The sequence below is a fragment of the Telopea speciosissima genome, chromosome 9 (genome assembly GCF_018873765.1).
Source record: "Telopea speciosissima isolate NSW1024214 ecotype Mountain lineage chromosome 9, Tspe_v1, whole genome shotgun sequence".
Lineage (NCBI taxonomy): Eukaryota > Viridiplantae > Streptophyta > Magnoliopsida > Proteales > Proteaceae > Telopea > Telopea speciosissima.
Window position 1 is genome coordinate 52,261,760 of NC_057924.1, and position 288,358 is coordinate 52,550,117.

General features: G+C 38.8%; 15 protein-coding genes, 1 long non-coding RNA gene and 1 pseudogene across 28 annotated transcripts in view; 8 read left to right on the forward strand and 9 right to left on the reverse strand.

Moving 5' to 3' along the window:
- Window positions 1-1,933: 1,933 nt before the first annotated feature.
- Window positions 1,934-18,692, reverse strand: LOC122639434 (lysine-specific demethylase JMJ18-like). Of its 5 annotated transcripts, none has more exons than XM_043832294.1 (12): window positions 18,567-18,692; window positions 15,741-16,050; window positions 14,811-14,882; window positions 13,069-13,146; window positions 12,439-12,969; window positions 12,127-12,351; window positions 10,933-11,094; window positions 9,836-10,204; window positions 8,580-9,756; window positions 8,349-8,452; window positions 7,729-7,923; window positions 1,934-2,592 (listed from the first exon to the last, which is right to left on the reverse strand). In XM_043832294.1, exons 2-12 carry the CDS (start codon window positions 16,038-16,040, stop codon window positions 2,188-2,190), a joined length of 3,618 nt encoding a protein of 1,205 aa, XP_043688229.1. In that variant the 5' UTR covers window positions 16,041-16,050; window positions 18,567-18,692; the 3' UTR covers window positions 1,934-2,187. The 5 variants fall into 5 exon arrangements, with proteins under 5 accessions (XP_043688229.1, XP_043688232.1, XP_043688231.1 ...); XM_043832297.1 differs by lacking the exon at window positions 18,567-18,692 and adding an exon at window positions 18,364-18,522; XM_043832296.1 differs by lacking the exon at window positions 18,567-18,692 and adding an exon at window positions 17,866-18,071.
- Window positions 18,693-25,638: 6,946 nt separating this feature from the next.
- Window positions 25,639-93,344, forward strand: LOC122640381 (protein RRNAD1). 5 transcript variants are annotated; one of them, XM_043833549.1, is made up of 13 exons: window positions 25,639-25,834; window positions 25,934-26,029; window positions 27,962-28,054; window positions 32,436-32,510; window positions 33,113-33,193; window positions 34,328-34,467; window positions 39,695-39,937; window positions 47,274-47,448; window positions 52,134-52,217; window positions 59,750-59,870; window positions 60,701-60,909; window positions 61,721-61,930; window positions 93,311-93,344. In XM_043833549.1, the coding sequence occupies exons 1-12, from the start codon at window positions 25,709-25,711 to the stop codon at window positions 61,919-61,921; spliced, it is 1,644 nt and encodes a 547-aa protein (XP_043689484.1). In that variant the 5' UTR covers window positions 25,639-25,708; the 3' UTR covers window positions 61,922-61,930; window positions 93,311-93,344. The 5 variants fall into 5 exon arrangements, with proteins under 5 accessions (XP_043689484.1, XP_043689485.1, XP_043689486.1 ...); XM_043833550.1 differs by lacking the exon at window positions 93,311-93,344 and having other exon boundaries at window positions 27,962-28,045; window positions 61,721-62,116; XM_043833552.1 differs by lacking the exon at window positions 93,311-93,344 and having other exon boundaries at window positions 25,690-25,797; window positions 61,721-62,116.
- On the forward strand, window positions 74,257-75,757 carry LOC122639056 (annotated as a pseudogene).
- Window positions 93,345-102,482: 9,138 nt separating the features above from the next.
- On the forward strand, window positions 102,483-125,446 carry LOC122640691 (NAC domain-containing protein 21/22-like). 2 transcript variants are annotated; one of them, XM_043833923.1, is made up of 6 exons: window positions 102,483-102,788; window positions 103,769-104,040; window positions 104,645-105,155; window positions 112,051-112,057; window positions 113,451-113,470; window positions 125,427-125,446. In XM_043833923.1, the coding sequence occupies exons 1-3, from the start codon at window positions 102,602-102,604 to the stop codon at window positions 105,110-105,112; spliced, it is 927 nt and encodes a 308-aa protein (XP_043689858.1). In that variant the 5' UTR covers window positions 102,483-102,601; the 3' UTR covers window positions 105,113-105,155; window positions 112,051-112,057; window positions 113,451-113,470; window positions 125,427-125,446. The 2 variants fall into 2 exon arrangements, with proteins under 2 accessions (XP_043689858.1, XP_043689860.1); XM_043833925.1 differs by having other exon boundaries at window positions 102,489-102,788; window positions 104,648-105,155.
- Window positions 115,653-119,052, reverse strand: LOC122640692 (CASP-like protein 1B2). Its single transcript, XM_043833926.1, has 3 exons — window positions 118,770-119,052; window positions 117,512-117,635; window positions 115,653-116,030 (listed from the first exon to the last, which is right to left on the reverse strand). The coding sequence occupies exons 1-3, from the start codon at window positions 118,997-118,999 to the stop codon at window positions 115,791-115,793; spliced, it is 594 nt and encodes a 197-aa protein (XP_043689861.1). The 5' UTR covers window positions 119,000-119,052; the 3' UTR covers window positions 115,653-115,790.
- Window positions 121,718-137,031, reverse strand: LOC122640693 (protein LSD1-like). Of its 2 annotated transcripts, none has more exons than XM_043833928.1 (7): window positions 136,697-137,031; window positions 134,304-134,417; window positions 125,909-126,019; window positions 125,006-125,118; window positions 122,371-122,439; window positions 122,203-122,274; window positions 121,718-122,035 (listed from the first exon to the last, which is right to left on the reverse strand). In XM_043833928.1, exons 2-7 carry the CDS (start codon window positions 134,413-134,415, stop codon window positions 121,994-121,996), a joined length of 519 nt encoding a protein of 172 aa, XP_043689863.1. In that variant the 5' UTR covers window positions 134,416-134,417; window positions 136,697-137,031; the 3' UTR covers window positions 121,718-121,993. The 2 variants fall into 2 exon arrangements, with proteins under 2 accessions (XP_043689863.1, XP_043689862.1); XM_043833927.1 differs by having other exon boundaries at window positions 134,304-134,422.
- An 18,048-nt stretch (window positions 137,032-155,079) lies between these two features.
- Window positions 155,080-159,210, reverse strand: LOC122639057 (TMV resistance protein N-like). The gene is made up of 5 exons (XM_043831897.1): window positions 159,107-159,210; window positions 158,336-158,965; window positions 156,918-158,037; window positions 156,027-156,317; window positions 155,080-155,939 (listed from the first exon to the last, which is right to left on the reverse strand). The coding sequence occupies exons 1-5, from the start codon at window positions 159,208-159,210 to the stop codon at window positions 155,598-155,600; spliced, it is 2,487 nt and encodes an 828-aa protein (XP_043687832.1). The 3' UTR covers window positions 155,080-155,597.
- Window positions 159,211-174,974: 15,764 nt separating this feature from the next.
- On the forward strand, window positions 174,975-187,242 carry LOC122640300 (SART-1 family protein DOT2-like). 2 transcript variants are annotated; one of them, XM_043833454.1, is made up of 4 exons: window positions 174,975-175,057; window positions 175,440-176,475; window positions 186,857-186,998; window positions 187,101-187,242. In XM_043833454.1, the coding sequence occupies exons 2-4, from the start codon at window positions 176,015-176,017 to the stop codon at window positions 187,185-187,187; spliced, it is 690 nt and encodes a 229-aa protein (XP_043689389.1). In that variant the 5' UTR covers window positions 174,975-175,057; window positions 175,440-176,014; the 3' UTR covers window positions 187,188-187,242. The 2 variants fall into 2 exon arrangements, with proteins under 2 accessions (XP_043689389.1, XP_043689390.1); XM_043833455.1 differs by lacking the exon at window positions 174,975-175,057 and having other exon boundaries at window positions 175,437-176,475.
- Window positions 187,243-189,120: 1,878 nt separating this feature from the next.
- Window positions 189,121-222,010, forward strand: LOC122640299. Its single transcript, XM_043833453.1, has 13 exons — window positions 189,121-189,128; window positions 195,938-195,944; window positions 200,376-200,786; window positions 201,121-201,410; window positions 201,844-201,921; window positions 202,132-202,234; window positions 212,646-212,734; window positions 217,641-217,752; window positions 219,862-219,915; window positions 220,372-220,420; window positions 221,139-221,233; window positions 221,326-221,441; window positions 221,534-222,010. Exons 3-13 carry the CDS (start codon window positions 200,385-200,387, stop codon window positions 221,874-221,876), a joined length of 1,731 nt encoding a protein of 576 aa, XP_043689388.1. The 5' UTR covers window positions 189,121-189,128; window positions 195,938-195,944; window positions 200,376-200,384; the 3' UTR covers window positions 221,877-222,010.
- On the forward strand, window positions 202,453-211,909 carry LOC122640301. The gene is made up of 3 exons (XR_006329643.1): window positions 202,453-203,292; window positions 208,292-208,293; window positions 211,882-211,909. It is a non-coding gene; the product is annotated as an uncharacterized LOC122640301 (long non-coding RNA).
- An 11,261-nt stretch (window positions 222,011-233,271) lies between the features above and the next one.
- Window positions 233,272-236,718, forward strand: LOC122640282 (F-box/kelch-repeat protein At5g60570-like). Of its 2 annotated transcripts, none has more exons than XM_043833431.1 (3): window positions 233,272-233,465; window positions 233,707-233,944; window positions 234,846-236,718. In XM_043833431.1, the coding sequence occupies exon 3, from the start codon at window positions 234,854-234,856 to the stop codon at window positions 236,198-236,200; it is 1,347 nt and encodes a 448-aa protein (XP_043689366.1). In that variant the 5' UTR covers window positions 233,272-233,465; window positions 233,707-233,944; window positions 234,846-234,853; the 3' UTR covers window positions 236,201-236,718. The 2 variants fall into 2 exon arrangements, with proteins under 2 accessions (XP_043689366.1, XP_043689367.1); XM_043833432.1 differs by having other exon boundaries at window positions 233,717-233,944.
- Window positions 236,719-237,788: 1,070 nt separating this feature from the next.
- Window positions 237,789-241,313, reverse strand: LOC122640279 (alpha-glucosidase-like). Its single transcript, XM_043833428.1, has 5 exons — window positions 241,062-241,313; window positions 240,081-240,808; window positions 239,632-239,862; window positions 238,838-239,484; window positions 237,789-238,734 (listed from the first exon to the last, which is right to left on the reverse strand). Exons 1-5 carry the CDS (start codon window positions 241,286-241,288, stop codon window positions 237,838-237,840), a joined length of 2,730 nt encoding a protein of 909 aa, XP_043689363.1. The 5' UTR covers window positions 241,289-241,313; the 3' UTR covers window positions 237,789-237,837.
- A 2,659-nt stretch (window positions 241,314-243,972) lies between these two features.
- Window positions 243,973-247,456, reverse strand: LOC122640281 (alpha-glucosidase-like). Its single transcript, XM_043833430.1, has 5 exons — window positions 247,226-247,456; window positions 246,264-246,973; window positions 245,815-246,045; window positions 245,021-245,667; window positions 243,973-244,918 (listed from the first exon to the last, which is right to left on the reverse strand). Exons 1-5 carry the CDS (start codon window positions 247,450-247,452, stop codon window positions 244,022-244,024), a joined length of 2,712 nt encoding a protein of 903 aa, XP_043689365.1. The 5' UTR covers window positions 247,453-247,456; the 3' UTR covers window positions 243,973-244,021.
- A 15,424-nt stretch (window positions 247,457-262,880) lies between these two features.
- Window positions 262,881-263,540, reverse strand: LOC122639058 (F-box protein SKIP23-like). The gene has a single exon (XM_043831898.1). It carries the CDS (start codon window positions 263,538-263,540, stop codon window positions 262,881-262,883), a length of 660 nt encoding a protein of 219 aa, XP_043687833.1.
- A 15,294-nt stretch (window positions 263,541-278,834) lies between these two features.
- LOC122639060 lies at window positions 278,835-279,797 on the forward strand. The gene is made up of 2 exons (XM_043831899.1): window positions 278,835-279,046; window positions 279,155-279,797. Exons 1-2 carry the CDS (start codon window positions 278,835-278,837, stop codon window positions 279,795-279,797), a joined length of 855 nt encoding a protein of 284 aa, XP_043687834.1.
- Window positions 279,798-287,452: 7,655 nt separating this feature from the next.
- LOC122639061 (F-box/kelch-repeat protein At1g64840-like) lies at window positions 287,453-288,016 on the reverse strand. Its single transcript, XM_043831900.1, has one exon. It carries the CDS (start codon window positions 288,014-288,016, stop codon window positions 287,453-287,455), a length of 564 nt encoding a protein of 187 aa, XP_043687835.1.
- Window positions 288,017-288,061: 45 nt separating this feature from the next.
- The window catches only part of LOC122639062 (putative F-box protein At4g22180), a 618-nt gene continuing 321 nt past the window's right edge, over window positions 288,062-288,358 (reverse strand). The window contains exon 1 of the mRNA XM_043831901.1: window positions 288,062-288,358. This exon is cut by the window's right edge and continues 321 nt beyond it. Coding sequence (XP_043687836.1) covers window positions 288,062-288,358 — 297 coding nt within the window.

The following is a 288,358-nucleotide window of genomic DNA, read 5'->3' on the forward strand; positions in this document are numbered from 1 at the left end:
CATTTCTTTTTGTGACAGATGTTATCGTCAATTATGATAAAAACCCTTGATTTAATTAGAGTGATAATTTATACCTTCCTATTATACAATATTCTGCTGTTTGCAGAAATATTTGCTATTAATATAAGTCAAATGCATTCTCTAATCGAACCGGTCAAAGCTATTGTTGGTCAACATTGTTTCTCTTCTTCATGATTTTTCACTCATTGACAAGGCTCGGGCGACATAGTTTCTAGAAAAAGTCTCTGCTGGAATGGGAATGGATTTGCTATATTTGAGGTGTCTTGTTTACTAGTTTCTGGCCTTGGTTTCGAAGGGGTTAAGAGAGGTGAGTGAAAAGACTGTACATTTCCAAAAATGGTATCATTGATGGTGCACAGTGGGTTTGCAGGCATGGGTTGGGGGCGGGGTTACATGGGAGTGGGGAGTTAGGAGGGAGGAGGGAGTGGTTGGGCCGATGTTCGTTCCCAGAGAAGAAGCAAGAGAGAGAGAGAGAGGAGATGTTCGGGGTACTTTTGGTTGTTTTTTTCCTTATTTTACTCACATGGGGTTTTGGTAATTCTTTTTAACTTAATAACTTGTGAATGTAAAACATAATTAATACAAACCAATTTTATAAATCTTTTTGTTATTTAGTAGATCTTGGCAAATTCCCCAAAGAAGAACAAGCACAATTCTCCAATTTTGACAATTGGAGACAGAATTGGTAGAACTGAAAATTAGAATTAGATCCCAATGTGCCCTAAGACGATACAAATTTCTCGTTTAGGGCACTAGATCTGGCCTGGGTTAACACATTAATTTTCTAAAATCAAGGGTAAGCAAATGCTTTTCCTAGGGTCCAAACTGCCTTTTCTCCAACCAGATCACAAATGAAGTCGATTCAAGACAAGGTTTGCATTACGTTTTCCCAATTAATTGCCACATGTGCCTAGGATAGAAAATGGAAGTGAAGATTTAAGACCCAATACCTTTTCCTCCTAGATTAGTTTCTAGGGTAGGCAAGGGTTTGAATTAGATTGAAATGATAGGGTGAAAACTAAGAAATCACTTCACCTGTTTATCAATTGAGTCAAAGATTTAGGACCCCATTTAAGGTTTGCATTCTTCACTAGGTCATTAACAAAAATCTGTTTGGATGAATTCAGTTTTGAGTTTCCAACATCCACGCAAGAGCACACATGGGAACTGAGATCTTTCCAAAAGGATTTCTTCATCTAGGAAATACATTGGAGTTGTCATGTCCTAACTCTAATACCATCTACTGGGATTCAGGTAAAAATCAACCTTAAAAACTAACCATTAATGAGGGAATGCTCAAACCCTTGTAAGTCTTCACATCGAACTACTCACATCTGAAGTGGAGTGGCACCCAACAATGTTAATGCACTCTCACAAGTCATACCCCAAATTACTCACTTATGTTGGAAATGTCCTGACTTTGTGAAAACTTCTCCCAAGTAATTGATGGATTCCTATGGGGTTTTCCCTCCAAGAATGACAAGTGCGGAAAACAAATGGCTTTTAAGATCATAGCACAAAGGTTATTAAGTTGTCAAAGCAGCCTCGCGATCCCAATCTTAATAGAAGCAGTGTTGTACGCAGAACATGTTTTGAAGCCTAAACCACCTAGATGATCATGTGTGAGTTTCCTCTATCACATATCCAACCTAGTTTTGCTACATGACAGGAATGGTTGTTGATCTTGTAACGAAGTTGAAGCCAAATTTCATAAAACAATGTAATGTTGTAAGTGTTTGACACCAAAATGCTGCATTCCAACCTGAACCAGACCAATTTATCAATCAGTTGAAAATGCCAACCCAAGTCCAAATTGCAAAGAATTGAATGATTGAACCACCCTTTCTAAAAGATGAGCTGTTATAAGCTTTACCTCATAACTCTGATGGAATTTGGAAGCCATGAAATAATCTGTAAAAGTCAATAGCTTTGAACACTAATTCATAGTTCTAATTTACAAGAAGCCTGGATTATGACCAGTTAATGAGATCAGATTAAAGGACCATATGATCATGCGTCCTAGACAGGCGCTTATGATATCTATGGCAGTTGAAAGAATGGACCTAATAAAATTGTGGGGGGGGGGGGGGATTTAGATGTAAAAGTAAATGAAAAGATTACCTGACAGGAAAGAATTGTAGCCATCTCCTTTTCTTTTTGTCTGCTCTATTTTTTATTTACAGTTTTCTCCATCTCTAGATTCAAAGTCCTAACTGCCGCTTGCCACTCGGTGCTCCATGAGTCACTGTAGAATATCCTGTGCAACATCTTCAGTTCATCAGGATTTGCTTTCTTGAACAATCCTCCCAACACTGACTGCAAGTCATCAACAGAATGGATGTCTAAATTTGATTTATTCTGATCGAATTTTATGAAATCTAGACCGAGGATCTTCGGTTTTGTTTCCTCTGCAGAAATACTAGATCTGAAATGGCATTCCTTGCCATTATCCTCGTTGCCCAAAACCACAGAATGCGCCGTGGGGAGGTTATTCAAATCTTCCCCTTCCAATCCCAGCTTCTGGTTCCAGTACTCCAAGCATTTATGATTAGGATCAAGTGCCTCGATAGCCTGCAGAAACTCTAGTTAATATCCAAATCAAAGATCATGCTACATTGTAATATACAGTTTGGTGTTCCTACCTTTAACTCAGCAATGCAAGAGATACACTAGAAAGGAAATCTAAAAAAAAGTTTGGTAGTAAAAAATAATTCTTTCCTACTGCCAACCCATATTTGATAACAATCTTTCAAGTTGAATTTTGGCCTTTAAAATTAGGTAGGACCCATTCATCCTTCATTCCAACCACCTCTTTGTGAAAGGTATCTGCCATGTCAGTTCAAGGAAATGGCCAAGTGCATCTGTTGAGAAACACTCCAAAGAATTATGATAATCACATTTAATCATGTAATTACTTAAAGGAGTCGCAACGTGGAAACATTTGATTAGATAGCGATGACTCTTTGATTTATTACTTTCATTTCTTACCGCCAGCAATTTTTTTCTTCCTAATAGTTCTCTTTCCTGGTTAGCTTAGAAAAGAGCCGATTGGAGAGCAAAGATCCACGTGGCCGACCCCTTTTAGTTGGACTTTGTTGTTGGGATGTTGTTGTATTACATGCCTTTCTCAAGGACAAGAGCGGAAAGTTGAGCAGCTATGATGCAGTTCGTAGCTAAGTTGGGTCAATGCCCTAGAGTTTTGTGTCTTTGCTGTGTTCTCCTTCTTCTACTTCTTATTATTAAGTTTTTGTTTCTACTGGGATCCATGTAGCAGACCCCATTTAGTTGGGATAAGGCTGAGTTGTTGTTGTAGTTCTCTTTCCTGGTCAAGCACAGGTTCCCTCAATTGGGACAACCACAATTTAAAAGTCCAAGTAATGTAGAACTGAATTGATGACTCAAACAGTACAATTAACAAGATCTTTAAATCAAAGAATAATTCAGAATATAGGGGTCAATCCTAGCAGATATAGGAGAAGGGTACTTTGGTAATAAACCAACAAACTGGAACAGAAAATAGGGTAGTCAACCCATACTGAATTCTGTTATGAAATAGGAAGTAAACAAAACCTGAAATCCGAATTCAATCATGTAATAAACAATAATTAAGACCAGGGGTAGAACAGTAATTTAACCAAGGAAATTAAAGATCAGAAATTAGGGTTATGAATGTGTAATCGATTCTGTTAGATGGAATAATAACAGGAATATACATAACCTAATTCAAACTAATCTCATTAAGTTACCAGCTAGGCCTTTCCTGTTAAAGTTTCTAAAAATCAAATAAAATTTTTGAATGCTGTTTGGACTAAAGAATTGGGCTTATGAATGAGCCCATAACAATAGAAATGTGAAATAAAAACTACTCATGTACAATCCAAACCAAGATACCCTTAAAAGATTAAAATTAACATCTTCATGCATTTGGCCTGCAATTATTGATAATGTAGGCTGTGTGAGTAATCATGAATCCGTTGTGGTGGAGAATAAATGAGGGAAGCTAGAGTTGTGATTTTTACAAACAGGAGGATTTTGTGTTTGACTGGTTTGAAAGTCCTGCAAAGATGTAAAATAAGAGAATAAGATGAAGATTTTTAGGGGAGTTGCGGTTGATGGAAGACAATATACTGTTGATGGTTAAATTTATGACAAAACTGAATGGAAATTCAAGACTGGCTGGTTGATTTAAAATGCAAACTCAATCAAATCTACAGATTAAGTTTTACCTGTGGCTTATCAGATTGGCATTCTTCTTTATCAATTTTGAGTGCTGATATCTACCAACCCTGTCACCAGTTGCTGCCTATATTTTGAAGGACCAAACAACATCTCAAACCTTCCCTTCAATGGAGGTTTCAAGCTCATCTAATGGTCTGATGCCTGATTTTTTTATTTTGTTACTAATTCTGTCATCTTGTTTCTATTTTGGTTTCATGTTGATAACTCCACATCAGGCCAGTAGTTGTGCCTGAGATTTGGAGTACCTAATCACTTCCATAGAATCTATATTCAATGGGAGCTTCAGATCCATCAAGTGGCTGCTAGTTGATGTTTTGGTGTTCTTAAAATTTCTAGGTTTTATGACCAAACTGCTGCCTGCGACAGACCAACCTTGGTCTTTGATGTTGGCTGCCTATACTTGGATATCAAACCTGTTTTGCTTACATTTTTTGGAGTCCTAAGGATTACTTAATCTGAGTTTATATACTGTTAAGAATTCTGTTAGTCTGTCTTGGGTATTTGCTATAATCTATTGGCAATAGTGATCGTTCTGTAGAGTTGGTTCTTAGCTGAACTAGCTTTACATTAATTAGTATTAGAACCATAGCTGAGGGGAGTTCCAGTACCCTAAACCAGGATTTGGAAACTACTAATCTTCCTCTTGTTGAGATGGTTGGACAGTTGATAGAAAGGATGACCATCGTGGAGCAATATCTGGAATTTTACACTTTCTCAAATGGGTGGACAGCAGCAATCCATAATCAATCATGCTCCTTGAACTTTTTCTCGACAAGCATAAAGGACTATACACACACCAGCCCCCTAGGAAGATTACAGTTAACCCGTACCATTTGATCGTGATACTAATCCTTGGGAACAGTGAGATTATGGCTAATGACTTCACACCAATAACCTGGACCAGAATCTCACTGTTCCCAAGGATCTCCCAACCTACACTGAATCTCAGGGCAGCTCCCAACGATTGATCGAATGGTACGGGATAACTGTAATCTTCCTAGGGAGCTGGTGTGTGTATAGTCCTTTATGCTTGTCGAGAAAAAGGTCAAGGAGCACGATTGATTATGGATTGCTGCTGTCCACCCATTTGAGAAAGTGTAAAAATCCAGATATTGTTCCACGGTGGTCATCCTTTCTATCAACTATCTAACCATCTCGACAAGAGGAAGATTAGTAGTTTCCAAATCCTGGTTTAGGGTACTGGAACTCCCCCCAGCTATGGTTCTAATACTAACTAATGTAAAGCTAGTTCAGCTAAGAACCAACTCTACAGAACGATCACTATTGCCAATAGATTATAGCAAATACCCAAGACAGACTGACGGAATTCTTAACAGTATATAAAATCAGATTAAGTAATCCTTAGGACTCCAAAAAGTGTAAACACAACAGGTTTGATATCCAAGTATAGGCAGCCAACATCAAAGACCAAGGTTGGTCTGTCGCAGGCAGCAGTTTGGTCATAAAACCTAGAAATTTAAAAAAAAAAAACACCAAAACATCAACTAGTAGCCACTTGATGGACCTCAAGCTCCCATCGAATATAGATTCTGTGGAAATGATTAGCTACTCCAAATCTTAGGCACAACTACTGGCCTGATATGGAGTTATCAACATGAAACCAAAATAGAAACAAGAGGACAGAATTAGTAACAAAATTCAAAAATCAAGCATCAGACCATTAGATGGGCTTTAAACCTCCATTGAAGGGAAGGTCTGAGATGTTGTTTGGTCCTTCAAAATATAGGCAACAACTGGTGACAGGGTTGGTAGATATCAGCACTCGAAATTGATGAAGAAGAATGCCAATCTGATAAGCCACAGGTAAGAAAACTTAAATCTGTAGATCTGATTTCTTCTAGAACTCGATGGGAGTCTTTTAAACATGCAAACAGCAGATCCAACAGTGCCAACAAGTTGTTGATTCTCACTCAGGTAATGGTTTAATTACCAAGCAATAAAAATGGAAACAAAGGAGATTGATTGGAAGAAGAAGATAGATAGTCTCTCATACCAGGGTATCACACCCAAGGCTTTGTTGATGTATACATTGACGCTGCCCTTCCACAACAGTTTGAGCTTTTAGGTGAAATGGTAGTGAACATTGTATTAGAGCAGGGAGGTCAAGTGTTCGACTCTTGGGAAGGACAAAAATCGGGTAAGGGCGACACTTCTTCTCCCTCGATGGCACACAAAGAAATGCCAAGTGAGCTCCACATGCAAGGATCACGGAATCTTGACATGTATGTGGAGGGGAATGTCGATGTATACATTGAGGCTGCCCTTCCCTAACAGTTCGATCTTTTAGGTGAAACGGTACCCTTCTCACCTTACTGCATCTCACAGGGTTTGGATAATAAATTATAACCAGCTGCCAGCATTCAATTTTCATTCATTAAATCATTGGAGAGCTCTATGGCTCATACAATTAAATAGGTTGGTTAAAATACAAAATAAAAAGTATTGGAAAAGAATCCTAACACAAGCTAGGGAATTCCTTGTACAATAAGCAACGATAAAAGTGGAAACAAATCTCCACATAACTAGTACTTATCTAAATCAAACCTAGAAACAAATAACTAACAAAATAGAAACTGGATCTATGCCCCACGATATGGCTTTGAGTGAGCCAGAAACACCCAGCCCATGCCAGCCAAGGCTGATTGGCCCAAAGGCCTACAAGTCTGACCCATTTATGTAGGAACAATTCTTGCAGCTGTATTTCTAGTCCAAGAACCTGTCTACATCAATTGGAGTATGTTCTGAGTCTCTGATTTTCTGCAATTTGATTTCTCCTATTCATGGATTTTTAGTTTCAGATTTGAATGTTCTTTGATTGTGATTAATCCAGCCCTTAGATCACCGCCGTATTGTGGGGATCACCTATTCTAACTGTTTCTGACTGTTGGCTAAAGTTTGATCTTCATCGGATAGGGTTGACTTTTCTGTTTCTATGGAATTGTGGAAAAGGGAATGGGTATCCTATGATTTGATGGCAAACATCTAGCCTTTCTTTCTTTCATTTTTTCCCTTATTTTCGATAGATGGAGAATTTCTGACATGTTCACATTAGACGGAGAACAGCTATCTTTCTTCTTATCTTATTCTCTGATTTTCCTTTTAACATTTTTTGGTATAAATAAATCAATTTAATTTTTTTGGGCTATCAGTAGATTTGTTCACGGTTTATTTTAGATCTAGGAAATAGGAATAGATCTTGTTTGCTTTGGTGGGCCTGTTGCCTTCAGGCTTGTAATCCTTGGCTGATTTTTTTTGGTCACCAGCCATTATGAAAATAAACATATTTTCTTTTATTATTTAACCATAAACTGTTACAATTTAAAAAATTATCATAGGAAAATCATATACTAAATGAAAACAGAACATAATAATATATTTTATATAGAGAAAGTAAAGCAATTTCCTTGCAATAGCATGTAATGCAACGAAGGTTCATAAAGAGCTTACCTGAATAATTGGTGGAGACAAAAATCCAAACATTTCAAACCCATCAAGGCTTTGCAAACAGTGCAAAGGTGGCAATCCTTTTCCAATTATTTTCTGTCTTAATACTTCTTGGTTTAGTCTATCTAGCACCATTTCCCAGCACTTCTCAGCTGAGACATTGGTGAAGGCCTCACTTGGGCATTCCTCAACCGTAACCTGGAATATAGTTTCAATTATAAGAATAGCAATGCAGCATAAACAAGCCAAGATAACTCGGGTAACAAAGATCTTTGCATTTCCTTGAAAGTAAATGATGTCCCCATAAAATTATGATAATGAATGATGAAAGAAAAAAAATGAAAGGAACTAGACATGCATAAGAAGCTATCATTTTATTTCAAAAATGAAATAAGGCATTTCATACTCTTCATTGGTAATTTTATTTTTGTAGAGTCTTATCATCGTAAACGAGTTAAAACTTGTATTACATGGACAGGTGAACAGAATTCAGAACAAACATATCCTAAACCTATAAATAGAGACATAGTGGAAGATATAAAAGGATCTACAAAAAGGAATATTCAGGCTACTATAAGTTGAATTATTTGTCTAATACATAAAACAAAATAAAGAAACTTCACCTTGAAAAGAGGTCCAAGGAGGCCAGCATCCAGGACTTCTGAAATATAGCTGCACATTTGTGTTGGATTAAGCACACTAAAGAATCTGATACGGCTCTTAAACCCTGCTCAGGCCAACCCACAGGAAAATTAGACAACTCAACTCAAGGCAACTTACAAAAATCCCTAACCAGATAAATGGGATGGAAAACAAACCATAGGACCTTCTGAGCAAGGTCTAGTGCAACATACCTTTTGGGAATATGGTGCGCTTATTGCACCACAGCTTGCTGGGAACAACTGCTCCAAAGCTTATAGCCTCGACATTTAAATCCAACTTTTGCATTGGTGGTCCATTTGGAGAAGTCTTCAGGCAAGGACTGGAAACATTAGTGTTAGTTTTGACGATGGTGCTTAAGGGTGAAGATGAATCTAGATGGGAAGTCCAAAGATCAACTCCAAACAGCTTATTACCACTACACTGTTGTCCAGCATCCCTTGAACATGATGGGTGATTTGTGTTGGAAAGAACAAAAGAAGAATTTAACTCAACAGAATGACTATGAGAGACTGACGAGCTGCAATCAGAAATTGACTTGGTAGGAATAGAATGGGACCTTCCGCCACTGTCAGAACCCACTATTCCGGTTTCTAATACATCTGAACCAAGAACTTTCTGTTTCTTAACCACTGATAGACAGGACTCAGCCACATTAAGAGAGTTTTTATTATTAACACCATCAGGCATTTCTTGCACCCCACTTCCATGTTCATCCCACAGACTCTCCAGATTTAAATCAATATACCTCTCCTGCTGTTGTCCACCCTCATCTGTCATGATGAGAGTTCCCTTATTCAAGACCTCATTCCCTACTTCTGGCTTGACACAAGGTCCGCATAAACTAGATGATCCCTGTTTCCATTTTGGAAAAATTACTTCTGCAGAATTATGAAGATCAGATTTGCGAGTCTTGTTAACATAAGGGATTTCTTTCATTCCATGGGAACAAGAAAAACTTCTTTCCTTTTGCACCAGACAATCAGGCCTAGTTCCCTCACTCGCGTGGTCGAGCTTATGGATGCCAGCATCAGTGTGATTGACTGTAACCAATCCAAGGTTCTTCAAGGCCCACTGACTGAGAGAATTCAATTCACCTTCTAAAGCTTCAACCAGAATGTCCAATTCATCCAAGTCATAGCGGAAAAGAATAAATCTCTGTCCTATTTCACACGGACAGAGAAGGTTTGCATGTTTAAGACATGCAAAGCGGTCAGAAGAGCACTTGCAACTTGCAGCAGATAGGTGTAAGTCATAGAAGCACAAAAAACATTCTCTATCATGAGTTGAATCAAAGTCTCTGTCCATTTTTCGGGACCGCAAAAATATCGGAAGAGAGTCTATTCTTTCATGCTCCATATCAACTCGGATCTAGAAACCAAAGGAAATCACAAGTCACTACTAAAACTTAATTTAATATAAGTTACATAGATTATAAAAGCAGACTCACCTTAATAGCCTTTGTGAGTACCCCATCCTTACCACAGACACTTTTCCAACTTAAATTTTCCGTACTTTCCTTCCTCAGTACTAAGAGCTCCCAAAGAGCCCGTACAGCTTCACGAGCTGCCCCTAGCAGCAGCTTGTCATGGGATACAGATGTCTTGCGACATTGCTCACTGTAGAGCTCCACAGCACTTTGTCCATGTGGTAACCAATCAACTGGAGCAACATTCACAGCCTCCGCACAGTTGAAGCCGCAGTTGAAGCCAGAGTGGTATGCCCGCGGAAATGTGAGAACAAATTCTCCAGAATGTTGGACAGCTCGGTAAACTGGAACACCCTCAGATTTTAAAACTGATGGGGATAACTGAGTAACCTGTTCCAAATGTTCAAATATAAATTGCCAAATTTTGAGTAAGGGAGACAGGAGGCCACTCATCTGTGTAACAAGGGGGGGCAACTAAATTGCAAAATAAAGAGAGCACCAATCAGTGGTACCAACCAATTGATATTCGAGGCCAGAAATTACTCTATTTTATCTTCTTAACTGTCAATTCTTTAATAATTTTGGACAATTGAAACATATGTCAGGTAGTCCAAAGAACATCTATGAATTAATGTTAGATCATTATTTTAGCTTAAAGAGGTTTCCAAAGCAGAAGTTGTGCATCATGAACCAGTGAAATGTTGCAGGTAAAGAGCAAAGGTAGGGTAAGAACACTTGTCTTTGTCCTCTTGTGCAGACCCTGCATCACAAATTATGTCTCTAATGTTCTAAGGACCAATGTGAAAGATGGCTTTTCATGCAATTTAAAGGAAACAAACGAAAAATATATTTGGAATTTGGGAGTTAAAAGACGAAACACTTTCTTTTTGGTTACTACAATAGATGAAACAGAACAATATCAGAATTGGAAAATAAGGAAAATCAGTTAAAGCTAGAAAACCAGAACTATAGTATTGCAAATTTCTCATTTAAGGTCCACAGTTCATCACTTGAACTGTAGAAAATTTTTTGTACCCATTTTCTGTTTTAAATCCACATGCATTACTTCAGATCAAGTCATTGATCAAACAAACATGTGAGAAATATCAAACACTTACCAGTTCATGAAGTAAGTCAGGTTGTTCTTCAAACAGATCTGGTAAATGCTTTCTCATGGCATTCTCCAATTCCACAGCACTGCTTCCAGGGATTCCATACCATAGTTTTGGGTCACCCCAATGAAGATAGTTTAGAGAGTAAAGGTGATGGTCCTCAACATGCTATTGCCAGCAGAAAAACCAAAAGCAGGAAATAGATATCAGCTATGATAAGAAGATGAGAACAGGAATCATTTTTCTGTCGACAAGAAATTCAAAATGAAGAAATCTATCAATGAAAAAACGGCTGTAGATGGGATTTCTGGAAATATTTTGTGCACAAGCACATTCTCAGGCCTTTGGAGCATGATATGGATTGTAAAGTTTACAGTACCACTGCCCATCTCGCTTATACCATATTGGGTACGTTCCTCCCCCCCCCCCCCCTCCCCCCTCCCCCCTCCCCCCAAATGGAAGAAACGGTGCAAGAAGAAGCCACTCTTTGCCAAGTGGCTGAGGACCATAGGTGAAACTTGACATAAGTATAAAGTGAGATTGCATACTCATGGGGATCATTTGTTATCGCAACTGTAAAGTAGTTGGCTAGTTCAAAATCAAAATTACTCGGGATAGGGAACTGAAAAAACTCAAGAACAAAAAAAATTCACTTTTAGATATAAAATTTATCTTTAAAAAAGAAACTACAACATGATATGGTTAGACAGTACAAGTTTCCATAGTCCTACTAGTATCAGTATTTTCATGGTTTTCAATATCACCTGGGTATTAAAGCTCTTTCTTATGGTAATGTTTAATTACATAATACGTTAAGTATACAAAGCTCAAAGGTTCTATCAAAATTTGATAAAATTTACTATTTTGCAAAAATTATACCATTACACCATTCTGCTCCAGGAGATGATATTCACTGAACATAACATTTCAATGAAACAGCCTTTGTTACCATTATGCCAATTATGTAGTAAAGCATATCTTCCTTCTACGATTGCTTTGACGTTTAATATTTTATTATTCAAATACAAATCATATTGTTGTAATTTTGATACTAAAAATTTTGGGGCAAAAAAAAACATAAAGTAATGAAGAATATGAAAAACTATATCAGCTTATAAACAATAGAACAGTAAAATTCAGGTTATATTTTCATATTTTTCCTTGTTTAAAACCTTGATCATAGTAGGATCCAAGACTTACCCAACAAAAGGATGAGAAGCACATCCCAATATATAACCATGGCACTAGAACCCCTGAAATATCTTCTTTTTCAAAACACAGTACAGATCCTGGTAGGCGAGGAATGTTATTTAAATTCCACCCTGACGCCACATACCGATCTGAGTTGCTTCCAGTTACTGAGGATGACAACTTAGGAAATCCACTTCCAAACACTCCGGTTTCCAAATCAGCACCATAGTAAACCTGCACTTTTTTTTTTTTTTTTTTTTAAAATGTAAATCATGTATACTAAAGGGAAGGAAAATATTTTGCAAAATTATATTTTCATACCTCAACCTCGTCCGTTGGTTTCTCAATTATCCGCCAATATTCACCTTCGATATCCTCTACTGATGGCACCCAGCTCTTATTGGGTTCAACACTGACAAAATTTAAGTTCTCTTCACCATCCTTCATTCCAAAATAATGCTTTTTGAAATCATATGCATGTTTCTGAAAGTCTTCAAGTGTAAAATCTGAACCGCTTTGGAACCCAAACTTCTCATCCATGTCAGAAGCAACACATTCACTGGCTTCATAAGCTTCTGAACTGGTCCGTCTCCGAGTTGTTTCCATCCCTGAACACCGTCTTCTTTTGCGCTTCCTTTGGCTACGACTTTTGTATTTCTTTCTCATGGGCTCCCTGTTCTGAAGTAAATCTACTTGCTGAACACGTGTAGAAAACTTTGCATGTTCCCATATGCTCATATCTCTTAAAGGGCAGGGTGGCTTCCATGAAGAAGGAGGCACAATCCGGCATATGCCATATGGCTCAGCTATCTTGCGTATCTTTGCTATGTAACCAATAGTATCTTCAAATTCCTTTATGAATGGAACATCATGACAAATAATAAACAATGTGTGGCTCGACCAAAGTCACCAAAATGATTTCAAACCTCCACAGTAAGAATGAATGAATACCTCTTCATTGGGATAAAAAACAGGAGCATCCTCAATGATTGGCCTGCATGCTTCTTCTGGATGCCATCCAGTAAATACCTAGTTGAACATCTCAACATTGGATTAATCTCAGTTGGATAAGTGTCATGATGTTGGAGCTTAGAATGAAAATTGGTTTAGTGCACCCCCACCAACCACAAAGTGGTATAATAGACATAAGGTTCAGTCAGTACCGATAATAGAACATGCCCAGAAACAGAGAATACTGGTATAGAGTAGAGAGTATCACTGCTAACAAAGCTGATAAATGCCATTTCAAATTTTCTACTTAAGGTATCTTTTAAGCACTTATCCTAAGCCAAGTTTCATACTAAATCCATATTAAATACCATATTATTCTTCTTTTGATAAATTTTTATCAAAAAAATGATTTACAGAAGTTTCTTGCAACAAGATTTTGTCAATTCATGGACAGTTGCAGTGGAGGCTTTAAGTGCAACAGTAAGGAGGAGTGATATATTACAGATGTAGCCAACTCCATTTCGTTGGGAAAAGGCTTAGTTGAGTCTAATCAATTTGAGTTACGGTAGAGAATTAAGAATACAATGTAATATAAAATATCCATAGTGTGGAGAGCTTGTATGGTGCAACATTGCCTCCATACATGAAAGCTATGCCTGTTTGAAGTATTCACGCAGCTTAGCTGAATGCAGATTCCATAGCGACTGCCACTCAAGTGAATTCTACTACTTAGGCAAATATCTGGGTAAACTTCATGCAACTAAAGAGGTTTAAATTTTAAATCTGAGCAGGAATGGAAGGCGAAGAAGAAGAGATCTAGCTTTTTGTCCAAACATCTAGGAAACAACATCAAACGCAAATGAATAGATGAATACAAAAGTTATTTTCTTCAGACATCAAAGAAAGCACAATAATATAGATAGAAACAAATTGTTTATAAAGGGAAGTTGATGGTCTTGGATGGTAGGCTTCATCCTTGGGTGCATAAGATATCACATTTAAACTCTTTGTAGTGGCACAGAGGGAGGGAGGAGAAAGAGAATGAGAATGAACTCCATTATGGAGAACCAACTAGGATTATACCCTTGAATTTGATTCACATGAGCTAGTGTAGGGATCTTATTAATTTTGCCGAAAATTCCTTCCCCAAACCAAACTAAGTGATTCTTTATAAATTCACCAATTTTAGCTTTTTCTGCCAAACTATGGTAAACCATGAAAAGAAGGCATCTGACAAAGAGTGAAGTTGAAATATGCCTGTTTCAGAAGCCCACTTCTAGCACAAAACATAAAAAGGGGAATAGGTTCAATCAACATGTTACTATAACGCTGGTCTTCTATGAGGGGGGTGCTCATAATATTTTCTTTGAATTGTCAGATTTTTTGTCTTTACGGAGAACACAGTACATTCAAGGTGACAATTTTGTTGGATTTATGTTATTATTATTGTATTTTTAAGAACTAAGTGTTAACTTTAGCTTAACTCTAATACTTAGCTATTCCTATTTTTATGTTTTCCATATTATACAGAAATGTCTCACCAAAATTTTAAACACCACAATTTCAGAGACAGCCACTGAAATGAATTTAACAACTAGGATTAGGATTATTAGTATACCGTCCATGGGGTTCAACCGTCAACAGGTACACAGATATGACTACAAAATATAGCTACTAAAACCAGCAAAAATAAATAAAAATAAATGTAACGGGTCATTGAAAAATCATTTGAGTCAGTGTACCTTTTGACTTCGAGGACTGCCTGAGCATTCGATGGTGCCATCAGTTTGCTGGGTGCATCTCATCGTTCGTTCCTGAATGAATAGTTATTATGAGATGCATAATGGCTAAAATGTAAACTTTGTCCCTATGTCTGCAACAATGCACCTTGTAACAGAATCCACCTATCATGATATAGTAAAATGATTTGAAACCCAAACCAAAAGAAATCCACAGATCTAGTCAGCCCTGTTCAACTGTTGGGTTGTGAAGCAGGTTCTGTACATGTCAATTAATAGGCAGCCTTACTTTTGGTAAGACAATAAAATAATAGAAACCACTTAACATATTTCTCTATTAATAGAAGTATGTTAGAATCCCTAATCACTTTGAAAACACTCATAAACTAAATTCTTATAGAAATAAATAAAAGTAATAAATACATCTAAAATAATTTTTTATTGCAATACTAATTAATAAATTATTTAGCAAGGGTTAGATTTCAAAAGTTACAAAATGTAACTGTACACCAAAAGGGGCCAATTAAATTTAGGAAGGGCTGAATAGGAAGCATCTGCACACTATTATAGAAGACAAATGTTTCAATTATTTGAAGGGGCTTGAACTTTTGATTAGATTCACTGATATATATACACTGAAACCATGAGATTGTCTGTTGAGTCCAGCATAACCATCCAAAGAAGATGTTAAAAGGTTTTAATATGTCATCTTTTTCTACGAGAAGAGAGAGGACAGAAAAGAAGAACTATAAAGACTCAACTTCCTTAGTATTGATCCTCCAAAATTAGACAGACTACAAAAGTTATCAAAATGGATTAAACTAAACATACACTTCATGGAAACAAGTTAGCTATAGTTGGTGACAGGTGAGTAAGGAACTAGAACCGAAATTGAGATATGGGGAAGTCATGTGATAAAAATATAAAATCAACCTTCATGGACTTTTCACAATCAGATTTCTCTTCAGAACTAATACTGAATAGCCCATAATCCACCCAGTTTTTATGCTGAAGAGACCGCTTAACCTTCACTTCCTTACAATTTCTAGGCTGAATACCCATTTTTACCTGTTGTGCATCGTTAGTCGCTTCCATGACATTACTGCTTGAAACTATTGAAGCAGCATTTGATCCCCTACTTATGCTAGAGGGAGTATCGTGCTGAAACCTTTCATGACTCAAGATTCCAGGATGTTCTTCTTTTAAGCAACCCTGGACACATTCTGTTCCCATTGAGAATTGACTGCAAAAGAAAATTAATTCCCTAAGAAAATCTATATGAGGGATCAAAATTTTCTCAGACTACAAAAAATAATAGATAAACAAAATAGAAAATTAATGCTGAAAATTACATAAAACACAAGATCTCATTGTGTGTCTAGTAGCATGTAATATGTCCCTCATAGAAATTAAATAAAACACAAGATCTCATGGTACACAACGGTAGCATAGAAAACAAAGTTGCAGACTGGACTTACAAAAGGCCCTGAGAAATGAACATCTGAATACTCATCTTACCTGAACCCATACATCTTTCTTCTACGAGGCTTACGCAAACCCATCCCTCGAAACTCAAAACTTCAAAACCAGAAGATGGATCTCTAACTCTTCTAACAATGAACCACAAATAGGGTTTCTTAAGTTTATAAATCTACAGCTATAGGGCATAGAATTCTCCGCCCAATTAATAGTTTCCGTTCAGATCTGTGATTCCAATTTTGGTCATCCGTCCCACCACAAGTTCTCAAATATAACGCAATGAATTAAACGGATATCCAAAAAAGTTAAAATACGTCCATATAAACCTAAATCAAGTTTAATGGTGCAGATGACAATTCACACATAAAAGCCTTTCTTCCTCTTTTTTTGGTAAAAATTGCCTTTCTTCCTCTTGCAACCTGTCAACCATGTACTTTAAAATGAAAGTAAATTTATCATGGTGAAGCAAGTTTCTCAAACTTCAAAAGCAGCAGACCCTAACATATGACATATGGTACAGAACCGAAGAATAAAACTCAGGTTAAAAAACCGTTGCAAAATCTCATATAAATCTTCTACCAAAATAAAAGAAAATCTCATACAGATCACAGCCGTGTTTGATAAACATGAGCATTCATGCTACCATTGTTTTTTCCAACCCCCAACAATGTGCATTAAAAGGTAAGAAATTTCTCATGGTAGGAGTATAATTTTTCAAATTTCGTATACAGGCACTATTAAGCATTAGGTTATGCATCTTAGGCCAACATCACAAGGGTATTGTAAGCACCAAAAAGATTAATTATTCCCCAAGTGAAAGATCCTAAAAGGCTAAAACAAATGACACTCTACTTGAAGCAAACACCCCTAGCTTAATATATCAAACATCCCCACAAGTAATGCCAAATTCAAGGCCTGATCATCGACCTTTAATAAGCTTTCCGTCATGCACTGGACAATCGAACTAGAGTCTACACGCCTGAAGCATGACTAAGAGCACTGTAATTACTTCATTCTTATCTCTGAATATAACATTAGATGACTTGAGAACGACGTCATTTTTCCAAAAGCCTTGTGATCATAAAGAAAACACAGATGATACTATTTTTATCAGAAAGAGCATAAACATAAATATTAGATATTTAATTTATCAGAAAAAGACCATGCACACAGCCGGTATTTATGGCCCTCTCACACTCTCTCTCCTCATTGACATGTGGGCCCCCTATATACGAACCATATGACGCCCCCTCCCGTGCTCCCCAGTGCCTTGGCGTGAGAGATTTAATCCCCACACTGGCAGCGCATAGATCTGCTGCCCTTAATTTATTTCACACTTAATACCAAAATGAGAGTAAAAAATCTGTATCAAATATAGCACATGAAAACCGATGTTGGATCTAACTGGATGCAATGCTGATTTCTAATGTCATTGAGGAATTCTATATCATTGTTTCAAAACTTCAGAAGAAGAAGGGCTATACAATAGATAGATACACAGATGTACTTAAATCTGGCCCAGGAAAATATCTCTAACAGGAAATCTATATCTGAAACAGGGACAGAAAAGAAAACTAACCTCTACAACACAGAATCCTCCTTCCTGCAAAAACTGTTCCATTGTCAAGAAGAAATCAAACCCATTTCCTAACTCTCCCAGAATTATGAAAAAACAAATAACCCCAACTCACAGAAGATCCATAATTTCAGAACTGCTAGAAAGAAGTTCCATCACAAAATCCCAGATGATTAAAAGGTATGGGGGAGGAGGAGGCAATTACATCCTCAGAATTCAACAAAATCTGTTCTCAGAATGTAAAACCCCCCAAATATCAAAATCCAGTTACCCTAAAAAGAAACTCCTTTTGCCTTTTTTTCTATATCACGACAAAATCATCCTATGAAATCCAATAACCAGAAAATGTCAATACGGACCAGAGATTCAAGCAAATCTAACCATCCAAATCCAACCACGAAATCTAAACATTCAGTTAATTGTTCAAGCATTAAATAAAAAAAAAAAAACAAATAAACAATTACAAGAAATTATAAGATAAATAAGATAGAACAACAATACCAAAAACTGAAAGAACTCAACGACCCAGGATTATACTTGTTGAAGAATAATTTTTTTTTTTTTAAATATCAAAAATCTGGAGCCTGAACACCCCTGTTTTACAGCAGACCCACATACTCAAATTCACCAGTTATTTCATTAAAAGGAAACCCAGAAAAATCCAGGAAAAAAAATAATGGAAACTGCCCCAGAAAGATAGATACCTTAAGAGCAGCTAAATTTCCACATCAGATGAAGCGTTGTTGCACCCTACTCTCTTTTCTACATTAAAACATACATGTATAGTAATAATTTTAATTTTAACACCCCAAAAATATACTAATAATGCCGTATAGCAAGAGTAAGAGAAGTTGGTTTTCCCTGAGGGGTAGAGAGAGAGAGAAAGATAGAACGTATAGATTACAGCACGAGAGAAGGGTTAACTAACGAGCCTCACACGCACGAAATATTTAACTGAAATCGGTGACTCCAACCAACCAGAACAAACTGACCTCTCTGCTTCTCTTCTTGATGTGTAAAGATGTGTGTTGCGTCATAAAAAAAAGTATTAATAAAAAAAGTTAAAGAAAAAAGAATTTTTGATTAATTTATTTTATTTCGCCTTTGGGTTTTCAGAAATTACGGATATATCCTTTAATATTGCATCGATGATCACCCTTAACATGTTTGACCGTAAGGATTTTTGTGGTTGGTCAAACTCAAACCTTCAAGGATGTCGTTTGGGCCGGAGTAGGGGTGTCAATATGGAACTGAAACCGAATACCCAAATAAAAATATCGATCGTACTGCTCGGTTCAATATGATATTGATTTCTAAGACGAAATCGTTGGATATCATACATGGTTTGAGGTATCAGTATCGTATTGCCTAGTACCGGTTTGGCAATTGATCGATCCCGATACTATATTGGTGATATAGTACGAACAAGGGGTAAAATAGACCCAAAAAAAACATTTTTAACGGTCAATCAGGGACAAATTTGTCTGATACGATTGATCTTTGCCGATACCAATATAATACCATATCGATTTTCCGTGTTGACCAATACCCGTTTGGGCCTACGGTGTCAATTTTAGAACCGAAACCGAATACCAAAGTAAAAAAATCATCATATAAAACTGTATCGAACCGTACCAATATAGATTTGGTACAATTTTCGATGTGGGAAAATGGTATTGATTTCTAAGAGAAACCGGTATCATATATAGCCGTTGAAATTATGTTACCATAAGTGTAAGGAGTTGGAGATTCTTCTGAAATAACCGCTAGCTATATGCATGGTTTGATTGGAATTCAAATGTGCAACTGCTTCAAGCAAGTTATGAGTAATTAGTACCATAACTAATTGATGGGATGAGCCACGCGGAAATAGTGAAACTGAAGAAGCACATGTTGCCCATTATAATTTTCACTATAAAATAGCTTAAACCAATTGGATTAGAAATCAGTTCCTAACGATTCTGTGTCTGATTACGATTATTAAAACAATTTGGATCCTTTGCTGACGCTTGCCCATGCGGCTGGCGTGAAGCTTCACATAGGCAAGGGTAAAATGACCGCCCTACCCCATGCCCAAACACCAAGCCCGGGTGAAGAAGGGCAGTCATTTTGCCCCTACCTGTGTGAGACTGCACACCGACCGCATTGGCAGCGGCAGCAGAGGATCAAGTCGGACCATAAAACGACCAATCCTGATTGGGATGAGTTGGGAATTTACAAATCTGAATATCTGATGGCTTTGAGGATTCTCTGTCCTATTCAAACTCAAATTATCATTCTACTGTTTGGCTCCAGGAAGATATCTAACACCAATGCAGCCAACTGTAGCCTACTTTATCTCTTACATGCCAATGGTTTGGTTCAATTTGAACAAAAGGCCGGCCCAGGTTGGATCAGTTGGAGACAACAATATGAGGGCTCGTGAAAGGAAGAAAATTAAAGGTGCGCATGGTCCTTTAGGCAAATTGAATGGCCTTGTATGGTTCGGTTTGGTATTTGCCTTTTGCAAAAGTAAACCGGTATAGGTTGGCCGGTTTTTATTTTTATTTTTTTATGATAAACAAAATTATATTAACTAGATAAGTAGATAGAACGGAAATCATAAACATTGTTTAATTCACAATATCAGACGATATCGATATGTATCAGTCCTATCATGCCATATTGTAACCAATTTTTTTTTATTAAAACACTATTTTTCATAAAAAATACCATATATGTATCATATCAGCTAGGGGTGTCAAATGATCAGTTCAATATGGTTTCGGTCTTGAAATGAGTGAGACCAAAACTAAACCGTTAAGAAACTTCGATTTATTATCGGTTTCAGTTTCGGTTCGGCACGGTTTCGTTTTATTTCGATTTTTCAATATTGATTAATATCGTTTTAAATCGGGTTTTTTTCGAGTTTGAACCACAATGAAATCTTGCATTCATAACTTATAGTGAGGAAAAATTCGATAAAAACACTTTAATTCACCTTCCTTAAATCAAACACTTAAACAACCATGAATAGAAAATTGATTTGATGTGTTCATATTGTAATTGAAACAAAGAGGAATAAATTGTAATTGTAGGGAAATCATTCTTACAAATCATATCATTATTTATCATTAGCTATAAGGAAAAGATAACTAATATTGAAATCAATAAATAACTAGTCAATGAAAAGATAATTAATAGGGAAATTTACGAAACACCCCTTGAAAATGGGTCGAAACTCGAATCACCCCCTAAAATTTGAAAATACTCAGATCACCTCCTGGAATAGAGCCCAATACTCAGATTCAACCCTACCGTTAGTTAACTGATGAAATTAGCTAGTTAAATTTTTTGAAAACCCTAAACTACCCTTGAGAGTATAATTACTATTTATTCTTTTTTTTTTTTTCTTAAATAAGATAAAGAATTGGAGAGGGAATATTCCCTCTCCTCCTTCTTCCCCAATTCTTTAGATTTGCTTCTTCATTCTGGGAGAGAGAACACAGAGAGAAGAGAGAGAAAAAAAAGGAAAAAACAGAAATGTAGGCTTTAAACAAAATCCATGAAGATTGTCTTCAACCTTCAGCCAAGAACAAAGTCAGCGGAAGGAGAAGAACTCCAATCGCATAAAACTCCTTCAACAAGGCACAGTTGGATCTGAGATTTTGAGACAATTGTCGAAATTTCAAGCTCTTTTGAACGCAACCATCAATCAACTCAATTAATATGTGAAAAGGGACATTCAACTCCTGCAACCCTAACCTGATGGTGAATACAGTTTCAAGCTTGGTTATGGTGCAAAATCTCACAGCAGAGAATGATTCTGGGGAAAAAAACTCCTAGGGCTTTAAGATTTAAGGAATCTCTCTTTCTGTTTGCGGTTCTCGATTAGTGGAACCGAACCCAACCCTTGAAGCAAACTTTTAGAAACTCTTCGAGTACTATTCCGATTGCAAGAAAAACACAGAGGTGGTCGTCGACCACTTTGTTGGCAACTCTCTCTAGCCCTAAATCGACCAATTTGAAAATACTACATGTTGGGTTTTAAGTTTTGAAAATACTTAATGGATCGTCGACCAATTTGAAAATACTAAGATTTCTCACCTTCTCTGATTTTTCTCACTCTCTTTCCTTGATTTTTTTCTTCTGAAATCCTTCCCCTTAAATCTCTCTTTTTCTCAATCTCAAATTTGTTTCTGCAATTTTTTTATTTTTTTTCTTTGTTATTTAACAATCGAAGAGAATGATCACTGAGATCAATCGAATTTTCTGCAAATCTGCCCGATTCCAGGTATGATTCTCTATCATTCTTGGAATTTCTTGATCTATTTGAGATTCTAAAGTTTGATAATCGACGGTATCTCTCCGAAAAACTGATTTTTGCTCTAGTCGATCAAACTTAGAGACGACATTTCTCTGATTTTTGACAAAATTGTTGCAATTCCTCAAACCATCTACAATGGTTCCATTCTCGAATTTCGATCTAGGATCCACTTTTTGCAAGGATTGAAGCTGCTAAAGCAAATCGACGGGAAGAACATCAACCAGATTTTTGTTACCCAATTCAATGCTTATTACGAATCCCCTGAGTTGCAGAAAACTCCGGCGAAATTGCAATGGTGAGGTCAGAGTTGCAAAGTGAGGATTACGGGGAGAGGAGGAAGAAATGGGTGAAAGTGGGTATTTTAGGTTGAAGATGAAGGAAAGGGTAGTATTGTAAATTTGATTATAATGATTTAGTACAAGGGTAAAATAGTCTTTTAACGCCAATAACTAACAGCAGACTAACACCATTAGTATAGAGGGGGTGATCTGAGTATTTTCAAATTTCAGGGGGTGATCCGAGTTTTGACCCATTTTCAGGGGATGTTTCATAAATTTTTCTAATTAATATTGAAATCACAAAATGAACCATACTATCAAATCATTCATTTGACTATCCAACTAAATTTGCATAGTGAACAAGGAGATCAATGGAAACATTGTTACAAATCAATAGTCCTATTCATAACCTCACACTAATTGAATTGTAATCATTCCCCTTACTACCCAAAATTTCTCACTAACATTGAAATCAATGGAAAATCAATTCACCTATTCATAATTGTATACTCGATTTTTTATCGGTTTCATTCGATTCGATTTTTGGTTTTGATATCAATAAGTTCTGTGCGGTTCGATTTTCAACCAGTCCCGTCATACCCCAATCCAAAACCAATTCGATATCAGTTCACTTTGGTCTGAGTTTTTTTTATCGGTCTTACCAGTTCGAACTAGGTTTTGACACCCTTAATCTGCCGATATGGCTGAACGCCTGAACCAATTCCGATTCCTAAAACTGAGATATGGACGTAGGGACCTATTGTTTATCAAAACACCCAGATTAGGATCAGTTGGGAGATACTAATCGAAAGAGAAAATGTGGGTTTGGAACTTTGACCAAATTGTCTTGGGTGGGTCATGGGTCGGGTTCGGCTATAGCCAGAGTGCCAAACTGGGAAACAAATTGTTCTCTTTTTCTTTAGTTAGATTTCTTATTAATGCTGATATGATGTGGAGATGCACGCCCCCACTGTTTCATGATTCAAAGAGAAACACTGAAACCTAGAAGGTTTTGGGTTCTCTTTTAAATTTGTGTGTGTGGAAAGGAAAGTAAAGGGGTGAAACATAGGTCACTTCGGTTTTAATCCAAAAAAAAACCAAGGTGTTCTTTAAAACATTCTTGTGGGTTTAATTTAACGACAAAGCACAGGGTGACTGTAAAATTAGTGGGACAAGTCCATACGCCACTTATAGCATCAATACTATACTTATAAAACAAGCCGTGGCCAAGACTTATTCTCTCTCTTCTCCTCAAGCTCCATTGGGTCCTTCCTTTAACCTACTTTCTCTCTTTCCCACTCATTTTTTGTCGGTTTATTAGAGCCCGGATCCCCTCCCCTGCAGTTAACCACCACCATTTCATCTCACACCGTCCATGGGTATGGGGATCACATCTCATGTATGGTGTGAGATGGGGGTGGGATGGTTACTGGTTACCCATAGGGGGAGAAACCTGATTCATTTTATTCTCTCCAATGTTTTTTTTTTCTTCTTCTATAAATATGTCAAGGGAAGTGGTTCTCTGTAAGCGAGTGTGGGCCGTGTGGCCTATCAGCCTATGTCAGTACTCCCATGTGCCCATCTCTCTCCTCCTCAAAACATTTGCTACCGGGCATTAACTTATGACTATTATATCGTTCATAAGTTGTTTGATGAAATGATGTTCTTATTTCTCAGTAAGAATGCAATTTTGATTATGAGAATGCACATTGTCATAATGGAATGCATACTATTGCGCAAAATGTTAGAAAACTAATGAGTCAAAATAGAATAATGATAAAAAAAAGGGAGAGAGATGGGTATGCTAGCGGTATACCGTAAGCTAGCATCCTGTGTCTATTTCTCTCTTACCCCTCAAAAGGAGAAAAAGAGAGATAGACACATAGGATGCTAGCATACGGTATTAAGGGTGTCAATTTGGGACTGGAACCGGGAACCGTCCCAAAACCCAGTATTGGATCGTCCCATTAGTAAATGGGACGGTACTGGTATCTGATTTTGGTACCGAATGATAAATGGGACGAGACGGTTCTGGGACGGGATTCCCAATGGTACCAATACCGAAATACCAATTAGGTACTGGATGGTACCAAAACTACTAGTACCGCTTAAAAAGAAAGAATATATAAGATATTTAAAAAAAAAAAAAAAAAAAAAGGTATAAGAATTACAACTCATTAGGGTTTCATTAATTGCCTTTTGAATACGAAGAGGAACAACAAGTCAATAGCCATAGCTTGAAGTCTCTCCTCACCAAATCTGCTACAGTGCTACTCCCTCCTCCCTCCTCCCTCGACCAATTACATCTACTAGGTTCTTCTTTTTTGCACTTCATACTTTGTATCATACTACCATGTGACATGTGTGATAAGTAGAGTTTTTTTTTGAAAAAATCAAAGAGGAAACACAACGGGATTCTTCCATTTTGTAGGACTTCTCTAGATTTAAAAAAATGAAAAGCTTATTACACGTGATCTTAGGGAGTTTGAAGAAGTAAAACTATGATTTTATAATTTAAATTACTTTACAAAAAGCAGTAGACAGCTTAGATTTCATGATAGTGAAAAAATTCCACAACACTAATAAACCCGCCTTGTTAGAAAAAATTAAACTTCTTCTCCTTTTTTCTACAGTGCCTAGAACCGTTTAAGAACCGGTACCGTCCCGTCCCGCTAGTAATCGGGACTGGGATCTAGATTTGGTCCCATTAACTAAATGGGACGGTACTGGGATTGACACTTTTGGTACCAGTATCGGTACCGGTACCGTCCTGTCTCAAATGTCTGGAACCTTCCCAATTGACACCCTTATACGGTATACCGCTAGCACCCAGCCTGTTTTAAATTGATTTTTAGAGACAGAATACAAAAAGCTGAAAGCCCTTTTATATTTTAGGGAAAAAGTTTTCTGTCCCGGAGTGTGGCTTAAGCCAGTACTCCCATGAGTCTATCTCTCTCCTTCCCATGTGAAAAGACACCTCTGCCTCCTTGTTTTTAAGAGGAGAGAGATAGACACATGGGAGTGCTGGCGTAGGCCACATTCCCGTACAGAAAACTGCTTCCCTATATTTTAAATGGACATAGGCCCATCCGAGTGGATGGGTATTGGTTAATCAATTTAGGCCCATCAGTTTGCTTAGGCTGACTCTTTAGGCCACAGCCCATTAGTTTTGGTGTCTCTCTTTCTCTTGGGCCCTCGGCGAGGCTCTTCGCTGCTTCAATCTAATTTCTGTCCGAGGAGAGAGATTCAGTCTGAACTCTCAATGGCTCGCAATTGCAGGTATTCTTGCGAGACAGCAGTTCAAACTCTAGAATGGATTAACGCCATAATCGCTTTCCTCAGACCTCACAGGTTTTTATGTGATGCTCATGTCGTCAATTTCTTCAAGGTTTATACTGTTCCTCCTGTATTGGACTCGGCTGTAAAATCTTAGTTGCTCACCTTATATGTGTTCGTGGTTCTTACTGTAATCTTCAATTTCTTACAGGATAGGTTATGGGAATCTGTTGATGAGCAGTGGATGGAATGCCTTCGGGTAGAACCTGTTGAGAATCTTCTCAAAATCCCGTCTGGAATGGTCCAGGTTATTCTCTAACTTCATTTCTTTTAATTATTTTGGTTTTTAAATGATATATATATTTTTTCATTTTAACTAACTCCAACCAATATATATTTATATGAACATATTTCAGTCACTGCTACTGCTGTTGAGATGATGTTAGGAGGTTCAAGAGGAGAATCATTAAGATATACAGTGAATTTACTAAAGGAATAACTAAAAGAAGTTAAGGGTGGGAAGTCTGGTGCTTTTTTTTTTTTTGGGTGGAACATTATGGGTGTTTCACTAATGAGTTGTAGAACAGTGTAACTGAGAAGTTGCAATGACATAAAGACTGTCTATCTAAGTGAATACTCAAATAGTCTTAGTCTCCACCTTGATTGTTTACATGCTGTGTTGGTGGTGCACTGTTAGTCCATTGTCAAGAGGTTAGAGCTTTTGACAGGGCATTATTAATAGTTTTAAAATTAGCTGGGAGCCTGGGGAAACCACTGCTCCCATTATGACTTTTCGCGATTCTAATGCAAACAGAATCAAGAATACAAGGTATACTCAGTCTAAGAGACAATTATCAAACTGACAACAAGATTCACAAAGTATTCTCTGACTAGGAATATGTGAAGAACATGAGAAAACCAAAACAGAGAAGGAAATTCTAATTGAAACTGAAAATTTCAAAAAACAGGATTATGGAAGAAAATGAGAAATTTGATAGCTTCAAAAATCAGATTAAGCTGAAATTTTAACTTAGTGTTGGCAGACCCAAGCACACTTTGCGGTATAAAAAATATTGTGATTAGAAGGATGCGATTTTCCCAGAATGTTGTTCTGGTCAATTATGGTGGGCACTGTGCAGAACTGAGGGCTTAAACATAATAAGTGAACACTGGGGAATTGTAAAGGTTTAACCTCAAGAATACTCCTCAGTTAACTCTTAAACATTAAATAAACAACCACTAGGAAATGAAATAACTTAAACTCATAGTTCACTTAGGACTTTTAATAACAACTTGATCAACTTGTAATTCTTAGACTATTACTAAGGGATTTAGATAAGAAATCAACTTTTGGGCTGTTTTAAGCTTACAAGCTGGCTTGGGCCCACTTCTTTCTCTTCAGTCTCATGTCAAAGGCCTGCTGCTGCTTCAACAACCAAATCCTATCCATGGAGTACCCATCTGTAGAACAAGTTAATTCCTATCTCCTGAATTGTGGTATAATCTGTATTGCCTGGTATATCTGAGCATTGGCTATTCCACATATTTGAAGAGTTTTTAATTTCCCAAATTCCAACAAGAGGCATATTTTTCATTTGTAAAAGCATGTTTATAATAGATTTATGATATTATTTGTGTAAATTTGTAGTTTTTAGTGAATTTAAACATTTAATTTACCATATCAAGTCATAGATGAACTCATACAACATAGCATATGCTTATATCACATCATTATGTGACATCTACATTTTTCCCCAAGAAAATTATTAAATGTTTGTTGAAGTTTGGGCCCTTTAGATAAAATCCCCATGTGCCATTGAAGTCTGTAGAAATTTAGTAAAAAACAATTATTTAATTATTAAATGTTTGTTGAAGTGTGGGCCCTTTAGATAAAATCCCCATGTGCCATTGAAGTCTGTTGAAATTTAGTCAAAAAAAATTATTTAATTATTAAAAGTAGTGAAATGACTGAAATGAGAGAAATGAACTGAATTCTATGAAACATATCTCAGATTGAGGCCTAAATCTGGTGAAGAAATCAAGTGTGTAGGATTCCAATATTGCCTTAAAGAAAAATTGAAACATTTTGCTAAATTTCTACAATTTTGATCATAATTTGGAGCCTTGTTCTCTTCCTCTTCCTCCTCCTCATCATCATCTCTCTCTCTCTCTGCTGAATAAATATGGTGTCCTAGTAGTTGTTTCTTACAATGTTGGAAAATTTTTCTTTTGATGTTAGGATTACTGGCCTTCTTCACTTAAGGAATTTATTCTTGTATTGCGATCTCTTGTGCTTCCTCAAGAACAGACAGCGTTGCAAATGGTATGTGAGGTTTGTGCCCGTCATTTGTGTTGCTATATCATTACAATTTCTTGGGTGTGTAATTGAACCTTTCCCGTCAATTTTGAGAGCAACCTAACTAAAAGGAGTTGGAGATACATACTGTTCTCAATTGATGGTGTTGCATTCTCATATGAAATTATTAACTAAGGGCTGTCAATTGGTCAAGGTTCAAGAACTCGTCTCGAGTACAGGTTTCGACCATGCCAAAAAGCGAGTTGGGCCGAGATCTTGGTGAGATCTCGGTGAGTTGGGGTAAAATATTTTTTTTTTTTGAACTCGATGGCTGGTTTCGGTAGGTTTTAGACCTAGTTTGGTCATGAAAGTTGGTATACAACTTATATTGGGCCATTTAACACAATGACACTATTAGATTTTGAAAAATCAAAGTCCAAATAGGAGTTTCACTTAGTGGGAAACCAGGATAGACACTTATGCCAGAAACAAGGACAAACACTTATTTGTGCCTAATATCATTTAAGTAAATGAATTTGTATCAACCCCCCAGTTCAAGAACAAAAAATGGATTTTCGACGGTAGGTGCAATTTTCAACTTTATAATTAGGGGTGCAAGTTTGGCCCTGTCGGCCCAAACCCGCCCTAGCCCGCCCTGAGCCCGAACAGGGTCTGGACTGAGATATTTGGCCCTGAGGGGGGATCAGGGCTGGAAATTTCTGACCCTGAGTTAGGGTCAGGTCGGGTTAGGGTTGAGGCCTCGAGCTAAGCTTGGCCCGGCCCGGCTCGACCCTGATTTCAGTTATACTGTAAAATATATATTGATATAATTTATACACTATAAACTTTAAATTTCACCCACATTTTTTTATATAATATATTATATATGAAGACAATAAGTGTTATAATATAATTTATTATATTGTTATTTTAAGTAAAATTAATAATGTTCTTCCCAGCCCATTCCAACCCATGCATTTCTTTTCCCCTCCCCATGATCAGGGCCAATTAGGGTCGGCCCGGCCCGACCCTGAGGGCGGGTCAGGGTTGGATTTTTCTGGCCCTGAGTCAGGGTCGGGTCGGGCCTAGGCCCAGCTAAGGGGACTTAGGGTTGGGCTAGGGTTCCATAAAGCCCAGCCCAACCCGACCCTGTTGCAACCCTATTTATAATGCTGGGTTTTTTCTCAAATCTAAAAATTCTATAAATCTTAATATGGTAAAACATTGCTAAAAACCATAAGTGCGGTAAAATATTCATTTGTTTTGATGCCCAAAAAAATATTTTCATTCATAACGATTTTGACAGCATTCGTGCACACCAAATTAAGTTTGACCGGTACATAATTTCTTCAATATAAATCAGATTTTAGCAATCTTGGATTTGTTGGAAAATGTATAATATTCATTTGTTTTAATGCCCAAAAAAATATTTTCATTCATAACAATTTTGACAGCATTCACACACACCAAATTAAGTTTGACCGGTACATAACTCCTTCAATATAAATTAGATTTTAGCAATCTTGGATTTGTTGGAAAGCTTTCGCACTTTTGGTTTTTAGCAATGTTTTACCACATTAAGATTTATGGAATTTTTAGATTTGAGAAAAACCCCAACATTATAAAGTTGAAAATTGCATCTACCGCCTAAGAAATTCCAGTTTTTGTTCTTGAACCTGGGGGGGGCGGGGTTGATATTTTATTGGAATTTGATTTTTAACTATTTTTATTGGACTCAAATAGGGGGTATTTGCTTATTTATGAATAGTATCTTAAGTAAATGAAATACAAATTCATTTACTTAAATGATATTAGGCATAAATAAGTGTCTGTCATGGTTTCTTGCATAAAAAAGTGTCTGTATACCAAGGTTTGCATAAATAGGTGTCTATATACCAAGATTTCCCACCGAGATGACCAAAACCATCGTGCCGAGATCTTTGACATTGTAACTTTCCATTTTGCCCTTCATCTCGTCTCGAGCTTTTGAAATAGCGAGATATTTGCGAGACCTCGTTGAGATCTCGTGTGTTCTTGTTCCATGCAATTGGTAGGGTAAAAAAATACAGAGCGTTCATCAGCAAGTATCTGATTCCAATGGTGCTCTAGGCCATTGGATGACGTGGCAGATAACTTGGCTAGACGAGGAGTGGGGGTTCAGCTGCAATTATTCTGGGGTCATTATTCTTTTATGAAGCTGTAATCACAGTCTTGGTTCATATTTTCTGTCTTTTTTTTTTTGTTTTGTTTTGTCTTCTTTCTTTGTTTAGGTAGTGGGGTGGGGGAGTTTTGACTTTCTGTTCTGTTATAAATATTCTCATTCTTTCTTATTTAATAAAAACTGTTTATTAGAAGAAGAAAAACTAATATAAAAAATGAAAGCCAGATATTCCTGACCCTTAACTGTTAGAAGTGTTTTTAACCTGCAACTTGAGTCTTGAGTAGTTTAATATTCTTTTGAGAACACAGGATGGTATTTTCTTTAATCGCTTTTTTATTTTATACAATAAAAGGTGAAAAATTTACAAGCCTAAGCCTAAAGGAGCAGAGTTCTAATGGGCTGTCATTCCCAATAATACAAGCTGTACATGTCACTGCTCTACATAGAAAAAACAGATTCATCCCTATCAAAGCTTTCTGGTCAAAGTCTGTGAACTCTTCAGTGACAAGTCTAACTAGCAACATAGCCAGGAGACTGACAAATATTTGGTGCATTGTGTAAAGAATTGTCAAATATCATTATGAATAATTTGTCCAAGAAAAAATTGTTACATGTAATGTTCTAAATCTTATGAAATTTCTGTTCCAAACACATGTTAGATTCAGCACTCCGTGGATTCTTGGCAGACAAACTATATCCCCCTCCCTTTGTCCTTGTTTGTTTGTCATGAGTGATTCAATGAACATCTAGGATACTCTATAACTCATTTTCTTCTAAGAAATTTAATAGGTGGCTAATTTTTTCATTTGTTTGTGCGTTCTTTATAGATATATTAGTGATATGACTCACAATATTTTCCAAATGGTCAACATTATAATCTTTTCTTTGACAGACTATTGAATCCATATTTTTAAGCCGGCTGAGTCAGACTCCTCAGCATGTGTCATATTCTGATAGCTTTAACCATCCATACGACACTCTTTGAAAAAATATCCTCCCGTAACATGGGAATAATTGACCTTTGCATCCCTATTCTAACTGCAGAAGTTTTGTAATGTAGAAAGACCTTTTGGAATTGTTGATGGAAGAATTAGTCGCCTATGGCTGGGTTATAAATTTCCTGATACCTATATTCTAGGCTTTTACTTGCAATAATAAATCATTTTTTAAGTGTATTGCTTCCATTGAACTTGCACTATATTACTACAGATGTCGACTTTGATTTGGTTATTGATACATAAACATACCAGCCTCTAACACAGCGAGCACATGGGTACAACTTCTGTAGTTTGGTGGCAGACTGTAGGAGTCTCCCAGTATCTGTTTCAGGTGAGATGGGTACATCAGTCTGAAAAGTAAAGAAAAATATGACTACCCCTATAGAATTAAATGAGACTGGTTTAGGGAAATTTCAGGTAAGCTAAACGCGCTTCTGAGAGGCTTAAAGCATTGGGCATCTCTGCTCTTGATCTTCCTTGCTAATCTATTCTTTAATCCCCTTAATCTCACTAACTCAACAAATATAAATTAATAAATATGAAGGAAAAATAAGAGCCGATGGTATAGAAGCTGACAAACTGCCTGTTTGTGGGGTTTTCTTGATTGAAACAAAGATTTAGATCTAGGCTGTAATAATTGGGGCTGGCAATTGTTGTTGCATGTGGTGTTTGGTGGCCCCAACTCCAAGAAAGAAAAGCTACCTAACCAACTGTAAACACATCTCCTTCAGCATTTTCATCATAACTGCTGCTTAAAAACAAAGTGGCAGCTGTATATAGTTTGCTTATTAAACATTCTTATATGCTATCAATATAATTTTAGTTTTATGTATTTATTTAGGTGGCAGTTGCATAAGTTTCCACTTGTTTCTGTTTGAAAACGAAAAAACAGAAACAATTTTTTTTTTCTTTCTTAGTTTATTTTTAAGCAGATAATGAGATCCAGACGAAATTGTTCCAAAACAAGAGAAATAGAAAAAATGTATACAAAACGAAAATGAAAAATGGGTAAAAAGCATAGTTGTCAAGGTGTCGCTTAGGCGCCTTGTTGGTGTCGCCTTGGTTTTTTTTCCCTCCAACACCTAGGGTTTCCTAGAGGCCCTAGACACCGTGACAACTATGGTAAAAAGTATCCAAAACATTGCCTTATTTTTTTCCGTAGGTTTATTGGTTTTGTTCATTGATGGATGTTGGATATGGTTAGGGAAAGCTTATTCTTCTGTATTGATTGCTCTGTTGCCTGTTCAATGTCTTGCAGATGTTTCCCAATTTGCATGTAGCTTCTCTTAGTAGTGTTCTTACCCAAGGCATGAATCTGAAGAAAAAACATGAGGTGCATGATCTGTTCACTCTCCATATTGTTTCAAAATTCAATTATTGTTCCTCATGAAGTCTCAAGACTTTTAATGACGTGGGGGTACTCATAAGTCATACCTAGATATTACCAGTATGGATGTTGAATTGAGTCAATTGACAGTGGGAGGATCCAGTAACTGATTGGTCCTACCTAAATAATAGCTGCAAAAGCTGGGTTTTTTTTTTTTTGATAGTTTTGATTCACCCTCTTACATAATATGTTGAATAGGACGGTCCATGGATCCACTTTTTCCTTTTCCCTTCCCTCTACTATGCTCTCTTTTAAGTAGGACCAATCACTATTGATTAAGGAAATGGTCCATTTCTGCTGGAGGAGACCATATATGTTAATTCTAGGAACTGTTTGCTACCTCTCTCATCCTTCTGCCCACTACCTCTATACATTAACTTCTTGTTGCAGTTTATGAAATCTGGACAAATACCTTTGTTTCCTTCTCTTTCTAATTAGGGAAACAGGAGACCTTTTTTTCACAAGACAATTCTGAGTCCATTATGAAGTTCTTTCAATTGGTTTTCCAGTTATCTTGTATTTATAGCTAGCGATGTTCATTGAAACAGGTGGAAATTCTAGCTGCTATTGTTAATTCAACTGCAAGAAAAGTTGGGGGCCAGACAATAATTGATGTTGGTGCTGGTCAGGTGCTCCTGGTTCTTCTTACTCTTCCGTTCATGTGTGAGAATATGTTTACATTTTGGACTACCATATTATACATTTCATCATCTAGTCTTTCCCATTTAAAGTTTTTCTATGTAATTTGCTGTTTTTAGTCTTCATAGGCTGTTATCTAGCTATCTTGTATTCACTCGTTCTGTTTTTAATCAATAACTAAAAATAGTCGTTTTGGAAAAGAAAAGGACTGGGTAGGAGAACTCAAGGAAAGCCAACTGTGACTTCATAGGAACCTGTAGAAACAGCAAAAGCACAAACATTGCCAAGAAAGTCAAGCCCAAATAATAGCCTCCAACTACTACCATTCAAGACTCCGGGGCAACTCTTTCTTATCTTGTGATACCGGATATAGCGGCGAAATGAGCGTCCAATGTATTGGAAAAAATGTCACTGCTGTAACATAGAAAATGTAGCTGAGCACAGCCATTCATTAATTTCATTTACTTATCCAAAGATTTTGATCTTGCAAATAAATTTATTAAAAGGACATTCAGAGAGAGAGGGAGCTTTAAGTTCTTAGAAAGAGCTGTACAAGGCAGCTCACGTATGGTTAAAAACATACACATGCGCATGCACGGTGGCCATTCTAAAACAATAAAGTCAAAGGGAAAGTAAATGCTGGATCAGTTTTCTTAAATAAGGCCGGACCATTCTTCCCCAATGCTGGAATTGACCCATCCTGATAAACTTTTTCTTCAAGGCTGCCTAATCTACATGTATTTGATCAATCAAGTAACAAAGATAAAGTTCAGCTCATCCTTCTGATCTATAATCAGAGGTTCCAACTGATGACACCAACTCCCAATTTGAACCCCCAAATCACAAAACTTACCTGCTCAAAGTAATACCATACAATTATTTTCCTTTAATTTTTAGATATGAAAATTATATTTGGAGAGATGAAAAACAGAAAAATAAAGAAAAGAGTTATTTTAAGGTTTCTTCAATAAAACTGCCAGTATGTGCCTGATATGTTCATTTGACTTATCTTATATGTCAAAAGAAACCTTTTTGTTTAAATGGACTGTGTTTGATATGTAGCTTCACATATTTAGTTATTTCCAGAGTATCGGTTGATCAACTTCCTATCTGTATTGTTTTAGGGTTATCTTGCACAAGTACTATCTTTCCAGTACCATCTCTCTGTAGTTGCAATCGATGCTTCTTCTCATCTTGGGGAAGTTACAAGTGCTAGAGCAGAGCGAATCAAGAAGCACTATTTGTCAAAAATGCGTAAAGCTCGGTATGGCAAGAGATTTTATAAAGACGGCTGTTTCATAGAGGAAATCCAAGGTTACCCATAGGTAGATAATGTGGAATTCTTGGTCACACAAGGGTGAAATAGGAATTCCAGCAATAACCAGAGTCGGAGGGCATAACTGTACGAGAACTAGAGATCTGAAATATCTCATCAACCAACAATCTGATGGGTGTATACTCCTGGTCAAAGGACACTTCAGTAGTAGGGATTACAGCCTCGGAAGATCTCCCCAATCCAACGGTAGGATCTGATTTCATGATCAGTTCCAGAATTAGAAAGTAGGCTAAATTAGAAGTAGTAACTGAGATTTGACAGTAGCCATTCCAGAACTTTAGAAAGTTAGCAGGATTTGATTTAGAAACTAGGAATAAACCAGCAAGGCAGAATAACAACTAACAACAAATAGAAACTTCCTCAATCAAAATATAAGGTCACATTTTAGAAAGAAACCGGATCAGGAACCAATGACAATAGAAACTAACAAGTTTTAGAAAGTGAGAAACTAAAGAATAGTAACAAGGGATTTAGTAAGGACAGAATTAGTAAGTAGCCTGGAAAATGGAACGAAACAAGAAATTAGAAGGTAAAAGGAAGCAATGCTATTGCAGCCCCCACTATAGTGAGCTGATGGGGAATATTTGCAGTAGAATGAACCTGTGGCAAGAAAAGGGCTAGAATGATTTATAAATAGAACAAAACCGATTACTGCCGCATGCTTCTAGGGTGGTTGGAATGCTGTTCTGAAAAGAGAATTGATGGGGTGATTTGTAACTTGAAAAGGGGTGCAGGAGTTGGTGGACAGAAGAACAAAGAAGAACAAACAGAATAGAGGGAAGAAGAAAAGAGAGAAAAAATAAAAGGAAAAGAAGAAGAAAAAAAAGATAGGAAGATATGGAGGTATCTCACCTACTGCAGAGAAGGCATCCCACCAACTCCAGCCTTGGCATTCCACCAAGGTTTCCCTACCGCATCCCACAGTAGAGTAGTTTCGAATCCCACAAAACCATGTTCTGTCTCTCACAGAACTCACAAGCTCAAGGCTAAATTATGTCTCAAATCAATTGTAGTTGGTCTGATCCCCTACTCTTTATTTATAACTTGATGGAAACAAGCAAAATGGGAACCCCTATGTATGGTAGGGGGAATCCTTTACATCTTAAGTCTTATTCAAAATAGAAAGCTATTCTAGAATTTTACAAAATAGAAACTAACTAGTTAATCCCGTATAGGACTTAAATCCCTAATATTTGGACTTGTAGAATTGGCCCATTACAATAGTAAACCCAAAAATATAAAGCCCATGGCCCCTACAATCCATTGAACACTAAAATTAAGCCTATTAATCTATTCTTGGTCCTGTTTGATGGCGTGGTTTGCTGCTGGCCTTCTTGTTCTTTTGAACTACATCAGTAGACAAGTGTGACTTTACGTGTAGCCTTATGTAGGAGTTGAATCCACCATAGGATGGGTCTTACCCAGGGAAGCTAAGCTCTTCAACACATGCATTCCTAATGAGATCAACGCAACATTGGTTATTTAGATTTCTGTTTTTCAGTACAGACTTGCTTTTATTTGTCTGCCATAAAATAGGTGGTCTGGTCATCCAAAGTTTGGTTATTGCGGTTGGTCCCCTATTTTATGTTATTTGCTAATGAAATGGTTTGGGTGGATGAAACTGCGAAAAAATCAGAAAACGCTAACCAATAATTGCGTATAACAAGAGTAGAAGAGGAAGATAAGAGAATAAAATGGGAGAAAATACAAAGCTGATTGACTAGGGCATGTTAAAATCCCTAACCAGCAGCAATAGGTTTGTCCAATACAACAAAGCCCTTAATATATGAGTAATTACTCATATTAATGTAGTCCTAGATTGGTAGAAGACCAACTAGGAGCCAGTAAACCAGGATCTGATAAGAACTGATGATCCGATTAGGTCAAATAGGGTTTTAGGTCAAAATTAGGGTTAGGGTTTGTGGTTTTGGTTATGCTAGGCAGGTGTGGGGGAGTCTATCAGTGAAGGTCCTGAGATGTTTTGATGAGCAGAAGTGTGTAAACTAGAATGGCAGCAGGTTAGCTTTATGGGTTTCGGGTTTTTTTTGGAAAAGAGGAAAAAGGGGGATCTAGGGTTTAGGATGGGAATTTGGGGCTAGGGTTTGGATCGATTATTCCTAGTGTAGGGAATGAAATTCGATTAAGGTATGGTGTGTTTCTGATGGTTGGATTGGTCTATGAAGAATTTGGGTAATAGGATGATCTCCAAAAATAGGTGGGATGTTGTGGTTTGAATGGTTTAATGGGCAAACAGCTTGGTTCAAGTATTCCAATTGGGCAGGAGAATACTTGATCCAATTATGTGAAGGTGTTGTTAGCTGAATGGTTTGTTAAGAATTTTGGGAGATGGGCGGGAAAATTAGGGTTTTGGGGTGGTTTGGAGGATTAGGAGAAGAATGGGTGTTGCTGGGATGATTCAAACTTATTGTTGTTGCAAGGGCAGCTCAGTTGGTTAGAGGATCTTGAATTAATCTTGAATCTTGATCTTGAACTTGAAGATCTTCAAAGAATTGAAAGAAAGCTTCAAAAAACCACCCAGGCTTCACACCGCAAGGTATCGATTGGATCAAATACCAATCCCACCAATGAACCACTCGGACTTCCCACCGCAATGGAGAAGAAGAAGAGCAGCAAAAAGCTTTTCATTAATAAAAAATTCGTGTTCAATACTTGCCCCTCTTACAACCTTATATAAAAGACTCAAAAATAGACTCCTACACTAAAAAGGAAAGGTCTAACCCAATCCTTAACCTATTAGGTAACCTAAACTGACTAGGAAAGTGAAATAACAAAGAAAATAGACTCAAAATATGGCTAGACTTATAGAGTCTTAATCCAACCCAATTTACATAACACTTAAATAGTCACATGACCACTTAACCAAGTCACATGATCACTTAAGTGATCACATAATGCAAAAGTTGACCTTGAACTAGGGAAACCAGCGGGAGATCAATTGCAGTAGGATCGATACAATAAAAGGAACAGTAGCAGGGTTCAAGACTGAGGTCTAGTGGGCTCCTTAGGGGCATGAAGCAGTCCTCCAAGTGTCACTCTGATTGGGAGGAAGAGTGTTGAGATCAAGACCTTCGAATCAGCAGCAGTGAATAAGGAACTGATGCAGTCGCAAGTGAGGAAAGTGACCTTCTTTGCCTCTGGACAGCAACAGCAGATTCAGTTGTGTTTTTAGGATGCTCTCTAGATCTTCACAGATGTAGTAGCAGGTTGCAGCACTTGATTGCAGTCACACAACAGCAGGAACAGTAGGGAATCAAATAAGAGAAGTAGTAGAGGATAGGAGAAGAAGAGAGAAGGGGATAAGGAGATTCGGCTCTCACTAGCCAGGCTCTCTCAGCCCTAGGATTTTGGCTCTCTCAGCCAGGCTCCCAGCCCTTCATGTCACAACCATTGGACAAGAGAATCTTTTGCTTCAAAGCAATTTTTTCATTCAGCTATTCAAATCGTCTCTTTGGCTTCTAAAAGCCTTACATATAAATAGGTAGCTATGACTTGCTCCTCAAGTTACAAAAATTAGAAAGTTTAAACTTTGACAAGTCCTAAAATTGGAAAGTATAAAAATAGAAACAATAAAATAGCAGGTCTCTTATAAGGCTGAGACTTGGATTACAAGCAATGAAACTAAAATAGAAACTAACTGAAATAGGAACTTCTAAATAAAATCTAAGCAACTAAAATAGAAACTCTAACTTAGAAACAAATAACTAAGAAAATAGAAACTTAACACCAGAATATTCCACCAATCCAGCACCTAATCTTCACACCAGAAGTCCATATCAACCCAAATCACTGTTTGTGAGAACAGTGTCACGTGAACAGTAATTTGTGAACAGTATTTTCTGACTTTTATTTTGTCCTCTTCTTCAAGCTTTGATCTGCATCATCACATGATCACTAATTACATAAAAATAAAACTAAGGAATTAACACAGCTAATCCCGTATGTAACCTAATTACCCATATTTTAGGCCCATAGAAGTGGCCTATTACATAGAAAACCCATGGGATCAAAGGTCCAACATGTATATAACCCAACCCGAGACTTTTACTAAGCAAACAAGCCCTATTTGGTATTGAATCTGCATCACATATACACTTAAAACAAAAGAAATTACACAAGGAGTACCCCTACGGTACTAATTATAATTTTTCTAGAAACAAAAGCAGGGATCGGTGCCAAGTTAGAACTATGGAAATACACTTTGGAAGCAAAAGTTTTTAAGCCAAACAAAAATAGAGTATATGGATACTTACTTTAGTGAAAATAGGATTGAAAGTGGCATGGTGAAAATTGATGATAGGGAGATATTTCAAAGTGATAATTTTAGATACAGGTTCAAGCATAAGTCACGGAGGAGAACTTAAGGATGATATTGCAAATAGAATTAGAGCAAGGTGGATGAAGTGGAGAGATGTTTGTGGAGTCTTGTGTGGTCAATGCATTCCATAAAATTCAAGGGAAAATTTTAGAGGTCAATTAAAGGACGAGTAATGATGTATGGAGCTGAATGTTAGGCAGTGAAGAGTCAACATACAAATAAAATTAGGGTAACTTAGAAGAGGTTGTTAATTTGGATGACTGGTAAAACTAGAAGAAATACAATAAGAAATGGACACTTTAGAAGTAATTTCGTAGTAGTACTAATACTTGATAAGTTGACAGAAACTCACTACTTCAATTGAGGTGGCATGGACATGTGAATGATTTCCTCTGTGTGCAGCAGTAAGAGGAATGATATGATTCAGATTGGAAGAGCTAAATGAGCAAGGGGAAGCATAAAATGACTTTGGGAGTGGTGGGGAGAAAATATATGCATGGATTAGGGTTGATAACAAGTATCACTTCAAATAGGTTGAATGGTGTAATAGGATCCGTGTAGCTGACCAAATCTATTTGGGAGAAGGCTTACTTGAGTTGGGTTATTGAGGTTGGTCACCCAGGGTGGACCCACCAAATGGTTATCCCCAGTTCCTTGCATGTTTTAAGAACATGCGTCATTGTAGCTTGCTACATCTCCTCAAGTAGATGTTCCCTCTACCTTATGGGTATCTTATTTCCTCTTACAGTCAGGAGCACTTTGTCTTATGGCTTTCATTGTTTGACGATTTCTGAAAATTCTAATGTTTTGTTATGTCAGAGCAGCTAATGCGTATTTGAGTGTGCCCCAGACAGTCACCTGCCGTGTTTTGTCAAGTGAAACATTGAAAGCTTTGAGCGATTATTTGCTTCATAATGATAATGATGAACAGTCAAAGCATATTGTGGAAGGTGTAGCAGATGTGGGGAAAGAACCCTCATTGTGCAATGATCCAAACAACGAATCTTCATTGGTTCTTGCTGGACTTCATGCTTGTGGAGACCTTTCAGTTACCATGCTCAGGTTTGTTCCAACATACATTCAGTTTTTTTGATCTATTTAATTGTGTCATTATTTATGAATTCAGTGTTGGATATATTCTCATCACATAGTAGGTACCAATGTAGTAGCCAGCAATAATAAGTACAGTAAAACGCCCGTGTCACTGCTATAGCTATTAGGCAGGGGATTGATTCACCATTCCATGATTCACATGTTGGTAATCTAACATGCCCACATGCTTTGTCTACCCCTTTTTTCATCTAACTTTTTTAACCGCTCCTTTGATACACCTGATGCAACAGCTGTTAAGTGGTTGTATTGATTTGATTGAATTTGGCAGCTTAATGTCACAGCCCGCCACCATAGGCCCAGAGGCCAACCCCACTAGCCCATAGACTTAAACCATTGGGCTAAGTAAGGTCCATGAACTATAACTTTCTACCATTGTGTAGGAAGTCTAGATACTTGTAGAGAAACCTCTAGAAGCTAGAAGGCTCTAGAGAATACTTGTAAATACTAAGAAAGTAGAAGGTTTTAGAGCTCTCCACTAAGGAAGTGGGAATGTTCTAGGCTCCTTAGCTAGAATGGTCCTAGCCATTGGATTGAGGACAAGTGTAACAATCTTAGGCATTCTTTATAACAATGGGTGCTTATAAATAGAGATGGCCTCATTTGGCCAAGACACCAAAACTAGAAAGCAAGCTACTAAGTCATGTACTCAAAGTTCTAGTGTAATGAAGCTCTCATTCTCCCAACCTCTCTAAGTGTTCACTCAAGATCTCTTCCTAAGTCCCTCAAGGTGTGTAGAAAGGCTGGCTTAGTGCTATGGGAGTGCTAAATATCGGCACGGTGGCTTAGTAAAGACCAAGACCGTGATAACTGGTATCAGAGCTAAGATCATGCTGGGTGCTTTACAAAAAGGTTGCTCTGGCAGTGGGTATTGGAACAGGAATGTTCTCAGTGTGTGGAGGATCAGTATGGTGGGAATGAGTGTTGTGCTTGGAGCAACGAAGCGGAGGCATTTTAACGAGAGATCTTATGTGGTGGTACGACATTGATGTTTGTGTGCTTAATGCCTATGACTTGGGTAGTAGCGGGCTACCACGATCACAGAGCTTGCTGGCCTCTATCATGTTGGCATGGAGTGGCAGTCATTGCTAACATTCTGTAGATGTCTACAGCATATGTGCTTGAGTCTCTAGTTGCGGCAGATGGTGCTAGAGCAATCTTATTGAGTGGATTAAGAAATGATAATCCCATTTGTACATTCTGGTGGCTCAAGTGAGCAACTCAAAAGTATGCCAACCAGGGATGTTGAGCAGCACAAGGGTGGTGCCAATGAATTGGACTACCATACAAGGGGCATGCCAAGGAAGGATGTTGGCAGGACAGGGTGTCGAGTAGTTCAAGAGAGTTACCATGTAATGTTGAGTTAATGCCAGAATGGCTTGTGAGGTGCTAAGGCACAATGTAAAGAAAGGCAAAATGAAAGGAAAAGATGAAAAAAAAAAAAAAAGAAAAAAAAAAAGAAAGAAAGAAAGAAAGAGGAAAACCATGAACCAACAAGAAAGCCACCTCAGGGTGAAGACAATGGTCAATGGACTAGAGGGGCATGCTTTGTGAAGTTCGTTTGGTGGTCCATATGGGCAACATGTGCCAAAGGATCACAATGATAATAGGGTGTCATCAAAGTTACTCTTGAAAGGATCAAAATTAATTCATTCAAACTCAAAGTGGGGTGGTTGAGAATTTAAGAGTTATCAACAAGGAGCCGAGCAGTCCTGTAATTCGGAGATTGAAGGATGGGTTTTGTGCTTGAGTGGAGGAGCACTAAAGTAAAGGCACATGAAGGAAGGAACAACCTTTGATCGGTGCAATGTGGGATTCATACGTGATACGACGACAGTGGGTGTCAGTCACCCGAGGACGACGCAAGGTGAAGGAATGGGATCGAAGCTGTGCTTCGATGAGCGTAAAGAAGGATCTGTGCCACGAGCAGGGATAGTCATTCATTCGAAAGACTAGCACTGACCGTGTGCAAGGTAAAGAATGGGGTTGAATTGAATCTGGGCTTTAATCGGCAAGGAGTGAGATCCAAGCCACGATTGGGGGTAGTCGTTCATTCGAGGGACTAGTGTGTAGGGTGAAGGGTGAGGTCAAGGTGAACTGCTAACACGAGGTAGCATGTTGTAGGATCGGAAAGATGCGGTAGACACTCCTAAACATATTTCGAGGGAAGAATGACCTCAACGGTGAGGGGCCGTGGCCTTAGAGGACACACTTAAGGGGACTTGGGAGACAGCTGGTTTGGAGTGCAGGTGCAAGTGGTGGGATGGGAAGCCATGGGAAGCTTGTGTTTCGAATTCAGCGGGGTCAGCCTGAGTATGAGCACACATGTGGTGGTGTTGCTCATGTTTTGGGCACCTTGGGTTGTGCCAAGCCTTGGAACTCCCCAAGCTAAGTGATAGGTGAGGAGTTACCAAGTGTGGAGAAAGGTAGGATCATCTTGCTAGAGGGCAATTATGATGTAGTGAGGCATAGAAGATTGAAAGAAGAGGCGTTGTAGTGCTGAAGACCAGGTGTAGGTGCTGATAAGGCTAGGGTTCAAGTGGGATGGTGCATCTTTGCTTGAAGCCACATGACTTTGGAGATCAGTTGGAAGTGGTACCAAAGACTGTGGGATAAGGAGATGTGGTACTGGTTAAGCTTGTATCAAGTAAGGTAGTGCACCTTCCTTGGAGCCACAGAGTGCTTAGAAAGCGGTTGGAGGTGTTGGCTTGGCTCGCTAAGCCGAATCAGTATGGGGAAGTAGTTTCATGGCTTGATCTCTGACATCTTTGATGAAAAGCGGTGTGTGGGTTGAACACCGAAGTGTTGACGAGGGCGTTATCATGGTCTCGGTCTTTACTAAGCCAACTGTTCCAGCACTTAGCACTCCTATAGCACTAAGTTAGCCTTTCCACACACCTTGAGGGACTTATGAAGAGAGTTTGAGTGAACACTTAGAGAGTTTGGGAGAATGAGAGGTTTATTTCACTAGAACTTTGAGAACAAGACTTGGTGGCTTGCTTGCTTGCTTGTTGTTGGCGCCTTGGTCAAATGAGGCCACCCCTATTTATAGGCACCCATGGTTATAAAGAATACCTAAGATTGTTACACTTGTCCTCCATTCAATGTTTAGGAACATTCCAGCTAAGGAGCCTAGAACATTCCCACCTCCTTAGTGGAGAACTCTAGAACCTTCTACATTTCTTAGTATTTGCAAGCATTCTCTAGAGTCTTCTAGCTTCTAGAGGTTTCTCTACAAGTATCTAGACTTCCTACACAATGGTAGAACATTGTACAGCATGGACCTTACTTAGCCCAATGGTTTAAGTCCATGGGCTAGTGAGGTTAGCCCGAGGGCCAAATGGCGTGCTATGATACTCCCCCACCTAAGTTGGCAACATCCTCCTCTAGGAACCTTTGTATTATATTTGTGAATCGCCATAGAGCGTTTTCCGATTCCCAACTTGCCTCTCTCTCTGGAGTCCCTTCCACTTGACTAAGTACTCCCTGTCCCGAATGACTCGGTCTGTGATCATGTACTCAACCTTTTTCTTGTAGGAAGTAGCAAAGCCCATCGAGGCTCTCATCGAAGTCCCACGACTTGGGTCTTCCATGTCTCCATGGTATGGATTGAGTAGGCTTACCTCGTAGAACACCTTGCCTACTTTCTTGCTGATCTCGAACGGACCTTCGTTATCGGCGTACCAACCCCTTGTGCACCTTTCTTAAGGACTTAAACTGTTGTGGTAGAATCTTCATGAGTACTAAGTCCTCGACCATGAAGTTAGTGGGCCATCTTCCTTTGTCAGCCCATTTCTTCATCTTCTTGGTTGCCATGTCTAAGTAAGCTTTATCCACATACACCTTCTCTTGCCACTCTTTGGCCAACTTGAACGCCAAAGGGCTCTTACTCATGTAGCCTGTTGTTACCATGTGTGGCGTTAGAGGTTGCTGTCTAGTGGCAATTTCAAAAGGACTTCATTTGGTAGCCTCATTTTGTTGGAAATTGTACAAAAACTCCACATCAAGTAGCTTCGCCCAGTCTCGCTGGTTGGCATTTACAAAATGCTTACAACTCCAACAAGTTGTTGTTACACTCTGTTTTAAGTTGTAGAGAAGTGTAGCGACGATCCCATCAACTTGAACAACTCCATCCAAAACCTACCTATGAAGTGAAGATCCCGATCACTGATGATTGATCGTGACACACCCCAATACTTGACGGCATGCTTTAGGAATAGCCTTGCCGCCTTCTCCTCTGTGCAATCCCTTGGCCATACTAGAGAATCTACTGGCAACAACCATTGTTGACCCACACCCTTCCAACTTGGGTAGGGCCATGATGAAGTCCATAGAGACACTTTCTGATGGTCTCTCTAGTATGAGGAGTGGCTCTAACAGTCCCCTTGGTGGTTTCTGCTCTACCTTGTATTGTTGGAAGACAAGTCCTCACCTAGGACTCGATGTCACCCTTCTTTTGAGGCCAAAAAGTATGCCAATTCCAACAATGCTTGTGTGAACTGCTGCCCTAGGTGACCAGCCCACTTATTTCCGTGACACTCACAGATCAAATTCCTCCTTAGGTTGTTCCACTTAGGAGCACATAGCCTTCTCCTCTTGGCCAAGCATTGTTCGAGATCTCGTCGAAATTTTGCGAAATCTCGCGAAATATTTTGGTTTCGCCAGATGTTGAAACGAAATGATATGTGATACCTAAGGAAGTCCAAGTTCATATATTTCATTTCGTCAAAATTTCGGACTAAACGTTACTTTGGCTTTAAATTAAATCTAAGTATCGAACAAAATGGGTTGAAATTTCAACCCATTTCTTCATTTCATCTGGTTTCGCCAGGGAAGAGGGGAAAACCTATTTTTTGTGATTTCTTAGCCAAATCACTGTCGTACAAGGTTGGAAAAAGTACTTGGGCAGTAGAGGAACACATTGGAATCAGTGATTTGCTGCGTTATTCGAAGATTTGTGCAAGATTCAAAGTTGGAGGTATATCACTTTTCCTAAAAATTAATTTTTACAAAAATAGGATAAATACTTGGTAGTTGGCCTTCATTTGTTTTATATGTTACACGCCTTAGCCTGATCTATGACTTCACGGAGCTGCAATCTTTAAATATATATATATTTTTAAATTTTCTTACAACAAAATTTTGAAGAAAATAGACATTGTTGGTGGATCTAGGGCCTCATGGATTGGTGATAAAGATCCGATCGAGCGTGGCAACATTTTCTAGGTAGAGTCAGAGGATGAAGAGGATCCCCTATACGAGTGGGTGAGGGATCAAGGTGACCCTGTCATGGATCGGCCTAGGGGTGGGTCTGACCTCGAGATAGCTCGTCAAATGGGTATTGATGTTGACGATTCTATGGCTTCTTGAGAGGGTCATATTCCTTCACAGACACTCTGACCTTTTGAGTCTCAAGCTGGCGAAGATGATGATTGATGATGATGCTGATGGGGGTGATAAGATTTGCAGGAATGCACGAGGGGTACCACCAGCCAGAGCCAGAGCTGATCCACTTCACAAGTGAGAGTCAGTTCGATCATACCGCACAGGATGCTTACACTGGTGCATTTGCTGCCCCACACGTGCAGGCTACTCGAGAGGCCCTCATCGCCTATTTATACCACAACCTGACTAGGAGGATGATAATATGGAATCCATGGACATCGATGTTACAAGCTTGACTGACATTTTCGGATGAGTCTGGAGGAGAGTAGTATGCATGGGGGTAGTGGCATGCACCATAATAGGGAGCATCAGTTTCGACAACACTGGGTATGGTGGCTATGGGCAGTTTAACTCTTCATCGTCATTACCAAGGATTAAAGTATCGGTCCGTATCAGCCGATACGTATCAGTATCGGTCCATATCAGCCGATACGTATCAGTATCGGCCGGTATCGATACGATATGTTTCTTTTTTTTTAAGTGATAAGTATTGTATTGTTCGATACTTATCGATATGTATTGAGTCTCCATTAAAACCCATTCTGGGCTTCAGTTTGCAAACCAGAGAACAAAACAGAGCAAGGGCAGACTCGTTTTTTACCCAAAAATGGATTCTCAGCCCCTCCATTTGGTTTTCTTTCAAATTTGTGACGTGGGGCTTCGATTCAACACTGAAAAGCGACTTAGATCAAGCAAACAAACTTCAATTTGGATTATTCAACATTCATAAATCTCGGATTGAAGAAGAAGTGCACAGAAAAGGTATGTTTCTCAAAAACTTGTATTTTTTTGCTTAAATCTTTACTTTTAGACCTGTTTTTTGCATTAGTTACATGGATTTAGGTAAAACTAACAAAATCATAGCATCAAACCTGAGTTATTGCATGGATTTGTGCTCTGATTTTTAAAACTTCTTACAAAATGAAAACAATCAAGCATGAGTTATACGCTGTTCTCCACTTTAGTCTTTATGCATGATACATGTTATATATTGCCTATTTAGTCTTTTTTGCTCCAAAAGTATATTTCCATGCATATCTTGACCATTTTCATGCGTATCTTTAGCATATCTTTGATACGATATGATACGTCTCTTAAAATCAACCCTCCGATATGATACCCGATACTGATACTTAAATCCTTGGTACTCATTGCCCTCTGAATATGAGGGTCAGTCACACATTGAGTCAGATTTTGTGCACATCATCTTCTCGTTCCCAGTCCCCCAGCCATACATGGCGGTGTGGTTCCACAACCACCATCCAGTAGCAGTGGCTTTCAATCGATTTCCTTATAGTTCAGAGATTTATACCCTAGATTAGGGTAACTCCAGTATGTTGACAATTCCATTTATAGGGCTGCTATGGGGGGATTTGAGTGTTTCTTTCACCAGACTATGACATGGCCAGTTTTTGTGATACAAGCGGAGCATAACTTGATTTGACAACAGCAGCAACATTCTCGTGGTTTTGATCCTGCCCAGAACTCGATGTGGTACTAGGGGGGGCATAGGGGTGACTTGCTTGTATTGTTGACTCTAATTTATTTGACTCTCTGTAATGAACCATGTATGATGTATGATTTATGGAATGGGTATGCCCACCCATACATTACATGTGTTCATTTTTCTCTTCTCCCCCCCCCCCCCTTTAGTAGTAAGACTATTTTACCTTTACTTTATGTTTTGGATCTGTTCTTGGTGTTTAAAAAGATGTTGACTTTCATAACTTTTTCACAGTGCACATGTTCAAAAGTTCTAACAAGTGGGGAGTGTTATTTGTTCAGGACTTTTTACTTGTCGTGAAAACAAAAAAGGATTTTCTAACAGGTATTGTCTGTCTAGGACTTTTTTGGAGTGCAGAGAAGTCAAAGCAGTGGTTAGCATCGGCTGCTGTTACAACTTGCTATCTGAAGAAGGTTCTGAGAATACTGGTCCTCAGTGTGGTTTCCCAATGAGTGAAAGTGCTAAATTGGCTGGCTTTTCTTTTGGCAAAAATGCCCGTGATCTTGCTTGTCAGGTTGAGTCTTTGAGACACCTTTCACTTGTTACGGCTGTTTTTGTTTACTCTTTTCTTTCATGTGGATGCGGAGGTTTCGTAATATGGAATTTCTTGAATTTTTAGTATAAAAGGAGAACATCAGACAAACTAACCAAAGACTAAGTGGGTGGGCTGATTAGATTAGCATCAGAAGTAATTTCGGCAGCATACTCGAGTCCCACTGGACTGGGGAGCCCTATCAGGTGATTCTTTCGCTAAGGATAGGGTAACTGGGGTTGCAGTTTGCATTGAAAGAAGGCTTTCAAACAATATCATTGTAGTTATAGCTTGGGCTCAGAAACTCACTGAGGGTCCATGGAGGCATGCACATATTATTAGACATATTCTCCTCCTAGCATTTCAGTTGAATTGCTCGTTCAGCTGGAGGCCAAGATCAGCTAATGTATTGGCTGAGCTTTCTAGGCAGGTGTTTTTCGGGATAATTGGGTCTCGGAGCCACTCATTGCCACCAACAGTAGATTTTTCTTCTTATTGTTTTTACTTTTTAGATTACATGCCTTTATCAGTTATACATGTCGTCTTTGGAGAAGTTGTTGAGAGCATTGTAATCACATTCGTTTTAATTTTGTTGCTTATAAAAAAAATGGACGACTACACCTCTGAAGTAGTTGCAAAGCACCTTGAAAGGTCCACTCCAATATCTATGAGAACCATGCTTCGGATATTACATATATGCTGGGTTCTCCACATATGTTCTCTATGGAAATGGAATGAGTTGAGTTTTAGTTGGAAGATCTCTGATTTTAGGGGTTTGCTTATTATTCTATTTCTTGAACACTAGCTTTATTCTATCTGAACCTAAATCTTCTATTAACCTGTAGTTTATCTGCTATAATGCTTCCTTTGTTTGCTGATTTCCCAATTCGTTCAACCATAATCTATCTTATCTCTTTGCATTATCGCAGAATGCCTTGCCCATCACCACTCCGTTGTAGTTCGGTCCTGGAAACCTAAAACCCAAAGATGTTCTATTCCAAAGAGTTTCTATCTAGTGAAGACTAAGGTGGATTGCTTGGTTCTGTGGATTCAGTGGTGTTTACCTGGTGGATTCCTAGTGATGACTAAGGTGGATTCCTTGGTGGAAGAGTGGATTCTTTCAGAGGTTTTGATGTGTTAATGTTGCAATGTGTGTACCGTGGGGGTACAATTATGTGTACCACGATAGGGGGAGTATCCTATTGTGGGTAGTTAGTTGTTATTAGGCTAAGTTTCCAGATTTACTTCATTATCTTCCCAGTTAGATTAGGTATTTATTTTCCTAATTTAGCTAGGTTTTTTTCTCTTTTCTATTTCAGCGAGAACTCTTTCCTTTCTTAAGTTGTAATGCTGGATTGGTTCTATATATACAGGCGATAGGGGAGATTTCTTGAGATATCGACTGTGAATCTCTCTCGCAGTCTTCTTCTCTTTTCAGCTTCTTTCTCTCTTGATTACTCGTCTCTAGTTCTGATTATTGTAACATGGTCTCAGAGTTTTACTATCCAGTAATCATCACTCTTCTTTTGCTGGTTTGATAGTTCTTCAAGACAAGTTCCCGATTCTTGGTTGCAGCAGCACATGCTGCCTATCTATTATCTACTGCCCTAGTTGCTATTTGCTAATGATATGAAAAAGAACTAGGGCTCTCTACTAACTATCTTGCTATCAATGGAGTTTGTGCTCAACTGTGATCGATATATATGAAGCTGACTGCCATCATCAACATCTGGAAATCTTTGTTTTACCGCCATTAAGTTCCTGCAATATATTTTCTTTTTATCGTCATAGAGCTTTACTCCTCTCTTGAGGACTGATTAATACTATCGAAGGTGGGTCTTCGATACAAGTTTTTGGGCTGATTCAAGCCCCTACTGTGCTGCCGCTGTTCTACTCCTTTTATGCTGGTGATGCTCTGTTTTTGAAGAGTTTTCTGCATCATCGATTCTTGCTGGTTTCTGAAGTCTGCCCAGCAGTTTGAAGGGGGAGTGTTAATGTTGCAATATGTGTGTACCATGGGGGTACAATTCCTTGTACCATGAAAGGGGGAGTGCCCCTATCATGGGTGGTTAGTTGTTATTAGGCTAAGTTTCCAGATTTACTTCATTATCTTCCTAGTGAGATTAGGTCTTTATTTTCCTAATTCAGCTAGATGTCTTTTTCTTTTCTATTTCAGCGAGGACTCTTTCTTTACTTAAGTTGTATCACTGGATTGGTTCTATATATACAGGCGATAGGGGAGACTGCTTGAGATATCGGCTGTGAATCTCTCTCGCAGTCTTCTTCTCTTCTTCACCTTCTTTCTCTTTTTCTTCCTCTCTCTTGATTAATGGTTTCTAGTTGTGATAATTGTAACATGGTGGATTCCTAACCTGTTTTTTTCCTTTGTCTGTTCTATCTATCTATCAATCAAATCTGTTTTTCTGATCACTTTCAGATTTATATTAATAGTTCTGACTTCAGTTTACTTCTGTTATCTCAGATTGGTTTCTCTCTGAAATCTGTTCTGAGTTCCTGAAAGAATATTCTAATTGATTCTGCAGTTCTGTTCTTGTTTTGACTAATCCTTATCATAGTAGGATTCTTCAGAAACCTATTGATCTGTTATCAGAATTTAATCAAATTTTGCAGGCTTGTTTTGTCTGCTGAATTAGATCCATGAGATCTTGTTCCAATGGTTTCCCTTTCCCCAAAGGTGACACTGAAGGTCCACCTCCTTTCGTGCGCCCCTCACCTCCGCCATGAGGATGATCCACTGGATTCATTGCAACACCACGAACGATGGGGCGTCTGCCTTACCACCGGCTTTGTCCAAATTTTCTAAGCTTATGTGCACCATGGTTGGGATTGGTAACTATAACAATAGTAGCTCGGCATCGGGAATCAATGAGTTTTTCAACACCTGAAGGTAGCCGAACAAGACATTGTGGTGCTGGTTCCTTCATTAATTACAGTTTCAGTACTATCTGAGTTGTCTAGCTAAAGTTATTAAATTTCTCTGTTTTCTTGTTCGTATTACTATATCCTGTGGTCCTTTGAGCTAAACTCCAACTGGATTTTCCCTGGTTCGAGTTTAGTCTTCATTACTAGCATTGGATGGATCAAGAGGTTGGTTGATAATTTATGTAAATCATCACATTTTTGTTTAAGGGGTGGTTGCGTTTAGCTTCCAAATTGAACTTCTTATGCTATTGTGCCTAGGTGTATTAGTCGTCCAGCTGATTCTTTAGCTAGAATGGTGTCTCTAGAAAGTATGTCGGGAATTTGGATATCTACTCTGATGTGATGCTTTGAGCAGCGTTTTTCTTTGCTTATGATTATGTCCTCTTGTATTTGTAATGCAGACCAAAGTGATGATCTGCTACGGTGGGCTTCACAGAGAGAAACAATAGAAGAATGAGAAGAAAGGAGGGGAAAGGGGAGGGGGAACTCACGCTCACACACACTCACACTGAGCTTCACAAATAAACGTCATTAATCAAATCTTCAAGTCTGTTGCCCTTCTACGATTACAATGAATAAATAGAAAATAGCCTTGCATAGTAATAGAAGCCTAACTAAACTAGAAATAACTCAAAAAGGAAACTACCAAAATAAACCATGTTTTAAAGAAAGGAAAACTACCTAAGAAGCTCCTACGTAATCTACCCATGAAATCAATAAAATAAAACAAATATTGCATCCTAAACTAAACTACCAGCCCTTGCCAGACCAGAAAACAGGTTTAGGATCAGTCTTTGGTTTGGGCCTCCAAAGTGGGTCATGTTGGTCCAGCGAGGCTAAAGCAACTGCATCAATTTTCCTGATTATTTTATTGTATTAATGCTTGTTTTCTGTTCTCTGATCTTCTTACATGAATTTTTCTTTGTTTGGGTAGGGGGGAGAAAGGTGCTCACTGTAAGGATTTATGTACGAAAATAATAGATTCAGGTGCTCTGTTCTAGTAATTTGAAATCGTTGACATAAGGGTTACATGTAGAGGTAGGAGCCTGGGGCTATTTGCATTTCATGCAATTCAAGCTCAAGGAGACTAGTTTATTTGTGAACAACTATGGAGGGACTTATTTTTTATTTTATTTTATTTTTTTTAACCCGAATATTACCTGGGACCCGGGGCAGCCCCTAGCGTTTTATTAATTAACCAAAAAGAATCAAAGAATACAAGGGGGGGACATCCCGCCTTACCCTAAACCAGATCACTTAATCGCTCAAAGACTCTCTTAGTGAAGCTCCCCATACAAGCAAGCCCGTATGCTAGAACCTGAAAACCGGCATACCTGCCTTGTCTTCCCTTATGATACCTGATAATCCCCCCCCCCAGGCAGGCTGTCCTGGTGGTAGGTGAAAGAAGCACCTGTATCACAAGCGTGATTAGCCAGCCAGTCTGCTGCTCTGTTGCTTTCCCGAAATGCAAAAGACACAGTGGCCCGAGTCCGAGAGACAAGTGCCAAAACATCTTGGAACCAGTACCATCCCTTCCATAAGTTACATCTCTTGAGGTTGACCATACTAACCGTAGTAGCCGAGTCAGAATTTACCATACTATGGAGGGACTGATTTGTTGGTTTTATATCGAAAAAATGTATGTATCGTTTTATTACACCTCTTCTTACTGTAGGATGTTTGGCTCTTAGAAGACAATAGCACTGACTTGCTTTACCTTACAGAGTGCAGAGAGGTGGAGAAATCTCACCAGAGACGCAGCTCTTCAGAATTTTGATTTGCATGCTTTCCGTGCTGTCTTTCAGATGGTAGATAATGTTCTCCCTTATCTTTGTAATAACTATTTTTCTTTCAATTGGCACGTTTGCTTATCCTTCTGATAGATATGCTCAAGTTGGCACATGTTCTTGTGGTGTGAATTGGTTTTTCTCCCTGTATCCTTGCCCAATTTCAATGCAGCAGGGCTTATGATACTTGTTAACTGGGATAATACTTATCTGCAGTACTTCTCATATTATGAATTGTCTGGGAAACATTTATACATGTTGGGGGCACGTAGTAATATATTATCGGAGCTAGTGTCTATGTTGTCTATGTTGCATTCCATAAATAATTTCTCAAACTTTGTTTTCTGCACCTGGTAGTGGCATATTTTGGTGGGAACATGAAAATTAGGTTCAAATTTTACCTATGTGATGCAAATCTAATGATCAATTTGCAAGTGATGGGCTCAATTAAGATGGAGGAAGAAGATTCCAATCTGATGGCTAGGTTTGGATCAAATCTGATCCAGATCTAATGGTCAGATTTTAAAATAATATTTACAAGAATTTACTGATAAATTTCCAGAATACAAATCAGAATTAAATACATCCACATAATGGAGATCGATGAGGTGGATTGAGACTTGAGAGAGAAAAAAGAGTGGTTGATGGCTAAGTTGTGGGGTGAAATTTTAGGTGAATATTGAGAGGTCTATAGGTGTAGGAGATAGAGAAGATTCTAAAAAAATGTCTTTTCTACAATATTGGTTCAATGGTGGAGAAAGGGAGGTATATGTATGATGGTGTGGTGACTAGCGTAAGAACCGTGGGGGGTCAAGGTAGTGAGTTCCAAATAACAAGAGGGCTTCATCAAGGATCAGCCTTAAGCCCTTACTTGTTTGCGCTTATCATGGATGATTTGACCAAAGGCATACAAGACGAGGTCCCTTGGTGTATGCTTTTTGCTGATGATATTGTGTTGGTGGATGAGACAAAGGAAGGGATTAACGCCGAGTTGGAACTATGGAGAGCAACCTTGGAATCAAATGGTCTTAAGATAAGTAGAACAAAGATGGACTACATGGTGTGTAACTTTAGCGACATTAGGATGGTTGTCGAGGTGGTCAATATTGACCAGAGGGAGATTCCTCAAAGTGAGTATTTTAGATATGTGAGCTCTATCGTAAATAAATAAGGCAATATATAGGATGATGTTGCCCAGAGAATTAAAATAGGATGGATGAAGTGGAGAGGTGCATCTGGAGTGTTGTGTGATTGGTGTATTCCTTTAAAGTTTAAAGGGAAATTTTATAGGACTGCCATACGACCGGCTATGATATATTGTGCGGAATGTTGGGAGTTAAGAAGCCTCATATAGATAGACTAAGTGTGGCGGAGATGAGGATGTTAAGATAGACGTGTGGTTTTACCAAAAAAAAAAAAGATAGATGTGTGGTAAAACTAAGAAGTATAAAGTAAGGAATGACCATAGTGGAGTTGAGTTGGGAGTAACTCCGATACATGATAAGCTACGAAAGAGTTACTTGAGATGGCATGACCATATTCAACGAAAGCCTTGGAATGCTCCAGTTCAGAGGAGTTATTTGATTCAGATTGAAGGAACTAAAAGAGCCAGGGGCAGGCCTAAATTAACTTTTAGTGAAGTGGTGAGGAAAGACATGCATAGATTAGGTCTCGTATCCTATATGACTTTGAATAGAGCTGATTGGAGAGCAAGGATCCATGTAGCCGACCCCATTTAGTTGGGATAAGGCTATGTTTTTTTTGGGTGAATAAAAAATTCATTACCAAAACCCCAAAGGGAGGAGAGGAAGAAGGGGGGGGGAATACACAGGGGAAAGAGAAGGGAGAGGGGAACTATACAAAACACAAGCCACAGGCCTAGGGAGTCTGGCTAGGAGAACTAAAGAGAGAAGAATCTAAGCCCCAGGTAACAACAATGAGATCCATGGGGAAGCATATGAAGTCTAGAGCTGACATAAAAAAGATGGCTTTCCAAATCATGTCAATGGACTGGGAGTTGGAAGTCCATCTATGAAGATTCCGCTCCATCTAGATGTAAGAGATAGCAACACTGAACACAAGTTTGCCAACAGTATCACAAATAGAGCAACCAGAAGAGGATATATCAAGCCAAAGCCACTCCCGGGTGAAGGGAAGGGGGCATTTGCTCCGGGGCCAAATGGACTGCAAATCTTTTTTCCAAATAGAGGAGGCTAGGGGGCAAGAAAAGAAAAGGTGATCAACGTCCTCAATACCATTCCAGCAAAGGATACAGGAGGGGGAGACAGGGATGTGGCGGTGAATGAGGAAAGATTGGGTGGGGAGGCAAATGTATAGGGTTCTCCAGACAGGGAGAAGGCTATGCTGTTGTTGTGGTGGTGATGATGGAGAAAGGGAGGAGAGATAATCTTGCTTTGCTGTCCAACTAAGAGAGAAAGATAGGTAGATAGGGAACTCACCAATGGTGGAGATGAGAATACAGCTCACGAGTGACAGTGAAAAAAGATCCAGTCACGCAAGGCAATCTTAGGAAACAGCCTACAAAATAAATTGAATCCTTTAATTCTATACCATTGTGTAAGGGGGTATTTATAAACTTTAAAATTCCTAAATTGGCTTATCAAAGGACTTCTTATCACTTTGTTACTCTAAATAAATAAACAACTCAAAATAAAACTCTAACAAGCCTAATGTTACTAACAGTAGTAACAGAATCAGAGTAACAGTAACCAGTACTTGAGCAGATCAATGGAAATTATGGAATAAAGAGAAGAAAGAAGAAGTTGAAGAACAGAGGATATAGAAGAGAAATCAAAGGCTGGTCGATTAGAATGTATGTTACCCTAATCGGCAGTTATATTTATAATACTTTAAGAGTCAAATTACATAAAACCCCTCGCTATAAATATAAGCAAGTACCCATATACCCCTGAACATAAAGAACATTACAAAACTACCCCTAGCCTTGTGGTATTAATTTTAACACTCCCCCTCAAGCTGGTGCATAGATATCACCCATGCCCAGCTTGGAACACTCTTCAAGAAAAGCAAGTTGAAGCAAGGTCTTGATGAACATATCACCAAATTGATGTCCAAAATTAACAAAAGGGGTAGAGATCAACATCCTCATCAGAACATTTGCATGAAATGACAGTCCACTTCAATGTGCTTAGCTCTCTCATGGAAGACACGGTTACTGGCAATGTAGATGGCTGCTTAGTTATCACAATACATATCAATGGGCTTGGTGATAGGAAGCCAAGGTCCTGAAGAAGTGACTTTAACCACATCAACTCAGCTGCAGTATGAGCCATAGCTCTACACTTAACTCACAAGGTTACCACCAATAGACATACAACAACCAGTGGTTGACCTTCTAGCACCGTCAGCATCAGCTTAGTCAGAATCAAAATTACCAACAAGATCAACATGCTTATCAGGGTAGTAAATGAGACCCTTTCCTGGAGCACCTTAACATACCTCAAAATACAAGAAGTTGCCTCCTAGTGAGCTTGCTTCATCGTCTCCATGAGCAAATTTATAACGCCTACAACAAATGATATATTTGGCCTGGTCACAATAAGATAAATAATTTTACCAACCAACCGCTTGTACTGATGTTTGTTTGCAAGTTCCTCATCATCATTCACCCCAAACTTTTGATATGGATCAATAGGGGAATCAACAGGTTTGGAGGCATATACCAATCTCAGGCAGAAGATTAAGCATATATTTCCTCTGAGAGAGACTAATACCCTTTTTACTCCGAACCACTTCAAATCCCAGAAAATATCTAAGAGCATCCAAGTCCATCTGAAAATGTTGCTGTAAATAGGATTTTTCCTCTTCAATAGGATGGATGAAGTGGAGAAGTGCGTTCGGAGTGTTGTGTGATCGACTTATTCCTTTAAAACTTAACGAAAAATTTTATAGGACAATCATTCGACTGGCTTTGATTTATGGTGTGGAATGTTGGAAAGTTAAGAAGCATCATATAGATAAACTCAGTGTACCGGAGATGAGGATGTTGAGATGGATGAGTAGCAAAACCAGGAAGGGTAAAGTAAGGAATGATCATATTAGAGCTGATTTGGGAGTAGCTCCGATACATGATAAGCTGCGAGGAAGTCATTTAAGGTGGCATGGCCATGTTCAACGGAGGCCTTTGGATGCTCCAGTACGAAGGAGTGATTTGATTCAGATTGAAGGAACTAAAAGAGCCAGGGGCAGACCTAAAATGACCTTAGGAGAAGTGGTGAGGAAAGACATGCATAGCTTAGGCCTTGAATCAAATATGACCTGGAATAGAGCTGATTGGAGAGCAAGGATCCATGTAGCCGACCCCATTTAGTTGGGATAAGGCTGAGTTGTTGTTGTTTAATGGGGTCTGTTGACAGGTGATAGCGTATTCCCAGAGATTGATGAAGCTGATGAAGGTGCAAGCAATTGCTTCAAAAGGATTTTTTTGAAAATGGGATCGTGGAGGAGTTCAATGGGGATAGACAAACAGCGTACTAAGAACCAGATGAATTTTCATATCATTCTAATGAGCACTGCTAGGTTATTATTGAAGAGGGACCTATTGAAGGTCTTCCGGTTTTTAAGGATAGAGAAGCAATTTAACATTCATCAAGCTCATTTCAGAACAAAATTAGGGGCGAAGATCAGTAATAAGTTTATGAATTCAATGGGGGAGTATTATCAAATAGATAAGTTAGTGGAGCCTTTGTCCAAGGTCATCAGATGTTGGATCAAGTGTTGGTAGCTAATAAGTATGTTGATTCGCCTTTGTAGGGTATGTTCAAGAAAGAGTATCATGTGCGCATAGACATACACAAAAGAGATTGTACATTTTGTGGAATGGTAGTCCAATGGATTTCTTTTCAGGCTCTAGGGGAACTTGACAACAATTCCTATCCCCCCTTTTTTGTCTTTTCCTACTAGATGAAGCATTAATCCTATTTAATGTTGGTGAAGGCTGTCCAGCGGAGTATCCTCTAAGGTTCTGGAGTTGCACATGGAAATGGAAAATAATCATCATACATCTTCAATTTCTATCCCCCCTTTTTTGTCTTTTCCTACTAGATGAAGCATTAATCCTATTTAATGTTGGTGAAGGCTGTCCAGCGGAGTATCCTCTAAGGTTCTGGAGTTGCACATGGAAATGGAAAATAATCATCATACATCTTCAATTTGGTGGCAATAGTTTGATTCATGGTACAAGATCTCAGCGAGATCTAGCGAGATCTCGCTAATATCTCGGTTTCGATGGATCTCAAGACGAGATCACAGTCGATACCTAAATACTACAGTATCTCAGCTGAGATCTCGGTATCTCGTCGAGATCGAGCCAAATATCTCTGTCTCGGTTCAACTCGGTTAAACCAGACCAACTTAAGTCTTATAAAATCCCACCTTGGAGTCGAAATCTTGCCTCTGTTGGTTTGCTGTGAAGCGAAACTCATACAAAGTGGAAGTTTTGTGAATTTTTTTTGGCAAATCTCACCTCCAACTGCTGATCGAAGCTTCAACATCTCTCTTGGGAGTTGCATTGCATCTCAAGAACTCTTTTAGGTAAAAATTCCTTCTAAAAAACAATTTTTTCAATAGAAACATGATCTAACCTTGTTTTGTTGACTATGAAATTATTATATGTTATACAATGTTCACCGATCTATTGATTGAGCTTGATTCAACAACAACAACAGCAACAACGTGGTCATTATGATGATCCAGCTCGACACTCGTTTCGGTACTAACTTGTATGTGACTACGTCTCTTTCCAAGTTTCTAACAATTATGAAAACAGTCGAACCATCACTATGTATGATAATGAAATATGAATATGATGCCTAATGCTTAAATGCTTTATGGTTTGATGTATTTTAATTCTTAATGCTTATATAAGTTGTTTTACACCTCTACTTTAATTATATGAGTTTTAAATATTGTGTGGAATAGCCTAGGATAGATCTCACGCACGCCGTAGACTACCAACCTAGGGTCTGTAGTCAAAGTACCATTTTGGGTTTGAATTTGTAAAAATTAATGATTCCAGTATGTTTAGAAGGCCTAAAATAGGGTGAATGTCAAGTTTCAGGACCTATCTTGGCCATATGGCCACCAAAACCAACCATCAAGTTGAGAAAAAAAAATACAAGATCTCGCCGCGGTTTTGTGGCCTGGCGAAACTGTGATCTAAAACCTTGGTTTGATTGTTTTGCCAAACTGCTAACTAGTATCTAAGTTATCTTAGTTCTTAGGTGCAATTTTTAGATGTTTTGTAGTGGTTTCGGACTGAGATTAAACTTTGATAAATTTGAACTTTTCTTCTTTCATATTTTTTTTTATCAACAATGACAAGAGAGAATTTAATTAGTGGGAGAGGCTCCTAATATGGGTGAAACAGTGATGTAGGATGGATTGGAAGAATCCAAATCTTAAGGTTGTTGTGGGTTGACTCTAAGGGCAATGTTAGCAAGCACATGATAAGCAGGATATAAGAAGACAAATTATAAAGAATCAAGGGACAATTCTAAATCTATCAACTTAGAATCGGAATTAGACAAGGAAAAGGAGAACCAAAAGAATTAGAAATTTAAGAGCAATTCCTAGTAAGGAAGCAGAGAAGTAGAGCATAATTGATATGAGAGACAAGAAAGAGAAATCAGAAACTGAATAGATGAACAACAATTAACCGATGGGCAGATCTGATATTAAGCATAAAGAAAAGCAACTGATTAACTATTAGGATCATAATACTAAACTCTGACAGTTGAATCAATTACCGTACAAGGGCTGAAGTAAATATATTGCTGGATGAGGTAATGATGGAGGAAATCAACCAACTCTGACCTGTTGATTTGATGTTTGGTGTGGGTTTGACATGCAAAGAAGAGAGATCGGTACTGTTCTGATGCTCCAAACAGTACCCATGAACAGTACTAGAGATAGTTGGGGGGGGGGGGGGAAGAGGTTTGAAGTGATCAGCAGGAAAACTGGTTAAAGGGTCATTATCAATTTGATTTATCTCAGAAAAGAAGCATTACGTATGTATTTATAGTGTCAGTTGTTATGCTATAAATTGCTAGTTGCTTGTGCTGTAACTATTTAGTAAAGTGGTAGTTACTTGTGTTTGAAGTAACTACTTATACATGAAGTAACTAGAGACTTATCATTTAACTAGAAACTTCACCCAAAACCCAAATTACAAAAATACGCTTGTCCAGAACTGGTAATGACAATCATGCTTTTGCTCCCCAAAAAGAAGAAAAGAAATCAAAAGAAAACATTTCTCCCATTATGGTTCCCTTATATGGACCTAAAACCGAAAGTCTTGAGTTGGGCTTGTGGAATTTGGGATTGGGCCTCCAAATAGGCTCATGCCTTCAAGCCAATGAATGACTGTTACATCGCCAGTGGAATAAACTTGCATTTGGGTGGCATAACCAAATAATGCTTCCCCCACCCTCACCCCTTCTTGTTGCAGTTCATTTCATCATCATTAGCTTTTTCTTTTCTTCAGTACCTAACATGTAATGTTTCTTTTGAAGGTTCTTTGTAGATATTATCCGGAAGTCTGGAAAGCAAGCCCTTCGATTGGGAGGAAAGGCAAAGCTTTGCGCCGTCAACAGCAGAGGAGAGTTCTGGAGAGTAATCTGCGTCTAGAAGAATGTAATGTCTTCACTTTAACTACTTCCTGGGGACAATGTGAAATAGGAAGGAAATTGCCCTATTAGGAAGCCTTCTTTTTTCTTTTCTTTTCTTTTTTTTTGAAAGGGGGGGGGGGGTGGGCATAAATAACAGAAATTTTATAAATAAGAGCCAAGCGAAAGTACAAGAAGATCGCCAAGTGAGAACAAGACCCCAAGCAGCAACACACAAGAGATACCCCAGATGAAAGTACATGGCCTGCCCTCCCTGAGCTGGGAGGGAATATTGTTCCCCTCACACCATTCAAGTCTAACAGCTGCTTTTCTATCCAAGTCTGCAGTCGCATTTACTGATCTTGACTTCCATCTGAACGGCAGTTCAATATCATGTTGTCAAAATCCTATCTCATTGTCCACCTTTATGTGGCCATGCCAGGAAGCCTATTGGCACTGGAGTGATTAAAAGAAAAATCACTGATGTGGTGCAGAGGTTCACCAAGTTGTTTAACTGCTCTAATTGTCAGTTTTATTTCTTGAGACTGGGGTTAGAACTTCCCTCCTGATAGACCATTATATCATTTAGTGATCACAGCACTGCAGATGATACTGGTCAGACCCACCATTTTATATATCCAACATGTATTTGTCCTCTGCATAATCAGCACGGTTAGATGATCATAGACTGGCCATAATGGAAGCCCACTTGTTGGGACTCAGTATGCATATAAATCATACTGTGTTTATGGATTAAATGTCGGTTAATACCATTTATGGGTTGTCCAAAAGATTTCTAGATTTGTTGACTGAGAATTTTGTTTCTTCACTGTAAACTCTAAACATTGTGTGTTTCAGATGGCCAGTCATGCTCAACCTCAGACATTGATTCACTCTCTCCCAAGATATCTTCTAGCAACAATATGGGAGAAGGGTCTCAGTCTTACACTGTTGACAAGTGCTCCCTATTTGAAAATTTCTGCAAGTCTGGACTATGTCGCCTGGGTCTTGTACCTTCACAGGAGATTGATTTTTTAGGAGTATGGAAGGAAGCTCAACATTTTTCTGTATGTTTCTCTCAACAACTATACTTGAACTGTGATTGACATTTTATACTAGCACAAACTCAGTAATTGTGAAGAATTCTGTCTCATAGATATATTTCTAGTTAAAAACTTAAGCAATATCATAGACCGATTGTTTATTATGTTCCATCTATAACACACAAACTTTTATATTTATATATACATATATATATATATATATGGGCCCTCTGATTCATCACTCTTCTGGCTGATTAGAGTAAAAACTTTCACCAATCCATGAAAAGAAATACATAGATTGCCTTCCCCTCATGATCATACCTGAATACCCGTGCAAAATTCTCTTCTATAGGTACTATTATCAAACTCCAATTTGATAAGATGTTGGATGAAACCCTTCTGTCCAATTGCATATCGTCATATTTTTGCTTCCTTTGGCATTATTAAGTCAACAAGATTATGATGTTAGATATGACATTTCACGTGAATTTTGTAGTTTCATTCAAATGTATTAATTCTACTTTGTACACACATGTTCTTTTGACATGTCTTTCTATACCGAACACACTATATGGATTGATATTTCAAGTGTTGGATTAACTTCCGAATAAGTTGTGCCTAGTAAGAGCCTCTTATATTAGAAGTTACAAACTTACAACACCTTTGTTTCTTCTTATTCATGGTGGGGATGTTGCAGAATGAAAATACTGCATTTGCGAATCCACTTGATTAGATCCATTAGATGTGCATTAAAATTTGAAAATGTGAAACAGTAAGACCAACATTAACGGTAGTGTAATTATGCTGATCGAGTAGTGATTGTTTTATCATGCAGGAACTTGTGGGACCATACTGGTCTCTTAGGGCTGCTTTGGGGCCTCTATTGGAAACTCTGATTTTGCTTGATAGGTTGCTGTTCCTTCAGGAACAAGGCAATATGGTGGAAGCAACTGTTGTACCTATATTCGATCCTAGATTATCACCACGTAATGTGGCCATAATTGCTTGGAAAAAAGATCCAGATTTTATTCTGTAGACTGACTTGGTAATTTTCTGTCTTACTCTGAGCACCCCGTCTGCACACACACATACACACACACACACATCTGTGCTTGGATCTGCTCACCAAGGCATACATGCATGGTGCTCATCCATCCAGGTCTGGGTGATTAACTCCACCAATGTCATGTTAATTGGATTAGGTCCTTTGAGAAACTGATTTCTCTTACACGTGCTACATAACTACCTGTCTTTGTGAACAGAACGTACAGGAGCTTCACTGTTCAACAGATTCAATGGTTGGGTTGTTCATGAATTTGAACTTGGTATAAGTCAGTGAGACGGATTTCTGCTAGCCTCTTTTGGGACCGTCTAGGTCTTGGTCTGCGCTAATCTCATGGTGGAAGGCCTTAGAGCTGTGCTGCAACTGCTGCAACCTATTGGCTGGGATGTGTCACTTTTCTGCAAATATTTTGAATGGATATTCCTGTGCTTAGTCCTTGTTTATGTGGACTCTGATACTTGGCATTGCCGCAACTCTTTGTATTTTTTCAAAATTTTGATAGGGCATGATCGGCATGTCATTCGATTTATAAGAACCTAGGTAACATTGAGTGGTTATACATGCCTGTGCCAAGGTAGGCAACAATTTACACTCTACGACTGGATTATTTCTATTGTTAAATTATATGCTTCTCTCCAGTTCAAATTTGTTCTAGGTTGTTTGTATACTCCAAATCGTGACAATGGTGTTTGAGCTAAACTGCTTAATGTGTCATTCTCCCTTATCATTGGAGCTTCTCTGGTGTGGAAGAGAGTTCATGTGTCATTTGGGTTTAAGATTAAAGGGCTTCTCCAATTGCAATTTGTTGTTGAAACCATCATCACAAGAACATGGCAAGCCAGCAAGCTGACCACCAAGGCTTAGGTGGAGATATTAATTGGTGTGACAGCAACATAGAATCGCTCAACTATCTGGGGAAGCATATTACTACGGCATATGCAATTTTGAAGGAAGTCTCAACATTAATGTCTACTGTGAAGCTTACGGGGGAGGTGCATTTAATTGGAAAGAATTGAAACCATAGTTGTCACGGCGTCTAGTGATCCAAGGTGTTGGAGAGGGCTTGGACGCAAGGTGACACCATCAAGATGAAACAACCCCCCTCCCCCCCACCTCCTTTAATTATCAGCTAGTGCCCAATTGATTGAAGAGACTACTTGATGATTAAAGAGACGGTGCAGGATATGATGGAATTTTTTGCATAATAAGTTGTTTTACTTCTTGGATGATCAAAAAGCACTGGAACAGATGTTTTAGATGCCTGGATGAGTAAAACAGATCTAGCATTAGTGTTGAGGTGTATGCTTGGCTTTATATATTTCCTCGAAGATGGACTATGTAGATGATATTGTACTGGTTGTTTTTTTAATTTTTTTTATGAGAAATAAAAAATATATATATTAATAACGAAGAGGGCAAATTTACATTTAAGATGTGCTAAAAAGGAGAGTTTGAATTTTGGGCCATAAGGGCCCAAAATACTAAAATAGAGGTTAGGTTCACGTTTAGACAGGGACAAAAAGAAACATCTCTAGATATATCAACAATTTCCAATAACGATTTTAAAAGTTTCAGAGGCCAAGGAGCTTGGGATGAAGATGGAAGAAGACTGGGCAGCTTCTTATTAGAGCACCAAACTTCTTTTATTTTCAAACCTAGTTTCTTGGCATGCAGTAAACCCGTGAGAAGTCCAAAAAGTTTAGGTTTCAACTCATGCTTAGAGCCGTGAAGATTGGTCCTCAGGTGATCAAAACAAATTTGCCCTTTCCCAAAATGCATTATGCCCACCCTGCTGGTCCTAAGTCTCTAAGTTCAAAGCCTACACATATCAACACAGGAAAATCCAAAGTAGGTAGAGCATGAAATGGTGTAAAATGAGTAACCTCGTCATTAGATACATCCTGGGATAAAATAGGGGGTGGGAAAATATGGAGTTCCTTCAACCAGCGGTCAACCTTCCTCAACACTAGCAGAGGTTTAGGTCTAGCCGAATTAAAGATAATTCAATTCCTGGTGTCCCATATAAAGTAACATGTTAAAATAACAAGCTTGATAAGCCTTCTTTGAGATGTTGTTTTGGTTGGTAGTTAGTTTGGCTAAACATCCATGTAGGAGGCACAAGCAGGGGTAGGCCCTGTCTATTGACAAACTATTCTATTAGGACAACATGAGAGGAAATAGTACTTGCCATGTTCAACAAAACGAAACAAAATTAAGCTTGACTTGTTCCATGGCTTGTTCTACGAATGACAACAATATGGCTGATCCCTAACTGTTCATCTTGGTTCATGGGTTTCATAACACACACCTCGGGACTCAGGAGCCTCATGGCAAAAACTGGGTCCTTGTCGTTTTAATAAGAACAAACACTTGGGAATAACTGAAAACTTCATTTGACCAATGTTCTTATTTTCATGGTAGCTCTAGCAATGGTTTACCAGCTACTTTATTGCATGAAAGCTATCCATAATCCATGGTTCCTTGTATTCATTAAGAGAGAAAGAGAGAGAGCTTATGGTTTTGTGGTTTTCATCCTAACATATTATAATAGTGGTTCTATGAACCCAGAACCACCACTAAAACAGTGGGTCTTAAGCTACTATTAATTATGCAAGGTATACCAACCACTGCCTAGCGCAGTTGGTCTGGCTGTTGTACGTTGCTGCAGCCAAGACTCTCCAACCCCTTCCCCCTCCCTAGTTGGCCTATGGGCCTTTGATAAGAATGCACCCCAAAAAAATGCAAGATATATTTAAATAAATGTTGTTCATTTATTTTATGATAGGTTTTGAGATTCAAAAGACAAGACAAGAATTGGATATTTGTATTAGCTAGCTGTTTCCCCAAGTTGCAGCAAGGGACATTGACAGAGCCGTGTGCAAAATGATCGGCACACTCCTGAAAAGGCAGAAAGGACTAGGGGTGCATTGGTCATTTCGTGCACGGTTGTGTCTGGCACAGGTACATGCCACATGGTGCAACTGGGTGGCGTTCTTAATCCCATTATAGATTTTATGTTTTAGTGAGTTCATAATCCTTTATTTATAGCTTAAGTAATTAAAGATGATAAATTAATCAAGGAAATTAAGAAATGGTATATTTTGAATAAATATGGAATTTATGGTGTAATTAGGATAAATCAAACAGTCCATAAATGGTCTTAAACGTGTCGGCCTTTAAACATGTCGGGGTCGGTCGAGCACCCGTTAGTCCATCCCCTTGCACTGTGACCGACATGCTTAATTAACGTGTTGGGATGATTTCAGGCTTTCATTGATCGGGATAGGTCGATCCTACTGGTGCTGGCTTAGAATTGACACCCCTATCCCAGCGCCCACCCTAATTGGCTCTATGCTGGTGCAGAGGCCACCCATCCTGACACCAAACTCTTTTGTATAAAAAATTATGTGAGAGGGGAACTGCACATTGGTAGCATAGCAATCTTTTTCTCTAATAATAGGGAGGGATGTACAAAATATTGTCAAGACTTTTATTGCATGATAAGCACATGAGAATTGGTTCAAACGACCGATTCAGTTCAATTTTTATTTTTTTTTTATAATGATTTTTCATATATAGGTTTGGTTTTAAGTTGATAAGAAATCGGCCTATAAAAGTAAATCCAAAACCTTGAAGACAACTGCTTGCTCACTTGGTTGTGCAAATTAACATGGCAAATTAAACACCTGACCATGGGTCTAACTCTCTCGTCTTCAACTTGTGTCACAAGGCACCCTCTTTTCCCCTCCTCCACTACCCTTGACTAGTAGTTGTAATTAAAGTCTCATTTGACAGTTATATAGGTTGATTCAATCGGCTTTGATTCGTGATCGATCTCTTTTGTACCCCTTATTGATTAATGACAAAAGGTTTTGTGTATGTAACACACGAAATGTTAAATGATGGAGACAAAAGTCCCTTTCAGATATCATAAACCCTCCCTATCCGACGAATTGTCTGATCCCCTTCGCACAAAGTTCATCCCTTGGTTTATTATTAGTATAGTTCTTAGTAAATACACATATGCATACGTTTAATTCATTAAACACACATAATACGTCAAAGGTGGATTATGTCTTCAAGTACGTTGTTTTAAAAAGGGAAAAAGAAGGCTGCTAGGTTATGTGGAGCATGCCTTAGACACAGGAAGGGTTAAAAGATCGCCCCATGTTGGATGCCCCCGCACGCTCTCATTGACCCTGTATTAGTGCAGGGCAATGCAACCTGGTAGCAAACCTCTACCCTTAAAAAAAAAAAAGGGAGACGATTCCCTGAAAAGGAGCGTAGCCCCTACACCAACATGAGGTGAATGGGAGTGTTCATAGAAGCATCAACAAGAGTATGATTTATGCCTTTCATGGGGTTAGGCGCTCTAATGGAAAAGGGGATAGATTACTTATTTGAATTGTAGACAAACCTAATCCATCGTTTTGATGAAAAACAGCAAATACGACATCACGAATAAACAAAAATATGGAGAAGCTTAAAAAATAGATGAGAGTGCCAATGGACGCTTTTCTTACGACTGTAGACGTCCTTATGGTGAAAACTGAGTTCTTGCGCATCAACCTATGCGCATAAGCATTAATATGAGTGAATCTTCCACACACACACACATTACCAACCACGTTTTTTTTCCACTAAGTCTTGGTCTTTTCAGAGTGCAAAGTTAGCTAGGTTTGTATGAGATTTGGCTGGGTAAATGATAATCTTAATAATAAAAAATATATATCTTTTCTCATTCAATAAAGAATTTGGATTGAAATAATGTCTATTGCATAATGGATTAATTTTTTTGGGACTCAGTTTGTAGATCATTATTTTTTTTTCTTTGGAGAACTAGTATTCTTCTTCTCAAACGAATGGGCTACAAATAGCCGATTCTTTACTTTGGCCTAGCAGTGTTTAATATATCATATCGTATTTTAAGTTTGACTTTTGCTCAGTGAAATCATGTTGAGGTCATGGAGTTTTTCCTTACTGTAATTTTTGCTACGCTGGCATTTCGAACAATATAAACAGCCTTGATTATGTGTTCTGTTCATTTTTTACCCATCAACTTCATAGTGCAATAATATACAATTATAGATGGGAGAAAAAACGTCCCCTAGTTGCGAAGCGCAGCATGTACCTGTGCCATACAGAGTCGTGTGTGAAATGATCGGCGCACCCCCTAGAAAGGCAGAAAGGACCAAGGGTGCGCTAGTCATTTTGTACGCGACTATATCTGGGCACAGGTACACGCCGCACGTCGTGACCTAGTGATGTTCTTAATCGCATTATAGTTTCTATGTTTTACTCGGTCCATAGTTTTTTATTTATAGCTTACGTAATTAAAGATGATAAATTAATCAAGGAGATTAAGAAAGGATATATTTTGGATAAATATGAAATTTATGGCGTAATTAGGAAAAAACAAATAGTCCATAAACGGCCTAAAATGTGTCATCCCTTAAACATGCCGGGGTCGATCGTAGCACCCGTCAGTCCATCTCCTTGCACCATGACAGACATGTTTAATTAACGTGTCAAGCAGGTTTCAGGCTTTCATCGATCGAGACAGGTCGATCCTATCGGTGCGGGCTGAGAATTGATACCACTACCTCTGCGCCCACCCTCATTGGCTCTATGTTGGTACAGGGGCCACCCATCCTGACAGCAAGCTTATTCCTATAAAAAAAATATGTGAGAGGGAAACTGCATATTGGTAGCATGACAATCTTTTTCCCTACTAATAGGGAGGGATGTACAAAATATGTTAATACTTTTATCGCATGGTAAGCACATGAGTTTTGGTTCAAATGATCGATTCAACTCAATTTTGATTTTTTTTATAATGATTTTTCATGTATAGGTTTGGTTTTAAGTTGATAAGAAGTTGACCTATAAAAGTAAATCCAAAAACTGGAAGGCAACTGCTTGCTCACTTGGTTGGTGTCTTGTCGATTGTAGGCTTTCATGGGGTAATGGGTTTGACTCTCTTGTCTTCAACTTGTGTCACAATGCATCCCCTTTTCCCCTCCTCCACTCCCCTTGATTTGTAGCTGTAGTTGAAGTCCCATTGGACAGTTATACAGGTTGATTCAATAGGTTTTGATTCGTTATCGATCTCTTTTGTAGCCCTTATTGATTTATGGCAAAAGGTTTCATGCACGTGGCATACGAAATGTTAAACGATGGGATAAAAGTCCCCTTCAGACATCATAAACACTCCCCTTCACACCAAGTTCACCCCGTGGTTTATTCCCATTATAGTTTTTAGTAAATACACATATGCATACATTTAATTCATTAAACACACATAATATGTCAAATGGACTATGTCTTCAAGTACGTTATTTTAAAAAGAGAAAAAGAAGACTGCTAGGCTATGTGGAGCATGCCCTAGACACAGGAAGGGAAAAAAGACCACCCCATGTTGGATGCCCCCCGCACGCTCTCATTGACCATGTACTAGTGCAGCTTAATGCAGCCTGGCAGCGAACCTCTTCCCTTTAAAAACAAAAAGGAGGGGGGGAGAGGATTCCCTGAAAAGCAGCATGGCTCCACACAAGGCCAATGGGAGTGGTCATAGAAGCATCAACAAGAGCATGATTTCTGTTGATGCATGTTGAAAGGCAAAAATCATGCTCTTGTTGAAGAACAAAAAGACCGTGCGGGGGGCATCCAACATGGGGTGGTCTTTTGGCTCTTCCTGTGTCTGGGGACATATATGCTCCACATAGCCTAACAGCCTTCTTTTTTCCTTTTTTAAATAATGTACTTGAAGACATAATCCACCTTTTGACATATTATTTGTGTTTAATAAATTAAATGTATGCATATGTATATTTACTAAGAACTTTATTGATAATGAACCACGGGGTAAACTTAGTGTGAAAAAGAGTGTTTATGATGTCTAAAGGGGACTTTTATCCCCATCATTTAATATTTTGTGCACGACTTGCATGAAACCTTTTGTATAAATCAATAAGGGCTACAAAAGAGATAGAGAACGAATCAAAACTGATTCAATCAACCTATATAACTGTCCAATGGGACTTTAACTACAATTACAAGTCAAGGGGAGTGGAGGGGGGGGGGAAAGGCGATGCCTTATGACAGAAGTTGAAGACAAGAGAGTCGGACCCATTACCTTATGAGAGCCTACAATCAACATGAGCATGATTTTTGCCTTTCATGGGGTTAGGACGATCATTTCACACCCCTCAATATTTGGCCATGCCAATGGAAAGGGAGATAGATTCTTTATCTGAATTGCAGACAAACCCAATCGATCATATTGACGATCAACACTAAATATAGAATCACAAATAAAAAAATGGGAGAATACTCTCTGTGCCCAAGCACATGGGCAGCCTATGCAAGGGACAGGGTGGTCATTGCACCCACCCCCATGTGCCTAGGCGCAACCAGCGCTGTGGCACAGAGAGCACCGCCCCTAAAAAAATATATGGAGAAGCTTAAGGAGTATATGTCACGCCCCCATCCCAGACAAGGGATACAATACATTATAAGGGGTGACTAGGACGACGCGTGTCATCCTACTAAGCTGCTAGGATCACTGACACAGTGTCCCAACGCACAGTCATAACCAATATTAAAACAATATAATATCAGAGTGCGGAAAGAAAAATATTACATTCCAAAAGATCAATAGTTTTTGCGGAAGCGTATAAAATCAAATAGTTACAAGATGATCAAAGCCTAGATGATAATTACTGTAATCAATCCATTTTTCATTACCAGCTAATAATGATCAACAAGGGTATAACAGTAAATGTTTATACGTGGGCCTACGCCCTAAAATAAATAAAAGGGGAATAAGTCCCTAGAATTCTCACGGCCAATAGGCACAATTGTCACAAGGACACCCGTTGCCATGTTCCTCTAACACAGCTTCCGGCTCCTCCGTACCTGCATCATAATCTTAAAAAAATGTGTACACGAGGAGGTTAGTTCTCCACTGAGCCAGTGAGGGGATGGGGATGCACAAACACATAGTTCACATAGTCCAATGATGCATACATATGTTAAGTAAATTTTCCACCTAACATCACAACTAAGTCAGAGGTATATGCTACTGTGACAACTCGGGAGACACTGTGGGTCACTTAACTTATCGTCACAATGAAACCTTAATTGTCACCTGGGACCTACGCCGATCGAAGCCTCCAAGACTACTCAGTGGCAGACCCCCTGATAACCAATACTACCATGACTGGCCTCTCCCACCTCCACAGAATCCGGTGTACTGATTACCCAATACCTAAACCCCTGTTGGTAAGGATCGTAGCATAAGGGTGTAAAATCCTAGCCACAGCTACATGCAAGTCCTATCGTCCCGAGAGGTAATCCGGGCGCATTAACTTTTCATCTGGTTTAGTGCCCGGTTACCAGCACGGCACGGCGCATACAGTTCAACATGACATTTAACATAATTTCTTCATAATTATATATAGTACCCGGGGTTCCGGCATCGGCACCCACCGGCACCGAGACCCATCAAAGTAAAGCATCTCCAATTAACATCATAACATTCATATATAAAATTATGCAATATGTGCAAGCATGCTTAATAATTTATAATGATGACATAATATACAATGCAATAATAATATCAAGTCCAAACAACCAAGCCCACTCACTATATGTGTTATGTCCCGATGTTATGAGTTGTCGTCGAAATCAAGTAACACGTCACAAGATGAAAACTTTAAACCTAAATAAAGAGTGAAAATAGGGTTAATTAAGTAAAGGGACGGATCCCCAAAGGTCTCCCATAAATCATTTAAGTATAAGGTTTCAGAGGCAGGGTGGTTTTATGGGTGGTTTCATGCCCAATTCCTGCAACCACATGTAAATCCTAGTTAACCAGTGGTTTAGGAAGGTCTCTGTCAAGGGCGGTTGCAAGTGTGGTTTCATGCCCAAATGCTGCAACCACAAGTAAATCCTAGGAAACCAGGGGCTCAGGACAGTCTCAGTCAAGGGCGGTTGCAGGAGTGGTTTCTCAGAAAATGAAACCACACATAAATCCTAGCTTTCCAGGGGCCTTCTCAGGGAAGTAATCTCAGGGTGGTTTCTTGCAGGTCTGAAACCACATGTAAAACCACATGTAAAACCACATACTTGCAGAATCGAAATTGAAAGGTTTCTCACCCGGGATTCCTTTCCCAAGGGGTTTAAAGGTAAGGAGGCTTCAAGAAAGCTTCCTCCTAGGTCCATTAGGGTTCTAAGACCTCATTAGATCCATGTAATCCCAAGGATTTAAGAGAAAAAACAAAGAGAACCTAATTTAGGGCATAATAGGGTAGAAACCCTAAATTTCTCAAATGAAAAGAGATTGCTTAGGCTTAGAGCTTGTAATGGAGTGAAATAACTCCACCATAGTCTAGGTTTAGAGGTTCCATTGATTCCTTGGGTTCCAAGAGAACCCTAGGTCGAATCTCTCCCATTTCTCAAACCCCAAAACCCAAAATGGAAGAAAAGAGGTGGGATTGAATGGCTTACCTACCCCCAATATAGAAGGTTCCATGTTGAGGCTCCAAGAAGTGATCTTCAAACCTCCAACCAAGATTCTCCATCATTCTTCCTCATTTTCTCCTCCCTTCTTTCTTCTTTCCTTCTTTCTTTTTTCTTCTTTCTCCTTTCTCTCCTCTTTCTCTCCTCCACGATTTAGGTTAGATGGGAGAAATAAAGAGAAAGAAAGCTTCTCCCCCCCTTTGTCTTATTTATAGAAAATGGACATTGGGTCCTTTAAGTTAAATGGGTCAAATAGCTAAATGGGTACTTTAAGTTAAATGGGTGGATCCAAGATAAATGGGTCATTAGGCCAAATGGGTAGTTTAAGTTAAATGGGTCAAGAGGGCTTAATGGGTTGACCCATTAGTTCTATTTGGGTAAGAGAAAGAAATACCCAACCTTGGGTCAAATAGAGTTAGATGGACTCTTAGGTTAAATTGCCACTTAAGCCCAATGGGCCACTTAAGCTAATGGGCCTGCCCACTAGTTATAGTTAGGAAAGAACTCAATTAAGAGATGGGCTCACATAATATGGGTATAATTGCTCTTCATATGTTTCTCCAACGCAAGTGGGACCCACAAATAAAATATTTAAAACTCAACTAAAATAGCCCGGGCGGTCCAAATCTTGACTCGTACTTCGAGGGCATCGAGGGAAAGGGTAAATAAATAAAATTAAGGGCTAGAACTTACTATTTCCTTGTCATGGTTTGTCCCCCATGACCCCGAATAGTTTCCTCCACAGACAAACCCGTATCATGGTCAATAATTTTGTAGCTGGGTTTGACCACCAGTGAGAACAGCTCACCAGCATATGTGGCAGTGATAACCACACGTCACGGGGAAGAAATAATAATTAATTTTGATCCGGGGTGCGGGTATAACAATATATGGGACTAAGTCGTGTCAATGGACACTTTCCTTAAGACTGTGGACGTCCTTATGGTGCAAAATAGGTTCTTGCGAATCAACTTATGCGCAGAAGCATTAACAGGAGCGAATCTTCTATAGATCAGAGTGGTCATTTCACGCTCCTAATTGTTGTCTAGGTGCACGTGGGTTCTTTTTCCCCTTGTAATTTTTAAAAAAAAAATCTTTATTTGGAGTCCGGACCTTTGTTACTAAAAATGTGTTTAAAACGGCTTCCTCGTATTTTACTGTTTTAAATGCCGTTTGCTATTTGATTGCATAGCATACAGGAAAAAACGACAAACGACAAACCCCGTTGTTTTAAATGCATTTACGTATTTTTAAGAGTAAAAACGAAAATAATAAAAACCTCAAAACCCCAAAATCACATTCACGATTCTCGCCTTTCCTTTCATTCGTGTATTATATGCGTTGTATCCGAATGTATTAATACACCATCTTTTTACAGATTATTCAATATATATGGTAAAATTCATGTATTTTATAAAACCACATATTATACACGAATCTCGTATTATACGTTGTAAAAAACATGGATTTATTATTGAAAAAAACCTAAAACTAAAACGAAACCCCACAAAACCCTAGATCAGGATGGTCTCCAGGGTCTCCAGGGAGTCCAACGCCAAGGTGTTGCCAGGGGGCATCCAGCGGCTGGGCTGTGTCGCACACATCCCGGGCACAAATTTAGCTCGTCTCCAAAGAGCCCAGCACGCCCAGGGTGCTGTCAGCCTTTGGGTTGTGCTGCACACATCCCTAGGCATACGACGAGATGTGTGCGGCACAGCTTAGCTGCTGGATGCCCCCTAGCAGCACCCTGGCGCTGGGCTCCCTGGAGACGATCCTGATCCCCAAAAGCCATCGCCCTTTCTTCGTCCTCTGGTGTTACGAATCGTAACACTAATTCGCAATCTCAATCTGCTGGCAAACCCCCTTCATGTTCTCTGTTTCGAACGACCATTGCAGCGGCCTAGAGCTCCACAAGTGCCATCTTCCTGCAGCAGCCCCTTCATCTTCTCCGTCTCCGATTGTGATTGTGTCCGCCCCTTCATCTTCCCCCTCTTCGGAATCCTTGTAGCGGTCTCATTCGAGGAGGAATCAACTCCGGACTCGTCCTTGGTTCTCCATTTCTCCTGTACAGGTGAGTCTCTTCCCAATGATCTGGTGGTCTCAGGCTCGCAGCTATGCATTTTCACTATTTCGAGTTGAATATTTTACTCCGTTTGAATTTACACCTTAACATATCATTTATACCTCTGTCTTCTTTTGCAATATGAATATTTTTGGACCCACATAAGACAGTTGTGCATTCAGTATCCTCAAATGCTGAACCATGAGCTTGATTGCTGAACCATAAAAGTTCACTTTGTTCAACCCAAAAAAAAAAAAGAAGTTCACTTAGTGGTTTTACGATCACTCTTCCCAATCCCTGATTTCTCTGTAAGTTATTTCCTAAACTTTCAAGTGTTGGTCTTAGTGTTCCTTTGAGGCTAGTTGTTGGATGTTGAAGGGATAAAGTGTTCTTGATGTCCTTGAATGGTCTTTGTGCCACATTTCTGTTTACAACCTCTGTGAGGTGAAGGCTGTGAGTTCCTTTTATTGCGAAGTGTTGTCCCTGCAAATCATTTGCATTGCACACTTCCATTGACGATTCCACAGTATCCTTGAGCTGTAATTAAGAAACCTGGAATTCCAATACTGTCAGTTGCTCCATTGAGGAATCAAATCATCAAACTTGGTTCAATGTGCAGATTGTAGATGATTGACGACCCCACAATTATTCTATTGTGTTTATTTCACTTGTGAGTTGTGATACCTCTATATGCTATTATTTTGTTTATTAGGTGGTATACGCAATGACAGAACTTTTGAAGACCGACTTCACTTATGATGTGTGCATGATTATCTATTGTATATGCAGTGACAAACTATGAGTGGAAGCCTCGGAAGACTAGCGAGCACCAGTAGCTGCAAAACCAGCAAACAGAGCTTAATTATTTCCTCTTCTGCTTACTCTACTTTTGCTGCTGGTGGAGGTGGTAGAGGCTGAGGTGGGGGCCGAGGCTCTGGTTCAGGCTCCTCTGGCACTCCTGACCTGTCCCCAGCTCAAACCCCTGGTAAACCAGACACTGGTGCTGAAGCTGACGAAGCTTTCTTTCCTTCTGGATTTGGCCATGGCAGAGGTAAACCCATCCCTTCCACCCCAATTATTCCTTCATTCTCTTCATGGATATCTGCAGCAAGTCCTCCTGCTGGTCGTGGAATTGTCCGAACTACCCAACCACAACCTGATCCACGCCCATCTGAGTCTGAAGGCTTTCAGCCCAAGAAACCCATTTTTTTCAGCCAGCAAGATACTCAGAAACCCCAATCGAGTAATTAGGTTCTAAAGCTGGATGAGGATATCCTTCCATCCTCTCTCTTGCCAGCTTTACCTGGTGCTGGATGTGGAAAACCACCTAAACCATCACCAAGCCCTAATGAGAGTGCTGATACTGAAGAAAACCGACACCTTCAATCAAGAAGAGGAGGTGCTGTCAGCAGCATGCAGGATAGAACTTCTCCAAGCCCGCCAAGGTTGAGCAGGGAAGACGCAGTTAAATAGGCAGTTGGGATTTTGTCTTGAGGTAGAGGAGATGGGATGGAGGATGGTGGGAGGGGAAGAGGGTTAAGAGGATGAGGTGGTCGGGGACGAGCAGGACGGGAAGTACAAGGTTGGAGGGGAAGAGGTGGAAGAAGTGCTGGTTGTTTCCATGATGCAGACGAGGACTATGCTACTGGTTTTTACTTGGGTGACAATGCTGATGGAGAGAGGTTGGCTAAGAGACTTGGGCCAGAGAACATCGATAAATTGGCCGAATTATTTGAACATATGAGTTATGACGTGCTGCCTTCACCAGTGGATGATGCTTATCTGGATGCTGTCCACACTAATAATATGGCAAGTATTATAAATTTGATCAGTTGCATTTGAATGAGCTCAATGATTGAGCTTGGTGGTTTTTTAGTGGCCTTCCCTGTGATTTTCATGGCTTGCAGATAGAGTTTGAGCCAGAGTATCTGATGGGGGAGTTTGATACAAACCCTGATATAGACGAATAGCCTCCAATTCCTCTTCGAGATGCATTAGAAAAGATGAAGCCGTTCTTGATGGCTTATGAAGGAATTCAAAGTCAAGAAGAGTGGGGGGTAATTATCAATTTATTTATTAATTTTATTTATGTAGAAGTTAAACAATTTTAACTTTGAAAACCAAACTCCATGCAAGGAATATAAGAAGGATATCAAGGACGGTACAGAACACAAAATAACTTTACAAAATCACAGAAAGCAGAATCTTGCCTTGAATTATACTTATATACTACTCTGTTTGCAAGATAATCCACCATTTTGCTTGCTATTTGTCTGCTGTCGAACAGGGTGTTCAAGGACAAGGGCAAAGACCCATATTATTTGATCATGTTCCAACTTGTAGCATTCATAGAAGCACTTTTAATGTTCAGATACATGAGTTGAGCTCCTAGAGATGTCTTTCAGCCTTCTTGCTAAAAGGGCCAAGTTACACTCACTTGGAACTTCGATAGGTAAGAATTGATTATCGTTCATGAAAGCCTATCTTTTTTCCTCTTTTGAATTGCATTGTAAGTCTATTTTTTTTCCTGATGTATGGGATCAGGGGAACGGGAGCCAAATCTTGCCCCCAGCCTTATGTTGGTTAATGAAACCCTAATCTTTTAAGATGGGTATGGCATTGGTTTTGAGGAATGACTTCAGAGAAAAACTGAATGAAGTTAAAATACCAAACTCGTTATCAGCCTTGAATTACAAATTTAAACATCCTTCAAACTATTAAGGAGAGGGGTTATTCCATCTAAGGATTCTCTCAAAATTAGGGTTCTGAGATATCATAAGAAACTAATGCATTGTTGGATAAAACGATGGTACTTTTTAAAGGTGTTCTCTCTCCATCACAGGTCTTTCTTGAACTTAGTTTTCCGTCGGTGATTTCAAATAGTATCACATGACACTGATAATGGGAATTTGGATTTGGGCTACTGGGACAATAATTGCCTCATCCAGCTGGAGCATTACAGATGCAGGATCTTTTAGTTTTGTGCAATGAATACCAGGGTCTAGGACTGTAGTACTAGGCAAGGGGAATAAGTAGTTTAGAGTTATGGCAAGAGATTGTGAGGAAAGAGATGTTAGTGCTGGAAAAATACTAAAGGATTCTTGTAAGATCGAAATCCAGAAAAGGGTTAGGGAAAATTCATGGATCCACTTTATGAAAACATAAAATTCATGGTTGCTTGTCTTTGAAACTAGCTAGGATTCGAGCTAAATTTTGAATTAGGAAATTGAAACAATTTTGGTTGATGGATTTAATGGGCATCTATGTAGGAATGCAAGGTGCTGGAATGGAGTTGCAGCAAAATAAAATAAAGAAAGGAAATCACTCAAACAGAATAGGGAGCATTCTCCATTTGCTATAACTATGCTGACTTTTGGAAGCCCCTCCACTTTTTTGAGTCTCTTGTGACAATTTTCTGTTACCAACATTTATGTGTGAGACAGTTCTCATTTGGTAGAGCACTTCTTTTTTAATCCTCCAGTTCTGTTCTTAGCATCAGGTTCTTTCCAGTGGAACATAAAAATTCTCTGCTTTGTCCAAACCCAATTCTGGTGTTTTTGTTTTCCCGCTTAACAAAAAACACCAGATATGTTCCAGCAGATTTTTGCCAAACACTGCCTTAGCTTCATGGGGAAGGAAACCTGTGTATTCAAATCATCAACCACTCAATGACTAGCCACATGACTATCCATCTTTCATGAGAAAATGATAGTTTCTGCAGTTTCCTTCCATTACCATTTGAAGTTGTCTGACATTTCTTGGTAGCTATTTGTGTTCTTTTCATCGGCATAAAGAATTGTTTTCTTCTTGCTATATTGGCTTCCTACAAATGCAGGGTTCTGCACAGGAACATTCTTTGCCATACTGCTTCCATTGTATTTGGCCTAATGCACAACTGAATTCATTAACATCCATCCCTTGTGTGACAATTTCAGACCTAGAACAACCAACAATAGATACTAGAAGAGGAAAGGTAGAAGAGAAGGAGAGATAACCGAGAGAGAAAACTGGAGCTAAATATTGGAGGGAAAAGGTTAGTCTCCAATTGGCAGTACCAGTGTATTATAGTATTAACCCATGGAAGGGTGAGGTGGGGATTGGGGAATAAAATAGAAGTGAGGGTAATTTTGGTATTTTTACTTGGCCATTAAAAGGGGGTATTTAGGGTATTTTGTACTTAGGTATTTTGGTAAATAAGGAAAAGTAAAAGGGGGTATTAAAGACAGTGGCATGGATGTACTTAATGGTGAAAAATTAGGGATGACACTTTGGTAAATCATGGATGGCATTTTGGTGAAAAATAAAGGTAGGGATAGAATGCAATTTTAAAAAGGGTTAAATACGCATGCCCCCCTGAGATTCTGACGATTCCACACGCACCCCTTACTTTTCAAATTAATCTCATTTAAGTCCATGCTGTTAATATCAGGCGTTAAATGCTAACGGTTCTGAAATTGAAGAATGTAATGTACTATTATACCCTCACTAGGGCATAATTACCACAATGCTTATGAGTAGATATACTCATGCTCTTCCATTTTTGCGCAAAGGAAGAACCCGGAAAAACCAAAATGCCCTAATCTTCCCCAAATCATCTTCTCCCGTTACCACAGCATCCTTCTCCTCTCCATCGACTCCCACTGCAACAACACCCCCACCCTTTTTGTTTTTCCCTGCTGTGACAACAAGAAAAAAAAACGAATTTTAGATCTGGCGGTAGAAGTTCAGGTTAGTTCTGAGATTGGTTAAGATCTCTTAGCAGAGGTAGTTTTCTGGACCTGGGTTCCTGAATTTTAGTCTCCCTAGGGAGGTGATTCATGCCCCAAATTCTCAAGCCCAATTGATTATCCTTTAAAGGGTTTGAAACAGATCTCATGAGGGTTGCAGTCACCGTCCAACAGGAAGAATATCAATGGCAGCAAAATAAAAAGGAAGAAGAAATAACCGGGGAGTAGGGAATAAAAAAAAAGAAGCAAAGAAGAAATAGAAGAAACAGGGCATTACCTGGAATGGAGAACCAGAAAAAAGAAAGATCCCTTTCTTCTAACCAATGTTTTTTTTAAAAAAAGGGGAAAACAATCCCTTATGTCTCGACAGACTGTGGGTAACTTCAGGTTACCTAACCTTGCTGCTTCTTCTGGTGTTTCTGTGGAAGACCTCGGTCACCATGCCGGATAGTATCAGCTCAAGAATTCCTACGCTGCCAGGTACTTCCCCTAACGGAACCCCCAACGCCGGCTGCTGCTAGGCTGCTAGCACTCCCTCCCTGTTCTCTGTTGTTTTTCCAATTTGTTCTCTTTTTCTTCTTTTCATTTTTATTCCTCCGTCAATTTAGGGTGTTTATTGAATTGGTCTTTTGGGTATGGAACGTAAGAGATTTAGAACGAGAAAATTGATAGATTTTGAAGTTTCAAGTGAATTTTGTGCACCAGTTATGATCTTAATGATCGCCTCAGGTTACTTCATTTCAGAATCCTGGCTGCTGCTAAATGCTAATTCCATGGTTGTAAATGGATTATGTTGGATTTCTGTTTATTCTTAATTTGTGTTCAGGGGATTGAAAGTAGAATCAGATTACAGATATTATGTTAGAGGAAATTTTGGTGCTTTAGATTCAATTGATGTGGGTTAAGTTTCAAAGTAAATTTGGTCTCCAGCAGTTATCTTTTTGAACTCTGTTCACGTCTCAAAATCCCCATAAAATGGTGGGTGGCGGTGGCGGTGGTGGCTGTGGCAATGGTGGGTGGTGGTGGTGGTATTGGGTATCTACTTTGTAAAAGAAGAAGATGATCTGGGGAAGATGAGGGTTGGGCAAAAAGGTCTTTTCAAATTACAGGGGTGGTTAAAAGAAAGGGTAGTTTGGCCAATAAAAAAAAAAATTTAACGTCTAACGCTTGATATTCACGGCGTGGACTTAAATATCGAATAATTTGAAAAGTAGGGGGTGCACGTGGAATTATCAAGGGGTGCGTGTGGAATTGTTAGAATCTTAGTGGGGCATGCGGAATTTTTAGACGATTTAGGAGGTGCATGTGTATTTAACCCTTTTAAAAATAGGGGAAAATAAAGAATAGGGGTGGCATTATGGTCATTAAGGGGTGAAGAAAGTGGGAGGAGAGAAATCAGTGAGGTGTTCGGTTAAGGTAAAAAATGATGTGGCACCCCTAGATTGCCCGAAATGGAATTTTTTTGGCTGAAGTTTGGACAGCAACATCTATCAATCCGCATGTCCAATTTTCAAGTTTTAGGTGTTGTTGGAAAGGTCTTTAAGATTTACTATCCAATAAAATTGGATAGAGATTTGGTCAAGAACAAGATCAAAAGTGGCCCCGACACTTGTAGCCGGTTAAGAGTGAATTGTATAAAGTAATGGCAAACTCAAACCGTATCCGTACCATTTTTTTGGATATGGTTTCTAATGATGGAACACACTAGTGTACAAAGTTTGGATCTAATCAGGGAAGATTCAAGAATTAAATTAATGGTAGGGGTATTTTGGTCATTTTCTTAAGAGAAACATTGCAAATTCTGGACGACCATATCTATTTGTACTTATCATAGACAACCTCACCAAGAGCATTTAAGATGAGGTCCAATGGTGTATGCTCTTTGTCGATGATATTGTTTTGTTTGATGAGACAAAAGCAGGGATTAACGCTAGTTAGAGCTATGGAGATCAACCTTGGAAACAAGCGGCTTTAAGATTAGTAGAATGAAGCCGGGGTATATGATGTGTAATTTTAGTCATATTATGATGGACATTGACCTGGTCCGAATTGGGGAAAGGGAGATACCGCAAAGTGACTATTTTAGATATCTGGGGTCAATCATAAATAAAGAAGGCGACATAAAGGATGATTTAATTCACAGAGAATTAAAGTAGGATGACTGAAGTGGAGAGGCGCGTCCGGAGTGCTGTGTGACCAACGTATTCTTTAAAGCTTAAAGGAAAGTTCTATAGGACTGTTGTATGACCAGTTATGATGTATGGGCAGAATGTTGGGTAGTTAAGAAGTGATATTGAGAAGCTATGTGTGGCAGAGATGAGGATGTTAAGATAGATGTGCAGAAAATCCAAGAAGGATAAAGTAAGGAATGAACGTATTAGAGTTGACTTGGGAGTTGCCCTGATCAATGATAAGCTCCGGGAGAATCGTTTGAGGTGGTATGGTCGTGTTCAACGGAGGAGGAGTGATATGATCCTAATTGAAGGAGCTAAAAGAGCTAGGGGCAGACCTAAAATAACCATACGAGAAGTTGAGGAAGAACATGCGTAGTCTAGGTCTTGTAACTAGTATGACCTTGGATAGAGCCTATTGGAGGGCAAGGATCCATGTACCAGACCCCATTTAGCTAATATACACCTGACTTGCTGGGCTGTGCTTCTTTCCTCTTACTCTCATCTTTCATCCTTCATTTTTCTTTTTATTTCCCATCTTTCATTTGTCTTTTTCTGTTTTGCATTTCTCATCTCTTTCCCCCACCTTTTTTGTTTAGACCTTAGTTTTCCCTACTCTATTTTGTTTGGATCCATGTAGCCGACCCCATTAAGTTGGGATAAGACTGAGTTTCTTGTTGTAAACATTGCAAATTCTGAGGCAGATTTCCAATGAGATTCTAAGAGATTGCAGTCATCATTGTTGACACAATTCTCGGGGTGCTAAAATTCAGTGTCTACTGATGTCCAAACCAAGGTTCAAAAACTCGTCTCGATTCAGTGTCTCGACCAGGTCAAGACAATCGAGATCTCGAGGCGAGTTAGTGATTTTTTTTTGTTTTGTTTCGGTATGATGTTTCAGTGGGCAAATGGTCATAGTTGGCTCCAAGACTTTCAAGGAAGCTTGTTTTAGGCTTAATAAACATATTTAAATCATCAAATTGTAAAATAAAGCTCCCAATTTGGTGTTTTTGATTTGCACCCTTGTTTGGCAGTAATGATTGAACCCTTAATGTAATATTGCCTACTCCACATTGTTTGAGTGCTATGATACATAAATGGCAAGTAAAACAAGTAAATTATGCAATAATGGATGAAGACACATATTATTAAATTCTTATTTAAGAGATAGTTAAAGACTTAAAGTTTCTACTACAAACCACAAGATACAGTGAAGTATTCACAATGCAAATTACATAGACACCCAATCCAAGTACAATGAATAATACATAAGTCATAGACACCTTCTACCCTAGTCTTCCACGTCTCAACTCCTAAGTCCCAACAATAAAATACTATGACTCTATGAGTACTGAGGAGGTCAAGATTCTCGAAATATTCGAGATTTCTCCGAGATTTCGCCATATTCAAAATTTCGGTCGAGTTATTTGAAATTGTGCATGTTTTGTGTCTCGTATGTCATCTCGTCTTGAAGAGCTCGAGGTATTCAAGATCTCGCCGAGATTTTGGCGAGTTTTTGAACTATGGTCCAAAACAAATGAGGAGCACACACTCTACCCAGATTCTCCTTCCCAGTACTCAGAAAAAAAACAAAACAGAGGGCAGACCACAGAATTTGAAGAAACTCAAATCAGATGCATCATTTCAAGATAGAACATCATCCCATTGCAGCTCACAAGATCTAAATGAGTTAACTTACCAGCATCCATCAACCGAAAGCATCACACAAGCACTTCAGATAAGAAAAATGGGACAAGAGCAAAAACTGGCGGTACCTTGTTAATCTGTGGGAGAATGAGTTGTGTTCCAACAACTCATTCTTTCAGCAACTGAGGCTATGGGGCAAGGATAGGTACCTCTTGGGCGACTACAACAAGCCTAGCCTTGCTTGTAACCGAGGCCCGATGAGAGAGAACAAAGCTGAACAAGGGGTTGCTGGCGGTAACCCTGTTCTATTTTTTGTTTTTGTTTTTTTTTTTTTTTGGTTTCTTCCATCAATCTTCACAGCCCCCCAATCTCCTTCGAATAAGAGTCTTCTAGTTGATGATAGAACTCCATTAGGTCTCCTAGTTGTATCTTCTTACATGGTACAACCTCTATTGGACCCCTATACTCTTATAGGGTTCCAAGAGAGGCACAAACAATGAGAGAGAGAGCTGCCGGCCAACTCTCAAACCTTCTTGGCTCTGATACCAAGTTGAAAGTAATCAAGGATCTAGGTAAGAGAAGAGAAGTAGGAGGAAGAGAGAAGAAGATGAGGGGAAGAAGAGAAGTAGGAGAAAGATAAGTGCAATCGTATGGGGGAGAGAGTGAACTCTTACCACCTGTATTGATTTACTAACATGATAGGAGGAATTACATACACCTCCCTAGGGAGGTAAAAGGTAAAAAAAGAAAAATACAATATAAGACAACAAGATAATAAACCAGTTCCCAAACTACCCCTATTACATAAACTCTAACATAAACCGGTGTATCGATTTAACAGTAGAATGAACAGCATATCAGTTTTAAGGCACAAGGGCATAATAAGAAATCTGTAATAATTCCAGATCAGGAGGTCAGAATTGCACCAAACTGAAATTGAATCCATGAATGGGGTTGATGAACATGTGATATGGAATGATTCTAACGGCTGGATTGCTCTAATCAGAATTCATGCAAAAAAAGCCTTGCATATGAATCTCGATTAGAACAGAAATTAAGAACAGCAAAAACTAGAAGATGAAGTGCAGAAAATAACTAGAATTTTAACTTACTTGTCAATGGAGGGGAAGAAGGATGTAAGAATAGTATAGAGGTAGCGAAACACCCGGGCTTCACATCGCAAGGCGGTTGGATGGATCAAACACCAGCCACACCTTGGTCAAACACAAGGGATTTCTTCACAGCATTAAGAGAATAGCCGGAAAAGGTTTTCATGAATCAATTTTCGTGTACAATGTTGGAGCCCTTTACAAACTTATATAGAAAACTCAAAAATAGAATCAATCCCTAAAAGGGAAAGGCCTGACCCAATCCTTAGATAATTGGGAAACATAAACTGACTAGGAAACTGAAATACTAAAGGACACTGACTCAATGACATAGTCAAACTGTAAGTCCTAACTTGCCTATAACTTAAGTTTGATGAGGACTCGTAATTATGAAATAAATAATTAAAGACAAATTAAATTGAACCAATATTAGCCCATTGGTTCAATTGGACTGAACCAAAACAAATTAGTATGAAATAAAACTAACTAATAAAGGGAATCCCGTGGTCATTCTTCCTACCCATATTTTATGTCCGCTAAAGTGGCCTATTACATTTAAAACCCAATGGACCAAGGGCCCAACATGCAAAGAACCCAACCTTAGGCTTATTTATAATAAAATAAACCCATTTTGGTGATGCATCTACATCACATGGGAGATATTTTTGTCTGGACAAAAACTTTCTTTGAAATCATCCCATACTCAGGAAACAGCCTCTCCACGAAGCGGGAGTGAGATTGCATACATTATGACCAAGGATTTAAGTATCGGTATTGGGTATCGTATCGGAGATACGTATCGACCGGTGCAGAAACGCATGAAAATGATCAAAATACACATGGAAATACACTTTTGGACAATAAAAACAATATAAACAAGCAATTTGTGTCATATATCATGCATATATACTAAGAATTGTGAATAATCAATAACTAGACAAGTGCGGCACATTGAAATTGTTATAAAAGATTAAAAGATGAAATTTCTTACATGTAGAGTCACTCTATTGTCATGAAGAATGTCGGGGTGGATCAAAGTCATGTCTGTAAGGGTCTTCAACAATAGGAGCGACTAGGATGATGTTGTGTACTGACCGAACATATACATTAGCATTTGTTTTAAATTTTAGAAGAAAATAAAAAAAAATCTTTTTAAAGAAGCAATTTTCGGTTTTGGGTAAAAAATGCAAAGAAACATGGATTTTGAACTCAAATCTTTGTAAATGTATACAAAGAATGCAATACTAAGTTAGTTTACCATATTCCCTTTGAATCATAGCAAAAAAAATAACAAAAATCAAAGATTTAAACAAAAGAATCTAGTTTTTTTCAAAAACCTACCTTTCCCTTCAAGAACACCTTTTGATTTCGAATGTGGGCTGTTAGATGCAGCAAATGATGAAATTTCACCTCCTTTAGGATCGTTTTTGGCAAAGGAATCAAAGCCCTCAACAAATCTTTGGCAAAAACCAAGTTTAAAGATGTTTTTTGATGGGTTTCTCAAAGCTAGAACTGTTTTTTTTCCGCCAGCCTGCTCCTGCTCGAGTTTTCTGTTCTGAGAAGACTTGGGCCCATGTGGTTTTTAAGTTGCCGATATGTATCGAGACGTCTCGATATGTATCGATATGTATCGATATGTATCGGTCGATACATATTGATACATACCGAGACGTCTCGATACGTATCGTTATTTCAAAAATAATAAAATAATGGTTTAAATCATGTCTCGTCTGTATCGATACGTATCGACCGTATCGTATCGTATCGATATGTATCGGTTGATACATACCGATACATTTGAGACATTTACATTTAAAAAAAAAAAAGATACGTCTCGACCTGTCTCGTCTCGGCCATGACCGATACCAAGACGTATCGGCCGAGACGATTCGATACGCTCCGATACTTAAATCCTTGATTATGACCCTCCCTAGGCCCCACAGTGGTGGGAGCCTCGTGCATTGGGTATGCCCCATACACCTTTGGCATTGGTATGATACGTAACATTGACAATTATTAACGGATCCATATTATTCTGCAGCCATACAAGAAGTATATCATTTTCACACATCCACTCCTCGTAATCCTTAGAGTCAGTGGAGGGAGGGAGGTTCGGACACTAAGTACTTTAATTTCTGTTTAGGATTTGATGTAAATCGGCTGTCTAAAACCAGCCACAGGTGTAGGGATTCTTCCCTACACCAGCGATAGTGTAGGTATAGGATAGGTGTAGGGTTTTCCCCTACACCAGCAAAAATCGTGGGATTAGGTTAGGGTTTGTTTACTCTTTTATTTAAAGTTGTAATCCTAATTGGATTCCTAGTTTAACTTTGAATCCTAATTAGGAGTCCTAGTTTAAGTCCGTTTTTCTATTCAGCCATGAGGCTATAAATATGTAAGAGCTCTTGAGAGCCCCCACGGTTGAATGAATAGGAGTTTGTTTTGTGTAATTGGAAGCCTAGTGAGAGGATCAGAGGCTGAGAGAGCTGTCCCCCTATCCCCCTTTCCAATTCCATCTCTTCTCCATTCTTCAAAGACAGGTACTGTTCACTCTATTCTGGTGGACTGCTGCTAATTGTTAATTCTCTGCTGGATCAAGAACATCAACAACAGATCTGATAGCAAGTTTATGCCATTAAAGAGGGTTACTCGATCACTGTTTGAAGAAAATCGAGATCACAGGTCTGTTGGGAATTTGGGTTTTCTCCATTGAAGCTCGATCTGCCTGTTCTTCAAAATACTGCTGCTGCAACTTCTGAAGTTTTTCTTCGATTTAATTATTGAATCTGGTTTGGGGCACAGCCTGCGAGCATTATCTTCTCTTCTCATTCCATAGAAGATAGTTGGATGCACCATTAAACTTAGTGGCAGTGATTTGGACATTCACTAAATCCACAGACGACTTTGAGTCACCGACTGAATATATAACAGCAACACAATGGATAAGAGGCTAACACCAGCCGTACTGAGATGATAGAATCGACTACTGACTGGTGAGGAAGTCATAAAACCAACCGTAGATGATAAAAAGCTCCAATAAGTAAAACCGCAAATAGTAGAATCAACCAGCAGTAGAAGAAATTGATTACAAGCACAACGGTAGAAAGCAAGGCACAAAGGTAAAAGACTTGACAAAATGACAGCAAGAACATAGGCTGAAGCTACGAAAAAATCCAAAAAAGAAAACCACAGGGAAGAGGGCAGTTCAGCAATAAGAGAAATCAAATTTTCTACTAATCAGCACTTCAGATGTGCTGCTGTGGCCAAAAAACAGATCGAGTATAGGGTAGGAGCAGTAGTTAGCAGCCCAAAACCTTGGATCCCAATGGCTTGATGCGTAGCTACAAAGATAGATCAGAAATTAGAAACTCACAATTCCAGAATTTAGAAACTACCCGAAAATACCAATCCACTTATCTGAATAGCACCATCTTCGGATCAATATAGGAGCCTTGTTCATAAGGATAACCCTAAAATATCCATCCAATGGTTAGATTGGGATATATGTCCAATATCAAGTTGCAGCTAAAATGGAGGTAAAAAAAAGATCTGCAGGCTATATTTGACTGCAATATCTGATGTGTAAACCTCCAAAGTAGTGTAGAATCTCCATGAGCAAGGGGTGCTAGCAATGCTCCATCTAAATATCCACCATCAACATCATAAGAAACCCTAGTTTTTTTAATATTGTGTTGACTAGGGTTTCACACACAAGGAAAACAGCATAGGTTGCTGCAAACCACCACAATAAGGGAAAGTCCTTATGAGACTGTCAAAACAAAAGAGATGGATTGCAGTTGCTGGTTGTTCAGGGCTCTGATACCATGTGACAATTTCAGACCTAGAACAACCAACAATAGATACTAGTAGAAGGAGGAGGAGAGAGAGTGAGAGGTTAATCTCCAATTATATACTATAGTATAATTATGCCCAACCCCCCCCCCCCCCCCATAACTAACCTAACACATAAGATTCAAACCAGTAAGAATATTTGAAAAACACCCTTGCGGTACTAGTGCTATTGTTTTTACTCCTTGCATTTACCGCTTATGTGTTCTTACATAGATATTTATTATTTCTGTTTTATTCCTTGTTTTGTTTCAAATATTTTATTTCTTCTATTTCCTTGAACTATTGAAAGCAATTCGTAACTAAATCAAGTTTCATGTCTTGTTCCCCTCTTTCTCAATGAAAATAAATTGTCAGAATATCCATATGGGAGTTTTTGGGGTCTTCTTGAATTTCTTCTTCCTTTTTTTTTGAAGGGGGGGGGGGGGAAGGGGTTGGTAGGTCTCTTGCGAGATTGTGGGCTGTTGTGTGTTAGGAACAAGGATCTGTAGGATCAGATTAAGGTTTATTTTTCTTTTCTTTTTTGGGGAGGGAGGTGGGAAGTTGAAAGGGGCTTCTGTGGGTGGGGACTGGGGGAGTGGATGTTCCCTGCATGGTGGCTTTGGATCTTCTTGTACCTTCTTTTTGTTTTTCTTCTTTGATAAGTCATTAACAATTAAGAAAAAGAGAGAAATATATTTTTGAGTGGTTCTCTCATGTGGATTTATGTTACTGTCAAACATCAAAAGTCAGGGTAGTAATGAGCTTAAACTTGGATCTCTTACATTTTAGAACAGGACTTCGGCTTTAAGATACTATTGGATCATCAGATCAAAAGTGTAAAGCAACCAATTGCCTTGGAGGTTATAGTAATAGTTAAAGCAAGTATAATTCTTCTGATTGTTAGTCATTTGAATAATTGAATCTGTTTTCCTCTAACAGTAAATTATGAAAGAAACAATGGAGAATGTAATATATATGAAAGAGTTGATTGATATATACAGTGGGCCTGATAGAGTGACTGCAAAGCAACAACAAGAGGAGTTGGAAAGAGTTGCAAAGACCCTTCCTGATAATGTACCTTCAACCGTAAAGCGATTCACTGACCGTGTTGTTCTTTCACTTCAGGTTTACTCTCATCCTCTTTCTTGAATTTTCTTTAATTTTTCATGTATGAATGATCTTTTAGGAGTGTTTACTGTAATTACTAAATCTAGAGCCTGGCTAGTTCAACTGGCAAACATGGAACTAGTCTTTAATGGACCTGTCTTCATAATAGCCCATTAATCTTCCGAGACCTGGATTGCTTGAATGATTTGATTTTGCCACTTCAGTTGATGTCACCATGTTAATATATCGCATAAGGGAGAAGTTAATAGGAAATTTAGCAAGAAAAGATTAGAATTAAATGTATGCATTTATCTCTTCGTTGAGATCTTGTTTGACTAGTTTGACATCCAATCAAGATTTAATGACTAGAATTCTACCTACCGATGGTCCACCTCTGTTCAATTTTGGATGTCAGTCCTCAGGGAGTTATGTTCATATTGGCACTCCTAAATAAGATACATTCTAATATGGGACTGTCTGAATGACACCTCTATAGGTGTATTTAGAACATGTAACCTTCTTTTGATGGCCCCTTGTTTTATTTCCTGAAGTTCTTCAAGTCATGGCTAAAAAAGGTTTTCGAAATTATTTGAAAGTGTACTTGCCATCATGTCATGTCAAGAGCTGTCATTGTCTTGCACACTTTTCGAGTATCCGAATTTTACCCTTAATGAATGAAGAAGTGTGTTATACTAAGAAGGCAAAAAAAAAAGTTGCAAATTATTTGACACCATAAGGGGTGTCAATAAGAAAATCCCTTCTAATATTTTAATGGACAAATCTCAAGTTTGGTACCCAGACCATTTAGAGGTCTGGGATCTTTCCAACTTTCCATGTATTCTATGATGGATTTTATTTTTATGAAAGATGTCTTCTATGGTAGGAAGATTGGGATCAACTGTTAGGCAGGTCATGGTGGCAGCTTGTTCCATTTTGTTCATATGCTTGGACTGTCAATAAACATCTATGTAGAGTTGCAATAAATTTTTGAAGAATAGCAATTTTATCAGATGGTTAAAAATTATCTGATCATATTGATTCTTTTTTAGTCTACAATAGATATGCTTGGACCTCTTTTGGCATAGGCCTCATCGCATGTGTCATACTGTCATGTTATTGGGCCCCAGCACATTCCATATCACCATTATGTGTGTTCCTAGTTTAAGTCGTGGGGTCCTCTTTAAGTTGTGCGACAATAATAAATTGCTAACTTGTTTCTTCTATTATAAACCACCTTGAAATTACACAAGTACCCAACTTAAAGAACTAGATGCCTACTAGTGTGGGCTGTTATTGAGGCTCTAAAACAGAGTCCATGGCCTTTTTGGGCTGTGTGCTTCTTGGGGTTGGGCTTCTGTAGCTTATCATAAGAATCCAACCATGATGGCTGCTGCATCATCATCTTCACTAGTACCATTATTACCTCTTTCAAAATCCTCGAAGTATTTAACACTTCACCCAGTTTTTGGTTCTGCGTGAGGCGTAATGTGGCGCTTTGATGGCGCATTTTGTACTTCGCACGTACGCATCGTTGCAATGAGGTGCCTTAACCTTTTCTGGGTCGACGGTCAGTGGACCTGTGCGATGGCTCGGATCCAACCGTTGGATCGGTGTCTGACCAAAAAGGTGCAATCCTTGAGTATACGTTGAGCCTAATGGTTGTAGTCCATCCGTCCAGTCATGTGAGCCCAATGGTGGTGACCCATACGAACAGCCATGTCCAAGCCCATATATAGTCCACGAGTTCAGTCAGTCAAATATAACAACTCTCTTAATTTCAAGTGATTACTGTCTCTGCAAATCAGTAGTCATGAACAGTACCTGGCAAAAAACACTATTCATGAACAGTGCCTTTTGTAATTTGCTAATGTTCTAGGAATAGTATCGAGGATCTACAACAGATCGTCGCTTCTATTCTTTGGATCTGCAGCAGAGTGAAAGAGGAGAACTTATCTCCGACTACTTGTATGGTAAGAAGTATATGAAATCTTTCTTTTCTGCAGCTTTAACAAAAAAATTAGATAAACTGGAAAAACTCATCAGAAACGGTTGACCCCCAACCTATCCCTGATCTTCCCCCTCGTGCTACTTTTCTGTGTATCAGTACTCTCACAGAGGAACCTGCACCTAATGATGATTTTCTTTATCTAAAAGAAATTATGGATCACTGGAAGGATCGCTACAAAAATAGTTCAGATCCGATAGACCAGACCCGCATATTTGGAATGATGCAGCAATTCTATGCTGACCACCAGCAGAGTTTTGAAGCTCATCAGTTTATTTTATTTTCTGATGACGATGAAGAAACGATTTACAACGAATCGTCTGAGTCGTCTTCCGAGTCTGACTCCACAGACTCTGAAATTGAAGCTGAACCACCCCCAAGCATTCATGAAGAGGGTACCAGCTCTAACCCCTCAAAACGGAAGGTGGATAGTTCAGACCATCTCGATAAAGATGCTGATTTCTGTCCCCAACAGGGAGTTCGATCATCTTTCGGAGATGACATTGTTATTACAACAGAAACAGAAGGTTTTTACACCCGAAAGGATGACCTTAACAAGTATGGGTTAGCTACTGGAGGTACATACCTCGATTTGACGAACATACCCTCTAAAGACTTTGATAAGGCCATAAATGAATGGGCACAAACTTTTGCCGTTCTTATTGCCAATAATAAAGCTACCTGGAAAGCTGAGAAGTGCATTGAATATCTCAGTGGATCTCTACAGGGAGATGTTTTGCAATTTATTAGAAAATTTGACCAAACTGATGAAGGTAAAACAACCAAGACTAATCTCATAGTTCTACAACAGAATTTTGAGAAAATATTAGTTGATTTTACGAAAATCATTAAGTCAGTCGAGCCTGATTTATCTTGGGAGGCAGGTTTGCTGTAACCCTTTGCAGTAATAGGGTGCAAATACTGTCTTAAGGACAGAACGTTTTCGTTCTACTCAAGTAGTCTTTCCGTGCTCTCCAATTGTGTTCTTATTTTCTAACAATTTCATGCAGTCAAAACACCATTATCTTTTATAGCTTTGCGTACAAAGCGAGGATGTCTACCTATGTGTAGGTGGTATCCTCTTGTCTCTTGTCAAGTGTCAGCAGGTCCTATCGACATATTTGTAACATTGGCTTGGGATGAGGCCCTATGACCTTCATGTTCTCCATTGCATTCAAAGGTGCTCTTAGATGTCTCCTGTGTAGTACAATCGGCAAATAATTTATTCTTTTTCAAAAAACATATGGTAGATCTGCATTTATCTTTATATATAGGAAGCCATATCATGTTTCGAATTTGTTATGCAGGGCAACCCAGGTTGGAGTTTCGACAAGAAATGCCAATTCATGGATAAACTTGTGTGGGAAGTTTCTCAGCAAGTACAAGTAGAATGGTGAGTTTTTTTTTAATAATGAGATTCAATGAATTTTCAACCCCCCCCCCCCCCCTCTTTTTATATAGTCTGCTACTTTTGTTTTCTTAATTATGTTAAGGGATGTTCAGTGGAAGATTAGCAATGGAATGTTTGGTCATAAATCTTTTTGTTGGAGCTTGGCTACAACAAACTCTTATATTTTTTGACCGAGTAGCATTCAACTTTGATGGCCTCATGAGATTTTTAGTGTAGGAACTCTTCATTTATTCATCCAAATAATAGAAGATTTGTCATTCTATAATGCCTATCCAAATTTGTTCTAGTTCCAGAGTATTCAATGCAGTTAAGGCAAAATAGGTGTTCACTACCAACAAAATTGCTTGTGCTGCTGGCTCATCCTATCGTCTCCCCCTTGCCACTGCACGGCATAATCATTTCCCACATTGGGCCTTCTCCATCTACGTGACTCTGAATAGCTGAATTGGTTGTTCTAAGCTTAATGAAAATTGGATGTTTCATAGCACTATGAAGCTGCAAGTATTGATCTTTTTTATAGCACTACGAAGCTGTAAGTATTGATCTTTTTTATCAATGAAATTTAAGTAGAATGGAGCAGTTTTGCTGCTATCCCAAAAGCCACTTGCCACTGGGAGACTCAACTAGGAGTGAGTTTTGGGACTTGGACAGCAGGGAGGGACCTGGTGGCAAAACTGGGACCCTCACCGTCCTTTCATTTTTCTGGTAAGCCAGGACTAGGGCTGCAATAGGGTCAGGTTGGGCGGCCTTTTTATAACCCCAGGCCAACCTTGAGCCCCCTTAGTTCAAGATCGGGCCCGGCTGACCCTGATTGGTTCTGACCATGGGGGGAGAACAGAGATGAATAAAGAAAGAAAGAAGAATGAAACAAAACAAGAAAAAAGGAAGAAAGAAGAATAAAGAAAATAAGAAGACAGGGTCGGGCCGTCTCAACCTTAACCCGGCCCAGCCCAGACTCAAGGTCAGAAATTCCCAACCCTAACCACCCTCAGACTCAGGGTGGGTTCAGGCCATCAAGGCTAAACTTGCACCCCTAGCTGGGAGCTTGGGACTTAACTCATTTTTTATTTGCTATTTGGACGTGCCATTTACCCTAAGGTTAATTTGGTAAAATTGAAAGGTCCCATTTGTTGCCTTCAATTTCCATTTCACCCAAGGTTTTAGGAATCTGTATGACTATCTTTACGGGCATTGAGTAGTTTCAAACTGATAGCGATCAGATCTGAAACAGATACCGATATATATCAGGTCCGTATAGGCTAATATAAAGGCCCAAAGATACTGATATAATACTTTGACTCTCTCTATACCATAAAACAGATCCGATATCGACAAGGATATGGAGTTTTATCGTTTCCATTTATCTGCCCCTCCATTTCCTCTATTTCCTCTCATAGGGGGTGGAAATGACCACCCTACCCCCTGCCCCAACACACTTTAAAATTTTAAAATAAATTAAAATGAAAAATAATTGAAATTCTTGTATTTTCTTATTTATTACTAGCCAAATCCATAATAAACCTCCTGTTGAAGTTGGATTGGCGCTTAATTTCTCAATCAAATTGCCTTTGGGCTAAGCCAAGATTCTTGAATCAAAGTGCTACCCAACCCACTGTATCTTAAGATAGGAAGCATACCTGACCTTTGATCAGTCATCATCTCTGACCTTTACAAAATGGTATGTTTGCAGGTAGGGAACGGCCGTTCTCTTAACTACTGTTACCTATCCAAGATATATTTAACAAGTGCCGTTCATTTATTTTATGATAGGTTCTGAGATTCAGAAGTCAAGATAAGAATTGGGTCAGTTGCAGCATGGGACAATGACAAAGGCTAGCAAGTTTAATAGTAACAAGGTGAGAGCTGTGTTAGTGAGGGATGGTGAGCCTTCAAAGCAATGTTGGGAAGTTGGACCACCTTAACTGACCTTTTTGTTTTTTGGTAGAAAACAAGGCTATTCATTCATACACGTCCAACGCCAAACAAAGGAAAATGAATTACTTAAAACAGATAGAGAGCATGATAAGTACAAGATATGGATATACAATATCCAAAACCAAGGAGTGGAAATTGATCCGAGCGCACATGCCATTGACTGGGTCATCCAGACTAGGGGTTGGGTCCCTACCAGTTCCCTAGGTAACAGGCTATCCTAACTGACTTTATCTACTCAAAACACTTAACTGATGTGTTTTATTCCCTTAATAACTGTTGAATAGAGACCTCCTATCTAACATCACCTGTATAAACCTTAGCTTTCTCAGTTTGCTTTCAGAGTATATAATACTTCAACTGTCATTTATATCCATTATTATTTTTGGTGCTCTAGCTTATAGAATACTGAAGGTCCATGATAGTATATACTTATATTGTACTGCTATTATTGATCAGGAGAGAATATCAATTTTGCTGGAAATTTATGTCCAAGTGGATCATTGATTTGGGTTATGTGTGGGTTGTGGTTTCCCATATATGAGCTTGCAGTAAACCCTTTTTTCTGTGTACTTATGTTATCTAGCCAACTATTTTATGGAATTTCTACAGTTGGCTCTTCTTAGGGTTGTCAAAATGGAGCCAGAACCGAAAAAACCGATCAGACCAAAATTTTTATCCATTCGGCTTTTGCTTTGGATTTTAGAAACCGCTAGAAATTGAAATTGGACCAAATGGATCAAAACAATTTTTCTTTTCTTTTTTTTTTTTTTTATAAATAAAAAGCGACACCGTTCAATCGTAAACCGATAAGGGATCAATAAGATACCACTAAAAGAAACTGATCAGACCGATAATTATCGGTTATGGTTTGGATTTTAGAGGCTGAACCCTTATCCATTCTGTTTCTGTCTGCATCAGCACAATGCAAGACACCCCCCACCCCCCCAAAAAAAAAAACCGAAACCGGTCCAAATCGACGGTTTGACTCCCTTCAAAAAAGGTTTAGATCCTTTTGTTGGAATTGTTAAGTGTAATTGTTGTAATTTGAGATCATGAACTAGATTAAACATTCCCTGTGAAGAGCAGTTAGTACAGAAACAGAGGAATTGTTTAGAAGGATGCATCACCTGTTCATGAATTGACACAGCTATGTATTAATTACTTTCTTATATGACCAAAGCAAAAGGTTTTGTTGGGAGCAAGCTCTGATTATTGGCCTGAGAGCAAGTTTATCTATATACAAATTGCACTACCCAGATGTTTCCATTCCAACTAACATGTATTTGAATCTGATGGTTCCAAAAAGACCTAAGTCATTTTTACAGTAGTTAAATTGGTGGAGAAGCCCAATCCTTTTCAAGGATGACCTGGAAACCTTGTGGCAAAAATAGCTAATTGTTGTAGTGTTAGGAACTGGTGAGCAGTTTGGGTTTGGCGCCCACTCATGGGGCAGCCGATTGGACCAGTTGGGTCGGCCACTTAAGAAAGTGGCATTTACCCTTCAGGTCTCTTCTCTATTGTAATTCTTATTTAGAGTGTGACACTGTGAGGAGGTGGAGATTGATTATACATAAATATAATCAAGTCACTCCAAAATCTAATAGCATTCTTGCACCATTGATATCTCTGTCTCTTTCTCTCTCACTCTCAATCTTGTTCACCAAGTTATTACTGTGTACTCTGTGGTATTCCATATCTTCCCGTGAATTTGTAGTGTGTAGTTCTTCTTCATGGAGAAACCTGACAAGATATTCGAAGATCGTGAAAGAAATCATTCGAGTTTGTGAAGCTTATAACCAAACCCATACAAGATCCTCTTCCGCCCGCTGCGTTCCCATCTCCGTTCAAGTAACACCCTAACGGGTGGTGATTTATTAACAATGCCATTACATGAGATGCTGAGTTATGGGCACCATGTATGGTGTATATATGTAGGGGCCATTACTTAGACCAATGGTAAAAGGTTCGAATTGTTAGGGCAAATTCCCTATGTTCAAGTCTTGAGGGTGATCACTTTATGCAAAAATGTCAAAGGTTAAGCCCTCTCAGGACCCCGCATAAGCGGGACCCAAGGGACCCTCAGGACCAAAACCAAGTAATAGCCCTTATCTATGTTATATATATGTATTATTTTTTTGGCATGTGGTGGCTTCTTTCCTAGTTCTAAATCTCAAATTCTTTCCTATGATTTTCCTTGCTAAAGTTAGGAGCTCTGATGATCCTTTCTAGAATGGTTCAGCTTTGAATTCTTGGGGCAATGGTCATTTTCAAGTGGGAATGAGGACACTTCCTCAAGGGCACCAAGAAGTCTCTATAGCTCTATATACTAGTTAGTAGGTTGGAATGAAAAGGACAGCAATATTTTGTGCTGATCTAGTTACCTAACTCTCATGACCCACCCAATTCCGAACTTGTACCCCAAATATTCCAAGAAGCTAGCAACCACTTAAATTAAAAGATCAACTGGGATCCTTTGGTGTTAATTAATTAGCAATTTGATGAGTAGAAAAAAAAAAAAAAAAAAAAAAACATACATGATAGATTGACATGGTAAGAGAGAAAATTGAAGGCCGGTGCCAACTGAGGAATGTAGCAGCACACGTGGGGTGGGGACACCATAACACGGTTATTACGTGTAATTAATTTGTCGTTTAGTGATAATTGTTTTAACTAATTCAATTAGATGACAATGTCAGCCTCATTTCTCGGTAAGACTTTGAAGATGGTCTGTGTGGCAAGTTAGATCAGATATATGTGTGTGTTTGGTTGAGGGGTCATGTTGGAGAAGTTCCATGCTATGGATTTTGACCCCTTTAAAGAATAAAAAACGAAGGGAAGGAAAGTAATGTTAGAAGAACAATGCTCAAAAATGGGGATTTGCAGAAGAAAACGAAAAATAGAAGAGAATAATTAAACGCACAAACACACAACACAAAGATTTTACGTGGTTTATTCACAAAAAAAAAAAAGATTTTACGTGGTTCACCTCCTAGAAGGTAGTCTACATCCACGATCGACGATAAAACTGTTTCACTATTTTCTAAAGCAATTTACAAAATCCTCAAATCTCACCCTAACCCTCTCAACGAGATAAGAATCCTTTATAAAGAAACCTTAACCCAAAAAAGTATAGAAATACCCCTTAAAGCCCAAAAAAATCCACTCAGTTTGGTTTAGACCAGAATTGAACATATGTTGAAATACATATTGATTCAAAGGTCTCGATGAGCTCCACAGGACTCAGAGCCTTCGACGGTGACATATGCACCTTTTAGGTTATCTAGATTCTAGACGTGTTTCAGGATCGAAACGGCCCTCCGAAGATCCCCCATTGCACTTTCTGGACTGAGATCAAGCTTCACCAATTACAAGAAATACATATTTAGAAAAAAAAAAAAAACCATTAGCATAGTTCTATTAATAATTAATTAGGGATAAACTTTATTGATTTCTCAAGCTGTTGGCTAGAATGATTTAAATTGTTAACAAAAATTGAATATATCTGATGAAGTTCACATTAGTTCTTTCTTCTCACAGTGCTAGAATCTAATATTGGTGTTCGAATGTTAGAGAGATGTGATTAAATTGAATAGATTAAATATAGGATTTGAGAGGTTTCCACAGCTTTTTTTGTTTTTCAATGGAGATTTCCAGAGTCGTATGGGAGTCCTGTTTTCAGGTTATAAGAAATGCCCAATAGAACTAATGTGGAGCCCTAAAACTTTTTGGGTTTAGGAAGAAAGATCTAACTTGCAGAAAATCGAATATTTATAACTAAGAAAACTAGAAATTTAATGGTAAAGAAACTATTTCATTAAGAGGGGGTTGTTGGTGAATATAGAACATTTTCAACTTAGTCCACAGCATATGTAATCATTGAACAAGTTGGAGCCACCCTTGGCATTTTAAAACTTTATAGGGGCTAGGGCTTCTAGACTCTAGATTAAAAAAAAGATTTTTATATATTTTGCTAGTCTTAAAATATTTTATGTAGAGATATTTTCAATGTATCATATGCGTTTACACTGAATTGTAACAATCTGATGTGGATCAAATAAGACAAAAGAATAGATCGTATAAAATTATTAATTAGATGTACAATTTCAATTCTATCTACGGGACATAAAAAGACTCGCCCACTATTGTACGAAGGTGAGCAATTAGTTTTTTGTTTGAAGCTTACATCAATGATTTAAATAAACTTAAAATTTGTTATTTATTTCCACATGGCACAACACTAATATGAAACTTTTCAAAAGAAAATGAATTGGTCTCAAGAGCATTGGACAATGTTTGTGTTGCTAGATCAGCTGCCATGTATGAATCATTTAGAAACAACCTCCCTTTACTACCTTGTCTGGAGAAGGAAAAAAATTTCAAAGTCATAGTATGAAAACAGATAGCTAGAGACAAATACAAAAGATACAAAACAGAGAGTGCAAAAGTTCATAATAGTCACCTCTTGGTAAAAGTGTAAACAAAAAAAATCGGATTTTCTATACAAAAGGGTTTGGCTCACTGGTCATGACAAGAACTTTTCTTTATGGGTAGCTATTTCTGTCATATGAAGGGTTGATTTAGTCATTCTAATTACTGAATATTTAAAGAGACTTCTCTGACATCTACCATGTATTGTAGTTGCTTTGGCATTTTTAGCTGCCTAAATTTTTTGAAGGCATCAAACTTGAAGTCTACAGGTGCAAATTGGTGCAGTTGATAAAAGACTTTGGTTGGTCATAGATGAGATCTGGGATCAAGACCTACCTTCACTCTTGCATCATATGCACTACCTTCATCCCTCTCTCTCAATTTCTATCAACCCCTATTGCACGATGTTACGCTTTGTATAATTCGACTAGGGGAAGGAGGGATTACACTTCAAGCACTGTGAGAGCAGTGGATTTTTTATACCCATCTTTTTAAAAGGATTTTTTTTATAATCCTCTTAGAAAAGAAGGAATCAGGGAGAGTTGCTACTTAGATTAGAATCTATGACTTACATATATATAACATGACTCCAAATGTGACTCCAATGGAAACTAGTCAAACCAAAGAATTAGAATAAAATTTAGGTTGCGGACCAAGGAAGGTGTTAGACACGGTCCATCCGGTTAAACCGTTCTTATTTAATTGATTAAAATTAAATTCAATACAAGGCATGAAGAAAAATTAAAATAAAAGAAAGGATAAAAACACATCTCATGTGTTTGGGTACAAAATATAGGTTAGTATACATGAAATATAGACTAAATTAAGCATACTTAGTGAAAAACTAGAAAACACTAGACATGTAGTATTTGTAGAAATGTCACTAGCTAGTCAAATATATAAAACCCTGACTAGATGCATAGGATATATGATATGACCTACTATGCACATATGAAAAATTATCATAATAACATATGAACAGAGAATAAAATGACCACATAAATGAATGAACTAATTCAAATTTAAATAAATATCTAAAATAACCTAAATGCTTGAAAATACTTAAAAATACATAAAAAGTACCAAAATAAATCCTAAAATGATAGAAAAATCAAAATAAATAGGAAATCATCTCAGCATATTTACTTCCACTAATGATGTTCTAACCAATATAAATTCATGCACGAAAATATAGTTGAAAATGATGAAAATACCTTTACGGTCAAATGATACCTATAAATCGTGAATACATATAGAAATTTTTTTATAAAATTAGGAAAACCATGATGAATGCAGATCTATTAAAAAACATCAAAAGAAGAGAAAAAAACATGCACACAAACAAAGGAAACTATCTTATAATAGTAAAACATTGAAAATAGGTTAATCTTAAAATAATACGAATAAAAAGATTTTGAAAAATCACAAAACAGAAAACATGGATGAAGATGAAACAAACCTAGAAAAATATTATTCTAATATAGGAGACAATGTAAATTAGGAACACAGAGAGAATTAGTAAAAATTTATATCTAATATGCATGAAGAAACCATGGAAAAGGCTAAAATAAGGAAACAAATGCACGAATATTGGAATGAACATCACAACCCAAAGGAAATATAACAAAACATCTTATAATATGCAAACAAAACAACATTAAGGGGATCTACAAATATTACAACATATGCCACTATTACTTAGAGAAGTATTAGCAAGATACACCCTTTCTCATGCAAAATATAAATAATATACTGGACCAAATAAGATGAAATAAAAAACAAAGATGTAGAAAATATACCTATGATAAAGAAGCACCGACGTATTAAGATGGAGGGCGCTCACAACTCAGTAGGAGGGCCTAATTTCTCTCCCAATCCCTAAATTTGAATTGCGATTTTAAGGGTACTTTCAAACTCCAAAGAGCTACTTTTGAACATGGGGGAAAGGCTCAAGTACGACATCGAGGATTAAATCTCATTCAAAAGCTATTCAGTTCAAATGTAGGATACCTATCCAGAAGTTTTCACAATTCAATCATCTATGGTGGAATCATCAAAGATTTGATCTTTACGAACTCTATCTGTTAATTACTATTGCTATAAAACAAGCTCGTAGTTTATCTTTGTTACCTTTCTTAATAATGAGATTTTGGGTGAGAATCAGGTGGTTTCTCTTTAAGGATTGAAAATAGGATAAAATCCTTCAACCAATAGAAATCAAGGTTGTATTGTGGTAAATCACAGTCCAGAACCTCCCTTGGGGTCCAAGAAATATATGTGGATTGATTTTGGACCCCAAAGAATCCAACCAAAGGAAAGAATTAAGGTGGTGGAATGAGCCAAATATTATGTTTCAAACATTAGGTAGCCTCCATTATAGTCACCCCTAATGTTAGGAATGACAAGTGTAATTCATTCAAAGAAAGATAAAAATTATCATTTTTTAAGTTTTGTTTCAACACAAGGTGCAATCAAATAAGGATGCAATTGTTTACCAAAAAAATGAGGATCTTAACTAATGATTAAGAATGATGCAAATAACATGTTCAGAAAATTTAAGGGCAAACCAAACTACCACTTATTAAATATAGTTATTCATGGATGATTTATTTCCTGCACTACTTGTGGAGGAGACATATTTCTTTTTATGCATTAAACTTAATTTCTTTTACTATATACATCAACATGCCCTTTTTTTTTTTTTTTAAAGGAAAGGGATAAGTATTATGTAGCAAGTTATAAGTTTTATGTCCTATAAAATAAAAAAGGAGAGGAACTGACATGTTGCTCGCTTATATAGACATATTGCTTGCTTATATAACATTTTATATACCAAGTCAATAGCAAGAAACGAGAAAGAAGAGAGAAGAGATAGATTATTTAAGAAACTTTTTCCCCCCATAAAATAAATGTGTATTTTGTGTTGTTAATGGCAGAGGCCAAATTGTGGTCATGCAACACTAATAGCATATTTCGGACTTTCGTTAATAGGAAGCTGCAGAGTTAATGATGAGACTCACTATTCTAAAAGTCCAATCATAGCATCAAATCACCGTGGATGAAGAGATTCTCTCTTTGCCTTGGTAGACAAAAAAACTTTCACCTGATTTAAAAACAAGGAATTTTCTAAATATTAAATCAGTTAGGAGGTCAATTACTTAAAAAGAAACTTACAAGCACTAATCTTCTCTTTAAGTAATTTATGTTTAATAATTCTAAGAGTCTTTGAAAAGTCATCAAAGGAGTTCCATTACAATCATAGCCAGTATAGATCATCTAGACAAGTATGAATTCTCATCTCCCTCCCACTCTTATCAACATGTGGCATGTCCTTACAGGATATGTTGCCAGACAAGTGATCTTTTTCATGCTAGTGGACATTTGTAATTACTGTTTGCCACTTCAATTGGGTTTCCATGACATGGAATTCAAAATAATTGCATTACCTCTAAGCAAGAAGACACTAACATAACTATCACAAAAAAAGGGGTGACAATCACTATTTCCATGGACAACAACATAGCTATCTTTTATTGTTCTCTTCTTGTGTTGGAAATGTTTGGAGAGTTAGTCAAAAGCAAGTGAAGCTATCTCTTACCTTTCATCTCCACTAACAAATTAATCATTCTAAATCAAGCTTATATAATTCAATAAATAGAAATTAATTTGAATAATTTTCTTGACTACTAACAGTAGGGTTTGGCCATGCAATCCCCCTGTGCCATGTGTACGCCATTATGATCTTTGACGCAGTCTTGATGATGTTCTTTCTAATCATAATTGACATGAAACTCTTTAATGTTTGCACAATAATTTGATAGAAACATATGTAGAAAAGGAATGTTGAATATTAGTGAATGTTTAAACTGTGTAGATAGGGAATTGAGGCATTGGAACAGTATAGTTTGTGACGACAAAATTCTTCAATTTGATTGTAGGTTAATTGTTTGATTAAATTCCACAAAAATGTGCCACACCATGTGTTATGGTTTGATTGTTTTGCTTGTACAATCGATTCCTATTTGAGTTTTAAAACCATGGACTTAAATCTGCCATATGTCCATATCACTTTTTTTTTATCTTTTCCCTTTAAACCCTGAGGAGTTTAGTCTTTCCAGATCTTCATAGTCCAAATAACGAATCTTTGGCTGCCACACTGTAGTTGACTGTGCCATCAATTTTATCTTAAAGGAGACTGAGGCTGAAGTAACAACTATAGACACTAAAAATTTCCTGGTTGGTGACTACCTTTCCCATATACGAGAATGAATCTTGTACGAGAACCTGAGCCAGCCTCAAAATAATTCAGGTTCTTGTACCACAGATGGAATCCATTCACTCTTTTGGATTCCATCTGTGCGTCTCTTGAGTTACAAGAATGATTCTCGTACAAGAACCTATCCTTTACCGAAAAAAAACATAAAAGAAAGAGGTGAAGACCCGTCTCTTCTTCACCTCTTTTAACAATTTAACCATTAACCTATTCACAAAGAAATTTTATATAAAATAAATACAAGAGATGAAGACTACACTATTCAATTCCACGGTTCACGCGTAGTAGTAGTTGACATGGGCTTGTTAATATATACCCCTTTTTAGCCTCTTGCTTGGGAGTCATTTCCTTAAGCCTCTTTCTCTCTCTCTCTCTCTCTCTCTCTGCTTCTCTCTGCCTTTCTCTGCCTCTGTGTGTGTGTGAAGATGAGCTTTCTAAACATGGTAGAGGCAAAATTGCCTCCAGGGTTCAGATTCCATCCAAGAGATGAAGAACTTATATGTGATTACTTGATAAGGAAGGTTGCAGGCAATAATGGGAAGGGCAGTTCTTATGGATCTCCTATGTTGATTGAGGTAGACTTGAACAAGTGTGAGCCTTGGGAGCTTCCTGGTGAGAATTTAAACTACTACTACTCCTTCATCATCATCATCTTCATTTTTATTTGCTTATGCTCATGAGTTCATACCAGAGATTAATTACTTCATATCAATATAGCTTTTAGATTCCATAGATCCTAACATGGATTTTTCAGAAATTTTCAGAGTTCCATTGATCCTATATATGGGTTTTAATCCAATTTGCCAAATCAATTCTTCATCCATTCTGCAAAAATTTTCTTAGGATCTCTAACTAAAAAAGTTTTTCAAGGTTCTTGAAAGGATTAGATTCTTCAGTTTTCAAAGTTCTTGAAATTAAAGGTTTAGAGGTGAAAATTCTTCTTTTTTTTATTATCAAAATTTCCTTTTCTTCTATTCATTTAAAAAGTTTTTAAAGAAAAGTTGAATATCTAATCCACACTTCTCTTCAAGAAACAGTAACTCTTCTTGGCATCATCCGGACTTAAACTGGAGACTTATTTTCAGTATGTTAAACTGACATGACAACCAACTACACCATGACAGCACTTGTATGGATTGTGAAAGTTTATAATGGTGATTACTGTGTAAAGCCAAAACAAGCCAAAAACAAGCCAAAACCAAAAAGATAATGAAAATGATTGATAATAACAGAAGAGTCAAAATCATTATAGGAACTTAAAACCATAATTACCATACACTTGTAAATTACAATTCAAAAGTGTTGGGGTTTCACACAGAAGGCAGAAGAAATAATCCCACATCAGATGTGAGTAGCTCGATGTGAAGACTTATATATAGATACTTTGGTACCTATATATATATATATATATATAGGTACCATTTTATATAGAGGTACTTTGGTAACCTCTTCTTAACGATTAGCTTTTAAAGATGAGTTTTACTCGAGTCCCTAATAAATAAAAATTATTATAGTTCATGATTCATAAAATCTCTCAGTGTTGTAGTTAGGTTTTTTGTACTAACTGATTACACAATTCTTATGTGGATTAGAAGTGGCTTGTGTGGGGAAAAAGGAATGGTATTTCTTCAGTCAGCGTGACCGGAAGTATGCGACCGGATTACGAACAAACCGGGCTACAGTGGCTGGTTATTGGAAAGCTACAGGAAAGGACAGACATGTTATCCGGAAAGAGACTCTTGTGGGTATGAGGAAAACCCTGGTTTTCTATCAAGGGAGGGCACCCAAAGGGAAAAAGACAGATTGGGTCATGCATGAGTTCAGGCTTGAAGGACCTTCAGAACCACAAAAAACTTCTTTTCAGGTTTCCTCTCTCTCTCTCTTCTTTTTGATAAAAATCAAATTGTTCTTTTAATTATATAAATAATTTTTAATAACTTATCAATTATTTTCATATAAAGACAAAATTATAGAAATTATTTTAATTTTTATGGCCTTCCCCAACTGCACTTATGGACAAATTAACACTAATTAGTCTCCATAAATTCTCAATAGTATTTTGTCCTTGACCCTATTAGCTACCAGAAACTTCCTAATTAACAAGATTGAAAACAACTATTTTGGTATATTATTTGAAAATTCTTCCTTACTATTTTATGAAGTTTTGGATAATTGACCCAGTTCTGGGAATAATCTAGATAAGGTCTTGTATATTCAATGAAACAAAACATAATATTAAGAAATAGTTGCAGACTTTCATTTAAAAAATAAATAAAAATCTAGCCTTCTTTTAAATATAGAAAGATCTATTTTAAATATTTATTGACTCATTAAGGACAACCAGGATGAAACAGTCCAATATTAGAATTAAATTGCAACTAGGGTCTTCTGATTCATGGGTATTGCCCCATAAATCCTTCGAGTTTTAACAATTATTTTTCTGACCCTCTTTCTTATTGTGTATAAAGCAGGAAGATTGGGTGCTATGTAGAGTATTCTTCAAAAATGGAGGAATTTCTGCTAAAAATAATGTTGAAAACTGTTATGAAGATGACACAAGCTCTTCATCATTCCAACCTTTAATGGATTCCTACATCAATTTTGAGCAAACTCCACCTAATTTAGTTGAGTTTGAGCAAGTGCCCTGCTTCTCCAGTTTTGCCCAAAACCATAGCAACCCAAACATGCCACCTTATAATCCTCAAATGGAACAAAACATATTCACCAAGAATTTAACCAGTTTTGGAGGAGTAACTGATATGGATACCTTCTCAAGCCCTTCTTGTGATAAAAAGGTAATAAAAGCAATCTTGAATCACCTCAGCAAGAATGAAAGCAATATGAAAGTGGAACAACTAGCACCAAATTTAGGGGAAGGAAGTTCTGAGAGTTACTTATCTGAGGTGGGTTTGTCAAGTATGTGGAATTCATATTGAATATTCAAAGATATTACATCATGTGTCATGCAAGAATGGAGAACTTGTAAGGATGGATTGGAGATTTTTTTTTTTTATTTAAACATTTGGAAGGCCAAAGTTTTTATTTGTAAAGATTCACATGGTAAATGGAGTTTTTTAGTATTGTACATATTAAAAATGTTAGGGAGGTTGCTTTTGAGATCATGAAAGATGTTGTATTGTGACTTCAATGTAAAGTTTCTTCTATTATTAACTTCAGATGACTCAACTTGGTGGTTCAACAAAACCTTATCTTAACTATTTGGTAAATCTTGGAATTTTTATCCACTCAAGTGTAGTGCACCTTTAAAGTGCCCCAAATAATTATCACTTCCAATTCGTAGGCACCTCCAATTCCTCCAATTCCTCTAATAGAGAGAGTGGACCCCACCTTGGACAGTGCTTTCAGACAGGGGGTAGGGATCATTTCTGTCCCCATATGAGGAATTGGAGGAATTGGAGGAATTGGAGGAAATTAGGATTCAGGAATTTTATGCTCCCAAGTGCAATGGCCACCGTCCAATGCACTTTAAAGGTGCACTGAGCAGTGCACCACACTTGAGAGGATGAAAAACCGAAATTTTATTCCACTTGATCAATTGTAGGCACCTCCTTCCTTCCTGTTATCTCCCCTCCCCCCTATTAGGCAACCCCCTTCACTCTCTCCCTCTCCCCTTCTGGGTGCTCATGTTTTCATTGTGCTTTGTTGAATATATTTTCATTCACCCAAAAAACAATTATAGGCAGCAACCCAATCTTATTCTATTATTGACTTATATGGGGGCGAGCATTCTTTGTTGGGGAGTGCAGGGGCCACACAAGTGTGGCAGCCAATGAGAACGCGCATTGGCATCTTGACGGGCAGATTAATTTCTGCCTTAATGGGGGGGGGTCATTTCATCCCCCATTGGATCTGAGCGTCTACCCACAGAACATTTTCCCGACTTATATATATTGAGAAATTTTGTGGACATTTATTTTTTGGAAGAAAAATTTGGTGGACATTAATGTATGCTGAATTGGATAAATAAACCTTAAGATTATGACAATTTGTAAGACAAAATTGCAACTACGAACTACTTTTTTGCTCCATTTGCCAAATTAACATTCTTGAATGATCATTTTGTCCTTAGCTGAACTATATGGCTCACTTTATATTGAATTATTACCTTTTTAGTTTCAACCATTAAATTGAAGTTGTCTTTTCAACAATTTTAGAAGCTTTATACTGCAACATGGGAAAATTCATGTATTCAGTAAATTTAGGGATCGTTATCGCGTCAAGTACTTGACGCGGTCAAGTTCCCCTCGTGCGGCTGGGCACCGCCCATGTACGGATGGTGGAGCCCACTATGAGCACATGGGCGGTGCCCAACCGCACGATGGAAACTTGACCGCGTCAAGTACTTGACGGGATAATTTTCCTAAATTTAGTGGATGTGTATTATGTGTCCACAAAATTTTAGCACCAATGAATTTATCATATACTAGTAGATACCTAGGGCAATGATGAGAGCCTTTCCTTAATATAGGGTTTATCTGTTGGGGTCATTGTAATATGCAAAATTAGACTTTTAACCTTATACACATGAGATTGCAAAAAGAACTTCATATAGATATCCACCCACTTATGTGGTTCACACTATAGATAGGTTCTTCACCATGTTTTGCCTCTACATGTGAACTCATAGTTTGTTAAATAGAGAATTTCATAAAATAAATTATCAAAATTATCCTTTTGTCTTGAAATAGAAAAATCAATTCAAAACTTCTTTGAATTAAATCCAAAAGAAAATGACTTAAGATTTTTTAGCACGTGCCCGTATTCTCCTTTTTTTTTTTTTTTTTTTTTAAGGTGTTGATAGTTTTTACCAAAAAATGTGTCGACGTTTTAAAATACAAAAGTGTGATGTAAGGCACATTAGGCAATACACTTGCCTAAAAAGTGAAGAGATACCATGAGGCATGGAGCATAAGCCTTCGCAAAGCATGACAACCTTTAATAATTAAACAAACGGATACATATATGACAAATTAATCAAAATAAGAAAAAAGTAAACATCTAGAAGAAATAAGGGAAAAGGCTTAATAAGCTAGTGGTATACCATAAGCTAGCACCCTATGTGTCTATATCTCTCTTTCTCCCTTAGAGGAGTAAGCGAGTCATTTCAAAAGAGGAAGAAAGGGATTGACATATAGAGTGTTAGCTTACTGTATACCGCTAGCATACCCATCCCTCTCCCAAGTAATAAATAGCAAAAACGAAATAATTTTTTAAATAAAATGCATGATAATTTATGCATTTGGTCCCAACATTTCATGGTATGAGGCATGTCATGCACATGGTTTTAGCATTTAGGAATTTTTCTGAGATGCCTGGAGGAAAACCTTTTGGTATGTGTAGGATTCACACCTCTAAAAGCACGTATTCACTAAGAGAGAGAGCAAAATGCATGTTCCCAAATTTTCAGGCAATATAAACTTCTGAACAATAATATAGTATATTGTTATATATGAGTCAACTTATCTGCACAAGAAATATGTTTTAGTCCAATTGTGAAAAGGGGGGAGGGGGAGGGGGAGGGGGAGAGGGAGAGGGAGAGGGAGAGAAAAGGGGAATCAGATCCTCTCCAGCGCACATCGATCTGACGACTGGGGGCAACAGGCCAGGCCCGCACCCTGAGTGCCTCCAGCCATCGGATGCGCGCTAGAGAGGATCGATCTCTTTCGGAGAAAGGGAGGGGTCATTCTTTTTTTTGCCACAATACATAATTTCTGTGTGTTTCTTAGTTTTTTCATACTTGGATGGATTTCTAGACTAAGTCATACAACACAAGTAAATGAATGAAATTTATATTAACCTTAGAAATTTTCTTCTTGTAGTGTTGGAACCTTATGTAGTTATTATAATATTAAAAAACATGATTGAATATGAAAAATGGAATTTAGGGAGCCATTGGACTTAATCACCATTGTTCACACAATAAAACATGGATATTACCAACATATATGCCAATGAATTCTATATGAGGCTTTAAACTTAAAGCATTTGTTTTTGGGCATAGTGAGGAATCCTAGAATGTACAAAATTAGAAGACAATTCTTTAAATTGTACAGCTTAGTCCTAACTCCTCATTGAATGTGTTGAACCAAATACAATAAACCTGAATAGATCAATACTTTAAAGATCATGTCATAACAGTAGAAATAGTTTATTCAGATGCGATAGACGAAGGTTAGAACGATGTCTAAGTCGGAGAAAAAAAAGGTTATATCATATTTCTTTTATGCTCACGTTCTTCTATTGCTAGCTGCATGGTTATTGGGTGGTGGGGCGTTGGTTGCGTACACAAGACAGATATGTCAGGTAAATGATTCTCTCTTTCCTTGCTGAAAAAACCAACAATTTCCTATTTTATGATTCGAACCTACCTAGTTCAATGGGAACACATATGCTCGCTTCCGGAAATGCAACACCTGCATAATATTGTTCCAACCTTCTCTCTTTGAGGTAAGGTGGCTTAGGTCATGTTTAGGGAAGATGGTGGAAGAAACTCGTACATGTCTAAGAAGGGGAAGAGAGAGGCACACAGTGAGCATTAGTTTACGGTATACCAGCGGTGTGTTCAGTCTTTTCCCATATGTTATTAAAGGGTTTTTAGCAACCAGAGAGTCTGAAAATGTATGAAGTTTAGTTTTTTTTAGATGAAATAATTCTTTTTAGGGGAAAACAACATTTTTAAAGTCTTGAATGAAATTTAACATGAAAGGAGGAGTATTTACTTTCCACATATGTGTCAGCTAGATATTTCTTTCACCCACTTAAATCAATTCCCCCCTGTAGATGCTAAACATTTCTGCATCTTGAGGGGTCCCACTTCCTCCTCTCAGCCTTGCTCTTACAGTTACAAAATTCATGTTTAAAATTAAAAATAATATATAAAGATAAACAAAGGTCAGTTAGGAGGAATTTATATCTCCTATTTAATCCCAAGATGATCCATCCTTGGCCCACACAATTGATGTATCCCTATCAATTAGTCTGTTTTGGATAGGGGAGCTTTCAAAATGACCTAACAAAGAGCAAAAACCAAGTATTAATTATTGGTGTTCAATTATGATATTTTCCCTCACCACTCCCAGTCTTTTTGGACTAATCCATCTTCTCCATCATTCCAATTTTGAAGTACTATTAGATAGATATATCATGAATTTTAATGGCCAAATAAGAAACAATCCAAGAATCTCTAGTAAAATCACAATTAAAATGGGAAAGTTTAGAGTGTATAGAGATTTTGTATTGAAGAAATACAAAGTCTTATACCATAGATGTAAGCCAAAGTGCAAAATCACATTAATCATTTTAATAATTTATATCTTTTTCATCTTATATCATAATAACTAATAATTGCAAATTTATTTATAATTAAAATAAGAATAAAATGGGAGATATCAGTTTTGAGGAAGATGCTCCCCCTAAACCTAAACAACTTTCATATGGGAGACTCTTAAGTTAATTAAAGCATCTTTTACTTCATTGCCTCATTGGTAACATATAAAACTGTTGACCAACTTTTTCCAAATATTCTCTTGCTATTTGTTATTATTCCAAGGATCTAAACAATAATTATAATTCCGGATACATTCTAATGTATCTGATTGATAAATAGAATTTAATCTACTATTAGCAACTTAAATAAATCAACTAAATATTTAGATACTAAAGCTGAGTTTGGTATGCATTCTTGGAATGCATTCTAGATCGATTTTGCATTCTTTGATGATAAAAATGATTATTTTTATCACTCAACAATGCAAAATCAACCTAGAATGCATACCAAACACAGCCTAAATGCATAAATGCTTTAATTATGAAAATTGTTCCAATAATATACATAAGAAAAATAAATTTCAAAAATTATTTCCTTGACAATATTGAAGGTGTGATCTCTAGAATTTCCTAATTCTAAAGTGGGAAGGGGAATCTCTATCCACTCTAAACTTTTCTATTTTTAAGGTGGGGAATGAGATCTCTTTCATCTTAATTTCTATTTTTCAAAGAGTGATAATTATTTGAGCTCTTGTTATTTTAATAGGTTGGATAAGGTTTTCTATACTACCCGAGTGTAGTTTCAGGCAAATAAAGGAACTCTTTTCATTTTGAGCTGGCGTTGTACGAAACTTTTTTCCTTTTAATAATTTTACAGAAATATTTTGTTTTAAAATCTGTAACAAGAAGTGGGACATCACCAACTTTATGATTTTTGTTTCAATTTTGGTATGGATGGTTAGCGGTTTGGTGATGGTACATACCATCTAAAATACAAACACATATCACTAAAAGCCATGTGTCAAATTATTTGGCCACCACTTTATTATTAAGTGATACAAAGGTTAAACCCCTTAGATTGAGGGGTAGGTTGGTTTCTAATCAATTATAATTTCTTAATGAGCAAGAGAATAAAGGGAACAAGAATAGTAAAGTCTGATTCCACCAACTAACTGCCTTAGATTGTGGCATATAAGTCTCTAAGCTTTACAACTCAATTGATAATTATAAGACTTAAGGATTTGATCCAATTAATAATTGGATTTTGTTGATTCTGCTTTAATCATTTGTGGGTTCCTCTAGATCTACCTAAAACATGAACATTAGTTAAGAAAAGATGCAAATGAGCTCACTCCAAGATTTGATGCCTTAGGAGAGAAAGGTCTTATTTCAAATATATATTTTGGAATGTAAGAGAGATCTCATAGGAGAGGGGGAGAGACAGAGAGAGAAAGAAATGGGTAAGGCCGCAAGGGTACTAATGATATCTGGGTTAAGGCACATTAATCGCAACGTATCTTAAATAGATCACTTAAACAAATATTGATGTTATAATCTGTTCTTGGGATTTATTCCCTTATATCCTCCTTTTCTTGGAATAAAATCAAGATTACCTTAAACAAATGAATTAAGTTAAAGCAAATCAACACATAATCTGTCCAAGTGTTATACCAAACACTGACTAATACGGATTGAGCAAGACACTTTTATAATTAAGCACCATTATTGAATAACCCGAAAAAGGATGAATGTCTAATCAGGTTTGGGATTCAGTTATAGTATAGCACCTCTTAACATGCAAGAGATCTAGTTGAAAACTTGTATATCCATGTATGAATATTAAGGAAAGGAGAATTAAGATTACCTATAGTGTCATATGGTTAACGGTTCGATCGGTTTCAGTTTCGGTCCGAGTTGGTTTAATTTCTTTTTTTTTTGTGTTATTGGTTTCTCATTGGGCTATTTCAGGTCCGGTCTAGTTTCAGGCTTATACTACACCAAAAAGGACTTATCATTGCAATTTTTTCTGCAATAAAAGATCCCAAAATCCGCAGTACGTACAAATATCGTCGCTATGTCTATAGTTGTGGATCTCTTATCGCAGCAAAAGGGTATTCTGTAACTACGGATTTTTAGATGCAGATTTTCCGCAATAAATCTATAGCTGCGAATTTTTAGATATGTGCATAAGGACATTAATGAGAAAGTTTTGGTTTTTTTGTTTCTTATCGAGTTATTATTGGTCCGATCTCAATTTTGTATCAGGTTCGATCCATTTTTTCTATTTCAATCGTTTCATTTAGTAGGTCCGATTTAGGTTCAGCTTCTACTGGTTCCATAAAATGCCAACGCAAAACCAAACCGATAAGAGTTTAGTTTGATCGGGCTGACCCAATCGGTTTCAGTCGATCCAACCGGTTCGGTCTAAACTTAATACCCTTATGTTCAATGATTGAAGTCCACCAAATCCGCCGGGGGGGGGGGGCAAATTGGGTTAACCAAAACATCTCTTTCCAAGCTGAACAATGCACAAACCAATTCATCCTTCTAGATTTTTAATGGATTAAAAGGTTTTTCAACTCAGGCTGAAGGGTTGGATTTAATCCTTGGTCCATGCTGTCGTGGGCTATAGACTTTAACTATTCGTCTTTCGGATTATCCAAAGAAAGAATAGAAAGAAAGAGTAAAATACCTATTCGATATATCTTCAAACAAATAGAAACACTAGAACACCCCCAAAAAAAAATTTATTGAAACTCTTTTAGTCTCCATGCCCAACAGCTCTTGCAAAAGACAAAATAAATATAAATAGATTATTCATTCCATCTCTCTTTGCAAGTTTCATGCTTGTAGACCTTTGCTATATTGAAAGGGGGCGTGTGATCTTCCCTCTTATTTTTAATTTTTTTTTATGAAAATCATAAAAATATTTCTTTAAAAAAATAATTTTGGAGGGAAAACCTGATCCATTATGGATTGTTGTAAGCCTGCCAATATTGTGGACTTATGGTTGGAAGATCCTAGCCTACGGGTTGGATTGGATTGGAGGGATATGATCTTATTGTAATTTACGTTGGTGAAAAGGAAAAATTATAATTTTATTTTATTATTTTACTATAACATATTTCTTCTTTCAATGAAGGTATTATTGGAAAAACAATGCAGCAGAATGGCGATTTTGCAAAAGAAATATAAAAGAAAGAGAAATCGCACACACAAAACAAGATTTACGTGGTTCACCCCCAAGAAGAAAGGCTACATCCACGGCCGAGCCATAATACAAAACCATTATTTCTGTTAAGCAAATATAAACCTTCTCTCACATCTCTCAGAAAGATAACAACAATATAAAGAAAAATCCTAACCCCGAAAAGTACAAAACTTCCCCGAGAAACTCATCCGGTCCGATCCAAACCAACATAGGGCGAATACAATTCAAATCGAAACTCTCAACAAGGAAACGGCCAATCAAAGAATCACCCACAGTACTTTCTAGATTAGAACTGAGATCAGGCTTCACCAATAACAGGTAATTCATAAGCTTTAAAGTCAAATAGAAGATCTTTTTCTATCTGCTCCTCGTGTATAGACAATGAAAGAAATAAGCATTATTTAACCATGATTTAGAGTTGAGATCTTTAGAAAATGAGGTGTTCTGGACTCACAAAATGTTGAGGTAGAGAAGATGAGATGGACAAACATAAGTTAAATAAATAGTTAGTTCAAATGTTCAAGATCAAAGTTGGGATCCCATTCTCGTACGAGAATGGCTCACAGCCATCCAAATGGAATCCACTCTGTGGGACCCACATGAAGTGGATTCCATCTGAACGGCTGTGAACCGTTTTTGTATGAGAACAAGATCCTGCCTCTCAAGATCATGGGTGGAAGATAAAAGCTGTATTTGGTATAAGTTTTTGAAAATGCATTCTCTGACTTAGAATACATACCAAACGCAGCCTAAAATTGGCCCTGGTGGATCACATGTATGGTCCTCCTGTAAGGACGGTAGAATGTGACTTTCCTAACATGGCCATGTAAAAACATTAAAGAATGGAAGACAACCAAGTCATTTCAAATAATGTAAAAATAGAAATCATTTGGATCTTTCAACCCATTTTGCATGGCCATATGCCAACCATTCATATGGCTTATGTGGCCATTGAAAAGGACCATTCAAAATTAAATACTGGGTCTGTTCATACTGTTGATATCATATCCTGATCATGGTGAAGGCGACATTTCTAACCACCCGATGGATGTGAACACTTTTGTCATAAATTGGTAATATGTTCATCATGGTGTAGAAGCTCTCTGGATTGTTTTGGTATGATTTCTATTTCAATTTTATGGGGTCATAAATTAAAATTATGGTGTTTTATATGATTTTTTTTTATCTTTATTTATGAGAAAGTGAAATCAATTTTATTTGAAATAGTGAAATAGCAGAACATGTTTCAATATTGAAAGAAAAAGAAAAAAAGGTTATGTGCACGGCCTTGTATGATGTACAATGGTGCGCCAAACCATTGGATGGGGTGAGCAGTATGTTCATATACGGCCATGTGTTCATCCTACGGTTCGCGTACATGAACAACTCATTGTCGTTCAGATGGAACATTTTCACATAATAGATTCCATCTGAACAGCTATGAGTTGTTCACGTATGCTCACGTACGTGAACATTCCTTGCACTCGAAAGTTTGTTGGGTATATTTAATAAAGTGTTATATATCTTTTGAATTAATACAAAAAATGCTTGTTACGGTGTTTGTGCGAGGATTTTGGTCCACGGGCGTGGGCGTGGGCTGTAGAGGCGTTAGGGGTGCATGCATTGTAAGATCAAATCAACTCTGGGCCGTTCATTTTGATCTAATGGACCAATTTGAATCTGTTTTGATTATTGTAAATAATCAATTGGCAATTTATTACTGTTATTTTTTTAGATGGCTTAAATCGTTCAATTATGATCTAACGGTCTATTATTACTGTTATGTTTTTAGATAGTTTAAATCGTACAATTACGATCTAACGGTCCATATTCAAATGTCAAAGGGTCTGTCTGTTGAGAACAGGGGTCATGTGTTTTATAAATACCCAGGTTGTTTCAACCCAGAAAACTACCCAAAAACGTGTTTTCTTCTCCTCCTCCTTAGTCTCTAAGTCGATCTTACAAAATATCTGTTTTACAACAGGAAACAGTTTTTCTGCTATTGACTGTTATGTTTTCCCAAAGGCTTCCTGCCATTGTTTTTGACTCAATTTATGCTAAGGGTATCAAATGGTGCAGTTTTGATTATACAGTGCAGTTCCAGTTCGGTGCACATTTTACAAGGTAGAAATCAAAACCGCACCGGATAAGAATCACCCAAAATCAAAATCAGTTTTAACGATTTCTATTCGGTTTTCATTATCTGGTTTACATGTGATTTGTAATACAGGTTTTACCTTTGTACCCTTTAATTTTATTCTCCATAGGACCATATCCTTGTTATATGGGAGAAATTATATTGTTTCATACACATCCAACTCTAAGCAAAGTTCACTTAGACATGCTAGTTGCAATGATAATTTAGGTGATTACTCAAGACCGCAAAGTACAGCAAGAGAAATCAACCTAAGGACATCACTAATCCATACCCCACTCAATTCATTAACAAAGTCCACTAAGACATATTTATACTAAAAACTTTCGCCCCTTCTGAATTTGGCATTCAAATTGAAATTCAAAAAAATATTAGGAAAGAGTCCTAATATTTTAGAGTGTTTAACCCCATTCTTAAACAAATAAGAGTATTCCTAATGTCGTTTTTCTACCCGATTTCTATTCGGTTAATTGACGATTTTCCGATTTTGAATCGCACCGAACCGATAATAGAACTTATGAAATCAGAATTACGTCGTTTTTATACGGTGTGGTTCTGTTCGATCGTAAATGGTGGGTTCCGATTCAAATAATCGATTTCGGCTCCATTTTGACACCCTTAGTTTATGCAATCTATAGTCAAGGTAATCAACAAAACGTTGAGCTTCATTGTATCCTGGGAGACGATTCATCTGCAACCTATTTGCATATTGGTAGTAAGAACGAATTACGTCTTAAGAAAAGCGACTCTGTAACTCACCTTGAAGACTCAAGCCTATTTTTTCCAACAATGAGGCTAGTTTTTACCCACAATAATCGCCGAAAAAAAAAGATCAATGAACGATGAAATCAACAAGCCATTAATTTTCCATTCATAACAAGTTGAGAAACATCACCAAGCCCGTTACATACTACAAACACACACAAATTACAATATTATGAAAATATGGAGATCCAGTGCATCATGGGACTACCAAATACTTCTTAGTCTTTTTGAAAAGGGTAACCATTGATAACAAGTTGAGAAACATCAAGAGGCCAAGCCCAATGAAGGAAGCGATGAGGGCCCCACGACCATGATCACAAAATGTTTCAAATTTGTCACAGATCTTGTTCCACCTGGCATGTGAATTACCATTCTGCCCTAGCTCAGCCATTGCAGTTGCAGCACCAAGTCCAGACGACACTAGAGCCACTGTTCCCTACTCACACACCACCAAGTCCATAAACTCTTTAAAACTGCTCATCTTTGAATGGATGGCTGGGATTGAGTAACAAATGCAAATTTTGAAATCTGATCCAATGGATGATAAGCATGTGTACCCCCCATCCTCACATATATAGTTTGGGTCATATCCTAACAAAGCCTGGGCCATACCACTAATGGCTCAACTTCAGGCCCAAAACAAGGACACTAATATTTAGGTCCGGGTTTAGGCTGTATAATATAGGACCAAGTTTCCCTTCACCCACAATGATTAAAGAATCTTTCAATCCACAAGATCTGACCTTCTGATTGGATTGAGAAAAGGTATTTCAGACCTCGTAAGTAAAGAGATGGGAGTTAAAGATGACATTCACTATTCTAAGAGTCCAATTATAACGGCAAATCATCATGGTAGAAGAGATTCTCTTTCACTTGGGTGTTGAAAAACTTTCTCCTATTGTATATGTAGTCCAGTTTCATTTTCACATCATAACTCTAGGAACGCGTACAATGTGAGGGAATTGAATCTCCTATCCTACACCAATCACAGTGTAGGAAATGGATTCATCTAATAGAAGACCAACATGATTAGAGAAGAGAGTGTAAATTTTGACTCACATGGTCAAGATTTGAAAGGGTGTGGAAAAAATCCCACACTGTCACTGTGGGATCTTTACATTTCTTTGGAACCTTATCCGGCCTAGTTAAAACCAAGGTTTACGCTATAAAACTTAAGGGAAAAGGAACGCTAACCGGTACCTGCACTCAGACAAAGCCGCGTGCAAAATGACTGGCGCACCCCTGGTCCTTTTCGCCTTCCAGAGGTGCGCCAATAATTTCGCTTGCGGCTGTGTCTGGGCATAGATATACACCATGATGCACAATCAGATAGCATTCTTTATCCTAAAATTTAATTTCTCATCTTAACCATATGACCCATCATGTATAAGGTCTTCGTCTTATTTCGTCAGCTATCTAAATGCTTCAAATCAAAGAGATTGATCATTTCAAATATTTTTTAGAGCACGTTGGTAAATGTCAATTTCTTATTAAAAACCACCGTATGACTTAGATCATAATGTGAATGGCATACCCATAAAGTCTGACCAATTATGTTTTGTTTATGTAAATAAATATATAAAAATTGGGCCAAGTCTTGGATCTAGCCCAACTAGAAGACAGGTCCAGACCCAAAAGATAATGAAACACTTCTTTGACTAGTCAACTTTTCTGTGGCTCATTTTCCATGTAATTTACATAACCATCATGATTATGATAGTAGTAAGAAGAGACGTGAATGATTTTATAGAAAATGACTCTTGTAGTCAAAATTAAATATATGCAACTAGGCTTTATTTAGTAACCCTAATCCTATGATCAAAATTTATTATATGAAAAGATGATATTATCGATATTTGATTCAATATATTAAATCTAAAATGGAGATAGAAGCTAAATCTTAAGGTCTTTGCTTACCATGTCCAAGATTGTGATTATCAAAGGCCGAAAACCATTGAAATCAAGCTTATAAGCTAATAAATCCGCGATCAAGATGACGAGGTGATGGAAACTGGCTATTCCATTGACTATCACAAAGAACCTGCAACAAATTATCAATGTTAATTACTTCTGGTGATACACTTATTTGGTCCAGTTTCATTTAATTGAAATTGATAAGCAATAATAAGGACGATAATTATATGATGAGCACGATAACGACAAGGAAATTAAAATTAGCAATAACAATCATGGATTAAGAAATATAAGAAATGGTCATGAGATGGATTGGGCCATGTTGGGCCCAACTCTAGGAGGTCACAAATCCGTATTTTTTTAAGAAATTGGACTGGACATGAAACCGAGAGGGTCCGGTTCCTTCATTCGGCTTGACCGCCATAGAATTTAAAAACCGAAAAACTGGGAACAATATAAGTCTATCTGTTTGAACCCGGTTGGTTGACTGGAGAGTATCCAATCCAGCCCAGTCAGATTCAGGTATCAGAACTGACCCCAGATGGGTTGGGTTAGCCTTGGTTTACAATGTCATTTAAAGCTAAAATGGGCACTTATGTAACAGCCCACTGATGCTACCCAAGACTATAAAAAGTTCAACTTAAACCCAAACCCAAGCCCACCAAACAATATGAATTAATGCAAAGGCAGAAGTTTTTCGTCATCCGGGGGAGATAAGAGCATCTCTTCATCCACGGTAATTTGACATTATGATTAGACTCCTAAAATGGTGAGTCTCATGACTAACTCCTGATCTCAATTAACAAAGGTCCAAAATACCCATCCTCAGACGAATAAGAGGGTCAAATCTCGTAGCTAAAGAGGTTCTCTCTTCACCATATGTGAAGGAATTAAAACTCGGTCATAATGCAAATCTACCCTAGTGTAGATACCATGGTTTTAGGTATAGCCCTCAGATCAGCCGTATCGGTATCAGCTGACACCGATACCTAGGTCATATTGGATCGGTGCATGGTATGAACGGGGGTATAATGGTCAAAATACCCTATGTATCGGTATCTTTGAGGGTAAAACTGCCTGATACATCTGATACCGATTGATACTGTCTCCATATCTGATCCGATACCAATACCCGATACCTGATACTCGATACCTAAAACCATGGTGGGTACCCTGTAGTGACAAAATCTCATTTTCCTTTGGCATGAGATGGTTAGGTTTTAGGGACAAAAAAACAAAAAAAGAAAAAAACAAAGCTTACACAAAGGCTGGGGTGTGCTGAAACTTAGCCGTGAGAGCAGCAGTAACTTGGGTAGTCCCAACGGTAGCAACCACAATGGTTTTAGTCTCCTTGTCAAGTGCCATCACAAGTGTAGCAGAAACAGCCGCAAACAATGCAAGCAACCTCAACAGCAAAAGGACCCAACCCTGTCTCTTAGTTTCTGGCCCAGGGTTCAACTCAACTGGTTTTGCACCACCTGCATGATCCATGGCACTGAGAGAAAGAATGAAATGGGAAAGGAAATTAGAGATGTCTTCTGAGGAATGGCCCAAAGGGTAGTTAGTGCTTATAAAACTAGAGAGAGAGAAAGAGAGATGGCCATTTCTTTGTCTTGTTGAATCTAACAAGGAAAGTTGCTGATGAATTGTTTAATGTTTCTCTTGGGCGGTTGAGAAAATGTTGAAGGCCTTTCTTGAATGTAGTTGATTGTCTATGGAAAGCAATTAAGTTAGTAACCCCATCCAACTCTCATTGACCAACTAGTAAAAGGTAGGGCATTACTCAAAACCATTTTGATCCACCTCACTGAGGCATGGCCTCAATTGGATCCTGCAAAACCCAAGAGAACTATCCAAACTTGGACCAGTTAGCTGGAGATTCTTTAGGGGAAGGGATATCTCTTTGTTTCAATTCTCTACAAATTGGTAGCGATATTGGCTATTAGGGTTATTGAGAATTCTTTGTAAACACAGAGATACGGAAGGGAAAAGAGCTTGTAACCCTTTCTCTATTGCTAGTGAAATTACTCTCATCATTCCGTGGACATAGGCACCTTGTCGTGTACCACATATATCCTTGCATTGTGGTTATGTGATTATTTCTTCTTTGTGTAGTCTTCCTTTGTTTGGTTAGGCACCACAATTTTGAACTGAACCAGACCGGCTGGTCAAAAGGGTTTAACCACCATCAACCCATTTGGAACCTTATCCGGCCTGGTAAAAAGTGCAAAGTGATTATTTGAGCCATTCCCAATGGATAGTTTCTATTTGATGATTGGTGGATGTAGTTGGGTAAAATAGGTTGTGAATTTTGCCTAAGAACGTCCTTTCATGGTAATTAATCAGTTTCGTCAACTCTATGGATCACCTTCTGCATCAATAATTGCATGCAAACAGCTTTGTTCAACTACTTTTACGAGAAATCTTGCTCACACTCATGAACAAACCCTTTTGTGAGTTTAAGAAGCTTCATAACTCACCGTTTATTGATATATTTCAAATTTCTCATAAGCCACTTCAATTTTATCCCTCTACTTGGGGAAATGAATACGTTAGGTCAACGGATAATTATAATTATCTACTCCAGTTCCTGCCCGGCCCTGTTTCCTAGTGCCTCTAATAAGATGAGTGGAGGGTTGGACCCCACACGGGCACAATGTTTGGATAGGGTAGGGTGGTCATTATGCCCCCTTGTTAGAGCCAGTGAGGAATTGGTCTAGGCAGAGAACTGGAGGGGATAAAGATCCTTAGGTCAACACCAAAGCTGTGTTGCTCCATTGCGATCTAGTGGTCATGAGTTTGAGTCAAGAAACAACCTCTCAGTGAAGCGAAGGTAAGACCGCACTCATTATTACCCTTAGACCCGTAGTGGTGGGAAGGAAAATAATCCTCTCCAATTCCTTAAAGTGTGCAATACAGGGTGGAGATGTCAACACCTGACAACTCGGACATCCAATGGTGCCGAGCTCGTGAAGAAAGAAAGAGAGAAAAAAAAAAAAGTCAATAAGCTCGGACCGTTGGATGTCTGAGCTGCCAAGTGTCGACATCTTTACTCCGCACTGCCGCACTGCACATTTTTAGGGAATTGGAGAGAATTAAAACCTCATGCACTGGATATGCCTTTTTTTAATGTTAGATGGAAGGAATTATAAATAATCCATTAGTCAATTTTGATTTTTGATGATATTATCTCAATAATATGACCCACCATGTATTGAGCAAATCCACTGAACTAATTCCAACCGAACAATTGGTGAAATGGTGAGAATAGAATGGCAAATCGAAATTCCAAATTCAATGTGACACGCAAGTAAACAGTTTTTACACTCTATGCCTTGTGAAGCAGTCTCATTCCTGCCTCTGCAGCTAAACAAGTAATAGATGTTGTACCATGAAAATCACAAAATGGTTCCCTACGCCTATTCAAATCTATCTCACTTATCTGATCTTGGTGACGACATCATCAGTAGCCAATCTAACCATTCAAGTTCCCATGGTCACGAACAGCTCATGTTCAAATACATTCCCTACCCTCACAAGACATCTTGAACTCTGGCATTCAATTGAATCTTGCAATTGAAAAACCACGAATGATCAATTCAAAGCGTAAGCCATAATTTCCTGGTGTACAACTTGCTTGGTCAGAGTTCAAAACATCTCAGAGTCTGATTGTATAAGAATAGAATTAGTAATCTGAGACGCCAAATGCTCATAATGCTTGACAAAGATCTGTTCATACATAAGCAACCTGCAGTCCCCGTTTACCAAGTAGATAATCCGGCATCTTTGCTCAACCTGATTTACTAGTGTATTTTCTCCCAGCAATGATAGGAATTGTACAAACCCCAGTGGCCCAGTTGTGGACACAAGCTCCGATTTCACTCTTTCAGATAAAGCCTAGTAATCTAATCAAGATTTTTCAGTCCAACATACAAGCTGTGTTTGCCCCTATATCCGAGACCAGCATTGAGAGAACCAAGCTGCCAGTCCACTGTCTTCTCCAACCCAGAGATGATGATTGACAATGAAGACACTACAACTTATTACATTCATCTGTAAGAGCAATTTAAACACATCCTATAAAAATTTGAACACACAGGCACAGTCTCGCACTCAAGCAGGAAGTCCCTTTGGCTGATTCAATTTGGAAAGCTATTGAGCTACAGCCAAATCTTAGAGTTGGTAGTTAGCATAAACGTCATAAGACTCAATCCAGCAATATGATTTTGATACAAAACTCAGGGAAGAAATAAATAATTGTTTTAAGTACATATTAACAGAGTCTGATGTGAATTTGTTACAAAACAAAGCTTTGACAATGTTGCAGTTAAAAAGGGCATTACACATTTCCATTATCTCTACATATATTACTGACAATATTCGTTCTTATGTAAAGACTCAACATTGGAAAATATTTCTTGACATCAAGCTCCAGCACCTTGTACAACTACTTACAGTTGGAATTTGACCACCATACCAGCTTATTTATCTTTTCTCTGTGGTAACTCCAACAACAACATTGCTGACCTGCAACATTAAGATTTTGACCATAAATATCTTTGGTTTTACTTTCAAGAAATGGAAAGACAAAAAATAAAAATAAAAGGGGGGGGGAGGATGGAAGACATTGGTTGAGTCTGACAATTTCAAACTGAATGTCTAAATAAAAGTAGTAAGAAAATGAGGGTAATTACCAGTTTCCCACTTTCATCCATGGACATAGGGTTCTCAACAACAACAGTTTGGCCATGGGCATGTGGCATGAACTACAGCAGAAACGAACAATTTATTAAGCTCTCTAATATGCCATAACCCGCTCAGATTCTGAAAGGCTAAAACTACAGCATGGTTTAGAAACATACCGTTGAAGTTGAGGGTATGCTGGCACCATTCGGTCTCTGCACATGGATTGGTGCTCTCATGTTACCCGTCTGCAACCAGTAAAATGGCTGAAAATATAAGAAAGACAGAAATAGCAAAAGAATGGCACCATTGATGCAATGTATGCGGCGGGAACAATTCCCTAACTTGGTAATTTGAATGAGAAACCAGAGACCACATAAACATGGCATATAAGATCATTATTTTGGACCCACTGAATGGTTGATGGTAACCAGAAAAAAACGAATATATCCATGGTGTTTTTTTTTTTTTTTTTGATAGGTAGGGGGGGGAGGTAGGATGTGAACCAGGAGGCTTGAACTCAAGACCTCCTGGTAGCAATGGGCCTTTACGCACCACTAGCTACCAAAAACCATCTGATCTTCCACACCTCCCATGGGGATCCACTTATGTATTTGTTCATTTGTGGGATTGGGTTGGAGGGAACCATATTTCTTGAGTTTGATTAGTCTTCAGAAAAGCCTTACTCTACACAGGATCCAAATTGTAGTTATTAAACCAAGCCAGACATAGTGAGTAAACCCATTCAACTCAATCACAAGACCCAGCTGGCAAGGCCACTCTGAATAAGTAATATGCAAAAACCAAGATCTACAAGGTGACCTGGCCAGGACCAGGTTTCTATAACCCAGTCAACCAACCTGGGCCATTTAAATGTTGAAAATGGCATAAACATATAAAAATCAATAGATGTAAGGTATTTCATATGCTAAAATTCTATATACCCTAAACATATTATGTATTTATTATTATAAATCATTTATTACATATCAGCATATGTACCATATTTATGTATATTTAAAAAAAATGATTTAGTATTCTTGCTAATATCTTAAATTTTTATATTAAACTATATTTAAAAGTACTATACTGGTTGATAACCACCTCCTCCTCCTTTAGGATAGGATCGTCGTTGGTCCTTCTTTCACTTGCTTTTTTACAGGTCCGGTAGGTCGGTCGCCCGGTAGCCGCTCCGCTATGGAGCTACGTGTACACCGCCACGTCGAGACTCTCTTTCGAAAGTGAGATCACTACCGACTTGTTGAAGAAGCCCTTTATATTATACATTTATGGCAAAGGTGAGTCAACCCAACTGACATGGCAATTGATCTGTCCAAACCACACACCCTAATAGAATATGGGGTTGAAACCCTATCTAGGATGTTTTTTTTTTTGGGTATGGACCCTATCTAGGTTTCGATTCTTTATAAGTGTGATCCAATTTGATAAACATCCACCTCAATTAGAGAAAAAGTTTGAAGCAACTACTTGGGACTAAGAGAATGGGCTTGTCAATTACCCTGCAAGCTACGGCCAACAGATTCTACTAATTATCCTTTAGCACACTATATGTAGTTTGTTATGTAGTTTTTCAGCATTTGTATAGCCTGCTGAAAATATATGGGTGGCAGTCATCTTTCCTTGTGGGATGAATACTACCCTACTCAATTTTTTTAAATAAGGGTTAAATACCTTATTCACAATTTGGTTCAACTAATTTCACCTTTAATCAACAGTCAGATAGACATCTAGGGGTGTATTTATGGTCATATATCAAAGATATTTTTTCCCCTTTGGAAGGACAATAAACTAGGGTACCGATACCAGAGAGATGTCAACCAAATAGTTGACAGCATGAAAGCACGGCACCAAAAATTGTATTAAATTATCATTATTTTTAAATATGCCATTACTGCAATAGAGACAGCAATCTCATTAAGTTAACAAAAAGATTTATCATAACTAAGGGACCACAACAACCTGTATTGAAAATTTGGGAAAGAGAATGCTACCTGGGCGCGTTCGGTACGTTGCCCTAGAGCCCAGACACAGGGGCGGGTGAAATGACCGTCACGCCCCCAAGGAAATGCGGAATTTCCCGGGGGGATAGCAGTCATTTCGCCCGCCCGTGTCTGGGCACAGAGGCAGAGCCCCGCATGCGCCCAGCCCGGGTAGCGTTTCCCCCTAACAAATTACAGGTCATTTTACCAAAATTAGATGACATTGCAATTTAATAGTTAGTGAACAGAATTATTACCACATGGTCCAATATTATTATTAATAGACTACTGACAATTAGTAATTAAATACTTTCATTGACACATGCCTCACTCTAATTTTGTATTACTTACTAAATATGAACAGTAATATAAATCCCATGAAAAGACAGACAATTAGAAAACAACCAAGTCCTGGATAAGGGCCACATGACAACAAATTTATGATGAGATAACGATCAACTAGAACTCAGCTCAAAAAGTCACAATGCGGTAATTATCATATCCTGAATTCCAGCATCATTAACAGTATGTCTCTTTCCATATGTATTAATAAACACCTTTCACAAGCTCAATGAGAAAATGAACATGCTCATGTAGGTGACGTGGATGGTTTAGCCATTGATGATTGATGTTATTTTTCATCTCAAATTAGAGCTATCCAAATAATAAAGGTAATTGGATGAACCATACAGTCTTCAATGTTCTGCTTTTGAATTAGCTTATACTCTCACCAGTCTTCAAATGCAATTCCTAGATGAGATGATAGAGATTGGCAAAACAAAAAAAAACAAATAATACAATCATGTGAACTTACCCCAATGTTTGTAACATATTGACAGACTGCACATTTGACTGATGGTGCTCCATATGGGTACATAAGCATTGTATGGCACTGGCCACAGTTCACATGGGCAACATTGCTAGATGCTTCAGACAAAACCAAAGATTCATATTAGACTTTGACAAAGTCAATTTTGAAAAAGACGGGTGGAAACAGACAGAAAGAGAGAAGGAACTTTGGTTTAATTTATTTGCACTAAAAAATGAACAAAGATTAAGAAACCTGGGTACAAAGAACAAAAAGGAACGGATTGGAAGAATCCATCCTTGTGGGCTTCAGTCTGGACAGACCTCAAAACTATTGAACCCACCCAGGAAGAGGCATCACCATGCCAAAATTTAATGTGACAGGAGGATCCTAATGGTCCAGTCTTTGGCAGTAAAACAAGATATAAAAGGTGCAAGGAAAAGGAAACATATCGTAACAGTGACATTCAACTAATGTGACAGGAGGATCCTAACTGTCCAATCTTTTGGTAGTAAATGAAGATATAAAAGCAGCAAGGAAAAGGAAACATATCATAACAGTAACGTAACTAACGCCCATCCCGTGTCATGTTTTCATATGGAACTCCTTGGAGGTAGTGGGGTACTCATCCAATAATGAGCTTCAATCCCATAAAAATGTGGCTTGCAGGGACAGGGGTGACCATTCTTCCTGTAGTCTCTTGATGACATAAATATCGCTCTTAACTACAAATTTCAATGGTATTTAAAATAAAATAAAATTTTAAATAATAACTACCAAGTGCGGTAGCGTGAGAGAACTGGCTTACAATCACAAGAAGAAAAAACATGCCTTGTTATCTCTCAGTTAACTACTAATTAGAGGGCATTGATCTTTCATATGCTCCAGAAAAGGATTCACTAAGTATACCTGGTCTTGCAAGGTTAATCGTGTGGCAGCATGAGCATCTCACACTTGTTGCTCCACGATTATACATTAACAATGTTCTGCAACCTCCACATATAAGAGCCATTTCCATACCTGGCATGTGTAACAGTACCAAAAAATTAGTCTCAACAGTTCAATTAGGATCCAAACAGAGATTTTAAGTTCCATTTAAACGCTTAAAATTGTGCCCAAATTAAAAACTTAAATATCTACTGTAAATCTATAACATCTAATAACGAAATCTTAGCAACTTCAATGACGCTGTATATCATTGAATTATATGAACTGAAGGGAAGCCACAGTAAATATTCTATAGAAAAGGAAAAAACAGTGTAGATTAAAGTGCTAGCATGACAGTCTAAGTGTCTAACTGAATATCGTTGTACCAAATGATAAAAATCTACTAGTTTTTGAGAGTCGAACCTATGGAAATACACAAAGATTAATGTAATGACAAGACTAAACAAATAATATAACACTCAAAAACCAACAATTGAAAATTTTCAGATGAAAAGAATTAACACCAAATAACTGATCCACTACTTCAATCCTCTTGATTGTGACTTCGAAAAGTATTGTTAAAAACACATAAAACTGAATTGCATTCAATAAAAGGATTCCTGTCTGAAGTTTCTGAGTTCACAGAAAGGGGGTCATTCTGAACATTGGAAAAGATTGATAGCAGAAATTAGAGCAACCTTGATAAACGCAAGAAGGTGAGATCGGAGCCTTATGGTTAACATCTACATCCTCACAAGAGACCAGACATTAAGAGCACTGGGTATGGGCCTCAAAATAAGAGACCTAGACTTGGTTAAGACTTATTTTCACTCCTTAGTGGGTTAACTAGATCTTGGACAATCTAGGGTTTAAAGATCAAATGGTTAGAAGCCCAATTGATGCAATAGCTCTATCATGGCTGGACCGGTATGACCCGATCTGAAAACCCAGACCGAGATAATCCGGTCCAAAAACTGGATTTTGGTCCAAAGGGGATTCGTAGTGGATAATATTGTATTGTCTTACTTTATTATGTTTTTATTTGGAAGGATTCAGCTAAGTAGGGGATTTGATTGAATTTTCAGTTTCCTAGTTTGAGAGTAGTTTCTATTTTATAGGGAGTTTTATTCTTTCATTTATATGCATGTAATCCAACCTATTGGACAGAGATGAATGAATTGAAATTAGTGGAGTTGCTATTACCGTAGCCTGGAGGCAAGAGTTGGCTGTGTGTGGTTTTCTTCCTTTTCCCCATCGATTCTCTTTTATTCTTCTCCATTCTTTCTTACATCTCCTTTCACCATCAGGTGCGACCTATCTCTTCCTCTATTTAATCCCTCTTCCATTCCATATTACTATCTTGTTTTTATTTTTTTTAACAGCAACTCCACTACTAGGAAACTGTAAACTCAATCAAAACCCCTACATACCTAAATCTTTCCAAAATAAAACATAATAAAGTAAAACAATACAATATTATCCCCTACCAACCCCCTTTGGACCAAAAGCCAGTTTTGGGACCTATTAACCTCAATTTGTATTTCCAGATCAGGTCATGCCGGTCTAGCCATGATAGTGCTACTGCATCAACTTAGAAGCCCAAAATTAGGGTTTTTTATTTCTATCCAAGAATAGCTAATAAATCTAATAGTTTTTAGTTTCACAAGTAACATTAGGATTTCTACATTGAGTCTGATGATTTGCATGCTTGAGCTGATATTGCTACCTGAATTGAAGTTATCTCCGTACTCACTGGCGTCTACAACTGCTATTCAAGACTGATGTTGCTTTTAATGTCTATTCTTGTTGGTCCATGTTGTAATATGGGTACAAGCGCAGAATTGTCAATTGGGGTAATTCTGTCTTGCAACCATTCTAGAATGTTCTCCTTTCTATTATAAATAAAGCTGGTTGTGTCTCATTAGACAAGTCAAATTTCCCCAAATCCATCATGGTATTAGAGCGGGATCGACCTAGGGATTCTGAACTCTAATCGAGCCTCTCCTTTCCTCCTCTCTCTCTCTCTCTTCTCTTCTCTCTCTTTCTCGGTTTCTCCCCAACACCGCCACTACCACCTAGCCACCACCTAGAGCCTCCACCACCTCCGCTACCCTCAGTGGTGATTTCCTAAGCCACTGAGGGCTTTTTTGCCTCCTTTTTTGTACTCCCACTCCTCCCTCATATTTTGAAGGATTGTTTCCCCTTTTTTGTGGATTATTGGTGATTGGTTGATGATCTAGTTCTCCTCAAGCAATCCACGTGGATTTTTTTGGTAACCATGGCAACATCGTCGGATCTTTCTACTGTAGCATCTAGAACTGAAGGGCAAGTTTGTGGTCATAACGGCTTCCCTACAATCCATGTATGCTCCGTTCATTTAGATGGAAGCAATTATTTGATGTGGTCTGGACTATCTTACTGGCACAAAGGCGAAACCCACCACTGAAGGTATTGAACAAGAGAAGTAGAGTTTTTCTTAGTCCCTGGTTATGTCATATCTTCTCAGTAGTATACAACCCCAACTTGCTCAGAGCTATCTCATGGTGGATGCTACTGCCAACACTTGGAAATCTGCTCCTCACAGGTTTGGAACGATGCCCAGATCTATGAATTGCGACAGAAACTTCATGAGACCAAGCAGAAGGAACTCAGTCTGTCCCAGTTTATTCTAAGTTGCGCAGTTTATGGTAGGAATTGGATTTCTATGATACATTCCAGCCTCTAACCCTGCTGAAGTTATAAAATTTCAGAAACGCGAGCATAAATTCAGGGTGTATGATTTTCTTGTTGGACTTAATGTGGAGTATGATCAGATCCGTGCTCAAGTACTTAGCCGGGATCCCTTCCCTACTCTGGAGCAGACCTACTCTCTGATTCAACTAGAGGACAGTCGTTGAGCTGGCTGCTATGTTGCCTCCCTCTTCCCAGGACCAATCGACTCTTTTTTCTGGTCCTCCCATACAGTCCAAAAGTGGATCTTCTCGTCCCAATGATCATTCTGTTGTTGACCGAGAACCCATCCGGTGTGATTATTGTGGGAAATAGAGGCATACCAAGGAATTTGGTTGGAAGCTCCATGGTCGTCCCACCGCCTCTTCTAGCAAAGGCCATGGAAAATCTGCAAATCACACTGAGACTACTAAGCTTCTTCTGCATTTGGTAACCAAATTGGACTCATTAGCCTCTGCCAATCCTGCTTCCGCCTCTTCCTCCACTTTGATACCTTCGGATTCTGCACCTCCAAGTGTTTATTTTGCTGGTCATTGTGCATCTACAGTCTCCTGTCCATGGATTATTGACTCTGGTGCCTTTGACCACATGACAGGTACTGCCAGCTTTTTTTCAAATATTCCCCTTATTCAGGTAAAGAGAAGTTTCACATTGTTGATGGCTCTCTTTCCCCTGTCTCTGGAAAAGGGTCCATCACATGCTTTCCTACTTTAACTTTGGATTCAGTTTTACATGTTCCCAATTTTGCTACCAATCTTATTTCTATTAGTCGTCTCACTTCCGACCTTAACTGTAAAGTGATTTTTCCTGTCTTATTGTCTTTTTCAGGATCTAGTAATGGGGGAAACGATTGGCTCTGGTAGGGCTCATGGTGGTCTCTATTTTCTCGACGAGGCTGTTCCACCTCACCGTCATGCTCATCAGATCGTTTCTGCTCCAATTCCAGCTGCTTCTCCTGATTTGCTTCTTTGGCATACGCGTTTAGGTCACCCTCCCGTGGGTACTTTTGTTAGAATTTTTCCCAATTTATTTTCTAATGTAACCCCAAGGATCTTTTTTGTGACGCTTGCATTTTAGCCGAGCAAACTCGTTCCTCTTATTCCAGTTTAAATATTAGAAGTGTTTCTCTGTTTATGCTAATTCATTTGGATGCATGGGGTCCTGCCCTACCCTGTCCGGTGTACTTCTGTTTTTTGTTATAATGGTTTGTTTATTTCATTGATTGTCATACCCGGTTTACTTGGCTTTATATGATACACCACAAGAGTGATGCTTTGTCTGCTTTCAACTGTTTCACAATTTTGTTCGCACCCAGTTCAAAGCCAACATTAAAATACTCTGTAATGATAATGGGACGGAGTATAAGGATGGTGCATTCCAGGCATATCTTGCAGCTCAGGGTATTATACATCAGACAAGTTGTGTCAACACACTTGCTCAGAATGGGGTAGTTGAACGCAAGAATCGTCATTTACTAGAGGTGGCACGGTCCCTCATGTTTGAGATGCATGTCACACCACAATATTGGAGTGAGGCTGTTTTGACTGTTGCCTACCTTATCAATCGAATGCCAACTCGTGTTCATGATTTTCGATCTCCTCTTCATGCTCTCCAGGGATCCAATACCTTTCTTATTCCCCGAAAGGTATTTGGATGTGTTTGCTATGCCTGAAACCACCAGCATCCGAGTAAGTTGGAACCGTGTGGATTGAAATGTGTGTTTGTTGGATATTTTCCTACCCAGAAGGGCTACAAGTGTTACCATCCTCCGTCCTGCCGTATGTATGTGACTATGGATTTATTTTCAATGAAGTCGTGCCCTATTTTCTCTAACATCTCGTCAAAGGGGAGAGTCCATGGGTTGGTGAAGATATGCCTTATATGCCTCCTCTTGTTGGTAAAGATCATTCCCCTGTCGATGTCGGTGAAGACCTTTCCTCTATTCAGGGGGAGACTCAACCCATTGCAGTGGTTCCAACTCCTATTGTTTATACCTGTCGAGCTTGTAGGAAGCAAATAGACACCACCACAGCTGCATCGACCCTACCTAGTCAACCAGATCCTCCAACATCAGATCCACCATCTCCTGGTAATTTCTCTCTTAAGTCTCCTATTAGTTCAGATCCTTCCCTTGATCTTCCCATTGCTGTCCATAAAGGGTTTGAACTTGTACGTAACACCCTATTTCTCAGGTACTTTTGTATGAGTCTCTTTCCCCATCACTGTGCTTTTGTATCTTCTTTATCCTCTATCTCTCTCCCTAAGAACTGATAGGAGGATCTTCAAGATCCATGGTGGAAGGCAGCTATGGTTGGAGAGATGCAGGCTCTGGAGAAGAATGGCACTTGGGACTTGATATATCTTCCTCCACAAAAAAAGACAGTAAGTTGCAAGTGGGTATTTGCTGTAAAACAGATTATGGATGGTACCATGGAAGTGTGGACCGATACAAGGCCAGGTTAGTTGCTAGGGGGTTCACGCAGACCTATGGACTTGACTACTAGGAGACATTTGCCCCGATTGCAAAGATGAACACTATTCATGTGATTCTTTCCTGTGTCATTAACCTTGGGTGGGAATTGCGGCAACTAAACATGAAAAATGCATTCCTCCATGTTGAACTTGAAGAAGTCTATCTGGATATTCCTCCTGGTTTTGCTACTCAGAAGACTAATGGGAAAGTGTACAAGCTAAAACATGCATTGCAAGGATTAAAGCAGTCACCACAAGCATGGTTTGGAAGATTCCATGGTGTGATGGTATCCTTTGGTTACACATAAAGCAATGCTGATCACACTCTCTTCATCAAGCGATCTGGGTCCAAGATTACAATTCTTATCGTCTAGATATTGTTGTCACTAGCAGTGACAGTGAGAGCATTTCCCGTCTCAAATCATACCTTGGTCAGGAAATTGAGATCAAGGACCTTGGCAAACTGAGATATTTTCTTGGCATTGAGATAACTCGTTCTAACAAAGGTATGTTTCTCTCTCAATAGAAATACACTTTGGATTATCTAAAACCGGCATGTTAGGGTGTAAGCCTTCAGACACTACTCTTGAAGCAAATGTTCGTCTCTCTACCAAGATTGGTGAATCTGTGGATTAAGGTCAGTATCAATGGTTGGTTGGGAAATTAATCTATCTATCCCATACTCGACCAGACATCGCCTTTGCTATCAGCATGGTTAGTCAATACATGCATGACCCTTATACTTCCTACTGGGAGGTTGTGACTCGTATATTACGGTATTTGAAATATGCTCTAGGAAAGGGAATTTTTTTTCTCCCTCATGGTCACTTGCAAGTGGAAGCCTTTACTGACTTTGACTGGGCCAGCTCTCCTGATGATAGACGGTCTATATCTGGTTACTGTATTTTTGTTGGAGGTAACTTAGTTACTTGGTAGAGCAAGAAACAGACTATTGTGCCAAGTCAAGTGCTGAAGTTGAATTCCACGCCATGTCCCATGGCATTTGTGAATTAATGTGGCTCTAGGTACTGTTGAAAGACTTGGCTCTGCCTATTTCTTTGCCTATGATGCTTTACTGTGACAATAAATCTGCTATTAATATTGCTCACAATTCAGTCAAGCATGAACACACAAAGCATGTGGAGATTGATCGCCATTTCATCAAAGAGAAGATGGAATAGGGACTAATTTACACTCCATTTGTGAAGTCTGGAGACTAGTTAGCTGATGTTTTTACCAAGGGTTAAATAGTAAATCGTTTCATCCTCTTGTGTGCAAGTTGGGCCTGTGTGATATCCATGTACCAATTTGAGGGGGAGTATTGTAATGTGGATACAAGGGTAGAATTGTCAATAGGGGTAATTCTGTCTTGTAACCATTCTAGAATGTTCTCCTTTCTATTACAAATAAAGCTGGCTGTGTCTCATTAGAAACAAGTCATATTTTCCCCAAATCCATCAGTCCAAGCTAGAGCTTTCCTTTGACATACGTATACTCCAGCTTGAGGGGGAGTGTTAAGATATGTACCACGATAGTGGAAGTGTCCCTATCATAATTTCATCTATTACTATAAGTCTTTGGTTGTTAGTAGGATTAAGAGTCAGTAGTTAGTTGCTTTCCTTCTTGTTAGTTTCCTATTCAAACTATGTCTATGTTTCCCATTCAGACTATGCTATGCTTGTAAGTAATTCAGATTATATAAAGGGGAAAAGACCACAATAGATCCTAAGTTGAGTCTATCATGGCTTAACAATTACACCTCCATTGTCTCTCTCTTTCATCACTCTTCTGCTTCACAGGTCCTGATTAATATGGCTCAGTTTTGTTACACAAGTAAGATACATTTGATACTCCTCCATTAAACCTGCAAAACAGAGTGTGAGATATGAAACTGAGAGCAACCGAATGCCTTCGAAACTTGTTTTTCTCTTTGATATGAGTTAGAGGAAAACATTTAACATTAAAAAAGGCCCTAATCTTCACCATTTGAACAAGTTTGGGGGATTTATAGCGCTTAAATTACGGATGGAAACAGATTTGGGTGAAAAAAGTGGTAAAGTTGCAGATCTCTCTTTTTTTTTAAGGTGCTCAAAGTCTCAAATATCTTTTTTTTTTTTTTTTGCATCACCAGATTACGTAAAAACAACTCAAATCCTTCCATCAAACTGATATAAATTTACATATTGTATAATAAGGTGTTCTATGTTTCACAACTGTGTTTTATATGTATCATAAGCACATCCATGCATTTCTAGACCATTTCCATGCTATCTTGAGTCTCTTCGATATGACATGTCACTTAAATTCACCCCTCCGATACTGTACCAATACTATAAATCCTTGGTTGTGGCCATATCCCTGCCTATTTTCTGTTACCCCTATAGCCAGTCCCAATCGCACACCCTTCAAAAAAGGGAGGTTTCTAAAATTTTAATTTCAGTCAATACATTAGACAATAAGGAGAACTCAACTGAAAATTCACCATTATCTGACCAATATTTTGAAAGCTATCAGATTTCCCCATAGACTTTAATATCTATCCTATTTCCCTTCTTATTGGTTTTCACTTATTCCACTGATCTGAATTCAATTTGGCATATTATCATCCGTATGATTTGTTCTCTGACTTCCCTAGCTGATTCCTTGCTTGGACCCCAATAAATTTCCATATCTAATTTTAATATCAGAATTAGAAATTTGCAAACATATTTGTCCTATTCTTGTAATTCGGGTTAGGGTTTGCTCGGCTCTACATTAAATCATGATGAAAATTTGATATATGTGTTTGTGCTAGTCCTCCTCTCTCTTCCTTGAACCAAAAGCAGAAAGACAGAACACCAAAGATGATACCATCTCATTTTTTATTAAATGCAAGTGATATTTGAGTTGTAATCTTGCCTACTATTATGTAACTTGATCAGACCGGAAAGCTTTCTCAACTAAGCTAACATATTTAATATTAACACTAGCCTCTAATCATGTATTTCTTTTTTTGTACTGGTAGAATTTTTTATTTAGCATTTAGACAAATAATAAAATGTTTCATGAATATGGCTAAACAAGTAAACCTTATTTATCTCAATAGTCTTAATTTAAAATAATAAAAAAACCGCTTTTGATCATTTTTTTTCTCTTTCTTTTTCGAATGAAAAGAAATGAACAGGAAGAACAATACCTGGAAGCGGGGCTGGAGTAATCATATTGCATATCGCACAACGGACATTTGTAGCTCCTCTAGGATAAAGAAGAAGGTTCCTGCATCCATTACAAACAAGCTGGCTCTGCATTCCTAAACTGTCAACAAATTAAACATTAGTTTAATTGTAAAATTGAACTTCCCAACCCAAGGCACATACATCTATCATAACTTCTTAATACTATTGCCCAAGTCTTCAATTATAAATTCAAAATAGCCGCAAAATCTTCAAGACTTCTAAGCAAATCTGGCTTTTCAATGGTATGATATGGTATGTCCATGTGATAAACAACATTCTAATCCTGTTTTAATTTTACAATGATAAACCAGTAAATCTCCACTACAATACGACTTGAAAGTCCATGACAAAATCTCAGCCATGATATTTTCCCCGAGACTATCACTGAGTCATGTTAAATGAACGTGGATAATGGAATGAAACAAAATTGCAGAAAAGCTAAAAGGGATTCCTCAAGCTCACAAGGTAAAGGCAATAGCATATGCATGGAGTATTGAAAAGAATACTGAGAAGCTCACGCATTACAAATGGTTCTCAAGCTTAGAGGGCAAGGGAAGAATCAGTTATAAAAACACATACACACCCATGGTATGGACAGGTATCAATAGACATCTCATGAAAGTCCATAATAACAAAAATGTATTAGAGTGGATCAGCTTCGATTTTTCCTCCAGATGAGGAAGATTGATGTTTGAGCATCTTCCGTATAACGACTTGCACAACTTCAAGAAGAAATTAACATAAGCATTTGATTCCAAAGGAATGAGATGCAAGGATTATATCTGTCAATATATGACTAGTATGTTTTCAAGGAGGATATACTTCACGGAGGGCTTTAAGAGAGTTATTTTAGCAACAGAATTATACGGAAGTGCTTCAACTATCTGCTTCGTATTATCGCATAAGAATTATTTTATAGATTAAATCATTAAAAAACACCAATATGGTGAGTCTGGTCCCCATCCTTGTGAAATAAATTTTATCAAAATAAACTTTAATATGTCACAGTTTGGCAATTAAGGTCAACCAGAACTGGAGAATTTGTTTAGGAACAGCTCAGGCTCCATAAATTGCTTTGCCCAGGTCCAAGTGGATTGGAGATCCAATCTTTACTGAGCTAAGGCCACAATCTTCAGAATGAACAAGGATAAAGCTCTCGGCTTGCAAAATGTCGGCTAGCATTGTGAATTGCAGGCTTGAAAGAACAAACCAATGTGGAGGCCCAAGCCCAAGGGAACTAGAACTTCTCAAGGGCAGTTTGTAATCATATGAAGCAGAACTAACAGTTAATTTTAATTAAGGAAGGGTTTATAGTCTGATCATGTAATTTGGTCGTAGAGACCCCACAACTTAATCCCAGGAATTCATTTCTTGAGAGTTAGTAGTCGGTCTGATCATGTAATGGCAAATGTGTCTCATGATGTGTTCTTCCTATGAAGCATACAGCTTCACACATGCTCATTGAAATGCAAATCAAGCTTGTTTGCTGGAGAAAGTTCTCTATCAATTCCTTGTCATCTTACCTTAAATTTGTCACATATACCCAACAAATAGTTATATTTCGATGAAAAGAAACTAACTTCCACAAAAATTATAGGGCAAAATGATGAGATTATGTGATTGGACTCCGTTTCTTCACCAAATTGCTAGCAAAGCTTTTGATATAGAAACCAATTCAAGATAAAACAACAGAAAAATATGTAGTTGGAGTCCTGAAACTCCTGCATAGATAAGAACACACGAACACAATCCCACAATCCCATATGATTGAGCTGATGTTGACCAAATAGAAATTGGAAATTGTTCAGTGAGTTGAATTACTAGGTATAGTCTAATCCATTAACCATTAACGAAATTTTGAAATTTTCACCAATGGGATATTACAAGGGTAGCTGTCCCCAAATGCATGCAATCATTTCACGTGTGGTTCATTACCCTATTGAACACTCTTTTCTAGTTTTCAATGTAACCAAAATGGTTCTAAAGAAAAATGATAAAAATAAAAAATAAAAAAAAAAACCCACATGCAAACGAATTAGCTTCATGTAACCATCCCCAAGACTTTTCCATTTTCTTCTTCCACCATCGAAAATCTTAGATGTTCAATTATAATACACTTATCCATTGAAAACATTTCAATCAATACAAAGACCAATCAATTAGACAATAGACATAACAGGAGACCAAAAGATCAGAAAATTAAACATTTTCAAAATGAAACTAAGCTAAAATGAAAATTTTCCCAAGTTCTAAAAAACCCATATCAAAATGACTGAGCAAAACCACAACAAGGTGTCAGATTGTGAGACACTAAACAAATCGATGGGGAAACAAGATTAAATTATAGAATTACCTCCAGGACCAAGAGAAATTCTCTGCGAAACGATCGAAATCCCCCGAACAATGTCCGGATTTCGGGGAATCCGATAGAATCCCCACTGATATCTCAAGAATTTATCGACCCAAAGCTTAAAATTCGGGTCACAAGCCAAAAAAAATATCTCTTCGCTTTGCTCAAAGTGAATAGGAACCCTAGAAATCAGAGCTTTTGGGTTGGAATTTCTGATTTCTAAGGCGAAAGAAATGAAGCTACCTATGTGAGGAAGAAGAAAAGGGAAAACCTCGTCACCTTCTAACCGATAAATTCCAAATCGAGTGTCCAACAAAAGGGATTACGCCGATTAGAATATTTAGATCATAACGAAATCTTCTCCTCCCTTAAGTCCTTAACTACCAGTTTAATTATTGTCACCGCTGTGCGTATGACTAAGTGGCCAGTTGCATGTGGTAAAACGATATTTCGGGCGAGAGTATGGGTGTCAATTTTGGATCAGAACTAGTAATCGGACCGAAACCAGTCCACTAGGAACCGGAATCGATCCACGCAATAGTTTATTGGTCCGATTATAGATCTACCAATAAGTTATTGGGCCGGTTCCAGATCTACCAATTAGAAACCAATAGAATCAGAATAAACTCACATCCTAACCGTAATTCTTAAGACTCAAGGTCATGAGAGCTAAAGTCAAACCCTTTTATTTCTTTAGCTTTTCAATTTTGACTGGTACCACTTATCTCATATACTATTCTACCAAAGATTTAGCTGTAAATATTTAAGGTCCATTTAGGAATGTTAATTAAAAACATATCTTAAAATAATCCTAATTTATGAGGATGATGGTGTTCCTACTTATTAATTAATATCAAACAAGAGGTAATATAGACTAATTATGTGATTTGAGGAAAAAAAAAATGAATGATCTCTCAAGTAATTGAAATTAGTGTTTTATTATAATATTATTAAGGAAAATTATCAACGCCACCCCCAGACGTTTGCCTATATTTTAAAGCACATCCACTAACTACCATAATATCAGTGCCACCCCTTGCTTTACCAAACTAATTCTACACAAAACCCCCTACCATTAGTTAAGAGTTGTTAAGTGGTGATGTCAACAGTTTAAAAAACAATTCTGCCCTTGTTAGTTGCGAAATACCTAATCTACCCTTTCAATTATAACGCCCACAAACCCGTCTTCTTCCTCACACTCAGCCGACAACCATGGAGAACATCCATACAACCTATCATCTTTTGAAAAGAGACCTACTCTGGTGACCAAATATGCTCTTCTTTGTTTATTGCTTGTTTCACCACTGAAATGAGTTTTCTATTTTTCTTTTCCAACGATGTTCTGTGTTTCGAGTTAGTAAAGGAACTGAAACCCTTCTGTTTCTACTTCTTCTTCTTTCTGCAACACCATCCGTCTCTTCTTCCTCCTCCTCTTACAACAACAGAGGTGATGGATAGGTCGTACGTCACACATGAGCATCGTCTCATTTCTATTTCCTCCGATTAATTATGAAACGGGAGAAAAATTAAATTTCCCCCACCGCCCAAAAATCAAATTTAAAATTATTCATATTCACTGCAATTATTCATTAAATTATGAGAAAGTATTGGTTGAAAGTTGAAGTCTCAAACTACCAAAATCTAAGAATACATAAATAATTCCGGACATACTATCTATTCTACTGGCAGAGATATTTTCCCTTTTGTTCTTTTGGAGGTTCCGAAGTCTTCAATGGGCCATGGCGGCATTGGCTACGGAGGGTGATTTGGGGTTGAGCACACCAACGACGTTGATGAGGTATGGGGTTGGGTGTGGAAGGTTTACTCTGTGTGGTCGAAGAGGGCTGAGGAGAGAGAGAGAGAGAGAGATCAAATTTCGGATAAGGGTTAGAATTTCCCCAGGTTCCATAGCCCATCTCAGCAATCACCCATCGCAGTATTGCACACCTTCCCAAACATAGGATTTTTCCTTCTCTTATTCTAATTTTTCAATATCAATCTTAAACAAACCCTTCTGTTTTCTTTGTGAGAAATGGTTTGATGAGCTTTGCTGCAGTGTATGTGTTTATGGTGATGTCAACTAACATGCGCCCTGAGTAACTTGTGGATGTTGCATTTTTTTTAATCAATTTGAATTTAAAAATTGGAAGGATTTTGGTCGTTGGAACAATCTGATTGGGTAATACCTCTCTCAGTCATTGGATTAATCTAGGTTTTTAATGTTTAAATGTAAAGGGTATTTTGGTTAAAAGAATTTTAGTGACTAACACTGTTAAAAAAAGGGTAATGGTTGATATTATGGTAATTGGTGGGTGTGCTTTAAAATATAGGCAAACGTCAGGGGGTGGCACTAATAATTTCCCTATTATTAAATATATGTAGCATGTGTGAGAGATTTTTTTTTTAAAAACTTTCATTAGACTGCTTGAAACCGTTTAGGAACTGAAACCGGCCCACCCATTAGTTAATGGTCTTGGATCTCAAGTTTGGAATCGATTAGCATATTGATCCAGTTCTGGTCTTGACCCCTTAGCACTAGAACCGTTAAGGAACCAGACCGATAGCCCAGGTTCAGACCAATTGACACCCCCTAGGCGAGAGAATGCTGCCCGGGCCTCTAGAGTCGGATCTTTATCACCTCCAGTTTGCTGACCGGCCCAGTTCCCTAGTTCCTCTAACAAAGGGGGGCTGAAATGACCTGTCTACCCATGCCCAAACATCCTGCCCGGGTGGGATCCACCATCCCCCTATTAGAGGAACTGGGGAACTGGGCTGGTCAGCAAACTGGAGGTGATAATTTTCCCTCTAGAGTCTAGAGCCTGCATGTACGCTGGGAAATGGGAGTAGTCGTGGTGCAAACATTGTTTTGGATTAGACGAGATTTTTGCATTTTGATAAGGATAATACAATACTTTCGTGCATTTCTGTGTTTAGGAACAACCAAGAAGAGGGATAAATATTGTCTGCAGTGCAACATCTGGCGGTGCAGTTACAGTGCGGCCCCATAGAGGGCCATGTGGAGGAAGTAGATCCTGCGGTTGAGAGTTTGAAACCCAAATTTCATTATTGGGAAATTTTCGTCGACACCCCCTCTGTTGGAGCATGGAATTAATGCCCCTATTAAGTGCCAATATATCAATTTGAACCCAAAAACTAACGGAAAAAACCTTTTAACGGTGACTTAATGATGCCAGCAAGTTAATTTTTCTTAAAAGACAATTTTACCCTTGTTTTTATTTAATACCTTATTTTTTATTCCTTTTTTGTTTCTTTCTCCTTCTCCTTCTTCTCCTCCTATTTTCTGCCGCCGCCGCCGCCGCCACCACCCCCCCCCCCTCCAGCCTCCCTTCTCTTGATCCCCTGCAACACCGCCACCACCCTCTCCAGTCTCCCCCGCCCGACCATGCTCTCAGCAATCCAACCCCTTAAAAAGCTTAACTATTGGCCTCTCAGCATACCACTCATCTTCTAGCAAAATCAAAAACCCTAACCCTATAAATTATATGCTGAATCAGTGAAGAACACTAAGCGCCCAGGAGCTTACCTGAATCGGAAGAGGAGTTATCTATTTCTACAATCCCACATGCTTCAAGCTTCCTCTTGGCCATGTGTAGCTTCATAGGCCTAGAAATCTAAGAGAAAATGACGGCTTTGTATGGTGAAAGGGTGGTTTCAGCTGGTGGAAGGAAGAAAATGAGTTTTCAGTTGATGTGGCATGGCTAGGTCATCGAGAAGGAAAGAAATGGGAATGAAGAGGGTAGAGAGCTATGCCTGTACAGGTTGTGTGATGGAGAGAAAAAATAGAGAAAAAAAAAAAAAAAAAACTGAGGATCGACTCTTGGTTTTCCCCTAGCTCAGGGAAATCATCCCTGTTTCAGACATTTTTCCTTTGCTTTTTCAAAAATCTTTTCCAAAATGGTTGTTGTTCCACTTCTTGCCCAGGGCAAAAAAATTCAATTTTGAGGACCCTCGCTTTGTGGCTAGTCGCCGGAGTGAGTTTCACTCTTCACTACCACGGTTGCAAAAGACCATACAACCCTTTTTCTCCTGCTCTCCCCTCCTCCGAATTGCAGAAGACCAAACTACCCTTTTTCTCTTACCACCACATCAATGTCACTATCGACAAGGAAGATTTCAGGATGAAGGGCGCAAGTTGCAGGCTCTGTTCTAACAAGACAGGGGAAGAAGAATGGGGATGGTGGCTGTTGCCGAACTCTGTTCTCCGGTCAGTTCAAGCTCTCCTGCCTGTTCTCCGGTCAGTCAAAAAGCGGGTTTCTCTTTGAGGCCTCACCTGACTTGGCTGACCTGCCTTTGCTTTTCCTTCACTTTCTGGTGAAGAGAGAGTTGCAGAAAGGTTTGTTTCAAGTATCATCTTCCTAACAATTCCTTTTGGTTTTTTGTTTTCATTCTTCTTCTCCATTAAATTTGACCCATCTCCACCCTGTTCTCCGGTCAGTTGCAGGCTTGCTGCAGGTTGGCACAAGGGTGGGTAGGTTGAGAGAGACACCAGGAGTGGTTGGGATGACTTCCATTTCATCCAACGGCTTAAAAGATGCTAGTGGGTAAAAGGTAGTTTAGTCATTTACATTCAACTCAGTCAATCCCGTTAATATTTTGACCTAAATTGATATATTGACACTTAATGGAGTGGCATTAATTCCACGGTCCAACAAACGGAGGGGGTGTCGATGATAATTTCCCTTCATTATTTTTGTACCCACTTCCTATTTGAGCAACCAAACCCGATCAGAGTCCACAATCTGTTTCATATCTCGCTCTTCGACCTCATTCAACGATTTCAACCTACCAACACATACAAATTACATGCACTTCCTTGGTGTTTGAAATAATAATAAAACACCTCCCTTAATTTCATTTTTTACATAAGACCCCTTAATGGCTCACGGACACGGAGTGACGGTGTTAGGGTCTTAGTGAGCTGTTACTTTTTAAAGTGAAAAAGACTGTTTTACCTTTTTAATTTAGTGACTTATTTTAAATACTATTATACCCTTATAGTCATTCTTCTTCTCCAAGCGTAAAAACCCCCCAAATCGAGTTAGGGTTTTGTTGCACAACAGTTCCGGCGAAGTTGTAGAAGCTGCTGCCCTTCTCCGGTAGAGTTCCCCTGCCCCGGCCACCCTCTGGTGAAGGTAAGTTTAGCTCATTATTTGCATTTTCTGTTCATGCTTTTATTAGTCCTTCTCTCTCTTCCTATTGTTGATTCAAGTTCACTGATGGAATCAGATCTGGATTGAACTCATTTTTTTTTGTAGCTGCTGCTATAAATCTCCAAACAAATCTGGTTTTGTAGTTGGTGCCTCTGATTTTTTTTTGGGAGGCACTAACTACAAAACCAGATTTGTTTTCAGATTGAAATCTCATATCAGACATAATACATGTTTGAAGAGTGTCCCCAAATCTCTACTGTTGGAAAATTTGTTCTGGGCAGCTATAAGTAGCTCACCCATAAGAAGGTTAGTTTGTGTGGTTATTTTGTTCTGCCATTGTGTAATAGAGATTGATTGATAGACAATTAAAATATAATTAATACGTCGACTGGTCAGTCAGATGATATTGACTAGCTGTCTAGGCAGTAATTTTTCGTCAGTCATGAACTAATTTGCATATGTTTTTAACCTGAGGTAATAGCTTGATATTATGCTTCATGTCAATGTAATTTGATGTGGATCGGCTATTTTGCATATGCTTTTGTCTTGAGGTAATAATTCCCTGTTGGATTTATTATGTTTCTTCTTATTCTATGACTTTTTGTGTGTCATTATTTCCCTGAATGTGAAAGCTTAGGCAAAGAGAGAGCTTGATGAAAATGATATTCAAAAGTCTGTTATTCCATAACTTTAATATATATATATATATATTCCTTGTACCCCTTAAGGTTCTGACAAAATCATATGCGGTCAGTCGAGCTAAAAATCTAATCTTGTTAGAATTTGGTTTATAGAAATTCATCTCTAATTTCTTTGAACTCCGAAATCTCTTTCAGGGGTTGGTAATCCACCGCCGCCCTTACCAAATCCGCGGTGTTGGTGGAGGAATAGGCAAGAGAGGAGGGTTCGGTGGTGGAATTGGTAAAGATGGAGGAGTTGGAGGTGGGGGGCTTCACGGTGGTGATGGTGTTAATGGTGGGTGGCGATGGTGGTGGTGGTGGTAGTACTGGGTGTATCTACATTGTAAAAGAAGATGATGATTTGGGGAAGATGAGGGCATTTTGGTATTTTCAAATTTCAAAAAAGATAGAAGAAAGGGGGGTTTGGTCATTTTTTAGCATTTAATGCCTGGTGTGGACTTAAATGCCTTTAGGGGGGTAAAATAAGGGGTGTTACGTGGAATTTTCAGGGGTGGTATGTGGACTTGTTAGATCCTTAGGGGGTACGAGGAATATTGGGTGCATTTTAGGGGTACGCGTATGTAACCCTAAAATTATTGATATATAGAATTATAGATACTTATATATTTATTTAATGAGTTATTAAATTTTTTTTTTCTGCTTTGGCAAAGCCTAGTCATCAATTAGTCAACAATTTGTTTTGACAAGGAAAAACGACTTCCAGCTTCAACTAACCAGGAATCTGTCCCTGAATTTGTTAACCATACTCCAACCCTTATGGCCAAAACCTTGACTTCTTTGTAATGTGTTCCTCCGTAGATAGCTTGCATCGTGCAAGAAGCATAATGTCTAATGTGCACTTGAAGGAAAGATGAGTTTAGGGATATTTGTGCTTTGGAGTCTATAGAGAGCTTGATCTTTCAGTGTGCAGAAGCTGACGTAAGTTGTCCGGTTGTGAGGGAATCGTTAGTCCTGTCTGATTGGATGAAGAAATGATGAAAAGTTTATGAAAACCAAGGAAACAAAGTCATGTAGATAACTGAAATATTATTGTAATTTGTAAATTCTGTTCAGCCAAGTTGAGTAGATCATAGTTGTCAAGGCGTCCAGGGGGCTGCCGCCTTATTGTAGGGCGCCTTGCATTGGTTTAATTGGTATCAAACCAAGTTTTGGCATTTCTATATGCCAAATATCATTTAAGTAAATGAAATAATTTGGTTATTTCATTTACTTAAGATATTATAATATCTTAAATAATATCTTAAGTAAGCAAATACCCCATATTTGAATTCAATAAAAATAGTTAAAAAATAAAATTTCAAAATGATAAAAAGTCAACCCTCTAGTTCAAGAACAAAAACTGGATTTTTGGCGGTAGGTAAAATTTTCAACTTTCTAATGTTGGGTTTTTCTTAAATCTAAAAATTTCATAAATCTTAATGTGATAAAACATTGTTAAAAACCAAAACATGCGGTAAAATATTCATTTGTTTTGATATCTAAAAAATATTTTTATTCAGAGCAATTTTGACAGCATTCGTGCACACCAAATAATGTTTGACCGGAAATTAACTCCTTCAATATAAACCAGATTTAAGCAATCTTGGATTTGTTGGAAACCTGGTTTTGTGTTCTACCTAATACAAAAAGTCTCATATAAAAATAAAATCATTTGACCAATTAAATTTCTTAGAGAACAAGGGCATTTCTCTAAATCGAGAGCAGGTTAATTACTTATTGATAACATTATATTTTCTAAGAACAATATTAACCAAATGTGAGACTAGGTATACCTGAAAAATGATCAATTCCAAGAACATATAAACCAACATTTTCTAGGTTCGCATCACCGTTCGAATCCACAACTGGCATGTTCTTCGAACAATATGGTGAACTCTGTTCTGTTCCTCGAACAAGATGAACAATTTGTCGTCTTGAAAGCTCAGGAACCCTCTTCTTTTAATCTGATGCAGCTATGCTAAACACATTGATACTGAGTTCTACTACTTCATCAATCGTCAATTTCCTTTTGACCCTAGAGTTGGCGGCTTCCCCTCCAGAACCAGATTAGAATCACTTGCCACACATATAGTACCTAGTATGTATTAACATGATTTCTTTATGATATCAATCCAACAAAGGAATTAGGGATTGGAACTCCAAAGCGGATTGATCGTAGCCCATGCTGATCTGATTCCAAGTCAACTTTACCTAGAGTCGACCAGATCGATCAGCCATCTATTGCTTTTTCTTCTGACTCGGATGAGTTAACTCATTAAGAACTGGGTTTTTTACATTTTTTCTCACTTATTTTGGGGAACCACTTCTCTTTTAATCCACACCTACTTGGGTCCCATCGTATGGTTACTCCAGTGTAGACCAGTTGGTGGCTAATATATATTGGTTGTGCTCGAAAGGTTATGAATCGATTGACAAGCCCAATCCCGATATCTTGATTTCGGGTGGCAATGCATCGTGGACCCATATATATATTGTCTGCCAATACACGATCGATTAATGTTCTCAAAGAAACACCTTGGGAAGAGGGGGGTTGGTTCACATACGAAATTATGGAGGCAATGGAAGAAAATAGTCACAATGTCGGGAAGTACACTTTAGGTTTCAAACCCCCAGTAGTGGCTTCCTGTTCTACCAAACCCTGTTTGCACTTCATCAGAGATGCATACGCCACCTGCCTTGTGTACAATATCATGAATTCACATCCTCTACTTCCACCTTCCCCCCCCTACTTCCGTGTGCTCCCCACACACAAGCAAGGCGGAAGTTACCGCCTTGCTTGTGTGTAGGGCGCACGGCAGTACTGGGCAGGGCAGAAGTAGAGGATATGAACTCCAATATCATACACTCGTTTTAAATATCCAGGGGCAAATTCAACTGCTCCTCCAACTCCCTAGAAATTGTCAAAATGAGGAAATTGCACTAAGAATATAACAGAGCATGCAGGAATGGTGATTACAAGTAGTAGAGGCTATTACAATGGAGAATCCTAGTTCAGATAGCCAGACGGAGCCCATACAAGTTTTTTAACGAAGGACTCTTGACTCCCAACTCCTGGTGCACTTGAGCTCAATGTCCCATAAACCGTAAGTTACTGAAATCCTTCTTGTAAAGGGTGGTGCTCCTCTCAAAGTGAAAGCACTTTTGAGTCCTTAAATTCAATTGTTTGAAAGCACCATTCCTGTTAAAGAGTTTCTGATCGAACAATTCTAAAAACTTATCCTTACAAACTCATAGCATGGTTTGGTAACTTTTGTAGCTATTTGCTACAAACCCAATTGTGTGTTTTTAATGATTCAAGTGCCTTTTAGGGAACCCTCTTTCATAGAAAAAATAAATAAATAAATATATATATATATATATATATATATATATATATATATATATTTATGTTTATGTTTATATATATGTTGGTGAAGCTGTATCAATTGTGAAACTGTAACCTCTCACCTACCTTCAGCCATCTTCAACAAACAAGGTTTCAGAGAAGTTACATCAACTGTATCCTTTAATCTCAGCCCTCTAACCTACACACAGTGTTCAATTTAATCAAATGTAGTTGTAGCTAATTGACTGAACAAAGATTAATTTTTATATGGTAACGCTAGGCAGGTCTAGGGGAAGCTAACAATGAAGGTTTGAGCAAAATTTTAAATTTCAAAAAATTAGGGTTAGGGTTTCGGGTTTTAGGTTTTAGAATTTAGGTTGAAATTAGGGTTTAAACTTGGAGTTAGGGCAAGGGGCTAAGATCGAGTTAGGGGCAATGGGAAAGATGTTCGACTGTAATATGGTGCAATTCTGATGGCTGGTTAGGTCTACGCAGTACCTCCATGTTGTTTGTACCATAGTTGTCATGGCGTCGCCATGGCGTCCAGCGACCTACGCCATGGCGTCCCTCTTTGATTTCTTCTTCCTGTCTTGGATTTCTTCTTCCCTCTTCGATTTCTTCTTTTCCTCTTCGATTTCTTTCGATTTCTTCTTTCCCTCTTCGATTTCTTCTTCGATTTCTTCTTTCCCTCTTCGATTTCTTTCGATTTCTTCTTTCCCTCTTCGATTTCTGAATTTTCTTCTTAAAACTTGAGAAACAATAGAGAAAAAATAAAACATGGCTTGAGTATACATCTATTAAAACATTAAAAATAGAGAAAATAAAAAAATAAAACATGGTTGACATGCTCGCCATGGCGGGCGACATGTCGATGTATCGACGTGATACCCCTCCACCAACTTGGATCGCCGTGACGCCGTGACAACTATGGTTTGTACTAAAAGAATTTATTTTAAATAATACAGGATTTGTTAGCTCATATCAATTTACCTTGCATCACCCCCAAACATGAGAGGAGATTTTGCCATAGATCATAGAGTCATCTGTGCCCAAGAAAAATTAGTCACCTCTCCCCCAAGAAAAATTGAACTTTGCAATACCTACGAATCGAAAGGATGTCTTGAATTCAGTCATTACAGATTGCACCTACATACCTGAGTTCATTGCTCACTTGGACTGAGATTAGATAATCTATGTGGCCCTTGTTTGACACCTAATATTAAAAAAATATCCAAAGTGATTGAATTTTAGCTTCTGTTTCATATTTTCATCAAGGTATCAGCCTTGAAAACACATATATGAAAATTTTCAAGCCAAACCAGAAAATTAAGTGGGTTCTTTTTTAGGCAAAAAATATTAGAAAAGGGAAGAGGTAGAAAAAAGATAGTACATGATATCTTTAAGATAGTTCTCTTGTCTTGTATATGGATATGCACATATAACAAAGCAGACATTAGCTAGTACATTGTTTCTGAAAACAAATTAGTGACAAGAGAGTTTACCTTATGATTCAATTTGATTGTGTCCTTTGTTTTCACTTTGTGGTTATATGCTCTTCTCATCTTGTTCACAGGCAAAGATAGTTCATCTTACTCAACAGAGCAGGATACAATAAAAAATTTTAAAAAGTTATCTATTATCCTATCCATTAGATGCTGTTCATGTTAAGGAGAAGTGACACCCACGAACGGTTTACACATTTGATGTACTGTAGATATCTATGTTAAACCTGTATAGCGATTATGTGTCACGATCAAGATGGCTCTATAAGCTTCATCTCTTGTATTATATATATGATTGAATCTAATACAGAATGTAAATTGTTACATTTAACATGGTATCAAGAGCTTAATCTCTCACGAGACCTTTTCTTGTTTTTCAAGACCATTTTCCTTTTTTTTTTTTTTTCCCAATGGGTTCCGTCCCAGACTCCTCTGTTTCTTCTCTGGTTTCATTCAATGGTCAATCTTCTCTTCCATTGAAGCTTTCAGCGACGAACTTCCTCCTTTGGCGAGTTCAATTCCTTCCCTTACTTCGTGGTCATAGTCTTCTTGGCTATGTCGATGGATCTTTCCCTCAACCGTCGGCTGCAGATGATCCTTCTCTGTCGGATCTGTGGGAGCGCCAAGATCAGTTGATCCTTTCTTGGTTGATTTCTTCCTTATCTGAGGAAACCTTGCCTCATGTAATCTGTGCCAAATCTTCATCGGAGGCTTGGCAGACCTTAAATCGTGTCTATGCTCCATCTTCATGGTCCAAGGTTATGGATCTCAAGGATCATCTCTTTAGGTTGTAGAAAGGCTCTCAAACGGTGGCGGAGTTTCTTCTTGCTGCTCGATCGCTTGCTGATGCGCTGGCAGCGATCAACAGCCCTGTCGCTGAAGAGGATCTTGTTCTGGCAGTTCTTCACGGTCTTGACGAAGATTATCGTGACTTTGCAACTTCCATTCACCTTCCTGTGGAGCCGATCTCCTTTATGGATCTTTCTGGCCTGCTATTGAGCCAAGAACTATATCTTTCCTCTTCGACAACGGCGAGTGTTAATGGCATTCTGACGGCGAATGTCGCTACTTCTCAACGCAGCTCTGATCGGTCGTGTGGATCTTTTAGATCTCGATCTGGAAACTACAGTCGATCATCGAATTGGTCCTAAGGTCGTGGCACCTGCGGCTATCAAGGCAACTTTGGCTATGATCGTAATGGCAATTCTGGTTATCGTGGTAATGGCAGTGCGAATAACCAAGGCAACTCTGGATACCGTGGTCCTGGTGGTAACTCTATTCGCGCCTCCCAACCTCAGCAACCATCGTCTCCGCCGCCTCACTCTGGTGGCAGCAATCCTTCATTCATGAATACTCCCAGGGAGAGTTGTCAGATTTGCAGGATGGACGGCCACCTTGCGTCGCAATGCCCGCAGCGCTACAACCATGCTTATTTGGGTAATATCTTTTGCTCCTCTGCTCACTCCTCAAGTCTCTCTCCTTCCTTCACATCTTCTCATCGTTGGATCTTAGATAGTGGCTAACAATCATGTTACTGCAGATCTCTCTAATCTTGCAGTTTGTGAATCTTACTCAGGGTCTGATCATGTAATTGTTGGCAATGGTAATCCTCTACCTATTTCCTCTATTGGTTCTGCTGTTGTTACTCACTCTGGCAACTGCTTTTCCTTGTCTTCTATTCTTTATGTGCCTGCCATCCACTGCAACTTATAGTCTATTTCACGTTTCTGTTCTGATAACGGGGTGTATTTTGAGTTCTCATCTGGTTCCTTTGTTGTCAAGGATTGTCAGACTCACCGGAGCCTCTGTCACGGCCTGAGTGACAATGGACTCTGCACTTTGTCTCTTATTCCTTCCTCACTAGCTGCAGCATTCTCCGCTGTTTCGACTGATACTTTGACAATAATGGATTGGCATCGGCGGCTTGGCCATCCCACGTTATCTCGTGTTAGCCGCATTCTTTCAACACTACCTACTGCTCCGGCTGATGGCGCCATCTCTACCTGTGATGCCTGTTGCTGCTCCCACAGTCATAGGTTACCATTTGTTTCTTCTACTTCTATTAGTACTAAACCACTTGAGCTTGTACACAACGATATTTGGGGTCCCCATCCCCCGTGATTTCTTTTGATGGTTTCTGCTATTACTTAGTCTTTGTTGATGATTACTCAAAATACTCTTGGATTTACCCACTGGAAAATAAATCTGATTCTCCTGCTGTCTTCATTTCGTTTAAAGCACTAGTAGAAAACTACTTTGGCACCTCTATTGTTTCATTACAAACGGATGGGGGAGGGGAATTTGTCAAGTTGGCTGCCCACTTGGCTGCCAATGGCATCTCCCATCGCATGTCTTGCCCCCACACCCAGGCTCAAAACGGTGTCGCAGAGCGTAAGCATAGGCACATCGTTGCATCAGACCTTGCTCTTCTATTTCAGGCTGGTATGCCGGACCTCTTTTGGTCCGCTGCCTTTCAGACTGCTGTATATTTGATCAATAGGATGCCTTTGGCCATTCTGGGTCAGCTTTCACCCTTTCAAACGCTCTTTCGTACTGTTCCAGATTATGCTTCTCTTCGTGTATTCGGTAGCCTTTGCTACCCTTGGCTTCGTCCTTATGCCAAGACTAAGCTCCAACCCCTTTCCAGGACTTGTGTTTTTATAGGCTATTCACTGTCTTACAAGGAGTATCACTGTTATGATCCCTCCACTCGTAAGACATATATCTCTCGCCACGTTTTTGATGAGCATCAGTTTCCATTCTTGGTCCTTCAATCCTTTTGGCCAGCCTCCCTACCAACTTCTACTTGGTTTCTTTCTCGTTCGTCTACTCTTCTCCCTTGTCCATCTCCTCTGCCAGAGGTAGTTGCTGTCCATAAGACACCCAGTGTTACTGCCCAGGGAAATGGTGCTGCGGCTGAGGTTGTTCACGGGTTTGGTACTATGGGTATCACAGTTCGTGGGCCACTTACCACGGCTGCTATGGGTGCTACAGGGGCTGCTGTTCATGAAATTGGTCCTATGGATTTACCTGTTTGTGGACCTGTGCTTGATGGGCCACACTCATCCCCTACTTCTTGTAATATTGACAATCATGGACCCACAATTTGTAATAATCCCACCGGTGGGCCTACCCAACTGGGGCCTACCCATGAGGCTTTGCTACTTGCCTAACTGGGGTTTGCTGTGGTCGGTTCCCACCGAATGGTCACACGCTCTAAATCTGGTTCCTTAAAGGCACCACCAACCAGATTGAATATGCTTGTCACAGATACACCATCACCCAGTGGTATCCCTGATATTCCGATACCCATGTGTTATACCCAGGCCGCACGCTCATCCCACTGGCGCCTCGCCATGCAGGATGGCTTTGTCGACACCTCATTTCCTGATCACGTTTGCCACCTCCGCAAGTCTCTTTATGGGCTCAAGCAAGCTCCCCGTGCTTGGTGCACCAACCTGAGTTCGTTCATTATCTCTCATGGGTTTGTGGCATCGCGTACAGATACGTCACTCTTCGTGTACCGGACCGAATCCGTGGTGATCTATTTTTCTTATATATGTGGATGACATTCTCATTATGGGCAATGATGCCACTGCAATAACAAACCTATATCGGGCTCTATCTGGTGTATTTGCACTCAAAGATCTTTTTGAGCTGAAGTATTTCCTAGGCATTGAGGCCAACCGTACTTCACAAGGACTCCTCCTTACCCAAGGTAAATATATAATTGATTTACTAGCCAAGACAAAAATGGACGGTGCAAAGGTCATCACAACCCCAGTGACTGCTGGGCCACCTCTTTCTTCCACTACTGGGGTTGCCTTACCTGATGGTACCCTCTATCGACAGATGGTGGGGGCGTTGCAATACTTAGCTGCTACGCGTCCCGACATTGGCTATGCCGTTGGTAAGGTTGCTCAGTTTATGCATGCTTCGACCGATTCCCATTGGGCTACTGTCAAGCGTATCTTGCGCTACTTGAAGGGGACTATCTCCTTAGGCCTGTTCTTTGGTCGCACCTCCTCCATCAGCCTGACTGCCTACTCAGATGCTGACTGGGCTGGGTGCCCGGACGACCGCTACTCCACTACAGGCTATGACATCTATCTTGGGAACCATCTTGTCTCTTGGTGTTCCAGGAAGCAATGCACAGTGGCTTGTAGCTCCACCGAGGCAGAGTATCGGGCTTTGGCTACCACGGCCATGGAACTGGTTTGTTTACGTTCCTTACTTGGGGAGCTTGGTGTCTTTCTTCCTGCTACCCCAGTTTTGTATTGTGACAATATTGGCACGACTTACATGACAGCCTATCCAGTTTTCCATTCCCGGACATAGCATATCGAAATAGACTTTCATTTTGTTCGTGATCTGGTTGCAGCTAAGCACTTGCTAGTCCGGTTTATATCCACACATGACCAGACGGCTGATCTCCTTACAAAGGGCCTACCTCGCACGCGTTTTCTATTTCTTCAAGACAAGCTTGCAGTCTCCGACCCGCTGCGCATGCAGGGGCGTGTTAAGGAGAAGTGACACCCACGCACGGTTTACACATTTGATGTACTGTTATCTATGTTAAACCTGTATAGCGGTTACGTGTCACTATCAAGATGGCTCTAAAAGCTTCATCTCTTGTATTATATATATGATTGAATCTAATAAAGAATGTGTGGAAATTGTTACATCTAACAGTTCAAATCCAACTGTTGTGGAGTGTTCAGTGTTGCCATATGACCTAGTAGGTTTTTGAATTGGAGATGAGTAGAAACAATATAAATGTAAGGCATATCAGACTTGTCTCAAAAAGTCTGGTTTCACAGAGTTGAGAAAGTAAGGGAGATGGAGGAGGTAAAAGAATTCAATGCAACGGTTTTAGCCTGAAACATGAGTTATTTTGCTTGTCCAATCTTTTATCTTCTCGTAGTGAAGAAGAAAATTGAATTGTGCCCCATGGACATAAGTTAGAAACCCAAACCACTTAAATTACTTCATGTATGTGTTTGCTTTGATTGTCAATCACCTGGATCAGAAGTCACCCCTGTGGCAGCATAACTAAGTCAGGCCATGACTTCCCCTGTCAACCATTGGCTCCTACCATGCTAGCATTAGCAAAGTCCCTGTTACAAAAGTTCATATGTGCATTATAAACCACACATGCACACAACTACCATGGACCTAAAAATCAACTGAGATATCAATAGAGAATCTTTGAAGAACACAGTTTACATTGATACATAAAAATGGGCTGTTACGCCTTCTCATTTGTCCTAATCATCTCCGCTTATCCTATACATGGTCATGCGACTATTTACATTCTTGGCCATGGCAGGCGTCGTATTGGTTCCATGAGAGATGGAATACACAATGGGATGGCCAACCACCCTAAAGATCTGTAATTCATAAGTACATTCATTCAATCTTCTTAAAATTAATGAGAATAGAATTGTTACAATTCACCTCTGACACAGTCCTTATCTCATCCACATCCAAGTCATCAATAAAATGCAGTCATGGCTGTCATGCTTCACTGTGAAGAGATCGAAAACAATCAATATTAGTTACCAATCAGAAGTTTTACTAACCCATTATAACCTTTAGCTGTAAAAAGCCTTTCTCTACCCAACAATTTCAAAAAACTTTTGGTTATAAAGTAGGACCTGTAATGTAATAGACATTTATATTTATTCATTGACACTGATCAAGACCATGAACAAGAGGAAATATCAATTGTCCTCAACTCCGCATCAAATTACCGAAATCCATGCCCATTCAGCATACTGGTGATGCACTGTACCTCAAAAAAGGCCTTTCTAGCTCCTTAGGATCTACAAGCATGATACACTGATACCCAAGAACAAGTTCTATCTCCACGTCCTCTATCATGAGCCTTAAATTGTTTACCAGACTCCTCCTAAGGACCTCCCTAACAGGAACACATGCAAATGAAGGTCCAAATAGTTAGTTCCAACTGAGTTCAAGAATCAAAATGCCAAGTTCATTAATTACTTGAAATTTTCTTTTCTTTTTTGGTGAGTTCAAGAAATAAGGCACCACATGATTAGTTAGTCTTGTTACCTATTGATGTTTGATTAATTAATGGATCCTTAGAAACTTGACTTTGCCTGGTGATGTTTTGTGTTTAACCACCAGCCTTATGCCAAGTGATTGAAATGTTAAACTTACCAAACATGAGTGAAGTTTGAAACAATCCTATTATTGAAGAATGTGGCATCATTTAATACCAAAAGGAAAGAAGAGAAACGATTGGAATTGTATGGTAGGGAGGAAGAACAAGACCTCTGTGATGTCCAAGATTGGTGTGTTTGCATTGACTGTCTGTGCACTTATTCCCCTCATGACATGAATCTCAAACTGCAAACCTATGGCATGAACTTGCTTTGCTACATCAGAAAACCCTTTACCACCCTTAGAAGAAGGCCATCTGTCTGGATCAGGGATCACTCTCCCCCATTCATCTATCACACCACACATGTAGGTGAAGTGGGAGGATTATCCCAATCATGAATAGCTTGATTTAGAGTAACTTTGAACTACTTGAATTTGTCGAGATCTCAGTAGATTTTGATATGGGACTCCATAAATTTGCTGCCTCCATTGCTCTCTAATACCAGGGCTTCCTATAGTCCAAGAATTAATGTTAATTAGCCAATGAGGGTAATTATTTACAGAGAGAGAAAAGATCATGTTATATTTGTAAAGGTTTTGTTAAGGTCACATGTTGATGATGTTTGTTACATTTCCAATGCAAACATATAAAAGGTTAGAATTTTTTTTTCTTCTTGGGGTTATAAGAACAAATTAAATGATTACATTTGAATGTATGTAGATTCAACTAACTTGATTGTGCTTTGTGTTGACACCAGTGACATATCGCAACAAAAACAAAAACTCCATAAACATTGTTAATTAGTTGAGAAAATTGAACTCAGGCTATATACCAAGAGGATTAGAGAAAATAGATAACCCATTTTAGACTAGAAAAGAAGCAGTAGCAACAAGTACTTACTTATGCATCCCATCTGGGTGCCTCATCATCATTGGTGTCAAGAAGAAGACGAGCTCTCTTGCTGGGCCTCAACATCATCTCTCCCTCTTCCTCCATTGCATCAGAAACAGAGTCCAATCCTAAACAACTCAAAAAATCAACTGCTGCTTTATTATTCCTCTCCCCTTCTTCTTCTTTTTTCTGTATTTTCCTGAACAAGTGATGGATGTTGTAGCTGTCAATCATCAAAGTAATAAATTAACTAACAATTTCTTTCTAATAATTCCAATTAAAACTGTAATAAGGGAAAACAAGACGCTAGCTGGAACTTGGAAGGACCTGGACCGACCTTTATCCTCCTTGGATGGAGTACGTATCAAGTTATAGCTATCTTGCCGCATCCAATTCTTCCTATGATTCTGTTTCCTCAGTGACTTGCACCACTATATGAGAATAAGCTCTTTGAGAGAACTCATCTTGGAAATGTTGTTTGTTTGGGAGTCTTCTATTTCTGTATTTGACAAGTCAACCTTGACTCGTTGAGAGAACTCATTCTCGAAATAAATGTTGTTTGGGACTCTTCTATTTTTGTATATGACAAGTCAAGCTTGCCTAGGGATTTTAGATCACCCATTGACTTAGGCAACTTTTTTAGTGAGGAGCAAAATATAAGATTAAGCTCTCTGAGAGAACTCATCTTGGAAACGCTGTCTGGGAGTTCTTCTGTCTGTAAATGCTAAGTCAAGCTTGGCTAGGGATTTTAGATCACCAATTGACTCAGGCAATTGTTTTAGTGATAAGCATGAATTAAGAATAAGTTCTTCGAGACAACTCGTCTTGGAAATGCTGTTTGGGAGTTCTTCTATTTCTATATTTGACAAGTCAAGCTTGACTAGGGATTTAAGATCACCAATTGATTCAGGCAACTTTTCGAGTGAGCCACAACATATAAGAATAAGTTCTTTGAGACAACTCATCCTGGAAATGCTGTTTGGGAGTTCTTCTATTTTTGTATTTGACAAGTCAAGCTTGACTAGGGATTTTAGATCACCAATTGACTCGGGCAACTTTTTGAGTGAGTTGCACTGATTGAGAATAAGCTCTTTGAGAGAACTCATCCTGGAAATGCTGTTTGGGAGTTCTTCTATTTCTGTATCTGACAAGTCAAGCTTGACTAGGGATTTTAGATCACCAATTGACTAGGGCAACTTTTTGAGTGAGTTGCACTGATTGAGAATAAGCTCTTTGAGAGAATTCATCCTGGAAATGCTGTCTGGGAGTTCTTCTATTTGTGTTGCCTTCAAGTTAAGCTTGACTAGTGATTTTAGATCACCAATGGACTCGGGCAACTTCTTGAGGATGCTCCTTTTGAGAAGTAGACTTTTAAGCTGACTCAATTGCCTGATGGACTCGTCTAACTCATCCAAGGAATCACATGATTGAAGATCTAATTGCTCCAAGTAAGGAAACCATGAAAAGTCTGGGGACTTGGATAGATATCTACAGTAACTAAGATTGAGAACTTTCAAATTTTGGAACCGCTGTCAAACAAAGAGAACAAAAAATACATATATTGCAATCCATAAAATTTAATAATCAAATGAAAAAGAAAAAGTGAAATACTATACCTTATTCTCATCTTCAGGCTTGATATTCGAAACTTGTTTAAAATTACTGCCTGATAGATTGAGATAAACTAATCTCTTATGATAAAAATTGGTTGGTAAAATAATTTCAGAGTGATTTATCCACATGAAACATCTTAACGCAAAAGGAAAGCGCGAAAAGTCTCCCATAAATTTTGCTGAACTAATGTTAAGAAATCTTAGATTGGGCATCGTCTCAAAAGATTCGCTAGTTAAATTAATAAGCAGCCTTGAGGGATCGGGGAGACTCATGCCTTTTATCATATCAGTTCCCTACAATAGAAAAAAAAAAATCAAGTAAATGGAAATTAGTGGATAACACAAACCAGAAGGAAAAAAAAAAAAACAGAGTAGTGATAAGGGCGCAGCCCATTTCATTTGGAGCATCATAGTAAAGGCAGTGGAGTGCATTTTAAATCGTGGAAGTGTTACTCAATGCGCCATGTTTTTATTGTGCTTGGTTGCCATGCGTGCATGCACGCACACACACACACACACACACACACAGATATATATATATATATATATATATATATATATATATATAGAGGAGCATGTGTCCTAATACTTCCAAGATTTTGCCATCAGACCATAATGTACTATCTTTACACACACACACAGATATATATATATATATATATATATATATATATATATATATATATAGAGAGAGAGAGAGAGAGAGAGAGAAAGCATGCATTTAGGTCTTACCGTGTGTCCTTCTAATACTTCAGAGCCAGACCATAACCTCTAGCTCCATCGACTTTCATCTAAGAGCCTTAATTTTAGGAGAGAGTATATTGCTGATTTGGGATGATAGCACAAGCTTCCCATATGGAAATTACAAGAGAGAAGCATGCATTTAGGTCTTACCGTGTGTCCTTCTAATACTTCCAAGATTTCGCCATCAGACCATAACCTACTACGTTTCCCCGGCTCCATACGACTTTCATCTAAGACAATTTCTCTTCCTATGTCTCGAATGTGATTATGCATTGTCAAGTGTTCACAACCCAATCCGCCTTCAAATTTTAGGAGGGATCGTTTAATTAATCTGTATATTGCTGATTTGGGATGATAGCCACAAGCTTCCCATATGGAAATTACAACTTCTTTCTCCCATCCAATGAAAAAGCATGCAGCATCAAGAAATATGGTTTTTTGAAAATCGTTCTCTAGATTGTCATAGCTTAGCTTCAACCTTCTCTGGACTTCTTCAGGAGGGATTTCTTTCAATGTTTGTAATGTACTCTCCCACTCTTCTCTGTCACTTAGGTCTAATAAGTAAGACCCGAACACCTCTAGAATTAAAGGCAACCCTCCAGAATGGAATGCCACATCAAGTGAGAGTTGCATATAATCTTCAGGAGGTTGGTTGTTTTGAAAGGCATGACAACTAAATAGTTGAAGAGAATGCTCATGATCTAGCAATTGAGGCCAGTATATTTTATCTCTATTGACGTTAGCCATGTTCAAAATATGTTCGTCTCTGGTTGTAATTATGACCCTACTTCCTTGGCCAAACCAATTGAGTCCACCAGCCAAAGCATCTATCTGTTCTTTAGCGTCCACATCATCAAGAACAACAAGAACCTTCTCTTTACAAACTCTTTCTTCTATCAGTTTTTTCCCCCTATGAATATCACCTATGTCAAAGTCTGTTTGGAAGATATCTGTAAGAAATCGCTTCTGCAACGACACTAGACCCATGCATTGCGTCGCTTGTTCTCTAATGTCTGAAAGAAAACTATGCCTATTGAATGTTGAAAGGTTGCGATTATACACAACTTTGGCAATAGTTGTCTTCCCGATGCCACCGAAACCACAGATTCCCACGAATTGAACATCATTGGAGCCAATATTTAATAATGATAATAGATAATTTTCTCTAAAATCCATATCAATACGGTATTTACAATCAGCCAAGTGCGTGCTACTGACTAATTCACCCAGAGCCCTTTTGACAACTAATTCAACTAACTCTGCTTGATCCCTGCAATCATTTTTTTATCAAAAAATAAAATAAAATAAAATTACAACTATAACATGAAAATATCTACTAAAGAAGATAACATATAAATTTAAAGTTTTTTTTTTTTATGAAATAGAAAGCTGTAAAAAAAAAAACACTAAATGCGAAATTGGTATGAGTAAAAATTGGAAATTAATATCCAACCTTATATATATATACGACGTATGTGTGTGCATGGTGGCTTCTAATTTAGGCTACTAATATGTATATGATAATGAGACTACCTTAAGAAAGAGTTGGGAAAGAGTGGGATCGAGACTTAGTTTCGTCGAGAACTTCTCCTTTCAAATTCCCTACCACTCTTAAAGCTTCCCTCCAACTCTCTATGGTAGAGGATTCGAAATTCTTTGTCGCGTGTTTTTGGAATGATTCTTCAAAAGTTCCGGTCTGATTCCAAACATCTGATGGATCAACGTAGAAGAATATAGGGAGGACAATTTGATTGTGGGATCTTTGGCATTGAACTATATGAGCAAGTTCCTGCAGGCACCATTTGCTATCCTCATAACCTTTGGAGAAGACAGGGATTGAGATTTTGGAGCCTTCAATCGCTTTATGGAGGGCTGGGCCAATTGCTTCTCCAGTCCACAGATTTTCACTGTCAATAAAGACATTAATCCCTCTATCTTTCAGAGTTTTGTAAAGGAAGCCAGTGAAGTTTTTACGAGTATCTTCACCCCTAAAGTTGAGAAACACATCGTAACTCGAAGATCCAGTACTTGTGGAGGCAGCAGAGGAGGAGGGGGAACCAAATCTAGTGCTGCCATGAAGTTGAAGTTGGAAGTTGGAAGTTGTAGTTGCAATTAAAGAAAAATAAGATGCTGAAAGAGCTCTTTCTTTTATCTCAACGAAGCCGCTTATTGGTTTACAAGTTGGTTTTGATGAGTAGCTGGGAGTAGTAAGTATTGCACAGCTTAACTACCAGCAGGGACAACAGACAAGGTTTATGTAAATGAATAGCAGGCCACATGAAACTTCAAAGGAGTTTTAATTTTTTTCTTCTTGGTAGATAGAATACAGTAGTAGCCACCTTTCTTGGTTTCCGAGTTGATTTTGGCGGAGGAAAGTATTAGGCAACTTCCGCGTGCCTCTCAGAAAATCACAGTAAATGAATTGAAAGCAGTAGTACTCCATTATGAAAAGGAGATGACGTTCTAGGTCGGTGAGGTATATGCTTTAGGAAATTTATTATATGGTCTCTTCAGCTTTCTGTATTGGACCCGCCACTATAGTTTATGGGTAAAGTTGTTTAAAATTTTTTATGGATAGAATTGCAGATTTTGTAGAATCCTATGCAAGGAAGCTAGGTAGTGTGAATAAGCATGGTTGGGATAGAGTGTTAGACCCACATGGCCAGGCCTCTACTGTTATCTATATTATTTGTATGGCACCAAGCTAATGAGAGAAGCTATAATGGGCTGTGGATAATACTGATTCTATGAAAAAACTAATAGGAATAGCTTCTCTATTCGAAGTAACTATAGTTTTTTTTTTATGTAATAGGAAAAGTTTAGAGGGAGAAAGTGAGATTCTCTCAAGAGGATTGGTTGTACTGATGAATTAAGTTTTGATAGCGAAATAAGATTTTTTCTATCCCATAGAGGGGCCTAGGGTTAGCTAGTAATCCATTTTCCTAAGGAAATTACCTCTTCTCCGAGCCAGCAATTATAGGAAAAAATGCAGCATCTCGAGCAGCCTTCACGTTCAGAGAGTAGAGATCAAATCTCTATCCAACCCAGTGTTCTAAGAGTGTGGCTCAGGTCCTCGTACGAGGGCAGTCGATTTTCGGGATTCTATAGAGACAATGTAGATTAGGGTTGGAGTGGGAGAATGGGGTTGGAAGATGGCTGCTATAGGGGAGGCCGTAGAAGATCTGAATCTGGGAAGGGGTGCTATTACCATATGCCAACTGGCTTTGGGAATTTTCCCCTCTTACTTTTTTTTCTTTTTAAATTCTTTCTAAATTTGAAAAATGAAGAGTGGAGAAAAATAGAATAAAAGGCTCCGGGGGCTTTTTAGGGGTTGAATTAAAACCTACAGCAGCAAATGACTCACTCCCATACTCACACAGACGCTCTCACATAGACAGACACATACATCACACACCACCAATGTAACATAAACTTGTAATAATCAGGGGTGTCAACAGTCCGGATCCGACTTGGTTTCACCATTTTTAGGCTAGGGCCAAAATTAGACTGATTAACTAATTGATCCTATACCTCAGAACTAATTAATAATCATCGTGATTGATTCCAATTCTTAATCAATCCTGAATCTTAATTGTTCTGAGACAAAAGACCAATCAATCAAGATCGAAAATAATTTTTTTGCTTCAATGACTAACAAAGTTGAGCCCAAACTCAAATAGCCGTGAGCTATCGTCGAACAACAAATCGCTACAGATGATACCCTAGGACACCCTATCAGGCCTCTATCCTCTCCTCGCCATCAACTGGACTCTCCACCGGCATACTATAAAGGCAGGTACACACCCCATCGGACATCAAATCTCATATTGAATAATCACTATTCATCTTGAAGATCTAACTTGGCATCCGGACACACGGTTCTCTCTGGAGTGGATTCCATGGGCTCCACATGGAGTGAATGTGAACCTGTCTCGAGTTAAATGGACAACAAACCATTTGTTCTCTACACTTATCCTATATTTATTAAAAATACCCTACCTTAAACTTCTTTTCTGATACTCCCCTGCTTTTAAACTTTTACATATCGTTCTACCTTCATGTTTTTAAATACCCAGATTGCCATTCCTTTTCACCTCTAGTAACCTGCTCATCTATTTAACCTACCATTCTTCTTCTATTTTTTATTATTTTAAGGCTAACTGTAAAACCTACCTTCAATTCTTCTATTCCTCTCTTCTTCTCCCTGTTGTGGTGTGGCCTCGGGAGAGAGAAAGCCACAAACGCAAATAGGGAGGAGGGTTTTTGTTCCTCTCCGGCATTAACTTGCATTTTTCTGCAACGTCGAATATATCCCAGGGCATGAAACTTTCTTGCACGTGTATTTTTTTTATGATCTCACGATCAATATTTCAACTATTGGAAAGGCGCATGAGGATTGAGTATTCCTATTCAATGGCCCATGGCCCAGTTGAATTGTATTGATACACAAACTTTTCACATTTTTTTTCATTAATAAACAAATAACTTTTTTTTTTATTCGTTTCATACCAAGCAAAGATGACCCATAGAGGTTATATTAATTAGGGGGGAGTGACACCAATGGGGTCATGGGATGGGACATCATACAAGAAAGGCATGGGGTCATTTCAAGGGGTGGGGGGTGGGGGGTAGGGAATAGACAAAGGGATTAAAATCACCTGTTGCTCGCATGTTAAGTTTCAGCATAAATAGATTTTATGAAGTGGCAAATTAAGCATTAAAAGAAGAGATCCAATAGTTATTGGAATAACAATAGGCATACATGGAGATATGCGAGATACATGTCCATACACTGATACACATGAGGGTATTTGATTGAATTTGGGGTGGGGAGATAAGTTTTATACTAAGTATGAGAGAGCGAGACAATAGGATGGCTACTCATATTTTTGTAGGATAGTCTAAATTTTAAATATTAAAATTGAATCTATCCTAGTCAATCTTAATTCAAATTTTTACCCAAAAAAAAGGTTAATTCAAATGAGCATTAGTAAGCTATTCCATGAAATAGATCCAACAGTTCAAACTTTTGGGTGGAAGAACTAGGCTTTAGGGTGAATCGATGCAGGACTATTTTCCCAACGTTTCCCCTCATGTGTACTTAAATATACTATTCCCTCCTTTAACTGAGAAAACTCGCTCTAATACAAATAAATATCCAACCCTAAGTAAATTTAACTGAAATCGAACCTACTAGAACAAAGGAAGATATTGTTGATGATGTCATAAAATAGTAATAGAAAAAAAAAATTTATGGTATTTAAAGTCTTAAATACACTATTCCCTCCTTTAACTCTCACTCTCCTCTCTCAACTATTTCTCTCAACTGTCTGTCTCTCTCTCCACTTTTCTCTCACTCCTCCCAGAAAGAAATTTCAAGAAGATTTTTCAGAATGGCGGAGAAAGATTTCGAACTGAAGGTCTTGGCCGTTAAGCCCGTAGAAGAAACTCCGATGGTGAATAACCCTCAAGTTGCCGTCGGACAGGCACTCTTCGCTAAGCCTGTAGATGAAGAACTGAAAGATGTCGCCACCGCCGTACAAGCACTCCTCGCTGAGCCTGTAGAAGAAGATCCGGATAAACCTCAAGGAGTCGCCTCCGGAGAGACAATCCTCACTCCCGATGCTCTAGAGAAAGCCCATGCTGCCCCTGTCGTCGGTATGCTCTTTTACATAGAGAAGTTCATTGAGGCTCGTGAATACATTGCCGGACCGTAGGTTAATCTCCAAATGTCCATTCTGTTTCAACTCATACGTAGAGAAATTTGAACCTAATAAAACACATCTGTGAGAGACACATGCTTAAGTTTTTTTTAAGTTGTGGGAATACTCTAACAAATTTGAGTGAGGATTCACATTAGGAATTCATTTCTTGAGAGTTAATAGTCGGTCTGATCATGTAATGGCAAATGTGTCTCATGAGGTTTTCTTCCTATGAAGCATACAGCTTCACACATGCTCATTGAAATGCAAATCAAGCTTGTTTGCTGGAGAAAGTTATCTATCAATTCCTTGTCATCTTACTTTAAATTTGTCACATATACCCAACAAATAATTACATTTCGATGAAAATAAACTAACTTTCACAAAAATTAGAGAATAAAATCTTTGATGTTCAATTATAATATACTCATACATTAAAAACATTTTATCAATACAAAGACCAATTTCAATTAGACAACAGACACAACAGGAGACCAAAAGATCAAAAAATTTAACGTTTTCAAAATGAAAATTTCCCCAAGCTCTAAAACAACCATATCAAAACGACAGAGAAACACCACAAGAAAGTGTCAGATTGTGAGACAATAAACAAATCGATGGGGGAAACAAGATTAAATTATAGAATTAATCTTAGAGAAGCCAAAAATGATTTCTATAATTATTTTAATAGAAATGAAGAAGCATGATTGATCTTAGAGATATGTGGTAATATAATACTTACTATATAATTATTGGAATGTTGGCTAGAATAGCTCAATTGGTTAGAGCGTTTAACCACAACGTGAGAGGTCCAATCATTCATTATAGTGATAATTTAAAATTTTCATCCAATATATATAATTGTTGGTTTTCTCCAATGTCTTAACCTTGTCCTTGAACTTTTATCAGTCAGAATACTTTTCCCCTCTTAAAACAACATAACACTTAAGTTTAGATCGAAAAGAAGAACAATTAAAGAGATCATTGATTGTTACTATGTACAATATATTTGCAGTGCTTCCCATCATATGAAATTTTTTTTTTGGGGGGGGGGGGGTTTCATGGAGTTTTTATACATAAATGTCATGCCAACAATGTATAACAGTTTTTTTTGTATTCACCTCTCACAAAAAATACATTGAAATATTTGTTGTTAGTGCTAGCCCATTTTTTATTTTTTCAGCATTGATGATTTGTGAGGTCATCCTTCATCTATGTATTTATGCATGCCTATATTAGAGATGATCAAGCACTTGTCCGTCCATAATATGCTTGATCCTATGCTCCATATCCATAGAATCAAATAGGGCTATAATAGGGTTGGGTTGGGCCAGGCTTTAACAAACCCTAGCCCAACCCTGAGTCCCCTTTGCTGGGCCCAAGCCCGACCTGACCCTCTCAGGGCCTAAAAAATCCAACCCTGACCCGCCCTCAGGGTCGGGCCGAGCTGACCTTGATTGGCCATGATCATGGGGAGGGGGAAGAAAATGCATGGACTGGAATGGACAGAGGAGAAAATTATAAATTTTATGTAAAATAATACTATAATAAAATGTATTATACTTCTTATTATCTTCATATATAATATATTATATAACAAAATGTGGGTAACATTTAAAGTTTATAATATATATATTATATTAATATATAACTTAAAACAGGGTCGGGTTAGGCCAAGTTTAGCCTGAGGCCTCAATCTTGATCTAACCCGACCTTGACTCAGGCCTAGAAATTTTCAGCCCTAACCCACCCTCAGGGCCAAATATCTCAGCCTAGACCTTGTTTGGGCTCAGGACGGGCCGGGTTCAGGCCAACAGGGCCAAACTTACACCCCTAGAATCAAACATATAAGTGGAAGTAGAATCAGACTCCTGCTTTATTTGAGAAACAATAAGTACAAATAATTCATAGCTAATGTACCCTTTCTAATGAAGACATTATTCTTAGAATTGAATTTTCTGCTTTAAAAGATAGTTTTACCCCCATCCCGGTTCAATAAAGATCTGTATATTAGATTCTTTGTTCTGTCAGGCATATGGAACACGCCATTAAAGGCTAGGACTTTTTTGGTGTTCTATTTAAGTAGAGTCTTGCCTTGTCCTATAACAGGAGAAAAGTTAGTATCTATTCATATGTCATACCCTAAATATTGGAGTGTTGGCCTCAATATTAGAATAATATTAAATTCTTCAAATTTCGTTTTATAAGCAATGCTGAAGTTGTTTTCCCATCTTTAAGATTCTATCAAAACTAGACAAAGAAATTCAATCTCGGATCTGAAAAGCAACCAAGTAATGTTATATTGACCATTCGAAATTTTTTTTTTTGTCCCAATATTATCTAGGAGTCAGGGAAGCCTTTAAACTTTATTAAGATATAAATCTAATAAGAACAAAGGGGGGACATAACCCGCCTTTAGGGCTGTAAACGGATTGGATTTGGTTCGGATAGTGCTATATCCGCATCCACATCTGATTAGCTATCGAACGGATTCGGATAGTGCTAAACGGATACGGATCGGATATTTTATCCGTTTACATGTAAATATAGCTTTTCGGATAATTATAACATATTTGTATCCGCATCTGTTTAGCTTTTGGACGGATTCGGATAGTGCTAAACGGATACAGATACGGATATGAAAACGGATTTTGACTATTCATTTACACCCCTACGATCGCTTTACACTAATCCATGGATAAATAATCACTTTAAACTCGAATACAAAATGTAAAGAGCTTCTATCAAAAAACCAAAAAAATATACAAAATAAAGGGCAAAATCTAATTAGTTTGGATTGGGCTTCAAAGAATAAAAAGTTTGGGATAAGATTGTTCATTATGGTAGAGGTGATGATGATATGAGTTAATGAGCCTAAGAGGTATATCATGTAGTGCAATAGGGAAAATTATGCTTACCATCTCTGTAGTTTGAATCTATTATGTTTATCATCTCTATAAAATTTTTAATTATATCTATACCCTTGAATGTTATCTCTGTTAATTTTATTTTGGAGACACTTTTGTCTTTTCATATTCCTTATTAATTTAAAAAGACAATTTTACCTTTCCTATTCTCTATTAATAAACTAACCCGGATCTTCTCCCTCGACGACCACCTTCTTCTTCTCCTGCAACCCCTTTCCTGCAAATGAAACCCACCAAAATCTACTTCAATGGATTCAGAATCAGGAAGTTAATGGTAAGATCCACTCATGGCGGTGACGGAAGGTCTTGAGATGGAGCTTGACAGCCCTGATCAAGTCGGTTATGGTGGCGAAGGGGTCCGTTCCTGCATTGACGAACATGGAGTGGGTGAAATGAGAGGATTTTGTGTCGTTGTCGCTGCTTTCGAAGCAGAGCTGGAGCTCGTTTTGGGAGTTTTCTTGGTGACAAGTGCGGAAGGGGCCATCGATCAGAGGAAGGAAGACGGGCACAATTTCTGTATTTCATCTCCACTTATTGCCTACCCTTTCACAAAAGATAGAAAAAGAAGTGAAACCCTCAATATTTGGAGATTTCTCCACTACTTGAAATTGACGGACGAACAAAACCTAGGTTGATCTCTCTTTGATTTACTTCTTCTTCGTCTTTTTCATTCCAAATCTACAGGTCATGTGCATCTCTATTTGGTGAATCCACTCTCTGGAGAAATTTCATCATCTTCTTCTTATCCACTGCAAATTTCTTCGAGTCGGTAACCCTAGTGTTCAGTGATTTAGGTTTATTTTGTAGTTTGATTCTCAGATTTTTTGCAAAGTATCTCTACCTAAACTCATTGGTACAGGCATTACAGAGTGAAGAGACGACAGTGATCAATCGAAGCTCATATTCAGGTATATTGATAGATTCTTCTCACTATTATGCATCTTCTATTCTTATCCACCAAAAATCAATTCAATTTAATAAAGCGTATTTCTATGCATCTTCTCTTGTATAGGGTATCCTCCCTTCCCAAGCCCAAACCCAATCGTATCATCCTTGCTACTCGTGCTACTCTTGCAATGAGATGAGAAGAAGCCTCCCTATGGTGAACGAGGCTCGCTGGCAGTTCGATCAACATCAATTGGACCACTACATGGGGAGGGAAGGGTGCTGGGTGTGTGACGGGTGAGGCAAGATGGATCGCAGTAGGTGGATCGTTGGGGCGGGTTTGTAGGGGAAGGAGTAAAAGGAGTAGGTATGAGATTTTATTAAGAGTAATATCGGCATTTAGATTAAAATTGGATGATGACATCATCATTTAACTGTTCTTATCTAATGGTAAGAGTATGGTTGTAAGGTTTTTCCAAAATATAGGAGATGTTTTTGAAATAGATTAATTTATACGGGTGGTAGATGTAATAGATTCAAACTATGGGGGTGGTAAATGTAATTTTCCCAATTTATATATCATACTATATTATAAATGTAGAAATTCGAAAGTCATGGCAAATCTTTTCATACAATCTCTTTTCTACCCACTTTGTTAGAGTTGATGCCACTAGCCCGGATCTCCTTTATCTACATAGGGTTTCTCAAAAGTTGAAATGGATTTTTGATGCTGAAGAGTTGTTTTGGTTACAAAAATCCAAACATTTTTATATCAAGGATGGGGATCGCTATACTCGTTTCTACAACTCTGTTTCCAAAACCAACCTCTGAAGACGCAACACTATTTCTCTAAAAGATGACTGTGGCAAGATGATTGATGACCCCAAGGTTGTGGCCCACTTTTTTGCTTCTCATCTTAAGGATTTATTTACTACTTCCAATCCACTGGATGCCAGCTCTGTGGAGCGTCTGTTTCCTCTCGTTTTCCAACCTGGGGAGTTAGACTTTCTTTGTGGCGAGCCATCTTTGGACGAAGTAAGAAATGTTGTTTTCTCTTTTGGACCTTTAAAAGCACCAGGTATGGATGGTTTCAACATTGGGTTTTTTCAAAAATTCTGAGATTTAATTCATCCTGATGTTCTTAATATGGTCCTTAATTTTTTTAAAACTTGTTCTATCCCATAGGGCTTAAACCATACCCTGCTCTGTCTTATTCCTAAGTTAGATAAGGCTAGCAAAATCTATGATTTCAGACCAATTAGCTCGTGTAATGTCTCATATAAGATTTTGTCTAAATTTCTTGCTTTTAGGCTTAAATCTTGCCTTCACTCTTTCATCTCGTCTTTTCAAGCTGCTTTTATTCTTGGTAGACAAATTGTTGATAATATTGTTTTGGCTCAGAAAATTTTTCATTTTTTCAAACATACTAGAGGAAAGCTGGGGTTTGTCGCAATTAAAATTGATATGTCTAAAGCTTATGACAGGATAGAGAGGAGCCTCCTCACTTCCCTATTTGATTTTCTAGGTTTTAGTACTCATTGGATCCACCTTGTTTCTGCCTTGATTTCTAATCCTTCTTTCTCTATCAAGTTAAATGGTAGCCCCTTTGAACATTTTTCTGCTTCTAGAGGGCTCTGACAGGGCTGTCCTTTAAGCCCGTTTCTCTTCATTCTGGCTATGAAAGTCCTGTCCTGTTTGCTCTCGGTTTATAGGGATCTTGATTTATTTCGCGGTGTCAAATTTTCTAGGTCCGGCCCTGAGATCTCTCATCTCCTTTTTGCGGACGATATTTTTATTTTCTGTCGTGCTACCCAAGATGATTTGCTTTCGATCACGATTGTGTTGGATCTTTTCGCTGATTTGTCGGGCCAAGATAAAAATTATGCCAAAAGTGGCTTACATTTCAGTAAAAATGTTTCGGCTTCTACCAGGGCTTCTCCTTCCGCGTTTTTGGGTATCAAGGAAATGCCTAGTAAATCTGTTTACTTAGGCACTAACCTTTTTCATGGTAGATCTAAATCGAGGGAGTTGGAAGGGTTGATTACGCCACTACAAGGTAAGCTTGCTCTTTGGAAATCTAAATCTTTGTCTTTTGCTGGGCAGGAGGTCTTGATTAAGTCGGTCTTGGCTTCCATGCCTGCCTATTTGATGCAATGCTTTCGGTTTCCTCTTAAAATTTGCCGTAAGATTGATTCTATTTGTCTCCAGTTCTGGTTGGGGAATTGTGGGACTAAGAAAAAACGGTCCCTCAATTCTTAGGAGAATATGTGTCGCCCTAAGGCTGCCGGGGGGCTAGGCTTTAGAAAGGCCGACTTTCATAATCAGGCTTTGCTTTCAAAACTAGGTTGGAGATTGCTTCATGAACCCTCTTCGCTGTGGGCCAGGGTCCTAAAGGATAAATACTTCCCCAAAACTAGTTTTTTTGATCCTGACACCACGACCAAGAAGGGTTCGTGGACATGGAATAGCATAACACAAGTAACTCCTCTTCTTCGAAGGTTGCTGTGTCGACGGATTGGAGATGGACGATCTACCTCATTCTGGTATGATAAATGGCTTCCTTCACTTCTTGATAATCTTGCTTGCTCTGCCCCTAATCACGTTTCCAATAATACTAAATTACTAAATGTTTGCCATTTCAAATAGGGATCTACTTGGAACTACGAACTCATTAATCGACATATTCCCCCAACTGTTGTTCCTCTCATTCGGTCTATTACTTTCTCTGCATCTATTGATCAATGGTATTGCCTGCACTCAAATTTAGGAAATTTCACAACTAAACTTGCTGTCAAGCATTTAATTTCCTGCTCTGGTGCAAGCTTTGACAATGAGGCTACCCGGTGGAAATTTTTTTGGAAACTTCCACTTCATCCTAAATTTAAAGCTTTCTTTTGGCGTTTGCTTAATGCAGGACCAAGGATGTTCTCTCACGATGGAGTCAGATTGACCCGACATGTTCTCTCTGTGGAACTGGGATTGAATCACCATGCCACCTTTTTCTTTCTTGTGAGTGGGTTAAACGGCTTTAGGCAGCTGGACCTTTGGGGTTGAGGACTGACTCTGTCACACCTCGATTCCGACAAGGGATAAAGTATAATATCAGGGTATGATTGGGGTGACACGCGTCATCCCACCTCACCGCCAGGATTTCGATGCAGTGGTCAACTCACAGTCATAAACCAATATTAAAATACAATAATATCAGAGTGCGAAAGACAAAAGAATATTACATTCCAAGATAGGTCAGAGTTTGCGGAAGCGTAAATGAAATAATTATAAGATGTTCATTGGCTAATGATAATAAGTAACATAGTTACAAAATTCCTATAACCATCAAGTAACTACCAAAAAGGTAACACATAAAAAGTTATACAAAGCACAATGCTCTAAAAAAATAATAAAACGGGAACGATCCCAAGTAACAGTACAGCCCGTAGGCACAATCATCATGGGCAACCATCGCCATGATCCTTAGTCACGGTCTCTGGCTCCACAGTAATCATCTGCATCCAAATCTAAAAAGAATGTGTACACGGGGGTTAGTTCCATCGAGCTAGTGAGAGAGAAAGGAGATGCACAATCACACAATCACAAATAGTCCATGGTGCATGCCATTATTAATTCATTTACCACCTAACACACAATGCTAAGTCAATGGGTATATGCTACTGTAATAATTCGGGAAGACACTATGGATCCTTCCATTCTCACCACAATGCAATCTCAATTATTACTATGGAGCCCGCGCCGGTCGTAGTCATCACCACCCAGAGGCAGACCCCGATAACCATTACTACCCTTGACCTGGCCTCTCTAACTCTCCACAGGCAGCAGGTGCTCTGGCTATCCAACACCTAAACCCCTGCTGGTAAGGGTTGTAGCATAGGGAACTGAGCCTAACCACAGATATACTACATGAATCCTATCGTGTTGAGAGGTACATCCGGGTGTGTCAACGTCCCATTCCATCTAACACCCGGGTACCAGCACAACACGGCGCATACAGGCAAGAATGAGATGCAATATACAATTCCACGTAATCTGGGGGTTCTGGTGCCAGTACTTCCTGGCACCGTAACCCAACACAAATCCATATCATCCTAATCAATCATCATCATCATCGAATAAGAATAAATGCAAATATGCAATCATGCTTGAATGATAATGTCACAATATAATTCATAAATGCATGAATAAGCAATAGTAAACAAGCTCAAACAGTCACCCAAACCCACTCACCAATTACTTCAAATAGACTTTGTATAAGCGCAACGATTCCCGCTCAAAATCACTCCATTGCACATATGTTGGCGCCTATAGAAGTGAATAAGAATGTGAGAGAGTGTAGGGGAGGCCTCATAGAGAAACCCCACAGTTTACATAAGTTATAAGCCTTAAAAACTGCGTTGGAGGTAACGTCGGACTCAACAGAGATCTGCCTCCGACCTTGAGTCCGACCTTCACTGCAGACTCTAGCCACATCAGAGGCAATGTCGGACTCAGCAGGGTTGCCTCCGACCTTGAGTCCGATCTTCCTGCAGGCTCAGGCCACATCGGAGGCAACATCGGACTCACGCAGTCTTGCCTCCGACCTTGAGTCCGACCTTCCTGCAGGCTCAGGCCACATCGGAGGCAACATCGGACTCACGCAGTCTTGCCTCCGACCTTGAGTCTGACCTTCCCTGTAGGCTCAGGCCACATCGGAGGCAACACCGGACTCACGCAGTCTTGCCTCCGATGCAACCCAGTTGTGATTTCAAGGTCTTTAAAAGCCCAGGGTTGTCCCATTTGGTTCTCTAAGCCTCAAGGGACTAGGGAGGGGGTGTCTTGGAGTCTATTTGGGTCTTAGAAACACCCAACATCCAAAGATTTAAGGGGGTTTAAAGGATCAAAAGCTCAAAAATCCAGTTTGGGATTTCCTTTGGTGGTTGAAGCTTTAAAATCAAATAGATTCAGCAATAGGTCAAATAAAGATCTTTATAGGACTGTAATACATTAATGGAGTCCCAAAAACATAGCTTAGGGTAAACCATTTGGTTCAAAGAAGAAACCCAAACTCAAGACAAAAATTAGGTGAGCCATCTAAGCTCAAAAAGAAGGACATGGAGGGCCTTCCAAGCTCAACCGAAAAGAGAAAAGAGAAGGGAGAGAGGCAAGAGGGTTCTTGGCCTACCTGATTTGAGGTACACAGGAGGTCCTCCTTGTAGATCCAAGCTCAAGCAGCCGATCCCATCTTCTTCTCCTTCTTCTCCTCCTTCTCCTTCTTCTCCTCCTTGCTGCCTCCTCTTTTCAAAGCTCTCCTCTCCTTTCACGATTAGGTTAGGAAAGAAAAAGAGAATAAGGAATAGTCCTACCCATCTCTCTCATATAGAAAATCACCTTTATTGGCCTATTTAGATAAGGCCTCATAAGTGTAACCTAGGGTCTGTTTGGATAGGGTCAAACAACCATCCAACCCTACACAAGCTTTAAAAATCCTAACTTGAGCCCCAAGGCCCACACAAGGTCAAGTTAATAAAAAGGGGTAAGGGTAGGGTCAAACATGGTAGGACACCAATAGCACCTTAACCACAGGGTCTCACCCACAAGAGTCCTTGTCAGCAGCATTGGATGCAGGGCCGGAGGCAGCCAGTAGCCTTGCATCCGATGCGAGTAGGAAGGTGGTTCCCACCATAAGAGGTCAGGGCCTTTGGACCACACTTCGAGGGCTTTGAGAGGGCAGTAAGCACACAACAAAATTTAGTCAACTACTTACCCCTGACACGTCAAGGTGCAACCTCCGTGATCCTGACTAGTTTTCACAGGCAAACTCGTACTGTGGTCAATAATTTTATAGCTGGGTTTGACCACCAGTGAGAACAACTCACCAGCATACGTGGCAGTGATAACTACACGTCACGGGGAAGAATTAATAATTAATTATACTCCCGGGGTGCGGGTATAACAGACTCTCTGGCCTTTGATAATTTACTCCAGTTCTGCCTGTTCTTTCATTTCCAATTTCGCACTCATAAGGCTTTGTTAAAGTGGTTTTTTAGTACTTTCATAATAACTTGTTATTTTATATGGTCGTGTCGAAATAGGTTTTTACTTCAGTCTGTACAACCTAATCCTTCACGAATATTACAGGTGGTCTCACAATGGCTGGCTGACTTGAATATAATTGTTTTCAACTCAAATTGTACACAAATTGGGTGTATCCCTGATGCTGCCACTTCTCTAACTTCACCATTTTTTTCTTTGCCCCATTTTGATTCTTCTATATTGATCTGTGCAGGATTCAGTTCACCTGGACTGACAGGGGCAGGGTGGGCCTATCTCATTTTGGTTGATGGCAAGTTTAAGTTTTTTGATGCAAGAAAGCTGCTTTATACAGTGGATGTAGAAACTTATGCTGCTGCAATCCTTAAGGGTCTCAACCGTGCCGCCTGTATTGGGTTGCAGATTAAGGAAATTTGGTGTGATAATCAATGGATCACTGAATCTCTCCCATCTCCAACCAAATGCCAATGGCCATGGCACTTAGTTCCTAAGTTATTACAAATCTCGGATCTAACCTAGCATGTCTCCTTCTGTCCTATCAATTGTAAATTTAGTAGGGCTGTAGTTACAAACTTAGCTTGTAATGCTTGTATGGACTCTGTTTTTTAGTGGTGTTTTCACTTTGGTTTCATCAAAAAAAAAAAAAAATCTTTTCATACAAATACCCTTCAACAATATCAATAAACCCAAAAAAATACATTTCATTAATTATTATAATTTTCAGCTAAATTAAATTCTTCCTCCATTAATAACCCCCCCTTAATGTTACATTAATTATTCTTTTATAAAAATTAATAGACCAATCATTTCCCTACTCAGTTTTCTCACATTTTTTTAGATAAATGCAATAAGAGATAATTCTTATCAATTAGAAATTAGAAACTATAAAGAGAGACTAAAATAATCTTATTTTTTGAACAATTTATAAAACCCTACTTTCCAATGTATAAAATAATTCCATCTTATCTTACCCAAAAAAAATTGATAGCATTATCCATTATTCCTTGAACAATCGATAAACCCCCCCCCCCCCTCAATTAATTGTTATAATTTTTAGTTAAATTCAATTCTTCCTCCATTAATAACATCTTATCTTAAAAAATATATATATATATATATATATATATATATATATATATATATATAAATATATATATATATATATATATTACAATATTATCCATGATAACCCCTCCTTAATGTTGCATTAATGATTCTTTTATAAGGATTAGGGTACCATTCGTTTCACTAATTAGTTTTCTCACGATTTTAAAACTAAATTCAATTCTTCCGCCATTAATAACATCTTATCTTAAGCAAAATATATATATTATAAGATATAATTAAAATGTATATATTATAAAATGAAAAGAAGTTTTAAAGAAATAAAAGAAAAAATGGATTACTGCAATGTTTGTTTATATAAATAATTTTATTATTTTTTCGTTCAACAATCTATAAAACCCCACTTTCCAATGTATAAAATAATCCCATCTTATCTCTTCAAAAAAATATTTACAATATTATCCGTTATTACTTGAACAATCGATAAACCCCCCTCAATTAATTGTTATAATTTTTAGTTAAAGTCAATTCTTCCTCCATTAGTAACATCTTATCTTAAAAAAAATAAAATATTACAATATTATCTATGATAAACCCCCTCAATGTTGCATTAATTATTTTTTTATAAAAATTAAGGTACCATTCGTTTTACTACTTAGTTTTCTCACGATTTTAAAGCTAAATTCAATTCTTCCGCTATTAATAACATCTTATCTTAAAAAAAATACATATATTACAAGACATAATAAAAAATGTATATATTATAAAATGAAAAGAAGTTTTAAAAAAATAAAAGAAAAAATTGATTATTGTAATATTTGTTTATATAAATAATTTTATTATTTAAGTAAAACATCTAAGATGTTGGGTGTTTATTTTGGTGATTCATACATGGAAAAAAACAAACACGCATTTGCACGTGCAACTTTACTAGTAATATATTATATTGCTTTATTTAATGATCTTATTATCCGATTAGTTGATCGTATTTGATTGTGCCAATTTTTAGCTATGATTGATGGAGATAGGTCAATTCTACCGATGCAGACTTGGATTTGACATTCTTAATTTTGACCATCAGATAGCCATGTCAAATTTTAAACCCAAATTAAAATACCCTACCTAAAACAGCATTGAAATGGTGTCTTTTTGGCACAATATGTAATCGAGGAGAGCCAATCCCTTGACCTCCTAAGGGCATGCACTCAATTGGCAAGCCAGTAACCAACTGAGCTAGCGATTGCTTGCTAGTTTCGCTCGATAAGAAGCTTAGATTGATTCAGAAACCAAAAAGTTAACGATATTCTGATCAAACGGTTACAAATGTCCTATTTGTATTATTTTTAAATGGGCCCATCCTGTATACCCTGTTCCTTTGAGAAATTGACACGTGGAAGCCTCTAAAACCTATGCGAATTAAGAAAAAAGAGATTCTACAACCCACCGCAAAAACAAGAAAAAACAAAAAACAGGGAAAATAGTTTCCAGACTAGTGTACTCGACTCGTTCCCAAATCCTATCAATAGATCTTTGGTGGGTTTCCATTTTGGTTCTCCTGTGTTCTCGCTTCAGATTAAGGCGAAGAACAACCAGAAGCAGCTGGTAAAGGAGAAACAATTCCAGGGTTTTCATCGTTTCATCATTAGTTATCCACGGCGAGTTCGAGGTGAGTCTTGAATCTCTTCCCTCTTCTCTTGTTATTATGAGCAATTGTTTTTATGGGTGTAATTCTTATTCTCCCTTCCTTCCTCCGTTATTTGTTCTCTTGTTTAAATTTGTGTTACTCTTTCCCTTCTTTAAGGCATATATTTCCTGTAATGTGGGTTTGTTGTTTGTTTTCATAGCTTTTGTCACTGTTTGCAGAAGATTTTAGGGTGGGGTTTTGGGAATTTTGGTGGCTTTCATCTCAGTGTTGTTTGGCGAGTTTATTTCAGTGCTATGCTATTTTTACTTTATGATATTTGTGTGCATGAAAATCCTGTTTTCCTGCAAATGTACGATCACTGAGTTGCTGAAACTTAGATTTGTTATTTTTAATTGGATTCCAGGTGAGCCAATTCGATTATTGAAGGTGCAATGATACGTTTCCATCTCATTTATCTCTATTGGTCAAATACAGATAGACAGTAATGTGGAAAGGCGTGTTGTAATTTTTCTTGAAGTTGAACTTGGTTGTGTGTACAATGGAGATGGACTGGACTGAATCGAGGCTGGAGCAGTATGATGACAGTAGGGATCAAAAGGGCTCTGCTAGAGGGGACTACAAAAATGATGAACTGATTGACGGTTTTGAAGGAGATGATGGGGAGAAACCAAGGGAATCAAGCAAGCACCGGAGCAAGGACAAGAAGAAGAGTCAGAAAGAAGAAAAGGATCATGGAAGTAGAGATCGAGAACGTTCGAAGACCAGTGATGTTTCAAAGGAGAGGGGTAAATAGGCTAAAGATTCAGAAAAAGACCAGGTTTCAAGTAGAGAGAGGAGAAAGGAAGATAGAGAGGACCGTGAGAAGGATAGGCACAAGAATAAGGTGAAGGAGAAAGATATAACATTGATAAGTACAAAGTCAAGGACCGTGAAAAGGATAAAAATAGGAAAGATAAAGACCATGAGAGGGAGAGGGAGATGGAGACAGAACATGATCGAGGTAGAGAGAAGGAGAAGGGAAAGGAGAAGGACAAGGACAGGGACAGGGAAAGAGATAAGGAACGGGATAGGGCAAAGGATAGGGATAGAGACAAGGAAAGAGATAAACATAAAGACCGAGAGAGGGAAAGGGAAAAGGAAAAAGAACGTGATAAACATGATAGAGATAAGGTAAAAGACAAGAATAGGGAGAAGGATCAAAACAAAGACAGGTCTAAAGATAAAGGAGACAAAATGAACGAAAAAATTCGTGATGAAGGTCAAAGTAGGGTTAAAGATGGTGTAAAAGATGAGAAATTTAAAATAAATGGTGTGAATAGGGATGTTATTATGCAAGGGAAGGAAATTGAGCATGAAGATATCAGTGGCATGGTGCATAAACAAAAGACCGAGGGGGCTTCAGGCCCATCGACATCAGAGCTTGAGGAGCAGATACTGAAGTAAGTTAGCTTCCGTAAATATCTCTAGATGCTGCATCAATAGTTTCTTTTGACTGGTTTTTATTGCTTTCCTTATACTGCTATGCTGACACTGCTATTTATCACATCAGTGTTCTTCCCTCTCAATGGTTACTGCTATTCTGTTTCCCACATGCTCTTCTTGTTTGTGCAGGACTTTGTCACTCTTTTTCTTTTGTACAATATGTATTGATTTAATTTGTAGCTGCTTTACGGGTTGGTAAATTTAAGTTGGTACTACATCCCCCCACTCTGTGACAGCTAAACACTAGAATTTATAAATTTTATTGTAGAACAGAAATCAGGGATATCATTACCTTTACTAGGGATTCTCCCTACTCAAATCTTTGTCTGGAATAACCCCTCCAAGCAAGAAATCAATGGTGTTTAGGGAACATGCCTTTGAACTTGCTGTATAATACTGACACCCATTTAGAATCTTAAAGCAATTAATTACATGCTTATTAGTGGTGTTCGAGAAACGCTAATCATGACATTAAGAGCTTAAATTACGAACTTTGTTGAGCTCGTTTGGCAGATCTTGTATCTATTAGATCGGGTCCCAATCCCCACTAATTCGGACATATAGAATATAGGGAGAGGATTATCTGAGAAAGCAGGGTATTCTACACCCTCTCACACTAATTTTTTAATCATTATTTCTTTCTCTTTAAAAATATTAATAAAATAATTCATGTGAGGCGGCGTAGTGTGCGCCTTAGGCTCAAAGAGCCTTTTCTCTAGAATATAATAATGGCCTGATTATTACCCTAGAAAAATGCTCTACTAGAAGTCTTTCAAATTAGAAACATTACGATGTAGCCCAGCCTATTGTGTTTATTGCTCCCAAACCAAGGTTCAAAAACTCGTCTCGACTCGGTGTCTCAACCAGGTCGACACAACCGAGATCGTGGCGAGACATTGCATTTTTTTTCTTGTTTTGGTGGGCAAATGGCCATAGTTGGCTCCAAAACTTTAAGGGAAGCTTGTTTTAGGTTTAATAAACATATTTAAATCTTCAAATTGTAAAAAAAAAAGCACTCAATTTGGATGGATTTGCACCCTTGGCTAGCAGTAAACGTCGAACCCGTATGTAATGTTTTCTATTCTACACATTGTTTGGGTGCTATGAGACATAATTGGCAATTAAAACAAGTAAATTATGCAATAATTGATGAAGACAATAATATTGAATAATTATTTAAGAAATAGTTAAAGACTTAAAGTAAAAACTACAAACTACAAAGTACAATGAACAATACATAGACATCTAAGCACAATGAACAATACGTAATGTCATAGACACCCTAGTCTTCCATGTCCCAACAATACAATACTGTGGCTCTGTGATTGTTTACTGATATGAAGTATGACGTGCTGGATCGAGTCCACTCATTGTCTAATGGAGCCGACATGCATTGTCCTCCGTCTGCATAACATATGAATGCCACGCCTTAGTGTTCGAGAAGAAACGAAAATAGTTTCTTCTTGAGCAGGTCGAGATATTTGAGATTTTCGAGATTTCGCTGAGATTTTTGAGGTCATTGAAATTTCGGTAAACTAAACCGAAACTATGTAAGTTTGAGAATTCGTATGAGATCTTGTCTCGAGTCTTAATTGAGAACGGATTCACTGTGAGTGCCTCCGTTTGAGAATCTGTTCGAACTTCTTTATGCTGTACCATATGGCAACCCTTAGGGACTCTTTATGGGACCCATCTACATCCTCTAACATTGTGTTCATGCATCCCTAGGCTATTTAACTAATACGGGGGAACGTGTACCAAGGCGATCATTAACGAATACATCAAACTTTACGGGAACTATTGGTGAGTAGGTTTGGGTGACTGTTTAGGTTTGCTTGTTATTAATTATACATTTAACATGCTACTTGCATCATTACTAAGCATGATTGTATATTTGCATTTTATATCTTACTTGATTGATGTGATGTTGATATGAATTGTATTTCACCTTTGTATCGGGTTATGATGCCGGGGAGTATCGGCATCAAAACCCAAAGAATATGTAAACTTTATTTGCATGCCATGATGATCTATATGCGTTGTGTCGTGCTGGTACTCAGGTGCTAGATGGTATGGGATGTTGATGTACCCAGAATACCTCTCGAGACGATAGGTTTTCATGTAGTATAATTGCGGTTAGGTTTTCGTTCCCTATGCTACGACCCTTATCAACAGGGGTTTAGGTGTTGGGTGATCAGGGCTCCCTGTTGCCTGTGGGGGAGAGAGGCCAGGTCAGGGATGATCATTGGTCATCGGAGTCTACCTCTGGGTGGTATTGGGGCTATGGCCGGCGCGGGCCCCCTAGTAACAATTGAGGTTTCATTGTGGCGATAACATAAGTAACCCACGGTGTCTCCCGAGTTTTTATGGTAGCATAAACCATTGATTTAGAACTGTTTATCAGGTGAAAAATTTACTAACATTTACATGCATCATGGACTATATGTGAATTGCTTGTATCTGCATTCCTCATCCCTTCATTGGCTTAGTGGAGCTAACCCCCTTTATGTACACTCTTTTAGATGTTGTTGCAGGTGATGGATTTTTTGCTGGCCTCGAGGTTTAATCCTCGGGATATGATGATATTAGTGCCGAGGATTCAGAAGCTTTGATTGAGGAGCACGACGATGGATGTCCTTGCGACGATTGTGCCTACGGGGCATATTGATGTCTGGGACTTGTTCCCTTTTTGATTCTTTTGGGGCTTTGAGCCCTTGTATAAACATTTCATTGTTATGCTTATATTTTGAGTAGTTATATGATGGTCAGTTGGGATAACTGTTAAACTTATTGAAATATCATTTAGTCGATTGAACATACTGTAAATACTGTAGACGTTTCCACTTATATTTTGATCATCATGGAATGTAATATTTCCTTTTTCCACACTTTGATATTATTGTGTTTTAATATTGGTTTATGACTGTGGATTGGGACTGCATCTGTGATCCTGGTGGCTTATTGGGATGACGTGTGTCGTCCTAGTCACACCCTTTAATTATATTATAATCCTTATTGGGATAGGGGCGTGACACTACAAGTATCATTTTGACTCCCTAAACAAGTTGTTGTAACCTAACCCCTCTCCCTCTCAGTAAACCATGAGAGCAATGTCATAATCTGTTGTAATATGGGTTCAGGGGTAGTATCGTCCTTGTACCTATAGTGTCTAGGTTCATTATGCACATGTTAAATGTGCTAGTTGAGTGTTAAGTAAGTTTTCCATATTTGTAATATTCTAAGATTATAAATAAAGGCATGGCCACTGTCTCATTGACAAGCCAGTATTCACGGAATTCTACATGGCATCAGAGCCAAAAATATTCCGGGGATATGGGAATTGATTTTTTTTCTTTTTTCTTTCTCTCTCTTCTCCATCGTGATTCTACCCTAAGGCAACCACCACTGCAGCCCCTCCACCACCTACCGCAGCCTCTGCCAGGCCTATCTAGCCCCTCCACCACCTCCGCCAGCTTCCACCAGCCACTCCACCACCCTTCCGCCACTTTACCCAGTCCGCAGGCCTCTCGCCCTTTTTTTTTTTTTCTGTCGCGAGGGGCTTTTCTCTTCCTTGTAGTTCCTTTTTACCCACCCTTGGTGGTGAGTTGACTCCTACCGAGGGTTTTTTATCTTCCCTCCTTATGTGCTGAATCTTTTGGGGGCTTTATTTCATAATTTTCTTTTAACCAGCCACTATGCCTAACAATTCGGAGTTCACCTTTGCTTCCTCTGGTTCCGATGGTTCGTCGCAATGTGACTTTGTTCCATTTCCGGTGAACACCATCAAGTTAAAGGGCAGCAATTATCTTATGTGGTCTCGTTCCTGTTTGTTTGCTATTGGTTCCCGTGGACTATCTGGCTACATAACGGGTACTACGGTCAGGCCTACTAAGGTTGGTTCTGTGCAAGATTGCTGGATGAATTTTAATTTCTTGGTCATGTCGTATCTGGTAAATTCCATGGACCAAGATATTGTTGGGTGTTATCTTTTCTTGATTTGGCTGCGAAGATATGGAAGACAACCAAGGATACTTATTCTCAGGTTGGGAATGTTGCCCAATGCTATGAACTCCATAAAAAAATCCACTCTACCAAACAGATGGAGTTGACCCATTCTCATTACAATACCATGTGTACGATGTGGCAGTAGTTAGATTTTTTGGGCACCTTCCCTGCAACCACTGATGTTGATGCTACGGCCTACCGTAAGTGGGAGGATGGTTTACGTGTCTTTGATTTTTTGGCTGGCCTGAATATTGAGTTTGATCATGTCCGGGCCAATATTTTGAATCGGGATCCTCTCCCAACTCTTGAACAGGCCTATGCCATTTTTTCGGCTGAGGATAGTCGACGTACAGCCATGGTTCATCCTGTTACTCAGGAGCGCTCGGCTCTTATTTTTGGTTCACAATCTTCCCGCAGGGGCTCTTCCCGTTCTGCTAGTACTGATCGGCCATTTAGTGATCGCCCTCCTATCAAATGTGATCACAGTGGGAAAGAATGGCATACGAAGGACCAATGTTGGAAGTTTTATGGTTGCCCTGCCGATACTCGCGGGCAAGAGAGGGGTGGTTCCAATCGGCCCAATAGCACCCGTGCTCATCAGGCAACTACTGAGGATCAGCCTGATCTTTCCCAAGTTATAGCGGATTTGCAAAATTTACGGGATATGGTGAATCGCTTGGACATATCTTCTTCGGGATCTGTATCTCTTTCCATGGCAGCCTCGGCTCTATCTCTGTCTACCAATCCCAATACATCTTCTTCCACAGGTATTTCATTTGGTGGGAACTCCATCTCGGTCATGCCCGATTCTTGGAATTGACTCAGGGGCAACCGATCATATGACCGGTTCTTCCTCTTTTTATTCCACATATTTTCCTCTATCTGGTTATAGTAAGGTTCGTGTTGCGGATGGGTCTCTTTCTCCTATCTCGGGAAAGGGATCTGTCCAGTGCTCTTCCTCTCTTAGCCTTTCATCTGTGTTACATGTTCCGAAGTTCACTATTAAATACTAATTTGCTTTTCATTAGTACCATAACTAAGGATTTAAACTGCAAAGTAACATTTTTTCCCACTCATTGTTTATTTCAGGGCTTGGCAACGGATAGTACGATTGCATGTGGTAAGGTGGTTGGTGGTCTGTACGTGCTTGACAGTTCCCAGGCAGCTTTGACATCTCAGCCTGCATCTTCTGATTTTGATTATGCACTTTTTGAATTGAATAATTGGCATCATCGTTTGGGCCATCCTCCGATTGGTGTTTTGTCGGATTTATTTCCTAGTTTAGTAAAAAGGTGTAATAAAAATAATTTTTCTTGTGATGCTTGCACTTTGGCGAAGCAAACTAGAAGCATTTTTCCAATTTTTTATAATAGAAGATTGCATCCTTTTGGTTTGATACATTTTGATGTGTGGGGCCCTGCCCGTTGTGTCTCTACCTTTGGGTTTAGATGGTTTGTTACTTTCATTGATTGTTTTAGCCGGACGACTTGGGTGTATTTGATGCATAGTAAAAGTGACGTCTTTACTTGTTTCACTTTGTTTCATAAAATGGTCGAGACATAATTCGATGCCAAGGTCAAAATTCTCAGGTCGGATAATGGGAAGGAGTATATGGATGGTGCCTTCCGTTCATATTTGGACAGCTATGGGATCATTCATCAAACCTCTTGTGTTAACACTCCTGCTCAAAATGGACTGGCCGAACGCAAGAACCGACATCTTTTGGAGGTTGCTCGTTCTCTTATGTTCACCATGTCCGTTCCTCCTTGTTTCTGGGGTGATGCTGTCCTTACAGCTACATATCTTATCAACCGGCTTCCCTCTCGTGTTTTAGGTGGGCGCTGCCCCTTGGATGTGCTCTGTGGGAAATCCACTTTTGTTGTGGCTTCCAAGGTCTTTGGCTGTGTTGTGTTTGCCAGAAATCACCATGAACATGGCAAGTTTGATAGCAAGGGACTGCGGTGCATATTTCTCGGTTATTCCGCTACCCAGAAGGGGTATACATGCTATCATCCTCCTACCCGAAAGGTGTTTGTCACTATGGATGTGGTGTTCCAGGAGTCTGAGGCTTACTTTAAACAGTCGGTACCTCTGCAGGGGGAGATTATAAGTGGTGAAGAGGTCCCGCTGATTGCTCCTCTAGACATTGAGATACCAACTATAGAGGATGTTTCTGTTGAATTAGAAGATGGAGTTACAAGTCAAGAACAAGAAGTGGGACAGCAACAACAGAATAATATGCAGATTTATACTCGAGGAATTGATTTTTTTGTGGACGGCCCTCGATACAAAGAGACCACCACCACTGATCCTACACAATCGGCATCTGTTCTTGCTGCAAGTCTTGCTCCTAGTCATATTTCTGGTAAGCCTCCTCTTGATCCCGGTCTTGATTTACCTATTGCTGTTCGAAAACCAAAGAGGAGTTGTACACTGAAACCTATTTCCAACTGTGTGTCATACAACTCACTGACTCCTGCTTTCCATACCTTTGTATCTTCTTTATCCTCTGTGTCTATTCCTAACAATTGATAGGAAGCAATAGCCGAACAGAAATGGAAGGATGCGATGAATGAAGAAATGCATGCTCTTGAGAAGAATCAGACCTGGGATTTGGTGAGTCCTCCACTAGGAAAGAGACCTATTGGTTGTAAATGGGTCTTTGTTGTGAAGCACAAGGCTGATGGCTCAGTGGAAAGGTACAAAGCGAGACTAGTTGCCAAAGGGTTTACTCAAACCCAAGGAATTGACTATCAAGAGACCTTTGCTCCTGTAGCAAAGATGAATACAGTTTGGGTTATTATTTCTTGTGCTGTGAATCAGGGATGGGAACTCCAACAACTTGATCTGAAGAATGCCTTCTTGCATGGAGACTTGGAAGAAGATGTTTACATGGAGATACCTCCTGGTTTTACTACTTCAAAAACTCAGGGAAAGGTATGTAAGTTGAAAAAGGCCCTATATGGTCTGAAGCAGTCACCAAGGGCTTGGTTTGGCCGATTCCATAAGGCTATGATTGCTTATGGATATAAGCAGAGCAATGCTGATCATACACTATTTGTTAAGAGGATGGGACAGCAAGTGACAATGTTAATTGTCTCTGTTGATGACATAGTAATCATAGGCAGTGATGCACAGGAAATCCAGAAGTTGAAGACTTATTTGGGCACCGAGTTTGAAGTCAAAGATTTGGGCAGATTAAGGTACTTCTTAGGGATTGAAGTTGCCTATTTTGCTAAGGGCATATCTCTCTCTCAAAGAAAATATACCTTGGATTTATTAAGTGAAACAAGGATGCTTGGGTGTAAACCAGTAGATACCCCTCTTGAGTCCAACATGTATTTGAAGAGTAAGGAAGGTGACCCAGTGGACAAGAGCAGTTATCAGAGGTTAGTTGGCCGATTGATTTACCTCTCACATACCCGGCCAGATATCATATTTGCTGTGAGTCTTATCAGTCAATACATGCATGATCCTCACTCTTCTTACTTGGAATGACATACATAATACTCTCTACCTCAAGTCATCTCCTGGAAAGGAGTCTTGTTTTCTCCATACAACCATCATCGGGTAGAAGTGTACATTGATGCAGATTGGGCTGGCAGTTCTGATGATAGGAAGTCCACATCTGGGTATTGCACATTTGTTGGAGGAAACCTAACTGCTTGAAGAAGCAAAAAGCAAGCTGTTGTGGCTCGGTCTTGTGCCGAAGCTGAGTTCCGAGCTATGACACAGGGTATTTGTGAACTGCTTTGGCTCAAGGGGCCTCTTCAAGATTTGGGGATGAAAGTTGATCTTCCAATGCGGCTCTATTGCGACAGCAAGCCAGCAATCAACATTGCTCACAACCCGATCCAACATGATCGTACCAAACATGTTGAGATTGACTGACACTTTATCAAAGAGAAATTAGAACAGGGAATAATTTGTATTCTGTTTATACAGTCTAACGAACAACTAGCTGATATCCTTACCAAAAGAATCAGTAATAAGTTATTTTTTCCAATAATTAGCAAGTTGGGCATGTTTGATATGTATGCTCCAACTTGAGGGGGGGGGAGTGTTGTAATATGGGTTTAGGGGTAGTATTGTCCTTGTACCTATAGTGTTTAGGTTCATTATGCACATGTTAAATGTGCTAGTTGAGTGTTAAGCAAGTTTTCCATATTTGTAATATACTAATATTCTAAGATTATAGATAAAGGCATGGCCATTGTCATTGACAAGCCAGTATTCACGGAATTCTACATAATCAAACCCACCTAACCTGCTTTTTCGTAGTACCTAGTTCGTCCGCTCTTTTTTGTTTATTTCTTAAATATCCCAACTTCTAATTGTATAATGGGCTAAAGTTTCCTAGCAAGAGTTCCTGGCAAACTGTTGCCAAGCACATCCCTTAGTTAGTAAGTTAGGGAACAGCAATTGAACGGGAACGGATACGTACGACAATTAAACGGATTAGGCGGCAATAATACTTTTAAAAAATCTGGCGTAATAAAACACATATGGCAATAATACGATGTGTTTAATACGGCCACTCTATAAGCAAAAATACGGGCATATATTCACTATGTAACATGCATCCACCACCAAAATAATAGCATATACACAATGATTTTATCAAAAAGAAACCTCACATCTAAGATAAACACAATATAGTATCCCCTATTACATCTCATAAGATTATCATTTAACATACCAAAAAAGATCCTCTTGCATGACCATAGCCAAAGCCTCATCATCAGAGGGAAGATCTTAGGTTGGCTGGAGCTAAAAAAAAATGAGATGACAAATTAAAAATATGAGAAGATCCAATGGTAAGAGTTTAATTAATTTGAAGAATAAGGATTTCTGAATCTGAAATCCAGAAAATAGAAAAAACTGCAATTAAATCTGATCAAACCAATGGAATGGACTGAAAATTGAATCGAACCTATGTTTCAGTAGCCAATCCAATCCCCCAAGTATTAGAACAATTAGAAGGTTGTATCGAAAACAATTTTGAAAACTTAAATTCTGAAATATAGAAAATTCAGAAATATGGAGATTTTTAAGTAGCTGCACAACCAAACCTCACAATAGACCCAAACTTGGGTCGAGTAAACCCTAAAAGATGGTGCTGATCTTATGAACAGAACAGCCCGTGGTAGCCAAAGTCTTAGGTTGAAAAACTTAAGCTAAAACCAGGGAGCCGCAAGTGTTCAATGAGGATATCAATGGAGTTTAAAAAAAACTCGTTCGGTCTGCAATTCTGCATTGAACTCATGAACCCAAATCTATGTAGATTATCAGAACATGTCTTCTGAGTAGTGAGCTTATAAATCAAAACCATGGTTCCCAGTGCATGGATCTTCAAGCTCAGGATTAGTTTTACCAACTTTGATAAATAAGATAACATATAGGTTGAGATTTGAGAAACGACTTACAACAGAGATGGACGGAGACCTGCAATCGCCGCTGCAACTGAACGGAGATGGAGAAGAAGAGGAGGAACAGAGCCATCGGCCTTGAAGATTGAGAAGAGAAGCAGAGCCGTCGCAGTTGAGAATTTAAGCCTTGTAGGACGATTCACTGGCGGCCGTTGAATGGAGATGGAGAAGATGATTGGGGATTGGGGGCAGCGACTGCTAGGGTTCAAAGAGAATGGGAAACGAGTTTTGCGTTTTTTCACTTTTGCATTTTTCCTTGTTTTAGACTTTTTTTTTTTTTTTATAACATTAGGTTTAAAAAGTATTAAATCTGTTTAATTCATATTTATTCACGTTTAATACTCAAGCACATAAAAAACGTGTTTTTAGTAAAAATATGGAAATATACATTATAATACGTTTTTTTGATTTAAACATTCGGATACACGTATAATACGTGAACTTACTAACTAAGGCACATCCTAATGCTAAGAGCATTCTTGGATTGGCATGGTTTGGGACATATTCCTAGAAAAGCTCAATTGTGCCAATATTCAAACAGCCCTAATATTTTGCTTAAGGATGACTTTCTGAAAGACATTTCTGCTTGGATCGATAAGACTCACTAAGACATTGTATTTTATGCAAGATCTGAAGTCAATGGGTTTTTATTTTATTTATGTGATGGGGTAAATCTTCAGTCTCACATACATATATCCTAAGGATTAGGTTGCATGTTGTGAAATTTTATTATTATTTTTTTTTGAATTTTACGATTTTTAATAGTTATTGTCTTTTGTACAGAATCTTTCATTCCCTGGCTGTTTGATGTGAGTTGTTGAGTTCATTATAGTCTGAAGAAGCATATTATGTATATCTTTTTTTTTTTCCCACACATTTGAGTTAATAAGATCTTCTGCAACAGAATGCAGGAAGAAAGATCAAAGAAAAAGTCTGAAGGTGCTTCAGAGGTTTTATCCTGGATTAATAAGAGCCGTAAGCTGGAGGAGAAAAGGAATACTGAAAAAGAGAAAGCATTGCATCTCTCCAAAGTTTTCGAAGAGCAGGTCAGTTTGTCCATATTTTTTGCTTCCTTCACTTATAGTGGCTTGCCTCTTTTCTCTTGGTAATCTTATGCTCAATGAAGTTTAATATTGAACCTTTCCCAGGACAATATCGATCAAGGGGAAAGCGACGATGAGGATGCAGTTCGGCACACTGCCAGTATTGTCCCTCACCTTTTTTTTTCCTTTTAGGCTGTTAAAATTTTTTCCCATATTCTTTTTGCGCTGTTATGTGCACCCTGTAGTCTGTGCTGATACAGTTCTACATACTGCCATTATTGCATCTTACTTTTCTTTCTTGTCTTCTATTCTTTTTTAGGCTGCTAAACTTTTTTTCTTTAATTCTTTTTGGGCTGTTATGTGCACCCTGTACTGATGCAGCACAGGGTGAGGGCATAGGGTTGTTGTCTGTGAGAAGGGATAGGCGTTGTTGGTATGTGTTTAAACTATAGAAGGTTTATGGTCAGGGAATGCATATATGGGTTCATGAATTTTGCAATCTTGTTGGGAAAGAAAGATAAATGGTGTGAAATAGAATTCAGGGAAGACAATTGGAAAGGGAGAATAATTATCTCCCTTGTAGGAGATCCACTGGCAAGAAAAATTGCTTTATCCAATTAATCGAGTTGTCTATTGCAGATTAGGGTGGCTACCCTCTAGATAGACTTCAGAAACTGTCCTATTGGTGATATACATTGGAACAAATAGAATCTCAATGATAAATTGAAATAGATAACTCTTGAAGATCAAGCTTCCTGGTTAATTACATTTAGAGACTAAATAATGCCGACCCATTTTAAACTTGAGCCTCATTTTATTAGTTGTTTGGGTTGGGGCTTAGTTTTTTGTGTTCTTCATTGTGATGAGCTAAAACATAAAGCTCAAAACTAGATTTAAAGGGACTGCTGAAATAATATTTAATTAATGAGTCCCATGTCTAGATTCTAACTCTACAAAATTATCTTTGCTGTCCAAGATTCTAAGGCTAGTAAGAGTTTTATTTTGACTTGTTTATTGATTTAGAGTAAGAGAGTGATAAGGAGTTCCTTAAGAGAAATTTAAGATTTTTAATTTTTAATAGTTTAAAAATATGTTACCACCCTCCTCCATACGATGGAATAGAATTGATTAGTTTTGTTTTGTTTAGTAATTGCCTTGCTGGCTTCTCTCTATCGGGTAAGAAATTTCTTCCCTGTTTTCTCTCTCTCGGCATCGATCCTACCTTTTAGAATTATATATTTATATTATTTTATTTCTCTCACCTCTAACAAACGCTAACCTTCAATCTTCTTTCTCCCCTTTTGAGTGAAGAAACCTTCCTGATTGTCATTTTCTGTTTTTCATTAATAGTCTATTGATTAGAAAGGAGAAAATAGGGTAACAATAACAACAGCAGCAGTCAAGAAGGACCACTACTCAACTGCTTAGACAAGTAGACAACTATGCCAATGGAAATGAGTGAAGAGACCTTCCTTATTGTTTCACTTTAAAAGAAGTACCAACCCCAGCAGAGTTAAGGGTTTTACACTAACTAAACAGCAGAATTGATGGTTGAAAATTGAGTCTTTTTTTCCACCTTTCTTGGCAAGCTTTAATTGCTATGAATTCAATTTCTTTTTTTCTTATACGCTGAAATATACGTAAGATTATTGACATAAGGAAGACCCATCAATTCTTTAAATCTCTGATCACAGTCATCACACGAGTGAGAATTAACAAGATCTTGCTCTAAATTACTGGGGAAACTTTAAAAATGTCTTCACAAATTTTCACGGGAATCTTGTTGACTAGACCACTTTTAAATGTCTACCATGTCTACCGATTCCTTAGACTTTTGTTATGTTTGATTTAACATATGGTTATTTAAAAAATTAATTACTGTATATGTGTAACATGGTTCAAATGGTGGCAGCGATTGTGTTATGGTAAGATTTTCTTCTTCTTTCACAAGTATTTCCAAGGGTATTGTAATTAAGATGACCTTATCATAATTTTTAATTTAAGAATAATTTTAACTGCACAAATAAATCAATTTAACAACACAAGTGTACAAGCACAGAGGATACAGCAACGTCTTTTCTTTGGGGGGGGGGGGGGTTGGGGAAGTGGGGGAAATAAATAAAACATTCATTGGTGAGAGTTGTATCCCTAAAGAGAGGAGCCTCACTACACTATACAACAAATAAGACAATGCTAAGCACAACCCATGTAGCGAAAGGGGGGAGGGAATATGTGGGGAGCTGGAGATCATTAATAATTTGATCCCATCTTCTCCGAAATTCTGTCAATGAAAATCTCTGGTCTCAATACAGGTTGAGAAGCCCCAAAACTCCAGCTACTTAATAAGCAGTTCCAAATGATAATCCAATCTCTGATTCTTCAGCTGGTAGCATGTTCCAAACAATTCAACATTTGGGACTAGAAGCCCTAGTCTTCTTGCTTCAAACTAATGAATTAAGAAACCAAATCCCTTTAGTATCCCAGTTGACTCCAAGGGTGCGCCGATGCTTTGGCATTTGGAACCTTCTAAAGGTGAAGCATTGGCTAGTTGGCAACCCCTTCCCCTCCCCCCCTCCCTCAACCCCACACTCACACAGGCAAAAAAAATGCTAATGTTTATGTTAAATTAAGGTGTAGTACAGAAGTAACGACCATAACATGCAATGATATAAGATGCTAATCACAATCAAAAACATAGGACGTGATATTAGTGTACCTAAGTAATAAATGCCAAAAAGAAAGTGGAAAACAGCTACTATGTTCTAGTTAAAGTCTTAAGAAAAAAGTTAGAACCCCAAATAGTAAAGCACTAAATGTTGTTTTCTAGGTGCATCTAGTGACTTGAGTCTTTAAATGGTCCCACCTAAGAGGCCGATTTGCTGGTAGTGCTTGATTAATGCATGAATCACTTAGTAAATGCCCCAAAATGCCTAGGTTACAGTTTGATGACACTTCCCATTACTTGGACATAAAGCATTATCCCAGAACATGACCTCTAATGGTTATGATGTCAACTATAATACATGGTTAAAGTGTGTCGCTGGTAGTGCTTGATTAATGCATGAATCACTTGGTAAATGCCCCAAAATGCCTAGGTTACAGTTTGATGACACTTCCCATTACTTAGACATAAAGCATTATCCCGGAACATGACCTCTAATGGTTATGACGTCAGCTATAATACATGGTTTAAGTGTGTCCACCAATCTCTACTGCTTGGAAAATTTGTTCTGGGTAGCTAAGTAGCTCACCCATTGGTTTTTTTCCCCTTTCTCTTTTGTTAATCTGTTTCTCATTTTTGTTATACAACATGAATTTCCAGGCAAACCAGTGACCCTAGAAGTGGTTTTGCTACTGTTGAGAAGGACTTTTCTGGGGGATTAAAACCAATGCTGGGTGATAAGAAGGTTAGTTTGTGTGTTTATTTTGTTCTGCTATTGTGTATTAGAGATTGATTGATAGACTAATATAATTAATATGTCGAATGGCCAGTCAGCTGATACTGTCTAGGCAGTAATTTTTCGTTCATGAACTAATTTGCATATGTTTTTAACCTGAGGTAATAGCTTGATATTATGCTTCATGTCCATGTTAGTTGATGTGGATCAGCTATTTTGCATATGCTTTTGTCCTGAGGTAATAATTCCCTGTTGGATTTATTATGTTTCTGTAGAAAACCTAGGACCTATAACCAGTAACTCTAGAGAGAAGAAAAGAGAGAATAGAAGATAGAAGTTGTAAAAATTTGAATACTTGAATTAATTAATTGATAGGTAAGTCCCTCTATTATAAATAGAGGGGAAATTACAAAGAGACTAAACTAGGCGATGTGGGACTAAAACCCACATAGCCCACTTATACTTAATAACATAAGAAGAATAAAATTACCCCAAAAAGACAAAAATACCCCCACGGTATTCTGGATTACATATTCCAACACTTTCCCTCAAGATGGATTATACAAATAAGAGAAGAAGGAAAATCCAGCTTGAACTAAATAAAAAAAGAACTCCATAATGATGCTAACACTCTCCCTCAAGTTGGTACATACAAGGTACTAATGCCCAACTTGAATAAAATGGGAAAAACGAAGTTGCAGCAGAATCCAGCTTGACATATGAATGCAGCTCCCAAATAAACTTTCAAGAACTTGAAAATATAGATCTTTAAAACTCAGACAGGCATGATCAGCAAACCGGGACTGGAATGTCTTCCGAAAAAAGCAGCTTTCAACGATCTTCAATAGCTATCCAGTGATGAACCTCAGATTGTCATAGTGACAGAGAATCTGGAAGTGAAATAACTGGAGCAGCAAGCAGTGAACAAACTGAATCAGGCAGCGGAAAAAATTGTATCAAACCAACTGAAAGTCCTCAAATAGGTAACAACCAAATATCTTCAATACTCTTCAATACTTCAATCTTCCCCTTATGGCAAACTCAACCCAATAACGAAGGATACCCAATGGCAATGGTGGAAAAAACTGATCTTCTATGTTTTGCACCAATGTTCCTGCATGTTGTACGTTCTACAATGTTTGCAGGTGTATTGTACATAAGCCCCCCTCACGTGTAGTACATGTGGACATAACAGAGATAATGTAAAAGGTAGGGCAAAAACATAATATTCCAGAATTTTCTAAAAGTGCTATAGGTAATTAAAAAGGAAGGAATGGCAAAATTGTAATTTACCAGAAGTTTCCAAAGGTGTTATGGGCAAATACCAAAGGTATGGGATATGAAGGGAATGGTGTTGGTAAAAAGGATGGCATGACTGTAATTTGGTGGAAATCCACTTTTAAATACAATCCAAGCCAAAGGGCAAACTGGTAATAAACCAGAATTTTTAAGGGTTAATTGGGTAGTCAAATAGGGGAATGTATCAAAAAATAATGGCAGTTCCGTAAATAACCAGAATTTTGCAAGGGGAACTTGGTAAATAAGAAAGTAATGGGTCATGTAGGGAATTAGATTTATAGATGAGGGACATACTTGGAAGGAGCAAACTCTTAATGGCAAGATGTAAATAATCATAAGAAGGATGGGTACTAATAAAGGTAGAGTAGTAGGCTAGTAGCATTAAATACCTAATAAGTTAAAACTTAAAGGAAAAAGAAAAGGAAATGTGAGGAAGGGGGAGTCATAAGATGGGGGTAATATGGGAAAATTAAGTTAAAATAAAATAAAAGAAATCGTAGAGAAGGATGCTAACTTCTTCCTTACGACTCAATAGAACCAGCAAATCCAGAGGAAAAGGAAACCCGAGATTTGAAGAATAGCAGTGGTCTCCCATCTCCACCGTGAACCAAAGGCTGAAACTTGGGAATCGACCATACCAATATCTCTTCTGAAGGCTCTGGTAGTTCAATTCGATAACAAACAGGGAGATTTCTTCGCAACTCCAAATCAAAGTCGCATTCAGTAGAGAATAAAATCAAGTTCAGATTGCCGTATCTGGTTTCTCCAGCAGATCAACTCAACATATCGATGAACCAAGAACAAAGCAGCAACTTCATGGCCATTCAAAAGAACCAAGCTGCGATTTCCAGAAGACGAGACTTGATCGATCTTCAAAAAGAACCAATGTGCAGCAAAACTCCAATCTACAATCTCCCAGTTGCTGGACAGAACTGATTCAAAAAACTGGGCAGAATTGATGCAGCCATCGACCAATCCTTCGATCCAGTAAATACCAGAATTATAGTAGCGGCAGCCAGAGGTGGAAAAGAGGTGGATTCGAAGAATCAGCAGCGGCAAAAGCATCAACTTGAGGTAGCAATCAGCAAATCAAAGAGATAACACCAATCTTCGATTCAGCAGAACCATAGCCCTATCAGTAAAATCGTAGGAAATAATACCAAGTAACCTAGAATTCCAGCAGCAAATTTATATTCCTCAACTATCGACCGCAAATTTGATCGGAACTAGTGAATAAAATCAGTAATCTTCGACTCAGAAGTAAACTCGAGCAAAAGTTTACGATAACCATGGAAAATCCGAACATAGCAGCAGCAGAAAACGATAGCAGATTTGAAGCTCCAAAAACCCCAGTTCAATATGCCTGGTTCAATCGACAATATTCCCTAATAGCATGTCGATAGCAGTAGCAGCAAATGCAGACCAAGAATGATGGCATGCGGTGCTGAAACAACCAGAAGAAGAAACTAATACGAAACCGAAACAAAACCCTAGTTCTCCTTTTTTTATGAACTAGGGTTTCTCCATAAATCGGAGAACCTTGAAACAACTCTCAACGCGGCAATCTTGGAGAGAATCAGTCACTGGTTGCCTAGCTTTGATACCATGTAGAAAACCTAGGATCTGTAACCAGTAACTCTAGAGAGAAGAAAAGAGAGAAAAGAAGATGGAAGTTGTAAAAATTTGAATACTTGAATTAATTAATTGATAGGTAAGCCCCTCTATTTATAATAAAGGGAAAATTACACAGAGACTAAACTAGGCGATGTGGGACTAAAACCCACATAGCCCACTTGCACTTAATAACATAAGAAGAATAAAATTACCCCAAAAAGATCAGAATACCCCCATGGTATTCTGGATTACATATTCCAACAGTTTCTTCTTATACTATGACCTTTTGTGTGCCGTTATTTCCCTGAATGTGGAAAGAGTATAACAAGGCATAGAGAACTTGAAGAAAATGATATTCAAAAGTCTGTTATTCCATAACTTTAATATATATTTTTAAGTTACTTACAAAATTATTGATATATAGATACTTATATATTTATTTAATGAGTTATTAATTTTTTTTTCCCGCTTAGGCAAAGCCTAGTCATCAATTAGTCAACAATTTGCTTTGACAAGGAAAAACGACTTCCAGCATCAAGTAACCAGGAATCTGTTGCTGAATTTGTTAACCATACCCCAACCCTTATGGCTAAAAACTTGAGTTCTTTGTAATGTGTCCCTCTGTAGATTGCTTGCATGGCGCAAGATGCATAATATCTAATGTGTACTTGAAGGAAAGATGAGTTTAGGAATATTTGTGCTTTGGAGTCTGTAGAGAGCTTGATCTTTCAGTATGCAGAAGCTGACCTAAGTTGTCCGGTTGCGAGGGTGGTCGTTAGTCCTGTGATTCCTGTCTGATTGGATGAAGAAATGATGAAAAGTTTTTGAAAACCAAGGAAACAAAGTCATGTAGATAACTGAAAAATTATTATAATTTTTAAATTCTGCTGAGCCAAGTTGAGTAGATGTAGATTATCTTCTCCAACGCTAACCTCCCAATCTTTAACCAAAGGACGAAGAGGTGGGAGGATCTCAACAGTGGTGACTGCAGAGCAAATCCCTCAGTTTTCTGTCATGATAGTGGGTCATGAGTTTAAAACAGAAATGTCAGTAAAAGAGGGAACTGATGTGACCTCGTGCTGCTCTAATCTGCAATCAACCACAACTAACCAAAGATAAATCTTTTGGATTCATTTAGCAGTACTCTGTGTGTGTGCATGTGTGTGTAGCGTGGGAGGATCTCAATGACAGCAGCCATAGAGAAATCATGGGTAAGGATTCTTACTGGCAAACGAACCCCTTGATTTCTCGTTGTGATCTCTATCCATCCTGTTAAGTGCTTGTTTTTGCTTTTCTTTCAGCAGATATCTAAGGTTCTCTATGATCACCCAGTTTGGGAGCTTTATGTATTATGAGAAATTAGAAGCAGACCTCTTCATTTCTGCAGATTTCAGTGATCAGATCCTGTTGGTGATCACATCAGCATTTTTTTTTTGTTCTGATTCCAGTGGTCTTCACTCACTACCATCGAGTCTGATGATCTGCACCCAAAGCTGAGTTGAACTGGAACAAGTAAAGATAGGATTCTGCATTGGATTTTAAGATTTTCTACCCGTTTTGATTGGAAATCAGATGAAACCGTACTTTATGATGTTAATTAATTATTTAATTATATCCCCGGGCCATCCTGACAAATCAAAATGAGATCCATCAGAAATATTTCACTTTATCTCACTCTTTTTCACTTCTCCGCAAACCAGATGGACCCGTAGTGGCCTTTTATGATTCCTAGGCCCTTGATGGCTTGGTCAGTGTTCTGGATGTAATTTCTTCTTGAGAGGGTTGACTGCACCAAAGCGTATACTCAAAAGCATCTATTTTGGATGTTATGGTAAAACGGGTTTTTAAAAAAAAACAAAAAACAAAATGGAGGGATGGTAGATAGAATTTGATTGATTTGGTAATAGTCATGAAACCAGCTGCAGATCTGATGTTTTATTTTCCAAATTAGCGATATTATTCACAATAGAACATGTTAGTTCTAGGAATTTTTTTCCCCCTTTTTTTTTAATACATTTCAAAAACAAAAACAATACTTATTAGATTAAAAAGTCCAAGGCAATGTTTCTTCCAAATAGATGACTATTGTTGCTGGTGTTGGTTGCTGATTTATGGACATTTGTTGACTGGTCTGAAAAATATTTATAATGGCAAAGTAATTCCTTGATTTTCGTTCAGTTTGAACTGTGAAATGAAGCAGTCATTCACAATGACTGGATGGATGTTTCTGGTGATGGGATGCATTCCTTCTGTCCAGACAGGTACAGGTTTCATTATTTTCGATTAGGCAGAAGTGCTTCTGTTCTAGTAAGGAATGAGTTAACAAAGTAAAGCTTCTAGACATATTCCTTGGCTGGAGTGAAATACAGAGATATGAAGATCCATTCAACAACATGCAGTAGGAAGTGGGGGATAATGGACGAGTAATACCTATTTATCGGAAAAAATGGATTAATTATATCCATTGACAATTTAGAACTCCAATATGTTAAACTAAGTCGACAAGGAGGTCAAGCCTTCAATGTACTTAACTATAGTGTTTTTTCCTTGTTTTGGAAGAGAGAGAGAGAAGGGGGGGGGGGAGGGTTAGTGGGTTTGTGGCTAGTAGATGAAGACAGATTGTGAAACCAGGTCTAGGGTAAAAATCTCTATAGACTTTTGTCAGGTTGATTCAGGGTTGCCTATGTTTCTAAGCAGAGTATCATTGGTTCGACCCCCAGAATTGTGTTTCTTTGGCATATTTAGAATTGTTCTGGTTCGTTGTTAATGGAGCTCCTGGTTAATCAGTAAGAGCGTTTTTTATCTATTATATGGAGATCTAATGAATAGATGGGTTGGGTATGTGGGTACCTGAACCAATCATATAATATTCTTGATTCCTTTGTTGCTATTTGTATCTCGACTGATTTATTTATTTTTTAACCAGAATGGTTGAACCCGAGTGAAATTTCAGCAATCTCATTTTTCATGCATAAAAGCACAAGATTATTTCTGTCATGATTTCAGCTATGTCAGACAAAATCTAATTTTTGCTGATTTCAGGTTGAGCATTTCTTGGGGATCAAGCGCAAGGCAGAACCTGGTGATGGAGGTGCATCAAAGAAGCCAAAGAACTAAAGGTCTACCTTTCCCGTAAAGTGTGAAGGCATTTATGCTTGTAGTTTTGAATATTTGAGCTCACCAGAAAACGTTGTATCTACCTTCCAAGGTAAGAAGCAAATGATACGGTATTGGTATCTTCTAATCCCCAGAGGGCCAGAGGCTTCGCTAAAACTGAGGAGCTGCAAAATGTGATCTTGTCAAAGCTTTCCCGTAAAGTGTGAGGCATTTATGCTTGCAGTTTTGAATATTTGAGCGCACCAGAAAACGTTGTATCTACCTTCCAAGGTAAGAAGCAGATGATATGGTATTGATATTTTCTAATCCCCAGAGGCTTCGTTAAAATTGAGGAGCTGCAATGGTGATCTTGTCAAAGCTTCCCGAGTATCATCATTCTTGTCGATTTACTTTGTACAGATCCTAAGTTACTGTAGAATACATTTATCAAGAAATTGTATGATGGAACAACTTCCTGTTTTTGGAGTAAAAAGGTGGGGAAAAAGGAAAATCGAAGCAACAGTTCAAATTTGATCAACTGCTGGAAAACTTGTGATCATCTAGCACTGTATGCTTCTTGAGATCAGAGAGTAAAAAATTTTGCATGGAGTGGAAAGTTGTAGGTTTTAGGCTGTGGGGAATGGAGGATTCTCCTCTTTTATTTTTCCTCTATTAATGTAATGTCTAGCACATTGGCTGATCATATTTTGAAGCTGTGGCCTTTTCTTTTGGGGTTTGTTTTTAAATGTTTTTATTTATAGGGAAATGGTTCTCTGAGTAAGCGGGTACAGACAGGTGCATCAATTAAGTGCAACAAAATGGCATGGTACATTGGAGGGTAGCAAGGTCATTTAATGTGAGGAGAGATAGATACAAATGTACTGACATACCCTACCAAGCGCCAGTGCCCAGTGGCTCTAAGAATTTATTCATTTTTTTAAAAATTGTTTTTCTGGATAATCAGTCTTCCTCCTCAAATATGCATATTGAGAAATGAGTTTTGTAATAGTTGCAGACTTGTAGTTTAGATTTTTGGTTTTTTTGTGGAATTGGAGAGCTTTAATAGGGAGGGGAAGGGGGGGGGGGGGGAGATAGGCCCAAGGTGGTTTGAACCCATGACCTCTTGTGTGAGGAGTTGGTCTTTTGCCAACTGAGATGACCCCTATGGGTACTTGTAGTTTAATTTTAGTTAAATTTGAGACCGGAATTCAATTGAATGGTTCAAATTGTGTTACAAATTTTTTTCCTTGTATTTTAATGGTTAAGATTTGTTGAGGATTTTTTGGTTTTTTTAAAAAAAAAATTATTTTACTAATGCAGAGTCAGATTAGGTACCCTTGGCAGACCCTCTAAGCTGCCACTTCAATTCAATTCACTAACACCGTGTGTGGTTGCGTAAATCCCTAGCTGTTGAATCAGCAGAATCAAGATTCTCAATTTCGTGTAGTGTTTGGTTGATTTATGAGATGACCTCTGGAGGTGCACAAAAATCCGGAGATCCACTATTTACACTAAAAATCGCAAATCTTCAGATTTCACCCCTGCAACCTTTTGTATAAAAGCCTCGACATCTGGAGATTCACAAAAAAATCGGGATTTTCCTCAAGTTCATGGCAACCATCCGCAGCTCTGCTCCTCATTGACTCCAGGCGATCTCTCTCTCTCTCTCTCTCATTCTCTCTTTGTCCCTCACGATTGAATCCTAACCCTCATTCTCCCCCCTTCATCTAATTCTTTCATCTTAGGTCTTTATTTTGGAACCATAACTCACAATCGAAGAATTCCTTTTTGGCAATGGTTGCAGAGGTCAAGGAAAACCCATTTCCAGCAAGGGTTGCAGAGGTGGGTTTTCTCCGTTCGGATTGCTGGACCGAAATGGTGGTGGATTCATCTCGACGGAGGAGTTTTCCATCTAAGAATTCCCTTCCGACAATGGTTGTAGAGGTCAAGTAATCAAACAGTTATTATGGTAGATTTAGGTTTCAGAATCAGGTAACCAAACAGTTATTCTGTCAGAATTTCAAATCCACAGAAATTAATCTTTGAATGTTACATCAAAATCAACGTAGGCACCAAGAGATTTAGATTTAAACATGGCAACCAAACACTCTGTAAGGTACCCTTGACCAACCCACTGAAGCATCCTTGACAAACCCAAAATCTCAATTCAATTCAGTCTTATCCCAGCTAAATGGGTAGCTACCTGAATCCCATTTCTCCAATAAGCTATTTAAAATCCTATAAGATTTCAATCTTAAGTTGTTCATGTCTTTTCTCACCACTTCTGATATCTACTAAGGTACTTTTGAGAGACCCAAAATCTTAATTCAATTCAGTCTTATCCCAATTAAATGGATAGTTACATGAATCCCATTTCTCCAATAAACTATTTAAAATCCTCTTAGATTTTCAATCTTAAGCTATTCATATCTGTTCTCACCACTTCTTATGGTTATTCTAAGCTTACATTTAGCTTTAATTTGAAATAAATATCACTTCTTCATACTAGAGCATTCAAAAGCTTTTTTTGTACATGTCTATGCTACCTAAAACAAGTTCTTGATCCCCCGTGAATGTGGGTATGGAAAAATGAAAAAGGATCCTCTCCAACTACCCATCCAACGGCAGTGGGAAGGATTTGGACACGCATCCCCAGATGTTTAGATGCATGTTCAAGTCCTCCCACCCATTGAATGTGTGTTGGAGAGAAATTGGATGTCTAAATAGTTGGAAAAGATCCGGATCCCCGTGGGAGAATCTCATATTCTTTACTCTCTCATCCTATTAATGACATCTGAATACCACCCAACCTTGGTGGAGTTCCACGAGACCCATCTTTTTAATTCTTAATATCGATAGTAAAAACCTCCAGTTACGGCTTCTGCAAGATCGTTCCTCCGCTCTCACCACCACCGAAGAAAATTGCCATCAACCTCATTTGTTAGTTTTCCACCCAAAAGGCCAAAACCCTTTAAAACTCTAATCCCGAATCTCAATTCTCAACCCACGTTCCCAATCCTCCATCACATCGTAGTTGTTAAGGTTAAGAACTAAAATGACTTATGTACTCCGCTTGTATAAGGAAAGTTCGATTTCGCCTAGGTTTCAGTTTTGCCTCAGTTCAGTTTCCGGTTTACATCGGTTTCTTGTATTGATTTGTTATCGGGTCAATATTGGTTTCACCCGATTTAGATTCGGTTTAATTTACACATTTATATAAACCTATGAAAATTGAAAAATATTTTTTTTTTAATGGGTTTCGGTTGTTATCGTTTCTTTTTATCGGGATATATAGGTTCGGGTCAGGATTCGATCCGGTATCGGTTTAGTGGCGGGTTTTCCTGTTTTTTCGGTGTGGTGGTTCGGTTTCGGGGGTAAAGTATAGGAATTTCACAAGTTGGAAAATTGTATCAAATCCCTACTCCGTAGCTTCCCGTCCCCCGCCCTTTCTCTCTGTCTCTCTCCTTCGTGTGCTGCGACTCTCGAGTCTCGACCCCATGGTTTCATGCCGATTCCGATCACGAACACCGGTAGTAGTGGATGGAATTCTGAGGGAGTAGTTTCTGTTCCGTTGAACGGAGCAGCGAGGACCGCTCCCTTGTGCCCGTCTCCCGTCTCCCGTCTCCCGTCTCCAACCCCCCATCTCTCGTATGGGCACGTAAAGCCCTACCCCTGCTTGTCTCTCACCCCTCGACTGCTTTGTCTCTCCGATTCACTGCAACATCGCTCTCCCGCCATCGGCATCCCCTATTTCTTGCGCAATAGCATAATCCCAATTAGGTGTGATTTCATCTGATACTGGAAGTAGGGTATTGGATAAATCTGGATCAACTGAAACGTTTCGAGCAGAGGCAGAACTGAGGAGGCTTCTTTCTTCTTCCATAAATTTCATTCCTTCCCTCAAATTTAATTTTTTTCATATCATTCACCCGGCGAATTTCACCGTTTTTTACCTTGTTTTTCTCTGGTCAAGTTTTTTAAGATGGGAAGAGATTCGAAAATCCATAAGAAACATTCAGAGGAAAAAACAGAAGATTCATCCTCACCTTCAATCTCCTCCGACAGTGAAAGCAGCCCACGTAGTAAAAGATCGAGTAGTCGTCGCCACAAGGGAAGCAGCACAAGCAGAAGGGACAAGGAGAAGAAACGTGAAAGAGAAGAGAGACATCGTCGGAGAAGAAAGGAAAGAAGAGAGAAGAAGAGGGAGCGAAGGAGAGAAGAGAAACGAAGATCAAAAAAGAGGGCTGAAGTCGACAGTGACGATGATGATTCCAAATCCTCTGGTGGAGATGAATCGGAACCTGAAGTGCCTCGGGAAGACCCAGAAATTGTTCTTCGGTACATTCTGAAGGAGTTCCCTTATGTTGCTGATGACCTGAAACAGGTACCCATTTTTCAATTTTCTTCACTGGGCATTTGAGTTTGCTTCAGCTTCGCTTGTTTGTTCAGCCATTGATTTATAGGGACTTCTGGCTTACATTATCTTCGTTATTTTTTCGAAATGTGTGTGTTTTGGATCGATGAATCTATCGAAACAGCTCTTTTTAGGGTTATCGTATCAATACACGAGAGATGCCCTGCTTGTTCCCTTTCCTTGATTGATTCTATTCCATCTTTGGATCAATGGATCCTCATGGGTGCTGGTGAGTCTTATTATCTGTTCAATAGCCTACATGTTTTAACCAAACCTTTCCAAAACAAATCTCTTGTTGCTGCAGCTTCTTCAAGTGATTGATGATGGGCAAGCTGTTGATACGAGTGGTATGTCAAACAGATCTTTGGTGAAGCTTCTGAAGAAGTTATTTGTTTCCTTGAATCTGAAAGAAAATGGTACTGGACTTTTCTTACTGCCAACAACTCAGCGTCCTACACTGGAGGTTGTTGGGTCCATAATTACCTCACATTTAAGACCCACAGAGCAGCAATTTTCTAATTCTGCATCGACGGCGATGGGCACACAGTCCCCCCAGTTGGTTGTGAATGAAGAATCTCCTGCTCCTAGAAGAAGGTGATAATACCTCTTTTATTTCATTGCTGTTTATTTCTCTGGATGGGTCGATCACATGCTGTTGAATAATACTATATTGATGAACTCGGTTGTTTTGTATGATCAATTCCTAGATTTATCTCGTTGAACACCATATTCATTTCCTATTTTTACTGCTAAACTTATGGGATGAACTTCCTATTTTGGTATTAATACTTAGATTCTATTTCATATTCTGTATAAGCTCTTCAACTTGAAAATCTTGAAGGATTTCTTTCTGTGGTTTACGGTTATGATGCATGATTGATGGCTTGGTTATAGATCTAAATGTGTAGAATAGCCTTTCAACTGGCTATCCTTTTCTTTTCCCATCATGACAATTCATCATTTTAGTATCTTGTGAAAGTTGAAACTATGGTTTATGCTTATGATACACGACTGGTGGCTTGTGCAGCTTGATTGGCCCTGAAATGCCATCTTCTGAGTTACTAGCTGCAGCAGCCAAATTAACAGAAGCTGAGGCTGTGCTCAGGTATTCACTGATAAGATCAGTTCTTCAGTTGGTTTTCTACTTTGTGGAGGTCTTAAAATTGTCCTTGGAGTTCACAAATCTGGCATATACAGTTGGAATCTTAATTGACTGAGTTAACAATGATGAGTAGTTAAGCTTATGACTTACCCTTCTTATTATATGTAAAAAGATTGTTTTGGGTTTGTTTTCACTAATATTTGCAGTATTCAGGGACGCCGAGTTGGAGGATGATACTGGTTTGTTTATAGGCCCTCCACCTCCTGCTGTGGTTGCTGAAGCTGCATCAGCAAATGAGGCGGAACGCTTTGAAGAGGTACTACAGTCTATCTGTTATACATTGTTAATTATATTTATCTCTTTTGCGTTATTATTGATACAACGGCTACTGTACCAAAATAATAGTTGTGATACTATGTATTACCTTATGGAATAATTGCATATTAAAGTGTTGACTGAAATAAGAACATAAGCAACATGTCTTGCCTTTTTTCTTTTTTCACCCATCATGGGGAGGGAAGGTTTGATTTTTTTTTTTTTGGGGGTGGGGGTTGGACGAATGGGTCAACTAAGACTCGAGCTTTTCTTGTTCAGCCTTTATCTGAGGCAGATCGAGCTAGCTTTGTCCAGGGCCAGCCACAATCAGTAAGGATGAGGTGATCCAAACAAATCTGGGTCCTTCTATGGTGACATTGGAGTCGCAATATTTGTTGTTAGTTTTCATATGTAATTTTTATTTGTATTTTGCAACTTGGAGGTTCAACTAGGTGTTTCTGGAGATTATGTTAGTTTTCATAGTGCCGTCATGCTATTAGTAGTTTCCTTGGAGTTGTGCAGTGTTATTACCCCTTTGTGCCCTTGTACTATGCCACTGAGGCACACAACTTTGTGCATTTTTTTTGTTCCTTTATTTTTTTTTTTTGTGCTTTGCATATTTGTGCACCTCTATGGTTTGGTTGTTCTATTTGACCAAAACGTATCCATTTTTTGTTCAAGCATTGCAGCTTTAGGGACATAGTTGAGTAAATAAAGCTTGCTTTGTATATCTGCAAATTGTTTAGTTTATGGAACTAGGTTTTTTTTTAAAATTTTATCATTGTATTGGTTAATGTTTATTCCTAATAATCGCAATTTTGAATAGTTAGTGATATTATTGCCATATTGTGTTAGTTTTGTAAGTTATTTTTTCTATCTTTATCATTCATGTCAACTATGCATTACTTCCAAGCGTTCAAGTATTTAGCATATATATTAACGTGACTCAATTGCCATGGTCGGTTTAAGCAACTGTACTTTTTCCCCTTAGTACTTAAATCAAGTAAGAATGTCAGAAATTTATGTTTTTTCAGGCTTTTAGCAACTTTATTTGTTCTTGTTGAACAGTGATGGCCACTGAGAGGGGGGGTGAATCAGTGGACTATATAATTTTTTCCCTCCAATAGTTTCACCTTCTAGTTCACTTGTTGAGATCTTTAACACTCACCACAACCACCCACACAGTATTCTCAAAAGACACACAGGTACACAATCACACTCTAATAGCAATCCTGACTCAGTCTCATACAACCACAGTCACTGATATTGCTGCCAAGAGCTGCTAAACAAAGTGCTGCCAAGAGTTGCTATGTCAACTGTTGGAGATCCCTCACTCAAGCACACTGACTCAATCACAACTGGAGGACCTCACTGATGGCATACATATACACATACACACTGGTTCTTGGTAATTACTGGGAGGATCTGAATACAAACCACAAAGACGTATACACACCCCAGCCAGACTCAAAGGCTCTACCAAGTGTGTACACCCACTTTGCAGAAAGGCACTTCTAACCAAAGCAAGCAAACATCCACAACATAGAGAAATATGTGCTTCGACAAGTTGCCTACATGCACAGAGTAATGGTCACTTGGACCTCAGCATCTACTCATCACTAATTTTCCTAGCATAAAACTGAGAGGCCGCACCCACGACAAATGATGTTTTAGTCACACCTATGACTCAGGACATCTGACCTGCTTCTATCCCTAAGTATAGAGATAAGGGTGTCACACCCTAAACCACCCCCTGGGAGGATCGGCCGGGTGGCCCGGATGTCGAACCGCATCCGCCAAACCCCAAGGATCCAGAAGCAGTATTTACATGTTACAAACCACCAACAGAGGCAAAGGATAATAAATGAATATCAGAGGCGACGGAAGATAAAAGAAAAACTACCCAAAAGATAGATTATATTTATTACAGTAAAATCCCAAGTACCTATGTTATATCATATACATATCCATTTATCTTCAAAAAGTACATTGTCATGGTAATACACTTCCTGAAAGAGATAAATTCAAATAATAACAAAATCTTCGTAGATCAACAACATGAGGAAGATCTATAGTCCATCAATCAACTTCATCGTCCATTGGCAAACCAGTACCTGCAAAATCACCTAAAAGAGAATATACAAGAGTGTGAGCTTCACCGAGCCCGTGAATGAAATATAAACCATGCGTGCACATGCAAGCACAACCAAATGAGTCCTGCATGAGGTGCAGTTCATTTTATTTATTAGCCACCTAACATCACAACTAAGGCGGGCTAGTGCTACTATAATCCCTAATACATGTATCCCTGGTGCGGGCTTTCAACCCCTTCCCGCGATACACCCATTGAGTTGTTGGAGAAGACCAGTCGGCTCCAGCATCCCTTCCCAAGGTCAGCCTGATCGGCCCTTTAGGTTACCACTGTGCTACCACCAGCCCTATTAGCTGATGGGCCAACAGACATCACCTGTCCTAGTGACCCGATGAGCCAACTGACCGAGTAATGCCCTTCAGGATATTGGCCTCACACTTTTGTGGTATCCAACACCTAAATCCCTGTTGGCAAGGGTTCGTAGCACGGGTGATGATTATTTAACCATATGCATTCTACATGATATAGTATGAGTCAGGTGGTGCCCCGTATCCCATTCTACGGGCCACCACTAGCCTCATTTCCAAGCCGGCTACGGCATCTAGACTAGCAGTTTTAGTGATATCATACGAGTTGGGTGGTGTCAACCGCATCCCATTCTACGGGCTACCACCGGCCTTGTTTCTATTTAGGCTAACAATTTATATGCAAGCATTCCATCAGTAGTTCTCAACATAATTCCAATAAGAACATGAGAATATAAATATAAAGATAGAAAAGTAAATTGTTATTGATATCATAACTCATTAATTATGCTACACCTACACATATGGTGTAATTCTACTCACCTTGGCTATGCTCCACTTACTCAAAGGATTGTCGTTCCGCAAAGATGCTCGGACACACGTCATCGGGCAAACAATCAAAGCCTAAGTAAATAAATTAGAGGAATTATATTAATACACCATTTTACCCTAAAAGTCTAGGGGTGAACTTGGTCTAACTCCCAGACCAAAATAGGACACAGAATTGCCATGACAGCAGCAGTGGTTGATTGGCACTGGTCTGTCCAATGGACCAGTGGCAATGGACCAGTATGCTGCTGTGGCCAAAACTCAAAAGGGGTTTATGATTTTAGACCCAAAAGGTGCCCAAGTACTGTTCTATGTAAATACAAAGGCTAGGGTCAAGTTCTTCATCAATGGTTAACACTGGTTGATTGAACTGGTCTATCCAATGGACGAGTGGCAATCAACTCATTGCTCCAAGTGTAGGCACAGGGTTGAGTTAAGGAGGTTTAGGCTAGGGTTTACACCAAAGGCCTAGGAAAGGGTGTTTCAGACCTTGGGGTAGGTCAGGGTCAGCACAGGCTTTGATTTCCTGCAGTGGTTGATTGGTACTGGTCCATCCAATGGACCAGTAGGAATGGGTCAGTAGGGGTCTCAGTCACAGATTTGGAAAGGGTTCACACCAAGGGTTTTTGTTGGCACCAAAGTGGTTCCATTAATGGTTTGAGTCATGGTTCCATATCAAATACGAGTTTGGTTGCCCGAGACTTGTCCCGGGGTGTCAGTTTGGCTCTAAACAGGGTTTCCGGGTATTATTTTTAGCTGGGATTTTGTGTGAGACCCTATGCAGGGCATCACAAATCAAGGGGTAAGTCAGGGGTAACACAGGTTTCAGTTTCGCGCACTGGTTGATTCACAGTGGTTGATCCAATCGACCACTCCAATCGACCAGTGCACAAGCAGTGCGAAAATCTCAGCTGTTCAGGCTAAGTTTGGCTTAGATCTCTGGGTTGGGTGCATGCATGGACAATCAGGGACTGCAGTAGGGTTCCATATATGCTATCTAACATATACCTAGCAATAGATCCAACATGCATGGGGTTCTTGGGGGTTTGGATACCTATGCAAGCATGCATGGCTTGTACACAAAATCAACAGGTTTTTAAACATATAGAGTGGTCTTTATCAGTTCTGTAACAGTTCTGTTTCAGGAACTAGGGCATGGATTCATCATGCATTTAGGTATTGAGGCTCCTACATCTATATGGACCATTCAAGGCTAGCAATGGGCATGAAAATCAATTATTCAAGCTGTTAAAGTCAGTTACAGCAAGTATAAATCATGAGAAAAATAGATAATAGGTCAACCTTAGTAGATTCATGCATGCATGTAAGAATCCTAGTATCTAAGGCTAGTAAGACATGATTCCTATCACAGAAATTATGGAAAAATGGTTGTACAGCAGGATCTACAGACTACAGCATGGTTGCAGCCATGAAAAAGATAGGTAAACAGCATGGAGATGTTGGCTTAGAGTTTACCTTGAAGGATCCAAGCACAAGGAGGTCCCAAGCCTTCTCCTTCCTCTTCTTCTCTTCTCTTTCTCCTTCTCCTTCTCTTTCTCTCTTCCTTCTCTCCAACGAAATGAATAGGAGGGGTCTTTTGGGCTGAAGGCTGGTTTATATAGGCCCAGCCACTAAGGCCTGTTGGCCTAAAGCAGTTTTATGAAGAATGCATTCTTGAAATTCATTCTACAATGCAATTGGCTTCAAAGTGGGTCCCACATGAGCACAATGTTATGGCAATATTTCCACGGGTCATTCTAAGTACGGAGAGGTGACCCGGGGTGCGAAACATTGGGCCCCACACATCTGAGATGCATTTTGTGCAGTACAGCAACACTGGTCCATTGGACTGGTTGATCCAGATCGACCAGTATGGATGGACCAGTAGGTAAATCCTTGCTATTTTTGCATTTGGGTCCCACTGAGGCCTGAGCCATGCCTACGACATTGTCCTTGTATAACTTGTCGCCTTTAAACCCCATTAAATTATTTAAAATGAATTTATTCCTATTTGGGTTAAGCAGGGATTGTACCAAGGTTGCTCATCAACTGGTGTATGGAATAGCAACACAGCTCTAGTATTTGCCTTCGGATCGATAGGTTTAGTATCACCGGAGATTTTCCTAAAAAAAATGATCACTGGGTCGATGCACCACAGGTTGCTAGTGGGTAAGACCCAGTATCCATCGGGTTTCAGACCTATATTCGGAGCTCGGGTCAGGGTCCGGGCACGGGCGTAACAAAGGATGTTACCCCCAATGGTTTCCTAGTACCGACTAGTAACCAACACTGTGTCCAGATGCAACTGGACAACTCAACAAAAATACTTGGGCTTATATGAATGCCCTACAATGTCAAGCATATCTAGCATAGGTCTCAACATGCATCCCTACTGCTAGCATATACAATGAATACCGAAATACAAAAATTACAAAGTCAAGAGATAAAGATTCTCACAACCATATAGTGTCTCTGATTCCTAGTATCCGTAGATCGAGCCTGGTAACTCTGGTAGCTCACTGGAATCTTCAACTTCTCCCAATTTGATGGAGAACTGGAATCTTCAAGTGTGCTTAATCACTTATGCTCTGGAGTGGTTCCTAGCAGTGTGGGAAACCACTTTCTTCTTCCCTTCTCTTTTCTTTTCTTTTCTTTTCTTTCTTTCTCTCTTCTTTTCCTTTACCGAATTTGAGATGGAGCTTCTTCTTTCTTCTTCCTTCCTCTTTTTCCATTTCTTTCTTGGCTGCAACCACGAAATAGAGGCTCTAGTTCTATGATTTCAGATCTTCAATGGCATCAAGGAAGGCTGGAGACATGAGATAGAGAGGGAGACTCAAATCTTAGATGCATACAACACCTCTTAGGGCTGCTACCCCTTTTTTTTTCTTCCTTCTCCCTTTTTCTTCTATTTTGCACTCCACGGTTTTGTGTTTTCACCCTTGGAGAAGAAGACAAACTTCTCTTTTTACAAAAAAGGACTTTTTGAAAAAGTACCAAAAAAACCCTTAGAGATGAACTAATAAAATCTTCACAAAAGGAATCTTCAAAATGGGTATTGCTAAAGAAAGCTTTTTGGAAAAGTCAATGCACGTCTTTTGAGAGCACTTTGGAGAAGTAATTTCAAAATAGAATATTTTAATCTATTTTGCTCTTAAAAGCAACGTTACATCGCCAACTTATTGAAAATGTCAAAAGAGCCCCTCTAATCCTACTTAATTATGTCACCATAGACATAACTTAAATTTATTTGCAAACAAACCCCTAAGACACAAATTGATTCAGTGAAACTGGCCGAGAGCAAGACTTGACAACCAAAATTTCCAGATTTGCTTTTATTTTGCACACCCATACGAGAAAATTCATAACTCACTCGTCTGACGTCGGATTAACGAACCGTTTGAACCGATGGAAAGAGGACTCGACGAACTAAAATATTCATGTAGAATGCTCCGCCCAGTTCTGTCATTATACCCTCCAAAAATGCCGACGAACATGCTGCCAGTGCGAAAACCTATGAAATCAACATTCTTAATGCACCTAGCCTTCACCCAAGGCTGTTTAAGGCTTCTAAACACTACAATAAACAATCTCATGCTGCTACATAATCCCCAGATGCTCTAACATCAATGCCAACATGTCACATCACTGTCAAATGACCAAAATGCCCCTATGAGCTGTGTCAACACTCTATAGACCTCTGTGACTGACTAAATCACCAACATACTACTGGATGCTCTCTGTCACCCGTCTAGGCCATTTGTCCTCTGCAAAATGACATAAATGCCCCTGAATGTTGTCCATGCCTAAAATGACAGAAATGCCCCTGGATGACTCCCAAACACTATAGGACCGCTGTATACACTGCCAAACCCCTGTAATGATATCATTGCCGTAGTGAACACTGTAAGAACTACTGGGGATGGTGGGGACACTATCCAGTCACTGCCTGCACTGCCATAAGCATGTCTGCTCAACCATAATGCTGTAATTGCACCAAATTGCATTGTGTTGACCACAACAACACACATGCATTGTGTTGCCAACAATGACAACCAACACACAATCACTGTCATCTGCACTGTGTTCAACAATCTCCCCCTTTGGAATTGTTGTCAACACATCATGAGCAAAATATCATCAAAAGCCATCCATGCTCATGAGTTTCTCTCTCCCCCTTGACAATAATTGCAAAGGGTTGAAGTGGGCTGCTTTCCACCTTCAGTAGGGACTCCCTCCTTTGGACTTCCCCCCAAGTCCAATCTCTACTCCATGTTACTGAGCATAATTGCCCGAGAATGCTCCCCCTGCCTGGGATATCTCTATGCACAACTGGTGTCTCTCTCTGCCATAGTGTTTGGGAGTCATCCAGGGGCATTTATGTCATTTTAGGCATGGACAGCATTCAGAGGCATTTATGTCATTTTGCAGAGGACAAATGGCCTAGACAGGTGACAGAGAGCATCCAGTAGTATGTTGGTGATTTAGTCAGTCACAAAGGTCTATAGAGTGTTGCCACAGCTCATAGGGGCATTTTGGTCATTTGACAGTGATGTGACATGTTGGCAATGATGTTGGAGCATCTGGGGATTATGTAGCGGCATGAGACTATTTATTGCAGTGTTTGGAAGCCTTAAACAGCCTTGGGTGAAGGCTAGGTGCATTAAGAATGTTGATTTCATAGGTTTTCGCACTGGCAGCGTGTTCGTCTGTTTTGGAGGGTATAATGACAGAATTGGGCGGAGCATTCTACATGAATATTTTAGTTCGTCGAGTCCTCTTTCCATCGGTTCAAACGGTTCGTTAATCCGACGTCAGACGAGGGAGTTATGAATTTTCTCGTATGGGTGCGCAGAATAGAAGCAAATCTGGAAATTTTGGTTGTCGAGTCTTGCTCTCGGCCAGCTTCACAGAATCAATTTGTGTCTCAGGGGTTTGTTTGCAAATAAATTTAAGTTATGTCTATGGCGACATAATTAAGTGATTAGAGGGGCTCTTTTGAAATTTTCAATAAGTTGGCGATGTAACGTTGCTTTTGAGAGCAAAATAGATTAAAATATTCTATTTTGAAATTACTTCTCCAAAGTACTCTCAAAAGACGTGCATTGACTTTTCTAAAAAGTTTTCTGTAGCAATACCCATTTTGAAGATTCCTTTTGTGAAGATTTTATTAGTTCATCTCTAAGGGTCTTTTTGGTACTTTTTCAAAAAGTCTTTTGTTGTAAAAAGAGAAGTTGTCTTCTTCTTCTCCATGGGTGAATACACAGAACCGTGGAGTGCAAAATAGAAGAAAAAGGGAGAAGGAAAAAGAGAGGGAAAGAGAAGGAAGGAAGAAAAAAAAAAGGGGTAGCAGCCCTAAGAGGTGTTGTATGCATCTAAGATTTGAGTCTCCCTCTCTATCTCATGTCTCCAGCCTTCCTTGATGCTATTGAAGATCTGAAATCATAGAACCAGAGCCTCTATTTCGTGGTTGCAACCAAGAAAGAAAAGGGAAAAGAGGAGGGAAGAAGGAAGAAGAAGGAAGAAGGAGAAAGAAAGAAGAAAAGAAAGGGGAAAAGAGGAAGGAAGAAGAAAGAAGAAGCTCCATCTCAGATTCGGTAAAGGAAAAGAAGAGAGAAAAAGAAAGAAAAGAAAAGAAAAGAGAAGGGAAGAAGAAAGTGGTTTCCCACACTGCCAGGAACCACTCTAGAGCATAAGTGATTAAGCACACTTGAAGATTCCAGTTCTCCATCAAATTGGTAGAAGTTGAAGATTCCAGTGAGTTACCAGAGTTACCAGGCTTGATCTACGGATACCAGGAATCAGAGACACTACATGGTTGTGAGAATCTCTATCTCTTGACTTTGTAATTTTTGTATTTCGGTATTCATTGTATATGCTAGCAGTAGGGATGCATGTTGAGACCTATGCTAGATGTGCTTGACATTGTAGGGCATTCATATAAGCCCAAGTATTGTTGTTGAGTTGTCCAGTTGCATCTGGACACAGTATTGGTTACTAGTGGGTGCCAGGAAACCATTGGGGGTAACACCCTTATCTCTGTACTTAGGGATAGAAGCAGGTCAGATGTCCTGAGTCATAGGTGTGACTAAAACATCATCTGCTGTGGGTGCGACCTCTCAGTTTTATGCTGGGAAAATTAGTGATGAGTAGATGCTGAGGTCCAAGTGACTTTTACTCCGTGCATGTAGGCAACTTGCCGAAGCACGTATTTCTCTGTGTTGTGGATGCTTGCTTGCTTTGGTTAGAAGTGCCTTTTTGCAGGATGGGTGTACACACTTGGTAGAGCCTTTGAGTCTGGCTGGGGTGTGCAGACGTCTTTGTGGTTTGTATTCAGATCCTCCCAGTAATTACCAAGAACCAGTGTGTATGTGTATATGTATGTCATCAGTGAGGCCCTCCAGTTGTGATTGAGTCAGTGTGCTTGAGTGAGGGATCTCCAACAGTTGACATAGCAGCTCTTGGCAGCACTTTGTTTAGCAGCTCTTGGCAGCAATATCAGTGACTGTAGTTGTATGAGACTGAGTTAGGATTACTATTAGAGTGTGACTGTGTGTCTTTTGAGAACATTGTGTGGGTGGTTGTGGTGAGTGTTAAAGATCTCAACAGGTGAACTAGGAGGTGAACCTGTTGGAGGGAAAAAGTTTTATAGTCCACTGAGTCACCCCCCCCTCTCAGTGGCCATCACTATTCAATAGTTCTTAGGTTATGTTTTTGTGCCAATATTAAATAAATTTTATGTGGAGGGCGGACCTTGGCACAACAGTAAGGTTGCTGCTCCATTGCGACCTAATGGTTGTGGTTTCGAGTCAAGAAACAGCTTCTCTGCGAAGCGGGGTTAAGGCTGCATACATTATGACCCTCCCCAGACCCTGTAGTGGCGGGAACCTCATGCACTGGGTATGCCATTTTTTATTAAATAAATTTATGGATTATTTGATATATATACACGATATAGAGTGTTTCTATACATGTTAATCTTAAAAGTGATGTTGTCTTGTCCCTCGGTTGAGAATGTTGCCTTGTGCCTCACATCTTAGTAGCCAGGAGGCCTTTGTGCCTCAAGTACACCTTGCCCCCTAAAGTACTTGATTAGCTTTTATGTCTATCTGGTCTCAAATTTCAGTAGGAATGACCAATGGGAATATCGGAGTTTAAGTTCAATTTGAGTCATACTTCGATTTTCTGTTTAATTTGTTTTTGGAAAGCAGGTTACTTAAATTTATTCGATAGGTGTTCTTAATTAGTTTTGGTGTCTTTTTTTTTACATTGGGAAAGGGTTAGGATGGGTTTGGGTGGAGTATAATTCTTTTTCAAACTTTTTAAAATTGAGTAAACCCTCTTCCCTTAGGAAAAAAAAGTTCTATCAGATTTGTCCTTAAATCTAGTAGAAATAGGAAAGTCAATTCATTGATGGTTGTCTAAATATTTTTCTTATCCTATTTCTTGGCTTCCTTACTTGTGAACAGGTGACGAGAATTATGGCAGCTGAGGATGATACTCCATATGATGTGCTTGGTGTGAACTTGAATATGTCGACTGATAACATGAAGAAAAGGTAAGTGTGGATGAGTTAACCTATGCAATGAGACCTCTTCTCCCTATAATTTGTTCACTCTCTCAATCCCACAAAGACTGACCTCTTTGAAAAACATTAATTCGGTATATTTTGAATGTTGAATATTCAATGCTTTAAGAAAAGAAAACACAAAATTAATAGAAAATGTAGTGAGGAGTATTGTGGGAAAGTGACAGGAACTTCAAACAACAACAACAACAACAACTCAGCCTTATCCCAACCAAATTGGGTTGGCTACATGGATACTTTCAAAACAAGTAGAGAAAACTGAGGTTGTCACAAAGGGAAAGGAAAGTAAGAGGGATGAAGAGTAAAAATGAAGAACTGGGATAAGAAAAGTGAAAAGTGAGTAATGAAAAATGAAAAATGAAAAATGAAAGTAAGAGGAAAGTGGATAGCCCAGGAAACCAGGAAATACTCAGCTACATGGTGTCGATAAAGTTACAGGAACTTCATATGTTGAATTTTACAAGGGACAAACAATATGGGACAGTGGAATAACAAAAATAGGACAGTTTTTGTGGATGGAGGGAATGCTTTTATCTCCAATTATTTTCTTGCCCAGATGTGGAACATAGCAGAGTAGTCTTGGTTATCTGTACCTTTCGGTATGTAGGAGTGGGAGTTGGAATTAGTATTGCTATAGTGTTGTTTAGTATGATCGGTCGATAAGCCATGAATTGATGAATTTTATTATGAACTTAAATTTGTAGTTAAAGAATGAGTAAGTGTTCACCTTTTTTCCTCCTGGAATCCAAGCAACCTAAATAAAGAAAGGAATGGTGAAATGGTTCATGAGGCAAACCTGAATAATATCGGGAACCTTGACATCAGTTGGAATTTATAGAACATCATTGTTATACTTCATTGCTAGATATATTTCTAATTTTCAGAGATACATATCACAATTTGTTCAGTTTCTATAGATTAGTATACCTTTATTTTATGTTCAAAAGTGGGGAATATAATGCAGTCATACATTAAGACCAGTCCCTGTTTTGGTAGTAGATGGGTATGGGCTTTAATTTTTTTTTTTTTTTAAGTTTTTGGTTATAATGTGCTCAATTACAAAGCCAAAAATATTGGTCCAAGGGGGGTATACAATTTTTAACCATTTCCTGGTAGCATTAGGAGTTTGCAAGTCTAATAGGTTGTTTAATCCTAGTTTCATTAGGGTTTCTGATATTGTAGTTAACTTTTTTCCCCTAGTCATTTAGTAGTCCAGTTATGCTGTTTTCAGTCTATTATACGTAAAATAAGTACTGTTTTTGAGTTGTACAAGGATAAGGAAAGTTCTAGCCATACTAAGAGACTAAAAGTCATATCTTGAGAGTTCTATGTAAGGACATGCACCTTGGTTAATTATGTGTTAGAGATAGAATGAATTAATTCGAGTTCTGGTTAAGTAGATTGGCTACTTTTAAGGGTTAGCAAAGGCCAAGTTTCCTTATAGTTCTGATAATTCCTGAATCCTGATATTCAGGTCAGCCGTTCTTCTTTTTCCTTCTACTTTTTCTTATTGTTAGTATTATTTTCAAAGTTACTGTTCACGGTTACCGTTCACAGTCTCATAACAGTGCTTAACTCTTTTGTTGACCCTATTCTCTTTGAATTCATATGACCCTAGTCAGCCCTAATCAATTTTATCCTATTCCTAACGATCTCTCCTAGATTGGAAGTGTACTCATTTTATTCTTTGGAATTTAGTTTCACCACGACTGAATCCAGAAACTTTGCGATCACATTCTAACTTCCACCAATCTGTGTACTTATATCTTGACCAGTATTCGAGATTGAGTTATTAGACCAGCTAGCAATTTGGAACAAGAAAAAGTGTTAGCAGTTGGCTCTAAATCTGATGCTGTTGGGGTCTTTATAACACATCTACAGATGACAAGTCATCTAGCTCTTATTAAGCCATAGTTAAAAGCCTTCTTTATGATGCGGGAGCATCCCATAATGAAAATTCAGTGGCCTGAGTATGTTTTAGGAACACTAGATCTTTTTTGATGATTTGAGGTTACTAGGAATAAGATATTTCCGACACTTTCTTCTGGGTCTATTTTTGGAAGGTCAAAACTTATTCTTCTGTGTTGTTTGGTTCGGTTTGATAGATTATTTAGTTACCCTTAAAACAAGACCAATATCCTGTCATTCTGATCTATATTTGGGAAGCTAGGACTAACTTTTCAAAAGAAGGGGAGGGGTAAGGAGTTAGTGTTCTAGTTATTGTCTATGTAAATCATTGTAAACATCATTTTTTGAGTGGAATAGGTGGTTTTTGGTTATGTTTAAGGGAGTGGTTTGGTGGTCAAACTAATGCAACCCCATCATGTTAGGGAACCCCAAATTTGGGTCCTATGGTCCCACAAGTGACAAACAGCTCAAATTGAGTGAGTACTGGCACTTTCATAATTATTTAGAACTATTTGGGATGTCTTTGAGTGAGGCTAACAGTCCCTAGGACACGATTAAATAATTTAAAAGAAAGGGATTAAGCTGGAAATTCAGAAAAATAATGGGATAAGTTAAGAACAAAATTCAGAATGAGAGAAATTTATGTAATTATAAGACTTGGGGTCTTATATGCAATTACTCAAAGTAGTCTTCTTCCTTATGACACAACCAGCAGTAGATGGATTTGATTTCAGATGAGGAAGGTCACCCATATGAGCACCAATCAAGCTGAAATTTGAGACGAAGGTCACAAATCCAATGACCTATTGAATCCAAACGGTAAGTACTCAAAATAGAGGTTAGGAAATATTAAAAGAAAGTCACAGGTGCTACCAGGCGGCAGTTGCAGACTCGGTTTCGGTTGCTGGTAAAAAACACCCAATATAAGGGAATTTTGGGAATGAGATGCAAGGTCTTTAATTGCACAAGGCAAGCTTCATCTAAAATTTCAGGCCAAACAGGTCTGATTTTGTGGCTCTGCAAGTTTTCTTCTTGGTCCCAATGATATTGACTAACAGGGATAGGGGAAACAGTAACAGAAATAGAGGGCAAAAGTAAGAGGAAAACCAAGGAACCAGCAACAAGAACAAAAGGAAAGAGTATGGAAGGAGAGAGAACAGGAGGAATAGAATCAGGAGATGGGATAAGGAAGTTCAAACCTGAATCGAGTAGGAAGGATAGAAGAAGAAGAGTCATGAGCATAAACAGCAATCACCAAATGTAACTCATGAATTGTTTCAATCCATTCAACTTAATTGATGGATTACTTGCATGTATATATATATATATATATATATACTCATGACTGATTCCTAAACGTAATCTGAAAGCAGAATTCGAAAGTGGCTCAACTTCTTACTCCTACGATAGCTATCAAATAATAATAAAATGAAATTCCAAATGTAACCCTAACCATTAAATAAACCCCCATCCCTGGGAACCAAAAGCCAGATTTCAACCTAGTTCTTCTCAGTCTGGGTCCCCGGATTGGGTCAAGCCAGTCCAGCCATGAAGTGCAACTGCATCCCATTCCCAGCCTTGTTCATGGTGAGAAGCCCCTATTTGTTTGTCTTTCTTTTTAATTTAGTTATAGTTCTATTTGGGCATATTATCTGTAGGTTTTGTAAATTATCTGCATCACTTTGTCAGTATAGAATCCCTTAGGAAGGGAGGACAAGTTTACTGTAGAAGAGCAGATGACTGATGTTCACCCAGTAGCCATGATTTTGGGTCTCCAAAGCCTGCAGCTTCTTGCAGATCAAAGAAATGCTGCTGCTTGAACATAGCTAAGATTATTGATTTGATTCATATAGTGAATCATAAAGAGATTGAATTTCAAGTATCCTTTTAGAAAGAGTGATAGAGGGAGAAATTACTGAGACTTGGCAGAGAACTTGGTCCTCATCTCAAGCTTCAACATTGTCTTCCTCACTGCCTTTCCCAAAGTTCGGGTAGAAATTGTTGATTTAAAGACGATCCAAATGGGAAGTATGGTCTCGATGAAATGATGGTTGAAATTTAAACCAACTAGTGAATTCAAAAAGCAATTAATTTAACCGACACCATCTGTGGGAATTTATCCCACCACAAAACCAGAGGAAAAAGTTGATTTAGTGAAAACAATGAGCATAATGAGAGTAAAGGGGTTTTTTTTTTTTGGGGGGGGGGGGGGGAGAGCAGAGGGTGGGTAGGAAAGATCCTGACAGCTTCTTTGCTGCTCTCATTTATGAAAACCTTGAAGAAGCCGTTGGACCTTTGATGGAGAAAATGAATTTCGATCCAATTTAAAACTGCCTGCTGATTTCTTAAAACCACTGAACAGGTACGTACATATTGAAGAGCAGCAGTCAGGATATAAGATTCCACGACCCAATGGTCATAAATTGGGTGAGATAAGGAACATACTGAAACTGTTGTAGACTTGTAGTGCAACTTCACCCCCTATTATATTTCTTCTGATGTATGAAACCTAGAATATGAATCTCTCTTCCTTGCTAGGGTGAAAAAGTCAAATAAAGTCTCATCTAGAAGAAAAAAGTTTTTTACTATGATATTCAAATCAAATCTCTAATAATTCAACAAGAAGTATTTGTGTTAGAATTTCGAGGATCCAAAACAGTTGATGTCACATTTGTTACTTTCATAGTTGTCTCGGTGTCTAGGCAACCTAAGGGGTTGAGGGGGGGCCTGGACGCAAGGTGACACCAACAAGGCGCCCGCCAAGGTGACCAAGGCACCTGGATGCCTGGACAACTATGGTTACCTTTTCATGTGTGTTTTTAGTAGATTGTTGAAATTTTCCCATAATTGCTTAATGCAATATTTTCTTCATGCTGTTATCAAATAGATGAGATACTGTAAGTTTTCCTGGAAAATGATATATTTAATAGTGTATTTTCATAAATACTTTTTGTATGTTGTCTATCAGATATTGGAAGTTATCGCTATTGGTTCACCCGGACAAATGCTCGCATCCACAAGCCCAACAAGCATTCGTCAAATTAAATAGGGCATTTAAAGATTTACAAGATACAGATAAGGTATTTTGGAATTCAACATTCAAGGGTTTTTTAATGGTGCTTTTGATTTATTCTGTATTTACGGTAATTGCATGTCATGTATCAGCATCAAAATACCTTTGTCCCTATCTTTTTTATGGAAGTTTTCTGGATAACAAAAAAAAAAATTGTTGCTATAGTGTACAGTCACCTTGTCCTGAGGTTCTGGCTAACAAAATCATATATATATATATATATATATTGTACCGGAAGGGTGATTTTAAGAGACGTATCATATCGTAAGCTACAGATACGCATTGAAATGGTCAAAAGACACATGGACATACACTTTTGGAGCAAAAAACAATATAAATAAGTAATATATAACATATATCATGCATAAATATTAAAATGGAGAACAACATATAACGAGACAAGAGACTTTCATTGATTTGACAAATCCTTACAAATGATCAAGTATGATGCATCAACTAACTTAGTTTTACCTAAATCTATCGATTTATGGCAAAAATACATAATTCAAACATAAAGATCAAGTTTTTCTAAAACCTACCTTTTTTCTATGAAATCTTGTTCAAGCTCTGATCTCAAAAATAAAATCAGTCTGATAGTCACATGGGCCTTTAATGGCCGTATCAACGTGTATTGGTTGGTATCGAACTGTATAGGTATGTAACAAGCTGTATCAGCCGATCTGTGAGAGTATTGATACGTATCGGCTGATACAAGACGATACCAATCGAGACATACTAATTTCTAAAAAGAAGATAAGCATTGGTATGTATTGTATCAGTATCGACCGACACAATACGCATCGGCCAATACTTTAAACCATGTTGGGTAGTATACTTGTTACACTCTCTTCCCTATTAAATTTTTTCTTTTATCAAACCAACTCAATTCAACTAAGAAACGGCATCCGACCAATATGAATATGACATTATGCATAAGTGAGGCACATGAAGGTCACTGGCAAGAGTGATTGATGGCATGCCAGCCTGTAAGTGAATTGCTGGGGGAATGGAACTTTCTTTCTTCATCTGAGCAGAAATGAGGCACGCAAGAGCCACTGGCACATTGATACCAGCCTGGGATGTAATCTGCCAAGCCAGGTTTTTCCAGTGGCCTAACAAATAATCAACATGTTATGGAGTTCCTATTTGGCCATTCAATTCTATTAAAATCCATACTTTCTTAGCTCTTATCCAAAACATCCCGTTTCTCACCACTTCTAGTAAATTCTCTTTTGAATGTCAACAGAAAAAGTAAAAAACCTAGGGTTTGGCTGCAATAATTCTGTTCACCATTCCATTCTGAGGTTCTTGATTTGGTTCAGAGTTCTAGAGAATAATAACAGAACAGATGACCACACTTAAGGGTAGGATCAATGTAAAATCAATGGAATTAGTATGACATAATTAGTAGTAAACAAGAGAAATCAGAAATTAAATTACTTTCAAACCAGTTGTCACTTGTCAGGTCTGGCTGAAATGCTAGTTGAGTTTAAGAGTTTTAACTTTCCTATCACTCGATTAGATTTTTGTAATACTAATCGGGCACAGGTTGGCTGGGTGGCTCACCTAATTATGCCATGTGGCATGTTGGATGGCGTCGAAATTTTGTGGATAGGTAGATCTCATGATCCCCTGCTCACTTGTCATTTTCAGCCAGAGTTTGCCAAGTGGCAAAACAAAGCATGGGAAAATCTGGGACCACCAAGAGGGTGCTTGAGCATATCTGGGATAGTAATTGATTAAATTTGAGGCTGAGATTTTACAAATGGTCAGTCCAGACCATTCCTAAGATATCTAATGATCAGAATTGCCACATCATCATTCAACATGGCACAATTAGATGAGCCACTGAGTCGAGCTTAAACGGGTGGACCTTTTACCTATTTTTAGATCAGTTTCTATATCATGTTGTTTGCTTAATATTTTTGTTTGGATTTTTTCCTTTTTCCCTTTCAATTTATTCGGGCCCCACTTGTTAGAAAATTTACTGATCAAAAGTTTGATTTTGTTCTTCCGAGCTTGAGTGCCCGTGCTGTGATTTTTACCATGTATTGCTTTTAATCAGAAATTTCCATAGTCTTGTTTGTCTGGTGTTTTATGTTGCTGTTTCTTGTAGCGAAAAGTGATTGATGACAAAATCAGACTGAAGGAGGAGCAGGAGGCGTTCAAGGTATTACTGTGCTTCAAACTAAAATGCATCTTCACTCTTCGAAAGTTTTTGGTTTGATTTTCATTACAGAAATCTATTCTCTCCTTTCATTGTTTGGTCGATTTGTATGTCTTTGCAATGTTGAACCTTCGACCTTGTGTTCAACATCCGCACACTTTAACTGAGCCTCCCAGCTGTTTATTTTCTCTTATTTACGTGATTATTCTGTCACCATTTTTTTAAAAGAAAATTTGTAACTAGTTCATCATATTTCATTTATATTATTCGAGCCACCCAGCTTATTTCAGTTTTATGAATTTGGCATAACTTCAGCATTTGTAATACTTGTTTTTTGAATTTACTTATTTTCGATCATTGAATACTTCATTCATCTCCTCTGACAAAGCTTTTTCAGTTGTCACGATCCCTAGCAATAGGCTAGTCTCGTTTGTAATATTCTTTGATTTCCATCTGCAGGTAGAGTTAAAAGCACGTCGTGAGGCTGCACAATGGCGAAGATTGCAAGGTTAGCTATTTGTTTTTCAGGGATATTAAAGTTAGTGGTGGTTTCCATTTCAAGTTCTTCCATGGTCTCTCTCTCTCTTCCCCACCTCTCAGGGGTACCCTTCTTGCACTGCATCTTCATTTCAAACTGGTATGCACATTCATGTAGAAACAGTAATAAATTGTGGTTGTTGAAGTGTTTTCTTGATGGGACATTATTGTGAATCCCTTTAGGGGGAAATTGCAGGTTACAGTTACACTAGATACCTTCTTACAATGAATCAACCAAACAATCATAAAGAAAGCTAGACTGGTGTCTGGAATGTGAATAATTTTAAACGAATTTATTTTATGTAATTCTCTTTTAATATTATATCATGATGTTTCAGTATGATTCAATTGAAATGTAGGTTTGATGCATAATCCATCTGCTTTACAGTAGGATAGAAAAATCCATCAAGATCTTAGAGATATGCATAGTAAACCAAAGACATTGATCATCTCTACTGAGGATCAATAAAAAAGGGAAAGCCGTTGCAGACATACCAACGTTCGACTTGGGTCTATGAGGGGAGTTCCCTCATACACCCTTGTTTTTTCCTCTCTTTTATGCTCTATCAAGCTTTTCCTTTTATATGTATATTTTTATTGAAGCCTTAGATTGTGAAATAGGTTTATGCTCTTTGTGATGGTAAATAGTTGCTGTCATCATATTAATTGAGACTTTGTAATGGTTGCAGGTATATCGATGCCTGGTGATGATGAGCTTCTAGAAGTAACCATACTACCCCAGAAAAGAGAGGAGTGGATGACAACATTGCCACCTGAAAGGAAGGTAGTTTCTTTGAATATTGTTAGCATCCTTTGTTTGTTGTGATCTATTGCTTGGCCTCTGAAAAACTATATGGTTTTCATTTTCTTTATCAGCCAGGTATGACCATGCATTCAACAACATCTTTTAGTAAGACTACTAAAGAAGGACGTGGTGATACCAGTGTTTGGACCCAAACTCCCATGGACAGGGCTCAGCAAGCAAAAATGAAGTATGATATATCTGAAAAGCATTTTTTGTTGCATGATGCTTCACTTCTCGTTATTATAGAAGGATTGGATAACACAATTTCTTACTTTTCAGTTACTTAGAGGCTTATAATAAGGCTGCTGCACTTGCGTCAAATGAAGAGGAGAAGAAAAGGAAAAGTTCAGATGCAGACTTGGTGGATAAATACAATCAAGCAAAACGCTCAAAGTCACTGGTACAGAAGCACCAAGAAGAGGCAGCTAGTAGTCGTTCCAAGAAAAAGATCAAGCAGCAAACGGATAAAGAAGAGTGGGTGGGAAAGCACCCATGGAAGCCTTGGGATCGTGAGAATGACCTAACAGCTGGTAGACAAAAGGTTAATTTAGATTCAGAAAGCATGATGCAGGGTTTGTCTTCCCGGTTTTCTTCAGGAACCGTACAAAGAAATTTCCTTTAGGTCATGTGGCAGGTTGAACGTAAAATTTGTATCACGTGAGTTCAAGCTGTTAGTGATGAAAATCAACAGGAAGTAGGATGCTTAAGTCTAGCACCAACAGAATGAAAAATTAAGGAGAAGAAAAAGTTGTATATTATATAAACTCAGCCATTCAATGTATTGTATTCTTTGAAATTTCATTTCGAATTCGAAAACCAGGGTGGCTCTGCAATTGTGTTTTGCTCTATGTTGGAGATTGTATCATCTAGATTTGGACCGAACCAAGCTAACTTTTCTGGGAGATGAAAATCATTTGATCTGAAACTGTTGTGGTTGTCAGTCAAATGTCTCTGCCTATTAATTCCATTTTTTAAGGCCTCAGCTTAGTCTTTTGATGCTTACAGAAGAGAAATCGGAAAATTCTTTTTAAGTTGAAGCCTGAAAGATCTCGGCTTTAACATCAACTCTTAGGCAGGTTGAGCATTGAACACAGTAGCCCTCTCATTTCTGTCTAGACAAGTGCTCCATTAAAGCAGGCAGAATGAGAAACCTAATCCTTTTAAGTCTTCTAGTAAATACATGGAATCTCTTACTTATCAGCTAATGATAAAAAAATGAAAGCATCACCAAACCCTGCACCAAATCCATTCCAATCCACCCAGCAGGGAGTATCATAAGCCAAGGGCATTCCATCAATGAGAACGATTCTACTCCTCCCAAAGCCAAGTCAGTTCAGCTGGTTTTGATGTTCCAAACAGGAAAAATAACAGATTCATTTTTCATAAAACCAGAGATCAGGTGGCTGGTTTCGCCAACCAAATCAAGTTTGATCTAGATTTTAAAGCAATTATTTAACCCTAAACCCAAATTAATCGCAGATTTTTGGGGTATTCACAAAATATTCGGTCGTCTTCTCTTCCAAGAAAGATGAACTCAATCAACGGATATCGGGAATTTGCCGGCCTTCGTTGGTTGCGAATCGGTGACTCGTAGTTTAGAGTATTCAACTATGTGATCCTTTGCTCTTTCTTTGGTCCTCTTAGGGATAATGTATATTGATACTGACCCATCATAACTAGGATTTCAATAGCCTTCAAAAGTCCTTTTAGTAGTACGTCTAAAGCCATATTGCACTGAAGCCACTTAACAAGAATTTGAATGGAATAGGGTATAAAATGATGTAACATAATATGAATCAATTATTCCAATCTCTCTCTCTCTCTCTCTCAACTTAGGAAATGTATTGTCCACATAGTGAAAGTTATCAAATTAAAATTTTCACTATTGTGTCCAAGTCTTTTTAAATCTTCACTTTGGGCTGTTGACATCTGGTGTGAGATCGGTTGATTTTGTGTGAACCCTAATAACTCCTACATCTAAGAATTAGTTCTCGACTAATAAAATTTCTTTCCACCAACATTTTGGCTATGCTTTAATAAAATTTATGTATTTTTTATGCATTGGAAGCAATTGTGTGGCCAATTTGAACAGTAGTAATATAGAGGGGAGGTCCTGGATTAGTCAAATATCAAATTTGATCACCAAACGCAATCATATTGTCCAATTTATATGAGTTTTTTCCGTAGTATTTCAGGGCTTGCATTATAACACTTTTGTTTTTGGACATGTTTTCATTCCAAAAAATTATTTTTTTTTGTATTATTGTTACTGGGCCAAATTTTTGGGCAAAAAAATGTGTTTGGTAATACATAATAATTTCTATTTCTTGGTCAGAAAAGAAACAGAAACAAGTTTGTTATGCACCATCATTTCTGTTTCTAGAACTTTTATAAAATTTCAAAAATGCCATTGAAATACCAAAAATTTGGTGGTGTTGTCAGTGGTAGTGGTGGTGGTTATGGTGGCGGTGGTGTGGAGGAGGTGGTGGTGGTGGTAGTGGCGGTGGTGGTGATGGTGGTGGTTGCATTAGAGGTGGTGTATTATTTTGAACATGAAATTACTACTTTGCCCATCAAATTGACCATATGCTCATTAAAGAGCAACTCCCCCTTATTTCTTTTTATTTGTGGGATAGAAAAGCTTCAAATTGAATTTTCTTTTTTTTTTTTTTGTTTTCTATTTCTCAGTAACTTTTTGTCCTAGTTCGTTGTTATGAACCAAAAAAAAAAAAAAACCTGATGTTAACAAACAGATTTCTCTTACTTGTTTTGTTCCTACGACAAAAAACATTGAAAGAGAGAAATAGAAATATTATCATACAGACCCTCAATTATTAAACTATCTTGCTCTTTTCTTGACATATCAAATCATTTCACCCCTTTCTACCCAAAAAACATCATTTCACCCCGGACAGAGTTTAAAAAAAAAATCAATTATATTCGAAAATCAAGAGATATCATCTAGAAAAACATTTGACTTTCTTTTCTTTACTTGTTCAAAACTCTTAAAAGATTAGAGAGGGGAAAAAGTAAACTTAATAATGCATAGATCATGTGGTCAGAAATTATCAATATACTAACCTTTCTTATATGTAAATCTTTTGATGGGGCCATCAATACGTTCATTCTAATGTTCCAAACATTAGACATGTGGGTCATGTGGTGTGTCATTAGAAGCAAAAATCTCTCTACATATCTTGCACACCAAGGATTTCAACTTACTATATTGGTGGACAGAAAGAATAAAAAATTGCTTAGGCCCATTTGGACTAAACATATCTAATGAAAAAGAAAGAAAAATTGATTGAGACAGAGTCAGTGGTATGGTGCATCTATTAAGTCCACTAATCTATTTATTTACACCTCATCAGATACACCCTTCACAATGACTGGCAATCATTTTTGTTTGTTACGAATATAGATTTAGAAGAAAAGATCAGTAATAATAATAATAATAATAATAATAATAATAATAATAATAATAATAATAATAAAAATAATAAAATGGAGAGATGACAGGACCAATCTATACCATCCAAAAGATGGGATACCTCTATAGTGGCTATGTATTCAATCTCTTGGTCTATACGTTAAATCAATGTTATATTGATACAAGATGTACTTGCATCCCTTTATTAATAATTTTTTTTGCTTTTTTTTTGGTGATTTTTTTCCCGTCACTATGGCTAGTGAAGTGTAACACTTCACCATTTGTTAAAAGTGCTAATAGTGAAACATTATACTTTACTAGGCATATTGATGCCTTGAAGGAGGGATTTTCTTTGTCAATATGCCTAGTGAAGTATAATGCCTCACCATTTGCCAAATGGCAGCACGTGGGTTAGTCTATGTGATAGAAGACCAAACAATCATCTCATTGATAAAATTTCAGCTTAAAAGTGGCAAATAGTGAAATCTTGTACTGCACTAGTCATAGTGATGCCTAGGAGGGGTTTTCTTCAATCTGTTTTTTATTTTTTATTTTTAAAAAAATTGTGAGAGAATTTTTCCACTAAGAATAATAAAAGAGGAATACTAAAAGCAGAGTGCACTTGTTACCTTAATAGTAGCCTTAAGGCAAACCAAACTCCTAATTTAAATAATTAAGTTAGAAAGAACTTTTTTTAAATTCTGTTTTAGGCTTTAGCTGGCTTCAAGGCATAGTTGCTAAGTCATTTGGATTAATTCCAAGTTCACAATTCGCGATTCATTGGTTTTTAATGAACTCGAAACATACATTGATTCAATTGATCATGCATCAGCTCACTTAATTCATTATATTGAAATCTTAGGGGAATCTCTTAGCTAAGTTTACAAGGTTAGATGCTTATGCTTTTTTTCTATACTAGTTTAACTTTTTTCTTAGAAACATTTGATGGAGGCTGCTCGTACTATGGCCATTGTGTTTGTTTGATGATTGAAAAAGATTTCTATTGAATTGATTCTTTCTTCTTTGGTTGATAGACTTGGGATGTTTGTTTGATAGCTTTTGTTGTTTGTTTAATGAATGCCTTTCTTATCAGATGCATTAATGAACTTGATCTCAATATTATTCATGAATGTAATGTAATGTCTTATCAGTCCCATTCATGATTGTGACATATAAATAAATCTTAATTATGGAAGTCTACATTCTGGGTTTGTTTAATTTACCACATTTCGTGAATTAATTTACTATGATTAGAGAATCAATTCGATGGAACTGATTCGTAGTTCGTTAAGGAATCTAGATAATTCCAAAAACTATGTAACAAAATAAATTGATATTAAAAAAGTTCTATTTTATATGTTTTTGTTTTTATTGTTGCATGCATCAAAATAGAATGCTTGGCTTGGACATAGCCAAAAAAACCAAGAATGGAAAGAACCATTCCCCTTGTGTTTTCCAAAATATAATATATGAACAAGCATATTAAACTGGCTCTAAATTTGAAACAATCCAAGAACCTCACATGTGAAACTAAAAAACTTGAAATTTAATGGCTATCATTACTATGCAAAAAAAATTCAAAAAATCAATGGTGTACAGAGCTGACTCGGACTAGGATACTTAACAATAGAGGCTGTTCATTTGGTGAATAATTAAATTAGGCAAGGTACCTTAGTAACCCATATTCAAAATTAATATATTTAGAAACTCTATTATTAAATTTTTTTTAATAAGTATGGATGGAATGATTTCATGAGAATGGATGCATGTCTTTTTCTAATTTTTTATTTAATTCAACACATACATGTGAGCTTCACTTTAACATAAAGATGGAGAATAGTTTTTATTAAGAGAATCACAATTTTAAGCCTAAGGCCCTAGACCACTAAGCCTTTGTCTTCCACTAAAGTCATTTCCACTTAAAATTGGATTCCAACCATGAGAATCTAATGCATGATTTAAGGGTGGTCCCACTTGTTTCCCTTTAAATAATTAGCAAGAATATCCAAAAATATTTTTAATTTTTTTGGAACAGTTATTAAGAGTGGATGTTTTATTGCACATCCCACTTAGAAAGAATTTATAAGATGGGCCTACATATCAAGTAAAAGGAGACACAAAGGTCCATACCCTTATAAAAATTTTTGACTAAAACAAAATTTTGTTAGAACGAAATGAATATCCAAAAAACAAGATATGACTATCCAAACCATTCTTTAAATATCTAAATGGTCATAATTGTTCTATCACCTTTTCATGTGGCAAACCTAGCTTTTATAGCCGTGTAGTAACACAAATGCCATAAACAAAGTATGAAGACATGAAACCCATTAAGCTAAGCAAATTAAGTACTTTTAAGATGTAATTAAATTGGTGCTGATGTAAGGGCTGATGTTAATAGCTGAGCTAAGGCATGACATCATTTTCTTTATGATCTATTTTAATTGTGTTTTTAGTAATGCAAGAATGTACACTCAACTTTTCTTTGCTTTTCAATACCTTAAGAGTATATCTTTTTGGGGCTTTGGGTGTGTACATTTGCATTCATCAATGTAAAAAAATCAAAGCATTAGGACCTTGGACCTTGGATGCATCCTCGTAATTTAATAAGATAGTGTTAGACCGACCATGGCACCGACCATGGCGCCGACCATGGGGACCACCCACTGCTTAAGATAGATTTGAATTCTACAATACTTTTGTTTAACAAATTAACAATCAATCTATAATATTCAATAACTCTAGAGCATTTGTTTTAGGGATTTTTGTGGTGTGCATGTGTGATAAAACCCAAAAATGTGTACGACCTTGGAAATTGGATGAATCCTTGTAATTTGAGTAAAATAGTGTTTGGTTGTTCTTGGAACAAAACATAATTTTATTTAACAAAAATTTCAATTTTAATTTTAATTATACAAGATTGTATGATGATTACATTAGTGTCCTTTTTTTGGGTAAATAATCAAATCTAATATTCAATAATTCAAGGGCATATCTTTTCTTGTAGTGGAATGTTCCTTGGATGCTGCTTTGACTATTTCTTGGACTTCTTCTTTTACTTATTTTCTTTTTTACTTTCTTACTTCTCTTACTTTTTTTCTACTTTTCTTATTTCAATTACTATCATAGTCTCTATTGGATCCATATAGTCGACTTCATTTAGTTGGGATAAGGTTATGATTGTTATTGTAAGGGGTTGAGAAAATATTTTTTAAATCTGCAGCAAAACATTCATTTATATATTCTATCAAATAAAGAAAAGACAAAAAAGGATCATAATATTATCCAAGGTACGCATAGATAGATTTATACTAGTGTAGGTATCGCAAGAAAATATCTCCATCTTCCCTCGTGGCAACTGACATCGAGGAGAGGGGGATATAGGTTCTCTTTAGGAATCACCACCTAGATAAACGTTTAGACCTGGAATGATCTTCCCTTGGAGAAGAAGAGATTTGAACACATTGAATAAAGTCAAGGTTTGTTCAAATTTCTGGATAGGAGTCAAGTTACGATCTAAGAAGGGGTTAGACACCTAGCACCTCCCAATTGATAGACGGTCTCTTTCTATTTGGACCATGGTATGTTGATATGCATAGTTCAAGCATTATGTATGTGGAATTGTAAAAGATGACCCATAAGGCTGGTAGGGCATGACACATGCTTATTGTGGTAAATACTTATATTTTGGTTAGAAGTTCAAATTTTTTTTTTTGTTTTTGATGAAAGTGTAATCATACAAAGCACACACCAATCCCAAAAGGTGAGAAGATCAATTTAGCAGTATATAAGGGTATTTTGAAAATAAAATAATTGAAATAATGAAAATGAGAGAAATTACCTGCCTTTGGCTCCTTCTAGTAATTCTATAAAACTTTGGTCCTCTTTTGACCTTCTTTGGTAGAATCTGGACTCTAGAGGTGTTTTGGTAATTTCCCCCTTGATTTACTCTCTATTATATCTCTTTCCCCAAGGTTTCTTAATTTGGAAAGCCTTTCCTTTTGGTCCTTTAGTCTTATTTTCCTTATCTAGGAAGGACTATTTATAGCTCTTATTTCCCTTTTTGAGAAGTTCGCTGGTGAAATAGGCCTTATGTCTCTAGTGCACAAATGTGTATTTCGCTAGCGATAAGTTTTGCCAACTCATAAGTTCTTGTCCTTGCAGTTTTGAATTTTAATGTTTTCGTTGCCTTTAATAGATATATATATATATATATATATATATATATATATATATATATATATATATATATATATATATATATTTTGTCTTATCCATCTAAATGGCATTCATTATATTAAAAATTATTTTAAAAGATTTTGGAAAATGATAATATAATGCTTCTTAAACCAAGGCCACCCAAAAAAAAAAAAATAAAGACAAAAAAAAAGAAAATTATAACCCTATTTTTATGAACAAAAAATTAGAAATATATCAAATAAAAAAAAATTATTTATAACCCTATTTTTATGAACAAACTAAATAGTATACACTTTTTGCTCTCGCAGTTTTTTTCTTTCTTTTTTTTTTTTTTTGGTTTTTCCAGTTTGTATCCAAACCCTTTCAGTGTCTTCCATTTGTGTTGGAAATCGTTTCTATGTAAAAATACAACTTTGATCATCCCAAAACTCATTTACAAGTATATAAGCATTTTTGAGATCATCAATTAAAGATTCTACAATCAAAGAAAAAATAATAGTAAGTCATTGCATGAGCACAATTCTAAAGGAAAACTAGAATTCGAAGAGGAAGATATATGTATGGATGAATAGATGGCATAGGCAAAACTAGTAATATTTTTTGGGTAACAGACAAAACTAGTAAAAATCATAATAGTGAAAAGATGAAAATGAGTTTTCTAGATAAAAAGCCACCGTTAAATTTAATGTTAACAATATATATTAGACATATAAATGAGGAGCAATCGTAGTAATGGTTGTTAAGTAAGAAGAAATTTTTTTTGTTTTTGTAGTTGCTTTAAAAAATATGACCTACAATATTTTGTGGGTTAGGGCAAGACCCCGTTCAATAAAATTTGCCCCACCCCACTCTCCTTGCCATCGAACTAAGAGCAATAAGAAAATTTAGCTATACTAATACTGATATCGATACAAATCATCTATGTAGACTGATTTTAGTATCACAAAAAAACAAAAAAAAAAGAAGACAATTTTTTACCAAAAAATCCACTTCTCCACCCCCCCCCCCACCCCCCCCCAAAAAAAAAACAAAAAAAAAAAAAAAAAAAAAACCAATATATATAGGTACTGATACCTAAATCCATGGGCATAGGACAAGGTATTTATCATTTGAGACAACTAAGACCTTCAATCAAAATGGTTCTCTATAACAAATTAAAGTAACGGTCAAAAGGTTTAGGCTATCAACATTAAATATATTATTAGAGACTTTAAGTATCTCTATTGTTCTTTTGTTTTTTGGGAACAAAAAAGAACAGAAATATGTTTGGTAACACTGGTAACACTGGTTCATTTTTTGTATTTTTTATTTTGCATTTTTATTCAAGAACAAAAGTTGGACAAAAAAATGACACTTGACATTCAAGGCTGACACTTCCTATATATCCTCTTTTTCTCCTGCTCTCCCAATTATATATCTCTGAATCCACCTCTTTCTCACGAAGATGCACTCTCATATCTCCCATTCTCCCTATCTCTGTCATTCTGGTTATTGGTTTTTTTTTTGATAGGTAGTGGGGGGATATAGAATGTGAACCAGGAGGCTTGAACTCAAGACCTCCTGGTCGCAATGGGCCTTTATGCACCACTAGCTACCAAGTGGGCTAGGCACTTGACCACACATCCAGGTTATTGTTGCTTTGCAACTCTGAAGTGGGATTCCTAATCGAGCTTGAGCTTGAATTCTCTGCAAATTCTCTGAATGGCACTAGTCTAATACTTGAACCACTTGGACTCAGACCCTCCAACAGATTCCCAAATTGACCAGTTAAGGTCAGCAGAGAGCTGAAGTGTTTCTTTTGAACATTGCCATACAGTCCCTTTCTAGCTTGAATAACTGTTTGTAAATAATTGAAAAAAAAATTCTGACTAAAAAGTACTGTACCTAACAGAAACATTGCCAAACAGACCCTAATATGTGGATACAATACTGATACACCTGAAAAAGAATGAAAAAACTTCATTGATTATTTAGGCTACTCCGTTTTTAAGTTTGAAAAACCATAAATGATCCAATTTTAGATCTAGATTGTAAAATCTTTAGCCACCAAATTCCAAATTATAGATGTAACTCCAAACATACAAGTTAACCCAATACCTTGAATCACAAACCATGGTCCAAACTCAATCTGAGCCAACCATCGAGCCAGCCAACCTTACATAAGTAATTTTCTAGAAGAATCACAAAAACTGGTCCACACATGCATGCTACATACAACTGTTATATTCCCTAATTGGCTGGCAATATCGTTGTTTGATCGTGTAGCATTTGTACCTGTGTGGGGGCCAATGAGAGCATACATAGCGGCATCAACATAGATGCGATTTTTTTATTATTTAATGGTGGTAGGGTGATACTTATGTGTGCTCTTGTGTCTAGGCGTAGGAACTAGGCGACTGGTAGTGTTCTTTTTCCCACTTTTTTAATTTTCTTTTGGGTAAGGAGGAAATCTGGCCCCCTTCAATAGACCACGCAAACCCTAGGCCCATGTGAGCACAGATCAGCTCCCCACATGGGGATGGAGGGTTTAGATCCGTCCCCCTCGTCCCCAAATGGGAAATAGATTCGTACTTGGCCATGTGGACCATGAGAACCATGGGATCTTGAGTGGGTAACATGAAATGGGTAGAGAAGAGTGGGTTTTAGAATCTTTGCTTCTAATCTTTAGGGATTTATTGCTATCTGTTTACATTAGTATCTTATATGTTAAGTCAATAGTAAATAATAAAAAAATATATTTAATGACAAGAGAAAAGAAAGACACATTAAAATATGGGATAATGTTTCTTGCCCAGGAGTAGAGGATGCAGTAATAAGTCCTCTTCTTTATTTCTCCCCTCAGAAAAAGAAATGACCTTGATCTCTGCCTTGAGGAGAGAGATAGAGAGCGGTTAGTACTAGTGCACCCTCCACTAGTGAGTAAGAAACCCAAACCCTTAAGAGAGACCATGAAAGGGAAGTATTTGCCAATTCACAAAATCTATTGCATGGTTGGCTTGGTTCTTCTGCCTAGATACAAAACAATGCCTTTTATGTGGGAAAAGACCATTAAATTCTCAAAGAAATAAAAAATCATATGAAAACCAATGCCTCTATGCACACTTTCATAACTACAGTGCTAGCACAGAGGCTATACAATCGATTAACATTCCCTGACATATTTTTCTAGACAAAACATTGTTGATTGGTTGTGTGACCCCTGCACTAGCACAGATCAATAATTTCATGCACTCCTATATCTGGTGCACAGAACCATGCAAACCTGAAATGTTCTTTCATCTCTCTTTTGTTTTTTTATAAAAAATTTGTATGATTGTAAAAGAAAATTTATTTCATTTCTTAATATCTTTTCTATTCTATTTATTTATTGCCAAATAAAAAGACAGCCTAAAATCTCAACAAAGTCCATTGAAATTTGAAAACTTCAACTATACTTTACGTCCAAAAATCGCATCGAATCAATGACTTCATGAAAGAAACCGATGGACAAGCACACAGCAAGAGGCCCGAGAGACGATTCCTGTCTTTTCGATGACGTCATCCCCCACTAAATGAATTGTACGTTCCATGCAAGGATTAAATCGTCAATAAAAATTTATGAGAAATACGAATGCGCCAAACGCCTTAAAACAAAGGGGTACGTCCGTAATTTAGAGGTCACAAGGGCATTTTCCGTTGGATGAATGTGACTTGGAACATGAGGAGCATAACGGTTGAGAAGGACAGCGAACAAAGCTACAAAAAGCCTCGAAAGGGTAGTTATGTAATTTTCAAGGTACCTCTAGGGCATTTTCATTTCTCACGGCTTCGTTATTAACGGGCTGGCATTGGCACTTGGTGGCGACGGATGAAGCAAAGGTAGACTCCAGGCCCACAGATTTCCTGTTGAGTCTCTTTACGCACCGCACCGTCTGGTAGGAATCTTGTACACTTAAGTATAAACGATTCCAATCGAGTGGGAATTAGAAGATCTTAAACGTCACCGGATTGATGTGGAACATGAGGAACGTACCGCTGAGAAGTGGGGTAACATTACCCTTGAAAACCATAAAAAAATTGAGATGCTCATCCACATCGACAGATGGAGATAAGCGTTTATTATTGGATAAAGATGGGATCTACCGTCACGTGTGAAAACGGTGGCCGTTTAATCACTTTTTGCTTTACAGTTTATCACATTTACGCCCTTTTTTATTCTTTTTCCCATTTTTTACAATATTTGACTGCGCAGTAAAAAGAGAAGTTAAAAAAAGGAAAAGTCCAAAAAAAAACTAGCTAAAATGGCGAAGAATAAAGGGAGAGAGATAGAGAAGAAGAAGCTCTTGAAGTGAAAGAAACTGTAGGAGAGAAGAGAAGCTGTGTGTGTGTGTGTGTGTGTGTATGTGTGTGTGTGATTGATTCGGAGAGATTTTGATCCGGTAAGGCTGTGGAGTTGAACGAATCCGCCGGAAATCTCCATTACCGATCGGTTTGCGGCGGACTGCTATACATAGGTTGCGCTGATCTACCGCCGTAGATTTCTGAGCGACCGGTTTTAATGTTCGGTTTCTCTGAATTTTTTGTTTCTTCAAGCGTGTGAAGGTGAGGTTGTGGACAGTGAGAAGAAACTGTGTTCGCTTTGGTGTTTGATCTTCTGAATTATGGATGATTGATTTGATTAGTTGATTGGACTATAGAGAGTTTCTCATGATTTCGGCTTTTGTTAGTAATTCTTTGTTTTCGTTGTTATAGGCTTTTTTGGGCATGAAAGTTTCTTCTTTTACTCTGTAATACAGTTGGGTCTTGGTCTGATGCTCACTGGCGACTTTCTGGCTTTTTTCAGCAAGTTTCAGGTTGAAATTAGAGAGATCGGGGTGGTTTATGATGTTTGAGCTTTAGAACGCTTTTTTAGCGTTTGAACGATCTGTTTCGGTGGCAGGGGAATGCTGCATTGGAATTTAGATAAGTGCTTAATATGTCTCGGTTAGGCTGTTGGCTTCCAATCGACGGTTGAAGGGGATTTTCTGTTGAGATACTCCTGCATTCATATTCAATCTATTTATCCGTTTCATTTTTTTCAGGTATTTCTACTTCGACACTTGAAAATGTAGCAATTGAGATGTATAGAGTTAAGAAATTCAGTGCATGTTCATATTGTGAATTCCCTTCAGTTCCATGTTCAGGTTATGTTGTTTGTTATTGGGTAGCAAGTTTTGTTCTGCTGCGATGGGGAAATAGTTGTTAGCCTGATGATGGTGTGAACATTTGTTCTGATACTAACTGTAACGGATCTATTCATGGGGTACCTTTTCAATTCTCTAATCAGTTCTTGGCTTCTTGCCTCTTTGTTAACTATAGGTTAGATTTCTCCACAATCTTTGCTTTAACCCTTCTCTTGCTCTGCTGGAATTGGTCTGTCTTAGTTCCCAAGAAGGAAATTTTTTTTTCCCATTAGAGGAGAGTATAATTCTGTGCTTAATTCCATGTTCAATTGGTTGCCTTAACGTACCACAGTCCTGATTTGATACTTCAAGGCCATTTCACTGCCAAAGAGAAAGGATTAATAGTTTTTGGAAACAAATTTTTTTTTTTTATCAGTTTATCAATATACATTTTTTTTTCTTGTTGAAAAGTGAAATCTTTTAGTTAATATATGTAACAATGTACAAATCTTTTAATTCTGGTCCATGGTTGTCTTCGGTTTAAAAAGTTTGAAGTCACCACAGTCCTGCCTTCCCCATCCAAATGTAGAAGCCCTTTGTTCAGTTAATTGGACAATATTTACATATTCCATTTCTCGTGTTGCTTGATGCTGATGGATGACTTGAACTCCTTTATTTATTTTGAAGTGTTAAATATTTGGCTATACAAACCCATAAGTTTTAGCTGATGCCTGGCTCGGTTCTTACTCCCTTTGGCTGCTACTTATTGTTGTATGAATTTTGGTATTTTTTAAGTTTTTCTTTTTTGTATCTATTACAGAATTATCGATGGTTTGTAGATATACCCTCGAGGAGCAGAAGAGAAAGGAAACACCTATTTGCAAATCACCAGCCATGATCGATGCACAACGGTGTGTAATTTCAGAGCTTTCTAGTTCCTTCAATACGGACTCCAGATCTTTCCTGAAAAATAGATTGCTAATAGCTTGTATGTTGAAAAACTTGATGGATATTGGGGAAGGTATATTCGACAAGTATGTCTGTATAGGTGGTCTGGATTCCGTATGCTTAAAGAAAAAGAAGCTTACAGTTTCTACCCGATCTGGTGGAGATTCCACTGGTCAGTCATCAGGTGATAGTCTCATACCTGGTCTGTATGATGACATGGCAATGGATATTCTTACTTGGGCAAGTAGATCAGATTACCCAAATCTTGCATGTGTGAATAAAAAGTTTAATGCATTGATTGCTAGTGGGGTTCTTTACAAATTGAGGCGGCAGATGGGTGTCATTGAACAGTGGGTTTATCTAGCTTGTAGTAATATGCCTTGGGAAGCTTTTGATCCTGCAAGGCATAGGTGGATGAGGTTACCTAGAATGCCATGTGATGATTGCTTCACGTATGCAGACAAGGAATCTCTTGCTGTAGGAACTGAGCTGCTCGTCTTTGGTCGGGAATTATCAGGATTTGCAATTTGGATGTACAGTTTGCTTAATCATCAGTGGTCTAGATGCCCCTTAATGAACCTACCCCGTTGTTTGTTTGGTTCAAGTAGCTCTGCAGAAATTGCTATTGTTGCTGGAGGAAGTGAGAAGAATGGCTGTATTTTGAAATCTGCTGAGCTTTACAATTCCGAACTGGGTGCTTGGGAAAGTTTGCCAGATATGAATGTGCCTCGTAAACTTTGTTCAGGCATCTTTATGGATGGAAAATTCTATGTCATTGGAGGCATTTCTAGCCAATCTGACCGTTTAACTTGTGGAGAAGAGTATAATATGGAGACGAGAACTTGGAGGAGGATCAATGACATGATCCCTGGTTGGGGTGGACCTATGCAGTCTCCTCCTCTGGTGGCGGTTGTTAATAATCAGCTTTATGCTGCTGATCTAACTACAAATGAGGTGAAGAAATATGATAAAACCAATAATACATGGAATGTTGTGAAGAGGTTGCCAGTTAGGGCTGACTCTAACAATGGTTGGGGTTTAGCATTCAAGGCATGTGGTGACAAGTTGCTTTTGGTTGGTGGACGTAGAGGGATTGATGGTGAAGTTATTGTGCTGCACTCTTGGTGTCCAGAGGATGGGAACGGGGGAGGACTAGAGTGGGATGTGCTTTCCATCAGAGAGCGAGCAGGTGGGTTTGTGTACAACTGTGCAGTAATGGGTTGTTAATACTTGCATCACTATCTTCTGCGTTGGATCTAAACCTTCTAGTTGAGAAACTCAGATGCTTCTCTCTGTGGCAACTTGATGTTGTCTGGGTGTTATTCTTTTTCCCTCCGAAAAATTGATGTTGATATTAAATGTTTTTATTTCTGGTTCTCTGGTGCCTATCCCTTCATTGACTCTATGAATGTTTTTTAATCAGAGAGTAGGGAACTAAATTAACATGGAGGCTTCTTTAGTTTTCTTATCACAATTCTGATAAAGTTAGAGCATGTAAAGGTCTATATCCTTGAGGAAGTTTTGGGTTGTTTGGTTATGGTATGATTTTTTTTTCATGCTAGTAGTACTTGTTACTGTTTTGAAATCTTCATCTTTGTGATGATTGTCATTTGTATGGATATATTTCATTGTCCTGTCTTGTGCATTCATTTTCAGTTTCTTGGAAACACTGATTTCCTGCCTTTTATTGTAATAAGCAAAATGGAGGCTAAATTATAATATCAATTTGTTAAACTGGATTCCATTGTATTTAAGTGGTAGTGATATTTCATTTCTTATATGAATATTTTGGAAGTGGCAGTATTTCATTTTCCAGAAACACATCTCGCTTGAATACTCTGGTCACAGAGATTGGATCCTTTGATGCTTCAAATGAGTGACAACAGAGCAGATCTCTGAAATTAAAAAGGAAGGAGGTTCTTGCACAAGTAATGTTTAGGATTTAAGTAGTCATTCTGACAAGCAATGTTCTTCATTGAGATTCTGGAGGAAATTCCATTTTCTGAAGAGGAAAATGTTTTTAGATGGTAAATGTGGGTTAAGGTGCATCAAGTTGTATAGCTGTGTGTAATCTGAATATCCTGCTGTAATGGGACAATTTGCTAACCAGTAGTTTTGCATTGCCTTGATTGCAAATCATAGAGGGGGATCAGGATGTTCTGTCAAATTATTGGAGAGATCTTTCTTGAGTGGCATATTAGATGAAAAGAATTTATAAACACATAACAATGAGTGCACAGTGATTTCATTTACATATAGTGTTATTCTTTATCATGTTTTTGGGGGTAAGATGTCTAGTGTCAATCCTTCCACCATTCTGTTGATGTAGTGCTCGGAAGTAACCAGTAAGATCGGAAGTAACCAGTAAGATCCAAATCCATAATCTCTGATAGATTTCTCTCTCGTTACAAAAACTCAGATGTCACAAGTATATGCAGAATGAAGCATGAGCATGGGTTACCAGCATGATCAGTCAAACTACGGCAAGTAAAACATACGCTGCTTTTGTAAACCTACTTCACAATCTACAAGACTTTGTAAAGTAAAATTTCAATTTAGCTGTTAATTGCATTTGAAGAACAATTTAGAATCCTCTTGGCTTTATTCTGTTTATAACAAATGCTTCTAATATCATAAACAAGAGGAGTGAGTCTCTTTTAGTTTTCTCAGAATGTTCAGCCAAGTGAATATAAGGTAAACAGATACATTTGCGTCTATAACTATTCATAGAAGAGTGGTTCTAGCCTCGTGAATCTGATCTTCTCTAGTAAACTTGTAACGATCCCATTTCCAACAAGTTGCATCTCTACTTCTTGTAAACTAAATTTTCTGCCTGTGTTATTAATGCCATTACAATTCTCTCATCATTTGGCCTGTTCGCTCAACTGCAGCTTTATTTCAAAGTTATCCCCCATAAGCAGTGATAACCCTGTAATGTCTGCAGTGCCAAACCCTCCTTTTTTGTCAAGACTCACTCTTACTGTTTCATTTTTATTCAAATTCATCCCCTTAATATCCAACTGATACCTGTTGAACCCATTAATCTGTTTCACACCCATGAAACTCACCTTTGTTAAAATCCACTTCTCACTCGCTGCATATTCCCCGTTCACCACTTCTGATCTTACACTTACCTCATTTCCTGCAACCTCACCATAAAACCTAACGAAACTCCAATTCCCTCCCTCTCCTCCCATCTCTACCTCTTCTCCATCATCCAAGAAAAGTTCTCCAGTAGTATTGCTACCACTACTGTCAATGGCCACTACCAGCTGGAACCCCGTCTTCCGGGCTGCTTGTGTTGTCATGGCTTCCTCCTGCATGGCCAGAATATTACCTTCATGGACATGCACATTTATATGATCTGCTGGGGCTTCAAGAGTGATGTACTTCCCAGATGTTACAGAAACTGATTGTGAATAGTTATAGAGATCAAACCAATTGCCTGCAGGAAAGTACGCGTTGACTGAAACCGTTCCCTGTTTCAATACAGGTGATATCATAACACCTTTGCCAATCAGAAACTGTGAATCAATTTCATAGGTTTTGACATCTTCAGGGAATGAGAAGAACAGGGGTCTTGCTATGGGTGTTCCCTTAGTGTGTGCTTCATACATTAATGTGTAGAAGTAGGGTAGTAGACGATATCGGAGCCCAAGTGCCTTCTTCGCTGCTATGGTAACTGATTCCCAGAGATAGAGCTCTTGACGTGCTTTCTGAATGTCTGAATGGTCTCTGGCAAAAGGATAGAATGCTCCTACCTGCATAACAAAATTTTGGTCATTAGAAAGTCCAGAGGAAACATATCAATGTATATATGTTTACTTGTGAGCTTTATATTTCGGCAAATTCATGTGCTTTTACCTGAATCCAACGACGGCAAAGCTCCTCAGTGGTTTCCCGTGCAAACCCACATATATCAGCTCCAACCATTGGAATTCCAAAGAGTCCAAAGCTCAAAACAGAAGGAATTGAGTAAGCTAGGTCATCCCATGTTGCTGCATTGTCACCAGTCCAATGTGCTGTGTACTTTCCTGATCCCACAAAAGTTGATCGGGAGAGTACGAATGGTCTCTTACCCCTTGCTTTGATTAAAGCAGCATTCGTCGATTTGGATTCTAAGAAGCCATACAGGTTATGGACATTATACTCAGTGATATTGCTGAAGTGGAAAGATGTTGCAGGGACAGTTTTTTCATTGATAGGTCTCCGAGTATTGGCATTGTTTATCGTGTAAGGAGGGTCATCAAGAGTAGAATTGGGGAATGTAGCAGAAGATATGAAGTTGGAGATCTCATTCATGTCGATCCAGAGGCCATCAAAGGGAAGTACCTGGTGGAATGCTACAATTTCTCCTGCCCAAAAGGTTTCTGCTGCTGGATTCAGGAAGTCAGGGAAGTAGACATTACCTGGCCACACCACACCCAGGTATTGGGTTCCATTGCGCATTATGAAGACGTTTGCCTGCATACCACGTATGTAAGTGCCATACGTGTTGTTCACGCCAATACCTGTAGGGAATTGGCATGATATCTTGTTATGGCGCGATAAAATTACAAAACCACAATGACCAGAAATATGTTACTGCAACTGATCATCCAAGAAGTTCAGTTGTCTTCTTTAGCTCTGCACCAAAGGTGTGGAATTTTAATTCTCACCTGGATCCAATATGATCACATACTTCTGCCCATTTTGGTGAAGCTGATCAACAAATTGCTTCATCTGATCTGGTGGGAAGTTGATAGGATCAAGTGTGAAATCTTTATGGCCATCCATGTAGTCGATATCTGTCCACATGACTTCTAAAGGAATTCCTGCTTTTGAGTAGCCGGCAACTACACCCTTAAGATCAGAAACATTCTTGTACCCATATCGACATTGGTGAAATCCTATATACAGATCAATACAAAAAATGAATACTCTTTCCTTCCCATTTTCTGTCTGAGATGATTTAGAGGTCAGATTCAGCAGAATTTAGCCATTGAATCACATATTGCCAGTCTCAGGTAGCAAGAGAAAAAGATACTCTTTCTGAATCTCTCTCTCTCTCTCTCACACACACACAAGCAAACACATGAACACAAATGATCTATCTTAGAGTGCTTACCAAATGACCAGTATGGCATCGGGGCTGGCCGGCCGATGAGCTCTGTGTATTGCTGAATGACAGATTCTGGTTTTGGCCCCGCGAAGAAATAGAAGTCAAGAACACCTCCAATGACCTTATATGTTATGCGAGAACCATTGTAGATGACATCCATTCCATTACTATTGAGCAACAAAACACCATGAGTACTCCCTGCTGGGACTTTACCATCAGATGAAGGTGACCTTACATCCACATAGAATGGGTGGGAGCCGTAGAGATTCACGTCGAGATTTGCACTTCCAATGTCAGCATTCCACATTGTCAGTGTCTGGTTAGGGGTCAGATGGAATGTCTTCTTAGTATGCTCTCCTAAACCATAGATGGATGCTCTGTCTGCTGGCAGTGAAGATGAGATTTGTATGTATTGGTCCTTGAAGACAAACGTGGTGCCAGAATCTGACATGTCCGGCAAAGAGCTAAAAAGGACATCACCAGTGGAACGGCGGGCAACGGAAAATCCAAAGGATGGTGTGGAGTGGAGGGTGAGAATTAGATCGGAGTCTGGGACGGAAAGAGAGTGGTTCTCTGGAAGTGGCAATTGGTTGTTTTCCAACTGGTAAAGACGGTTTTCCGGCAAGGATCGATGGGGGAGAAGGGATTGGCGGGGGATGATTTCTTGTGGGATTTCCCATCTCTGTTGGTTTGAGTCAGTGATATGGACTCTCAAACGGTCATTAGTCTCAAAGCTGCAAAACAGTTATAAACAATAGCAAGATTCAGTCAAATAAGGTACTTAGAAATGTTTTCTTTAGATTTTGATCTTTAATTTTTCTCCTTCATCTATCTGATCCAAAAAGCAATAATCTGGGATGTTCGTTGGTGGATTAAAGCAACACCATACAGATCGAGGAGAGTAAGTTTTTTTTGAAGTCAACTCCTTACTAATAAGGGAGAATCAAGAAACCAGAATGAAAGAAAGAATATTATCTTCTGTGTTACCTGGCATGTAAGTGGAGATTTGGAACATCGGGACCGAAAAGAGAAGAGTTCTTGATCAATCTGAGATCAGCAGTCAATGAGTTCCTGGTGGGACTGAAGTAGATCGACTGAACTGAATAACCATACCCAACTGCTCCTTCAGCTCCGTATCCAAGTGATGGGGAGAAGAAGGAAGAAAGAAAGAACAAAGGGAGGAGGAAGGGAGGAAGATGAGATTTTGGTATCATTTCTTTGTCCACTAATTAGAGGGAGGGGAGGGGAGGGGAGGTGAGGGCCGAGGAGGAAAGCTAAAGGAAAGGTAAATATACACCAGACGTTCCTTTCAATCTCCACTGACAGTCCTTGTCACTACCCCGCGGAGTGGACATCATTAGAAACAGTGGCTGTTAGCATTGTTTTATTTATATATTATCGTAATTATTGGCGTCTCTCTAAGGCTCTTTTTGATATGTTTTTTATTTTTGATTTTTGTTTATTTAATAAAAATTATTTATGAAAATTATTTATGATCAAAACATAAAAATCGTTTGATAACCACTACATAGAATAGATTGTAAAAAAAAAAACATGTTTGATATACCTATGTGCATAATAATTTTTTTGAAGTGAATGGGTGGAGAGATGCCATCTTTACTCATCTTCCTTCCCAAAGCATAAAATCAGAACCGAGTTGTTGGGTATCAATTTGTTTGGATTTTCCTTATTTCATTTTGGGATTTTGAGGTTTAGATCACCCAGAAGAATCAGATCCGAAGGGTTTCTGCAAACCAAAATTGAATTATAACTGTTCATTCCACCCAAGATCTTATTTTTATTTGAGAATTTGGAGGGAGAAACAGAGAAAACTTGCATCTTCCAGAAGGTAACATCGTTGTGACAGAGAGAGGCGGGCACACGCGTGAAACCCTAGAGTTCATATTCCCACGATTTTCTCTTTTTCAATGCCGAAAATTTGCCAGATAACCGCTGGAAACCGCAAAGCGAACCTTTCAATGATAGTTATCTTACACCCCCCACCCCTTAAAAAAAAAACCGAATCTAAACATGATTTAATGGATCCGTTAGTTTACCTAGGCATAGGCAGAATCCCTATCTAGTTCAGATTCATTATATAATCAGAATTTAAAACTCAGTAGCTCACCAGAATTGGTACTTCCGTTACTCGGAGGCGGCAGAGAAACAAGAGTAGGCGAAGGAGCCGGTGCTGAAGCTGAGCTTGAGAGTCCATAGAAAGGGTATATCTCAAACCTAACAACACTGCTCGGATTTACAACCCTTCCTCCTTGCTTGCTGCTACAGCAACTGGGGAGAAGAGAATTGGCACGGGAAAGGCAACTAGTACAGTCGTTCCCTAATAAATCAGGGCTACACTGCGCCATAGTATACAGATTCTGCAATTGCGTAAAAGTAGCTTCTTGAGTGGTGAATCGATTAGAATCGTTGGTAGCTTTGGTTGAGACTTCTTTCGTCGTATTGATCATGAGCTGGTTAAACCGAGTTGGATCAGTGATGCTCTGTGTATTCATCAACATTGCCGGATAACCGTCGGAAACCGCAGAGCGAACTTTTCAACAATCCATCTCCGACCTCCATTCTAAGGCGTTCCAATTAATATGTTATCTGTCCGTGCCTGATAAATAGGACTGGCGAGGTGTTTTGCCTGAGAATTGTTAACGGTCTCGTCGGGGAGCGGCGGCGAATGTTTCTAAGACTCGCCAGAGAGTTTTGGTTCTTGTCTGGTAAAAGCGAGATCTAGGTAGGTTAACATCGTCGTGGGAGCTCGGATTTTGATGGGGAAAGGCAGGTAGAAGAAGATGAGGGGGCGGGTGGAGTTGCAGGAAAGATTAAGGAGGAGGAGGGGTGCAGGGCTGGATTTTCTGAAACCTAAATGATATGACTATTTTACCCTTCCATTTTGGGACTAATTAACACATGTTCATTAAAGTGCCGCACAAATAGAGAAAAACAGTTTTTTTTCAATCCTTTTTAAATAGAAATAGATTCCATAAATGATACCAAACACAACCAAATCATTTAAAAATAAAAAATAAAAACTATATCAAAGACAGCCTAAGCAAATTTGGTTTTCTCATTCTCACAGGATTGTGGGACTAAAGTTTCCCTCCACCGGATTTAGTATATTTATTAAGGCCAAATGTTTTCTATGCCGAAGGTACAGGATGCACCGAGACACAAGGGGTGGGTGAAATGACCGTTCCATCCCCTTGAATAGTCAAAATGATTGACCCATTTGTTTGGGCACAGCCTGCGCTCTTAGAGCACGATCACCCATTTTTTAAAATACCCTCCGATACTCCTTATACGCATCTAAAACCGGGATTCGCATTCACTGTGGCAAGGAAAACTCTTAATTTTTTTTTTTTTGGTACGATGATATCACATTTGACAATTATTGCTTTGGTTGCCTCAAATGTACAACATATGTTAGGACGTCAGAAATGTCTTAAATTGAAATTTCATTGCTTGCTTCTGAATGTTCTCTTTCCAGCTTTGAATAAAAGAATTCTCAGGAGTAGCCAGAGTCGTTGGGAACTTCATTTAGGTTTTCTTACCTGATGTTCACCACTCTCTGTCTTTTGCCACTAGCTCTCTTAATCTTTCATGCTATGGTTTTGCTAAGCATAAACCCTGAGAGTAACCTCAGCTTCCCCCTACTCTTTAGCTATTAATTGCATGCGAAAAACAATTTAGAACCCTCTTGGCTGTATTCTGTTTATAACAAATGCTTCTAATATCGTAAACAAGAGTAGTCCCTTTTAGTTTTCTCAGAACAGAGATATTTGCGTCTATAACTATTAATAGAAGAGTGGTTGATCTAGCCTCGTGAATCTGATTTTCTCTAGTAAACTTGAAACGATCCCATTTCCAGGAAGTTGGATCTCTACTTCTTGTAAACTGAATTTTCTTCTTGTGTTATTAATGCCATTACAATTCTCTCATCATTTGGCCTGTTTGCTCAACTGCAGCTTTATTTCGAAGTTATCCCCCATAAGCAGTGATAGCCCTGTAATGTCTGCAGTGCCAAACCCTCCTTTTTTGTCAAGACTCACTCTTACTGTTTCATTTTTATTCAAATTCATCCCCTTAATATCCAACTGATACCTGTTGAACCCATTAATCTGTTTCACACCCATGAAACTCACCTTCGTTAAAACCCACTTCTCCCTCGCTGCATATTCCCCGTTCACCACTTCTGATCTTACACTTACCTCATTTCCTGCAACCTTACCATAAAACCTAACGAAACTCCAATTCCCTCCCTCTCCTCCCATCTCTACCTCTTCTCCATCATCCAGGAAAAGTTCTCCAGTGGTATTGCCACCACTACTGTCAATGGCCACTAAGAGCTGGAACCCCGTCTTCCGCGCCACTTGTGTTGTCATGGCTTCCTCCTGCATGGCCAGAATATTGCCTTCACGGACATGCACATTTATATGATCTGCTGGGGCTTGAAGAGTGATGAGCTTCCCAGATGTTACAGACATTGACTGTGAGTAGTTATAGAGGTCAAACCAATTGCCCGCAGGAAAGTACGCGTTGACTGAAACTGTTCCCTGTTTCAATACAGGTGAAATCATAACACCTTTGCCAATCAGAAACTGTGAATCAATTTTATAGGTTTTGACATCTTCAGGGAATGAGAAGAACAGGGGTCTTGCTATGGGGGTTCCCTTAGTGTGTGCTTCATACATTAATGTGTAGAAATATGGGAGTAGACGATATCGGAGCCCAAGTGCCTTCTTCGCTGCTATGGTAACTGATTCCCAGAGATAGAGCTCTTGACGTCCTTTCTGAATTTCTGAATGGTCTCTGGCGAAAGGATAGAATGCTCCTAGCTGCATAACAAAATTTTGGTCATTGGAAAGTCCAGAGGAAACATATCATGTATATATGTTTACTTGTGAGCTTTATAGTTCGGCAAATTCATGTGCTTTTACCTGAATCCAACGACGGCAAAGCTCCTCAGTGGTTTCCCGTGCAAACCCACAGATATCAGCTCCAACCATTGGAATTCCAAAGAGTCCAAAGCTCAAAACAGAAGGAATTGAGTAAGCTAGGTCATCCCATGTTGCTGCATTGTCACCAGTCCAATGTGCTGTGTACTTTCCTGATCCCACAAAAGTTGATCGGGAGAGTACGAATGGTCTCTTACCCCTTGCTTTGATTAAAGCAGCATTTGTCGATCTGGATTCTAAGAAGCCATACAGGTTATGGACATTATACTCAGTGATATTGCTGAAGTGGAGAGATGTTGCCGGGACGGTTTTTTCATTGATAGGTCTCTGGGTATTGGCATTGTTTATCTTGTAAGGAGGGTCATCAAGAGTAGAATTGGGGAACTGAGCAGAAGATATGAAGTTGGAGAGCTCATTCATGTCGATCCAGAGGCCATCAAAGGGAAGTACCTTGTGGAATTCTTCAATTTCTCCTGCCCAGAAGGTGTCTGCTGCTGGATTCAGGAAGTCAGGGAAGTAGACCTTACCTGGCCACACTGCACCCAGGTATTGGGTTCGATTGCGCATTATGAAGATGTTTGCCTGCATACCACGTATGTAAGTGCCATACGTGTTGTTCACGCCAATACCTGTAGGGAATTGGCATGATATCTTGTTATGGTGCAATAAAATTACAAAACCTTCATGACCAGAAATATGTTACTGCAACTGATCATCCAAGAAGTTTAGTTGTCTTCTTTAGTTCAGCACCAAAGGTGTGGAATTTTATTTCTCACCTGGATCCAATATGAGCACATATTTCTGCCCATTTTGGTGAAGCTGATCAACAAATTGCTTCATCTGGTCTTGTGGGAAGTTGATAGGATCAAGAGTGAAATCTTTATAGCCATCCATGTAGTCGATATCTGTCCACATGACTTCTAAAGGAATTCCTGCTTTTGAGTAGCCGGCAACTACACCCTTAAGATCAGAAACATTCTTGTACCCATATCGACATTGGTGAAATCCTACATACATATCAATACAAAAAATGAATACTCTTTCCTTACTTCCCATCTTCTGTCTCAGATGATTTTCAGGTCAGATTCAGCAGAATTTAGCCAGTGAATCACATATTGCCAGTCTCAGGTAGCAAGAGTCAAAGACACTCTTTTGTGAATCTCTCTCTCACACACACACAAGCAAACACATATAAACACAAACTATCTATCTTAAGAGTACTTACCAAATGACCAGTATGGCATTGGGGCTGGCCGGCCGATGAGCTCTGTGTATTGCTGAATGACAGATTCTGGTTTTGGCCCCCCGAAGAAATAGAAATCAAGAACACCTCCAATGACCTTATATGTTATGCGAGAACCATTGTAGATGACATCCATTCCATTACTATTGAGCAACAAAACACCATGAGTACTCCCTGCAGGAACTCTGCCATCAGATGAAGGTGACCTTACATCGACATAGAATGGGTGGGAGCCATAGAGATTCACGTCGAGATTTGCACTTCCAATGTCAGCATTCCACATTGTCAGTGTCTGGTTGGGGGTCAGATGGAATGTCTTCTTAGTATGCTCTCCTAAACCATAGATGGATGCTCTGTCTGCTGGCAGTGAAGATGAGATTTGTATGTATTGGTCCTTGAAGACAAGCATCTCCGGCAAAGAGCTAAAAAGTATATCACCAGTGGAGTGGCGGGCAACGGAAAATCCAAAGGATGGTGCGGAGTGGAGGGTGAAGATTAAGTCGGAGCCTGGGATGGAAAGAGAGTGGTTTTCTGGAACTGGCAATTGGTTGTTTGCCAATGGGTAAAGGCGGTTTTCCGGCGAGGACCGGTGGGAAAGAAGGGGTTGGCGGGGGATGATTTCTTGTGGGATTTCCCATCTCTGTTGGTTTGAGTCAGTGATATGGACTCTCAAACGGTCATTAGTCTCAAAGCTGCAAAACAGTTAAAACAATTGCAAGATTCAGTCAAGTAAGTACTTAGAAATGTTTTCTATAGATTTTGGTCTTTAATTTGATGTTCTCGTTTGTGGATTAAAGCAACACTATACAAATTGAGGAGAGTAAGTTGTTTTGAAGTCAATTCCTCACTAATAAGGGAGAATCAAGAAACCAAAATGGAAGAAAGAAAGAAAGAAAGAAAGAAAGAAGGAAAGATTGAACAAAGAATATTATCTTCTCTGTTACCTGGCATGCAAGTGGAGATTCGGAACATCGGGACCAAAAAGAGAAGAGTTCTTGATTAATCTGAGATCAGCAGTCAATGAGTTACTGGAGGGACTGAAGTAGATCGACTGAACTGAATAACCATACCCAACTGCTCCTTCAGCTTCGTATTCATGTGATGGGGAGAATAAGGAAGAAAGTAAGAAGAGAGGGAGGAGGACAGGAAGCATATGAGATTTTAGTATCATTTCTTTCTCCACAAATTAGAGCGACGTGAAGGCCGAGGAGGAAAGCTAAAAGAAAGGTTTATATAGACCAGACGTTCCTTTTAATCTCCACAGAAAGTCCTTGTCACTACTTCGCGGAGTGTGGTTCTCATTAGATTTAATGCTTTAAGCATTGTTTCTTTATACATTATTCTAATTTTGGCCTCTGTAAGCATCTCAGAAATTTGGTTCTCTCTCCGTCGCTTCTTTGTCTTCTTCTTCTTAAGCTAAACTTCCATTAACAGACAGGAAATGCGCTCAGAAATTTGGTTCTCTCAAAAGCTAAACTTTCAGGAAAAGCATCTTCAGAAATTTGGTTTTCTCTCACTCTCTCCACTATATGGGTATTGCGGTAAAGTTTTTGTATAGGGTTTCACTATAAATATGTAGTAAGAGTTCTTTTTCTGTAACAAAAAATCTGAGAGAGGTGTGAAGAACGAGCGACTGTAACCCTATTCTTCATTGATAGTGAAACAGATCTCATTTCACCGTAGACGTAGACAATCTTGCCGAATCTCGTAAATCCTTGTACACATTGTATGATTGTGCTTGCATTTTTTCCTTTCATTTCTGCATTGTGTTAGGTTCAACAATTCTTAGTGCAATTCAATCTGGCAAATTTAGGTTCAACCTCTTAAAAGTCTTATGGATGTTTTTTTTTGGTAATTCAAACTCAGTTTTTCTTTCTTGGTAAGACGCTATTAGAAATCATTTGTTATAATTTAATGTTTTACTAAATACAATAAAAAGTATAAAAAAAAACCAAAAATAAAAAAATTATAAGAAGAAACATGAAAATCCAAAGGTCCAATTGGGTAGGTTGAATGTTTCACTTTATTTAAGTCCGCCTTATGTCTTAGATGTGACCATGTGATAAAATATGCATCTCAGTGGTCAAATTTCAGCATGAGATCTCCTGGTAGGATGGACTTTTATCGCATCACACTCTACCAATTGTGTTAGGCAGTATCCTCAATGAGTCCTTGTTTTTTTGGTAGAGGTCCTCAATGAGTTCATATACTATAAAAGTAACATTTTTTTTCCGAATAGAACCTAATGACATTTCTATAATCACAATAATCCGTAGAGAAAAAGAACTCTCCCTGGTCGCTTGGATCCTTAGACATAAGAGCTTATGAAATTGCCACTCCGTCCTTGTGAAAAATAAAAAAATCTTATCCATGTTGATGTCTCTACGCATATTCCCATTGGCCCCTGTGCTGGTGTTGGGGCCACACGACCAAGCAACGATCTCATGCCTTAATCTGAATTAATGGGAATGAGCTCTCCAAGGCAACACTTATAAGAACTACAAAAATGGAAGAAAGACTAATTAAACTAACAAATGCTTATATCCCAGAAAATATTCTTTTTTGGGTCTTTCAATCTTGGATAAAAATCCTATATAGTGCTTAATCTTGCGGTGCCTTTGCAGTTCGGGTCTACGAGCCTGACGCATGGAAGATGCTTCATCCAATGGTGTGAATGGGCAGATCTAGTTAATTTTTTTTTTTTTTGTTCGAGCTCGCACCGTTGGATAAAACATCTTCCATGTGTCGAGCTTGCAAACCCGAACTACAAAGGCACCGTAAGATTAAACACTTTAGAAGATTTCTATCCTTCAGTCTTTTCTTATACCTGACTGCAAAGTTGAGATTCTGTGCATCTAGCCTATAGAATGGAGGAAATTCTTTTAGGTAAATTACTTGTACACCCACTATACTATGAACCGATTGTTTGACGCCCCCAATTTTTTAAACTATTATTTCAACAGTTAACGTTGTCCTTTCAGCAGCAGCACTGATGGAGATTGATTGGTCAATTTATATAGTCAAACCCAACTAAGCTGCTCTTCATATCCACCTCTACAGGATTGGGGTGGTGACAAGAAGAAAGAAGAAAGTAAGAGGAGAAGATGGTGTTTTGCACTCATTTTCTTCCACCATTTGCGTTGAATGAAGGAGAGTAACAAGAAGTACCTTTCAATCCCCATATAAGTCTAATAGACTTCCAATTAAGTGCTCTGAGTGTAAGTGACAATTGAGTCGGCTATGACTTAGTTGGGTCAATCCAATCCAATCCACTTGGATTTCAAAATAATGGCTTCTAATAGAACACGTCATTCAGCTTGACTCAGCTCACAAAATAATGACCAACTTGGTCATTGCACATGCATAACTGATTCTATCCCTTCTCTTGGGTGACTCTTTTTTTGTCTTATCTTTGTAACCTCTGATCTTATCATTGTGAACTGACTGCGTCTTTGTAACACATAGAAACTGAACCGCGCCAATATGCTTGGTGCTAAGCCTTGCGCCACACCTATGGTGTCATCCTCTAAGCTCTCTAAGCACTCCAGCCAGCGTGTATCTGATGTCACCTTCTACTGCAGCGCAGTTGGTGCGCTCCAATATCGCACCTGTACTCGGCCTGACTTGACAGACTTCGTCAACAAAGTCTACCAATTCAGACACAACCTTACAATAGAGCATTGGTTGGCAATTAAGTGAATACTTCGTTATCTTAAGGCCACACTTCATCATGACATTTTACTTCAACCCATTCAGACTCATTCTCTTACGATTTGCATTGATGTCGATTATGCGGGTTACCTTGATGATCAGAAGTCTACAAGCGGGTACTACATCTTCTTTGGTCCTAACATAGTGTCCTGGAGTTCCAAGAAGCAACCCACTATAGCTCGTTCTAGCATTGACGGTGTCTCTAATTCAGCATTTGAGTTACTATGGCTGCAATACCTCCTTCCAGACCTTGGTTATTCTCGTCCGTCTGCTCCAATTATCTAGTGTGACAATATTGGAGTCACCTACCTCGATGCCAATTCTGTTTTCCATGCGTGCATTGTTAGAGGGAATGATAATACTTGACTTTATTCACAACACCATAAGAGATATTTATACAAGCTATACAGTTCAGTGCAAGTAAGGCAACCTAATATTGGGTGGCACAGAAAATGGAAACTCAATATTACACAACTGAAATAGAAAGGATAAAATGGTAACCAACTGAAATGGAAAGGAGCACAATAGCACCCATCCGATTGTGTTTCTAAGTATAACCAAAACCATATCACATGTGATGGAAATCCGAGAAAGGAAGGTACTCAATGGATCTTTTTCTCAATACACCCCCTCAAGGTGGAGATTCGGGTAACCGAATCTTCAGCTTGTCCCTGAGTGATTCAAATATGGAATGTGCCAGTGGTTTGGTCAATGTGTCCGCCAGTTGATCGTGAGACGAGATGAATTGAACCTGTAACTGCTTCTTGGCCACCCGATCTCTAACGAAGTGAAAGTCGATCTCCACATGTTTAGTACGCGCATGGAATACCGGGTTGGTCGAGAGATATGTTTCCCCAAGATTATCACACCACAGAATTGGCGGCCCAGATAGTGGGTAGCCCAACTCATACAATAGTGATTCCAGCCAGATCAACTCAGCTGAGGCATTTGCAAGTGCTTTGTATTCTGCCTCTATTGAAGACCGGGCCACAGTACGTTGCTTCCTAGAGACCCAGGAGACAAGATTTGGCCCAAGAAAAATTGCAAATCTCCGCGTGGACTTTCTATCAGACCCATCTCCAGCCCAACCTGTACTAGTGAAGGCTTGGAGAGAGCGTGATGGGGACCGTTCAAGAAGTAGGCCTGCTAATTTGGTGCTCTTCAGATACCGAATAATTCTCTTTACCAATTGCCAGTGCTCTTCCATTGGTGCATGCATGAATTGACAGGCCCTATTAACAGCAAAGGACACGTTTGGCCGTGCTTGTGTAACATACTGCAATGCACCCACCACTGAATGATATTTTGTGGGATCAGACAGTGGTGCACCCCCTGAATCCGAAAGCTCAGTAGTAGATGCTATGGGGGTCCGAACAGGCTTGCAGTCTACCATCCCCGTGCGTTGTAGCAAATCCGATATGTATCTTGATTGGGACAATAGGATGCCCTTAGGATGGTGACTAACTTCAATACCCAAGAAGAAATGCAGCTCGCCAAGGTCTTTAATGGAGAACTCATTGGAAAGTTGTTGCAGAAGACTGGAGATCATATCTGAGTCACTGCCAGTGACAATGATATCATCGACATATATCAATACATAGCAAATGTGTGTACCAGAATGGTGGATAAATAGAGACGTGTCCGTCTTAGAACCAATAAAGCCCAAACCAATAAGGAACATAGAGAGCCGATGGAACCAGGCACGTGGGGCCTGTTTAAGCCCATATAAGGACTTGTGAAGTTTGCACACATGATTCGGGAATGATGGGTTCATGAAACCTTGGGGCTGGGACATATATACTTCTTCATCCAAGGACCCATGTAGAAAAGCATTTTGGATGTCCAATTGCCTCATAGGCCAGCCCTGTGATACTGCAATGGATAAAACACAACGTATTGTGGTGGGCTTGACCACGGGGCTGAAAGTCTCACTATAATCCAACCCATGCTGATGGTGGAACCCTTTTGCCACGAGACGCGCCTTATGGTGCTCAAGTGATCCATCAGCTTTCCTTCTGACTCTGTACTCCCATTTATTTCCAATAAGGTTCATGGCAGCAGTGCGTGGTACAAGTGACCATGTACCATTTCTGAGTAATGCATTGAACTCTTCGGCCATTGCTGTGCGCCACTCAGGGAGCTTATTAGCCTACGAGAAACAAGATGGTTCAGTAATAACTGTAGTGGTGGTCAGTGCCCGGGGCTGGGTGTGATGGGATCGAAGCCTCATAGGGTGCAACGATCGGGTAGGAGGGTTCGGTTGAGGTGTAGGGTGGGCTTGGGACGGTTCAGATTGATTGGGTGCAACAGACGAGTGGTATATGTCATCAATGGAGCGAGTTTTCAAGGGTAGAGATGGTGGCATGGGGACCACAATAGGTGAAATCCTGTGGTGATTGGGAGATAGGGCTATGGTGCACAGGAGAAGGTATAGGTGACGGTATAGGAGTCCTTGGGTTGACCGATTGCACAGGTAATGAGGATGGGGCACGTGGTGGGGAAAGACAGGATGATGCCCAAGGTGTAGATGGTGGCTGTGATGGAGAGCAAACAGCTGGAGGAGCTGCGGTTGAGAAAGGGAATGATGTTTCATCAAAGCGGACATGTCTTGCAATAATCATCTTGTGGGATTGCAAGTCAAGGCAGCGATAGCCCATGTGTGAAGGGCTGTAACCAAGGAAAACACATGCCGTGGACAGGTAATCCATTTTATGACAATTAAATGGCCTTAAATAGGGGTAGCAAAGACATCCAAAAACCTTTAGAAGACTGTAATCCGGTGCTTTGTGGTAAACCAGCTGAAAAGGAGATATTCCAAAGGACACAGTGGAGGGCATACGATTGATTAAAAAGACCGCTGTGTCAAGAGCAAAATGTCAGTATTTCTGGGGCACAGATCCATGAGCAAGAAGGGAGAGACCCGTTTCAACAATGTGTCGATGGAGTCTTTCAACGGCACCTTGTTGCTCATGGGTGTGTGGCACAGAAAGCCTATGAGTGATGCCCAATTTGGAAAAATAGGAGGGTAAGGATCGAAATTCGCCTAGCCCAATCAGATTGTAGGGCTTTGATTTTCCTACCAAATAACCTCTCCACTAGTGCTTGAAATTGAGGGAAAATTACAAAGACATCAGATTTTTTGACTAGTCGATAAAACCAAATGAATTTTGTGTGATCGTCCACAAAGATCACATAATATCTATGATGAGAGATAGAGGGTTCGGGCGCAGGCCCCCAAACATCCGTATAGATGAGATCGAGCGGAAATAAGCTTTTACTACTAGAAGTAGACAATGAAAAACGGCTGGCCTTGTCGAGTTGGCAAGCCTTACACAAAGAACTAAACCGAAAATTGGCAGTTGGTAGATTATTTAACTTAATCATAGTTTTAAGAAGATTTTTATTCGGATGTCCAAGACGACTATTCCAGGTTTCAAAGGAACTGCGAACAGATGGAGGAGGTGAAGGATGGACCTCATATAGGCCATCTCTACTTGGTCCTGAAAGGAGTGTGGCCTTGGTTACCTGGTCCTTCACAAGAAAATGAGAAGGGTGAAACTCAAAGAAAACATTGTTATCCTTAAAAAAATTTTGAACAGATAAAAGTGACCTGGACAAAGAGGGAACATGCAAAATATTATGTAAATAAAAGGAACGAGAAGATAAGGAGGGAAGAGAAGATGAACCAATATGGGAAATGTGTAACCCCTTACTATTACCAATGTGCAATTGGTCTGAACCAGTGTACTCATCATATTGTGATAGGGACTGAAGATCTGGTGTGACATGGTGGGAGGCACCCGCGTCTGGGTACCAAGGTAATGCAGATGAAGGATGTGAAGTGGGTAAAATGGGTAGATTAGGTTCCAGGTAAGAGGAAAAATGGGTGGTCGGGTTGGGGTATATGTGGTGTGCAGTAGGCATGGTGTTTGGTGGGTATGGGTAGTTTGATGATGAAGGAATACCAGCCTGTTGGCGATAGAAACACCTATCAGTAGAGTGATTGGTGCGTCTGCAAATGGAGCACCAAAATTTGCCATAACCCGTAGGGGCCCCACGACCACGACCACCTCCACGTCCTCCACGACCCCACCTGCCTCCACGACCACCATGGTTTGGTGGAGAGGAGCCAGTTGGGCTGGAGGTCGTAGATCTCTGAACATTATTTGCTGTAATTTGACTTGCAGGAGCAACAACATCCGTTATTGAAAGCTTCTTGAGGGAGGAGCCATGAAGAAATTCATGGCTTAGTAACATTGCATGTAGGTCATCATAGTGGATGGGATCAGTCCAAGTAAGTAAAGAGGAGACCATAGTCTTGAACTCAGGTTTAAGACCCCTATAAATGTGAAGATTGAAAGCCCCTGGGTGCAGGGGATGACCTGCAACAGACAGCTTATTAGCAATGCTTTTGGCACGTTGCAAGAAAAGTGAGACAGACTCATCGGCCTTTTGTTCCAGATCCGTTAAGGCCATATTCAGGGACATCAATCGGCTTTCAGAAGGAGATGAGAAAGCTGTTGTCAGAGTGGAACAGATTTCATGACTGGTCTTTTTGCCAACCACTAGTGGGAATACCTCTTCAGATAGAGAGGAGACAGTCATGCTACGGATCAGAGAATCTTGCCGACGCCAAGCTGTAGCCTCAGTGGGATCAGCAGGGCATGGGATGGACCCATCGATATAGCCAAATAAATTATGGCCTTCAACAAATGGTTCTACTTATGTTTGCCAAAATATGAAGTTCTTTGAAGTGAGTTTAATAGAAATATAATGATGAGCATGGCTCAAAGAATTAGGGGATATAGTTGTAGATAGGGGAAGAAGGCTAGCAGACTCATTAGAGGGGGTAAGGGGGCTGCCATCGGCAACATTGTCTTGCTCTCCAGCCATGAAAAAAAAAAGGAGAATAATGCTAGCTCGATGGAGCTTTTCTGGCTCTAGATACCATGTTAGAGGGAATGATAATCCTTGACTTTATTCACAATACCATAACAGATATTTATACAAGCTATACAGTCCAGTGCAAGTAAGGCAACCCAATATTGGGTGGCACAGAAAATGGAAACTCAATATTACACAACTGAAATAGAAAGGATAAAATGGTAACCAATTGAAATGGAAAGGGGCACAATAGCACCCATCCGATTGTGTTTCTAAGTATAACCAAAACCATATCACATGGGATGGAAATCCGAGAAAGGAAGGAACTCAATGGATCTTTCTCTCAATATGCACGAAGCACATGGAAATTGATTATCATTTTATTCGAGATTAGGTGGCCAAGAAGCTCTTGCAAGTTCGGTTCATTTCCACTCAGGAACACCTGCAGACATCATGACGAAGCCTCTTGCTGTCTCTCATTTTGGCATTCTTTGTGCCAAGCTTACTGTGGCTGATCCCCAGTTATGTTTGAGGGGGTGTAATAGAACACGTCATTCAGTTGACTTAGCTCACAAGATAATGACTCACTTGGTCACTACACATCCATAGGATTTGGCTCTTGTCCTGCAGTGGCGGGAGCTGGAGCGTCCAGCCCATGGAAACCACCCAAAAATAGGGGGTGGGGTGGTCATTTCACATGTGGGGCCCAGGTGGGATCCACCTATGAAATGACCACTCCACCCCTGTTTTTGCTGTGGTTTTGTTGGGGTGGACGCTCCAACTCCCGCCACTACAGGACAGGAGCCTTTTCGACATCCATAGTGGATTCCATCCCTTCTCCTGTACGACTCTTCTTTTATCATCTCTTTTTTATTTTTTTTGGCTAAAGGTCAGCAAAGATATATTAAGAATTAAAGGGAAGATTACAAGTGCTTAACATCCAGACATACTCAGACGAATACAAGGAAACAAAGGAAAGAGTGAACTAACCCACCAATGACATAGCCATCAGCGGAAAAGATCACCCTTCAAAAGAGAAACCTAAGAAAACCTCTATGGAAACCGGAACCAAGGCTGACCCAGGATATCATCCATTATGGCATTCTTTACAAATGAGGAAAACATCAACATCTGGACGAGAGATTCACCTTGCTTCGCAGCAGCTTTAGCAAGATAGTCTACAATAGGATTCGCTTCCCTAAAGCAATGTGTAATTTTCCAATGTATGCACTCCATAAAGGGTAGAAGAGCATTCCAGTCCTGTCTAATAAACCAAGGGATCGATCTAGACTGCATAGCCAAAGCAACAATTGCAGAGTCACATTCAATTCAAAGCTTCAAAACACCAAGGGTCTCAACCCTCAAAAGACCCTGACTTACAGCCTCAAATTCCGCCACATAGTTCGTCTTGACACCTAGGAATAAGCTGAAAGTTGACAAGGGGAACCGAAGCTGTTTCGAAGAATATCACCCGCGCTTGTTTCGCCTAGTTTGCCAGGGGAGCGTCCATCCATATTTAATTTAACCCAGTTCAAAAACGGTTTACACCAAAGAACCTCTCTGTTTAAATGGAAGGCCTGGGAATAATAGGAATTTTAAAATAACTGGCACAAGAGAAATCTGAAATATTTCGTACTGGGGAACTAAAGGAGGAGGCCAAATCTCTAATACTTCTCAGGATGGCTTGGAAAGCGAGAAAAGCAAGTTTTGATTTTTCGTCAAACCTTCTACCATTCTGTTCCGCCCAAATTAAAAAAGGAATCAAAACCACGCCAACCATCCAGACTTCCTTCAAACCAATAAATTTCAACTTCCTCTTCCACAACAAAACTAACTCTTCATAAGAAGAGGGTGAAGGCCATTGAAGACCAAAGTTCACCAGAAAAGAATTCCAAATATGACGGGCATAAGCACAGTCCAAAAATAAATGGTATTTTGATTCCAAGGCATTGTGACATAAATCACATCTGCGTGGGAGATGCACTCCCAACGAAGATATGAACTCATTCACCGGAATTCTACCATAAATCAACCTCCAAGCAAAAATAGAATGTCTAGGAAGAAAGAATTTACCCCAAATAATGGACAGCCAAGGCACCTTAGGATTTCTCTTGTGTATATCCTCCCAAACCGACTTTGCTGTGAATTGTCCAGTGGTAGATAATTTCCAAAAACATGAATCATCCAAGATCGAAGAGGGAATAGTAATTGATCTTGCTTTCCGAATGATATCATTTAGAAATCTTGAGGCTACTGATGAAATCTGCAACCTTTGTTGATTTATTTTTAAATAAATCTAAACTCAGACTTGACACCTCAGTAATGGATTCATTACCCAACCAGCGATCCTTCCAAAAATTTATAGAAGATCCATTCTCAATCACCCATATTTCATTCTTGTGCACAAGATCTCTTACCTTCCTAATGCCAGGCCAAATAGAGGAGGGATTGTAGTTAATTTTCAAGGAGCCATCCATATGAATAAATCTTGCTCTGAAAAAATGGCTTACAGGGGAGTCCTCATGTTTGATGGACCAAGCTAGTTTGCACTATAGAGACATATTAACATCCCGAAGTCTGAGAATACCCAATCCTCCTTTGGCCTTGGGTCGCCCCTTCCCCACTTAACAGAAGCTGCCTTCTTGATCTCTACATCCCCAGACCAGATAAAGTTACACATCCACTTTTCCATCAAAGACACGAGGGAAGACGGCCACCAGTAAATAGAGAAATTGTGAATGGGAATGCTCGAAACCACAGATGTAACAAGCTCCACACTACCTCCAAGAGATAGAAGTCACCCAGACAACCTTTTTCGGAACTTATCCACAAGAGGTAGCATCACTTCTCTAGTCACTCTACCTTTGAAGATCTCTACACCCAAGTAGCGAGTAGGGAAGCTACAAATGGAATATTCAAAAGGTCCAAAATACGACGCTTCCTAGCAGGACTAACCTTCCCACAAAATAGCTTGTGACCTCTGATCTTATCATTGTAAACTGACTATGTGTTTATAACACAAATATAAATACAAAGGGAAACTCATGGTCGACACTGTGAGAAAACCCATTTCAAACTCAAACTCTCATAGCTTCAAATCAATTTTTTTAAGACATGGGTGATGGATTAGGACTAAGAAACGATTACAGGTCTAAACCTGCGACTCCATGATTGAGACTGTGCAGTCCATGATCACCCTCATTCTTTCTATTGTGTTCTTGCAGACGGTTGAAAATTTATAGAGAAAATTCAAACTAACCAATTTACAGAGCCCAAGAAAGAAGAGATCTCATCCCTACAATCAAGATTTCTAGAAAATGTTAAACTAAAGTATGGTTTATGATTGGAAATTTTCTGTTTGTCTTCCTGGCTTCAAAACTGAGGTTCTGAACATCCAGGCCATAAATGGAGGAACTCTTTATATGCTTGATCGATCGGTTTGATATTGAATAGCCATACCCAATTGGTTGCTCTTTAGCAACACCTCCATGTGATGGGAAGAAGAAGAAGAAAGAAAGAAAGAAGAAACAAAGCAGAATGAGGTTTTACACTCATTTTTCCCACACTTGGATTGATGTGAGAGAGGAAGACATAGAAAGGGATAAATATAGACAATACACAATGACGATGCTGGAGAGCAGTATATGAATGAATCAATGAATATGCATGTGTAACAAGTATAATCTAGATTTGGAATAAATTGCAAAGAATGATGTGGTGAGACAGGTTGGGTAGGTGGGTCTGGTTTGTAGGATTGAGCCTTCCCATGTAGGTTGAGTCAAATTGATCATTAAAAGTCCCAATTTGTTTTAGTATCAATGTGTATCATCATATCAGGAACCAAGTAGATATGCAAATCTTTTGCCCTAACTGACTCCATCCTTCAAAGCATTGTATCCATTAGAGTATATTCAAGAATGTGCTCTGTAATGTTAATTTTAGATATTCAAAATAAAATCATCGAACATATTTGCTTGACTATTACACATATATCTCTCTCTCTCTCTCTCCAAAAGAATACCTTGAGATTGTTTTGCAATGACTTATGTTAACTTGTTCCTTTTCGCAACAATTAAATGAGGACAGAAATTTGCAATTACCATGCATTTTAGGAGAACACATTGACTTCCAAATATGATACTAGATGAAAAGCCCCCAAAATGTATTGCCCCAGGAATCTATCTTTCCACATGAAGTGGCATCTTATTAAAAACATGAAAAAATAGGTTTGACCTCTCTTATTGTTCCAAAACTTGACTGATGGTTCTATCCCTATTTATAATAGCCTTGAATGTTATTCTATGTTACAATGCATGCTCATGTCAGATCTCTCTCTCTCTCTCTCCAATGCAGGTCTAGCCAACATCATGAAGGCCCTGTTTCAAAATCATGCCCAAGATCCAACTCAAGTCCCAGCACCATCTCTTGGTCTAAAAGGATCCAAAGAACAAGGCCAACAAAGTGGCAACCCAAAGTTGTCACCAGAATTTTACCTGTACACATATATCTAATTCAAAGACATTTTCGGATTATCTAAAATGTGATTTAGAGAAAACCCAAAGAATGAAAGATGTAGCCCTTTGAGTCTGATTTCGAATGACTTTTGAATCACTTCAAACGAAGCTATATCGAAGGAGATATGCTTTTTCTACTGAGCATGTGCAGTCAAGTGTGTCCAGTCTTGTTTCAAGTCCACTTCTTTGAGTCTCTTCATTTCTTAGTCTTTGATGATGTGGCAAGTCTCTACAAAGTCCACTATGGATTTTTCTTGGATATTCTCATTTAAATAAGCTTCAAGATATTAAATAAAAAATCAAAGCATTGAAATAATAATCAAGACCTTGGAGATTGGATCAAGGCATTGGAACAAGATACAAGACCTTGGAATAAGTATCAATGATCAATCATTTATTAATTGGTTCAGCCTACTATGTTGTGTATTTTTTCTATCATTTTCTTTCTTTTTAAGCTATGAAATGATATTTTGTTGAAGGTTGCTACAAGCACTTCTCTTGAACCAAGATATGTTCTTCCTCTTGAACCTAGAAGAGTTCAATAATTAAACATTGAAGAAGTTTCCTTTTATCCTAGAAGAGTTGGAATTTTACTTTTCACTGGCATCCTAGAAGAGTTGCAAGACCTTGTTGGAGCTGCAATTGTCCTGTAAGAGTTGCATTACAGCCCCCATCTATCCATATCCATTTCTTTTCATTTTCAGAATTTTGTTCTTGCTCGTGCACCAAATTAATGAGATATTTCGAGAATCTTAAATTCTTTTTCTGAATAAAAATTCTTCATAAAACATGTAGCACTTTTTGTTATCTCGAATCTCCAATTTGAAGCACCCCAAAATGATTTGTGAGTTGAGAGTTATCATCATTATACTGGCAGGGTACGAATCTGACCTATTTAGTCTTTTTGTAATTAGGTTGTGCTTACTCTCCCGATCCGAGTTTAAGCAATCACGTGGGGATGATTGCATCTCTCTCTCTCTCTCCATAGAGTGATTACATGTGATGACAGTCCTTGATAAGGTTGGAACGGATATTGAGTCCATGATAAGATAGCGAACTCAAAATGCAGTTGACAGCCCATAGCATACCCAAATAAGGTTTTCAAACCAAAGATTGCATCAAAATGACCCTAAAAAATTGAGCAAAGCATGGAAGAATCTAGGCAAGAAAAAGAGGGGATCCTAAAAGCATATCATCGAATCATCATAGCCAAGGGATAGGAAACAAAAGGTTTTAATACTATAAGTTCAGGTGTTACGAAGAGGATGAGTCCAAAAAGTATATCGTATAGATTTTCAATGGACCTAGAATTCACCAAGGAGAAGATTTAAGATTGGGCTACTCTCCTTGGAGGTCATCGCCCAATGAGTGCCCAATGAGGCATCCAACGGCTGGGCTGTGCCTTATACATCCCGATGGTTGATTGGGCACACACTGGGATACGTGTGGCACAGCCAAGCCGTCAAATGCCTCATTGGGAGATGAGAGGAGCCGAATCCAAAGATTTACTGATCAAAATATTTCTTCATAATCCATATTCATCCACTAGCACTAAATAAGAATAAAGGAAAAAATAAATTTAAAAGACAAACACAAATAATGTAAACAGAAAAAAAAAGAATCGAGTTTCCCTCCACACACGGTGAATGAGATCCCATTCATGGAGGGGCGGGAGAGGGAAGGAATGGGTATTGGGAGGATATTTTGGAACATACTAAAACCCTAGGAAGGGTTTGTGAACCCTAGGATGTTGGGGAAAAAAATACAAAACTTGTAATTATAGAAAAAAAAAAAGGTCATCAAAAAGATCCTATCCTCTTCAAGAAAAAATAAGCAATTGATCTTGTTTATTAGCAACCAAATGTGATACTTTTTATGTTAAAATAATGTTTTTTTCATTGATGATTTGGGGGTAAATACTTGTCTTTATATAATTTTTCACATAATTGCTAAGCAAACAACTAATGGTGTAGTTTATAATTGGGCTGCTTTTTAAGTTTCAATTAATGTAATATGGGACCAAAGTAGCTAGTAAGGGCCTACATGATAACACTTCTGTTTTTGGGCCATGTTTCTATTCTAGAAATGACTTTTTGTATTTCTATTACTGGGCCAAATTTGATAACACAAATAATTTCTATTTCTGGGCCATAAAAGAAACATAAATGTTTTTGTTATGCACAATCATTTCTATTTCTAGAAAATAAAGGTCATTGAATACCCAAAAATTTGGTGGAGGTGGTGGTGGTAGCGACGGTGGAGGTGGAGGTGGTGGTAGGGGCGGCGAAGGTGAAGGTGGTGGCGGTGATGGACGTGATGGTGGAGAATGTGGCGGTGGCGGTGATGACAGTGGAGGTGGTGGTGGCAGTGGAGATGGTGTTTTATTTTGAATATTAAATTACTGTTTTGCCCATCAAGTCAACTATGTGCTTATTAAAGAGCAATTCCCCCCTTATTTCTTCCTTTTATTTATGAGACAACGAAGCTTCAAATTAGAACTTCTTTTTTTTTTATTCCTCAGCAATTTTTTTTTTGTCCTTGTTCATTCCCAGGAACAACAAAATGAATTAACCAGTGTTAATGAAGATGCTTTTCTGTGTTTCTATTTACCATTTATGGTGGGAGATAAACAAAAGGAGATGGACCTCTACTTCCCGGTCTCGTATTTAGATTTGGAATGCTATTGAGTTTGATGTCCAAGATAACCATCTTCTTGGGGGTTTGAGAGCACACTCTTTCAGTTTCATAGAAGCATGTCATCGAATCATCATAGCCATAGCCACAAATAATTTACACAGAAAAAAAAATTACGAAACTTGTAATTACAGAAAAAGAGTCGCGAAAAAGATCCTTCAAGAAAAAATAGGAATTGATCTTGTTTATTAGCAACCAAATTATTACACAAATAGCATCTACCGAATATTAGGTACTACCCATACTAGTGGTGGCTTGATCCTTTGCAAAGCACAAGAGGAGTACCTTACAAATCTCCTTTCTTCAAGGTTAAAAGCACCCAGATTCTGATGACCCACATTGGGATCATCTTCCAACCATCCCTCCCAGAAGTATTCACCAAAATAGATAGAGTTCTCTCTACACTCGGGAAAATCGCGAGCTGATAAAGAAATTGCACAATTAGGGCTCAAAAACAACACACGGTCACGTAAACTTTCAACCTCAACCCAAGTCTTGCTACTCTGATCAAACCTGCAAACACTACATGAAACTGAATCAAAAACATTATGCCTTCTCCACTTCCCTCGGAACCAAAGAAGAACTTGCAACAGATCCCCTGAGGATTCCACCAAATACCTTTTCCTAACAACCCAAGTCTCAATTGGCTCGGGACGTCTAAGTAAAAACACCCCAAATATTGGTGGGGCAACCTGTGTTGCCTCATTAAGAAGAAGAAGGTCATTGACATCCCAAGCCACAATATCTCCTTTATAACGAAGCACATATAACAGCCCATTAAAAAACCAGAATATCATCATAACCGGCCGTTCTCCAAATTTGGTCGATCTAATTGGGTCCATGAATCAGCTCCTGCCTTACAGAAAGCCAATCCAGAGAACCCAATTGCCACGACCATGTAATTGTTATCAACCAATGGATCTGCAGTAACAAGGGCCTTACTCATAAGTTCAACCCTTAACCTGGCAGCAGAGATTGAATATTCACGATAAGACTCACGTCGGCGAATCGTGTAACTATCGATTTCACCAGACGGTTTAGACCCATTAACGCCTAAAACATCAGGGAATGTTTCAGTAGGTGGGAGATGGATTATGGCACCAGAAAAAGGGTTCATGAGAAGAGCATGGCAGAATCTATCGAGAATAACAAGCCAACCGAAAGAGGAACCAACGCATCTGCTGTGTCGGATCTCTGGGAGTTTGATCTGGTAAATCTTATTTTCTGAGAGATTGAGGAAGTTGCGGGTTTCTTTTCCTTCATGGCCTAGTTTGTAAGGGAGCATCAGCCATGGAAGTTGAGGCGCTGATGAGTATGATTTATCATATGCAACGGAATGCCATGAGGTGCAGACAGCACTGAAACGGATGATATCGACGACGTTGGGGAGACGTTGTAGGACTGAACCCAAGAGATCCTTTGGAAGCTCAGACCAGTCTACTTCAAACGGCGCCATCAAAGAGTTGAGAAATCAAAAAAGTGAAGAAGAGAATACTACTGCAAATCTGCAACTGGGAACCCAGTCTGTGCTATGGGCTTTTCATAATACACACACAAGTAATTAACAAGAATTTCCATTCTTACAGAGTTGTACTTAAACTCAAATTCTTTCCTTTCTCATATTTGTAGATAAATCGGTCAGGCTTGTAATATATATATTCAGTTGGAAATAATAAAATCAAACAGAGGCTTCTAGGCTCACCCCCTTTTTTTTTTTTTTTTTTTTCTCTCTAGCCGATCTAGTTCCCTTTTCTTTCTTCTTCTACCACGGTTGACAGCACCTCTACAGCGTCTTCCATGGCTGCAAATCCTATTGCTGCTACCCCTCTCCCTTCCCTTCCCTCTGCTCATCACTTTATTTCCATTAATTTAACCCCCAAGAATTACCTTCTTTGGCTCAAACAGGTCATTGCCTATCTCGAAGGACAAAGGCTCTTCTCCTACGTTGATGGATCTAATTTATGCCCTACCACTGGTGATACTATCGCTGATTGGCAACAACAAGATTCTGCAATCACCAGCATGCTCCTTGCGTCACTGCCTGAAGACGTTCTTCCTCTTGTGCTTGATAAGGACTCCAACCATGATATTTGGGTTGCCCTTCAAACTGCATTCGGTTCTGCATCCTCTACATGTCTGATGTCGCTAAACATGAGTTTACAGAACCTTCATCACCCACCCGATGAATCTGTGTCATCCTATCTTCAGCGTGCCAAGCTCTTATTTGATGAATTGGCAGCAGCTGGAAAACCTCTTCTTCCTGAAGATTTTAACATATATGTCCTCCGCTCCCTCCGTGCTGATCTCCAGGACATTGTTCGGTCTATTTTGGCTCGTTTGGATCCCCCTTCTTACATGGAGTTGAGTGGCCTGCTTCTTAGCCATGAGAGCATGCGTTCCTTTCAAAATTTGAAGTTATCTGCAGTGTCGCCTGCCTCTGCTCACACCGTCAACTCCACCTCTATCTCCTCTGCAACTCCTACCTCTTCTTCTTTCAATCGAGGGGGGCGTGGAGGGTGATCCAACCATGACCATGGTCGTGGCGGCCGTCTATACTGCTCCTATGGTCAACGCACTAATCACACTATTGATCGCTGCTTCTGCCGCCCTCAACCCTTTACATCAACTTCTCAACCTCGATACCCGCAACACCCCTCCACTCCATATCCCTCCACTCCATCACTAAACATTCCTTTTTTACAATACCCCCTTTTACCCACCCCATCCCACCCTTCCACTACCCTAACATGGTACCCTGATACAGGGGCCACACATCATGTTACACCGGACATTCACTCTCTTTCTTCACATGACACCGACACTGGACCTGATCAGCTCCATGTCAGCAACGATAAGGGCCTCTCTATCTCTAACACTGGTTTGTCTTCTATTTCCTCTCTCTCCCCTTCTCGTACTTTTAATCTTAATAATATCCTTCATGTTCCTGTTATTACAAAACCCCTTCTTTCAGTTCAAAAATTTGCTAGCGACAATAACGTTTATTTTGAGTTTCACCCCTCTTTTTTCCTTTTCAAGGATCAGGTCACCAAAGCAACCCTATTATCCGGTCCGAGTACTGATGGGTTATATACTTTATCTACTTCCCCTGTTTCCTCTCCTGAACTCAACTTTGCGGAGTGTACTTGTCACGCCCCTATCCCGATGTAAGATATTTTACCACATAGGGGTATGACTGGGACAATCACACATCATCCCAACACCTACCAGGATCGTAGATACAGTGTCCCGAGCCACAGTCCACCCTGTCATCACATCATGATAATAGAAAAGAACGTACAAAAGGAAATAAATCGTTCTAGATACAGAGTCAGCAGAAGCGAAATTAAATTAAATCATGTGAAATTATAGAGCATCGATTCTCTAATACTAACACATATTACCATTTCTAACATAAGTAACCATTCATTACTCTCCCTACAAATAAACATATAGTTTATATATGGTTGGGGAATGAAGATAAAAAATTAAATAATAAATAATTGCCACAAGGGCACCAATCTCGGGTATACATCTACATCCAAGCCACAGCCACCGGCTCCATTTGATGCGCATTCAATGGTACTCATCTAAGTAGTACCTCCTGCATAATCAACTAAAAAGGGGTTACGCAACGGGGTTAGCTACACTAGCTAGTGAGGGAGCAAAGGGGAATGCGCACACATTACACAATCAATATCAAACAGAATGATGCATGCTAATGTTAGATTCATTTTTCCCCTAACACACAATTCTATCGGTCAAGTATATGCTACTGTGATAACTCGAGAAACACTGAGGGTCACTTATCCTCTCGCCCCAGTGAGACCTCAATTATCACGTGGGGACCTGCGCCGTTAGAAGCCATCATGACCACCCAGTGGCAAACCCTGATAGCCATCACTACCCCTGTCCTGGCCTCTCCCACCTCCACAGACCACAGGTGCTAAAACTATCCAACACATAAACCCCTGTTGGCAAGGGTCGTAGCTTAAGGGAATAAGCATCCTAGCCACAGATATACTATATGCAAGTCCTATCGTCCCGAGAGGTATTCTGGGTGCATCAACGTCCCATTTTATCTAGTACCCGGGTATCAGCACGGTACAGCACATACAGATCAGGATGACATACAACAGTTTTCATAATTTAAATAAATTGGGGTTTTGGTACAGACACACCCAGCACCGTAGCCCAATACAATGGTGAACATAATATCACATTCACAACAATTCACATTTGAATAAAATGCAATGCGCACAATGCTTATAAATATATCATAGCATGCTTAATATTGAACAATTATATAATATTCAAGCCCAACGAAGTCACTCAGAACCCACTCACCTAACACAGGCGTCACCATGTGTGGTTGACATGAATCTCACCTGGGCTTCCCACTCTCCATCGAGTTGGGTAGCCTAGGAATATAAAAACAATCATTAAAGCATGTATAGAAGGGTCTCATGCTAGGCCCCTAAGGTTAAAACTAAGTTTCAACCAAGACAGCACGAGCGGACTCACGGGCGGTCTTAGCAGAGGTGAGTCTGTCCCTGACTCCATTCAGGCCAAAAGGTGAAAACAGAGCGAGCAGACCCACGAGCGGAACATCATGCTTGAGTCCGGTGGTGCATCCGATCGACACCTGAGGCATATTTAAAAGGGATCAGATCCAAGGGCGGATGTGCTTCTTGGGTCCGCCCCTGCATCCGTTCAATTTTCTGAGATAGACCCGAGAGCATCGGGCCCCGGGCGGAGGCAAACAGAGTGAATCCGTGCCTTCGTCCGCTCAGGCTAACACACAGGGTTTATACTGGGTGGACTGACGGGCGGTACCATTATAGATGGATTCGATCGTTCGTCTGCCAGCAGTCTCTTCCGAGATTGCAGGGAACTTCAGCTCCAGCTTGAAGCTTGGAGCTCCTTAGCATCTCAGAAACAGGGGAGGGGTGTCCAAGCATTCCTAGGGTCACTAGAACCTAGGCTCACCTTAAGGATCTAAGATCCTACAAGGATTGGGTCTCACATTGGTCCAAGGGTTGGGTTTTAAGGTTCAAAACCAAAGATTCATTGACCATGGCTGTAATTGCAGCACTTAGAGGCCTAGGTCAACATCCATTAGAGCTCCCAACTAGGGTCGAGCTTCACCTTGAGTCCCAAATGGAACCCTAGGTTAGCCCCAGCTCAAGAAACCATCAAAATTAAAGAGAAATGAGGGAGAGCTAGGTTTAGGGAGCTTACCTTGGTGAGCTTCCTTCTTCCGGCCACTCTCTCCATCTCTTCTCATCCTCTTTCTCTTCTCCCTTGGGTCCGGCTAGTTGGGGAGGAGGTGTGGGGCTGCTGGCCATTTTGGCATGGCCTCCACCCTCTTCCCTTCCCCTCCTATTCCTCTTCTACTTCTCCTTCTTCTTCCTTCCTCTTCCTCCTTCTCTTTTCTCTTGTCTCTTCTCCTCCACGGTTTATGGGGGAGTGGGAGAGATAAGTGAATGAGAGGGGTTTAGGTATCCTTTAAGGGGTTAGATTGGCCTTAGGGTGTGTTTGGTTTAGGTACCCCAATCACTTAGTGGCCCTAGGTCTTTACATGGGTTTAGGTCTTAGGCCTTAGGGCTTGTTTGGCCTTAGCCATACCCATTAGGTCCATTAGGTCATGTTTGGGTTGCACCCTAAGTCCATAAGACTCAATTGTCCACTAGGGTCTATTTGGTTTAGGCTAGGATGTATAAAACCCATTATTCACCTAAGTTAAGCCTTATGGGCCCACTTTCATGCCCCACTCAACCAATCAATGGTGAGGGCAGGGGTCCATATGGTCCGAAGGTTCAATTAGGGTGTCCAGGACACGAGGTGTGGGTCCCACAGGAAAATAATCCAAAAAAGGCTGATGACAGCATGGGCGGATCCTCGAGCGGATTCAATAAGAGTGAGTCCGTTCGTGACTCCGGTGCTGCTGTTATGGCCCAAACTTCAAGGAAAGTTGTGGGGCTGTGGCCCACACTTCCAGGGCTTCGAGGGGGTCCTTATTATACTATTTTCAGTTTAAGGTCATCAGGGTTGACTATGGTCATAAGGCATTACCCATTAAGTAAGGTCTGGAATGCCCCGGGTGTAAGGGGATATCTGGGGTGTGGGTGTAACATCCCCTCAACCTTATTAAAATTTCGTCCTCGAAATTTGAGGCAACCCAAGTCTCCAGGTACAAAGGTTCGTTGAAATAATAACGCTTTAGATTACCCGTCCTTAGACTAAGTCAAGGGTCAGGTCAAGGTAAGGCAGTGTCTGTATGACACAGCAGGTCAGGTTCTTCAATTCTCTTTCCTCCTAGGGTCTCATTACCACAAAGGTGTGGTTCATAATAACCCTAAGCTCCATTGGGTTAAGAGTCGGCAGTTACCACATTCCAGAGGTAACCACACTGTCTTCGACACTAAGCTGTGTTATGAAGAACAGGTCTCTAGAACCTCCACATCAGGTGATATCACTCAGGTCTTTACTTCTCAGGTTACCATTGGGTTGTAGGGTTTGACCTGCCTAGTTCCCAATGCAGGGTTTACATTCTGAATGTTTCTACTTTAGGTTATCTCATTACCTAACCCAACTTCAGGATGATTTGGAATATTGATGGGACCTCCATATGTGTGACTCCCAGGACGGAGGGAACGCATTGGTGCCCCCAACTCCTCTTCTCCCTACCTCTCTTACCCCATATTGGCAACATCCCATGCACCTTCACTCCCACTTTACCCGCCTTCCACCTCCCCATGCCCTATCCACCACCACACCTCTTACTGAGCCTATGTGTTTCTCCCAGGCCCATAAATACCCCTGAGTGGCGGAAAGCAATGTTAGATGAATTTAATGCACTTCTTCGTAATGGCACTTGGTTCCTTGTGCCTCGCTTTCCTCATATGAATCTGATTAGTTGTAAGTGGGTTTACCAAATTAAACGAAAGTTTGATGGCTCATTAGAACGGTACAAGACCCATCTCGTTGCTAAGGGCATTCACCAACAAGAAGGCATTGACTACACAAAAACTTTCAGCCTTATTGTAAAACCTACTACGGTTCGCTCTATTCTTGCCATTGCCATATCTCAAGGCTGATCCATTCGGCAGCTTGATGTTCACAACGCCTTTTTGCATGGTGTTCTATCTGAAGAGGTATACATGGTCCAACCGCCTGGGTTTGAGGATTCTACCAAACCACAACATGTTTGTAGGTTGCACAGACCTCTATATGGCCTTAAGCAAGTGCCTAGGGCTTGGTTTCATAGGCCATCTTTTTTCCAATCCACCCAATGGTGGCATTTTCCATAGTCTGAACATTCCCATAAAAAATCAGCATAGATGTTGTGAAATTTATGCAAAACCATTTTAGGGACATCCAAGACAGAGAGAATATGAATGGGTAAAGAGGATAGAACTTGTCTAAGCAACGTCAATCGACCACCAGTTGAGAGTAACTTAGCCTTCCACCCTGCAATTTTGAGACTGAGCTTTGCCAACACTTCCTTAAAATAAGAAATGTTCAGCCTGCCACGTAAAGTGGTGCTCCTAACCACACAATGGGCAACGACTTCCTCATAAACCCTGTCACCTCGCTAACCATCCGAGACCTTGTATTAGAAGCCTTGGCGCTTAATATGAAGTAGCTTTTTTGTCTATTAACAAGCTGACCTGAGAATCCCTCATATTTCCTAATGAACTCCATAATATGTTTTAAGGAGGATTTCAGACCTTTAGAGAAAATAATGGTGTCGTCAGTAAATAATTAAGCTATATGAGATACCCGGGCATCCTAGTGGGAGTTGAAAGTAAGTTGCTCTCCCCTCTGCAAAAAGCACCCTCAGTCAGCCAAAATAAAGAGAGTCGACGAAAATGGATCTCCTTGCCTCATCCCTCTTGTAGACTTGAAGAAACCTGTCGGTCCCCGTCCTAAATAATTGAGAACCAACATTTAATCATCATTTTTTTTTATGAGCTCTATCCATCTGTTGGAAAATCTAAGTTTTTCAACAACAACAACAACAACCATAACCTTATCCCTACTAAATGGGGGCGGCTACATGGATCCGAAAAGGCCATGACAGTAATAGAAATAAGAGCAATAGAAGGAAGTAAAAAGGTCAAAAAAGGGTTAAAAAAATAAAATAAAATTACTAAAGGAAGAAGTCTAAGCAGTGGTCAAAGCAACATCCCAAGAACATCCCCTTACGAGGGGTCGGCTACACGGGTCCTTGTCCTCCAAACAACTCTATCCGTGATCATACTAGGATCGAGCCCTATCATTAGCATATCTTTTCTTACCACTTCTCCAATAGTCATTTTAGGCCAGCCTCTACCTCTTTTAGCTTCTTCAAATAAAATCTAGTCACACTTCCTTACTGGTGCATCTATGGATCTCTTTTGGATATGACCAAACCACCACAAGCGGCTCTCACGAAGCTTGTCCTGGATTGGTGCAACTCCTGATTCGGTTCTAATACAAACATTCCTTACTCTAACTCTCCTGGTCTTGCCACACATCCTCCTCAACATCCTCATCTCTTCTACACTCATGTTATCTATATTACTCTTCTTAACTGCCCAACATTCCGCTCCATATGTCATCGCTGTAGAATTTCCCCTTAAGCTTAATAGGCATGTGTTTGTCACATAAAACTCCTGAAGCTCCTCTCTACTTCATCCATCCTACTTTAATTCTGTGGGAAACATCATCTTCTATATCACCCTTTTTGCTCATGGTTGACCCTAGGTATCTAAAGCGTTCACTTTGTGGTAACTCTCGCTCCTCAAGTTTCACCATGTCATCACCTCTCCTGGTTTGACTGAAGTTACACATCATATATTATGTCTTTGTTCTGCTTAACTTAAAACCTTTTGATTCCAAGTTTGATCTCCATAACTCTAGCTTCGTATTAATCTGGTCCACTGTCTCATCTATCAAAGCAATATCATCAGCAAATAGCATATACCAAGGGACCTCCTCTTGAATATGTCATGTTAAATCATCCATGATGAGTGCAAACAAATAGGGGCTTAGTGTTAATCCTTGGTGTAACCCAATTGTAATTGAGAATTCACTACTTTGTCCCTCTACAGTTTTGACACTTGTCACCACGCCCTCATACATGTCCTTAATTATATCCACATAGTTTGAGCTCCTTTTCTTCCCTAGGACATGCCAAATGAGCTCCCTAAGAACTCTATCATAGACCTTTTCTAGGTCGATAAATACCATATAGAGATTCCTTTTGTAAGCTCTAAAGATTTTCATAAGCCTCCTTAGAAGGTAAATAGCTTCTGTTGTGGATCTCCCTGGCATAAAACCAAATTCCAATATATCAATTTCTCTTCTTAGGTGGGCTTCAATGATTTTCTCCCAAAGTTTCATGGTATGACTCATTAGTTTAATGCCTTTATAGCTATTGCAGTTCTGAATATCACCTTTGTTCTTATAAGTCGAAACTACAGTGCTTCGCCTCTCATCATCTGGCATTTTCTTTGTACTCAGAATCTTGTTAAACAACTTGGTTAGCCAATATACCCCCCGTCCTCCTAAGCTCTTCCACACTTTAATTGGGATCTCATCCGGTCCTGGAGTTTTGCCAACCTTCATCTTTTGTAGGGCCTCTTTAACTTCGGCCTCGCCAACTTATTGTAGCTGTTCATAACATGTGTTGGTTTTAAGACTATTCCTCTCCACTTCTGAATCCACCTCATCAATCAAGGTAGCTCCATTTAGTAGATTGTAAAAATATTCACCCCATCTCTCCATAATGTCCGCATCCCGTATTAGTACTCTACCATCCTCGTTCTTAATGCATCTAATATGGTCCAAATCTCTGCTCTTCCTTTCTCTTATTTTAGCTATCCAATAGATCACATTTTTCCTTTCCTTTGTATTAAGTTTTTCATAAAGTTCATCATATTTCTTTACTCTTTCTTTCCCCACAATCTTTCGAGCTTCATTTCTAGCCACATAATAGCTCACTTTATCCTCTGCCTCATTAGTCCTTTGCCAGGTCTTAAAACAATCTTTATTAGTCTTAATGGCTGCTTGGACCTTGTCATCCCTCCACCAAGTCTTTCTAGGGCCCAAATGCATACCCTTTGAAATCCCAAGGACTTCTTAGCAACCTTCTTAATACAAGTCGTTATATTAATCTATATCTTGTTGGTATCTTCCTCAAAATCCCACCTTCTTTGTAGGGCCATTTTATCAGTAAATGATTCTAGGAGAGCTCCTTGTAGTCGACCCCATCTTATCTTAGGACAAACTTGTTTCGCCTTCTTACGTTGCCTCATACCAAGGTATATATCCAAGACCACCAGTAGAAAATCCAAGTTTTTGTAGGACAAAAAATAAAAAAATTCCACTCCAAGCGATCATAGGCCTTGGCCATATCTAGCTTCAGGATCACATTGCTCCCGTCTTTCTGTTAATATCCTAGGCAATCTCTTATACCAGAGAAATAGTATGATGGATACTCCTACCTTTAACAAAAGCCCCCTGCTCCTCCGAAATCAAACCAAGAAGCACACTCGCCAATCATGGGATTCTAATAAAAATAAACAAAATGTCTAGATTGCCCCCACTGGATATATCTTTCAATGTTCTATTGCTCCTCACATATTGGTCTTTCATTTTTTTTTTCCGCTAAAGGATCATTTGTATTAAGAAGGGAAAAAATAAAAAAACATACAAGCTGGAATAGAAAACCCAACTACCTCAACACAACAAAAAAAAAAAATGATAGGAAACCAATCCCACCTTTGGCAATGCCATCAACAAGAAAGATTACTCACCACAAACTAATTTGAAAGCTAAAAAACTATCTCCACCTACGACATTGGCATCAGCAAAGAGAAGCAACAACCAACCAAGGAAAACAAACTAGCAGAAAAAAATCAAAAGACCAATCTGAATCTTGGCCTACTTTGGGCATCCCAAACTGGATCATTCATAACCGACACTGGCAAAGTCATCATCACCGAAGACACTTGTTGAGATGCCGCTGATTTTGCCAAAAAATCAGCAATAGGATTAGCTTCACGAAAACAGTGTGATATCTTCCAAGTAATCGATTTTAAGAACGAATGCATGCCATACCATCTTTGGCATAAGAACAACGGCACAGAGAGTTTAGAAACACACATAAAAACTGCCACCAAGTTTTTTTTTTTTTTTTTTTTTGCTAAAGGTCAGTAGATATTTGTATTAAAGAAATAAAATAAGATACAGATACAGAGTTCGACCAACATGTTGCAGCACCTTGCCCACCTTCGGCATGACCATCAACGGGGAAGTACCCCACCACTAGACATACAAGGATCACCCCCAATCACCTAGAGAACCTATATCTCAGCCTTAAAGTAGCATCCCACATCATCTCATTGCCAATGAAACCTGGAGCAGCGTCCCAGGTACTAGATATCCTTGTTAAAGCACCCCTCTTCGCTAACATATCTGCAACCCCATTAATCTCTTTATAACAATGGGTTATCCTCCACACCACCTTAGCAAGGTAGCCACTGTAAAACCTCCATCTCTACTGAAATTCCCAAGGAAGCGAATTATTGTCCACACAACTCACCAACTCAGCCGAATCGCTTTCAATCCACAAATACTCCACCAAGTCACACTCTATCCAGAGTTTAGAAATGCCAAGAGAAATAGCATGTTCTAATTCCAAGATAAAAGCTAGAAACTCTGTTTTAAAGTTTGTCGCCTGACCTAGAAATTCTTTGAAAGAGAAAACCACTTGGGCGTCAGAATTCCAAAAAATACTCCCTACCCCTTACTGACCTGGATTTCCAAGAGAGCAACCGTCAATATTAAGTTTGGTCCATCCTTGAGGCGGCATAGACCAGACAATATCCAAAAAGCAAGACGGATCTCTACTTCTTAAAGCAACATTAAGGCTTCTCCCGATCAACAAATCTTAAATAGAAATTGAATGGGAGGAGACCGCTGCCGGCATAGAAGAGAATTCCCTACAAATTAATTCCACACCTGGGCCTGGTTGTTCAATCTCCCTTCGTAAATTCTTAAGTTCCTTTCCAGCTAAATAAAATAAGCAATTAGAACAAGACACAAAGCCAAACTTCCTTTAAAGAGACTGTCGCAGCCTTTCTCTTCCACCAAGAGCTCAAGTCAAAGAAAGAGTCGTGCTGTTGCCAAGCAAAGTGGAATAAATGGGAGAGTTTAGACCAAAGAAACTAGCAGAAGCTGCACTCACAAAATAATTGAGAAATCAGTGTTCTTGGGGTTTGACCGCCTCTGGGCTGTTTAGTGTTAAGACGGCTTGGGACTACATCAGGGTAAAAATTCCAATTGTTCCTTAGTTTGGGGTGATTTGGAACAAGTCTTTGCTGCCTCGTCATTTTCTTTTTGCTTGGCGTTTGCTGTTGGATAAAATTCCGATGGTAGAAGCAGTGAGGTTGAAAGGGATCCTGTTGGCTTCTCGGTGCGATATGTGTGATTCTGCCTCTGAGTCGTCCCCCCATATTTTTATGGATTGCTTTTATGCTCGGGCGATGTGGAATCTCTTTTTGGAGTTCTTTGGTGAGTAATGGCTGGATCCGGTTTCTTTTGAAGGTTTGTGGCGTGGTGGAAGAGGAAAGGTAAGCTTGTGCCTATGAAGGACGCCTGGCTTGTTAGGATGATGTTGGTCCCTTATGGTTTGTGGGTGGAACGAAACAATAGGAAATTTGTGAATAAATCAAAATCAGTGATTGCTTGCTTCGAGGGGATTCTTGCCTCTTTAAAGGAGATCTCGGTCAACTTCAAGTATCTGATTTCCTCTCCCTCTGATCTGGTATGTGCTAGGTACTTTCACCTCTCTATGCTCTCCAAACCTCCTCAGGTTATTAGAGAGGTTTTTGGTGTTCCCCCCCCCCCCTCGGACTGGGTTAAATTGAATGTTGATGGTTGTTCGTTAGGGAATCCTGGTCGTGCTAGGGCGGGTGGTATTCTTAGGGATGAAGGGGCAGCCCCTTTGTCTGGTTTCAATCTTTTCCTTGGTATGACCTCAATTTATGAGGCGGAATCTTGGACTATCTTTCATGGCATTTTAAGAGCCAAGGAGTTGGGGGTTTCTCATCTTTGGATTGAGTGTGACTCGACATCAGTTATGGGGGCTTTTCAGTCCGGCAATATTTCCTTGGTTTGTTATGTTTTCCTGTCTGAGGATGCTCTAGGAAGAACCAGATACAGATTTGGGTAGTGGGGAGCTATTTTCCCTTTTTTTTTTTTTTGTTTTTTTTTTTTTTTGTACCTAAGTCCCTGCTTTGTGTTTTTTGTATTCGTCTGGGTAGGCCTAGACGTTAAATAGTTGTTTATGTTTTTCTTTATAATTAATTCATTGCTGAGCTTTAAAAACAAAAAAAGGACAATTAAAACAAATTCTTTATGACCGTATCAGATAGAGTTATACGGATTTGTGAGAACTATTTAGCATTTTGGGTTTATCTTCAAGTTTTTTGCAATATTGGGAAATGAATCAGGATGGCCGATTGACTTACGTACTTATAATTCAATTACCAAAAGAAGTCCCTTGGTCATGACTTTTCTTCAGTTGATGAAACCTTAATAGAATTGAGTTGTCTTATCATTGGTAGCAAGGTTCAAGCGTACAAAATTGGTTGGGGACTGGTCGGCACTCATTAGTTGGATTCAGCTAAAACCCTAAAAATTGAAATCGGAAAGAAGTATAGATTTTCTAAATTCGTGATTTTTTGAAGTTATTTAGTCAATATACTTGAGAATTGCTACACGAGTTAAGTTTCATTGATTTAATATTGGGTATATGGTAGTAGTGCATATGTTCCACGACCTAATTCTTAAGTTTCTTGTATTGTATTCGTAGATTTGAGATGAGGGTAATCATAACCGTCCAATGAATTTTGACTCAATGACTGGTTCCTAGATGTTTCAGTGAGAACCCCTCCTATCTTCATCATCCCAATCACTTGATGCCGATCGAGTCCTGTCTTTGTCCATCTTGCAAAGACCTAACGAAGCCACCACTGCATCTCTATCCCCCCCCCCCCCTTCTCTCTGGAAGTCGGGAATAACAATATTTACTGCCGCCATTATTGTTTAGAACTGGTTGCAAAACTGGGAATCTCAAATCTGCAATAAATTGTGATTACTTGAAGAATTACAAGTTCGTTGCAATGTTTGATGCAGATTTTCAACCAAACCCAGATTACCTTAAAAAGGATGGTTGGATTTATTGAATAACAGAACAAGGTTTAGAGTTTCACAACTCCAGATGCCTTCCTCCACTATGGTGTTTTCCTCTGCTTTGGTGCTTGTAGAACCTTAACCCAAAGAAAAAAAAAAAAAAAAAACTTTTAACTCCTCTTTTTTTTTTCCCCCTTGCTGCATTGGATTTGGAATGAAATAAGAGTTTAATAGGGTCTTTAGATTTCTGACTAGGAGATCTGGTTTTTGGTATTGCAACCTTAAATAAATTCTCATATTTTTCATGTTTTTCGAGATCTAACCCTTCTGGGTTTTTAACATTTGTTGGGCATTTCAACATTTTAGGGTTCCATTTCTTGGTTTTTTTAAGTGTTTTGTAACTTTCGTCATCTACGTTTCTAATCGATCAGAGAGGGGGGGGGTTTAATGGCTCCAAGATCGGATTTTTGTGTTGGTGGGCTAAGAAAACAAGGAACGGAACTCCATAAGAACTCAAACTACTTTGTTGTGGAGATTGATGGTCCCAAAGGATCGGTGACGCTGAAAACCACTGAAACAAAGTAGAGTGCCACATCACCATCGTGAAAACCAGAAAAACCAAGGGTGTGGGGCAAAGGGCGGATGTAGGCCCGGGAAAAAGAATGTATAATGGTAAAGGAGGGAGGTAATAGGTTGAGCGGGAGTCGCAGTCTAATACGGGAGTTGTAGAGAATAATTAAACTGCCTGTCTCGATTAATTGAGAGAAACATATTCAATGACTACGATTTAGTGTAACTAAATCAACGGTAGGGTTTGATCAACGTCCTATATACTTATTTTCACGCACATCCCGCGACCTTTTAGCCTTTAATATTTTACTAACTAAAAGAAAGAAACTGTGGCAAAAAAGTGAATAGTAAACATTAATAATTGGTGACTCAAGAAAGGGTTGCAAGAATCAGCTGGAATCGATTGATTCAATCAATTCGATTCTGATTACTAAAACAGTTTGTTCTAGCTTGCGAAAACCATAGCCCTTCACAATTATTAGACAAAATAAAATTCCTTGTATCGATTGCATAAATGAAAGCTTTGGGCATAATTAATTATGATGTGCTATGGCAAGTAATTGGATATAGACATGTAGTACTAATGTAAATCAACTCATCGAACGGAAAAACATATTTCTATTTATTATCTAGCTCTAATTATCAATCAATTAATAAATTTAGTCGAATGTAGGTCTGTGATCCTTAAATAATCCTTAAATAATAAAATAACAACTACCCGTAATGGCAATCTTCGGTTTATTTAATGGATGCCAAAAGCTCATATTCCCCCAATAAATTAATCGTAAGAAAGAATAACAACTTAAACTTTATTTTTTTATAAAAAAAAATACAAAAATTAAAAAAATAAACTGGGAATTTTCCATTTATACATTGTTACTGTTATGTAAAGAGTTAAATTCCCTAGCATTGTCTTTAGTCATATCATTGATGTGATACATTGGGAAATGAATCAGTCCAGCTATTGAATTTCACCTAATTTCAATTACCAAAAGAAGTCTCCCTGGTTCATTGGCTTTCATCCAATTTCATGAAATCCGAGTAGAATTGAGGTGTCTCATCATTGGGAGGGATACAAAATAGGAAAATAACAATACAGTGACAACTAGGGGTGCAAGTTTAGCTCTGTCGGCCCAAACCCGCCCTGAGCTCGAACAGGGTCTGGGCTGAGATATTTGGCCCTGAGGGCGGGTCAGGGCTGGAAATTTCTGGTCCTGAGTTAGGGTTGGGTCGGGTTAGGGTTGAGGCCTCGAGCTAAGCTTGGTCCGGCCCGGCCCGACCCTGATTTAAGTTATACTATAAAATATATATTGATATAATTTATACATTATAAACTTTAAATTTCACCCACATTTTTTTATATAATATATTATATATGAAGACAATAAGTGTTATATTATAATTTAGGGAAGCAACTTTCGGCACGGGAGTGTGGCCTACGCCAGCACTCCCATGTGTCTATCTCTCTCCTCCTTAAAACAAGGGGCAAGAGGTGTCTTTTCACATGGGGAGGAGAGAGATAGACTCATTGGAGTGCTGGTGTAGGCCACACTCCCGGACAGAGAACTTTTTCCCTATAATTTATTATATTGTTATTCTATGTAAAATTAATGATGTTCTTCCCAGCCCATTCCAGTCCATGCATTTCTTTCTTCCTCCCCATGATAAGGGCCAATCAGGGTCGGCCCGGCCCGACCCTGAGGGCGGGTCAGGGTTGGGTTTTTCTGGCCCTGAGTCAGGGTTGGGTCGGGCCTGGGCCCAGCTAAGGGGACTTAGGGTTGGGCTAGGGTTCTATAAAGCCCGGCCCAACCCGACCCTGTTGCAGCCCTAGTGACAACAAAGATATGACCCAAAAGATACAGATACGCACACGGACCAAGCTTACAGTGTATCTGGAATCTATATCTCCGCTTATAAAAAGCCCATAAGACTGGTTCCCAGTTGCAGATTTGCAGTAGTATTCTCTTCTTCACATTTCTGATTTCTCAACTCTTTGATGGCGCCCTTTGAAGTAGACTGGTCTGAGCTTCCAATGGAACTCTTAGGTTCAGTCCTACAACGTCTCTCCAACGTCGATATCATCCGTTTTGGTGCTCTCGGCACCTCATGGTACTCTGCTGCTTCTGATAAATCATACTCATCAGCGCCTCAACTTCCATGGCTGATGCTCCCTTACAAAGTAGGCCATGAAGGAAAAGAAACCCGCAAGTTCCTCAATCTCTCAGAAAATAAGATTTATCAGATCAAGTGCCCAAAAGAGATTCGACACAGCAGATGAGTTGGTTCCTCTTTCGGCTGGCTTGTTATCCTCGATAGATTCTGCCATGCTCTTCTCATGAACCCTTTTTCTGGTGCCATAATCCATCTCCCACCTACTGAAACGTTCCCTGATGTTTTAAGCGTTAACAGGTCTAAACCATCTGGTGAAATCGATAGTTACACGATTCGCCGACGTGAGCCTGATCGTGAATATTCAATCTCTGCTGCCAGATTAAGGGTTGCACTTATGAGTAAGGCCATTGTTACTGCAGATCCTTTGATTGATGACAATTACATGGTCGGGGCAATTGGGTTCTCTGGATTGGCTTTCTGTAAACCAGGAGCTGATTCATGGACCCAATTAGATCGAACAAACTTGCGGAACAGTTTTGAAGATGTTTTGTATTTTAATGGGCTGTTATATGTGCTTCATCGTAGAGGAGATATTGTGGCTTGGGATGTCATTGACCTTCCTCTTAATGAGTCAACAAAGGTTGCCCATCCATGTAGGATGTTTTTACTTAGACCTCCCCAGCCAATTGCGAATTGGTTTGTTAGGAAAAGGTATTTGGTGGAATCCTCAGGGGATCTGTTGCAAGTTCTTCTTTGGTTTCGAGAGAAGTGGGGACGGCATAATGTTTTTGATTCAGCTTCATGTAGTGTTTGCAGGTTTGATCAGAGTAGCAACACTTGGGTTTGAAGTTGAAAGTTTACGTGACCGTGTGTTGTTTTTGAGCCCTAATTGTGCTATTCCTTTATCAGCTCATAATTTTCCCGAGTGTAGAGAAAACTCTATCTATTTTGGTGAATACTTCTGGGAGGGATGGTTGGAATGTGATCCTAATGTGAGTCATCAGAATTTGGGTGTTTTTAACCTTGAAGAAAGGAGATTTGTAAGGTACTCCTTTTGTGCTTCGCAAAGGATCAAGCCACCACTAGTATGGGTAGTACCTAACTTTCGGTAGATGTAGTTTGTTCAATATTTTTGTTGCCAATAAACAAGATCAATTGCTTAGTTTGTCTTGAAGGATCTTTTTCGTAACTTTTTCCTGTAATTAAAAGTTTTGTAGTTTTTTTTTCTGTTTACATTATTTGTGCCTATGGCAACGATGGCATGCTTCTTGGAAACTGAAAGAGTCTGCTCTCAAACACCCAAGAAGAAACAATACGCTGGTTCTTGAGACAACTTAAGTCCAAGGCATGAAGATAGTTAATCTTGGACCTGACATCAAACTCAATAGCATTCCAAATCTAAATACGAGACCAGGAAGAAGAGGTCCATCTCCTCTAGTTTCTCTCCCACCATATATGGTAAATAGAAGCATAGAAAAGCATCTCCATTCACTTTCAAAGAAAGGGAAGGGTAAGTGAGAAGGCCAGCACTTGCAAATAATCACAACCAAAATTGTATTAGAAAAAAGGGCAGCAAAAGAAAAGATGATCAATATTTTCTTGAGAATTCACACAAAGACAACAAGTGGAAATGGAGATGTTTTTGCGAGAGAGGAATTCTTGAGTAGCAAGGAAACTAGTGAGAGCACGTCAGATGATGAAGCTATGCTAGGGTTTAGGGTATGGAGTTTATGGTACAGGGTTTAGGGAATAGGTATAGGGTTTAGGGTTTAGGATATAGGGCTTTGGGTTTAAGGTTTAGGGTTTAGGTTAAAGGGTTATGGAATAAGGTTAAGGGTTTAAGTTATAAGGTTTCGGGTTTAGGGTATAGGGTATAGGGTATAGGGTTTAGGTTATAGGGTACAAGGTTTAGGGTAGAGGGTTTGGGGTTTAGGGTTTAGGGTACAGGGTTTAGGGTTTAGGTTATAGAGTTTAGAATCTAGGGTTTAGGGTTTATGTTTTAGAGTATAGGGTTTAGGGTATAAGGTTTAGGGTATAAGGGTTAGGGTTTAGGGTATAGGGTTAGGGTATAGGTTTCATGGTATTGGGTTTAGGGTTTAAGGTTTAGGGTTGAGGTTATAGGGTATGTGGTATAGGGTATAGGATTTAGGGTTTGGGGTATAGGTTTTATGGTATTGGGTTTAGGGTTTAGGGTTTAGGGTTTAGGGTATAGGATTTAGGGTTAAGGTTATAGGGTATAAGGTTTAGAGTTTAGGGAATAGGGTATAGATTATAGGGTTTAGGGAATAGGTTTAGCATATAGGGTTTTGGGTTTAGGTTATAGGGTTTAGGGTTTAGCGTTTAGCATATAGGATATAGGGTATAGGGAATAGGGTTTAGGGTTTAGGAATGAACAAGAGACTGTGTGCACTCAATAGTTAGTTGTAGCTTTGTAAGGATGTTTACGTTCTATGACAGATTACACGCAACAAATAGCAACCGCAATGGCCCAGTCATACAACTGAAAATAGGCTTGTTTTGAGCAACTTATGCTCGTGGTTGTGACTCAACAACAACCTCAATAGTGGGGCCAACTCTGCATTGGCCAAGCTCCTTTCGTCTATAATTCTAGCACTACGGAAGGAGGAAATAGTCTGTCGGTTGACCAAACCAGGCATATCGGCACGTCATGCCAGCTGATTAATGGAAATGGATCTACTAGAGGTATTACACCTCCAGATCTAGGGGCTGCATCAGTGGTAAATTCAGCCTTGGCTGGAGGATACACGGTCATAGGAGGAAACCTTGCTGGACGAGTGGAGCAGCCCTAAGCCAGGGATAGGATCGAGAAGGATCAAGGAAGAAGAAGAACACTCAATCACAAGGTTGGAACTCGTAAGCTCCTTTGAAACGCTCCAATGGAGGTCAAAATTCAATATTATTCAAAATTCTTATTACCACTATTACAATAGGTGGTTATAAAGGATCCCTCAACCCAATCTCAATCCTAAACCTACGATTGAGATTAAGTCTAATTAAAACTGGAAAGTACAATAAGATTAACAATACTCTCCCAAACAAATTAAAATAAGAAACACAATCAACTTCAAACTAGGCATAGAATCCTTCAAGCGCAATCAACTCAATTAGCCATGTTGTCCACGCTGAGCTTTATCCTCTCAGGATCTTTGGGTGGTTTCTCCCCTCAAAATCTTTGGGTGGTTAAATTGGATCCACATCATCCACTTACCACTCTAGGCCTGCATCATTCCCTCCAAGTTTTTTAAAACAATTTGATCTTGAATTTGAGTCTCAATCTTCAAATGTCGCCTTCTACCAGGATCAAATGGAAACCAAACAATCCCATGTGAAACCTGTAAATGCAGAAGTCACATTTGTTTTTGGGTTTGAGATTGTATCTCCATGGGTGAACGAGTTGCTACAAAACTTCATGGAAATAAATCTCAACAAAAAGGATAGATTTGATTCCTCTTGGTTCTTCTTCTCGTAACCTTGAGGTATGGAAGAAAAAAATGGGCAACGCAGAATAGAAACTAGTGGGATAAGATGCAAGGACATGGGTGAATCCAGATCTGATGGTACAGAGATCCTGGATACTCTGACTAGGGAACCATGACAAACCTTAAGGTGACTTGAGATTGCTGAGCCCATTATTAAATTAGCCTTTGAGAAGAATGGTGAGATCTCTAAAAGTGGGGATTTGTGATTGAACGGTCTTGGGGCAAGTAAGACAATCATCTGGATTGAGTATTGTTGGTGCACTGTGTTGCAGCCAGGATGTTCGTTGTACTTCCGATGCAAAATCTGGCTCAAGCCTTTGAAAATTATCGTGTTCGTCGGCATCCTCGTCCGAGTACTCATTAAAGATCGGAGGTTTGCAAAAATCAACATGTGACGTAAATCAGTCATTGGTAGCTTGTTGGCAAAGTTGTCGATTCTCCTTTCTGAGGTTGATTGTTTCAGCTGGAACTGTGAGGTCGCCTCTCAAATTTTGAAACCAGTCAACTTCTCACTCCTCATGAGCAGGTTGACACAATGGTCTCTCATCAGACGCACGCCTGTCATACCCCGATGAAGATGACGAAATGCTGACTGTACTACCCGATCTACTGGAATGACGAGGCGAGGTTTGCAAATGCTCCATCTCAAGATTCATTGCAGCAATCGGTTAACGTAGTTGAGTATTCTCGTCCCTCAGCGTGACATCTTCTACGCGGCCAGTGTGACCTCCCCTACGCTTGGGAGCCATGCTCTCTACACCCTACTAGCTCTGATACTAGAATGGAGCAGCCCTAAGCCAGGGATAGGATCGAGCAGGGTCAAGGAGGAAGAAGAACACTCAATCACAAGGTTGGAACTTGCAAGCTCCTTTAAAACGCTTCAATGGAGGTTAAAATTCAATATTATTCAAAATTCCCCTTACCACTATTACAATAGGTGGTTATTAAGGATCCCTCAACCCAATCTCAATCCCAAACCTATGATTGAGATTAACACAAACTAAAATAAGAAACGCAATCAACTTCAAACTAGGCATAGAATCCTTCAAGCGCAATCAACTCAATCACCCATGTTTATCACGTTGAGCTTTATCCTCTCAGGATCTTTGGGTGGTTTATCCTCTCAAGATCTTGGGTGGTTAAACTGGATCTCCACATCATCCACTAACAACTCTAGGCCTGCATCAACGAGGGAATACTAGCTTCTATCAAAGACCAACCGTTCCCAGGTTAAATCTTCCCGAGCAGGAATGGCTATATATTGGCCTAAACCCCCTAGGAATGACAGGCCAAGCCACGTCAAAGATAGCCGCTCGTAGGACAAGCGAACTCGGCCAACTAGGTATTTGTAGATCAGGGAGAGCTAACTCACCAATCTAGGAACATATTAATCCCTTGTTCAGACCGATTACCAGACCAGTGTATAGGAAGCCATATCCTAAACACCTAGACTTGGTCGATTTCGGTAGGAATCAAAAGATTATAGAATTTGCAAAGTTCTCAGGAGAAGACAACATGTCTACTGTGGAGCATATAGTATGGTTTGTCATTAAATGCGGGAACTTAGGGGCAAATGACATTATGAAACTGAGGCTCTTTCCAAACTTATTGACCGGATCAACCTTTACTTGGTATATTAATTTACCCGCCAATTCTGTTCTAAATTGGAGGGAAATGTAAGACCGGTTTCTCACCTAGTTATACCGAATAGAGCCATTAGTGTCAATAGCCGATTTGGCAAGAATGTGTAAACTCTCTGAGGAATCAGTTGATAAGTTTGTGATTAGATTCAAGGTGGCACGATATAAATGCCCAACCATCTTGCGAGAGGATGAATATGCAAAAATGGCCTTAGGCGGACTGTCTTTTGAATTAAGAAAACATTTCACCGGTCAAGAATTCGTTGACCTTGGTCAACTGGTGGCCCAGGCTACTAGTTACAAAATTCACCTTAAAGAGGAGGAACAATGTAAGGCTTCCTCCTTGGGAACCTACTATAAGCAACCAGGACTAGCAATCATGGGCGTTGGAGGGGCAAAATTGGTCAATTATACTGATTTTGAAACCAGTGATGAAGATTGTGAGGTCAGCATTGCTTAGATCATCTCTGAAAAACCATTCATATGCAAAGCATTAAGCCACTCTAACGAATGGTCAAACATTAATGCCCCACCTAGACCGACGTAGGCTAGAAGCTTTGATACTAGGAATAGATATTTCTTTTTTTGCTAAATGTCAGCAGCTGAGATATATTATAAACACCAACCAATCAAGAGCATTACAAAGTTATTGAGTGTCTAGTCCACCTATGGCATGGCCATCAGCAGAGCAGAACCCAACCAAACAGGACATTACATGAATCTGTATCAGGAATAGATATTTCTACGATACATCGAAAGCTGAGCTAAATTTTGACCATCTAATGGTCGCGTCATTTTGCCTATGGCCTTACAAAAAGCAATCAACAATGGATGTTTGAAGTTTCCTGATAAGGGAAAAGGGATCATGCTTTTGGACAAGAATCCTTTTCTACCGGTCAACATGATTGACGCAGATTTTTTCAAAACTGCGGTTGCTGAAAAAGAGGGAGCCAATTGTGACCCTGAAGAATTTACAACAACATGCCAAAGCAAGAGGTACAGTTGATACTGACTCCGGTCAGGTACAACTTTTTTGATGGGGGGAGACTGTACCCATTGTAAACGACTTTATGAGAATCAGAAAGCTCAGGATGAAATGGTTTCATCCCAAGCACTCAGTCAACAAAAAGAAAGAAGCCCAAAGATTGCCCGAGCTACCCAAGGATTATGGATACAACAGAGGTCTAGACCGATATAGGAAGCAAGCAGACAAGCATTCCCCTAGGAGATCATACTACTATAACTGTGCGTATCTACACTAGGAGTTGATAAAGGATGATGTTCCTCGCCATTCGTCTAGAGAATGGATGGGGAGGCCAATGTCAGTTTGGCCATCAGTTAAGAACCGTGTGGCAAAACCATCAGCCCTGGCACCAGAGCGTTTGAAGTTTGTGATTATGGTTCTAGAAAGAGGCTCAACCAGAGAACGCTCTGAGAGAGTAGAAAACTATGATCGACAATGCATTGCATGATCTAGGGTCGATAAGTAAAGGGGAAAGCATTGGAATGTTTCCAAACATCCCAAGTTCCTTTTGTTGAAGGGACAACCATGACTAAGACTCAAAAGAGGAGATGGCAGAGGCATCAAGCTGCCACCCGACATCAGAAGGAAGAGCAAGCATAACAAATTGGGAAGAATCCAGTAAGAGTAGAGGGACAAAAGACACCGTACCCTTTGAAGACTCAGAATGTAATGGAATAGACCGAAGCCCCAAAGGGTAGTAATGACCGGATGAATACCAATTATAGGGAGAGAAAGCCTGAAACGAGTTTTGAAGTTAAGCAAAATATGACATCCAGCTCATCCCCTTTAAAAGGGAAACTGGAGAAGGCTACTAAATCTTCATCGTCCTTGAAGGGAACATTGGATTTGTTACAGCGGTAGTATACCGATGATACCGACTTCAACAAATACCCTAAACCCTATACCCAAAACCCTATAACCCAGACCCTGAACCCTAAACACAAAACTATATACCCTATACCCTATACCCTATAACCTAAACCATAAACCCTATAACCTAAACCCTAAAGCCAATACCCTAAACACTATAACCTAAACATGAAACCCTATAACCTCAACCCTTAACTCTATAACCCAAACCCAAACCCAAAACCCAACACCCTGTAACCAAATCCTTTAACCGTATATCCTGAACCCCATAACCTAAACCCCTAACGATATACCACAAACAATATAACCTAAACATAACCCTAAGCCTATAACCTAGACCCTAAACCCTATACCCCAAACCCTATACCTAAATGGTAATCCGTAAACCCTATACCCTAAACCGTACACCCTAAACGCTAAACCATAAACCCCACACCATAAACCCCATATCCTAAACCCTAAACTCTAAAGGATATACCCAAAACGTTATACGATAAACCCTCTACCCTAAACCATATACCTCATACCCCAAATAGTATACGCTAAACCCTAAACCCTAAACCTTCTATCCTAAACTCTATGCCCAATTCCTTGGACCCTATAACCTATAACCTAAACCCTAAAACCAATACCCTTTGCCATTAATCCTAAAACCTATACCCTAAACCCTCCACCAAATACCCTAAACAATATAACCTAAACCCTAAAACCTATTACCTAAACCAACCCTAAACCTATGACCTAAACCCTAAACCCTATAGCTGAAACCCTGTACCTAAACTGTAAACCGTAAAACCTAAACTGCATAAATCCTATACCATAAACCCCATATCCTAAACCTTAAACTCCAAATACTATACCCTAAACCTTACACCCTAAACCCTAAACCAAACCTAAGTCCGGTACCCAAAACCCTAAACCTCTAACCTAAGCCTATAACCTAAGCCTAAACCCTAATTCCTATACCATAAACCCCATAACGTAAATCCTATAACCTAAATCCTAATTCCTAAACTCTATACGCTAAACCCTATAACCTAATCCTTTAATCCTATACCCTAAACCCTATACCCTCTTCCCTAAACCCTATACCTCAAACCATAACCCTTATAAGCTAAACCCTATACCCTATACCGGCCCTATATCTTATACCCTAAACCCTATACTTTATACCAAAACCTTATACAACAAAACCTGTACCCTAAACCCGAAATCCTAGGAGAGGGCCGGAATGGGTATCCGGAGGGTATTTTAGAACATAATAAAACCCTAGGAGGGGTTTGTGAACCCCAAGATGGTGGGTGAATCATCTTCTATGGATGGATGAAAACTGTCTGAAATTAAAAAAAAAAGTACAAAACTTGTAATTACAGCAACAAAAAAGTCACCAAAAGGATCCTATCCTCTTCAAGAAAAAATAAGCAATTGATCTTGTTTATTAGCAACCAAATTATTACACAAATAACATCTACCGAAAATTTGGTACTACCCATACAAGTGGTGGCTTGATCCTTTGCAAAGCACAAGAGGAGTATCTTACAAATCTCCTTTCTTCAAGGTTAAAAACACCTAGATTCTGATGACCTACATTAGCTTCACCTTCCAACCATCCCTCCCAGAAGTATTCACCAAAATAGACAGAGTTCTCTCTAAACTCAGGAAAATCACGAGCCGATAAGGAAATCGCAGAATTATGGCCCAAAAACAACACACGGCCAGGCAAACTTTCGACTTCAACCCAAGTCCTGCTACTCTGATCAAGCCTGCAAACACTACATGAAGCTGAATCAAAAGTATTACGCCTTTCCCACATCTCTCGGAACCAAAGAAGAACTTGCAATAGATCCCCTGAGGATTCCACCAAATACCATTTCCTGGAAAACCAATATGCAGTTGGCTGGGGAGCTCTAAGTAAGAACACCCCAAATGGAGGGGCAACCTGTGTTGCCTCATTAAGAGGAAGGTCATTGACATCCCAAGCCACAATACCTCCATTACGACGAAGCACATATAACAGCCCATTAAAATACATAATATCTTCAAAAATGTTCCGCAAATTTGGTCGATCTAATTGGGTCTATGAATCAGCTCCTGCTTTACGGAAAGCCAATCCGGATAACCCAATTGCCACGACCATGTAATTGTTATCAACCAATGGATCTGCAGTAACAAGGGCCTTACTAATAAGTGCAACCCTTAATCTGGCAGCAGAGAATGAATATTCAAGATCAGGCTCATGTCGGCGAATCGTATGACTATCGATTCCACCAGATGTTTTAGACCTATTAACGCTTAAAACACCAGGGAATGTTTCAGTAGGTGGGAGATGGATTATGGCACCAGAAAAAGGGTTCATGAGAAGAGCATGGCAGAA

Bases quoted from the DNA above. Each gene is read 5' to 3' on its own strand.
- LOC122640692 (XM_043833926.1), bottom strand. From the start codon at position 118,999: ATGGATCATGCAGGTGGTGCAAAACCAGTTGAGTTGAACCCTGGGCCA. The intron at 117,636-118,769 runs GTAAGCTTTGTT...AATTTGTTGCAG, and splicing joins CAGCACACCCCAGCCTTTGT to GTTCTTTGTGATAGTCAATG. The intron at 116,031-117,511 runs GTAAGCAAAGAC...GTGTGTGAGTAG, and splicing joins TAATCACAATCTTGGACATG to GGAACAGTGGCTCTAGTGTC.
- LOC122639060 (XM_043831899.1), top strand. From the start codon at position 278,835: ATGGCGCCCTTTGAAGTAGACTGGTCTGAGCTTCCAATGGAACTCTTA. The intron at 279,047-279,154 runs GTTCCTCAATCT...TATCCTCGATAG, and splicing joins GAAGGAAAAGAAACCCGCAA to ATTCTGCCATGCTCTTCTCA.
- LOC122639057 (XM_043831897.1), bottom strand. From the start codon at position 159,210: ATGGAGTACTACTGCTTTCAATTCATTTACTGTGATTTTCTGAGAGGC. The intron at 158,038-158,335 runs GTCTCGATCCCA...AAATGATTGCAG, and splicing joins GAAGTTCTCGACGAAACTAA to GGATCAAGCAGAGTTAGTTG. The intron at 156,318-156,917 runs GTAAGACCTAAA...TTTCTATTGTAG, and splicing joins AAGTATTAGAAGGACACACG to GGAACTGATATGATAAAAGG.
- LOC122639434 (XM_043832293.1), bottom strand. From the start codon at position 16,369: ATGGGTTTGCGTAAGCCTCGTAGAAGAAAGATGTATGGGTTCAG. The intron at 16,051-16,325 runs GTAAGATGAGTA...TTTCTTTTGCAG, and splicing joins AGAAAGATGTATGGGTTCAG to TCAATTCTCAATGGGAACAG. The intron at 14,883-15,740 runs GTTGATTTTATA...CTATTCATTCAG, and splicing joins ATTGTGAAAAGTCCATGAAG to GAACGAACGATGAGATGCAC.
- LOC122640279 (XM_043833428.1), bottom strand. From the start codon at position 241,288: ATGATACCAAAATCTCATCTTCCTCCCTTCCTCCTCCCTTTGTTCTTT. The intron at 240,809-241,061 runs GTAACACAGAAG...ACTGTTTTGCAG, and splicing joins AATCTCCACTTACATGCCAG to CTTTGAGACTAATGACCGTT. The intron at 239,863-240,080 runs GTAAGCACTCTA...ATCTGTATATAG, and splicing joins GATGCCATACTGGTCATTTG to GATTTCACCAATGTCGATAT.
- LOC122640693 (XM_043833928.1), bottom strand. From the start codon at position 134,415: ATGCAGAGCCAGCTTGTTTGTAATGGATGCAGGAACCTTCTTCTTTAT. The intron at 122,440-125,005 runs GTAAGTTCACAT...TACTGGTTGCAG, and splicing joins AATATGTTACAAACATTGGG to ACGGGTAACATGAGAGCACC. The intron at 122,275-122,370 runs GTATGTTTCTAA...TTTCTGCTGTAG, and splicing joins GCATACCCTCAACTTCAACG to TTCATGCCACATGCCCATGG.
- LOC122639058 (XM_043831898.1), bottom strand. From the start codon at position 263,540: ATGGCGCCGTTTGAAGTAGACTGGTCTGAGCTTCCAAAGGATCTCTTG.
- LOC122639061 (XM_043831900.1), bottom strand. From the start codon at position 288,016: ATGTATTTTAATGGGCTGTTATATGTGCTTCGTCGTAATGGAGGTATT.
- LOC122640281 (XM_043833430.1), bottom strand. From the start codon at position 247,452: ATGATACTAAAATCTCATATGCTTCCTGTCCTCCTCCCTCTCTTCTTA. The intron at 246,974-247,225 runs GTAACAGAGAAG...ACTGTTTTGCAG, and splicing joins AATCTCCACTTGCATGCCAG to CTTTGAGACTAATGACCGTT. The intron at 244,919-245,020 runs GTAAAAGCACAT...TTTGTTATGCAG, and splicing joins TTTGCCGTCGTTGGATTCAG to CTAGGAGCATTCTATCCTTT.
- LOC122640381 (XM_043833549.1), top strand. From the start codon at position 25,709: ATGGCTCGCAATTGCAGGTATTCTTGCGAGACAGCAGTTCAAACTCTA. The intron at 34,468-39,694 runs GTATGGCAAGAG...TTGTTATGTCAG, and splicing joins TCAAAAATGCGTAAAGCTCG to AGCAGCTAATGCGTATTTGA. The intron at 52,218-59,749 runs GTAGATAATGTT...TTTCTTTTGAAG, and splicing joins TCCGTGCTGTCTTTCAGATG to GTTCTTTGTAGATATTATCC.
- LOC122640691 (XM_043833923.1), top strand. From the start codon at position 102,602: ATGAGCTTTCTAAACATGGTAGAGGCAAAATTGCCTCCAGGGTTCAGA. The intron at 102,789-103,768 runs GTGAGAATTTAA...TATGTGGATTAG, and splicing joins TGAGCCTTGGGAGCTTCCTG to AAGTGGCTTGTGTGGGGAAA. The intron at 104,041-104,644 runs GTTTCCTCTCTC...TTGTGTATAAAG, and splicing joins CACAAAAAACTTCTTTTCAG to CAGGAAGATTGGGTGCTATG.
- LOC122640299 (XM_043833453.1), top strand. From the start codon at position 200,385: ATGGGAAGAGATTCGAAAATCCATAAGAAACATTCAGAGGAAAAAACA. The intron at 220,421-221,138 runs GTTAGCTATTTG...TAATGGTTGCAG, and splicing joins ACAATGGCGAAGATTGCAAG to GTATATCGATGCCTGGTGAT. The intron at 221,442-221,533 runs GTATGATATATC...CTTACTTTTCAG, and splicing joins GCTCAGCAAGCAAAAATGAA to TTACTTAGAGGCTTATAATA.
- LOC122640282 (XM_043833431.1), top strand. From the start codon at position 234,854: ATGGTTTGTAGATATACCCTCGAGGAGCAGAAGAGAAAGGAAACACCT.
- LOC122640300 (XM_043833454.1), top strand. From the start codon at position 176,015: ATGGAGACAGAACATGATCGAGGTAGAGAGAAGGAGAAGGGAAAGGAG. The intron at 176,476-186,856 runs GTAAGTTAGCTT...CTTCTGCAACAG, and splicing joins CTTGAGGAGCAGATACTGAA to AATGCAGGAAGAAAGATCAA. The intron at 186,999-187,100 runs GTCAGTTTGTCC...AACCTTTCCCAG, and splicing joins CCAAAGTTTTCGAAGAGCAG to GACAATATCGATCAAGGGGA.